At 44.0% G+C, this 285,137-nt stretch overlaps 4 protein-coding genes and 1 pseudogene across 5 annotated transcripts; 1 reads left to right on the forward strand and 4 right to left on the reverse strand.

The window, feature by feature from the left end:
- Window positions 1-109,657: 109,657 nt before the first annotated feature.
- On the reverse strand, window positions 109,658-228,341 carry LOC311246154 (DNA repair protein XRCC1-like). The gene is made up of 17 exons (XM_084336265.1): window positions 227,856-228,341; window positions 227,606-227,698; window positions 225,203-225,310; window positions 223,547-223,705; window positions 205,590-205,667; window positions 203,509-203,620; window positions 198,460-198,572; window positions 190,015-190,177; window positions 187,993-188,236; window positions 187,442-187,558; window positions 164,709-164,784; window positions 164,511-164,610; window positions 145,899-145,953; window positions 139,728-139,864; window positions 139,298-139,388; window positions 125,622-125,697; window positions 109,658-110,699 (listed from the first exon to the last, which is right to left on the reverse strand). Exons 1-17 carry the CDS (start codon window positions 227,904-227,906, stop codon window positions 110,592-110,594), a joined length of 1,881 nt encoding a protein of 626 aa, XP_084192391.1. The 5' UTR covers window positions 227,907-228,341; the 3' UTR covers window positions 109,658-110,591.
- Window positions 228,342-232,564: 4,223 nt separating this feature from the next.
- On the reverse strand, window positions 232,565-240,591 carry LOC311246490 (sialic acid-binding Ig-like lectin 5; the record flags this gene model as incomplete). Its single annotated transcript, XM_084336641.1, has 9 exons — window positions 240,527-240,591; window positions 238,827-239,228; window positions 238,391-238,696; window positions 237,731-237,994; window positions 237,152-237,424; window positions 233,737-233,842; window positions 233,460-233,625; window positions 232,935-233,057; window positions 232,565-232,759 (listed from the first exon to the last, which is right to left on the reverse strand). The coding sequence occupies exons 1-9, from the start codon at window positions 240,552-240,554 to the stop codon at window positions 232,565-232,567; spliced, it is 1,863 nt and encodes a 620-aa protein (XP_084192767.1). The 5' UTR covers window positions 240,555-240,591.
- A 28,200-nt stretch (window positions 240,592-268,791) lies between these two features.
- Window positions 268,792-269,707, forward strand: LOC311246491 (free fatty acid receptor 2; the record flags this gene model as incomplete). Its single annotated transcript, XM_084336642.1, is given in 6 exon segments — window positions 268,792-268,879; window positions 268,882-268,923; window positions 268,926-269,110; window positions 269,112-269,255; window positions 269,258-269,374; window positions 269,378-269,707. Coding segments are annotated over 6 exon segments (906 nt in total).
- Window positions 269,708-270,530: 823 nt separating this feature from the next.
- Window positions 270,531-275,584, reverse strand: lim2.5 (lens intrinsic membrane protein 2.5; the record flags this gene model as incomplete). The annotated part of the gene is made up of 4 exons (XM_084336510.1): window positions 270,531-270,592; window positions 273,707-273,841; window positions 274,799-274,948; window positions 275,410-275,584. 4 exons carry the CDS (start codon window positions 275,582-275,584, stop codon window positions 270,531-270,533), a joined length of 522 nt encoding a protein of 173 aa, XP_084192636.1.
- Window positions 275,585-279,146: 3,562 nt separating this feature from the next.
- LOC311246492 (titin-like) lies at window positions 279,147-281,671 on the reverse strand (annotated as a pseudogene). The gene is made up of 5 exons (XR_014621006.1): window positions 281,653-281,671; window positions 281,286-281,553; window positions 280,255-280,525; window positions 279,891-279,906; window positions 279,147-279,296 (listed from the first exon to the last, which is right to left on the reverse strand). The product of XR_014621006.1 is annotated as a titin-like (transcript).
- Window positions 281,672-285,137: the final 3,466 nt, after the last annotated feature.

Here is a 285,137-nt window from a genome sequence, read left to right on the forward strand (position 1 = left end):
ATCCTACTGAAGCACCTCAAGGTGCCCCGAGCGCACAATATAGCGCTGGCCTATGCCACCTCTACTACCCCATACACAGCGGCTCTAGCAGCACTCGACCAAAGATATGGACGCATATGGGACTACGTAATACAAGAGATAAGGCATATTGACCGCCTACCCCCAGCCACAGACAATCGCTCACTAGATGAACTGTCTATCAAGGTACAATCCCTGGTAGGGATGCTGGGGGCGCAAAGAGAAAAGGGTATGCACGAACTGTACGCGAACTCTAATGTCGAGAGGATTTTAGAGAAGCTTCCGCCCGCCCGACAAGAGCGCTTCAGGCGGCAAAGAGACCACCGTGATCCTAACGGTCCCGAGCCATCCCTCCTAGACCTAGCCGACTTCCTGGCGAGAGAAGTCAACAGCCTACGGTTGGATACGTTCATGCGGAGCACCCCAAGCTCCAGAGAGGGACCTAGGAGAGCAAACGATGGCCGAAGATTGGTGACCGTCATGCACCAATCAGAATCAGTACCGAGCAGCAAGAACCACAGTACCCCCTCGATGAAAGAGAAGTGGAAGATGGTGTGCCCGTACTGCGAAAAGGAACACTGGTTGTCACAATGTGACACGTTCAAGAAGATGACCGCCGACGAGGTGAGTCAATGGATAAAGTCCAACCGACGCTGTTACCGATGTGCGCGCAGTCACATGGCAGCCGATTGCCGCTTAAAGAAGAGGTGTAGTCGGTGTGATGGAGCCCACCTAGATGTCCTACACGACAGTAACAGAAGAAAGCCTGCACCCTCAAGCAGCACAAAGGCAAGTGTTATGTACATTGACCCCGCCAGCAGCGGGGGCGCCCGGGTGCTCTTAAAGGTGGTCCGCGTAACACTGAGTTACCAAGATAAGGTCATGGACACTTACGCCGTCCTTGACGACGGGTCAGAGAAGACCCTTCTCCTCGCGTCCGCTGCGGCCCAGCTGGGGCTGCGGGGGAGCGAAAACCAGATGACGATTCGGACAATAAGAAGAGATCTAAAGACGATAAAGGGCGAGAATGTCTCCTTCACTATCGCAGCAAGCGGGCAGCCAGAGAGACGGTATAGGATTACTAATGCTTTCACCAGCCAAGAAATAGGCCTGTCGCAGTACACCTACCCCATCGCCTAGCTGATGGATAAATATGTGCACCTGCGTCAACTACCTATACCGCTCATAGACGGTGCCACCCCGACCCTGCTGATAGGCTCCGACCATGCAGACCTCATCGTCCCGATTGACCGGGTCCACACAGGGCCCAGAGGCTGTCCTGCAGCAGTCGAGACCCGCCTAGGATGGACATTACAAGGCCCCCTCGCTAAGTCTCTTAACCGAACAGCAGCCACTAACTGCCTCCACTCCAGAGTGACAGAAGAAGACACCACCCTCCTACAGCATGTCGAGAGGCTATGGACACTAGAGACAATGCCCTTTAAGAACGAAAAGAAAGACATTGTTCCAAGGAAGACATTTACGCTATAGCCCTCCTCGAGCAGGGGACAAAGAGAGTCAAAGTCAACGGAGTGATGAGATACGCAACTCCACTCCTGAGGCGAGAGGGTATGCCTACCTTCCACGCCCCAAAAGAAGCGACGGAGCGGTATCTATTGAACACAGAGCGGCGCCTAGCCAGAGACCCCGCTCAAGAGACGGTGTACCGCGCTGAGATTAACAAGCTAATCACAGCGGGACACATAAAGAAAATTGACATTAAAGAGGCCGATCAGACGACCGAATCATGGTACGTGCCGCACCACAAAGTCCACCACAACGGCAAGGATCGTATTGTGTTCAACTGCAGCTACCAGATCGGATCACAAAATCTGAATAAAGAGCTCTTGCCCGGCCCAACACTCGGCCCCTCTCTACTAGGCGTGTTACTACGTTTCCGCCAAGACAAGGTGGCCATCAGCGGCGACATCAAAGGGATGTTCCTGCAGGTGAGACTAGTGGAGGAGGACAAGCCCCTGCTGCGGTTCCTATGGAGAGAGAGGATCGGGGATGAGCAACCAGCCATCTATCAATGGGAAGTCCTCCCTTTCGGAACCACATGCAGCCCATGCTGTGCTACGTTTGCACTGCAAAAACACGTCGCAGAGGACCCAGCAGCTGATGAAGAGGTCCGACAAAGTGTAGGAAATAGTTTCTACGTGGACAACTGTCTGCAAAGCGTCTCGACGCCAGAAGAAGCCGAGGCCCTTCTACTCAAGCTCCGCGCCTCCCTGATCAAAGGCGGCTTTGATCTCAGGCAGTGGGCCAGCAGCGACCCGCAAGTATTGCGCAGCCTCTCCCCCGAGGACAAGGCAGCAAGCAGCGAGACCTGGATGGCGACCATCCCAGGAGAAGCCCAAGAAATGACATTAGGACTAGTCTGGCGCTTCAAAACAGACTCGCTCCATTATAAACACACACCCCTGACCAAGGAGCAGGGAAGGTCCACTGCACTACCGACCACCAGACGGAGTGTATACAGAACACTCGCCAGACAATATGACCCGTTGGGATGTATTCTACCTTACACCACCAGGGCAAAGATGATTGTAAGAGCGTTATGGGACAAGGACCAGGGCTGGGACGACCCCATACCCGAACACCTTGCATCCACATGGAGAGAGTGGGAGACGGAACTCAGCTCACTCCCAGGTGTCAACATACGCCGCAGCTACTTCCCACCCACAGTGAGGCCGGAGACGTGCCAGATGGACCTGCACGTCTTCAGCGACGCCTCCGAAGTAGCCTACGGTTCGGTGGCCTACTTGCGTGCCCGAGAGGAGGGAGGAGAAATACATACTGCTTTCATCCTGGCTCGCTCAAGAATAGCCCCACGAAAGCAACAATCTATCCCGCGTCTAGAGCTCTGCGCAGCCCTAGCAGGAGCGCAACTCGCCACGTTAATCCAACGTGAACTCACCATTCCGGTGCAAAGAACAATCTTGTGGTCAGACTCCACGACAGTACTCACATGGATCCGGTCTGATTCGTGCAGATACAAGGTCTTCGTGGGAGTCAGAGTCACAGAGATTCAAGATTTAACAGAAGTAGCAAGCTGGAGGTATGTGGACACAAAACACAACCCAGCTGATGTCATCACCCGGGGAATGTCCCTGGATGACCTCACCCGTCACAACCTATACAGTGACGGGCCAGAGTTCCTCAAGCTCCCGGAAGAAGAGTGGCCTACACCCACCCCACGGGAAGCGAGTAAAGAGGAGGCCGAAAACAAGAAATCTATGTTCTGTGGATTGAACACACTCGTCTCCACAGACCCCGACATAGACGATTGCCTCACCCTAGAGAGTGCGCAGCTAAAGACATTCCTGTGGCACCACCCAGAGGTTCAGCTCACTACTGACATTACAGCAGCTGACTACGAAGAAGCAGAACTTCTTCTACTACAACGAGCCCAGAGAGACTCGTTCCCCGATGAGCTAGACTGTCTACAGGGAGCAAAGCCCGTCCCATCAGACAGCAGACTGCTCCACCTAGCCCCCGAGAGCGACGCCCATGGTCTCGTCAGAGTGGGTGGTCGTCTGCGGAGAGCTCCAGACTTACCGGATGACGTCAAGTACCCGATAGTCTTAAACAGCCGACACAAGGTCACAGAGCTGATCATAAAGAAATACGACGAGGATGTGCATCACGCCGGGGCAGAGAGAGTCTTCGCGGAGATCAGACGTCGTTATTGGATACTGCAAGGGAGAGAAGCAGTGCGGCGCTTCCAGCGAACCTGTCTAGACTGTCGTAAGTGGCGAGCGCAGCCCAGTATACCCCGGATGGCTGACCTACCTCCCTGTCGCCTCCGACTCGGCGACAAGCCTTTTCACTCCACCGGTATGGACTGTTTCGGCCCGCTGTATATAAAGAAAGGAAAAGGAACCGAGAAGCGGTGGGGTATTGTATTCAAATGCATGACCACCCGAGCGATGCATATAGAACTCCTTCCAACCATGAGCACAGACTCATTCCTTATGGCCTTCCGAAGATTCACATCGCGGAAAGGCAAACCGTCTATATTATTGTCTGATCACGGGACAAACTTCAAAGGCGGAGAAAGAGAGCTGAGAGAGAGCTTCCAAGCTATGGGCCCAGAACTTAAGACCCACCTCGCTCCATCCCAGATTGACTTCCAGTTTAATCCCCCGAACGCACCTCACTTCGGTGGAACTTGGGAACGAGAAGTACGTTCAATAAAGACAGCCCTGTACGCCGTGCTTGGGGCCCAGACCGTGGCGGAAGAAGTCCTAATGACAGTCCTCACGGAGATCGAGGGAGTATTGAACTCAAAGCCCCTCGGTTACGTCTCAAGTGATGTAGCAGATGTCGACCCAGTCACCCCCAACACACTCTTGATGGGGTGGCTGGACCCCGTGCTACCACAGACAATGTACAGGCCTGAAGAAGCGAACGGCCGAAGAATGTGGAGGTACAGTCAAGTATTGGCTGACAAGTTTTGGAACAGCTTCCTACTCCACTATCTACCGTCTCTACAGACCCGCCAGAAATGGGTGAAAGAGAGAGACAATTTGACAGAAGGAACAGTCGTCATGATTATCGACCAGTCACTACCCCGAGCTATGTGGCCGGCTGGCCGCGTAAGCAAAGTGATCACCGGTGCCGACGGAAAGGTCCGAGCAGCCGAAGTGCTCGTCCAAGGATGGATCTACACCCGACCCGTGGCGAGGCTAATAGAACTGCCAAGGCTCCCCGATACTATCGATGACGACCATGACCCCATGACTTTGTGAACTGCCCGACCCCTCACAACAGACATTGAGTAGTGGACAGTGCGGTTAATCTGTCTCTGCTTAGCTAATTAGGTGGGACTAATTAGGAGGCGGTTGTTACAAAGGATCAGATTAAACCGAATATATATATTTATTGATTGATATATATTGCATAGTATTTGTATATCGTTTGATATCCCTTGTATATTCCTTGTACATGTACACGGAATATCCCTTTAGCCTATTACAGACCATAATATTTCATTCTCCTATTGGACAGCGGTCCACAGGCGCCGGGGCCGTGCCTCCAGAGTCAGGTTCAAAGCCACCGTCAGGACATGTCTGTACATGCCCGGCCTTGCCCAGGGATACGAGACAGAAATGAAGTTGGCACTAGATTGTTCGCCGTGCATATAAATATGGCGCAGGTGAATACAGAAGTAGAGTTACCCAATAAGTTGAAGCCTCACCCACGATACTCCGTGCGGTGAAGTATGGCCTGTTTGGCCCCAAAATAGAGCATTGAGACCGCGTGCGAATTAATAACTGAATTGTCAGAGTTTGGCGCTATACCGTCGAGTGCGACATATTTCTATTAAGTCAGTAATAGTCTATTTGTGTATAGTGTATCGTGCGGCTAAAGTTCTACAGTGACCAGCATCACCAACACTTCCTCGTATCAGCTAGAGTGCTTATCCAGGCTGGGCTGCTTTCATGGCGCTTTCACCCGAGGAGACCTAGACGAGAACCATGTGGACATGTACACTGGATTAATCTACCCGACGACTACATAGCCCTTTGCGGCTGGATTATATTTGTTTTGGTCCTGTGATTTATGGAGCGGAGAATCGCCGACGCCTACACGTGTTGGATTTACCCTGTGAGGAGACCAGTCGAGTCTGCGCCTCAGAGAGCCTGAGGCCGGCTAGCTTTCTTCACTGTGGAGCTACAGTCTACGGAGAACAGCTGTATTCGTCTGTGGATCAAGAGACTATTGCACCGTCTCCTGTACTTGGAGTCTCCTTAGTCATCGTTGACCAGACTCTCTACTACCGACAGATCCTCTACCCCTGCTGGCTTACAACCGGGGGGACCCTTCCAGTATCTCCCGCTATATATTACTAGTGTACCATAGATATAATTCCCTAAGATTCAGGTTGTATAATTACCTCCTGCGTAACCAGAGAATGGACATTCATTATTGATTTGCCTATGCACATTCCTTTGCCTTATAAGCGCATCCAAAGTAAAATACAGAGAAGTATATTATGTACCTTTTGCTGCAATAAATACTTGATTACACCTTTGTGTGGAACCGATTCATTGTGGGAAGTGTTCATCATATTTATATATCATGTACTGTATGGCCAGTAATTAAAGTACATAAAGCGGTAGTGGTTTAATGATACCATACTTATCAATACAGTCAGGGAATTGTACCCCTCAGTTACACATATGGTTGAGCCTGTTAGGAATTGCACCCCCAACCCAAGCAGATTGCAGATCACTCTCTCTATATGGAGGTAAAAAAGAAAATATGGTAAAAATAATTGGCATAAAAAGGGCACTTTTTACGAGGGACAAAAGGGCAGGTGCCTGTGCACCCGTTGGGCTCTATGTGTGCACGTGCCTGCTAGCTGTGCCCTTGAGCAAGGCACCTCAGCTTTAACCGCTCCAGTGTTAGCTGCTCAGGGGCCAGTAGTAGAGTGCCTGACCATAGTGTCTTTATACCTGTATCACTGGACATATAAATGCATATTAAATCAAATCAAATTGATTTGTAAAGCCCAAAATCACAAGTTAATGTCCCCATGGGCCGGACAAGTCTTCTTCAAACTATTCAAGAAGAAACTTCCCAATAAATCAAGAACAAAAAACCCACCATGAAATCCAAAATAAATGTAAAATAAATAAATAAATGCAACACTCCCAGACATACCCCAGCGAAGGTAAGGAAAAACCTATAGCAATAGGAAAAAAGCACCACAGGCGATGTGGAGGAGAGAAACCTTAGAAGGGCCGTTCAAGGGGGGATCCCCCTTCTTAGATGTCGGTGATAATAGTGTTGCTATGGATGGGTGGACAATAAAACAGGCGAATAGTTGGTATGTATGTACATATACGTGTATTAAAACACAAATATGTGCATGCAATAGCAACTGGGGTACATAAGAACATTTTTGAAATATTTAAATATATTACAACTCTGTACATACATGTGATTAGGATTATACTCAGTAGAACAAATGTATATATCTTATACCCAGCTTTATCACTATATTAATATTACTATTGCACTTTACTGTTACATTTGCACTGGGGTTGGATGCCACCCTTATTTTCATTGTAATGTACTTATGCTGTATGATGACAATACATTTCAATGTAATCTAATCTAACTGGTACTATGACCTGAATGATGGTCCTAGAGGTCAGTGATTTGATGCTCTTTTGGTGTTTTGGCGATGGTGGCGTAAGAGAGTGCTGTCTTAACGTAAGAGAGTGCCGTCTTAATAGGTTGTGGGAAATCTCCCATATAGGCATTGGATTGGGTGGAGAGCTGGTGACTGCATGCAAATGCCCTCGTATGCCCTGTGTATGCATGGGACATGTCACCCATATAGAAACACACCTCTTCAATCAATATCTGAGATGCAAATAAATAAATAACCTTCTTTTTTTTTCATTTTTTTTTTTTTCCTCCATTTTCCTCCGATTTTCTCCCATCCCAATGTTAGTCGTTATGCCAATTCCCTATCCCCTTCCTGGTCGCTGCGCACTTACCCCCCACAGTCGGTCTGGGAGAGTGGAGGCTATCACGTGCTTCCTCCGACACACGTCCAGCCAATCAACCGCTTCTTTTCACCTGGCAGCGCGGATTCTCATTGAGAGGGCGTAGCGTGTGGAAGGATCACACTATCCCACTCAAGTCCTATACGCGCTTAGCAGGCGCCCCGACCGAACTGTAGGAGTCGCTGTTTACAACGACCCGGACCCACCCCGCCAGCTTCTCCCACCCTCTAATACTGCCAATTGTATTAGTGTGAACGGCCAGCCAAGCTAGTGACAACCCCGGAGCTGTGAGCTGGATTCGAACAGGCGAATCTAGCCGCTCCGGGGTTTGGTGATGAACGCAATCTCCGTTACGCCACCTGACCGCCCTAATAAATAACCTTCTTAATAAATATAATATTTATATTGTAGTGGGTTCTATAGAGACATAATTCCCCATGGTATTGTTTTGATGTGTTGATGGGGCACTGTCACTTTAAGGAGGTTGGTTTTGGGTTGGGCTGAGAGGAGACGCCCTGTGTGGGGTTTCATTGATAAATGTTTGATTACTACGAGCTGTCAGAAGCTAGCCCGGCATAGTTCTGACAGCTGTCACTTGTGCTACTGCGAAATAAATGACACACGGCTTTGTGTTGTCAACTGATAGAAATTGTGCGTTTCTCTATTCCGATGATTTCTACAATATAATATATATATAAATAACTGTCTTTTACTAGTACCTTACTACTATGTACTATGTTACCAGGCCCGGACTGGCCATCGGGAGCAGAGGGAGTTGTCCCGGTGGCCTGGCCTGCACAGATAAAAAAAATTTATATATTTTTTTTATTATAATTTTATTTTTTATTTTTTTGCCAGGCCATTGTTTCTAGTTGTGGCGGCGGCGCGGCGCGATAGTTTTTAGATAACCAGGTGGGTGGGGAACAACCAGGATTTCACTGTCTGCTACAGAGTTGGAGAACTATCTGACTCTCTCTCCCTCACGCGGACACACACACACACAATGGAGCCGTGCTGCCGCTTGTGATTGGTGGAGGCGGGACCAGGCAATACAACTGATTGACCGTGGAGGCGGCGAATGGAATGGCAGATGGCACACTCCCAAAAGGAGTTGTTAAATCTGACATTACAAAAAACAATATGTGGTGGTTATGATTGGGGCTGAAGTTGAATAAACAATTTATGAAAGAGAGAGTCAAAATAATAAGATAATTCAAAGATTACACACCTTTGCCACATTGGCTACAAACATAATTGTGCGGGAGCTTAGAGGACTGTATATAATTATCACCTTAGGGGGTGTGGTAGGATGCCTTAACTCTTAAACTAATTGTACCAAATACACAACTGAGTGAATAACTTAAAATGGAGTCACCTAAACTAGAAAGAGCGAGGAAACTGTTTGAAACATAATGCTTTTATATAAGCAAAAAAGGGGAAAAAGATACATACAAAATATTGTTATCACATTACACAAAGCCTGATTAAATACTATTACTAAATTTAGATGGGCGCCCAAATAGTTATAATAAAGTGTTCTGGCCAAACGTTGCCGCGGTTACCACTGTGACAGAGGAACAATTCCCTCTGCAGGATGAGAGAGATGGAGGTGATGAGGAGTAGTAGACCGCTGCGTGTTGATGTGGGCGGGAAGACGCTGCCCGGTCCAATAGGCGCCACTAGTCTGCTCCTGCAGACCAGATGCTCCGCTGTGGTGGTCCGAGTGTCTCGCTCCGCTCCGTGGTGCTGCACGGCGCACGCCGACACTGCTGCAGACACGCTGGTCCCCTCTGTACCACAGGTTACTGCTATGGCTACTTCGTAGGACTAGTTGTGTCCCTTTACAGCGACACAGACCTTATCTAAATGTTCTCTGGTCTGTGTTATATATCGACTGATATGTCCAGTACAGAGCAGCTATCGAAGCATGAGCCGAAGCTACTTTAGGTATTAGAGCCGAGCTAGCTAGCTTCGGCTAACTGGTAACGATAGATGGGGAATACTATAGTCTGCTGTAATATGCTAATCCCAGACGTTTACTAAACATCAAATTAGCTGGGTACTAAAACTCACTCTCTCTTGGTGGTATAATGTCCGCTTGGTAAGCCACTTTACATACTTGGTCACCGTCAAACTATAACGTTAACGAGAGCAACGCCGTGTGTACGTCCGCTCTCTTCCGTTGGTCCGGTCAAGTTTAACGTCAATAAGCTCATAGAGAGGAAGTGACGCAGATACGAGGGGACACTAAACCACCTCTGGCCCACTAGATGGCAGCACCGTCATATAACCTGAGATGCAATCAATAGGCAGCAGTGTAACATTATGTGGTAAATAATAACTTAACTCCCACATATTAACTTAAAGGGGGATTATTTTAGGTCTAATTTTACCTAATTGCAGACCCTTCAGCACAGCCGCCCCCTGATTTGCGGCGCTAATCAGTACTGAGGTCTGCTGAATGTCTAGTAGTCACTCAGGCTGGTCAGAGTCAGAGTACGGGGGTAGTCGGATCAGTCGAGCCACTGGTCTGTGGTATGTTCTTCCTCCGACCTCCACGATAGCAGAGCGGACTCTTCCGTCTTGCCCTTTTACCACACTCTTCACCCCTCCGGTGAGCCAGCGGGCTCGGGGAAGCGCCTGATCCACGATCATGACTGGGGTTCCTGGTTCTAGGTTGCCTCTTTCAGTGATCCACTTGCGGCGGCCTTGCAGCGATGGGAGATATTCGGTGGTGAACCTCTTCCAGAATTGGTCGGCTAAAGCCTGACTATACCTCCATTGTCTTCTGCCGATGATCTCGGTGGAGGCGTAGACCGCAAAGGGAAGGGCCGCGTCTCGCCGCCCCATCAAAAGGCTGTTGGGTGTTATGGGGTCGAGATCGGCCGCGTCGCTACTGACGTACCCCAGTGGCTTGGAATTCAGAATGGCTTCAATCTCCACCAGCACGGTGTTGAAGACCTCTGCCTTCGGAACCTGTCCTCTGAGCGCGGCTGCTAGAGCAGCCTTTACTGACTTGACCTCTCTCTCCCACGTTCCACCGAAGTGGGGTGCATTTGGAGGGTTGTAGGAGAAGGTGACCTGTTGGGAGGCCAGCTCGTCCCTCAACTCCTCACTCATCTGGTGGTAACTCTTGATGAGTTCAGCTTCTCCTCCCTTGAAATTCGTCCCGTGATCAGACCATAAGGTATGGGGTCGCCCTCTCCTTCCAGTAAATCGACGGAATGACTGGAGGAAGCTGTCTGTTGTCATTTCAGCCAGCACCTCGAGATGGACGGCTCTCGTGGTGAGGCACTTGAAGATGATTCCCCATCTCTTAGCAGTTGCTCTCCCGATCTCCGCCTTGATGGTGAAGGGCCCGAAGCAGTCCATGCCCGTGTTGTGGAAGGGCGCTTCTTGGAGACGGAGGCGGCAGGATGGGAGGTCAGCCATTCGTGGCATGATGGGTTGGGCTCTGAGCTTCTGGCAGTCTGTGCATGACCGTTGGTAACGCCGCACAGCCTCCCGGCCGCGAAGTATCCAGAACCTTCTCCTGAGCTCCGCGAAGAGCCGCTCCGCTCCAGGGTGATACAATTTGGTGTCATAGTGACGAATCACCAAGTTAGTCACCGGATGCTTCGAGGGGAGTAGGATGGGGTGTTTGCTGTCCTCAGTGAGGCCCTGAGCCCGTCGTAGGCGGCCTCCGACACGTATGAGGTCTTTCTCGTCCAGTTCGGGGGCCAGTAGCCTCAGCTTGCTGTCTCTTGGTAGCTCCATCTTCCGTCCCAAGCACGCCATCTCGATCTGGAAGACCTCCCGCTGCACCCTCTGCAGCAACATGATCTCAGCTGCGGCGTAGTCGTCGGCGCTGAGAGGGGTCGGGTCTCCGGGACCGGGGTTCCGGTGGTGGAAGGTACGTACTTGGAGCTCTTCTAGGGTCTGGCAATCCTCAACCTTGGGACCGTCAGTATTTGAAGGGTCTTGGAGTCCAGTGAGGCCGCAGAAGATGGACTTCTTAAGTTCCACCTCCACCTCTGCGTTCTCCAAGTTCGGAGGAGAAGGCCAGTCTTCTTCTGGCTTGCGTAGGTAGTCGGGTCCACGGTGGTAGAGGTTGGGACGTGCCAATTCCTCGAGGGTCGCACCTCTGGTGATCACGTCCGCCGGGTTAACATCTGTCGAAACGTATCGCCAGCAGCTGATCCCCACAAGCTCTTGGATCTCTGTCACCCTTGTTCCTACGAATACTTTATATCTGCACGAAGTCGACTGGATCCACTGGATGACTGTTGTGGAGTCAGACCACATCGACACCGCGTGAAGGGGGAGGTGCAGCTCTTCCTTCAGCATCTTTCCCAACTGGGCTCCACTTAGAGCTGCGCAGAGCTCCAGCCGGGGAATGGATTGCTGCTTCTTGGGTGCAACTCTTGAGCGTGCAAGAATGAAGGAGACGTGGACTGTGTCGTCGGGCTCCACCGCGCGCAGGTACGCTACTGCACCATATGCCTTCTCAGACGCGTCACAGAATACATGAAGGGAGAGCTGGCTGCCGGTCAGACTGACGCTCGAGGGAAAGTAGCTCCTGGGAAACTCGATCTGTTGGAGGGTGGGGAGCTCTTCTTCCCACTTCTTCCACTTCGCCCCGAGTGTCTCTGGTAGGGGGTCATCCCATCCCTTCGCCTCAGTCCACAGCTCGCTGACCAGAGCCTTGGCACGAGTCGTGTAGGGGTTGATGTAACCCAACGGGTCATATTGACTCGCCAGAGTACTGTAGATCGACCTCCTGGTTACGTAATGGCGAGTCTCGATTTTCTTTTGCCGGTAACACAGGGTGTCAGACTTGAAACGCCAGAGGAGACCCAGAGTCATTTCATGGGCGTCCTCACTTGACTGGGAGAGCCAGGTCTCGCTGCTGTCAGCCTTCGCTTCGTCTGGGAGGTCTCGGACGACCTCAGGGTTGTTGGTGGCCCACTGGCGGACCTCAAAGCCAGCGGTGGCCAGGAAGGTGCGTATGTCATGCACCAGCTTGTAGGCCTCTTCCGCGGTCTCCACGCTGTGGAGGCAGTTGTCCACATAGAAACTGTGGTGGACAGCATCGGAGACTCCGGGGGGTGCGGCGCCGTCGTCGACATGAAGCTGCAGGGCGTAGGTGGCGCAACACGGGCTGCAGGTCGTCCCGAAGGGCAGCACCTCCCACTGATAGATGGACGGTTCCGGGTCGTCTGGGTTTTCTCTCCACAAGAACCTCATGAGTGGCTTATCTTCGTCGAGCAAACACACCTGATGGAACATGCGTTTGATGTCGCCACTGATGGCGGTCTTCTGTCGTCGGAAGCGCACCATGACTCCGAGGAGAGGAGGGGTCAGAGTCGGACCGGGCAGGAGATAGCGGTTGAGGTTCTGCTGGCGCACTTGAAAGCTGCAATTAAAGACCACTCTGTTCTTTCCGTTGTGCTTAACGTTATGGTGTGGAAGGTACCATGACTCGGTACTCCTTTCCGCCTCCTCAGGCTTCAGCCTCCTGACTAGTCCAGACTCTATGAGCTTGCTCATTTCTGTGGCGTAGGCGGCAGCCGTCTCGGGGTCTCTGCTGAGTCTTCTTTCAGTGCTAAGCAGACACGGCTTCGCTACTCCTGGGGGAACCTTGAAGGTCGGCATGGGCTCTCTTCTCAAGAGCGGTGTGGCGTATCTGAGGACACCGCGCACGCAGACACGCTTGGTCTTGGCTTGGAGAAGATCCATCGCCGCCTTATCTTCTTTGGAGCGAGTGTGTATCTTCTCGTTTTTGTATGGAGCAATGTCCAGCTGCCATAACCTCTGAACATTCTCCAGCAATGCCTCGTCTTCATGCCCCGCTCCAATGAAGAGGCAGTGGGTCTGACGGGCGTTCAGATTTCTTAGACTGATGGGGCCCTGCAGGGTCCAGCCTAGCGGAGTCTCCAGGGCGACGGGACATCCGGGTGGACCCGGGATGATGTGCTTGGGTAAAGTGAGGTTCACATTATCGGAGCCGAGCAGGAGGGTGGGCTTCACCTCCATTGCAGCGTTGATCCCCAGATTACGGAGATGTGGGTACCTCTTCATGAGGGACTCCATCGGGTAGCCGTAACTGGAGAGGCACAACCCGGCAGCTGTGAATACGCGGCTCACTTTGAAGACTTCCTTCGGCCGTCCGGCCGGTGTGAGGGTGAGGGCCACACTTTCTCCTCGAATAGTGGTGCGCCCTGGTTGGATGGTGAGGAGATCCAGCTCCTCTGCGTCGCCCACGAGTCCAAGGGCGATGGCAGCCTCACGCATCAGCAGCGTGCGCTCCGAGCCATCGTCAATAACCGCGTAGGTCTCCAGAGTCTTGTCGCGGTTCCGCAGGACCACCGGCACAATCTTCAACAGCACGCGGGGAGTGCTGCCTCTCACGGGGCCCACGTAGTAGTTGCGTAGCTCTCTAGAGGGCTCATCACGGACTTCCGCCACATAAGGCTTAGCCTTGTCGTCTCTATTGTTGAGGTCGTGGAGGGCCGTGAGGTGGATCTTCCCGCACCCGCTCTGTCTGCAGGGTCCCTTGAGGGTGCAGTCCTTTGCTCGGTGCTCACGGGCGCACTTCCAGCACCGCTTATTCTCTATTATCCACTGTTTCTTTTCCTCTGTAGTCTTCTCCTTGAACACGGGACAGTTGTCTAGCCAGTGGACCTCTGTGCAGCACTGGCATGGCGGCGGAGTCTTCTTCTCTCCTTTCTTCTGGGAGGAGAAGCCTCGTTGGCCTTTCGGGGGCCCTTGGTGCTCCTTTGATGTGGTTTCATGTACGGTGGTCAGCACCCTAACGGGCCGCCCTGTTCGGTCTGACTTGTCTCGTCCACTGCGTCCATTGCCTCTCGGCTCTTCCCGCTTGGGGAGGCGGATGTGCCTCATCTCCGACTTCAGGAACTCTGAGAGCTCCATCAGGGTAGACAGTGGCTGTTGGGGGTGGAGACGCTCGTGTTCCCGTCGGAACCTCTCTTCCCTTTCCTTTGGAAGCTTCCTGACGAAGCGTTCTACGTTGGAGCCTGCATAGAGCTCAGTGCGGCCGGCGGCTCCTTGGAACGTCAGGAGGCTCACCAGAGCCTGTACCTTCAAGGAGTATGCGTCCAGGGCGTGGTCGTCCTTTATGTCTGCCATTTCTCCCAGCTCGTGGATCTCCTCCACTATGTGGTCCCACGGGCGTCCCCAGCGCTCGTCCAGGGCCTGGAGAGACGAAGTATAGGGGGTGGGGGAGTATGCGTTGGCAGTGCATATGAGCTTGGCCGCAGGCAGCGTACAGTGCATAGACAGCTCGAGGAACTTCTGTTGCTCGCTGTGGTTGGCGGCGCCCAGGAGGAACTCCAGACACATCCTCATGTCATGGTACTGACTTCTAGAATTGTCTTTGAAGAATGGGATGGCGCTCCCTGGTGGGCGCTGTGGGAGCGGGTCGTACCTAGGGGCCGGTGCAGTTACGGGCCAATGTTGATGGGATCTGGAGGTTGCTCTGTGTGTGGCGGGTAGCCGCTCACATTGAGAGCGGGGTGGCACCTCTCCTGGTGCCGTATATTCCTCCTGCAGACGAGCCAGTCGCCTTTCCAGGTCTTCGGAGTCGGCCTTGTCCCTTCTTCGGGGTCGGGGATACGTAGCCGGGTGCTCCTCCCTTTCAGGCTGGCGGCGCTGGGGTGAGTTATTCCTAGTGGATGCTCTTGATGATTGCCTGGAGGCAGAGGCCGATTGCAGTTGGGCGGTAGCGAGCCGGGTGTACTCCAAGGCCTGGGCTGCCGCTCTATCGCGCTCCCGCTCCAGTGCTTCCGCGGCTCTTCTCTCTCTGTCGAGCGCATCTTGGCGTCGTTGAGCCTCTCTTGCGAGCGCATCTTCGCGTTGTTGTTGCATGCATTGGAACATGAATTCTGTTTGGCTTGTAACGCTCCCTCTGCTTTGTGCTCTGCTGGGGGGCCTACTAGTTCTGCGAGTGTCTAGGAAGAACTCTCCCGGTTGGAAGTGATTGAAGTCCTGCCTGCCGCGTAGCTCCACTCTGTCTGGGGGATTGATATCCTCTCCAGGTTGCGAGTCGTTTTCAGCTGAGTCACTCTCCTCTTCTTCTTCAGACTCATCTTGCTCATCATACTCATCTTGGTTGGCGGTATCCAGTGGCGAGAAGGTAGTTATGTCTTTACTACACAAGACTGCCACCTGGTGTCTCTTCTTCTCTTCAGGCCGCTGGGGGGTGTCAGTCGGGTCTGACTCTGTTCTCAGAGTCTGATCTAACTGCGGTGTGGCAGCAGCACCCTCTACTAGCTGGGGTGTGCCTGCCGTCTGATCTAACTGTGGTGTGGCAGCAGCACCCTCTACTAACTGGGGTGTGCCTGCCGTCTGGGTTGTAAAGTCCCCTACTGTCCGGTCAGCTGATGTGTTTAGCATATGCTGATTGCTCTCCGAACTAGGGCTACTGGGTGTACCCAGGACACAGTCATCTAGTCGGGAGGGTAATCTACGCTCCCTAGGAGCACGTGTCTTCCCTTCAGGGAAGGGGGGGGGGGGGCCCTTTGAACCTACCTCGCTCTTTTGTGACATCCTATCTGGTTTAACTCCGGCTCGAAGTGACCAAATTGTGCGGGAGCTTAGAGGACTGTATATAATTATCACCTTAGGGGGTGTGGTAGGATGCCTTAACTCTTAAACTAATTGTACCAAATACACAACTGAGTGAATAACTTAAAATGGAGTCACCTAAACTAGAAAGAGCGAGGAAACTGTTTGAAACATAATGCTTTTATATAAGCAAAAAAGGGGAAAAAGATACATACAAAATATTGTTATCACATTACACAAAGCCTGATTAAATACTATTACTAAATTTAGATGGGCGCCCAAATAGTTATAATAAAGTGTTCTGGCCAAACGTTGCCGCGGTTACCACTGTGACAGAGGAACAATTCCCTCTGCAGGATGAGAGAGATGGAGGTGATGAGGAGTAGTAGACCGCTGCGTGTTGATGAGGGCGGGAAGACGCTGCCCGGTCCAATAGGCGCCACTAGTCTGCTCCTGCAGACCAGATGCTCCGCTGTGGTGGTCCGAGTGTCTCGCTCCGCTCCGTGGTGCTGCACGGCGCACGCCGACAGCTGCTGCAGACACGCTGGTCCCCTCTGTACCACAGGTTACTGCTATGGCTACTTCGTAGGACTAGTTGTGTCCCTTTACAGCGACACAGACCTTATCTAAATGTTCTCTGGTCTGTGTTATATATCGACTGATATGTCCAGTACAGAGCAGCTATCGAAGCATGAGCCGAAGCTACTTTAGGTATTAGAGCCGAGCTAGCTAGCTTCGGCTAACTGGTAACGATAGATGGGGAATACTATAGTCTGCTGTAATATGCTAATCCCAGACGTTTACTAAACATCAAATTAGCTGGGTACTAAACTCACTCTCTCTTGGTGGTATAATGTCCGCTTGGTAAGCCACTTTACATACTTGGTCACCGTCAAACTATAACGTTAACGAGAGCAACGCCTTGTGTACGTCCGCTCTCTTCCGTTGGTCCGGTCAAGTTGAACGTCAATAAGCTCATAGAGAGGAAGTGACGCAGATACGAGGGGACACTAAACCACCTCTGGCCCACTAGATGGCAGCACCGTCATATAACCTGAGATGCAATCAATAGGCAGCAGTGTAACATTATGTGGTAAATAATAACTTAACTCCCACATATTAACTTAAAGGGGGATTATTTTAGGTCTAATTTTACCTAATTGCAGACCCTTCAGCACAGTAACCGTTATTCTCATCACTGCACATAAGTATGCATAAGGTAGTGTTATTGTCCTCCTTGGGTTCCTATTAGTTCTAGTTGGATGTCTGGCAGCAGTCCCTGCCCACTGTTGTGGAGCCTGATGGCCGCTGGTATGAAGGACTGTCTGAGGCGGTTGGTTGAGTGTATGACCTGTGCCAGTGGGTCCTGGACTTCCTGACGGGCAGACCCCAGGTGGTAAGAGCCGGCAACTGCACCTCCTCATCCATCACGCTCAACATAGGGGCCCCCCAGGGCTGTGTTCTGAGCCCCCTCCTCTACTCCCTGTACACACATGACTGCGTAGCACAGCGGAACAACAACACCATCATCAAATTTGCTGATGACACAGTAGTGGTGGGCCTGATCTCTGCCAACGACGAAAGGGCCTACCTGGAAGAGGTAGAGAACCTGTCACAGTGGTGTCAGGAGAACTGCCTCTCCCTGAACGTCAGCAAAACAAAAGAGATGATTGTGGACTTCAGGAGGTCGGGGGTCAAGGACTACAGCCCCCTCAGCATCGACGGGGCACCAGTTGAGAGAGTGAACAGTTTCAAGTACCTCGGAGCCCACATATCCGAGGACTTGTCATGGACCACACACATTGACAGTGTTGTGAAGAAGGCACGACAACGCCTCTACTTCCTCAGGCGCCTAAGGAAGTTCCAAGTCAGCCAGAAGATCCTTAGGAACTTCTACTCATGTACAATAGAGAGCATCCTGACCGGCAACATCACCTCCTGGTTTGGGAATAGCACTGCACAAGACCGTAGCAGACTACAAAGAGTGACACGTTCAGCCGAACGCACAATTAGAGGGGGGCTTCCCACCCTCCAGAACATTTACAACAAGCGGTGCAAGGGGAAGGCTAAGAGAATTATTAAGGACTCGAGCCACCCGAACAACTGCCTCTTTGAACTGCTGCCGTCAGGCAAGCGATACCGGAGTCTTATGGCGAGCACAGAAAGACTCAGAAGGAGCTTCTATCCCCAGGCCATCAGGCTGCTAAACGAACAATAATCGCTAAACGAACAATAATCACTATGCAACAACCATCAAATGCACACAGCACACACACCCACACGCACACACACACTCACTCAAACAAACAACACACTGCAGCACCCACTCTCCACACTTAGATCACACAAACACACTTACACTTTATATTTATTGATAAAGGATTTGCACTACAACTCGTACACCTACTGTGAATTGTACCTAAACTGCACCTCGTCCATTTATGCCTTGCACTATATAGTATTGTATATTAGTACACTGCACAGTATTGTATATTGTATGGTAACTACGTCTACGAACATTGTACATATGTCTAAACTGAACACTGTGACCTCTTTTTTTTTCTTCTAATTTTTACTATGTTTTTATTTCATACTTATCTTGTCATGCACAGTCTCTGGAGCGCAACAGTAAGAAGCATTTTGTACAAAAGTATTCTGTACTTCTGTATGACAACTATTAAAGAAACTTGAAAACTTGAAACTTGAGTGTCAGGGGGGTATGAGTCTGTGGCTGAACGTGCTTCTCATCTTGACTAGCTCATCGTAGAGGGGGTGGGAGGGATTCTCCAGGATAGTGTAGTATAATTTGGCTGTTAAATTATACATATTAACTCCCAATTTTGGAATTCAGGAGGAATGTTTTAGATTAAATCCTCTGGGGATTTTAACTAGGAAATTATTATAGGGACCATTATTTTGTCTGTGGTCATGCAAGCAAGGATGTCTCAACAGAAACCAACTGTGCATACAGACCTGCTGACCCCTTAGAGAACAATAGTGTAAAGATGTAGCCGGGGCTCACAGTTTGCCAAGAGCCTGGTCACCTAGCAACAAAAATCAGAGAACAGTAGGCTATTTGAATTTCTTGATTAAAGTTCACACATACCGGAGCTTCAAAGACTTTGGAACAAAGAGACCAGTTTGGTCATGTCAGTGAGTAGTCTTATGCTAGGATGTGAAATTAAGGTATACTGGGGCTCTGAGACCCAGATGGTCCCAGCTGTGTGAAGACAGACCAAATGATATATAATTTAAGGTTTTGAGTAAAGAAAGTCTTCAAGAAATAACATTAAAACATTACATCTTCAAATTAATGTGTTAAAAGTAAATCTGGTGTAGAAACTGTTTATACAAAGGAAACCAAGTGTTATTACTAGAATGCATATTCTGTGATGGAAAGATGTTCTAAAAAGGTGTTATTACAGATATAAGTTTAGTAGATAATTAGGAAACCACTGTTTGAAAGTAAACCTTATGAGGCTTATGGCAGGGACTGAGGGATATAACTGACTACAAAGTCAGCGCCCCCTCAATGGGGAGCGACGACACCTCCCTTGCGGACCAGCTCAACACCGTCTACGCGCGGTTTGGTGCAAACAGTGGCACTGCTAGCCCAACGGCTAGTGACGTCACTGGTGCGCCGGCTGTTGTGGAGGGGGGGGGGCATCCGCGGGGGGCGGGGACGCTCTCTCCTTGACGGTACACAGTGTGAGAAGAGAATTTATGCAGGTGAACACCAGGAAGGCTGCTGGCCCAGATACAGGACAAACAGGTCCACTGACGACGCGGTCTCCCAGGTACTGCACAGCACCCTCTCCCACCTTGACCGTCAGAAGGGGGGCTATGTGAGACTGTTGTTCATTGACTACAGCTCAGCGTTCAACACCATAGTCCGCACCAGACTGGTGGACAAGCTGATCGAGCTGGGTCTGAGCTCCGCCCTGAGCGCCTGGGTACTGGACTTTCTGAGTGAAAGACCCCAGGCGGTCAGGGTGGGGGGTCAGACCTCCAACACCATCACCCTGAGCATCGGGTCCCCCCAGGGCTGTGTTCTAAGCCCCCTGCTGTACTCACTCTACACACACGACTGTGTGGCCAAGTTCAGCTCCAACTCCATAGTGAAGTTCGCAGACGACACGGTGGTGGTGGGGCTGATCTCGGACAACGACGAGAAGGCCTACCGGGAGGAGGTTGAGGTACTGGAACGCTGGTGCCAGGACAACAGCCTGCTCCTGAACATTGGTAAAACCAAGGAGCTGATCGTGGATTATAGGAGAGGACAGCAGGAGACACACACACCACTGATGATTAACGGGGCTACCGTGGACAGGTTGAGCAGCTTTAAGTACCTGGGGGTCCACATCTCAGAGGATCTGACATGGTCAACACACAGACACAGTAGTAAAGAAGGCGAAACAGCGCCTCTACCACCTGAGACAGTTAAGGAAGTTCAGAGTATCGGGGAAGATACTCCAGTCCTTCTACTCAGGAGCTGTAGAGAGCATCTTGACCGGAAACATCACTGCCTGGTATGGAAACAGCACGGCACAAGACAAGAAGGCCCTACAGAGAGTGGTGCGCTCAGCCGAGCGTACCACGGGTATTGCACTACCTCCCCTGCAGGTTCTATACAACAAGAGGTGCAAATCCAGAGCCTGCAGGATAATGAAAGACCCTCACCACCTCAATAACAGCCTGTTCCAGCTGCTGAGGTCAGGCAGACGCCTGCGAACCCCAGCTACTAGGACAGAGCGGCTTAGGCTCAGCTTCTTCCCCCAGGCCATCAGAGCCCTGAACAATGAACATTGAGTGCCACAGAACACTGAACTATCCACACACAAGCACACATGAACACACACACGACACGCACGCTGTGCACGCTCACACACTAGCAGCCACTTAACACTTTAACATGAGCGGGCACACACTCATGCCGCACACTTATGGCCAAAAGGAAAGGCCACTTTAAATTAGAATAACAGGAACAGTGTATTGCACTACCAAAGCTACCTAGCATGTCCTATATGCTCTGTAAATAACTATGTACAGATACCGAGATGTCACACCATGTTACCTGTTACCTGTTTATTGCACAATGTTGTTTTTTTATTGGATTCTATTATATGTTGTACCACTGTATTGCACATCGTTGCGGGCAAGACCACCCGCATTTCATTGTATACTTGTATGCCGTGACAATTAAAACTCTTGACTTGACTTTACTTGAAACCTGTTTTTGAGAATGACCTAGAGTGAATTGAATAAATCAGAACAAAGGACTTTAACAGACTTGGGTAAAAGGTTTTTAATCACACTGGGATGTTCTGTAGAACTAAACCGAGAATAATATTTGTATATTGTAGTAAACTAAAGATGAATTCAAGTGGATTTGGACCTAAATTACAAAATGTGGTTTACTCTGGCACAAACAAGTACTGTGTTATGTTGAAATGTGTGTCCTTGAGAGAAGTACCTGAATATTCATATATCATGTGTATTAAATGTAATAGTGACAATGATTTAGCCCTAAAATGAGTTGGAAAGAAATACTCTCTTCAGCTGGGCAGTTAGTGGTAAGACACGCCTACACTTTCAAACTGAAAACTAACTGTTTGGGGATTGGAGGAAAACCTGTTATGATGTCACTAGCTGTGAGGTCATCACCTGGACCCAGGCCTGCTATAAATATAGGGCCATCAGACACTAGGAGGAGAGATGAAAGAGAATAGCTGAATAAGACGGAGAAAGGACTGCCTCATTGATTAAGAACAAGTTATATCCATGTTGCCAAGGACGTGATACGATCAGCGGATCATTCACTGATACGACAATAGCAGCCAGCTTCCTTCTCATCCCCCTCTCTGCCATCACCTCTAGTCTGACCAGCTCGACTCCCACCACGGAGCTAGCCTTCCTCACCAGCTTGTTCAGTTTGTTGGTGTCCCTCGAGTTGATGTAGCCCCCCCAGCATGCCACAGCATAGAGGAGGACGCTGGCCACTACATACTGGTAAAATGACTGCAGCAGTCTATTGCACACGTTGAAGGACCTGAGTCTCCTCAGGAAGAAGAGCCTGCTCTGTCCCTTCCTGTAGAGGGCCTCTGTGTTGTCCGACCAGTCCAGTTTATTGTTCAGGTGTACCCCAAGGAACTTATATGACTCCACCACCTCAACCTCCTCCCCTCGGATGGTGATGGGAATCGGGGGGGGCCTCTTTTTGCCCCTCCGGAAGTCCACCACCAGCTCCTTGGTCTTACTGGTGTTGAGTTGGAGGTGGTTGCTGTCGCTACACCCCACAAAGCTCTCCACCAGGGCTCTATACTCCTCCTCATCATCGTCGGTGATGTAGCTTACGATGGAGGAGTCGTCAGAGAACTTCTGCAGGTGGCACCTGCTTGAGTTGCGGCAGAAGTCTGAGGTATAGAGGGTGAAGAGGAAGGGTGACAGCACAGTTCCTTGGGGGGCACCGGTGTTGCTCACCAGTACGTCAGACTGACTGTCCTTTAGTCTGACGTACTGCAGTCTCTCAGTGAGGTAGTACTTGATCCAGGCCACCAAGCCGTGCTCCAGCTGCATCACAGAGAGCTTCTCCACTAGCAGTAATGGCTGGATGGTGTTGAAGGCACTGGAGAAATCAAAGAATATAATCCTCACTGAGCTGCACGGCTTCTCCAGGTGCGTGCTCTGTGGAGCATATAGATGATGGCGTCCTCCACCCCGATGTTTGCCTGGTATGCAAACTGCAGGGGGTCGAGGGAGTCTTGCACCAGGGGCTTGAGGTGTTGCAGGACCAGTCTATCAAGCGTCTTCATGACGTGTGACATCAGAGCGACTGGCCTGTAGTCGTTGAGGGTGCTGGGTCGTCCCTTCTTGGGCACCGGGACAATGCAGGAGGTCTTCCAGAGCTGGGGCACCCTCTCCAGCCTCAGGGAGAGGTTGAAGAGATGTTGGAGCGGTGCTGCCAGCTGCTCCGCACATGCTTTGAGCACCCTGGGATTGGTGTTGTCTGGTCCTCTGGCCTTATTCACACTAATCTTGGAGAGCTGCCTCCTGACCTGGCTGTTAGTGATGGTCAGGGTTGGGGCTGATGTCTCCGTAGGTAGTGTGCTGCAGTGGCGAATCCTACTGGAAGCCAAGGGAAGCCAGGCTTCCCCATTAAAATATGAACAGTAAGGCGTGGCTAGGCAAGCAATGGAGTAGTACGCTTTTTTGTTCTCGCTCCCGTCGAGTCTCTACTTTTAGTTGTTTTATCTTAATTTAATAAGCTTATGGATTTACATAACTTAGTGAATCTTACTCAGGGTACATTTGTTCAAACCGTTGGTCATCTTTTACACGGACAGATGGCATCAAACCTTCGCAAATACGGATACGTCCCGACTACAAGTAGGCCTGAGAAAGCCTCGGGTTCCGCCTCTGGGCCACCACCGACCACACCGTCAAAGATGGCCGGCGTGGATACCACAGCCTTAAAGACGGAGATTCTCCTTGCGCTGAAATCCGAAATCGCAGAGATAATACAATCGGAATTGAAAGGTGCACTTTCCAAAAAGTTCGACCTTATCAGAAATGATTTAAAAGCGATAAAGGAGGACATGCAAAGCTGTGTAGCGACTAGGGCTGACCTTCGAATTTTTTTTTGGCAATCGAAGCTTCGGGGCCGAGCTTCGATTTTAATTCGAAGCTTCGAATTAAAATTTTTTTTATTAATTAATAAATTTTTATTATTTTATATATCATTTTTATATAATTTTTTTTCTTTTTTTTATCTTATGTTGTGGGACTTGTACAGCACTTTGGTAAACTTTGTTGTTTTTAAATGTGCTCTATAAATAAAGTGGATTGGATTAATGAATTAAGTAGCCCCTTTCGTGACTGTGACACAGCCAACACGGCTGTGTGATTTAATTCAAGGTGGATCGCTGTTGTCGTTTGAACAACTTCAGATTTCATGGGAACTACCAATCCCCCAAATCAAGAATGTTTAAGATGAATGAAGTAAGATTTTGATTATTTGAAATATGGCCTGTGTAGACTAAACTATGCACAGAATTATGTCAGTCTACAAGGTCCGGCAATGTAGACCTTGTAGACTCCACTACAGACCAATTATCAGTGAATGTTCATGCATTTTTAAGAAGGGCTACTTCCACAAAAAAAACAAAGAACTCACCAAAACATCTCAGTAGCACCTTATCTAAATGTTCTATTTTTAGCTGACGCTTTTATCCAAAGCGACTTACAAGTTCTGTACCACAGGTCATCAGGAAGGATACAACTCTATCAGCTGAGTAACAATATTCATCAAAGTGTTGCGTGTTACAGTGTAGGTTAGTTTATTAGGACAAGTGCATGACAGTAAGGTTAGTTAGGGTTAGATTTTTTTTATTTTATTTTTTTAATTTTATTTCAGATAATGGTTGAAGAAGTGCGTCTTTAGTCGACGGCGAAAGATTGGACAGGATTTGGCTGTCCTAACTGGGGTGGGTAGTTCATTCCACCATTGTGGGGCAAGGACTGAGAATAGGCGTGTAGGTGGTGTATATGTGTTTGAGGATGATATCCTTCAAACAGGCAATAGTGATGATATAATTTGGGCAGTGCTGAGCTGGGTTACGTTCCTTCAGTGTATTTGTCCCCCGGCCCCACCCAATGGCCCCATGCGCGCACACACACACACACACACACACACACACACACACACACACACACACACACACACACACACACACACACACACACACACACACACACACACACACACACACACACACACACACACACACACACACACACACACACACACACACACACACACACACACACACACACACACACACACACACACACACACACACACACCGAAGTAAAAATTAAAATAAAAATAAAATCTGAAATTCTTTTTTTGAAATTTTTTATATATATATATATTTTTTTTTAACTTCGATTTTTTTTTTTATGTTCGAAGCTTGTGCTCATTCTGTAACTAAGAAATTCAAGTAATCAGAAAATGCTGTGAGTAACTGGAAAGGGAGACCAAAGCATTTGCATACAAGCAGGCCCACAGCTGTTTCTCTCAGAGGTGTGAAAAGCTCAAACTTCTGCTGGGGTACAAAGATAGACAGGAGGAGGAAGGAGACAATGTTTAGTAATCAGGACATTAGAATTTTTTTTCTATATTCAATTTAAATCTGATTAAACTACAATTATCACTGAAATGATGTGTTCAACCAGGGAAACATTTTGATAGTAAACTTGGAGTGGTTTATAGCCAAATGTACAGGATTACAAACTATTGTGTAAAATAATTAAGTTTGAGTATCAATTGCAACTGGTTGAATTAGTATAATTTAAGATAATTATTTAGAAAAGATCTGTTTTAAAGAAATCTAGGTAAATAAGTTTAATGAATAAATCAAATGAGGTAATATAAATCTTGATACACTGAACTGGAAATAACTCATGTGAATGTCAGCTTTGTGGTTTACTCTGGGACAAACAAGTAATGTGTTATGTTGAAATATGTGTCCTTGAGAGAAGTACCTTAATATTCATATATCATGTGTAGTAAATGTAATAGTAACAAGGATTTAGCCTTAAAATGAGTTGGAAAGAAATACTGTCTTCAGCAGGGCAGTTAGCAATAAGCCACGCCTACATTTTCAAACTGAAAACGAACTTTGAGGATTGGAGGAAAACCTGTTATGATGTCACTAGCTGTGAGGTCATCAAACTGGACCCAGGCCTGCTATAAATACAGGGCCATCAGACACTAGGAGGAGGGATGAAAGAGAAGATGATGAAGACGAAGAAGATGTAGAACAGGACTGCCTCGTCGATGAAGAACAAGTTATATTCATGTTGCCAAAGACGTGGACACAGAAGACTCTTGTTGATAAGACCAGCGGACATTTTGTTAGACTAGTTTGAATGCAGATTCAGACCTTGAACTATTGTAAACAACCAGTGTTTTTTAAGATACAACAAGTGTTTTTAAGAAGCAGCCATTGTTTGCTTCTGGTAATAAAACTTGCAAGTAACATCGGAAGAGCCTGTCTGGACATCACATTCTTAACAAAAGAATACTACATTTGGTTTGACAACAACGAGAGTACATAGTATCTTTATCCGATACTACACACGCCGTTAGTGTTCTTGCTGCCTATGTATCAGTAAGTATTCTCAGAATGTGTGAATATGACCCCCAGATGCATTGTGCTAAAATGAAGAGTATGGAGAGAGTATACTGTAGAGGAGATGGCGTTCTGTTACCGGTGTTATTGAGTCCAAACAACAGAGGGCAGGAGATAGCGAAGGAGAGGAACCACACCACAGCAATCATCACCACCACTCTCCTCCGGGAGCTGTATCTGGTGTTATACAGCATGGGCATGGCTACTGCTGTGTATCTGTGAATAAATGCACACAGAATTTACCATACAATTATATAATCTTGAACCATATTTGATTATGGGTAAGATATTCTAGAGGGGAAGGCAATAAAGGGTTGTATTTCTGAGATAACAGCTGTGGTCAGAGACTTGAGACCAGAGACGAGCTCGTTCTTTACACTATGAGAAAGGAATTTCAATCAATGACATCTTGGTACCTGGACCATCGCTATGAGGGCAATGAATAGGGCATAGATTAATTCAGTCTCTCCCATACAATAATGATCTTGTCATCATTTACAACTACTTGTCAATAATCATTGATTTGCATAGCATTATTATTGTAAAATAGTAAAATATGAAATTATTCAAATGGAATGTGATCATTGAAATATGATGTGTGTAATCTATTTTATATGCAACACAAACACACAGAAAGACAGACAGACAGACAGAGACACTATCATCTGCAATCACTTGGGGTCTTGCTATGGCTGAAGAGGCAGTGTGGGTTTGGGTGCATGGGGTCCTTCGCTGCAGCTTGTCTTTTGCAGCCAGTCTCTTCTCTTCTTCATGGAATGTGGCTCCTTCATGAACTCTGTTCCTCCATGTGGTTCTGACCTGAGCAAGGTCCTCCCTCCCACTTTTTAAGCTTTTGACCTCCAGGTGGCCGTTGGAGTATAGGATCTGCTTTGAAAGAGGTGAGTCAGACGTTCTAACTACATGGCAAGTCCGTCTGAGCTGGCGTTTAATGATGGTGGCGGAAACAGTCAATGTTCCTCTCACACACTGACATGCGACTTTCGGGGGACATCTCTGGTGATATGATTCCAGGGGTTCGTTTATAAACCTTGCTTAGGATTTGCGGGTTATGGAAAATGTTAAAGGACAAAAGATGAGCCGTTTTGTAATCATTCTGAGTCGTTATTAAAAAATAGAAATAAAATGTATTTCACTGTGGCCACAATAAAAGGACAGTTTACAGACAGATACATCATGTTCACACACTAGCGTCTGGCCATAAAGTGACCAAGAGGTCTGGGCAGAACGTATATTATACACAGAAATAGACGTAACATTATACATCAGATATGATGATGAAAGTATAAACAAACTGGATTCTCAGTAGGGGAAATAATAACACCAGCTTACTTTGGCTGGCTGGGAAGATAACCTTGCTAGGAGAGGAAAAGATTAGGGCAAAAGTCATCCTCTCCCCACATTAAAGGGACAGTAGTGTCTGCCAGTGTCTGAGTATACTAGCTGGCCATATTGAACGAGTCAAGCTGTACAAAGATAAAATGATATCTCCACACAGATCTATAATGACATGATAATATTTCCCACGACACGTGCCAGTGGTTGCAGACGTCCACAAGTTCTAAAAAGGTACACACAGCGATATTCCGATTTATAGTGACGTGTCCCACACCAGTTCCCCATTATAAATCACGATCAACTGGACATTTTGCGTGTCTTGTACTGTAAATGCCTATAAATGTCCACATGTACACGGATATTGGACCCAATAGAGATAGAGTTCCCTGTAGTCTCCCATCCAGGTAATTTCATGTGAGCGTTTTTTGCATTATTGTGAGGGCTGGGAGGTTTTCTAAAACACTGTTGGTGTGGACGGGATTCTTTTTTTTAAACAAAGGAGGAAAAACCCTGGTTTAAATGAAATCCAGTAGTGGACTATTACCATAACCTGTTCACATTAATTACCTCAATGTAGAACAGTTGTGCCAGTCACACCTGCTCCCAGGTCTAATTAGCTTGACCCAGGACAGCTGTGGCTGCTTAAACCAGCCATCCCTGCATCATATACAGTACACACACACACACACACACACACACACACACACACACACGCATGCACAAACACACACACATGCACTTGTTTTGCTGAAGGCAGGTGTGAACGGCATACTGTGGTGAGCAGCTGTAATCCCAAAAGTGGGCTGCAGGTCAGGGTCATAGTCAGAGAGCTGGAGGGACCCAAGGCTCCATGCTTATGCAACCTGGTTTTCAATACAGGAATTTCACCACAACTAATGTGCTGAATCACTGAGCCAGCCTTTTTGATGATTTTATTTATACGGTTTTTGTCCGAAACAGTGATACTGCCCCCCCAGCAGAGAACAGCATTGAACAGGACACTAGGCAGGATACCTTGGTAAAATACATAGAGAAGTGACCTGCTGATGTCAAAAGAACGAAGTTTTCTCAGATGAAAGAGCAGAGACTGGGCTTTTTTAAACACAGCATCTGTGTTCTGCTTCCAGTCCAGCTTACCGTCCAGGTGAACGCCAAGGTATCTATAGTACTGGACTATTTCAACCTCCTGCCCCTTAATGATGACAGGAGAGACATTCACCTTCTTCCTACTGAAGTTGATGACCAACTCCTTGGTTTTTTCGATGTTTAATTCCAAGAAGTTGGTATCGCACCAGTGGACAAATGAGTCAATCTCCTTTTTATAGGCTTGGTCATCGCCTTTGTTGATTAGACCGATCAGCGCTGTGTCGTCAGACAATTTTTGCATATGGCACATGGCCTCGCTATGTCTGCAGTCCGCAGTATAAAGAACAAAGAGGAAGGGCGCCATGACATCCGATACTATGTCATCCAGCCTGACAAACTGAGGTCGAGGAACAAGATATTTCGTGCACCAAGAGATAGTGAGTTGTGCAGTTTAAGCTGAATCATTTTGTTTGCTAGGATATGTGGCTGGATTGTATTGAAGGCACTAGAAAAATCAAAGAACATTACCCTAACAGAGCTGGCAGGCGATTCAAGGTGGCTATACATTTGCAACATAAAAATCAGTGCATCGTCGACTCCTACACTCTTCCTATATGCAAATAAGGTGCCACCTGCTCCCTGAGGTGGCCCAGCACAACCCTTTCAAAACATTTCATGATGTGACATGTCAGAGCAATAGGTCTCAGATTAGTGAGGCTATTACGCACATTGTTCTTTTTAGGAATAGACAAGATGTTAACCACATTACAGGAAGAGCAGATAAAGACAAAGATAGAGAAAAAAGAGAATGAAAAACATGGCACAACTGGTCAGCACAGACCTTGAGGGTGCATGGATAAACACCATCAGGCCCGGGGCCCTTGTTTACCTTTATGCGCTTAAACTCCTGACGAACCTCTTCAATAAAGATGACAATAGGGGGACAACTGTCCACAGGACTAGCCTGAGCCAGAGAGGAGAGGATACTCTCCTGCTCAGCAGAGAAATCAAATTTATCAAACCTAGCAAAGAACTGGTTTGCATGATTAACATCAATCTCAGGGCCCAGACAACTGGAATTGTTGGTCCAATCAGTGATTGATTTAATGCCTTTCCAAAGGCCCCTGGTATTGGTATTGGACATTTGTCTTTCTACCCTATCTTTATATTTAAGTTTTGCTTGTTTTATTTGAGCTTTCGGCTCCTTTTGAGCATGTTTAATCATATCTCTATCACCCTTGAAGAATGCCCTCTTCTTTTGGTTAATTGCAGCTTTCACCTCCCTGGACATCCAAGGTTTATCATTGGAGAAAGTTTTAATTGTTTTACAGGGGATGGCGCCATCAACACAGAAATGTATGTAGGCGGTGACTCTGTCAGCTTTACTGTCCAGGTCGAGATCATCGTCGTCTAAAAATATAGACCAGTCAGTACATTCAAAGCTCCCTTGTGGTCCCGGTTGGGACGACGAATCCGGACCCAGTCTCCTTCTGTGAAGGAAGGCGCTTTCACCCTCCGCCTCCTGTCGAACCGCTGCTAGATCCGACGCTGAGCATCTGCGACCCTGGTGCCCTGGCAGGGTACCACTGCCGGCGTGATGCTTGCCGGGACCCTCAGCCGATCAAGGGGAAGCTGCAACTCACGTCCTATCATCAGGAGGGCTGGGGAACTGCCCGTAGTTGTGTGTGGCGTCGCCCTGTAATGAAGCAGAGTGCGGAGTAATTTTAATGTCTGATTAAATCTCTCCACCCCCCCGTTTGCCTCTGGGTGGTAGAAAGCCGTACGAACCTGGTTAATTCCCCTGGCCTCCATGAAGGTGGCGAAGTAAGCAGAGACAAACTGCGGCCCATTGTCCGTAGTGAGGGTGTCTGGAATGGCCCACCGGGCGAACAGGGCAGAGAGAAAATCCGTGACCACACGGGTAGTCACAGACCCCGAGGCGGCCACCTCTGGCCACTTGGAATGGAGGTCATAGGCAACCAGGAGGAAACCCTGGTGGTGTGGGACACCATGGAGCTCCCCACAGATGTCCAGCTGGATGTGCTTCCAAGGTGCGGGTGGCCATGGCAAAGGCTGCAGAGGTGCTGGGGTCGGCGGCCCCATCTTACCGCTGAGAAGGCAGGCTGAGCAGTCCCTCACCATTGTCAATGCCCGGCCACCACACCAGATCCCTGCAGCGCTGCTTCACCCTCACGATGCCCAGGTGCCCCTCGTGCGCCATGGTCAGTATGCACGCTCTGAGGTCACTAAGGATGATTGTACGAAGCCCCCGAGCCACACAGACACTGCTCCAGCAGGACAGCTCATCCTTGACCCGATGAAAAGGCGCCAGCACTTCCGGGACCTTCACGGGCCACCCCCCCCTGATGTAGGTGCAGAGCTGGGCGAGTGTGGAGTCCTCCTCCGATGCAAGCTGGAGGTCCTCCAGGGAGACTGTGGCCTGGAGCGGGCCATGAAGCATAAGGACAAGCTCCGGTTCCATTGGCCAGCGGTGAATCATCAGCGGCTTGTGGCCTGACCCCAATGTAGCGAGCAGGGCGGTGAGAGCCTGGTAGTCCGTCCGCAGCGTAAAATGTCGTCCGTACACGTACATGTGCCACCGTTCACATGACGAGACACAGGCCAGAGCCTCTCGCTCCCCCACCGAGTACTTCTGTTCAGCTGGGGAGAGAGACCGGGAGGCAAACGCCACTGGGCGCTCCGTGCCCCGCTGGACCTGAGACAGCGCAGCCCCGATCGCCGTATTGGACGCATCACAGGTGACAAACGTCGGGCTCGCCAGATCAAAGAACACAAGGTGGTGAGGTGAGCTGCGTTTTAAGTTGGCGAACGGCGATAGAGCAGGCTGAGGTCCACTCCCAGACCGCATCCTGTTTCAGGAGCCTCCGAAGCGGGGTGGTGCTTGCAGAGTATTGGGGAAGGAAGCGCAGGTAGTAGGCTGTCATCCCTAGAAACGACGAGAGTTGCGCTGGGCCGGACGGCTCAGGCAGGCGCAGCACGGCCTCCACGTTAGAATGGAGCGGGCTGAGACCATCAGCAGACTCAGGGTGCGATCCACGGGGGGAGCTCGGTCCGCTATAGCTCCCCTAGATCAGACATCAGCTCCCCTGGGGGTCTCTAAAGCTCCCCTGGGTGTCTCTAAATTACTGAAAATAAATGCTACTTTTGCCATGCATTTCTAATTTTTCTGTAATTTTCCGTATCATCACCGTGTATAATAATAAACGGATGCTATTTTGGATGTATGATTAATGATTTGCGCACTAATTCACACGTAATATGGCAACATGCATGCTATTCTTGCAATTACCATTCGGAGCGCGGCGGCGCTGCAGCCTGCACGCACGCACGGTACAAATCAAACTTGACCCACTTTGTAACCTGTGCTGTGACTTGTTGACACAGTGATCGTTTTGACAGCCAGTAAATAAGGTCACTCAGGAATGCATAATGTCTAAACGAAAACAAGTAAGCCTAACCAATTTTGGTTTCACGAAGACAGTGAAGCTGACAGAGCAGCAGGAGGCGGGCCGCGGGATCATACAGGCGACGCTGTTACAATTACACCTGCTTGGTGCTGCTCCGGTGGGGACTATTATATTAGTATTACAACGCCCGGTGACCGTGCCGTGGAAGCCCAGACCGTCCAGACGGCCGGACCTCAACAAGTGAGTTGTCTAGTATTATGTGTTCTGTAGTTACTGAAACTGATTGAATATATGACAGGATTCAATTATCTGGCTCACCCAAAGACCATGCTATGGTTCGCACACTGGGCGGAACCCCACAAACTCGATGACTGGGACAGCGAAGGTGCACATGTCCCCATTCAGCGTGAGGTTGCGACTGTCAGGATGCAGTGGAACCTGCAGGTAGCCCTGGCGAAGGTCTAGTTTGGTGAAGACTGAGGAGCCGTAAAATTGTGCCGCAGGCTCCTCCACTGTGGGCAGCGGGTACTTATCCGGAATCACCGCTTTGTTCGCCTGCCTGAGGTTGATGCACGGACGCAGTCGCCCTGATTTCTTTTTTACCACCACCAGGTTGGAAATCCATGGCGAAGCGTTGACGTGTTCGATGATGCCCGCATCCAAAAGCTTGTGCAGCTCGGCGGCGACGTCGTCGCGTAGGACGAGGGGCAGGCGGCGCAGCGGCTGGTTCACCGAACGCACCTCCGGGGTGAGGAGAGGCTGGTGGTGAAACGCAGTGAGGCAGCCCAACCCACTAAACAGAGCAGGCCAGCGCTGGTGCCAGGGTGAACCCACAGACAGAATGTCAGCCCCTGTATTGTCCACAAGGGAGAACCCGAGCCCACAAAACAAATCGTAGCCCATGAGGTTGGCTCCCTGACGAGACACTTGGAAAGTGAATGAGGGAAGGGCCTTGGTCCCGTAGCACACAGTGAAGGTGATTGTGCCTGCCATTCCTATCTTAGAGTGTCCATACCCATATATATATATATATATATCCTCTGCGTTGGCGTGGACGTGGCGGCGTGCTATCAGCGCCGGGAGCAGAGCGGCAGACCCGGGCAAAATGGTTCTGCCTGCCACAGCGTTGACACCTCTGTCCCCTTGCATGGCAAACTGGAGCTCGGCTGGGGTGTGATGAGGAGCCACAATTTCCACACACGGCCCGGCGTGCTGTTGTCGCGGTCGTACCCCGGCGTGCAGCGAAATTTACCTCCAGGCTGTCCTCCGGCAAAACCGGTTCGGGAAACTCCCCGGACGGCGCCACTGTTTGAGTCAACATCAGAGGTTTGGGGAAAACATTACTGGAGGGTGCTAGCTGTGATGCCAAGCCTGCTGCTGATGTAGCACTTGTGTCACTAACAGTAACAGCTGTTCGCCACGGACCAGTTCTAGGTTCGAATGAGGAGAGGAGTAATATACACAGTTAAAGGAGTAGTAAACCAAAGACAAGGTTGAATGAATGAATGAAAACTTTATTTAACAGATTGCAGAATGGGTACAATACAGTACGGCTCAATACATACAATTGTTAAGGGGATGCAGACCTGAGAAAGACGTTTGTCTTGTTTCCATCAGGGTCCCCCATTTTCAATTCATATAGACATTTATGACATACACAACATACATGACATTTATGGCATAGGGACATATAGGTATTTAGTACTGATACATTTGTGACATAAACGGTATTCAAATATACAGTACTGTTACCCCTAGATCCTGACAGAGTATATACATATGATGGGGAGGGGACTGTACATTAGGAGGGGGTGGGTGGGTTATAACAGTGACCGGTAGTTTATTCACAACAGCACTAGCTAGACAATTACAATACATACAAACGTAAAGTGAAGTATCCCTTTTTGGTTATTTTCTTAACCACTCCCTCTTTCAGGAAGGTTAATTCGATATCAAGTCCTAGGTTGATTGGATCAACACATTAGGTTAGGTTTGGTTCAGACGTCTCTGAGGTTGTCACTAGCTAAAAGCTATAGGTTTAAAGTTGGACATTAGATGTATCCCTTTTTCGTGAGTAACTCATTATCTTTCTTCTGCAATTGCAGATCAGTAAACTCTATATCAGTTTATCATTTCAATAGGTAAGTGTTTAAACATATTCATTTAAACCTTTAAGTGTGCAGGGAATGCAAGTACCTTATTAAGTGAAATGACCCTTTAAACTCTTCCTCTGCAGGTGTAATACGAACAAATTACCAATAGAAATATTCAAGGTTATAGGAATGCAAATACCTTATCAGGTGAAATGACCCTTTAAACCATCTTTCTGTCATGAGGCCAGCCGCCTGTAGCTGTTCCGCAACCGTTCCTACTTCCGGGGTAGGCCTGATTGGCCCCGACAGGCACGTGACCCGCCGCGGCCACGCCCCGCGGCAGCCCCAGGAGCAAGCGCGCTACTGCTGGAGTTCGCTTCGCCTTTCACATTGCTGCCGTTGGCGAAAGCAGACAAATGAATGACTAATTCGGTCAGAAATAATGTAACTAATAACGTTAGTAAGCACTGCTTATATGCTTATTATGTCTGCGGGGTACAGTAAACGTTTCTCCCGGTACATTCTGAAGAGCACACCGCTGTATGTTGGAGAAGGAGTTCGCGGCGCCTTTCACTGTCATCAGTCATAATAATATCATCAGTCATCTCTAATAATATTAATCACTGTTCAATGTACTAATATACAATACGGCTCACTTTTCTCACTTCAATGACAGAGCCGCTGTTTAATAATATTGTCGCGGCGGAGCTACGTCGCGGCAGCATTATGTAGCAGTAATCCCCCCTTCTTTACCATCGACAAACTAGCTCAATTGGTAACTCTGCTTGGCTGTGGATCCTATGGTCCTAAGTTCGATTCCCTTATGTTTTTTTTTTTTCTTTTTACGTGCATATCGTATTGTATATTGTATATTGTATGGTACAATTTACAGTAAGGTGTATGCGTTGCAGTGCAAATGCTTCTTACTGTTGCGCTCCAGAGACCGTTACTGTACCATACACGCTATGCAATGCACGTTAAAAAAATAATAAAAATAAACTTAAGGGAATAAAACTTAGGACCATAGGATCCACAGCTAAGCAGAGTTACCAATTGAGCTAGTTTGTTGATGGTAAAGAAGGGGGGATTACTGCTACATAATGCTGCCGCGACGGAGCTCCGCCGGGACAATATTATTAAACAGCGGCTCTGTCATTGAAGTGGGAAAAGTGAGCCGTATTGTATATTAGTACATTGAACAGTGATTAATATTATTAGAGATGACTGATGATATTATTATGACTGATGACAGTGAAAGGCGCCGCGAACTCCTTCTCCAACATACAGCGGTGTGCTCTTCAGAATGTACCGGGAGAAACGTTTACTGTACCCCGCAGACATAATAAGCATATAAGCAGTGCTTACTAACGTTATTAGTTACGTTATTTCTGACCGAATTAGTCATTCATTTGTCTGCTTTCGCCAACGGCAGCGATGTGAAAGGCGAAGCGAACTCCAGCAGTAGCGCGCTTGCTCCTGGGGCTGCCGCGGGGCGTGGCCGCGGCGGGTCACGTGCCTGTCGGGGCCAATCAGGCCTACCCCGGAAGTAGGAACGGTTGCGGAACAGCTACAGGCGTCCCAGCCAGGGATCATGCCAGAAAAATATGAACAGTGGTTTTCTGCCGCCCTCTGGTGGCCGAACGCAGCAACTCCAGATACTGGACTCTATGGCATGTTAGTCTAGGTTTGCTGAATCACTTTAATGCTGTGTTTTCTCTGTTTATGTTGTGTGGTGCGTTTTAGCTTGTGTTTTAAAAGGTTTATCTTTACATATGTTCCTGAAAGGTTTAACCTTTTCATATGTTTCCTTTAAGGTATCCTTTTCATGTTCCTTCATCTCTTTTACATATGTATTCTCTAAGTGTTAATACTTTACTTGGTGTCCCTTTAAGGCTTGTTTCAGTGTATTGTTTCTCATAGTTGGTTTCGGTCACGTACTCACCTTTTGTCACTAGTATTCCCCGTGAGTCCGTTCCTATTTAGTCCTTATTCTTCCAGCATTGCTGTGTATTGTTTTCGGGTTTTGCAGTTCGCTTTTGTTTGTAACAGTTTCAACTTGTATCCTTGTTTGCAACTGCTCAGTAAAAGCCTGTTCACTTCATTCCGTCGCCTCAGCCTCTTCTCTCTCTGCTTGTGTTACCTGCATTTGGGGTCTACTCTTCTATACCACACCGAAACCCTCACACTTTCTTTACAGGAGAACCAGCAGTGATTCAACTATAATCAATATGTTATCAGTGAGATTCAAGTATCTTACTGGGTACATTGACCCTTTAACTCATCCTCTTTACAGGAGAACATCAGTAGTTCAGGTATCTTATTCTGTGCATTTACCCTTTAACTCTCCCTTCTTATAGGAGAAATATCAGTGGTTCAAGTATCCTACTGGGTGCATTTACCCTTTAACTCTCCCTTCTTATAGGAGAAATATCAGTGGTTCAAGTATCCTACTGGGTGCATTTACCCTTTAACTCTCCCTTCTTATAGGAGAAATATCAGTAGTTCAAGTATCTTACTGGGTGCATTTACCCTTTAACTCTCCCTTCTTATAGGAGAAATATCAGTGGCTATATATACAATGTGCATCAATCAAATACAAAATACAATATCAAAATACAAAAGGTGAAACGGGGTCAAAGCCCTTGGAAGTCCTTGTGTTCTCGTTCAATCAGTTCGTGTCATAGAAAAGGATATGATGGTCCTTGGAAGTTCTTGTGACTCAAGTTCAATTAGTTCATTAATTCCTGATCCACCTCCTCACTGGGAATGAGGAAGGCAATTTCACAATCCTACCAGGCTGTTGAGGCAACAGTTGTTGAGGCAACAGGGGTAATCAGTCCAGGCCGGCATAGCCTTGATCTAGAAATGAGGTTCAGTGGGTTGGCTCGCCATCTTGTGTCAGTCCGGCACACTGCCTCGTCCCGCGTGGGCACACGTGGTGAATGGTGGTCGGCCGGGACTCCTGGGAACCTCTTCCCGGGGGTGGAACGGGGTGCTAGAAAAACCTGGCCTGCGTTATACAGGCATTCAGAAAATAAAAGCTATTTACCATCTTTTATCGCTTCATCATCTTTTCATTGCTTTTAGAATGAATAATCAATCAGGCTACTTTTAGCTATGCTAATCTAAAGTAGGTTACCTTATCACAGCACGTGGGAATATCCATCTGTCTTATGCTAAATTAGGCTAAAGTGCGCTACCATATGGGAACATTCCTCACATTCCATATTAAATTCTCAAAAGCAGTCAAAATGTATATAGACCATGTTCTTATCATACAGCATATCAATACAATTATAAGTACTTCTGAAATGGTTCCTTTCTAGTTTTTATTTAACCAAATTGAGCTTGGAGCTTCGCTAGCGTGACTCAGGATGAAGCTACATTATTAGCTGATTAGCCTTGAGCTACTGTAGCTATTTTGTACATTCGACAATGAACAGCACAATATTGATTAAACTCACCAAAACTGCTTCCGGAAATGGTATGCTCTTTAACTGCAACAACTTCTTCGGTTTTGTAACTGGGGGAATCTTTTATGGCTGTTTGATAACTATTTCGTGGTGCTAGTTCATTTCAGTATCCAGCAGCATTCAGCTGTGTCAGTCTCGTTTCAATCTGTAATGTCATCTGCTGTATGGCAAGGCTCACCTGCCGTAAGGCAAGGCGTGGCTGTCGTGACACCTATCTCGCGTCATGAGGTAATTTAAAGGGCAGTTAGGCAATTCAAGGATTTGGTCAAACGTTGCTAATCTCATATGAATATACATATGAGCCAATAACATTAACTATTTATGTTCTTACACAATAGCATTAACTATTTATGTTCTTATTCAATGACATTAACTATTTATGTTCCTATAACTAAATAGTTATGAATCTGAAACCTGGGTTACACTGACTCGAGATGGAAAGCAATATTAACAGCCTTTGTCAATGTCAATTCATCTGGCATCATTAACACTTTAATCGCCGGAAACGCCGAAACTCGCCATTCCCCGCCATGCTCATTCTGCCGAAGACGCCGTAACACGTCTTTGATATCAATATTTAAAAAATCTGTGATCGAAATCATATTTCTCCCCCGGGGACCTGAGATATACTGCTGAGCTCCACTCAACTCTCTAACGGTTCAAGAGCGCCATCTGGTGGCCGATCGGCAGATCGCCCAACAGGAAGTCATGTGGATGAAGTGGTGCTCACCCATATTTCGTCCGGGCACTCGCTATCATTAGCAGGACTCCATCTTGACACAGTGAACACCGATCGGTGCAAATAACTCGACAAACAACATGATTTGGACGTATATACTATTATACAACCTGGAAATGGATCGGGTATTTATACATCCCATAATAGGAATATCTCTGCTCCACGCTCATCGCCCAACGGCGCGAGGAAGATACGGTAAGATCCAGCGTTATTTTCCAACGTGTTCTTTACTAACTGCTCTGATGATCCCACACTAGATGAATGATATAGCGTTGCCCACGGAATTATAAACGACCCCCCGCCCATCCGGTCAACATCAGATCATACGTAGTAACTCCTAGAACCACGTCCAGTTGAAATTTTTTATCTCGCACAGATTCCTACCAAACTGTATTTGATCATCAATATAATGCATTTGGGGCTATAAATCAAGTTCTGGAGAAAGCTGCAGAAAACGATAAAAACATACTTATACTTTAGACCGTATTTTAGTATGAATATGTGAATGAAAAAGTATAACGTTGCTACACCCTGAACAATAGATATAGGACATTGAATGGGCCATAATAATGTCAATTTAGCAATACAATTAAAAAAGTTATAGCCCTGCAAAGAAGGAGAACTTCTCCATAGACAAATAGAGATGGCGAGGGATGGTAAATTATGAATTTAACCATGGCGATCAAAGTGTTAATAGCTTATCTCTGAGCTTTGGGTTATTAGTATGTTCAGCTAGCTGATCCTGTATCAGTTCATCTTCCAGCACTCCAAACTTACAGAGGCTAGCCAGCTCCCGTAGGTCAGCTACATAGTGGTGGACCGACTCACCCGCCTGCTGACGTCGCTGACGGAAGACGATTAGCCGGAGCATGACGTTTTGTGGAGCAGCGAAATGTCCCGACAGCAGCCTGACACAGTCCGCATAATTCAGTGCAGCTCCGAGAGTCCTAAAGATCTGTTGTCCCTCGGTTCCCAGGTTGTGGATGAGCAGGGCTCTCTTCCTAGCAGCATTAGAGTCGGCGAGCCCGACGGCTATTATACGTATTAAACGCTTCCAGCCAGTGAATCCACGGAACCGGTGGATTCACTCGCCAGGCAGGGCAAGGAACGGAGAGAGAGGTGAAAGTAGGGAATCCATGATCCCATCCTCGTCGCCAATATTATGTATCCAAAAACGTACTGGACTGCGACGTAACGTTTAGACGTTTTATTACATGCTCCACCAGTGCACAACAACACACCATACCAACTCATGTTACCACAACACTTTACGGTATTTCACAGCACTGTCGTAACATTACCGTGCCATCTTAAAGGCCCAGTGAACACCGTTGTGATACACATACACAACAGGGGGGAGCCGCTTCGTAATGTAGCTCTTCTCAACGTTTGTGTAAAACAAATCGAGTGTTCAGTCACCCCGCGTAGGGCACTTAATAAACTGCTTGAAGGACGGCAGAGTGGAGGACAATGTACAGTTATTAAAATCTCCATTTATTATCACGAGCGCATCAGGCGAGGCGCGCTGCAGGTCATGTGTGACTCGGGACTCGGTAGCAAGCTTCGCATTGGCAGTTGGAGGGATGTAAACCACCAGTACAATAACATGACTGATCTCTCTCGGGTTCCAAGCCACAAGGAAAATCGGGGATGCAGCCTTTGCAAACTATGCACCAAAGTTATGGAACACACTACCTATGGACATTAGGGAAGCTCTTAATATTTTCACCATAGCCTTCTAATACACTCCGCTGTTGATTGTACTGTAGCACTATTTTACTCTGTCCATTCTATTGTATTGCACTGTTGCATAATTTTACTATCTATTCTATTCTACTATTTTATTGCACTGTATTATTTTACTCTGTCTATTACTTTTTATTACAGGTTCAAAACTGTCAGGTATTAAACTGTGTGGGTATCAAACAAGAAAGACTGTCAGGCTTTAAAACTGACCCAGGCCTAGAACTGCACCCTGAGAGAGTAGGCGAGTCAATATATGGTTTAACCCCAAAAAAATTGATACAAAAGGTTTTTCAATGGATTCTGGTAGTATTGGGCGTGCTAAATAACATACTAAAAGTCGACCAAAATCGACCCCTCCGAAAGCCGTCATTTCCAAGATGGCGTCCCAGATGGCGCCGGGGCGATTAAAATGGCTATATCTCAAATTAAGAAAATGGTGCAAAGGATTTCTCAACTGATTCTGGTACCTCTGGGCATGCTCACTAACATACTAAAAATCTAGGAAAATACACCTTCCAGAAAGGCTTCATTTTCAAGATGGCGTCCAAAATTGCGGCTGGTCAAGCTTAAAATGGCTATATATATGTCAATATAAAAATTATATAAATGATTTTGTCATTTGATTCTGGTACCCCAAGTACCCCTAGACATACTTAGGAACATACTAAAGTTTTAGGGAAATACACCTTCCGAAGAGGCTTCATTTTCAAAATGGTGTCCAAAATGACGACTGGGAGCTTAGAATGCCTGTATCTCAAATGGGAAAACATTTCTAAAGGATTTATAAACTGATTCTGGCACCTCTATACATTAATAACGAGCAAAATATCTAGCTAAATATATCTGCTAGGAATGCATCATTTGCATCATCAAAATGGCTGCCTGTAGCTTATTTTGGCTAAAATTAAAATTGGTTATTATATTCAACCTAGAAAGCTGGCTTTGGTGTTGAACACAAAATAAATGACCCACTTATTGTGGTCTTTAGGCCTACTCATCATCATCTTCAGGATCCTCTGGGAGAAACTTGTTATGTGGATTGTCACATTCATGAAGTTGACATGGTCCACAGACAGTAGTACAAGGTAGTCCATATTTTCTGCATGAGCAGCGAAGTGTCTTGCAGGCAGTGGTACAGTTACAATGAATGACCTTCAAGAGACTGTCTGGAGCAGCATTCATTGTTGACATGAGTGGGACAAATCTATTGTCCTGCAGGTTCCAGCCCCAGTCTAGAGCATCTATACCATCATCTGTTCCCATCCAGACCATGACCTGGTAGTATGCTCTACGACAGTGGAATTTGGTAGCAGATTCAGTTGGTGGTAGACGTTCAGGCGTTACCGTTGATGAAGCTGAGACAACCTTCTTGCTGAAAATGTTATATCTAATTTTTGCAAGCGAATCTGTGCACTTTCCACCAAAAAAGACAGCCATTGCTTGGCACCCAAGGTCATCGATCACATCTGTTGTCTGGTTTGGTACAGTGAATGCATTGGCACAAGCCTGAAGGACAGGATCCCCTTTTACAAGTTTTTGGAATGCTGTCTTTTTGCCAACTCCGAAGATCCGGGAAGTTGTGTCACAGCCAGTCACAGCATGGATGAACAGTGCAATCCCGTTCTTTCAGTTCATCACTTATCATGTGGATCAGTTTCTGTTTATTCAGATCTCTTGACAGGAACTCCTCCTTCTTACCTGAGAACTCTGTCTCAGCAGTGAAGTTGACAATGGGATGAATATTGTTTCCTCTTCTTTGATGTGTGTTGTCTTTAATGGATGGCCCATCCTCATAGCCATCAAACACAATGGTTGTAGCTGAGCCATAATGTTGGATGGTGAAGTCTGCATATGACTGTGCAATTTTACCATAGCTTTGTCCGTGCTTCCATTGTATTCGGTGAAGGAGTGAACCACCATCAAGAACATAATGCTCCGTTTCTGGTACAGAATCTAGGATTGCATCACTTGCATGATCACAGATCGCGTGCGCTAGTTGTGGTTTATCAGCTTTGCGGAAGACGTTTCCGGCTTCAAAGAGGGCAGGAGGGAAAGGACTGAGTTCGTAACGCATAACCTCCTCCAATGACAGCTCTCCAGTTTTGGAGACAATAAGGAAACGTTGAAAAAGAAGTGCAGAATCAATGATTCGATCAGGAGCAACCTTGATAGACGCTTTTTGTCCAAGGGTTATGGCTTTATCCTTTCTACTAAATGAAAATGTGAATGCCGGCTGTCCGATCATTTTGTGCATGTCCAACAGAGTCATAATCATGCACGTTCACTCCATCCTCAGCGACAACACCTGTAACAACATTCCTTAAAGAAGAGTCTGGAGAGAAAGGTGAACATATAGCAAGTTTTGAAGTGATCTTCTCCAGGTCAGCAGCATCCCTTTTCATCCTTGCCTCTGTTGAATGCTTGTGCTGTTCTGATGTTGTGTATGTCTGGTTTGAGAACTCCTGCATTGCGGTGTTATACTCTGATGTTATGCCCTTTGACATTGTCCAAAGGGATCTCTGATTGTCGGTCATTCCACTTCCATGTGTCATCCCTCCTGTAGTCTTCAATGACCTCATCAATGTTGTTTCGATTACAAGATCTGAGCTGAGGCCTGCCCATGATTGGCTGCAGCGACGGATAACATGAAAACCCTTTTCAAATTGTCTGAAGACATCTGGGTGGTTGATGTGAAGCTGACTCATCTCTTGGACATAAAAGTGTGCCGATTTCAAGTAATTGTAATGCCCAGCCGCAGCGAATATCGGCATGCATTCAGAAACAGTGCATAGGTGCAAAAGCCAGGAACCTGTGCGATCTGCTGTTATCAGTGACCTAGCAACTTCTAACACGTGTTGGTAATTTAGCCACAACTGACTAGTTTTGGATCTAGCACACAGTTCCATCTTCCTTTTTCCCAGCTCTTCATTTATTGTAATGAGGGTCTCTGATGTGAACACTGTTTCCAATGGCATTTCACCCTTAACTATTGAGGTATACATTGCTTCAGACTGTTCAACCATTGCTGCAAATTCATGACTATCATCTACCATTTCTGATATTATCATGCGGTTAAGACATTTGTCAACCAGAAGATGGCCACCGAATGCTCTCTGAACTGATTTGCCTGTCATCATATGGGCTACTGAGTTCTCCCCATAGACTACCCCTAGAATGTCCTTAAGTCCTGTACCGTCCATCAGTGTACCAATTGCTCCTAGAAAATTCATAAATGTGTGAAATCCTCCTAGGAGCAGGACAAAGGACTTGAGGTGACTGCACTGTGGTGAATCTAGGATTATCTCTGCTGCTTTCCAATATAGGGGTTGGTCAAATGTAACTACTGGGGCAAGGTGGTGTTTGGATGCCAGACCACAAATGAACTCCAGTGTTGACAGAATGCATGTTTTGTCTCCGGAGTACATGTCTATCATTGGTAAGTATCTCACTGAAGACTGCCCTGGATGTTCATCTCCCTTATGAATAATGTGCATCATCCCCTGCCAACCAGGTGCAGGCTGTTTGAAATTGAACGATAACTCCCAAAGCAGATCAACCATCTTGTTACATTCTGCGAGTCTTGGAAGTTCTTTAAATGTGGTGTCTCTGCAAAAGTGTTTGGCAAAGTGATAATCTATTATCACAACTTTTGACCTCTGCACAAGATTCAGTTCATTAATTCTGAACCTCGGAATCCTTTGGTCTGTCTTCTGTCCTGGTGTCAAGGCAGCTATCATGCCCATCCCATGAAATGTCCCTTTCCCATCAATTGTTAGAATATTATGATCTACATTGTCTGCAGCAAATAAGACGGTTGTCTATTGAGATATATAGCCATTTTAAGCTTGGTCTGCCGCCATTTTGGACGCCATCTTGAAAATTAAGCCTTTCTGGAAGGTGTATTTCCCTAGATTTTTAGTATGTTAGTGAACATGCCCAGAGGTACCGGAATCAGTTGAGAAATCCTTTGCACCATATTCTCAATTTGAGATATAGCCATTTTAATATCTCCACCGCCATCTGGGACGCCATCTTGGAAATGGCGGCTTTCGGGGGGGGTCGATTTTGGTCGACTTTTAGTATGTTATTTAGCACGCCCAATACTATCGGAATCCATCGAAAAACCTTTTGTATAAATTTTTTTTGGGTTAAGTGCTTTTTTTTCATAGATTGACTCGCCTCCCTGAGAGAGAGGTTTGCCCTGAGTGGGAGGTTCAAAGGGTCAAAGTGGGTATAAAACAGGAGGGAAGACTGTCAAGTTTTAAACTGTGGATACCAAACAGAGAAGGTAAAGAAAACTTTGAACTGTTGAACAGTAATCCAGAACTATTGTATTGCACTGTAAAACCTTTTTCTTAATCTATTCTACTATTTTATTGCACTGCACAATTTTACTCTGTCTATTTTATCTTACTCTTTTTATTGTTGTCTATTTAAAACTGAATCAAACCATAAACAAGGTGGCCTGTTGGGATGTTAGGATCCTAATGTGAAAAACTGTGATTTTATGTCAGCACTTTATGTGCTAATTTTATGCCTGTCTTTTTTCTGTTGTGAAGCAATTTGAGCTGCAGTTTCTGTATGAAAGGTGCTATACAAATAAAGTAAATTATTATTATTATTATTTATAGAGTTAAACTCTGCCAATGTGGTATTTGGGTCACCTCCCCAAACTGATGGACCTGACCTGGCAAAGTGCAAAAGGAGACATCTCAAAGACGTCACACATCTCAGATTGTCATAATCACGGCGAGAGCCTTCCTCACCCCTCCTCCTTCCACACCATCACGGCGGAAGCCTTCCTCACCCTTCCACACCCTTATATGGGCAGCATCCAACCCCAGGATTCCCACGCTGCCAGAGGGACATCAATTAACGCGGCTGTGAGGGATTCCCTCGTCAATGAACTCCTACTTCAGCCCACGGATCCTGCTCTACCCTCGTCGCAGTGTTAACCTAACTACCTAGGTACGACGTCGCACCCTAGCCTTGGTACTCTGTCCTTGTTACATACCATGTCCTAATCTTTGCTCTCCCTGTGCCCAGGACCACCGCTCCCGAGACACCACCCACCTGGATGCCCCTGCACAGCATGAGGAGTGCACCTGCTCGTGTCTACTTGCACATTCCTATACCTGTTGCACATTCCTGTACCTGTATACCTGTCTGCTTGGGGGTGAACAGTAAAACCAACCTAAAACGCTCCATTCTCTCCCTCCTGTGTTCTGCTATTGGGCTCTGCCACTCCTGCCCTAACAGAACACTGCAACCAGATGTCGAGTCCAGCATCACAGGATTCCGGAGAATGGAGAGAGTTCCAGAAGGAGTTCCAGACCATCATCAATGGACATGCTATTCTGGTAAACCAGCTCACTAGAAGAGACCACTGCCAAGTTCCACATCTTCTCCATCAGGTTCCTCGGCTACATAATATAGGGAGCGGCCTAATCCGGGCGGACCCCGAGAAAATCAAGGCAGTGTCAGACTGGCCCAGACCCACCAACGTCAAGCAGCTCCAACGCTTCCTGGGATTTGCTAACTTCTATCGGCGTTTCATCAGGGACTACAGCCGGGTCGCTGCACCCCTTACCCAACTCACTTCGCCCTCCGTGCCCTTCATCTGGTCTGCTAAAGTGGACTCCGCCTTCTCCGATCTGCGTAGTCGCTTCACCTCCGCGCCCATCCTCGTCCAGCCGGACACGTCCCGCCAGTTCGTGGTGGAGGTGGATGCCTCGACTACCGGGGTGGGGGCGGTCCTCTCCCAGCGCTCTGCTCTCGACCAGAGACTACACCCCTGCGCCTTCTTCTCTCACCGCCTGACCCCGGCGGAGGTCAACTATGATATTGGAAACCTGGAGCTCCTGGACCTGGCAGTCAAACTGGCCCTGGAGGAATGGAGGCACTAGCTGGAGGGCTCAGAGATCCCCTTCCTGGTCTGGACGGACCATAAGAACCTCGCCTACGTCCAGACGGCCAAGCGCCTGAACTCCCGCCAGGCCCGCTGGGCGCTGTTCTTCGGCCGGTTCAATTTCACCCTGACCTACAGGCCAGGCTCCAAGAACATTAAGCCGGACGCCCTCTCCCGGCAGTTTGTCCCCGAAGGGGGCCTCTCACACCCTGACACCATCCTCCCTTCCTCCTGCTTGGTGGCTTCCGCCACCTGGGAGATCCAGTCCGTCGTCCAAGAGGCTCAGCGCGTCCAGCCTGATCCAGGTAGCGGCCCACCTAACCGGCTTTTTGTTACCGACCTTGTCCGCTCCCAGGTGCTCCAGTGGATCCACGCCTCCCGGTTCGCCTGTCATCCTGGGATCTACCATACCCTGTCTCTACTGAAGCGGCACTTCTGGTGGGTCTCCATGAGGGAAGACACCCGTGCCTTCGTCCTTGCCTGCACCGTCTGTGCTCGTGGGGAAGGCTTCCCACCAACAACCTGCCGGGCTCCTCCGTCCGCTGCCTGTTCCTGGCCGGCCCTGGTCACACGTCGCCCTGGACTTTGTCACCGGTCTGCCCCCCTCACACGGTAACACAGTCATTCTCACCATTGTCGATCGGTTCTCGAAGGCTGTTCACTTTGTTGCTCTCCCCAAACTTCCCTCTGCTTCAGAGACTGCAGACCTGATGGTGCTCCACGGCTTCCGCCTCCACGGGATCCCGGTGGACATCGTCTCCGACAGAGGGCCTCAATTAATCTCCCAGGTCTGGAAGGCCTTCTGTCGGGCCCTGGGGGCAACGGTCAGCCTCTCCTCCGGATACCACCCGCAAAACAACGGCCAGTCGGAGCGGGCCAACCAGGACCTGGGGTCCGCCCTCCACTGCATCACGACCCGGGACCCCTCTGGCTGGAGCGCCTTCCTGCCATGGATCGAGTATGCCCACAACTCCTTGTCCTCTGCTGCCACAGGTCAGTCCCCCTTCGAGTCTTCTCTGGGCTACCAGCCTCCACTGTTCCCTACCCAGGAGGAGGAGATCTCAGTTCCCTCTGTGCATGTGCACCTTCACCGCTGCAGGAGGATATGGGAGGACACCAGGGCCGCGCTGCTCCGCTGACCAGAATCTACGCTTTGCCGACCACCACCGGCATCCGGCCCCCGACTACATTTACATTTACATTTACATTTAGTCATTTAGCTGACGCTTTTATCCAAAGCGACTATCAACCAGATCAGATGGTTTGGCTCTCGTCTCGGGACCTGCCTCTCAAATCAGTTTCCTGAAAACTCACCCCCCCGTTTTGTTGGCCCTTACAAGATTCTGTCTGTCATTAACCCCTCAGTTGTCAGACTCCAGCTTCCCTCCCATATGCGCATTTACCCCTCATTCCATGTCTCCCAGCTGAAGCCGGTGGTCTCCAGTCCCCTGTCTCCCCCAGCACTGGAACCTCCCCCTCCGCTGATCATCGACGACCATCCAGCCTACACCGCCCGGCAGTTACTGGACGTGCGTCGTCGCGGTCGCAGCTTCCAGTACCTGGTGGACTGGGAGGGCTACGGCCCGGAGGAGCGCAGCTGGGTCTCCCGCCAGATGGTCCTGGATCCTGCCCTCATCCAGGATTTCCATCGGGCCAACCCTGGCAAGCCTGGAGGGTCGCCAGGAGGCGCCTGTAGAGGGGGGGGTCCTGTCATAATCACGGCGAGAGCCTTCCTCACCCCTCCTCCTTCCACACCATCACGGCGGAAGCCTTCCTCACCCCTCATCCTTCCACACCCTTATATGGGCAGCATCCAACCCCAGGATCAACATCAATTAACGCGGCTGTGAGGGATTCCCTCATCAACGAACTCCTACTTCAGCCCACGGATCCTGCTCTACCCTCGTCGCAGTGTTAACCTAACTACCTAGGTACGACGTCGCACCCTAGCCTTGGTACTCTGTCCTTGTTACATACAGTACCTTGTCCTAATCTTTGCTCTCCCTGTGCCCAGGACCACCGCTCCCGAGACACCACCCACCTGGATGCTCCTGTGCAGCACGAGAAGTGCACCTGCTTGTGTCTACTTGCACATTCCTATACCTGTCTGCTTGTGGGTGAACATTAAAACCAACCTAAAACGCTCCATTCTCTCTCTCCTGTGTTCTGCTATTGGGCTCCGCCATTCCTGCCCTAACACAGATGGGCTCTTCGATCCACAAAGGCTGAAAATGAAACACTATTGATTTCACTGGGCATTGAAAGTCATAGTGCAAAACCTCCATTTCCCACTTTGTGTAAACCAAAAGATCTCCTGGGCTTGGGATGCTGGATGCATTGTGTCACCTTGAAAGCACATAGGCCTACAGGAGGAGTGCGTGCGTTTGTGTGTATGCATGCACACGTGCGTGTGTGCAAGCTAGCATGTCGTAGGAATCTAGACCAGTAATTACCTCGGTAAGAGAAGGGTACAACTTCCAGTGGAGCAGAATAAATTAAATAATAAAAAAAGAAATGACATATTGATTAGCCATAATTTCTTATTTTAGTTATTATAAGCTTTGCTCTGGACCAGAAGCCTTCAGGCTGAATCTCAGTGTATTTAGTCAACGGAAATTATGACTATATGGTTGTTAATGAAGCTTTTTCCCCTGACGAAAACTAGACGATACGTCACGTTAATGGAGATCATGTGACACTAACGTGACAAAATTATTCATGCAATGTTGTTGACTAAAAACGACAACACAAAATGTAGTTAGCAAAATAAAATCTTGCTAAACGTTTATTCAACTTCAATTGCTACTTGCTAGCTAACAGGAACTCGTTTGCCGACAGGAAAGTAACAAACATAATTGTCCGTGTGGAACGCAACCTAACACATCGTTCCATGGGTGAATTATTGTAATGTTCTGGGGTTTTGTGTGTCGCTCTAGTTGGGTGTTGTTTCCCCCCGGGAGATAAGAGAGAGAAATTTTGAAATTTGAAATTTATTAGAAGGATAAACCCCTTGAGATATGCTATCTCATTTTCGAGGGGGTCCTTAACATAGGATACAAAACATACAATACAATACAATACATAACAAAACAAAAAACAGGACAACAAATGCACTTATACACTGACAGACGCTCTCCCAAGCTCACCCCCACAATCCACACTGATTCCTCCCAAGAGGATCACCAATATATGTTCCCTTATAAAACACATACAAAATTATAATTTGATCTGAAAACGACATGTAAGCCCTAACACAGTAAATCAATAACAGGTGCAAGTAGTCTGTAGATGATCAATCAGCTGGTGCTTTATATTTAAAGGCAAGTCGACCGATAGCTTTGATGGTTCGAGGTATACTAAAGAAAGGAAGATCCGTGTGTCTTAAATTATAAGTTGAACTATATGGTGTTAAGAACTGCTTTAGATAGGGGGGATAATTAAAGTAAATACATTTGTAAACAAAAAGCAACCAATGAAAATGTCTTCTGAATTGGGGAGAAAGCCAGTTTAACAACTCAAACATAAGACAGTGATGGGTTCTATAAGGACACCTCAATATAAATCTGCAAACACTATTATAAGTAACATTTAAAGGACGGAGATTTGTTAGTGTGGTGTTTTGATAGACTATGTCTGCGTAATCCATTATTGGAAGTACCAGCTGTATAATGATTATTTTCCTAACCTGAAGAGAAAAACAGTTAATAGAACGATACAATATTCTCAGGCTACAATTTGTTTTCTTCATCACAGCATCAATATGTGACTTGAAGGTGAGTTGAGAATCAAGCCAAAGACCCAGATACTTATATTCATCGACATTTTCAAGCGGAGCATCATCTAAAAACTTAATCGACAACTGATTTGATATTTGCACCAGATTTGATCTAGTACCAAACAGCATACTATAGGACTTCTTCTTATTTAATAAAAGTTTGTTAATAGATAACCATTTCTGGACAGCATCAAAATGAGTCTGTAAAGAGTACTGAATTTGTTGAATATCAGACTTAGAGGAATAAATCACTGTATCATCAGCATACAATTGAGTAAGACAGTCAGATGGTATCAGGGTGAGATCATTAACAAATATAGAAAATAATAATGGTCCTAAAGATGAACCTTGAGGAACACCTTTATCCATAATCAAAAAAATCAGACTGTTTACCCTGATATGATACACACTGACGTCTCTGATGGAGATATGAATTGAACCAAAGTAAAGAATTATTAGAGACACCAATAGCACACAGTTTGTCAAGAAGAAGATAATGATCAACCAAATCAAAAGCCTTTGTGAGATCTATAAATATTGCACCAGTAACCATGTTATTGTTCATTGCTGAGTGAACATCATTGGTCAACTTCAGAAGGGCTGTAGTTGTGGAGTAGTTTGGCCTGAAACCAGATTGGCATGGTGATAAAATATGAGATTCATTAACATAATGGGATAATTGATTAAACATTTGTTTTTCAAATATTTTTGCTATACTATTAATAATTGAAATTGGCCTATAATTATTGAGATCAGAAGGATCACCACCTTTATGCAATGGAATGACTTTTGCACATTTCCAGCTTAATGAAGTTTCATTAGTTGTCAAAGATAAATGAAATAAATCAGACAAAGGATATGATAATACATGAGATGCAAGTTTGATGAATTTGATCTCCATACCATCTGAACCACAGCTAGTACCCAATCTTAATTCATCAATGACCTTCTGAACATCAAGCGGACGGATACTTCTAAAGGAAAAAGAGCTGTTGCATCTGGTGTTATTAAGAGGCACATCGGAATATGAGGGGTCATTAAATTTGAGTCTGCAGACAGAATTAAAGTGCTGATTAAAGGCAAATGCAATTGAGGAGGGATCATTGACAACTTCATTATTAATTCTAATATGAGTGGGATTTATAGATGACTTCTTAGTAATACTGTTGATTCTCTTCCAAAACTGTTTTGGATTGCTAAATTCATTGCTTAAACAATCTTTGAAATAGTTGGATTTAGCATTTCTTGTTTTAGTTGTACATAAGTTCCGTATTTGTTTATATGCAATGAAGTCGGCAGAATCCTTTGTCAGACGATGCTTTTCCCAAGCCTTATCTCTTTGTTTATACAGATTTATAAGTTCACTATTAATCCAGGGCAAGTGTCTACCCTTTACTTTGAGCGTCTTCCAGGGAGCATGATGGTCAATAACATTAGTAAGCTCAGTGTAGAAGAAATTACATGCATCTTCAACAAATGGAATCAATTTAAACCTGTCCCAATTTATAGATGTTATATCTTGAATAAAGTGCTCAATATTCAAATTCCTACATTGTCTTATCCTGATAAATTTTGGTGGTAGACGTGGTAACTTTATCTTCCAAATGCAGAAGATGGTCGCTGAAACTATCAGGTAACACACCAGAGTTTGAAATTCTGTCCGGGTGTGAGACGAGAATCCAATCTAGCAGGGACTTGGATCTAGTATCAACTCTAGTAGGCTCACTTATGAGTTGAGTTAAATTAACACTGCCAAATAGGTTTCGAGCATTACTAGATGATCGATCTAGCCAGTTGATGTTAAAGTCACCCAAGATAATAATTTCATTTGGACGATCTAAAGAGTTAATGGTGGATAATATATCATTTGTAGATTCAGAGGGAGAATCAGGAGGTCTATAAATATTTCCTATGGTCAACTGTTTATTTTCATGAAAAGAAATTTTAATAAAAAGACACTCCTCCACCTCTAGTACCCCTATCAGCTCTGTACAGAACATAGTTGTCAAGTTCAACTTCATTGTCAGAGATTGCACTATGCAACCATGTCTCAGACACAGTAATTACACTGGGATTATTGTAGACAAGCCAAGCTCGAAGTAGATTGATTTTGGGGTACAGACTCCTTATATTCAGGTGAATAACATTTAAACCTTTAAAGGTATTCATCATACCAGAGTTGTATTAAAAGAAAACAACGGGATATATAGTCTTGTGCAAGGAGGAACAATGGATAATGAGCAGGGAGCAGGAGAGCGACATACATTCAAGTACACACACACAACATAACATAAATACATGACAACACAAAACTAAATCCCAGCATGTCCCAGCAGTACCTGGCATGTCTATGGGAATTCACTATAAACTCGAAGCTCTGTCTGTATTCTTAGAGAAAGAAAAAGAAAAAGAAAAGAAAGTTTGTAGCCTGAAATTTACAGGCGGCATCAAAGACTTAAAATCTTTAATTCTGATAAATCTCTACTATGAATTAGTCACGGTATTAACGTGACGTACGCACGTAGGCGCTACCGGAAGTGACACATTTCCGCTACGACATTCAGAATGTAAACACAACAGCATGTAACATTAATGAAGCCATGTAGTAGGCTCACGCTAACATTGAGCACATATTTCCAAATCATAAACATGGCACAAATAGAACAAAACTCATAATGCAGAGGCATCACTTCATATGAAGGAACAAAGGAGAATTAAGAAGAAGAGAGGGCACGGCCAATTAATTAATACGCCGGCTCGGACCATAAGAAGAGTTACCGAGCACTATCTCAGTCATAAACATCATAATTCGTACCGCATATCTTCTGGAGAGTTCGGTAAAGATATCAAGGCATTTTCAGCAAGCTTGGGACAGTTAAATCTTTCTTCTTTGCCATCAATGGTGACACATAATGTACATGGATAGCGAACAAAGTACTTGATCTTACGTTCGCGGAGTTTGCGTTTGATGGTGGCGAAGCTCTTGTGACGCCTCGCCAAGTCTGCGCTGAGGTCTGGGTTGAAGTAGACACGAGACCCGTTGAATTCCACTCTCTTACTCTCTCTGGCAAGTCGAAGGATTTTCACCTTGTCCTGGAAGTAGAGCAACTTTATGATGATGGCCTAGGAGTGCGACGCTCGTTCTGACAATTTGTCGGTGAGCGATGGGCTCTTTTTATTTATTTTTTTTTTTGTCTTTTTCCCCCTCCATTTTCCTCCGATTTTCTCCCATCCCAATGTTAGTCGTATGCCAATTCCCAGTCCCTTCCTGGTCGCTGCGCACTGACCCCCCACAGTCAGATCATCTGGGAGAGTGGAGGCTACCACGTGCTTCCTCCGACACACGTCCAGCCAATCACCGCTTCTTTTCACCTGGCAGCGCGGATTCTCATCGAGAGGGCGTAGCGTGTGGGAGGACCACACTATCCCCCTCGAGTCCTATCCGCGCTTAGCAGGCGCCCCGACCGAACTGTAGGAGTCGCTGTTTACAACGACCCGGACCCACCCCGCCAGCTTCTCCCACCCTCTAATACAGCCAATTGTATTAGTGCAGACGGCCAGCCAAGCTGGTGACAACCCCGGAGCTGTGAGCTGGATTCGAACAGGCGAATCCAGCTCACAGCTCCGGGGCTGGTGACGAACGCAATCTCCGCTCGGCCACCTAACCGCCTGCGATGGGCTCTTTCGATGATTGGAGCGGTGGGGAAGGTATCCGGACCCAGGAGCAATGGAATTATTTTGGACATGAACCCAATCACATCGGTGCCTTCAGCAGACTCAGGGATTCCGACGACACGAAGATTCAGTTGACGACTCCGATTCTCCAGGTCATCAGTCTTCTCACGTAGGTAAGCATTGTGTTCCTCTAGAACTTTCACCCGAGCAAGAAGATTATCGACATTACTCTCGTTTTTGCCGACTCTCTCCTCAATTAACTCGACTTGACCTCCCAACATCTCCAGGGAGTTCTGAATACTAGTCAAGCCAGCCTGAACTGTATCCACTTTTGTATCAATGTGTCTCAGCATTTGAAGCGTTTCAGTCTTGCTCTTCTCGATGGCGTCCATCAAACTTTGCAGTGTAATAGTTGACATTTTCACAAACAAACAAGGCAAAAAACCACCGCAATGAAACTGAAATGGTTAAACTGCTCAAACTAATTAAAGTGGATCAAAATAGTAGTATTATCGGCTACAAACTGCGACAAACAGACGAGCAATTGAGACACAACCTCTCACACTGCGGCGATCTTGTGATGAGAGAGAGAAAGAAAGAAAGAAAGAAAGAAAGAAAGAGAAAGAAAGAAAGAAAGAAAGAAAGAAAGAAAGAAAGAAAGAAAGAAAGAAAGAAAGAAAGAAAGAAAGAAAGAAAGAAAGAAAGAAAGAAAGAAAGAAAAAAAAAAGAAATAATAATAATAATCCAACCAACTAAACGGAAACAGCAAAAGGCCCATACATACCTGTCGATGCTGATGGCACAGAGGTTGAGGATGCTAGCGGTGCACATCATGACATCCAGTGTGAGCAGGATGTCACAGTGGATGAGACTGAAGTGCCACTCTCCCACCACCTTCAACAGGAGGAAATGCACACTTCACGTTCAATCCATTCAAAAGCAACATTTTACTTCAAGTGCTAACAGTATGTATTCATTCTAAATAATTTATTTATATTTATGGAGGTCGGGGGTCAGGGACTACAGCCCCCTCAGTATCAACGGGGCACCGGTTGAGAGAGTGAACAGTTTTAAGTACCTCGGAGTCCACATATCCGAGGACTTGACATGGACCTCACACATTGACAGTGTTGTGAAGAAGGCACGGCAACGCCTCTACTTCCTCAGACGCCTACGGAAGTTCCAAGTCAGTCAGAAGATCCTTAAGAACTTCTACTCATGCACAATAGAGAGCATACTGACTGGCAATATCACCTCCTGGTTTGGGAATAGCACCGCACAAGACCGTAGCAGACTACAGAGAGTGGCCCGCTCAGCCGAACGCACAATTGGAGGGGGGCTTCCCACTCTCCAGGGCATTTACAACAAGCGGTGCATGGGCAAGGCTAAGAGAATGATCAAAGACTCGAGCCACCCAAACAACTGCCTCTTTGAACTGCTGCGGTCAGGCAAGCGATACAGGAGTCTCATGGCAAGCACAGAAAGACTCAGAAGACACTATGTAACAACCATCAAATGCACTCACAGCACACACATCCACACGCACACACTCACTTTAAACATACAACTCACTGCAGCACCCACTTTAACCACTTTAGTACACCTAAGCACACTTTATATTTATCGGTAAAGAATTTGCACTACAACCCATACCTCATTACACCTTACTGTAAATTATATTGTACCTAAATTGTACCTCATCCCACTTCTGCTTTGCACTGTATAGTATATTGTATGGTAACTCAGTTACTTCTACTCTACATAGAGCATTGTATATATGTATATACTGAACATAGACTTGACTTCTATTTTATACTTGCTATACTTATTTTATTATCTATTTTTGCCTAGCACAGTCTCTGGAGCGAAACAGAAAGAAGCATTTTGTATAAAAGTATTCTGTACTTCTGTATGACAACTAATAAAGAAACTTGAACTTGAACTTGATATGCTGTACTGGATATACGATTAAAGAAAATTATAATTCAATTGTCAGATTTTTAAGACAATCCACTTCTTGTGCAATTTATAGTGACTTTAATCCATCCCTGAAAAACACACAGAGTGAATGAGGTGTACAATATTATGCAGCTATGGTGGAAATGCCCATAATCTGAGCTGAGGCAGATGTGAAAAGACATGTAAATCGAATTGACATTTCACTTGACCCCGGTGAGAGCGAAGCCAGTAAGCCCAGTAAAGGGCTCAATGCCCACAGGCATTCATCAATGCCTCTCTGGCACAATGTGGCCATTGTGCCATTGAGAAATAAATTCTATAATACGGTACTTACTCACTGGGATTCTGTTGCTAGGGAACAGTTACTTTGGACCCAAGTGTATTTTCTCTCAGTTATTGCATTAGTTCAAGTTCAATTTCTTCATTTGTCATATGCATGTTAAGATACGATAAGATATTCCTTTATTGATCCCCTTGGGGAAATTAACGCACACACACACACACACACACACACACACACACACACACACACACACACACACACACACACACACACACACACACACACACACACACACACACACACACACACACACACACACACACACACACACACACACACACACACACACACACACACACAGGCAACCCCAAGCCACCCCTGGGCTTGGTGATTGATGGGCGCTATGTGGCGACCCAATGGCTGGGCGCTGCCCATGTTTGGGCGTCCGCTTCCGGACGCACCTGTCACTAAAGACCCATCAGAGTGATTACGTGATTAGCGAATCACGGCGCGGTGCGCCTGTTGGGGAGGGGGGACTTAATGGAGCCGAGGAGCCTCCTCTCAGTCCCCCCGTAGCAGCGCAAGGCAAAAGGCCACAGAGCGGAGACGCCGCCCGGCCGACAGATTACCGCCAGCAAACCGTTATTATTTGACTAGAAAATAAAGAGCATGATTTTGGGAACTGCAACCTGTCTGTGTGTTGTTTATTCTGCCACCCCTACACCTGGAATTGCCACAGTGGTGGAGAATGCGGGCATAGTCTACTGGCAATCAGGGGTGCGGAATAAACAACAATAGACTTTATCAAAGTAGAATAAAAGAAATTAAAAAAAAATATATATATTTAATATCGGAAAAAGCATGGACGCGCTGGTGCAGCAGCTCGTACAGGCGAGCATGGAACAACAGACCCGGCACGAAGAGGCCCTGCAAGAACAGAGGAAACAGACGGGGATGATCCACGCGGAGCTCCAGCGGATGGCCTCTCACCGGCGGGAGGAAGGGGCCGCCGGGACGCGGCCTAACCCCGGGCGCTTCATCCCCAAGCTGACGGAGCAGGAGGATATAGAAGCCTATCTCCTAGCGTTTGAGCGCACCGCCGGCCGGGAGGGCTGGCCAGAAGACGACTGGGGGGGACTGCTGGCCCCCTTCCTGTCGGGTAATGCGCAAAAGGCCTACCAGGACCTGCCACCGGAGCAAGCCGAGAACTACACTCGGCTAAAGCAGGAAATGTTGTCCCGTTACGGCCATAGTCTGCAGTCCCGTGCGCAGCGGTTCCATGACTGGGTGTATGACGCACAGGCCTCCCCGCGCTCCCAGATGCACGACCTGGTCCGCATAAGCCGAGCCTGGCTAATGACTGACCCCGGAGGGCCCACGGTCTTGGAACGGATTGTTATGGACCGCTTTGTCAGAGCCCTCCCCTATGACACGAAGAAGCAGGCGAGTCAAGCGGACCCCCGCTCCGTGGAGCAGCTGGTGAATATTGTGGAGGCCCACCAGGTAACGCGGGAGTTACTCAAAGGGGGGCGAGGGGAAAAGCCAGAGCGGCCGAGAACAAGGAGGGGTCCCGACGAGCCCAGCCCAAGGGGCCGGGTAGGGAACGCAGGTGATCCCGAACTACCCCGAAGAAGACCGCTGTTCGACCAGGACCAAAGACGCTGCTATGACTGCGGCGAGCCGGGGCATCTCTCGTGGAACTGCCCAGGCCGGGATGTGTCCATGCCGTCGGCGGCAGCTTCAGACCCCCGCGGAAAGACGTGCAATTATGGCGCAGCCTGTTGGGCCCATAAGGAAACATCGGCGACACTTTTACCCGTGCGCGTCAACGACAAAGATGCCGTAGCGCTCCTGGACTCGGGTAGTGTCATAACGCTGGTTCAGCCCCATTTGGCACACTGCGACGCAGAGGCTCCGCAAGTGTCAGTGTCCTGTGTGCACGGGGACACAAAGTTGTATCCTACAGCGCAGATCACCTTGACAACCACCAAGGGGGTCTGCTCGATGACAGCCGGCGTCATACCTAACCTGCCGGTAGCGCTGCTGATTGGTCGAGACTGCCCCCTGTATCGCCAGCTGTGCTCAGCCGTCATCTCCCCGCGCACCCCACCCTCTGCGGGTAAACCGAGGAAGAAGAAAGGGTTACGTCAGCCGAAGGTGTGTGCTCTGAACGTAACGGGGAGTGAGACTGAGACGGCATCAGATGTAGGTGACGACGCGCCGGAACCCCTGAATATACCGGGGAGTGAGACTGAGACGGCATCAGGTGTGGGTGACGACGCGCCGGCGCCCCAAGCGGGCCCCGAGACGGATAGCAGTGACGAGGACCCATTTGCGGAGTTCCCCCAGGCGGACGAGGTGGGGAGGGACCTGGCGGGTCAGTTCGGAACGGCCCAGCTGGAAGACCCAAACCTAACGCAGGCCCGGGCGAATATCAAAACCATAGATGGAAATCCGGTGGAGGGGGTGAGTAACCTGTCATATCCTCACTTTGCAATAAAAAGACAATTGCTGTACCAAGTCATAAAAAAGAATGATGAGGTTAGAGATCTATTGCTGGTGCCGAAATTCTTTATTCCCACTGTACTCCAGCTAGCGCATTCACATATCCTCGGAGCGCACCTGGGCGTGGACAAAACCATGGAGCGCATAAGGGCGCGTTTCCATTGGCCGGGCATGAAGAGAGCGGTAGAGGACTACTGCAGGAGCTGCCCAGAGTGTCAACGCGCAGCACCAAAGGTACAATATAAAAATCCTCTGATCCCGCTGCCCATCATTGAGACCCCATTCTCAAGAATTGCCCTCGACGTGGTGGGCCCTCTAGTTAAATCGTCCCGAGGCCACCAGTATATACTGGTAATCATAGATTATGCTACCCGTTACCCCAAAGCCATCCCGTTACGCACGGTGACGGCCAAAATTGTGGCACGGGAGCTCTTTCATTTGTTTAGTCGGGTGGGAATTGCCGACTCTATTCTCACTGATCAGGGCTCGTGCTTTATGTCGCGGGTCATGAAAGAAATGTGCAAACTGATGAAAGTGGAACAGCTGCGAACCTCCATATACCATCCCCAGACGGATGGGCTGTGCGAGCGCTTCAACAAGACCCTAAAAAGCATGCTAAGGAAGGTGATGGAGAAGGATGGGAAGAATTGGGATCAGTTGTTGCCCTTTCTGATGTTCTCTGTGCGTGAGGTCCCACAGGCTTCCACTGGCTTCTCGCCATTTGAGCTGCTCTACGCCCGCAAGCCGCGGGGTCTCCTGGACATCGCAAAGGAGATTTGGGAGGAACAGCCGTCGCCCCACCGGTCTCTCATAGAGCATGTGCAGGTAATGAGAGACAGGATGAAGGCGCTCTGGCCAGTGGTGAGAGAGCATATGCAACAGGCCCAAGATGCACAGAAGCGCATTTATGACCGGGGCGCACAGCCACGGGAGTTTAATGTGGGGGACCGGGTCCTAGTGCTGGTACCGACAGCAGAGTGCAAATTCCTAGCCAAATGGCAGGGACCCTACGACATAATCGAGAAAGTGGGTCCCGTCAACTACAAGGTCCACCAGCCCGACCGTAGGAAGCATCGACAGTTATACCATGTTAACCTGTTGAAGAAATGGCATGCCCGGGATGTGTTGCTCTTGCCCCTCCCTCTTCCCCCTTTTGCGCAGCAGGTGGCAGAGGCGGCCGATGTTCCCATCGGGGAACAGTTGTCCCCGACCCAACGGCAGGAGCTTCGGGAGCTGGTCCAACAGAACCGGGACGTGTTTTCGGCCACGCCGGGCCGCACCACATTGGCCCAGCACCACATCATTACCAGCCCGGGAGACAAGGTAAAGCTGAAGCCCTATCGTATCCCAGAGGCAAAAAGAGAGGCAGTCAGAAGAGAAGTGCGGGTCATGCTGGAGATGGGAGTGATTGAGGAGTCTCATAGCGGGTGGTCCAGTCCTATTGTTTTAGTGCCGAAACCCGACTCAACAACCAGGTTCTGCAATGATTTCAGGAAGCTTAATGACATTTCAAAGTTTGACGCCTATCCCACGCCTAGAGTGGATGAGCTCATTGACAGACTGGGCCTGGCCAGGTTTATCACGACACTAGACCTAACGAAGGGTTATTGGCAAGTCCCTCTGGCCCCCGCCTCGAGGGAGAAGACGGCTTTCTCCACCCCAGATGGGCTGTTTCATTATAAAGTTCTCCCGTTTGGCCTGCATGGGGCGCCATCTACCTTTCAGAGGCTGATGGACAGAGTACTACGGCCCCATCGGGAGTATGCAGCCGCATATCTCGATGACATTATCATCCACTCGTCAGATTGGGACACCCACCTCCAAAAGGTGAGAGCGGTGTTGGGTGCCCTCCGGGAGGCGGGTCTCACCGCCAACCCAAAGAAATGCAGGCTGGGACTAGAAGAGGCAGAGTACCTGGGGTTCACAATAGGCCGGGGCAATGTAAAACCGCAGAAGAGGAAAATTGATGCGATAAGGGAGTGGCCTCGCCCTTTAACCAAGAAGCAGGTCAGGACATTTAATGGGCTAGCTAGCTATTATAGGAGGTTTATCCCTAACTTTGCTGCTCGCGCTGCTCCCCTCACAGATCTGACCCAGGCGCGGCGGCCGTTCACGGTGAAGTGGACACCGGAGGCGGAGGCGGCGTTCGAGGACCTCAAGACTGCCCTCTGTTCGGGACCGGTGCTGATCTCCCCGAACTTCGACAAGGAGATGACGGTACAGACAGATGCATCAGAGGTGGGACTGGGAGCGGTCCTCTCCCAGCAACTGGAGGGTGAGGAACATCCAATTTTATATGTGAGCAGGAAGCTGCTGCCACACGAGCGCAACTATTCTGCGGTGGAGCGCGAAGGTCTGGCAATTAAGTGGGCACTGGAGACGCTCCGTTATTATCTGCTGGGGAGGCGTTTCACGCTGGTGACGGATCACGCCCCCCTCGTCTGGATGGCCAAGACAAAGGGGACCAATGCCAGGGTGACTCGATGGTTTCTGGAGTTGCAATCATTTAACTTTTCTGTCATTCACAGGTCAGGGGTGGCGCATGGCAACGCAGACGCCCTCTCCAGGAAGGATGCCTGTTGGGCGTCGGACGCTCTTCCCCGACGGTCGGAGCTGGAGGGGGGGTACTGTGGCAACCCCAAGCCACCCCTGGGCTTGGTGATTGATGGGCGCTATGTGGCGACCCAATGGCTGGGCGCTGCCCATGTTTGGGCGTCCGCTTCCGGACGCACCTGTCACTAAAGACCCATCAGAGTGATTACGTGATTAGCGAATCACGGCGCGGTGCGCCTGTTGGGGAGGGGGGACTTAATGGAGCCGAGGAGCCTCCTCTCAGTCCCCCCGTAGCAGCGCAAGGCAAAAGGCCACAGAGCGGAGACGCCGCCCGGCCGACAGATTACCGCCAGCAAACCGTTATTATTTGACTAGAAAATAAAGAGCATGATTTTGGGAACTGCAACCTGTCTGTGTGTTGTTTATTCTGCCACCCCTACACCTGGAATTGCCACAACACACACACACACACACACACACACACACACACACACACACACACACACACACACACACACACACACACACACACACACACACACACACACACACACACACACACACACACACACACACACACACACACACACACACACACACACACACACACACACACACACACACACACACACACACACACACCTCCAGGTAAACACCCCAGGGCATGACCAGCGTGGCCAACAGCAGGTCGGCGACGGCCAGCGAGACGATCAGATAGTTGGTGGTGGTCTGCAGGGCACGCTCCCGCGACACCGCCACGCACACCAGCACGTTGCCGAACACCACACAGAAGATCAACAGCACCAGCAGCATCGCATAGAAGTTGTAGGGAGGGGAGGAGGGAGACGGAGAGCTGGAGCAGTTGGAGGAGAGGGAGGAGGAGGTGGAGAAGGAGAGGGTTGAGGATGAGGAGAGGGAGGATGAGGAGGTGGAGAGGGGTGAGGACGAGGAGAGGGAAGGGACATGGGCGAGGGAAACAGAGAGATTGGGGTGGTAGGAGAAGGGGAGGGAGGAGGGGAAGCGCTCATCCGTCTTGTTGAGGAAAGGCATCGTCTCACTCCTGTGGACTGCAACAGTCTGCAAGTGGATAAAGGAGACAGCAGACCTGGGTGAAATATTATTTGCAAATACGTATTGGGTGTTTGTTTTAGCCTGCTTGGAAAATAAGTAAGGCTGTCGATCTATTAAAATATTTAATCGTGATTAATCACAAATTAATCGCATATTTTGTATCTGTTCTAAATCTACCATAACTGGATCTTTTTCAAGTTTTAATACCCTTATCAATATGAGAGTAGACAAATGCTTGCTTTATGCAAGAAAAATTGATCTTTATTTATGAGAAATGAGAAATACTGTCCAGAATCTTCAAGTAACTAAGAGGTGCAAACTGCATTGTAAAACAAAATGCTGAAATCATGAACATTTTTTATAAAAGCCCAACAAAAAAAGAACAGATGGGCATACCAATTTACTAACTGTAACATTACATAGTAATGATTACTAACACAGTAGTGTGTTGAACTTCTTTCTGTTTATAGAGTAACATAATGTACAATGGGACAATTATATATAAGACATCAAATTATACATTTTTTGTTGCTATATTTCTCATATGATATACCACATGGCAACCGTTGCTTTGCACATATCATGTTTTCTTCCAACATGGGCAATCTAAACATTCCATGAAAGGCCTCTATTGTCTGAGATTTCAAGCCTTATATATTAAAGAATGGTAGAATGAATTGTGCAATGAATTGACAAGATACTAGAACATTAGGTGAGTGTAGACGTAGACATGATATTTTTTGCCCCATTTTACAGGCAAAGCCTATCGACCCCGACAGAGTCAATCAAGTAATAAAGCAGGGGGAAGGTACTGGCTAAGGACATACATCATGTTTCAGGGTGGCCTTGGGGCTGGATCAATGGAGACAAACCAACTGTAAACCATTGCTTAATTAGTCCTCCTGTAAATCAATAGTGTTTACCTAATCTCAGTGAGGGCCGCCAATCCGCCATGCAAGACTGTTACGTGGAGCTAATACCAAATTTCTGCATGTCTTCCGATAGTTAATCAACAAACTGTATTGATTGACTTGTGATGACGTACTTCACAGTAGCATTATGCATGCAATATACATTTCCACTGTGGATAATATTGCTTTTGAGTCCATTAAAAAAATGTATGGGGTAATGATGTTAGAGACGTCATTCCATTCCTTTATTTCACTACATAATAGCATGATGTTACAGGGAGTATAGTAGGTAAAAGTGTCAAGGGTGGGCAGGGGTACAAACTATTAATTTATTTTTGTCAATACAAGTCGCATAGGTGAACTCAATGATTCTTTCTCTATTTACACTGTTCATTGATACTTCATCATGTAAGATGGCTCATGTAACTGAGGGGTACAATTCCCTGACTGTATTACTAGATATGATACTTACTACCACTACCTTTGTACTTAATATTCGGCCACCCAGTACACGGCATAAATATATTATGATGAACACTGTCACGTAGATGAAACGGATCCAACACAAATGTACGAATTAGAAATAGGTCTTTATTTCTACACAGCGATGGTGTGTAGAGCAAGCACTTAATCAAATCAATCACATTTATGAATGGAAATTAGTATGCACTTTTATGGCAAGAGTATTCGTCGGTATATCAATAGAGAATGTCCAATCTCTGAAGGCGCAGGTGGTACATATACGACCTGGAATAGTTTAAGGAATAACAGCAATGATACTTTAATGATTATATACTGGATACGCTAGGGGGGGGGTAATCCGGTCGCTTGTAAGCCGACAGGAGTAGGAAGGGGGGGGGGTAGAATCCGGCTGCCTCATCCGGCCAAGGGTATCCCAGGTGAACCCACTGTAGTGCCGTTCAATGCGCCGGCGATCCTTGGACCACAGATGAAAGCAGGTGGACTCTTTGTGGGCCGGCGTCATCCGGTCCACGGAGGAGAGACGTGAAGCGGCCTCGTCTTGCAGAGCGTCTCCTCACCTTGCGTCCTCTCCAGGGGGGGGGGGGGTTCCAACACACGGCAGTGTCGGGGGTCTTTATCCATGGAATAATCAAAGTATACAAAGCATAATCCGTGCCTGGGAAGGCGGGCTGTCGTCGGTAGAATAATCCGGTATACAGGTCCACTCGCTCGTCGGCTCTGGGGCTCCTCGGGTGCAGCTTCACGTGGGGTCAACCACCCTGGATAAGCAGCCAGTTCTCTGCCCGAAACGATGGGGTACTGACTACGGTAGTATTCTCACCGCACGAAGCACTATATATTAACAGACTATTATTAGCTTAATAGACTACGTCCAACTCGACGATATAGTGCCAAATATGACTATTCAAATATTAATATACACGATGTCTCAATACCGATGGTAGGCGAACTTGGCCTTACTCCCACACGTGGCGTCGCGGGGAGGCTTTACGTCTGTGACTCTATTGGAGGGTAAGAAACTGGACTGAAAAGAAAGTCCTACTTTAGTAGCGCAGTATATATACGCACTATGAACAAATAGTCCCATCAGTGGTGCGGTAGTCAGATTCCTACGCGGAACTAGGACTTGTTCGTACATGTGGAGCGGTACGTTTGAACTGGGTCTGAGGGGTATGGCAGCCTGGCACCAAGGTCTCGACCAATAGTAGAATGGAGACTATTATGGGATGTTCAGTAGGCTAGAATGGATATTCAATGCATATTGTACAAGGAATATACAAGGGATATCAGGGAATATTAGAGAATATACAAATACAATTAAATATATATATATAAATAAATATATATATTCGGTTTAATCTGGCCCTTCACAACAGCCACCCCCTGATTGGTCCCAGACCTAATCAGTTAAACAGAGACAGATTAATCGCGTTGTCTATTTACACATAAGGGTTTGCTGTAGGGGTCAGTCAACTTCACAAAGTCATAGGGTTATAGGGTCATGGTCATCATCGATTGTGTCTACGAGTCGGGGCAGTTCTATGAGCCTCGCCACGGGACGGGTGTAAGTGCGACCCTGGACGAGCACTTCAGCTGCTCGGACCTTGCCGTCGGCACCGGTGATCACTTTGCTTACGCGGCCGGCCGGCCACATAGCTCTGGGCAGTGATTGATCAATAATCATGACGACTGTTCCTTCTGTCAAATTGTCTCTCTCCTTTACCCACTTCTGGCGGGTCTGTAGAGACGGTAGGTAGTGCAGTAGGAAACTGCTCCAAAACTAATACTTGGCTGTACCTCCACATTCGTCGGCCGTTCGCTTCTTCAGGCCGGTACATTGTCTGGGGTAATGCAGGATCTAGCCGCCCCATCGGGAGTGTGTTGGGGGTAACTGGGTCGATATCCGCCACATCACTGGAGACATATCCGAGGGGCTTGCACTCCGGGTGGTACCGCAGGAATGTTCTTTGTTGTGCACTCTCTATGGACGTGCAATCGTCTATGTTAGGGTCGGTGGAGGCTACGGTGCTCAATCCACAGAACACAGACTTCTTATTTTCCACCTCCTCTGGACTTGCTTCCCTCGGGATAGGCATGGGCCACTGTCCTTCCGGGAGTCTTAGGAATGCGGGGCCGTCACTGTAAGCATTGTGACGGGTGAGGTCATCTAGGGGCATTCCCCGGGTGATGACGTCAGCTGGGTTCTGTTTTGTATCAACGTAGCGCCACTCTGTTTCTCCGGTTAACTCTTCGGTTAAGTCTTGAATCTCGGTGACTCTGACTCCCACGAAGACTTTGTACTTGCATGAGTCCGATTTGATCCAGGCGAGTACCGTCGTGGAATCTGACCACAGGATTGTTCTAGACACCGGTATGGTGAGCTCACGTTGGATGAGCGTGGCTAGGTGCGCTCCGGCTAGGGCTGCGCAGAGCTCTAGACGTGGGATAGATTGTTGCTTGCGTGGGGCTATTCTCGAGCGGGCGAGGACAAATGCTGTGTAGATCTCTCCCCCCTTCTCTTGGGCCCGCAAGTAGGCTACTGATCCGTATGCGACCTCTGAGGCGTCACTGAAGACGTGTAAGTCCATTTTACATGTCTCTGGCCTCACCGTGGGTGGGAAGTAGCTTCGGCGCATATTAACGCCTGGGAGTGAGTGGAGCTCCATCTCCCACTCTCTCCAGGTGGATGCAAGTTGTGCGGGAATGGGGTCGTCCCAGCCCTGGTCCTTGTCCCACAATGCTCGTACAATCATTTTTGCCCTGGTGGTGTACGGTAGAATACATCCTAGCGGGTCATATTGTCGGGCGAGTGTGTACACACTCCGTCTGGTGGTCGGCGCCGCCGCCGGCCTTCCCTGCTCCGTAGTCAGGGGCTTGTGTCTGTAGTGAAGCGAATCTGTTTTGAATCGCCACACCAATCCCAGGGTCATCTCCTGGGCTTCTCCCGGGATTGTAGCCATCCAGGTCTCGCTGCTGGCTGCCTTGTCCTCGGAGGAGAGGCTGCGCAGTACTTGCGGATCGCTGCTGGCCCACTGCCTGAGATCAAAGCCGCCTTTGATCAATGAGGCGCGGAGTTTAATCAGGAGAGCCTCGGCTTCTTCCTGGGTTGAAAGGCTTTGTAGACAGTTGTCTACGTAGAAGCTGTTCTTTACGCTGTGTCGGACCTCTTCGTCCGCTGCTGGGTCCTCTGCTACATGTTTCTGTAGTGCAAATGTAGCACAGCAGGGGCTGCACGTCGTTCCGAAGGGGAGGACTTCCCATTGGTAGATGGCTGGGTGCTCATCTCCTGGCTTCTCTCTCCATAGGAACCGTAACAGGGGCTTGTCCGCCTCTACTAATCTCACCTGCAGGAACATTCCTTTAATGTCCCCGCTGATGGCCACCTTTTCCTGGCGGAAGCGGAGTAGAACGCCGAGTAGGGAGGGGCCGAGTGTGGGACCGGGCAGTAACTCTTTATTCAGATTTTGGGATCCGATCTGGTAGCTGCAGTTAAATACTATGCGGTCTTTACCGTTGTGATGGACCTTATGGTGAGGCACGTACCACGATTCAGTGGTCTGGTCAGCCTCTTTAATGTCCATCTTTGTGACGTGTCCCGCTGTGATGAGCTTCTCAATCTCAGCGCGGTATACACTCTCTTGGGCGGGGTTCTTGGCTAAGCGCCGCTCCGTGTTCAGCAGGTACCGTTCTGTGGCGTCTGTCTTGGCGTGGAAAGTAGGCATTCCTTCTCGCCGCAGGAGTGGCGTGGCGTATCTCAACACGCCGTTGACCGGGACTCTCTTGGTCCCTGTCTCGAGGAGGTGAATGGCGTAAATGTCATCTTTAGAGCGAATGTCTTTCTTTCCGTTCTTAAAGGGCATTTGTTCCAAGGTCCATAGCCGCTCTACGTGTTGCAGGAGTGCGGTTTCTCCCTCTGTGACTCGGGAGTGGAGACATCTAGTGGCTGTACTTCGGTTGAGAGATTTGGCGAGCGGGCCTTGGAGAGTCCATCCCAAACGGGTCTCGACTGCTGCAGGACAGCCTCGGGGTCCGGTATGAACCCGGTCTATCGGGACAATGAGGTCTGCATGGTCGGAGCCTATCAACAGGGTCGGCATAGCATTGTCTATGAGCGGGATCGGTAACTTGCGCAGATGTACATATTTCTCCATCAGCTTGGCGACGGGGTATGTGTACCGCGACAGTCCTATTTCTTGGCTGGTGAAAGCGTCTGTAATCTGGTACCGTCGCTCAGGCTGGCCGCTTGCTGCAATAGAGAATGAGACATTCTCGCCCTTTATCGTCTTCAAATCTCGTCTTATTGTCCGAATTGTCATTTGGGTTTCGCTTCCCCGCAGCCCTAGCTGGGCCGCAGCGGAGGCGAGCAGAAGGGTCTTCTCGGACCCGTCATCGAGGACGGCGTAAGTGTCCAGGACTTTATTCTGGTAGCTTAGTGTCACACGCACTACTTTTAGGAGTACTCGGGCTCCACTGCTGCTGGCGGGATCGATGTACATGACGCTCGCTTTGCTGCTGGATGGTGCGGGTGAAGGGCGCCGTCTGTTACTGTCGTGAAGTATGTCCAGATGGGCTCCATCGCACTTGGTGCACCTTTTCTTTAAGCGGCATTCGGCTGCCATGTGTGAGCGCGCACAGCGAAAACAGCGCTTGTTGGACTTTATCCATTGACTTGCTTCCTCCGCGTTCAGCTTGGGGAAGGAGTCACATTGCGCTAGCCAGTGTTCTTTCTCACAGTAGGGGCACACTATCTTCCTCTTCTCCGTTCTGGAGGGGGTACTGTGGCTCCTGCTGCTCGGTACGGACTCCGATTGGTGCATCACAGTCACCGATCTTCTTCCATCATTTAATCGTCTGGTTCCTTCTCTGGAGCCAGGGGTGCTCCGTCCGAATGTATCTAGCCGTAGGCTGCTGACTTCTCTCGCCAGGAAGTCTGCTAGATCGAGGAGGTTCGGTTCGGGGCCATTCGGGTCTCGGTGGTCCCTCTGTCGCCTAAAACGCTCCTGTCGAGCGGGCGGCAGCTTCTCCAAGATCCTTTCCACATTTGAGTTGGCGTAAAGTTCATGCCTCCCCTTCTCTCTCTGCGCTCCCAACATCCCTACCAGGGACTGCACTCTGATGGACAGGTCGTCCAGTGCTCGATTGTCTATTGCTGGGGGTAAGCGGTCGATGTGTCGGATCTCCTGGATCACGTAATCCCATATGCGCCCATACCTCTGGTCCAATGCTACCAGCGCTGCTGTGTATGGGGTGGTGGAAGTCGCGTAGGCGAGCGCTATATTATGTGCGCGGGGCACCTTTAAGTGCTTCAGTAGGATGGCGTATTTGTGGCGTTCATCCAATACATCCACCAACATGGTCTCCAGACACATGCGGAGTTCTGTATACTGGGCCCGGTTCTCTTGGGTGAAGTCGGGTACCATAGGCGTGCCAATGTATGACGCTGACTGTGGATACATCGGCGAGCGTTGGGGGAGAGGCCTCCTAGGCGAGTCTCCTCCCGCTCCTTGGTATGGGCTGGTACCGGCAGTGTACCATGGCCCGCTTGTCCAGGTGCTGTTCCTCGGTGCGGGTCGTGCGTCGTGCTCACCCGTGTATAGAGTCGGGGGTCTGTAGCGCAGCTCCGCGGGAGTATAGCCTGGGCTGTACCGGACCTCCTGGTCCGGTAGAGTACTGTGCTGTCGTCGGGCGTGGTTCTCCTCCTCTTCCTCTTCGTCTTCAGTTAGGTCATCCAGTGCTTGTAGTCTCTGGTTTAGCCTCTCCACAGGATATGCTGCTCCTTCCCGGTTGCTAGGTCTCGCTTGGACCGGTGGGGGGAGGTGGTCTGTGGGGGGTATAGACCTCGTCTGTTGGTCAAGTTCAGGGTTGTTTACTCGGCTAGGGGATGCCGCCCTGGAGGTGTGTCTAGACGAGTTCCTGGAGCCTCTGGCGGAGGGAGAGGGTGTTGTCCGTCTGATCAGCTGTTCTATTAGTTGCGCTTGCTGTCTGTCGCGCTCTGCGTCCCGTAGAGCACCAGCAGCTGCTCGCTGGCTGTCTGCTCGGTCTCGGGCCACATTCTCTTCTCTCTGAATGCGTCTTAGTTCTAGACGTATATGCTCTTCTTCGCTCCGCTGCTGGATCTGCAGTCGGTCGCGTTCAGCAGCGGCGTTCAGGCTGATGAGGAAGGCCTGCTGTAGGGTCCTCTCTGCCTCGCTGGGAGAAGGCGGTTGTATAGGGGAGCCTTCCCTCGGGGTACTCCTTGCGGAGCCTTGGAGCTCTATCTCCACGGTGCTCTCCCCGTCTTCTTCCGTGCCGAGTTCTCTCTCGGTAGCGTTGTATTCCTCCCGGGACTCATCGGGGACTACTTCTTCAGTACTGGCGGGGTGTGAAGTCATGTCTGGTTCCCACTGGTCCCCACCGTGAACTTGGTCAGTTACATTAGAGCCCGTAGGGGCCTCTATGGTCGGGGTAGTCTGGGCGTTGGGGTTAGACATACTTTTACTTTCTAGTTTTACCGCGTTTACTGTTAGTAGAAGACTAGGTTGTTGACTGACAGCGTAAGCCTCTAAGTACTGAGGGAGCCGTCGTTCGCGCTGCGGGCGTTGGTTAGGAGGATCGTTTCGTGGAGTGTTCATCATAGGCCATTTCAATATTAATAACACTATATTAATATTACACTAATTACCCTCCGGCTCGAAGGACCAATTGTAACTGAGGGGTACAATTCCCTGACTGTATTACTAGATATGATACTTACTACCACTACCTTTGTACTTAATATTCGGCCACCCAGTACACGGCATAAATATATTATGATGAACACTGTCACGTAGATGAAACGGATCCAACACAAATGTACGAATTAGAAATAGGTCTTTATTTCTACACAGCGATGGTGTGTAGAGCAAGCACTTAATCAAATCAATCACATTTATGAATGGAAATTAGTATGCACTTTTATGGCAAGAGTATTCGTCGGTATATCAATAGAGAATGTCCAATCTCTGAAGGCGCAGGTGGTACATATACGACCTGGAATAGTTTAAGGAATAACAGCAATGATACTTTAATGATTATATACTGGATACGCTAGGGGGGGGTTAATCCGGTCGCTTGTAAGCCGACAGGAGTAGGAAGGGGGGGGGGTAGAATCCGGCTGCCTCATCCGGCCAAGGGTATCCCAGGTGAACCCACTGTAGTGCCGTTCAATGCGCCGGCGATCCTTGGACCACAGATGAAAGCAGGTGGACTCTTTGTGGGCCGGCGTCATCCGGTCCACGGAGGAGAGACGTGAAGCGACCTCGTCTTGCAGAGCGTCTCCTCACCTTGCGTCGTCTCCAGGGGGGGGGGGGTTCCAACACACGGCAGTGTCGGGGGTCTTTATCCATGGAATAATCAAAGTATACAAAGCATAATCCGTGCCTGGGAAGGCGGGCTGTCGTCGGTAGAATAATCCGGTATACAGGTCCACTCGCTCGTCGGCTCTGGGGCTTCTCAGGTGCAGCTTCACGTGGGGTCAACCACCCTGGATAAGCAGCCAGTTCTCTGCCCGAAACGATGGGGTACTGACTACGGTAGTATTCTCACCGCACGAAGCACTATATATTAACAGACTATTATTAGCTTAATAGACTACGTCCAACTCGACGATATAGTGCCAAATATGACTATTCAAATATTAATATACACGATGTCTCAATACCGATGGTAGGCGAACTTGGCCTTACTCCCACACGTGGCGTCGCGGGGAGGCTTTACGTCTGTGACTCTATTGGAGGGTAAGAAACTGGACTGAAAAGAAAGTCCTACTTTAGTAGCGCAGTATATATACGCACTATGAACAAATAGTCCCATCAGTGGTGCGGTAGTCAGATTCCTACGCGGAACTAGGACTTGTTCGTACATGTGGAGCGGTACGTTTGAACTGGGTCTGAGGGGTATGGCAGCCTGGCACCAAGGTCTCGACCAATAGTAGAATGGAGACTATTATGGGATGTTCAGTAGGCTAGAATGGATATTCAATGCATATTGTACAAGGAATATACAAGGGATATCAGGGAATATTAGAGAATATACAAATACAATTAAATATATATATATAAATAAATATATATATTCGGTTTAATCTGGCCCTTCACAACAGCTCATATATTCTCTATAGCTAACTGCATTGGACACTCCAGTGTATGACCAGTGTTGCTGGATTGTGGAAGGTGATAAACTCAAGAGTCTTGCATAGACAATATTCTGTAACAACGCCTCAAGTATTGATAACCTTGTCTTAGAATTTAGGTTTTTAACATTCTGATAGAATGCCTGCCCCCCTCCCCATGGAACAAAGCATGCGTTTGAATATTCCCACCAGTCTCACCAGAGAAGGACAATAATCCTAAAAGGAAATGCATAATTCTTGCTCCGGTGCAATAACTTCAAAAATGGTCAAAATGGTTCTTGCCCTGGTCAGCCCAACATCTTCCAACAACAAACAGTGTTCAATTCAGTTCAACACCACTTCAAACCACAGACAACCTTCCAATCAGGCATACACCCTCCATAATTAAAAGACTAATGGAAACTGCAAGGTGAATTGGAAAACACCATGGGTCCAGGGACTGAAAGCAACATCAGTGTCTTTCACATGCTCTAGTTAGCTCATTTTGTTTTGATATTAAATTATATTTAAAACTACTCACAAGTCATCATCATCTTGGCCACTGTAAGCAGATCAGATAACTAGGGGCAAACCAATACTTTTATTGCTGTAGGTTTACTTAAATGCGATGGAAAATCCTTGAAAATCCTTTCACAAAGACTAAATGTTCTTGAAGCAAAAAATGCTATAATCTCCCATGTTAGCAGTGGCGGCTGGTCCATAGAGGGTGCTAGGGCGCTGTGCCTACCTGGTGGAGAGAAGAAGAAAGAAGAAATAAGAAAGAAGTGGCTTCGGATTTGAGATTTCGACCGCAAAAAATATAATAAATATTTAAAAAGAATATTATAATAATTACTGATTTTAAGTATGTTTGTGTTTAAAATGCACAATAACGTGTAATATATCAAATATAAATTGTTTTTTGTGTGTCATGTTCATCCCCCCTGGCCCCCTCTCTCTTCTCTGGCACTAGAAATGTGCGCCTGAGAAGAGTGCGCAACGCAGCCAATTGAAAAATTCACAGGGCAACATAAATTAACCTAGCAACTCAATTTAATCCAATCAGCGTCTTCAAATATGATGCATGAGGGCGCTTTTCTCTAGCGCCCAAACTAAGTAGAGTCATGGTCAAATTGTCTATTCACTCTATTGGCTGGCATTTGTGTGACGTCGATCACATCCACCAGGAAATCCCATACGCTCGGCTAACAGTTGTTGTCAAAGTCGTCGTTGGAAATTGATAATAATCACAAGATACTGTACATTCAGAAATTTGATTAAAAATACAAGATACTGTACATTCAGACAGTGTTGGATCTAACTAAATGGATTTATATGGACACGTTTATGGAAAGTTCAAGCCCGGACCACAAAGCTTCTCGAAGGGTTAAGCGTGACAGGCGATGGCTCGACAGCAATTCGTACATAGCGTGACGTTCTACTGGCAGCAAAACAAGTGAGTCTATAACAATACTGTTCTGTAGTTACTGAAACTGATTGAATATGGCACCGCCCCACCTAGAATAATTTTCACCAGCCGCCACTGCATGTTAGCTCATCTGAAGAAAAATGTATTACAGTAAGATATTTCTGTTGTAATTTGTGGTAATTACTAAGTAATTATTATTTGTATTAACACTTGTTAGCATGTATTATTGTATTGTAATGTATAATAATTAATAGGTAATGTACAGTAAAAGTTAAAGCAGTTTGTCAGTAATTGTATTGTAAGGAATAAGTTATATCTAATTTCTTTATCCAGAAACTACTCAGCTATTCCATGGAGACAGTGGCCACTACATTTTACAGGCCATAGTAGAGTAATTACAAGATCATTTCTAAGGTGGTATCACATGTCTTCCTACTAACCAAAGTTGGCCTATTAATTACCACAGCTAATGCAAATCCAGGGCTGGTAACATTATAGAAATTACCCTTCTTATTTTCATAAATTGTGTTTGTTATTTCTTCTTTTATTTATAAATTTTTTTAAAGCAAAAGTTTTTATTGGTGAAGCAAGTTTGTACAATTACAAAGTCAGAATTATTCATTCACCCTTTTTTCCTTTTTTTTTGTATAATCTACCCCACCCATCCCACCCCCAAACCCACCCCACGGATCAACAGGTAGGGTTACATACATAACATAGCACTGCACAAGACCGTAGCAGACTACAAAGAGTGACACGTTCAGCCGAATTTGCACTACAACTCGTACACCTACTGTAAATTGTACCTAAATTGCACCTCATCCTATTTCTGCCTTGCACTATATAGTATTGTATATTAGTACACTACACAGTATTGTATATTATATGGTAACTCAGTTACGTCTACTCTGCATCGAACATTGTACATATGTCTATACTGAACACTGTGACCTAATTTTTTTACTTCTAATTTACATGCTATACTATGTTATTTTATTTCATACTTATCTTGTCTTGCACAGTCTCTGGAGCGTAACAGTAAGAAGCATTTTGTATAAAAGTATTCTGTACTTCTGTATGACAACTATTAAAGAAACTTGAACTTGAAACTTGAAACATGCAACAAGGGAAAAGGTTAAATTACAGACAATAATAACAATTGCTACTTAAAATGATACAATTAAATTAAATTAAATTAAATAATACAAAAATAACAAAGACAAATTAAATAATATAATAATAAAAAAAAAAAAAAAAAAAAAAAAAAAAATAATAGTAATAATAATAATAATAATAATAATAATAATAATAATAATAATAATAATAATAATAATAATAATAATAATAATAATAATAATAATAATAATAATAATAATAATAAACAAAAGGAAAATAGTCTGAGTCAGATATGGTACATTAGTCAATTATAGAGTATCTACATAGTTATCTGGTGGTATTACATAGTACTATTGGGCCTGGTTAGATGGGAGGATCACTCAAAGAAGGAAGACACTCAGTCAGGAGGGAGAACAGATAGGCTGTTAAGAAATGAAGGGCTGCCACTTCTTAAAGAATTTTTCATTAACTCCTCTAAGTGCATACTTAATCTTCTCTAGTTTTAGAAACGAGACCATATCTTTTAGCCAGGCGGAGAAGGGGGGAGGTGTAGACAGTTTCCAGGCTAGGAGTATTCTCCGTCTGGCCAAGAGCGTGGCAAAGGCCAACATGTCAGTATCGTTTGGCTTAATAGGGAGAGGCTCAGCCGGTACGCCGAAAATGGCCAACAGTGGACAGGGCTGTATTGTGGTATCTAGTACTATCGAGAGCACATTGAATATCGAGGACCATAATGGTCTAAGCCCCGGGCAGGACCAAAACATGTGAGAGAGATCAGCTTGTGGGCTATTACAGCGGTCACAATTGGGATTGGAGTCTGGGTAGATTTCAGCTAGTCTTGCTTTGCTGTAGTGTACTCTGTGTACCACCTTTAGTTGTATTAGGCTGAGTCTGGCACAAGTGGAGGAGGAATTCACCCTATCCAGTGCTCCCCCCACCACCCCTCTGTCAGTTCCACCCCCAGCTCCTCCTCCCACCTGGATCTCGTCTTAGCGCTTTTGTCTTTGGTCAAGCACATAGTATTTTGATACATTTCAGATATAAGCCCTTTTTGGTTTGGTGATAGACCCAAGAGTCTCTCCCAATTTGATCGTTGAGGGGGGCTAGGAAATGAGTCAAATTGTGAACGTACAAAATGACATATCTGAAGATAACGAAATAAATCGGAGCGTGGAAGACCAAATTGGAGACACAAGGAGCTAAAACTGGAGAAAGTGTCACCGTCATATAGATCCTTGAAACTATTTATTCTGAGTCTGTTCCAGCGTGTAAAAGACGAGTCCAGAGTGGAGGGAACAAACAGGTGGTTATTACTGATAGGCCCCAAGACTGATGCTGAACAGAGTTTAAAGTGGCGACGAAACTGTATCCAAATCTTTAAAGTGGACAGAACAACAGGGTTTGAAGAGTGCCGGGAAGGAGAGAGAGGGAAAGAAGAGTAGACCAGAGCTGTCAGGGAGGATGAACGGCACGATTGCGCTTCTAAGCTACACCAGTCAGTTTCTGGGGCTTTCAACCAAAGAATAATTTTATGGATGTTGACAGACCAGTAATAGTGCATGAAATTAGGGAGCGCAAGTCCACCTGACGTTGAAAGTCAGCTTTCATGTTAGTGATTAATGGGGGGAAGTTAGCTTCAAAAATAGAGTTTAAGGTGTGGGTGATCTTTATGCCCAGATATTTAAAGCCTGATTGTGACAGCCGAAAGGGAATTGAAGATTGTGTAATTTGTAAGGCTGAGTTGTTAATGGGGAAACATTCACTTTTATGAAAATTTTGCTTATAGCCTGAGAAAGAGCCAAACTGTCTTAACATAGATTTTATGTGAGGGATGGAGGTAATAGGATGCGTCAAATAGAGCAGAAGGTCGTCAGCGTAAAGGGAGACCCTGTGTTCGACTCCGTGACGGGTGATACCACGGAAGTGGGGCGAGGACTTGAGTGCAATGGATAGAGGTTCAGCGGCGACGGCAAACAATAACGGAGACAAAGGACAACCCTGGCGTGTCCGTCTGGAAAGTGGGAAATAAGGGGAATTTATAGAGTTGGTAGTGACACAGGCCAAGGGGGTGGAGTAGAGTAGCCGGACCCATGAAATAAATGTGTCCCCGAACCCAAATGTCTGCAGAGTCGTGAACAAGTATTCCCACTCCACGCGGTCAAAGGCCTTCTCCGCGTCCAGAGATATAATTACCTCAGGAGGGAGAGAAGGACCTGAAGTGTGTATAATATTCAAGAGTCTGCGAATGTTAGAAAAGGAGTGGCGACCCTTAATGAAGCCAGTCTGGTCCTCAGAAATAATCAGAGGTAAGATGTTCTCCAGACGCCTAGCCATCACCTTGGCAATGACCTTTCCATCGTTGTTAATCAGCGAAATTGGGCGATACGATCCACAATCTGTGGGGTCTTTGTCCTTTTTAAGTAGAAGGGAGATGGTTGCTTGGGTGAGTGTATGTGGCAGTGTCCCATTTTTCAGGGACTCGTTAAACATTTCCATCAGAAGCGGGGCAAGTTTGTCACAAAACTTTTTATAAAAACCTGCCTCATAGCCATCTGGACCCAGTGCCTTGCCACTCTGCATAGCATTGATAGCCTCCTTGATCTCCTCAATGTTCAATGGTCTGTCTAAATCCTTAGCCAGCTCTATAGACGGGAATTCTAGGTAATTTAAAAAAGTATCCATTGATATTCTGTCAGGAGGGGGTTCGGATGTGTAGAGAGTGGAGTAAAACACTTCAAAGGCCTTGTTAATGTCTTGGGGTTTCGAGACCATGTTATTAGAGCGATCCCTTATCTGTGAGATCAGCCTGAAGGCTGCTCTGCGCTTGAGCTGATGTGCAAGCAGCCGACTGTTCTTGTCTCCATATTCATACGACAGGCCGCGGGAGTGGAGCAGCAGACCTTCAGCTTTCTTTGTGGATAATAGATCGAATTCACACATGAGTGCATGCTTACCAACTGTCCGTCTGCAACACTACTATCACCGACATCTAAGAAGGGAGATCCCCCCTTGAACGGCCCTTCTAAGGTTTCTCTCCTCCACATTGCCTGTGGAGCTTTTTTCCCTATTGTTAGGTTTTAGTGAGTTTTTCCTTACCTTCGCGTGGGGTATGTCTGGGAGTGCTTGCATTCTTTCATTTATTTGCATTCATCTAAAAAATGTTTGGACCCTATGGTGTTCTTGTTCTGTTCTTGACTTATTGTTATGTTGTCTTCTTGACTTGTTTAAAGAAGACCTGTACGGCCCATGGGGACATTAACGTGTGTTGTCGGGCCCTATAAATAAATTTGATTTGATTTGATTTGATTTGATTCAGACTGCAAATCCAGCTTCTTTTTATACAATTCAGGTGAAGGGTCTGCGGCGTACTCACCATCAAGCTGGAGAATAGAATCTGTAAGGTCCTGCAGCCACTTTCTCTGGGTTTTGTTCGCATGGGCTACATGGGAAATAATTTCACCACGCAGAACCACTTTTAAAGTCTCCCACAACAGTGAGTGAGATATTGAATCCGATCTATTGGTGAGTAAGAAGTCATCAATTGACTTTGAAATTTTGTCGCAAAACCCCTTGTCGGAAAGTAGCAAGGTATCGAATCTCCAGGGAGGGTGATCTTTTCTATTCAGAGTAAGGGAGATGTCCATTTGTATAGGCGCATGGTCTGAAATTACAATGGCTAAATAGTCAACTGAGCGGACAGAGTCTAACAGGGTTTTATCAATAAAAAAATAATCTATCCTGGTATAAGAGTGGTGTACATGTGAAAAAAAAGAGAATGCCTTTAATAGTGGGTTAGCAGATCTCCATGGGTCCACACATCCATTTTCCCTCATAAAGGCTGATAAGGACCTGGACATTTTAGAGAGTGTTGAGGGTCTTAGAGAAGAGCGATCCAAAACCAGGTCCACAACACAGTTCAAATCGCCCCCCAAAATAAGTTGGTGTGTGTTTAAGTTTGGGAGGGAGGAGAGGATCTTGTTCATAAAACCAACATCATCCCAGTTGGGAGCGTAAATATTGACTAAGAGCACTGGGGTTTGGAATAGAGTGCCCGTTACTATTATATATCTGCCATCCGGGTCAGAGATAATGTTAGAGGATGTGAATTGAACTTTTTTGTTTACCAGTATCGCAACACCTCTTGCCCGAATATTAAAATTGGAGTGAAATACCTGGCTGATCCAAGGCTTGTGTAGTCTAATTTGATCTGCTTTCAATAAGTGAGTTTCTTGCAAAAACATGATATCTGCCTTCAAGTTTCTTAGGTGAGCAAAAACCCTTGAACGTTTGACTGGCCCGTTCATAGATTTGACATTCCACGTGATCAGTCTAACAGAGTTGTCCCTCCCATTATTAGATGAAGCCATGATTCAGTTCAAGATTTGAGTGGTCTGATTGTCCCATATACAGGCCCCCTGTACAGGGGTATTGTAGACTCCACAAAGTGATAAAGTGATAAAGAAAAAAACAAATAACAAATAAGTAACTATAAACATATGTATGTGTAACCACACCATCTGCAAAAACAACAATAACAACAGAAAATACAGACCTTTCCCGGACCGCATCCGGTGTAAGTAACCCCCAAAATAATCCCCTCCCCATTCCCATCCTAGGTTCCCTTCTCTTCTTCCCACATCTAGAGAACCGCAGGTAATCGCTACTAAGCTTCCAGTGCATCCACAGACCTTAACCTAACCTAGAATCTAACCTAACCTAGAAGCTAGAACCTAGCCTAGCAGCTAGAACCTAACCTAGAAGCTAGAACCTAACCTAACCTAGAAGCTAAAACCTAACCTAGAAGCTAAAACCTAACCTAGAAGCTAAAACCTAACCTAACCTAGAACCTAACCTAGAAGCTAGAACCTAGCCTAGAAGCTAGAACCTAACCTAGAGCGTGAGCTCCCAATTTACTAAGAGTGTAGAGAAAAAAAAAAGTATATATCAAAGAGCATTTAGCTGTGACAAGCGACACATTATAGAAATAGAGATAACTGAAAGATACTGAACTTGAATAACAACTCAAGATTTGTCGAGCAAAGAAAAGAGTGGGGGGAACACCAACCAGTAGGCTGGTGTGTTAACGTCATACAGTCCAAGCCAGCTGCTAGCCAGCCTACGTTAAAGCTGGTGTGTAAACAAACCCCGACCGTTGTGTAATTACCTCAGTCATGCCAATGAGCGTTGTAGAATTACATTATAGAAATAGAAATAACTGAAAGATACTGAACTTGAATAACAACTCGAGATTTGTCGAGCAAAGAAAAGAGTAGGGTGAACACCAACCAGTAGGGTGGTGTGTTAACGTCATTCAGTTAAATCTGGTGTGTAAACAAACCCTGACCGTTGTGTAATTACCTCAGTCATGCCAATGAGCGTTGTAGAATGTCTGAGCAGCTGCGGGAGAGTCAAAGTACAACGTTTGGTCTTCGAAGTCCACGCGGAGGCGAGCTGGGTACAGAATTCCAAAACGAATGTCTTTCTTGTACAGTCGGGCTTTCACGTCGTTGTAAGCCGCGCGCTTGCGGGACAGTTCGACGCTGAAGTCAGGGTAGAGTGAGATCTTGTGGCCATGGTACCGCAGATCCTCCCTTCTCTTCCCAAAAACACGCTCCTTGTCCTGGTAGTTGTGGAAAAGTACGATGACCGCTCTGAGTCTGGGGTTGTTTCCTCCAGCTTTATTTTCTTTCCCCAGCCTGTGGGCGCGAGACAGTATGAGCGGCATGGGGAAAAAATTAGCACCACAAATCTCCGAAAACAATTCGGTCATGAATTGGATTGGATCCGAGCCTTCAATTTTTTCAGGGATGCCGATCACTCTCAAGTTGGTGAAAGGGATAACCAGTCCCTCGTGAATTCTTAATTGATATGGTAGTGGACCAGTCGACCAAAAGATTTGCGGAACACCGAGTATTTCAAACGGAGCTTTTATTTCATCACACAGAGAAGAAGAACAGTCACCCCGCACGGGCTCAGCTCCTCGCACCACCAGTAGAAAAAGGGCAGAATATCCACATTACATGACATATATACCCTCTTGGACGGAGGGAGAAGGGGAGGGGTGTGTGTGTGTATGTATTCGTGTGTGTATGTATGGGTGTGTGGTGTGTGTGTGCTAGTCTGTGTTGTGTGTGTGTCTGTTAATGGATGTTGTCTAAGGGGGCCATCTGGTTAACATCCATCTAATGGTTCGTGATATTCCTGACAGTTCTCATAAGAGTTGGTGTGTAACTGTGTGTATGTGTTTGTAAGTGTGGGTGAGCGATGTGTGTGTGTGTGTACGTGAGTGTGTGTGCGTGGGGGCGTCGGAAGAGGAGTGTGCGTGAGGCGAGTGATCAAGATGTACAGGGAGCCCTGTGTGTGTGGGTGTGTGTGGAAGGAGCCTACAGCCAGAGGTCAGCAGGTCAGACTGAGAGACGCCCAGGCTACAGCTTGCATCATGGGGGAGACAATAGGTGCACAGATACATAGGATATTGACATCGAATATTACTAGATCAATGAACTAAAACTATCATTGGCCAGCCGAGCGTTCTCCGTTTTGAGTTGAGCATATGCGCCCTCCATCTCGACGACTCTGTCGCTGTAGTCAGATAAGCCCGATTCGACGGAGGTGATCCGTTGTCCGTGTATATCCAGCGTGGATTTTATTGCCTCCAGGGTCCTATTCACCGGTGTGAGAGCTGAGTTTAGCAGCAAGGTGACCACTGCCGTCGTGTCGGCGAGTCTGGCAGTACGGAGGTTCTCCAAGTCGCTGGGCAAGGCTGGCGTCGCTTTGGCTGGGGAAACAGGCATGTCTTTAGCCCCACTAGCAAGTTCAATAGCCCCACTAGCAAGTTCAATAGCTTCGAGGCTAGCAGCAGTTTCCTTCGACATTTCTCTTTTATCAATTCTCTTTGCTCTTCCCGTCATGTTGTGAAACGTAGTGCAGTATTCTTTTAGTCTTTTAATCTTAAAGTTTAGATGGTGCATTGTAGCATGTCGCTTGTCAAATAAATAAATAGTTTGCAAGTTGCGCGGGAGCCACTCTAAACACGCCTATCCCGTCGCCATGCTAAACCGGAAGTCCTCTTCTTTTATTTTTTGTCTCTTTTCTGTTTTATGAGTGTTGGTTCTGTTCATCTGTTTTGTATTGAAAAAAATTAAATAAAAAATGTAATTACAAAACCAAAAAGTAATTACCCATTTGGCCTGTAAAATGTATAGTGACTACTGTTTCTATGGAAGAGCGGAGTAATTTCTGGGTAAAGACATATTTCTGGGTAAAGACATAGTAACATATTTTATGTTATTTATGGAATTATATATGGATACATATTCTGTGTATATAGCTCTTATTCATAGAAGTCTTCGTTAGGCCTTTTGGCAGCAAGGTGTCCATCGTATTGATCCCAAAAGCTTCCCATATGAAAGAGAGTTAATGTCACCAGGGCTAGGACATTTGACTTGTTTAATGTTTGTAAAAATAAGTGCTCTACATGTTCAAATAATAGCTCTACACTCTGATATAGAGTGTGTGGTCAGTAACATGAGTCTCCCAGTCCCTCCGCTCTGCAGTAAACAGAAAATGAATGTTCTGGTCTCCAGTCCCCACTTTATCCAATCAGGAGATTGCAAAAATAAGAAATAGTTTTGGCAAATGTGTCCTTGAAACAAGTAAAATAATTGACTAGTGCAGTAAGCTAATTTGGCTTCTTTCTTTATTCTTGAAATAAGTCAAACATATAGGGTTCTCCCTCCTGATTGGATAAAGTGGGAAGGGATATCAGAAAATGTATGCTTTTTTTTTTTTTTTTATAACTTTCTTTATTGCAGGTGAAAATGTATGCTATTTAACAAAAGAATACCTTTAAGTTTTGGATATATCTGCCGTAGATATCTGCCGTGACACTATATTTAGAACAGAACATTTGTTAAATAATTGGCGGCTGGGTGGCGTAGCGGAGATTGCGCTCGTCACCAATGCAAGAGACTCCGGTCTCGACTCCCCGAGTCAGCATTGCCTGCGGCTTGGGCCACTCGTCATACTATCTCAATTGGCAGAGGTAGCGGGTGGAAAGTCGATGGGTGGGGATTGGACGTTGTGGACAGCGACTACAGGTCAGTTGGGTGACGCCTGTACAGCAGAAACAGGAAGTATCGGGGGCAGCGTGAGCCTCCCACGCGTTACTCCTCGCCACTGAGAGTCCGCGCTGTCTGGTGAAAAGATGCGACAGGCTGCCTCCTCGTGTACCGGAGGGGACACGTGATGCAAGGCTTCTATCCTCACTACAGCCGACCAGTGGGAGGCATAGTCTAGCAACGTTCAAGACAGGGGAGGGGAGAATTGAAAGGGAGAATTGGCAATACGAAATTGGGATGGGAGAAAAATTGAAAATAAGGAGAAAAAGTGGATAAAAAATAAATAAAAAATTAAATAATTGAAATTCACAGCGTCTGTGTAGCCTTGTTTATTCACTGTGTCTATATGAGGGGGGAAATGGAACGCAGCCATAAAGGTATGGTTTCCTTATGAAAAAATTTATTTTTTACTTTTATTTTTATCACTGCATAACTCTGTATACACCCAATTCAATGTTATATTCACATTTTATTTCAAACTAATTTGTTCATGGATGTTCGGATTTGGTACAGATTTTGGCCCTCTTGGTCAGAGCTGGTGACATAGAGACAGCTTTGTGTGGTACCAGTGTTTCTTGACAATGGAATAATACAGTTAACCATGGGTATTTTATCTTTGGTCAGACATTCTGCCAGAGAGAGGTATTTGACTTGATTGAATGCATAATGAAGTCCTCATCAGAGCTGCGGATTTGCAGCAATCAATATATGCGATTGAATTGGACGATTGAGAGACTGTGGGATGGAAAAGAGAGTTCCTGCCTGCACTCTGATAAAGACTGGTACCCAATCCATGTACAAAAAAAAAAATTAAAAATTAAAACAAATAAGTGTATTAGTGTTGATAAAAACGTGAAAATCCAGCAGCTCTTTCTCAGAAGAAGTTCATATATAAAACATTAAAATAATAACCAACCGGGTGGCCTAACACTTGTATTAAAATTGTGAGGGTTCGCCTGTCCCTGGGACCTTCTCCTCTCAACAGCCCCACCCTTGCACAGACTTACCACTACTCCTCAACAGCCCCCACCCTTGCACAGACGTTCCTCTCCTCCTCAACAGCCCCCACCTTTGTACAGACTTTTATTCCTGGCCTTTGTGTTGTCTCCCATGTGTTTTAACCTTGTGTTAGCTTTAGTCTTGTTCCCTTGCTAATTGTTTAATTTGTCCCTTGTATGGTGGTTGTTTACTCTGTCTAGTGTTCAGTCTTTTCTTGTGTGGTTAGTTTTGTTTGTTTCCCTGTTTATTTCCCCAGAGTGTTTGGTCTTGTGTTTCTCCCCATGTGTGCCTTGTTGGTAATTAGCCCTCCTGTGTCCCATGTCTTAATTAGTCTGTCTATATATGCTGTGTGTTTCCTGTCCTCCATTGTCGGTTCATTGTTGGAGATCCCTGTCTTGATGTTTCCTGAGTATCCTGTCCTTGCTGTTACCCTCGTCCTTGCGCTGTCATTCGTTCCTTGTCTCCCTTTTTCAGTAAGTCTAGTTTTTCAGTTTGTATTATCATCTTTGTTTTCGTTTTTACAGCCTCGTTTTATTAGTGTTTGTTAACAGAAATGGCTATGGGGCGACAATAATCTGTACATGAGGCATGGTTTCCGTATGTGGCCTTGCTCTGCTGGCAGCGTTTTATTCACATTGACTCATACCACAACAGCTCATGTGTGCTCCTCTCCGGGAGAGGCATTTGTGGGAAGAAGAAAAAGTAGGAGGGAGCCGAGTCTTATATACTCCCAACCTGGCGTAGACTGTAGAAGCTCCGCCTATAGTGCCCTCCAGTGGACACAGATATATATGCAGTCATGGGAGCAGTAGAGGACAGTTAGTTAGTTACAACCATACATACACCCTCTAGATTCAACAGTGTTTATTTTGTAGATTAGTTGTGCCTTCCCCTACCAGCTCTGCTGTGGTTTGTTTTTGTACCTGCTCTCGTTTATGAGATTCTTTGTTTTGGTTGCTACCCTTTTTGAAGTAAAGACAATTTTTACACTTCACCCCTGGCTTCACGTCTCGTTTCCACTCGTCTGCCTGTTCTCTCCTCGTTCTGTTCCGCGATTGGGTCCTCAGACAACACTAATCCTTAACAAAAATGTTCTTTGTCAATGCCTGAAGAAGGGCTACACAACTCAAAACACCACACAACATGATAAAGTTTCTCAATATAAGGACTTTACTAGGGCTGTTCCCGACTAAGGATTTGGATAATCGACTTTGATTGGCCGAAATAAGCCGATAGTCGACTATTAGAAAATGTTTTTTTTTTATCATTCCATTTGGGCTGTGGGGGTGCTTAATGTCTGAATGAGTCGACGGAAGGCTTCTTGTCCTCTGCAAAAGCATGCAATTGGTCCACTGATGGATACATCTTGATATTTGTCTAGTCTATTGTGTTCATTAGATGGGTGAAATCCTCTTTCAGTGCCTCTGTGCCTGTTTTCTTAGGCAGTTAGCCTCTGGTATGCATGCCATTAGCGTTAGCCATGCTTCTTTTCTTTTGGAAAGAATGATTAAAATAAATAAATAAAATTTGTTTATAATATATATATATATTTTTGCATTCGACTAAGAGGTTGGCAGTCGACTACGGCTCCTTTCGATCGATTAGTCGACTATTCGACTAATAGGGGTCAGCCCTAGACTTGATCTGTGTTTGAAGTTACAACTATTTAGGTTACAGTTTTGGTAGCAAGTATATCCAAAAAGTAACAAGACAGATGTAAGATGTAAATGTGAACTGAAGGCCAAAACCTGAAGAGGATTCAATAGACTAAAACAGACTCAGGTTATCCCCAATACTGAATGTTTCCATTCAGGTTATTTTTTTATACATTTTCATTTAATTTCAAGTTCCTGGCCAAGAAGTCGTTGCAGTTAAAATCAGAAATAAATAAAATAGAAAATTAAGAGGATCAATAGAAATAGACAAGGCCAGTCTGGAATAATCCATAGTAGGGGAATGATCCATAGTGCAGTCTGGAAGGATCCATAGTGCAGAAGGGTATTGAGCCGACGCCTCATTTAATTAAAACGTATGACCACCAGCTGGAGTGTCCTGAATGGCCAACGGCACCAGCCTCTCTGTCTTCCTTTATCCCCACTTCTAATCTCCCTCTCTCCCTCCATGTGTAACCCCCCACTCCCAAGACGCCTCTCTGGGGGGTTTTGACAGGTCCATTACATCTTTGGCCTTGACTGCTCCTTAAACACCCCCAGAAACATTTATTTAAAAAAGTTGGGGCCAGCTTTGCTCAAGGCATGTTCTTGCTTGCAATAAATATTTTATTCCTTTCATTGAGAAGCATGAATAAATCCCTGGCTACTGGGAGTGTTGTGGATGCACTGTAACACCACAGCAGTTTCTGACAACATGGAGCAAATAGGTGCAGCTGAGGTTGGCAACTAAGGGAATTGTCTCGGTCCTGTTTGTTCATATTGTTTGTTTTTTTGTGTTTTTATTAGCTTTTAAGATATTTTGCACTCTTTTTAGAACAAGTATTTTATCATTCACCCTGCCATTCTTTCAACCCAGAGTAAGGATTTTTCATTGTGGATTGGTGGACCAACAGCCCTGCAACAGCTAGCTAGCAGCAGTTAGCCACCAGCCCTGCAGCAGCTAGCTACCCGAAGCTACCCATCAGCCCTGCAGCAGCTATCCACCAGCCCTGCAGCAGCTAGCTACCAGCAGCTACCCACCAGCCCTGCAGCAGCTAGCTACCAGCAGCTACCCACCAGCCCTGCAACAGCTACCCACCAGCCCTGCTGCAGCTAGCTACCAGCAGCTACCCACCAGCCATCCACCAGCCGTGCAGCGGCTATCCCCAGCCCTGCAGCAGCTACCCACCAGCCCTGCAGCAGCTAGCTACCAGCCCTGCAGCAGCTAGGTACCAGCAGCTAGCTACCAGCAGCTTCCCACCAGCCATGCAGCAGCTAGCTACCAGCAGCTCCCACCAGCCCTGCAGCAGCTACCCACCAGCCCTGCAGCAGCTAGCTACCAGCAGCTACCCACCAGCCCTGCAGCAGGGGAGCATGTCTATGTTCCCTGGATCCTATGTTCCCTGGTAGCGATAGATAGTCGGTTATGCTTAGTTTATCTTTAGAGCAGGGCGATAGACCACCAGCCCTAATTCCAAACTCTAACCAATTTCAATCAATCAATCAATCGGGGAACATAGAACCCGGGGAACATAGAGCCCGGGGAACATAGGGATGACCCCTGCAGCAGCTAGCTACCAGCAGCTACCCACCAGCCCTGCAGTGGCTAGCTGCCAGCAGCTAACCCCAGCCCTGCAGCAGCTAGCTACCAGCAGCTAGCCCCAGCCCTGCAGCAGCTACCCACCAGCCCTGCAGCAGCTAGCTACCAGCAGCTAGCCCCAGCCCTGCAGCAGCTAGCCCCAGCCCTGCAGCATATGACAGTCATGGCACGAGGTAGTTCTGGATTGCAAGCAGTGCTCCTAACATTTGTCATGTTTGTAAACTTAGGAATTAGATCAAACATCCAACCACAAATCAAACTGTTTGACAATTCAGTTGCAATTTGAGGAGTCAGTGATAAAACCCTTGGGTGGGGTAAATATATGATCCTCAGTACGTTCATCTATTCCAGTTTGCTAAGGAACAGAAGAAACCACAAATCAAGCTATAAAAGGCAAATAGATGCATGCAGTCTTATTATTACACTATGCCTGCTGCTATCGGGAGATATCCATCAATGCCCCGGCCCCATCTCGGCCCAGGCAGGAGTCACCGATGGTGTACACTCAGGGGTCCCCAAACTTTTTCCTGTGAGGGCCACATAACTTTTCCCTTCTCTGGTGGGGGCCGGGGTCAGTTTGTAACAGAAAAAGTGTGACGATCACAGGGGTGCCTAAACGTAAACATGTATTGTTTTCCAGAAAGCCACACATAACGAAATATTAATAACCCTTTCTGGGAACTTCACAGAAAAAAAAGTCAGGAAATAAATAACAATATTTATGAAATAAATATACAGTACCTACAGACCACCTAGCTCTGTACTATTTAAAAGCACAGTGCAGGACACACTCAAAGGTTATCGCACCTCAGAGATGGCAGTGGACATGTATGACAGGACAAAGGCCATATGTAATGGCCTTGGGATTGAGGAACATACTACCAGCCAAAGGAGGAAGCAGAAAAGGATGGACGAGTATGTAGTTGAGTCATCTTGTGGCACAAGCTCAGACCTCAGATCAGGAGATCAGCTGAGACAGAGACTGTTCTATCCAGTCCTCGACAGAATGCTGCAAGAGCTTGAGAGCAGGTTCTCATGAGTTGGAGAACAATTTATGAGAGGCATACAGGCATGTTATCCAGCCTCAGACCAGTTTCTCTCATAGCCCTTTTACACCGGCCAGGATCCGTGCTGGAGCCGGTTCCCGAACGTAATCTCACACCGGCTGGCGCGTTCAGACCGGGATTAATTGGTTCAGAACGTGACAAATCGGTGCTCAGCTGGCACCGGAAAATAGTTGTTTTTTCCTCGCGAACCGTGACGTCAACAGTGGCCGTGTCATATTCTAGGCTGTGAAGACGGGGAAAGTAGAGAGTCGGCATTGCACTCAACCGATTCATTCAACAGGAAGTGATTTGCGAGTACAATACACCATGTGGATAAAGTGGATAATAAGTGGATAAAGAAATGCTCCAGAAATGAATATGTGTAGGGAAAGGCTTAGCGAGTCAGCGCGAGAGCGCACACACAAAAGCACACACGCTGTATACGTTTGAAATGAATCGTTCCAGCAAAGTATGCTTCTATTATTCGAATTACTTGTTTTAATGGGTATCATATAGTAGTAAGTCCTACTGTAGAACATGACATAATAGCATGATATCTGATTTATTAATGCCAATACTGGACGACGACCGCAATTGGCACTTGAAAAGTGTAAATGATGGATTAGTCTGTAGCAATTCATGGTGGCTTGTTTAGCTCAACTGGTTAGTGCCCTGCCTGTGGATCATATTTTTCTTGCAATGTAAGTGCTTGCATTTTGTTCCTTAGACCTCCCTAACAGATTATCTGTATTTATTTTTTAATTTTATGATGGTTAAGTTGGTGAACATTTGTTTTATGCTTGGTCACAATAGTGACCATTGGGATCTAACATAGTCAAAATTTTAATAAATAAACTAAATAATGGCAGTAAAGTAAAGTGGCAGTGCGTGTGTCAGGGGGGGTTAGTCCAGAGTCTGTGGGGGGGGGCAGAGTAAGAGAGGAGTCCAGATTTCTGTGGAGGCAGGTAAAAGAGGGGGGGGAGCTGGGTGTGTGTGTGGGGGGGTTTAGTCCAGGTTCTGTGGTGGCAGGTAAGAGAGGGGGGGGGGGGGAGCTGGGTGTGTGTGTTAGTGGGGGGGGGGGGGGGGGGGTGGGTTTAGTCCAGATTCTGTGGAGGCAGGTAAGAGAGGGGGGGGGCTGGGTGTGTGTGTGGGGGGGGGGGGGGTTAGTCCAGGTTATGTGGAGGCAGGTATGAGAGGGGGGGAGAGAGAGAGAGAGGTCATCAATCGGCACACATGCGATGCATGCATGCAATTCGTATCTGCGATTAACCCATCCCGTCGTCCTTCCCCCCCAAGGGCAGCCGGGAGCAGACAGGCGTCAACATGAGCCGCGCCAGGGGACCAATCCAAGTGCTCCTGTCCGTCTTCGTCAAGGACGCCACAGCTTTAGCGATCTATTGTTGCGAGCTGTGTGTGTGTGCGGGGGGGGGGTTAATCCAGGTTCTGTGGAGGCAGGTAAGAGGGGGGGGGGGGCTGGGTGTGTGTGTGTGGGGGGGGGGTTAGTCCAGGTTATGTGGAGGCAGGTAAGAGAGGGGGGGGAGCTGGGTGTGTGTGTGTGTGTGGGGGGGGGGGTTAGTCCAGGTTCTGTGGAGGCAGGTAAGAGAGAGGGGGGGGGGGGGGGAGCTGGGTGTGTGTGTGTGTGGGGGGGGGGGCTGGGGGCTGGGAGAGAGTTCAGCTTCCTGACAGCCTGGTGTATGAAGCTGTCTCTTAGGCTACGTTTAGACGAGCGTTTTGTGAACAGAAACCGCAAAAGTCGTCTTGCGGTTTCACTTTTAATTTTGCGTTTAGACGAGCGTTTTGGGGTGGAATTCTCTGTGCAGACGAGGCTGTAACGACGGAGCACCGCTGTCACACGATTGGCGCATATGTCACATGACGTGCTGTGAAGACCCGCCCTACTCTGCCTCTGATTCGCAGACTGTGGATGGGGAATGTGATTGGACCAAAGCAGAGTCACTCACAGACAGTGGGTCCACTCACGCCGCGGGACAGATTCTTGTGTATTTAACCCTTTCACTGCCACACGACAGCCGGTTGTGTGATAGTAAAGGGTTAACCTTCTGTCGTGTGACAGTGAAAGGGTTAAAAGTACTGCTATAACGCTACGTTCAGAACACAGAACGGCGCGGGCCAGTCGAGGCACCTGCTGGCCCTGTAATTGGAATGAGTACACTTTAAATTCTTTAACGAGGATCCATTGGAGGGCAAGTCTGGTGCCAGCAGCCGCGGTAATTCCAGCTCCAATAGCGTATCTTAAAACTGGACTGATTCTTGTGTCTTTAAAAGTACTGCCAATGTAGCCTTCAAGTGATCTCCGTTGATATTGTCAGACATACTTGCTTTGTTTACGTCTCGGCTACTGGCGCTTACCTGCTACCTGTGACGTAAGCAGTACGCGCGACCAGAGCCGTGACAACCCTTTCGTCATCGTTTTAACAGATTTATACGGTTTGATAGTTTAGACGAGAGCGCAAAGGTTTTGCGTTTCTAGGAATTCCACCCTGGAAGGTAGTCACTTTTTTGCGGTTTCACCCCGTAAAAACGCCGTTTCCGTATAAACGAAAGGCACATCCGTAAAAATATTTTTGCGGATTCACCTGCTAGCGTTTCCGTCTAAACGGGGCCTTAGTCTGCTGGTCCTGCAGCTCGGAGGCTCCTCATTCTCCTCCCGGAGGGCAGCAGAGTGAAGAAGCGTTGTGACAGGTAGGGATGGGAATCGAAAACCGGTTGGGAACCGGTTCCTAATTGGCCGATGCCTGGAACTGTGTGGCTCCCGTGACTTTCGATTCCATTATCGCTGCCAGGTTTTTCCTACAGTTGCGCAATGACGTTAGCATGTAGCCATGGCAGACTATTTGATTCATTAAGGGCTCGAAATTGCCTGGGTTTTGGTAATATGCTCCCGAAATGCTCCCGCTGTTTGGCTACTTCTATGTGTAGTGAAAACTACTTGAATGCTTTAGAACCTAGTCATTGATTTAGTTGAGGGTGAGCTAAAATTAGCCGCGGAGCTAACGGTAGCTAACGTGAGCTAACGCTATTTAATCAAGCTCTCATAGAGAGATAAACAGCTGACAGCGGATAGTACAGGTACAAATACAATAAAACAGCGGGTGGGGGCTGTTGTGTAAACCTTGTACTCTTTAGTTCACATATAATAAGAGACAGGAGTGTTTGTTTACAAGTCTGTAATCTGTAAGACAGGAACAGGAAGTTACGTGGTGCAACATACAAATGTGTCCGTGTAGCAACACAAGCCAATACCTTACAGGACAGGGGCCCGGGGAGGGAGCTCTGTGTGTGTGTGTGTGTGTGAGACAGAAGTCAGAGGAATAACGACCTGTTATTCAATAGATTAAATTAGTTTAAGAATCTCAAATACATTATTTTATTTAAGTGTAGGCTATAGTTAATGTTTTATTTTTTACAGTTTTTGTATTTTTCTGACATGGTAAATGGCTGCTTTTTTATATAGCGCTTTTATCCAAAGCGCTTTACAATTTGTTCCTTACATTTTACCCAATCACTCACACATTCACACAACGACGGCGGAGGCAACCATGCAATGTGCCAACCTGCTCATCGGGAGCAGTTAGGGGTTAAGTGTCTTGCTCAAGGACACATCGACACGCTGCCCGGGAGGAGTGGGAATCGAACCGGGAACCTCCGGATTGCCAGACGACTGCTCTACCTCCCGAGCCACTGTCGCCCCTGACATGGGGGCTCAACAATAAATGACAATCAGAAATGTCAAGTTGCATGTTGTTATTCTAACCAGCTTAGTTCTGTCTATCTATTTAAATTATAAATTGATCAGGTATCGATAAGGGAATTGATAAAGAATCGAATCGATAAGCAGAATCGATAATGGAATCGTATCGATAAAATCCTATCAATTCCCATCCCTATTGTGAGGGTGGTCATTATGTAGTCTGGGTGGTCATCATGTAGTCTGGGTGGTCATCATGTAGTCTGGGTGGTCATTATGTAGTCTGGGTGGTCATTATGTAGTCTGGGTGGTCATCATGTAGTCTGGGTGGTCATCATGTAGTCTGGGTGGTCATTATGTAGTCTGGGTGGTCATTATGTGTAGTCTGGGTGGTCATTATGTAGTCTGGGTGTTCATCGTGTAGTCTGGGTGGTCATCATGTAGTCTGGGTGGTCATTATGTAGTCTGGGTGGTCATTATGTGTAGTCTGGGTGGTCATTATGTAGTTTGGGTGGTCATTATGTGTAGTCTGGGTGGTCATTGTGTAGTCTGGGTGGTCATTGTGTAGTCTGGGTGGTCATTATGTAGTCTGGGTGGTCATTATGTGTAGTCTGGGTGGTCATTATGTGTAGTGTGGGTGGTCATTATGTAGTCTGGGTGGTCATTATGTGTAGTCTGGGTGGTCATTATGTAGTCTGGGTGGTCATTATGTGTAGTCTGGGTGGTCATTATGTGTAGTCTGGGTGGTCATCATGTGTAGTCTGGGTGGTCATCAAAAAACATGGATGAATAAGAGAAATCGTCAAAATCGCCCATTTCTGACTATGTTTTATCCCAATGGTCACTTTTGTGACCATGGTTACATTTCCACCTCTTGAGGTTAAAATATGCATGCAAGCATATCATTGTCATTACATATCAGTAGAAGACAATTTAATTAGTATATACAACATACTATAGTTTAATCTGTAAAGTAAGATGTTGTACTTCTTTTTGTGGGGTGTTCTGGCAGCCATTTTGTGCTGCATGGACAAACAATAAGTAGACTGGCCTGGTCATGTGATGATTCAAGCTAGTCACATGACCTTTATACAATTTGAAACAACATGTTTTTTTTTTTTTTTTTTACTTTATTTTTTAGCGTTTATCGCTTTTCTGGTCAAGCATGACCGACAGATACAGGATGAAACGGGATGTAGAGCAGGGGAAGACATTCTGGCAAATTGACGGCGGGTCCGGGAATCGAACTCGGAGTCCACCAGATCCGTGACGCAGCACGGTTTTCCCCGACGCAGAAATAGCGCCGAGATATGCGGTGAGCTACTGGAGCTCCCAACATGTTGTTTCTTGTGAACGTTTATTTTTGTATCCAGAGCAAACTACCATGCTTCTAGAGCTTCTAGAAGTAAAAAAAAGAAAAGTATCACAAATGTGACCATTAGGATTAAGCAAAAGCCACTGGCTTGGACACGTTTTTAAGAGATGGGGCACAGGAAATAGCTCCTTGTGTTTCACATATTATTAACCTCTACCTGGAGCAAGGCAAAATCTTCTATATGAATTCCAATCAGGGGTTAGGAAGTCATATTCTACACACTAATGCCTCCTTTATCTAACTGATTTTATTAGAAAGGAGATGGATGAAGGGAAACTGTGTGGAATGGTCTTACATGATCTTCAAAAAGCCTTTGACACAGTAAATCATGGTCTACTGCAGGGGTGGGCAACTTTGTATATGGTGAGGGCCACAAAATGTCCACAATCAATCTGGGGGGCCGCATTGTTTATCGGCAGTCCCGCCAGTAGTACCCCATCACTCAAATAGCCCATAATAGTCACAGATGTGATAAATAAGGTATATAAACAATTATAATTTGTTGTAACTTTGTTTTTATTCCATTTCAAATGCATTTAGTAATGCAATTTCAACTTTATGAATTTATAAACAGCTGAATTTAAAAGTATTGCTGTGACCCCAAATATATACAAAAATGATCAATTATAATTAAGGCTTCTAATAAAATAAATGTATGAACTTAAAGCCCACTGCTCAACAAACACAAAGCAGCATTCCTGCTGCATTTCACTACAACAGTAAATCAAAAGTGCAATAATAAATGATTTTGTTAAATGTATAAACTTTTATCCTGCTACTAAACAAAACATTATAACACTGAAATGCATGTTATGGATAGGAAGCACTCAGGAATGTTTTGTTTAGTAGCAGGATACGAGTTTAAACATTTAACAAAATCATTTATTATTGCACTTTTGATTTACTGTTGTAGTGAAATGCAGCAGGAATGCTGCTTTGTAAGTAAGTAAGTAATTTGTGTTTGTGTTATTAGTGTTATCTGAACACTACAAAAGTAAACAAGTAAAGTGCAAGTAAAGTAAAGTGCAATACTACATGCCTCCCATTGACCCTTTATCAAACTGGCATGACATTCACCCTCGCCCCACAGTGGGTCAATAATGGTTATAATAATAATAATAATAATGGTCCCCTCTCTACACCTCTCCATCATCTCCCCCCCCCCCTCTCTACACTACTTCATCATCTCTCCCCCCCTCTCTACACCTCTTCATCATCTCCTTCCCCCCCTCTACACCTCTTCATCATCTCCTCCCCCCCCTGTCTTTAATGAGACACTTGTGGTCTCTCCATTTGGCGCACAATAGCAGGAATGTCAACTTCAATGTTTGTGCATGCAATCTGTATCAGATGAAATAATGTTTCATCCGACAGCCTGTTTCTCTCCTTTGACTTCATGTTTGAGAAATTGCTCTCACGTATGTATGTGCTCCCAAACATACTGGCCATAAAGAGGGCAAAGTCCCTGAGGAGTGGGAAGCGGGGCTCAGGTAGCAGTTTCCAAAACGAAATTCCCCTCTAATTTCTCTTTGCTTGAAAAAAAGGATCTGACTGTAGCTCGCACAGTTCAAGCTGCAACGGTGGGGGCTGCTCTGACACCGTAGCGGTGAGGGGGCCGGCAAACAGCGCTATCCGTGACTGCATGCCGTTGAAATCTTCAAACCGATCATTGAATTGCATTTGCAGTGTTTCAATGTCGCTCCTGTACTTTCCGACGGCTCAGCCATCGGATTTCTGTGTGTAGCTGCAAGTCGCCATAATCAGTGTCCATCTCTTCCAAAAAGGAGACAAACTTTCTATGGTTTAGTGACCTGTTGCCTCCACGAATTAGATTGGTAACCTTGGTAACCAAATCCATAACATGGCTGTATTCAAGCTTCTTGGCACAGAGAGCCTCCTATATCAGATAAAAAAAAAGAAAAACGATTTAACAACTCTCGCATATAATTTGACTACACTCGACTCAATTGGTCAATATTATTATTATTATTTTTTTTTTTTTTTTTTTTTTTTTAATATTGGCCTGGGGCCGCATGGAACGTCGGTGAGGGCCGCATGCGGCCCGCGGGCCGCCAGTTGCCCCTCCCTGGTCTACTGCTTAATAAGCTGAAAGCTGTTGGACTGAATGATACAGCTGTAAAGTGGATTGCCTCATATCTGACAGACAGGGACCAGAGGGTAGAGGTCAATGGATTTATGTCGAATGCCAAACCAATAGTTTGTGGGGTGTCGCAAGGAAGTGTTTTAGGACCATTGCTATTTTTATTGTACATAAATTATATGAGAGATGCATGTTCTTGTAATTTATTCTTATTTGCAGATGATTCAGCTTTGCTCATCTCCCATAAGGATATGAGTACACCCCAAAGAATGCTAGAGGAACTCTCTAAAGTCTAAGGTTAGCAATTGGCTGTCTGACAATAGGCTCTCACTTCACTTAGGTAAAACAGAGTCTATTTTGTTCGGATCTAAGCCCAGATTAAAAAAGGTTCCTGAACTCAAGGTAGAATTAGGGTCAGAGGTTATAGGAGCACGAACAGCAGTGAAGTATCTGGGCTGTATGCTGGATGACAGTCTGGGGGGGGGGGGGGGTCCTTACAGCCAGGTGCTGGGTAAAGTAAATGCCCTTTTTGGCTAGAAAGGCCAATCTGCTTGACAGGGAAAGCCTTAGACTACTAGCCAACAGCCTAGTGCAGTGTCATTTTGATTATGCTAGTGTAGCCTGGTTTGGGGGACTGTCAGTTTCATTACAGGTGTCACAGAATAAGCTGATCAGGGTTGTGATTGGCCTAGGCCCTCGTGATCATGTTGGGAGGAGTCATTTTCAGGACTGGCTACCAGTTGAGGCCAGAGTAGACCAGCTTAGGGTCAACATGGTACACAAAATAATCAATAACAGGGCCCCCAAATATTTTAGCAACTATTTCCCAAGTGTTAGGGAATCACACAGCCACATAACGAGATCTAGCTTAGCAAACCTGCATCCTCCAAGGTGTAAAACAAAGATGGGACAGTGCTCATTTGCTCACAAAGGAGTGGAATGAGTTGCCTTTGACCACCAAACAGGGCTTGAACCTGTATATTTTCAAGGTGAACGTTAGGAAATGGCTCCTAGAAAATGTAACTCAGGAAGCTTCCTGTTTTGGTGTGTCTCTACATTTTGTACATATTTTTATTAATAATGTTGTATTTTACTTTATCTTATTTTTAGCAATATACTGTAGGCTGATGATAATATGTGTAATACATGTTTAAGTAATTACTATGTGCTGCTGAGACCAAGGACCACAATGGAAATACGTCTGTGACTTTTTTGTGCTATCCTTGATCATTTTAGGATGCATGACTTGTTGGAACATGTAATGTATTTTAATAATTGTAATAATTGTCAAATAAACTAAACGGCATAATCAGCTGACTGCTGAGATCTGGAGAGATAACATTCACTGTCTCTCTCTTGTCTCACACTCCTCACATCTCCACGGTTTCTCCCATAACCCATCGTGCTCTAGCAGCCTGGTTTGTAACAAGTAGCCTCTCACCTTTTTAAGGAAATAAATGTCACTGTTTAGGCTGGCTTTATACAGTGAAAGCTTGGCAACTTTTGTTTCTTGAAACTTAGCTGAAACTTAGTTCAGTTCTGATAGTGGGAACACGCCCCCCGCTGCATGTATTTTAGCAGGTGTGGTTGCTGGCAATCTCTCTTTCATAGCTTCTTTCACAAAAAAGGAAAACATGGGACAAGGAGAAAAAGCAAGATGCTATGCCATTATTAATATAACTATGGTTATGATTAATTGCCGCACAAATCCGCTTCAAGATCCTTGACCTGTCATAACATGCAGCGAAGCGAACGGCTCCCATCTACCTCTCTAACTACACACCCTCAAGACCCCTCCACTCTCATCTTCTGGCCGGCTCAAACCCACTCCTATCCGAGCTCCGAGGCGGGTCATCAAAGAGAAGCCGGCTATTCTCGGTCCTTGCTCCATAATGGTGGAATGAACTTCCCACAGTGTTAATTTCGTCAGCTATTTTTTATTTTTGTTTTAGTCTTAGTCATGTCTCAAATGCTCTTTTTCGTTTATCATATTTAGTCACCTTTATCTATTTTTCGTTTAGTCAAGTTTTAGTCAACTACAGGTCTGAGCATTTTCATTTGTCTTTTTTGTCTCGCCACTCAGTTACAGCCTCATAAGTTGGCATGAGCTTTTTCTAAACAAAAAAAGCTAACGTTAGTGCTAGCTGGTTAGACTTATGTAAGCTATTTAATGTGTTCTATTGTGGATCAACATAATGTAGCGATCAGTCATGCAGTAATGTAGGGAAGAAAGAGGAGAGTTTCCTTTTCTGTATGGTGCTTTATTTCGAGCTCTATGGGGTTTTACATGTTGATACTTCCCTTCCCATACGCGTGATTTTTTTTCGTAGCCGCAGTTTGCAAAGACACTCTGATTGGCTAGCCCGCGTACAGCGAAGACCCTCTCTGATTGGTTTAGCTCCGAAGGGATCTTCCGCCTTGTACATATATATTCTCTGCTTCGAACTGGTTATGCTTTGGCCCTCTTTCGAAGTGGGTTATGCTTAGAGTTTATCTTTAGAGCAGGGCGATAGACCACCAGTCCTGACTCCAAACTCTAAGTTGGTTGAAGAAACATGGCTTGGTTTCAAAACCAAATTTTCAACGATACTAAACAACATGGCCCCTCTAAGAACCACCAGGGTAAAAAAATCGCGCTGAGCCGTGGATGCACACTGAAATACTGACCGCTATGAAAACCAGAGACAAAAAATGCTCCGAGTTTCGTAAAAGTCAGTCAAAGCTTACCATAAGCACGAGCAGTTAACTCCAAGCCCACGTGACGGAACTCAAACTGGAAAGAAACAGACTAAGAAATGACGTAAACTCCATGATCAAAACAGCAAAAAAAATATTCATCAACGACAAAACAGAGGAAAACAAAAACAAACCACGTGAACTTTGGAAATGACTCAATAACCAACTAGGCTGCAGTAAAAAACTTAAAGCCAGATTCTCAAACATAAACATAAAGACGGACAACACGCTCATCACAGACAAGCTGCTGTAGCCAATTACTTAAACAGTTTCTTCACAAACATAGCCACAACACTGGTAAACAAACTACCCTCCCACTCAGGGCATTATGGGGTAGAACACATAGTAGCATACTACAAGAACCTAGGGGTCCACAAAGATGACTTCAAACTGGAAATGGTAACAACAGATGAGGTACTCAAAAAACTGAGCGCCCTCCAACCTAACAAGGCCACTGGCCATGACAACATCCCCTCCAAATTCCTCAGAGACTCAGCAGCCGCAATCACCCCAGTCATCACACACATAATAAACCTCTCCATAAAACAGGGACACGTCCCCAAGGACTTCAAAATTGCGAGAGTAACACCCCTGCACAAAAAAGGCAGTAAATTAGACCCAGGCAACTACCGCCCTGTTTCTATCTTTACCTCCATCTCGAAAGTCATGGAAAAAATTGTCTACGAACAGGTCGAAAAGTACCTTGCGGAAAAAAATCGAATCTACGAATTCCAATCTGGCTTCAGAACATCCCACTCCACTGACACATGCCTTCTCTATTTGAACGACCACATCAAACAAGAGGTGGACACGGGCAAATACTGCGGCATGGTCATGCTGGACCTCCAAAAGGCTTTCAACACGGTCAATCACTGCATTCTGATTGACAAGCTAAAAGCAATTGGTTTTGATAGTTTATCAGTGAGCTGGATGCAATCCTACCTGGAGGGGAGAGAACAGATGGTAGAGGTAAATGGTACCCTATCCCCCCCCCTCCCAGTGAACTGAGGAAGCATAATAGGACCGTTACTGTTCCTAATTTATGCAAATGACATGTCATCAGCTTGTGACTGCAACTTGTTCCTGTTCGGACGACTTAGCCCTGCTGGTCTCTGACAAGAACAAGTTACAGGTTGAACAAACCCTCATCTCAGAACTCGGCAGAATCTGCACCTGGCTCGCTGATAACAAACTATCATTACACCTGGGTAAAACAGAGTCCATTCTCTTCGGATCAAATAACAAACTCAGCAAGACCAACGGCTTCTCTGTTACAGTGGGTGACAATATTGTCACAAGGAAAGATGAAATTACATACCTGATTTCCATCCTAGAGGCAAATCTTTCCTGTGACAAGATGGCATCCAATGTAATCAAAAAAGTCAACCAACAAACAAGATTCTTGTACCGGATCTCCTCTCTGGTAAACAAAAATACCCTGAAGACTAACAGGAGCACTCATTCAAGGGTACTACGACTATGCTTGCACCTCATGGTACCAAAGCACCTCAAAGGCACTAAAAACAAGATTACAAACATCAGAAAACAAAGGTCAGATTACTGCTTGACCTTACTCCTAGAACCCACCTCACCCCTGCCCATTTTGACAACCTAGGATGGCTTAGAGTAGACGACAGAGTACAGCAACTTGCAATGGGCCTGGTCTACAAGATACACTACACCACTAAGGTACCCATGTACATGTCAAAATACTTCCCAAAGGTCAGTGAATACCATGACCACACCACCCGAGGGAGTTCCACAAATCATGTCCAACCCAGATTCGGCTCAAACAAGGGACTAAACACGTTCCGCAATTATGCCACATCAATGTGGAATGCCCTACCCACAGCTGTAAAAAATGTGAATCACTACCCACCTTCAAAACCGCTCTCAAAGAGCACCTACGGGAGGCTGCAATTAGAAACTGGCCCCCGAAATAAGACAGCCTAGTCAGATTTTGCACACGGCACGTATTCATAAACAAACCATTTGGACTTCAGTGTTTATGTGGTGTCACACCAAAAAACTAATTTCCATGCGTGGTCCTGCATGTGAGAAATGTGTACAAAATGACAGCTTGCTCGTAAACTCTCTTTTCTACTTAAAGTTTTACTTAAATATGTTTGACATTTTAAGCAGGAAGTAGGATATGAAATAGCTGGATCTTGAGTCATATTTGATCTGCAGAAAACTGTCAACATAGTTTGACAGTTTGATCTGAATTTAGTTTGATCATTCATGCACATTTCCGGTGTGCGGAGTTGGGAAGTGGGAGCAGCTCATTTGCATTTAAAGCTACTGACACAGAAACAGCCTGTCGAAAACAGGACTGAAACAGCAGGGCATATTAGAGACATGCAAGAATGCATAATCTGAGTGCTATTTTCAGCAAAAAGCAACCGTTTTTTGGGACCTCCTATATTAACTTGTTGAAAAGGAGTCTAATATGGGACCATATTAGAATATTAGGAATGCAATTATTATCAGAAGGTAACAAAATCGGTATCTGAGACAACAATATATCAATCTAGCCCTAGTGTGTGACAAATTAAAGGAAAAACCTAAATAAAGTATCTTAGTAAGGTGTTGGACTACCACAGGCCACCAGAACAGCTTCAATGCGCCTTGGCATAGATTCTGCAAGTAGTGGAACTCTACTGAAGGGATGGAACACCATTCTTCCATTGACATTCTCAGCCACCTGAGATGGGTCAATAACACTTAAAATCATTGGTAAACAAACGTAGTGCTGAAAATATACACTTTGACTGCTGTTTTGATAGGGTCATTACACTTGGCTACATTTGAAAAAAGAAACGCAACATTAATTGATCTATTTACATTTAGTCATTTAGCTGACGCTTTTATCCAAAGCGACTTACAAGTTCTGTACGACAAGTTTTGAAATTTATTAGAAGGATAAGCCCCTTGAGATATGCCATCTCGTTTTCGAGGGGGTCCTTCAGGAAGTCATCAGGAAGGGTACAACTCTATCAGCTGAGGAACAATGTTCATCAAAGTGTTGAGTGTTACAGTGTAGGTTAGTTTATTAGGACAAGTGCATGACAGTAAGGTTAGTTAGGGTTAGAGTTTTTATTTTTTATATTATTATTTCAGATAATGGTTGAAGAAGTGCGTCTTAAGTCGACGGCGGAAGATTGGACGGGTTTCGGCTGTCCTAACTGGGGTGGGTAGTTCATTCCACCATTGTGGGGCAAGGGCTGAGAATAGGCGGCATCTCTTTGATGACCCACCCGGGGCTTGGATAGGAGTAGGTCTGAGGCGGCCAGAAGATGCAGAGCGTAGGGGTCTTGAGGGTGTGTAGTTAGAGACCATTGACCGGAGGTAGGCGGGATCGGTTCCCTTTGCCGCACGGTATGCTAGGTCGAGGGCCTTGAAGCGGATACGTGCAGCAATGGGGAGCCAGTGCAGGTCCCTAAGAAGTGGGGTGACATGGGCCGACTTCGGTAGGTTTGAGATCAGGCGGGCCGCTGCGTTCTGAATGAGTTGAAGAGGCTTGGTGGCAGTGGCCGGGAGGCCAGCGAGCAGTGCGTTGCAGTAGTCGAGGCGGGAGATGACCGTTGATTGGACGAGGAGTTGGGTGGCTTATTTTGTCAGGAAGGGGCGGTTCCTTCTAACATTGCTCAGGAGGAATCTGCAGGTTCTGGTTGTCGCTGCAATGTGAGCAGAGAAGTTCAACTGGTCGTCGAGGACAACACCAAGGTTCTTGGCGGTCGGGGACGTGGTCACAGCTGCATTCTCGACTGTGATGGAAAGGTCGGTCAGGGGGGATGATTAGGCCGGCAGGTGGAGCAATTCTGTTTTAGTTTGAGGTGGTTGGTCGTCATCCAGGCAGAGATGTCGGACAGATAGGCCGAGATCCGCTCAGAGACGTGGATATCTGAGGGAGGGAAGGAGAGGAAGAGTTGAGTATCATCGGCATAACAATGATACGAGAAGCTATGAGACGTGATAATGTGTAGAGGGAGAAGAGAAGGGGTCCTAGGACCGAGCCCTGGGGGACACCCGTCCGCAGGGGGCGGGTGGCCGACAGGGTCCCTCTCCATGACACTTGGTAGGAGCGGTCATTGAGGTATGATGTTAGCCATGTCAGCGCAGAGCCAGCCACTCTCATTCCTGCGAGGAGGATCTGGTGGTTGACTGTGTCGAAGGCTGCAGATAGATCTAGGAGAATCAGGACAGAGGAGAGGCCTTTCGCTTTTGCTAAGTGAAGTGCCTCTGTGACCGCAATGAGGGCCGTTTCTGTGGAGTGGCCAGTCCGGAAGCCAGACTGATTAGGGTCTAGGAGGTCATTCTGTAAGAGATAAGCAGTAAGTTGGTTGGATACAGCACATTCAAGTGTTTTAGAAAGGAAGGAGAAGAGAGACAGGACGAGGGACGATGCCTATGACGGTGTGGTTCAGGGTTGGTTTTTTATGAGGGGCGTGACTCTGGCTTGTTTTAGGGAGGTGGGGACCACCCCCGAGTTGAGTGAGGAGTTGATGGTTGCAGATAGGAATGGAAGGATGTCCGGTGCTATCGTCTGGAGGAGTGGGGAGGGTAGCTGGTCCAGCTGGCATGTAGTCGGACGGTTCGACGTTACCAGTGTCAGGGTCTCTGCTTCTGTAATGGGAGAGAAAGATGACAGAGTGAAGGATGAGGTTCTCGATTCAGTATTTGGAATGGGTGGGGGTTGGGAGAAGGCGCTGCGGATGTTCTCCACTTTTTCCTCAAAGAAGATTGCGAAGTCTTCGGCAGAGAAAGATGAGGGAGGAGGGGGTGGGGAGTGAGGAGGGAGGACATGGTAGCATGCAGTTTGCGAAGATTCTTTGCAGAGGCCTCGATCCTATGGTGAAAGAAAGAAGCTTTGGCATTAGTAATGGTTTTGGAGAATGTTAACAAGAGGTTGTGATATGTGTCGATGTCAGCAGTGAGGCTTGACTTTCTATACTTCCTCTCAGCCGCTCTCAGGACCTGTCTTTGTTCTCTCACTGCATCCGTCAGCCATGGACTGGGTGAGGAACGGCGGGCAGGTTTGTCAACGAGGAGACAGAGCTTGTCGAAGGAGGTTGCAAGGACTGAGAGGAGGGTGGAGGTTGCTATATCTGTGGGGAGAGCAGAGAAGGTGTCACTCCGAGGTAGAGCGGATAGTATGTCAGAGGAGAGGGTGGAGGGGGATAGGGAGGGCAGGTTGCGTCTGAGTGAGACGGTTTGAGTTGGGGTGAAGACCTTTCGGTTAAGCATGAGTTAGTGAGAAGGATATGAAGGAATGGTCAGATACATGTAGGGGAGTTACCGTGGTGTTAATGATGCTGGAGTTACGGGAAAATATGAGATCCAAGGAGTTGCCTGCTTTGTGGGTGGGAGGCATAGCAGTGGGAGTCAGGTCAAACGATTGTAGGAGGGAGACCACTGGGACCGACTGAGATGAGCCAGGCAGGTTGAAGTCGCCCAATAGAAGGAGAGGGGTACCATCTTCCGGTAAGGAGCTTAGAAGCATGTCCAGCTCAACTGTGAAGTGATCGAGGGGACCTGGAGGGCGATAGTGTGTAACAATGGTGAGATTGAAAGGATTAGAGACAGATACTGCATGATATTCGAGAGAGGAGAGTGACAGTTCTGGGAGTGGTGTTAAGTTTGTAGCCCATGAAGGAGACGTCATGAGGCAAGTGCCTCCATCCCGTCTGGAAGGTCGAGGTGTGTGAGTGAAGTTATAGTTTGTAGATAATGCTGCAGGTGTTGATGAGTTATTGGGAGTTATCCAGGTCTCAGTTAGAGCCAGGAGCTGCAGATTTTGACTATGGGCGTAGGCAGTAATGAAGTCAGCTTTCTTGACTGCTGATTGACAATTCCATAAGCCTCCCTGTACTGTGACAGGTGTATTAGTGGCTGTAGGAGGGTAAGAGAGATTAGCCGGGTTGCTAGCAAACTGGCGTGGATCATGCGATATTAAATCTGGCCCGTACCGGGCCTGTCGGGCTTAAGATTCTACCTCTCGCGTGTGTGAGGTAGAGAGGGAGCGTGAGACTGTTCGGAGTGAGTGTTGTTCCTCATTTGTCTTTTTGACACTTTCAATTTAATTCAGTCTATATTATCTATATCTATCTAACTAAACTAAAAGTTAGAACTCTCTCACTGCAATATTCATTCTCCCATACAGTAGCCTTTCATCAATCATGGTCTAGCTGTCAATCATGATCTATCCATCTATCAAACCCCCCACAAAGAAACATTTACTTAAGCATTACATCACGCGCAGGAGTGTGTTATACTCATTAGATCACGCCTAGGGGCGTTAGACCCCCCTAGGCGTGATCTAATGAGTATAACACACAACTTCAAGTGATTTAATGCTTTTATACAATGGCCTAATTCACCCAACCTTATTGCTATACAATAAACACACAGTAATTGAAGCATAATGGAGATTTATTCAAAAACAGAAAAAGTAGATCCAAAAACAGAAAAAGTTGATCCAATGGGCCGTGCCCACAAAATGCAACTGAACAAGTCATGCAGGACAAGTCATGCAGGATGATTATGGTTATTTACATTTTTTTTACATTGATGGTAACATTCCCGGTTATAGTGCAGTTTGAGAAAAATGTGTCGTTACTTTGCCTCTTGGCTGGAACAGAATTCTCAGAACCGTCTGCAATGCGCTTTTGCGCAGATGAGCCTGCAAGAACATGGCTATAATTTTGTCTGTCTTCAAAATTTGGGGTCCAATGGGGCGGCTAAGTGGCGCAGTGGGCAAGGCGCTCGCCACTAACGCAGGAGATGCTGGGTTCGAGACCAGCTCTCGGCGTTGCTTCCGGCTTGGCTGGTCGTTCATACTAATACAATTGGCAGTATTAGGGGGTGGGAAAGCCGGTGGGTGGGGATCGGACGTTGTGGACAGCGACTCCTACAGGTCGGTTGGTGCGCCTGTACAGCAGAATCAGGAAGTATCGGGGGCAGCGTGAGCCTCCCACGCGTTACTCCTCTGTGCAGGTGAAAAGATGCAACGGCTGCCTCCTCATGTACCGGAGGGGACACGTGATGCAAGGCTTCGTCCACATTGCAGCCGACCAGTGGGAGGCATGGTCTAACAACGTTCGAGACAGGGGAGGGTAGAATTGGATCATACAAAATTGGGATGGGAGAAAAATAGAAAATGGGGAGAAAAAGTAGATAAAAAAAATATATATGGGGTCCAATATGATTGAAGGGAAGACTCACTTCAATTTTTTTTTATTTTTTTTTTACGTTTAATTAATTTATCATCTCTCTATATAAACGTAACTAGTGTCTGTCTTTCTTTCGCCGGTTAAGTTTAGGCATTCTTTCGGAGTTGGTTAAGGTTTGTTTTAGAGCATGGCAATAGAATGCCTGTCTTTCTTTCGCCGGTTAAGTTCTTTCGGAGTTGGTTAAGGTTAGTTTGTCTTAGCTTAGAGCATGACAATAGAATGCCTGTCTTTCTTTCGCCGGTTAAGTTTAGGCATTCTTTCGGAGTTGGTTAAGGCTAGAGTTTGTCGCAGAGCATGGCAATAGTTTAGTCTTTCTTTCGTCGGAGCAGCAGCCTATTTCCGCTCTGCCGCGGTCACATGGGCGTCGTGGCCAATCAGAGAAACGCGAAGCACTCTTGGGCTGGCATTAATATAGACGCATGCGGGACATCGAGTGAAATCGCTTCGTGTGCCAGTGTCCTTTTGAAGCAGAGGGAAGTACTACAAAGAATGCCATCCAACAACACACTTCATATAAATCCCACGATTTATTATTGTTTTGACAATGGGTCATGACAAACCAATTACATAATCCAACATGTGTAAAAAACGAACATATTCCAGTTGACTATCTTTTTTGAATGAGTCGTTATGAAGAAATCAATACATCCATTCATAAAGATTATTGTCCATCTTGGTTTCATTCAGAAAAAGGAATGAACGGCGGAGTCATATATATAAAAAAATATATATATATTCGGTTGTGGGGTCACGTGGAGTGTGTTATACGATATCACAACGTTTAACTTGACTGTTTCAGCCAATCAGAATCAAGATATTTGCATGCCATTGTATAATAGTTAGTAGTTACTTGTCTAAAGCATGTGGTTCTCATCCTTTTCAGGTTTGCGACCACTAGAAACAGAGGGATGCCCAAGATTTTGCGTTTTGTTTTAAGGGCAGAGTACTTTAACCACACTACCACAGCAGTACTTTAACCATACTACCACAGCAGTACTTTAACCATACAACCACAGCAGTACTTTAACCATACTACCACAGCAGTACTTTAACCACACTACCACAGCAGTACTTTAACCACACTACCACAGCAGTACTTTAACCATACTACCACAGCAGTACTTTAACCATACTACCACAGCAGTACTTTAACCATACAGCCACAGCAGTACTTTAACCATACTACCACAGCAGTACTTTAACCATACAGCCACAGCAGTACTTTAACCATACTACCACAGCAGTACTTTAACCATACAACCACAGCAGTACTTTAACCATACTACCACAGCAGTACTTTAAACACACAACCACAGCAGTACTTTAACCATACTACCACAGCAGTACTTTAACCATACTACCACAGCAGTACTTTAACCATACTACCACAGCAGCCTGATGGTAGTATTTTATTCCTTTCAACCTCAAAAAGGGAAACTAAAATCGATCTGGACTTCTATGCCAGGGACGTTTATGGGGATTTAGTGGCCCATTAAAGACTTTATTAGACCGCCGTGTAGTCCACACTATTCCATGGTACTTACAGAACCTACCATTAGTCAAAGCCTAAGGGCCTACACAGAGATAATCCAATAGAAGAGGCAGCAGTAAAAACAGAGTATTCTCAGGGGACCATCTAGGAGGCTCATGGAATCTTTAAATTAAATAGACAAACATATTTAGGTGGGCTGTAATATATTTTGGCAGACAAAATTGTTACACTATTTATTATGATAAAAATGACCACATGTTGGAAATAAACACCAATACCCTCTAAAATAATAATAAATAAATAACACAAGATGGGTCATTACCTGCACTTATATATTTTTTCCTAATAACCCTTTTGGTTACCGGTAATCTCTGTGAAGAGAGCCAATAATTCTGGAAGTCCCTTTCTGCATCTATAACCTGCTATTAGGGATGGCCCAATCAGATAGGATAGATTGGAGCCGACCACAAGCATATTAATTTATCAGTATTGGGTATATTAAGCCCAATCAAATTCAGATCCTTTTTTGTAAAAAGCATATTTTACCTACATTGAAATGGTTTAATATACTTGAAGTGTGCACTGTGCTGCTATTATCTAGGAAAATACAAATATCGGATCGGGACTCGATATCGGCAGATACTCAATATTAGTTCACTCTTGGGGGCAGAAAAACTTTTCACCTACAGTACTTCCAATTTTACCGTACAAACCATTTTACTATAGCTATATACAGTAACACACAAAAACATAAAACCATTTACTTAGCAGTACAAATCAGAAGTCAAAACGGACGACGGCAAAGTAGGAGTGAATTCCACTTACCCTCAGTCAGCAGTGATCGTATTTGTTCCCATCCCCTGGTGAGAAGAACACCATTGAAAACACACAGCAGCTGTAAATCTATGAGCAGCACTCACACCTTCACCTCAGTGTTGGGGCTGTACAACCTCACTGCCTCTACCTCAGTGTTGGGGCTGTACAACCTCACTGCCTCTACCTCAGTGTTGGGGCTGTACAACCTCACTGCCTCTACCTCAGTGTTGGGGCTGTACAACCTCACTGCCTCTACCTCAGTGTTGGGGCTGTACAACCTCACTGCCTCTACCTCAGTGTTGGGGCTGTACAACCTCACTGCCTCTACCTCAGTGTTGGGGCTGTATAACCTCACTGCCTCCACTCCTCAATGTCTTTTCCCTCTCAGTCTGTGTTCCCTCTCTCCTTCTACACTCTCTCAAGATAAACTGAGCAGCAGGCAGCAGCAGTTAAGACGAACGGTGGAGAAGCCACTGTAGCATGAGGAGAGAGGAGGAGAGGGGAAGAGAGATGAGGAGAGGGGTGGGTGGGGGCTATCACAGCAACAACACACTTGTCCTGATAAAAACCCATTAAGACAGACGGTGAGTGAATGAATGAGACAAAGAGAGCGAGACAGTAGGGGCTGCATGATTAAAAGCCACATAATTGTCCAAATTTAAGTCTATCTGTATGCATTTGTAGCGACCAAAATTACTGGGGCCAATATGGAGGCAAATTACTGTGCAAGAGAGAAATTACCTTACAAACTTGAAATTGGTGGAAAAATAATGACTGCTGTAAATGTTCATGATTTCAATATTAGTGTGGATAACAAAGCACAGAGTTAAAGGATGGGACATTCAAATCCACTCAGACATATTAATAATTTAATAATGCACTAAGAAGAGTTGCGTTCAGCAGACAATTCTATCAAATACGCTCATGACCATTTTAGAAAGGGCCATTTTCATTTTCAATAATACGTTGTTTCATAATAGGAGAGTCTGACAAAAAATATCTTGTATCTCAGACTGCTGCTGGCCAAGTGACCTATTGAAAAATGATCTTTATTGAACCCCGACCTAAAATGACCTGTTCTTGGGCTAACCATAAAGGGCCATAAACTATATAGAAATGTTCTAACCTGACAACATACACATTCTAAATAAGCCCCTTTGTATTTTCTGTTGCAGTGTTTGTTAATACGATTGCTGACCGCAAATAAACAGGAGCCAAAGCTGTTCCCCTAGCAACAGAATATTTCTGAAAAGGTCTATAGCGGTCAAATCAATGTGCATTCATTAACTTTAAAAGGTTTTATAAACCCAGGTCCACTGCTTTTGAAGAGGTACTGTACTGTAGGCTATAGCACTATGAAATACAAAATGTGATTCCGAGGGTTGAAAAACTGAAGCCTAAGCTATCTTAAGATGGAGTTACTGCTAGCATATTAACATATTATGGAAAATGGGTTTTGTTTAGTCTTTGTATGGATTTGACATTGTGAAATGTTAATTTTGGTGCTGGGGACATATGACAAATTACATCGTCATTTTTATCATAGGTACACTTCAGTGTGGAGGCGGAATCTAAAACAAAAATCCAGAAAATCACATTGTATGATTTTTTTAAGTACTTCATTTGCATTTTATTGCATGAAATAAGTATTTGATCACCTACCAACCAGTAAGAATTCTGGCTCTCACAGACCCGTTAGTTTTTCTTTAAGAAGCCCTCCTATTCTCCACTCATTACCTGTATTAACTACACCTGTTTGAACTTGTTACCTGTATAAAAGACACCTCTCCACACACTCAATCAATCAATCAGACTCCAACCTCTCCACAATGGGCAAGACCAAAGAGCTGTCTAAGGACATCAGGGACAAACAAATCTCACATCGTGGGGCATCGATGATCATGAGAAAGGTGAGGGATCAGCCCAGAACTACACGGCAGGACCTGGTCAATGACCTGAAGAGAGCTGGGACCAGTCTCAAAGAAAACCATTAGTAACGCAATACGCCGTCATGGATTAAAATCCTGCAGCGCACGCAAGGTCCCCCTGCTCAAGCCACCACATGTCCAGGCCCGTCTGAGGTTTGCCAATGACCATCTGGATGATCCAGAGGAGGAATGGGAGAAGGTCATGTGGTCTGATGAGACCAACATAGAGCTTTTTGGTATAAACTCTACTTGCCGTGTTTGGAGGAAGAACGATGAGTACAACCCCAAGAACACCATCCCAACCGTGAAGCATGGAGGTGGAAACATAATTCTTTGGGGATGCTTTTCTGCAAAGGGGACAGGACGAATGCACCGTATTGAGGGGATGATGGATGGGGCCATGTATCGCAAGATCTTGGCTAACAACCTCCTTCCCTCAATAAGACTTTTGGAAGAAAAATAGTAAAACAAATATTACTCTGGTAGGAAGACATCAACATTGACAGGAATGCAAAGAGAGACTGCAGACTCCAGGGACTAGGAGTGATGACCGACATCATCGGTCAAACGGTCATCAATCAAAACCTGCTTTTTTTTTGCTGAGATCTCAGTTAACCTGGTGCTCCTCCCCTGCATGAAATGAGTTCTCAGTTAATCAATGCCTAATACACATAAGGGGGGGGGGGGGGGGGTGGAGACATATTAAGGATATGCGGGAATGGAGACATATGAAGGATGAGAGCAGTTAAGTGAAACGATGCCCCCGGCTGAGAAAGGAGACTGGGGGGAAAAGGGAATAACAAAATAAAAGGAATAAGCGCAATACAATTAATAAAAAATCCAAGACTTTTATTTAGACAACATATTCAAATACTATCTGCCTGGACAACAAAGTGTCTAGAAGCCATGGTTGGGCCCAAAACTGCCTGATGTCCCCAAGCCTTTCTTACACATTTTGAACAGAGAGTGATGTGATCGGTCTGACACCCTCACAGCTGTTGAGGAATTATGCTGTTGTAAAAACTCAGCCCACAAACATGAATAAAACAAAAGTACAAACATTACTCTACCAAACTCTATCAACACACAAAATCCTTAATAAACATTGCATCATATTATTTATCAAAATTCAAAATAAAAATACACCCAAGACTAGGAGTATTTCATTTATTTGATTATTTTTTGTATTTCTTTATTTTCTAGATTTCCTGCCAATAGTAGCCTGGAGCCTTAAACAAAAATACACGTTTTCACTTGACACGTCTCATAACAGTCTGGCCACTACCACACACACACACACGAGTCTTATCAACATTGGTGGCCATCAGGACAGGGCTGATATCTCCAGTCTTCAGACAGACCCTGAGGTAGCAGAGAAGAGCGGCAACAGAGTGCAGCGCAGAAACCAAACCGTGTTAAAAAATTATGAAAGAGTGTGTTTGTGTGTGAGATTGTGCGTGTTGCTCTCTTTATGAAGCCTGTGCAGAAGACTGCAGCTCTTTGACGGTGTGAGGGTATCGTCCATTTTATGTTTTCTTTTCAAACGCAGAATGAAGACTCGGGACTAAATAGTGGGCTGTCTCTTGAGTTAGCAGAAGGCATTCACCAAGCACAGCTGGTTATTGTTTAATTTCTGAGGAGTGAATGAATTAAAAATCCAGGAAAATGTGGGAAAAAATGAAAATGTCTATGGCTTTCCTCTCAGCTTCCCCTCACCTTCTCTACACATATGCAATATAGTGTACATGTCTGTCTACTTGTGTTCTTCAAGGGACAACCGAGTAGGGCTGATAAGGCAGCATCTTCTGTCGTTCATTCATTGCGTAAATCCATGTGGGTTTGACAAAGCTAATATTGCCATTCTCCATCAGTGCCTGTGGAAGAGATACAAATGGATAGGGGAAAGAAAGAGATGGAGGAGAGAGAGATAGAGAGATTAAGGAGTGGGCAACAATAATGCATTTAGTAAAGGACATACTTAAAAGGCCTTAAAAGTCTGAAATTGAAAGTTTCCCACTGGTTTCAGCACACATCTGACTAGATGTCACGTACAGGGGAGCGCAAATAGCCAGGGTTTTTAGGGATTTGTCACAGAGAGCAGCGCTGCACTGTACTGTACGCTTGCGCTTTACTCGGTGCAGCGAAAAGACGTCGAGCCATTGGGAATAATGAATGAAAAGGGGGTTCTCTGCCCATCTTCCAGCAAACTGCAGCTGAATCAGGTCCTTCTCAGCTCAGGGACAGAAAACTTCAAAAGGACAAAGGGGGCTGGAGCACACCGATTAATTCCCAGCATTTAATCGTGCAAAGAGACTTAACATTTTGACACTACTGTGTCTTCATCTTCGGCTCTGATGGAGACACAGTGGTGTTGAAATGTTTGTCTCTTTGCACAACTAAAATCAGTGTGGTCCAGCCCCCTTTGTCCTTTGGAATTAATGAATTTCAGAGCTCAGAGCGGTGCCTTTGTCACATCCTATCTGAAAGGGCCATAAGAGAGAATGATCAAACTCAAAATAGAACAGTACTAGGGCAGTGCCCATTCAAAAGGTGGGCACTTGGGAGCACGTTCCCGTTGGGAACTCGTGATCACTTGGGATCCGGAAGTGCCGTTTGCAGCATTGCGGTCCAAAACGTGCCCTATTGTAACACGTGTCCGTTTGGAACGGGCTGATTGCTTGGGCTTCTCAAGAACCGCATTACCGCTGCTTGCAGTGTTCGGGAAACGCACATCCCATCAACTTCGATTAGACACTGAGCTTACTTGGGTCCTCAGCAATACACCCGCAGAGTGTGAAGTTGATCGGATGAGCGCTTCTCGAGATACGCAAAGGACAGACAGGAGCATTATGGCTATTTAAACTTATGATGTATGCTACTACTAGGGGTGGAACGGTACGCATTCGAACCGTACACAGTTCGGTACGACCTCCACGGTAATAGGGGTATGTGTGTATTGTTCGGTAGCCTCGAGCTAGGCTAGCTAGGCCACAAGAAGAAGCTTCTATCCCCAGGCCATCAGGCTGCTAAACGAACAATAAACACTATGCAACAACCATCAAATGCACACAGCACACACACCCACACTCACTTAAACAAACAACACACTGCAGCACCCACTCTCCACACTTTAGATCACACAAACACACTTTATATTTATTGATAAAGGATTTGCACTACAACTCGTACACCTACTGTACTGTAAATTGTACCTAAATTGCACCTCATCCTAGGGCTGGGCGATATAACGATAAATATCACGATATATTTTAATAATCGATATCGAATATCGAAATAAATAAAAAAATCGAAAAATCGTTTTTTTTTTTTTTTTTTTTTATTATTACATGCAACAGGGCAGTTTTAAAACAGAGACAGTGGACAGACTTGTCTTTCTTGCCTGCAACTTAAAGTAATGGCTTTGCTTGTCCAAATGACAATACTGACCAAATTCAGATTTCTTTTTCTCTTGTCCATTTATTTTGTTTGCTTTCTAATTTAAAATACATTTTGAAACCGTCTGTACACAGTAGGCTATGTGTGCTAGCAGAACTAGACTCCAGTCATGAGTCACGGTGCACATGTGCGGTGGTTTGTCCACCAAAAAAGCGCCAAAAGATCGAAAATAAACGAGCAGAGCCAGAACTGTTCAACTCCTCTGGAGCCACAGCCAGCAGAGAAGCCGGTTTACTTTAGCTTTTAAACCAGCTGCAGCCTGAGAACTGGAGTGTGAGGGGATGTAACACTAAAGATGGCGGCAATGACAAAGAATTGCTGCAAAATAAACATACATCTGTTGTTAAAAAAAAATTAAAAAAAAAAAAAAAAAAATGTTTTTTTTTCTTTTTTAATTTTTTTTATACTTATAACAATTCGATAATTATCGATATCGAGAAATAAAATAAAATTATCATATCGTTATCGCGATATGATTTTTTTCCATATCGCCCAGCCCTACCTCATCCTATTTCTGCCTTGCACTATATAGTATTGTATATTAGTACACTACACAGTATTGTATATTATATGGTAACTCAGTTACGTCTACTCTGCATCGAACATTGTACATATGTCTATACTGAACACTGTGACCTCATTTTTTTTACTTCTAATTTACATGCTATACTATGTTATTTTATTTCATACTTATCTTGTCTTGCACAGTCTCTGGAGCGTAACAGTAAGAAGCATTTTGTATAAAAGTATTCTGTACTTCTGTATGACAACTATTAAAGAAACTTGAAACTTGAACTTGAACTAACTTTAGCCGCGAGCTAACCGTGGAAACGCTCACAGCGAAGTGACTCCACGACACCAGAGTGGGGAAGGGGGGTATCAAAGATAACCGTTTGTGTTCAATAACGAGCCAGGAGACTACGGCACAGTTGACACACACACTCTAGTCTCCTGGCACGTCTGTATTGCCAACCCATAACGACATTTACATCCTGGTCCCTGCTGGGACGTACCAACTCCACACACCACTGTGGTGGGGTTATATAACATTCCCCATTCCCTTGTAACATCTCCTTTTTTTTTCTTTCTTTTTTGATAACAGTTCCTTAGTGCAAATCATTATTAACACATTAACTGCCACGCTTATATCCCATCAATGTATGATCACTGCCACCAGTCTAAGTGTAACTGAGGGGTTACAAAACCCTGACTGTATTAAAGATTGTGATAGATTAAACCACTACTACATATTATTATTACTTGCCATACAGTACAGTTATTATGGCAGACACTCAAATAGACGGCACGGTGACAGAGATATCATTTACAGTATTTTATTATTAAGCAGAGATACAACTGATAATTACTGGGTCGCTCTTTTATGGCGAATGATATTAGAATGTCAGAGTATCAAAGTCAGTGGGAATGAATAATTCCTAGGCTAAGGATACTAGACCGGGACGCTGCATGGCGTGAGATGGCGATATAGGGGGGCAAACGAGGGTATAGCTGGAGACTGGTGATTTCCTCCCACAGAGTAGTAAGCTCCAGAGGAATGAAGAATAGACGGATACTCCGGCTGGTCACTTGAAGAAAGGGGTTCTCATACGGATCCGGTCCTTGTAATCCAAGTGCTCGGTAGCAAGGTAATAGCTGTAATCCAATGCCCGATAGCAATGATGATAGCCAGCCAGCTTCGTCCTCGAAGCTAGCCCGATGCAGATCTTCAGGGTAGTTAAATCCAAACGACAATGGTATTAACGATGCTCTTCTCCACGGTACTACGTTTCCACAAGTCACTATAATCCACCAACAATGGTTCTACAATATCAAAGTAGTATCTAAGGAGCTACTAGTTATCCGTAACGATACGCCGCGGTAGGTTCCAATGCTCACATGTCCAATAGTTCTGCTGCTAGGTTCACCTCGTGTTCTGATACTAATTACGTTAAGTCCACACACACTTGCTAAGGTTCACACTAGTTACTAAACGAACAAACTGCTTGTTAATGCTGCACACCGAACGAACTGCTGTAATGACGAACTCTTTACTTCACGTTAGGTTAGGTCGAACTGCTGCTACTTTACTTCGGACGAACTCTAAGGACGAACTGCTGCTGTTTGCGCCTTCCACAATATATACTTCGAGTGCTTTCTAGGGCGCATCTGAATCTCTTGTCCGGAATCAATGCGCTGGCCAAGGGCATGTCTCAACTTGTCCAGACTAGTCTTTGAACTTGTCTGAGGGGCGCGATTCTTGGCGCCGCCAGAGTCAAGGGCGTTATCCAATGAGGAAAGCGAATAATGCTATGATTCAAACGGAGGCTTAAAGGGATATAGCTTATATATATAAATAATATACAAGTTATATAAAACAATAAAACGTAGATTCTCAGTGTTAATCTGGCCCTTCACAACACTAAGCCTATGGAGATGTTCACCTTCTTTGCAGGGCTATAACTTTTTAAATTGTATTGCTAAATTGACATTACTATGGCCCATTCAACATCGATTATCTATCGTTCAGGATGTAGGAACGTTATACTTTTTCATTCATATATTCATACGAAAATACCGTCTAGAATATAAGTATGTTTTTATCGTTTTCTGCAGTAATTCCTAGAACGCTAGTTATAGGCCTAAACGCATAATATAGATTATCGATTGCAGTTTATTCGCGATACACGCTATATAAAAAAATTCAACTGAATACGATCCTAAACGTTATGACTCATCATGCGCGGATGAAAGGGGGGGGGGGGGGGTCGTTTATAATTCCGTGATCGTCAGTAAATGCTTTATGTAGTATGGGTGTTCTGAAGGTCCAGATTAACACTGAAAGTCTGCGTTTATTATTTTGTATAACTTATATATTGTTTATATATATAAGATATATATCTTTACGTCATCTGTTTGCCTAACAGTATTCATCATTCGCTTATTGTATATGTCCCATTCTTAACGCCGTAGGCGCCAGTGCGCGCGCCCCTCTAGACATGTTTCAGAACATGTTCAGGCATGCCCGGACAAGGGAGCTAGCGCATTGATCTGTACAGGTGAACAGGCGGAGTCCACAGGGAACTAAGATAGAGTGTGTTGTGGAGAAGACGTTCAGCAGCAGCATTAACAGGAAAACTAGCAGAGTGAGAGAGAAGACGTCTGGTGCAGTTGTACACAGACCGAGAGCAGCGTATCGTTATAGAGAGCCGTACGGCTAATTAGATACAACTATAATATTGTCGAGCCATTATTGGCACAGTATAGTGACTTGTGTAAGCAAAGTAACGTGGAGAGACTTATAGTTGAACCCAGCGACGTTCTGGATATAACTACTCATTGGAGACCGCCTGCGGGTTAGCTTTAAGTACAAACGGAGCTAACTACCGGTAGCTATCATCCATGCCAACAGGCTTTTGGACTACTAGCTATTAATCCTGCCATCGGGCGCTAGGAATACAAGGACCGGTCCGTACGAGACCCCTTCTCCCAGCGACGACAGGATTATCCCACCAGTCTACAGTTTCTCTGGAGCTCTAGAGAGAACCACCGTCTCCAGCCACCATCTTGCTTTTCGCTGTGCCGCTTCGCTCCGTCTCACTCCATTCAGAGCTCCTCCGGTCGGGTATCCGTAGTATAGGAACTATAGTTACCTCTGACTTTGTTGCACTGACATTCTATTATTAAAAGAGAACCGTGATATATAATATGTATGTTGCTATGACTATTAAAATGCTTGTTCAACTTGTATCACTGTCCCCGCGCCGTTAATAGAGTGTCCGCCATTTTGTGTACTTATACTGTCTGGCCATTAACATATTCTTTAGCAGTGGTTTAATCTAACATATCTCAATACAGTCAGGGTTGTGTAGCCCCTTAGCTACAATGGGTGATATATTGATCAGAGCGGTTTGCATTGAAAAGAATAAACCATCAAGCTGAAAGTAACGTTACTGTCCTCTTACCGTTCGCCGATGAGACTGGAGGAAAAAGATCCCACTTATTTGATGTCGATCGACTAGATCCATTTCCGGTTTGTATGGCGCAATAAACGCCCAAATCATATCAATTATTGAGTTATGGCAGCGATCCATATACACGGATGTGTGTCTAGAGTCCCGCAACAATATGTGACTGCCGGACAGAATTCCCAGATGCACCGAGATCACCAGAGATCCATTTCCGGTAGTAACTCGCCCGATCATCCACCAGGTGGCGGTATTGAAGCATTGCACGGTTGTGCCGAGTCCCACTGTCTCAGCCGAGGCTGGGTGAGGGAATTATGAATACCATGGCGAAAAAATTAAATATGATCTCAATAACGTCGTACGCCGTGGATTGGCGGAATTCGCATGACCTTGAAACACGTCGTACAACGTGATTGGCGGTGAATGTGTTAATACAAGAAACCCCATAAACGTCCTTATTTAAAACCCTAATCATATTTTCTGTGACTTTTCCTTTTTGATAAGAAAGTCTAGTGCTGGTTGAGCATATGCATACTTTATGTTGATGGCCTTTGTCTATAATGTGGCCACAAAAATGGAAAGGTTTAACACTTTGACAAATGTTGCATATATTTTTCAGTCCGTTCGGTCTTTGTGTGCCAAACATTATTTAAGGCAAACCGCTGTAAACTATAATTTTTTTTCAAATAAATGAGAAGCATGTTTACATTTTTGGAGTGTTCAATATTATTTTTATAAAAAACAACGTATCGAATCGAACCGAAAACCGTGACCACAAAACCGTGATACGAACCGAACCGTGGATTTTGTGAACCGTTCCACCCCTAGCTACTTACTACATTTGGTCTACTGGAACTGCAGGGCTGCCCTGAATGCAAATTGTATGAAAATACTCCAGATTATTCCTCATTCTTTTTTTTTTGATCAAATTTTTTATTATTATTCACATGAAACAAGACAACACATTAACCACAATCACAGTACATAGAACTTCACAAGAAAATAACAAAAACAATAATAATAGACTAACAATTATACAGACAAGAGAAAAGAAAACAGAGTTCAACCTTCTAAATTTAATTCCAAGGGGTACTATCTAATAAATGGTCTTTCCCAGTGTTCAGCCCCGATTCCCGGCCGTGTGACCCTATATTAATAAAACGTACATCTCCAATCCACCACAAGGACCATTTTTTGAGAACACGACCCGAAAACAGAGCAATGAATCTTCATGAAAAAACAAAAACCTGTAGAGGTGTTCCATGGACTCACAGAGACCGTGTAAAAGTGGCCAAACAGTGAAGAAATAGTTAAATAGCTGCCCCCCCATAATATCCCAGCTAAACTCAAGATGACAAGACAAAAAACAAGACAGACAAAACATTTCCTCCTCCCCCTCCCAAGAGACCGCCGGACTCACCCGAACACGCACCTCAACCCCGCTCAGCCGCACACTGCGGTCTTTACCTTCTCAGCTGCTGCGAACCATAGGTCAATTCCAGCCTGCCCCACCCCAATCACCCGGGCTGTGGATATCTCAAGATAAATCACATCCAATAGAGTTAGGGACCAGTTAATCATTGTAAGCTTCTCAGGCTCCTTCCATCTCATTGCTATTAGCTTCTTCGCTGCTGTGACGCCCGCTAGGACAACCCTTTTCAGTTGTACGGACGCGGGTAGTGTCGTTATATCGTTCAGGAGTAGCGTAACAGCTGTGAATGGGATAGTTAGGCCACACAGATCTGAAAGTTTGTCCGTTATTGACCTCCAGAAGCGGGCCACTGGTGGGCAATCCCAATACATATGCATATAAGTGCCAGTGGCCTTTTGAGAGCACAAAGTGCACCGAGAGTCGGTTATCAGTCCCATAGCATATAGCTTCCTAGGTGTAAGATAGGTCCTATGAATATAATTAAAATTAATTTGCTGGTGATTGGGGTTGCGGGAAGATAATGCCACATTTGCCCAAACATCATCCCAGTCAAACTCGGGGTCCAACTCCGGGATATCCACACGCCAGATTGTATCCAATGATAAATTTTTATACGTGGATTGAATTAAGAGCGTATAAAAGTCGGAGACAAACCCTCTGGATGTCGTCCTGTCCACTATGAGCCTGAGGAAGGGGTGTGGGTGCAAGGCCTGAGCCCACGGTACGCCATGCGCCCTCAGTGCTGACCTTAGTTGAAGGTAAAGAAAGGACTCGCCGGGAAGATCATAAAATTCTCTTAAGTCCTGAAACGCACGGAGGCCGTTCTTATCATAAATATCCTCCAGAGTATGCACTCCCCTCCTTTGCCATTGAGGAATATTAACCGGCTTGTGTCCTACAAGTAATTGCTGGTTATTAAAAATTGGAGAGTCCAGGTGCCATGGGCATTTAACCCCACACGACCTCTGTACATTACGCCACGTTTGGATCACGTGAGTTATGATCGGTCCATACCTCAGCCGGCATTTCGAAATAGAGACAGTGGAGTACACTACATCCTGCAATCTTAGCGGAGATACCGCCACCGCTTCTAAGGAGCGCCACGATACAGCCTCTACAGGGTCTAGCCAGCACATCAGAGGTCTCAGTGAAAGGGACCAGAAATAAAGTTTAAAATCAGGGATTGCGAGGCCCCCCATCTTGTTTTCTACGTTGAGTAGTAGCCCTTTTGATTCTCGGGCGTTTGTTATTCCAGATAAACTTAGATACCATCGATTGTACCTTGCGCCAGTGGTCTATTGGAGGGGGCAGGGGGAGCATTGAGCTAATAAAATTTATCCTAGGCAGGATGTTCATTTTGATTATGGAAGCCCGGGCTTGTAAGGAGTTAGGAAGGGACGACCACCTGTCTAGATCCTGGCGTATTTTATCATAAGTACCCGTGAAGTTGTACTTAGTAGTTTGGTTCAGCGTGGGGAATATCTCTATGCCCAAGTATTTAAAATGTTCTACTATGGGGATATCAGCTGGTAGTCGTACCGCCTTGGCCAGATCATTAAGAGGTAGGCAGGCTGATTTGTTCCAGTTAATCTTAAAACCTGACAATTTACCAAAGTCGTCGATTATCCTCAATAATTTTGTGGCCGACCGGGAGGGGTCGTCCATGAAAATCAGCAGGTCATCCGCATAGAGAGCAATTTTGTGTGGAGTATTGTTGACCATTATGGGGACGATGTCCTCCGATTGCCTAATAAATTGGGCCAAAGGTTCGAGGGAAAGCGCGAACAGTCCCGGGCTCAGAGGGCAACCCTGTCTAGAAGATCTGGAGACTGGAAAGAGTGTGGAACAGTTTTTGCCTGTCAGTATCATCGCAGACGGCGAGGCATACAGGACTTTAATCATATGAATAAAACTCTTTCCAAGACCCATGACCTCAAGTACCTTCCACAGGTATGACCACTCAAGTCTGTCAAACGCCTTCATGGCATCCAAAGACAGAACTGTGGATGGAGTTGTATTGTCTTTACTGTTATCGATTACATGCAACAGCCTCCTAAGATTATCTGCAGCCAGACGCCCCGGGATAAAACCAGTTTGATCGCAGTGTACCAATACAGACATAAATCTCTGCAGGCGACGGGCCTGCACCTTGGCAAACACCTTTAAATCGGCCCCGAGAAGACTCAAGGGTCTATAGCTACCACAATCATTGGGATCTTTGTCCTTCTTGAGAAGTAAAGAAATCAACGCCATATTGACATCTCTTGAGAACTCCCCTTGTTCGATAGCGTAATTGATCATATCGAGCATCAATGGACCCAGTTGGTCCCAGAAAGCTAAATACACTTCGGGTGGAATACCATCCCAGCCTGGTGCCTTACCCCTCTGCATTTCAACAATCGTCTCCCTCAATTCTACGAGAGTAATCGGTCTCCCCAGTTCCTTGGCCTCTTCCTCAGAAATGTGGGGTATCTCAAGCCCGCCAATGAACGATTCAAATTTAGAGTCATCAAGATTACCCTCTGAGCTATATAACTGTGAGTAAAACTCTTTAAAAGTGTCATTGATCTTTTTCGAATCAGTAGTGACTGCACCCTGGCTCGTCCTAATCGAGGGGATATCCGAGAAATGATCATTTGAGCGTATTTTCATTGCCAATAGATGGCTAGGTCTGGAACCGTGAAAATAGTAATTTTGTCTTGTCCTATGTATCAAGAACTCAGACTGTTGTTTAAGTATGGAGTTTATTTCTTTTTTGACTATCTTACGTTGTGTGTTTAGTCGTTCATTATAGTTAGTTTGCAAGGATGCGTATAGGTCCGCATATAATGATTCCAGTCCTTCTAGCTTTTTTGACCGGGATTTTCGCAAATTGGAGGCAAATAGTGTGACATGACCCCTGATAAATCCTTTCAATGCGTTCCACAGGACCCTAGGGTCTTCTACTGTGCCAACGTTGATCTGCAAAAATCCAGCTAGTTTACTCCTGAACTCAGAACAGAAGTCATCGCTCTTTAGCAAGGTCGAATTAAAACGCCATCTGGGAGCTCTTGCGGAGAGCCTGCCAAAGGTTGCCGTAAGGAAAATCCCCTTGTGGTCTGAGAGAGCCAAGGGAACCAATGAGACATCGAAACTATCAAACATATTAGGGGACGCGAATGCATAGTCAATTCGAGAGAAGCTTTTGTGTCTGGCTGACAGGTGAGAGTAATCTTTGAGGGTGGGGTTGGATAAGCGCCAAAGGTCTGTGAGCCCTGTGTCCTTGGCCCACATCCTAAGGGCCTTAGAGGCCCGTTTTTGGTCGCTCGTTTCAGAGGGCCCGGACCTATCCATCTCCGCATCCCAGCACGCATTAAAATCGCCACCCACAATGAGAGCGTATCCATTAAGTTCCAACATATTCTTCGTGATTGTATTATAGAACGCTGAATCAAATGTGTTAGGAGCATACAATGCTATTATAGCCATCTTCCTATGCAAGAATTCAACTTTTGCTATAGTAATCCTTCCCTCCGTGTCCGACCATACATCCAAGATTTTGATATCAAGGTTACGTCTTGTAACTATGACTACTCCTTTCGTCTTATCATCGGCTGAGGATGAGGAGATAACGTGATATTGCCGATTTGCCAGTCTTGACACGTCACCTACCAATAAATGCGTCTCACTAAGGAGAGCAAGGTCAATATTTCTCCTCTTCAATAGCCAAAGGACACTGGCACGCTTGTGTGGGGCGTTAAGCCCTCCTGCGTTCCAAATTAAAATATTCAATTTAGCCATGGTCGAGCTTGTATAAATGCGTAGAGAACATACCAGTGCAGCCAGGCTGAGTACAGAGGTGCTGATCCCGGCGGGCCCGGACGGTCAATCCCAGGAGTTCAGAGGAGGAACAATTACACACATATAAGACAACAGTACATAAAACACATAAAAATACCACCCCAGCTACAACCCCCCCTCCTTCTACTCTAAACCCTAACCCCCCCGTCCTATTATAAGGCCCCCTATACCCACTCTCCAATCCCCACCCTATGCCCCATCCCCTGAGGATGGTCATCTTCCTATCACTTCCCACTAGAGACATGGATCAATAAGACGCTCCCCACTCCAACCCCCCTCTAGATAAACCCCTGAGTAAACCCCCACTAGTCCAATAAACACAAATAATAATAAAAATAAAATTCAATAAAGATATCGGTCGAAACCCACCTGAGCCCTGGCCCCAACATGAGACAACCATAATGGTAAAAATAGCCATTATTAAATAATAACTCCACATCAACCTGTAGCCAACTATTTCCGACTCTGCGCTTCAACGTCGCATTGTTATAGCCTAAAAGGGTATAGGAAAATTCAAAACAAAATTAAATTAAAGCATCCCAGCCGATAGTCTAAGGCAGGATCGGGTCACAGGTTAATTGTGCAAAATTGTGTGAACAATGTCAATTAAACAATGACAAAAAAAGGAAGGGAAAAAAAAAGGGTTATGGTCAAAGTGCACCCCTTTAGCTGTCCCTCTGATCAGGCACAACGGCTGAAATGACATAACCTATGTAAGAATAGAATTAAACACATTCATTAATTAATCCGGGGATGGTAATAAGCAACACCTGACACCACCTGTTATCATACATTGTTTCAATAAAGATATCGGTCGGAGCAGTTAGTCCAAGGTAGGATCGAATAACAGTTAAATTGCTCATTCAAATGACATTAAAACAGCGACAATAATTATTATATAATTACTCAGCATCAACCCTGTAACCATCTACCTTGGAGTCTGCATATTAATGTCGCAACGTTATAGCATAAGTGGATCACGGAAAATTCAAAACAAAATTGAGGCAAATCAGCAGTTAGTCCAAGGTAGAATCGGATCACATTTAAATCGCGCATACAGATGACATAAAAACAGCGAGAATAAGAAAGAAAAAAGAAAGGAAACAAGGGTAATGGCTAAAGTGCAGGCCATATAACCATATAGCCATGAAGTGCAAGCCATACCCGACCCAACCTGTTATCATATATTGTATATGCATATTCAACCGACCTTGGCTTCTACTATGGATCCCAAAGCCCAAAACAACCTGGATATAAAAATAAAAGCATACCAGAAGTTAGTTAGGGATTCGATCGCTCTTGAATTGTGCAAACCAATGTCCTTTTGAACAGCAACAGCAACCAAAATACGTAACCATTAACGGGTCTTGAATGTCTCAGCGCAGACTATAGACGAAGCCCGCTGGCTAGCCCGAGGCTAGCGCGTAAGCTAGTGATGAATCCGGATAGCACGTTAGCCTATTATGTACATTGTTCAGCTAGCTCGTTAGCTTCCAAAGAGGCGATACACAAGTATGACCATGAGGTCAGCTTTAGCAAGTAACAGAAGTCATTGGGAAGCCCCGCTAGTTGGATGGGCATTGGGCAGTTAGCATGTCTGGGCATGACAGCAAGTATTTGTGAATAGTCGGCCTAATCAATGTATATAGGCCCACACCGCCAAGTCACTCACCCGCCATAGATATCAAGCAACAGACTCGGGTATCTCCGCGAGATATTCCTTCGCTTTAGCCAACGACCAAAACAAACGCTGACCACCGACCTTCTCCAACACAGATAATTTCGCGGGAGCGAATAACGTGGGCCTCAGGCCTAGTTTCCATAGCTTAGTCAGGACCACCTTGTATTCGCCTCTGTGCTTGAACCTCCGGTGTAAAGTCTTCGAAAATGGCCACTTTGTGATCGCCAAGCCTCAGATTACCCCTTCTGGTACGAGCCGACCGCATGATGAGTTCTCTCTGCTGGAGTCTGTTCAGCTTGACTATGATGGGCCTCGGCTCTTTGTTCACGCCGGGAGAAAACCTGCCCGCTCTGTAGGCCGACTCACAGATAGGAGGCGAAGGGAGGACGTCCGTACCTAGTATTTTCTGCAGCAGTTCGGGCACGGTCTCAGAGAGACGGCCTTCACCGCTGGTCTCCGGTACTCCAACAATCCTGACGTTGTGGCGTCTATCCCGGGACTGCATCTCCTCCATTGCCGACTGTAGTTTGTTGACTTCAGCCTGCCTAGCCAGCAGGGCGGATTCGAGACCCGCCATCTTCTCGCACTGTAATGATACCTCCGTCGTTAGCGTGGCTAGTTCGTTAGCATTAGCCGAGGAGACAGCGTGCATCGTCTCCATCTTGTCTGTCAGCGGTACTACCGCCAGCCGTATTTCTTCTGATATCTCACGACGGAGGCTGACACAAAAATCCGCCAACACTTTCTTCTGTGCTTCAGCGATGCGTGTCTCAGAGTCTGCGTGTAGCTTGGTCATGACCAAGAGCACAGCTTCGCTTAACTCCCCGACAACGGGCGACGGTGCGGCCAGGCCCGGCGGTGATGGCTTGCTGGTTGTGGCGCATGGTTTCATGGCTCTGGTTTCCACCCCTGTCATCGTAGAAAGTCGAAAAAAGTCGATGAATGTATACTAAACACGACGACCTAGCAAACAGATAAAAAACAAATAAAAATAAAATAAAGACTAATGGGGAGAAACGTATATTCAGCACGGTAGAAGGGAGCTCATGTGAAACACGTCTACTCCATGATCGCTCAGCTCCGCCCCCCAGATTATTCCTCATTCTTTTTACAGCTTTTCACACCACCATACCTTCCCAGATCCAATTTGCCATGTACTACTCTGAAGAAAATAATTAGGAAGCCAGGCTAGCGATAGTGTTCATTCTGAGGAAATAATGATTTTTCTCTGTGGCGCTTTGTGAGAAGATTGTAGGGTAAGCACTTTGTATAATGTAACACTTAGCCTTGCCTCCTGAAGCCATTACCTTCACAAAATAATCCATGCCGTGCCTACTGTATGTGTGTGTGTGTGTGTGTGTGTGTGTGCGTGTGTGTACACAGTGGATTTTAGAGATGTAACGGTATGAAAATTTAATATATAATCACGATTATAGTGAAAATTATCACGGTATTCTTAAAATGTGCAGAATATTTTCAAATACTGATACAAACCAACACCAATTCACCAAGTTTTATATTGAAACCACCACAAATCAAATTAGCAGCACTATGCACTTTGTTTGCATCAATGAATATTATAATTATAATTTCCACACCCACACCCAAAAACACAGCTCTGTCTGTGTTCTGCCATGTTTTCATTGCAAAGCAAACCCACATTGCTGCGTCTGAATCTGGGAGTCTTATTAACATCTTTGGTCGCTGCTGAACAGTCGAGACAGTATTTACAGTGAGCTTTTCAAAGCGTGGTAATCAAAGGCGGCTTTAATGAACATTTAAATTTGAACAGTATTACTAACAGTCAGGGAATTTTATCATGGTAAAAAAAAAGAAAAAGAAAGTTTCATCCCTAGTAAGTTTACACACGTTTAGGGCTGTGTTTCCCGTAGGATTTTTTTCGGGGGGGGTGGTAGGCCCCCCGAAACTACTAGTGTTGTTCGCGGGGCGCGCGTGTCACAGATACGTGGTGTCAACAGTATAGACGCCATATAAGGTGGTTGTTAGTATCGGTGCATTTCTCTACACTGAGCTGAAATGAAACAATTGCACATAAATTTGGTAAATAAATATTAACAAGATTTATTTACAACACATACATTTACTTATTTACAATTATACATACAGTAGTGACAAACACACATATGAACTATTTACAATACAGGGAGGCACATACAACACTCATAACTATTTACAACCAGACATCCTGAGGCTAAAGAAACATGTGATTCTAAAGAGATACAGTATGTAGTGTATGGAGACATGTATATCCTGTCTACAGTAATGCTTGTCATTTTCAATAAAACAGATTCTAAAGAGATACAGTATGTAGTGTATGGAGACATGTATATCCTTGTCTACCGTAATGCTTGTCATTTTCAATAAAACAGATTCTAAAGAGATAAGTTAGGTGCCAACTCACGTCTTCAAAGGAGTCATGCCATCCCTCACTGGTCACAACAAACTGGACCTTGTCACTCATGTAGTCCTCTAGCATCCTGGACGAGAAGCGAGGAGAGAGCAATACTACAGCGTTAGAGACAGAATCATAGGGGTCCTTCTTGGCTTGATAGAGGGGGAGACAAATGCCCATATTTTTTATTTGGATGTACATGTTTATAATTTATAATGAATGACTAACGATTAACTAATGAATAACTTTGTATTTTTTCAATTTAAGACTTCAAGTGGCCATTTTGGAAAAACGCATAGACATACCATTAAAAAAAAGTGTAAAACACTCATTTTCTGTGGTATTGTTATCAACTTTGGACCTGTACTAGATAAGGCTTTAGGCTATGGACCCATTATGTTTTCCAGGCCATACCTATCAGCTGTAACCTGTAAGAGGCCTCTGTTTGCAAGATAATAAAAAAAATAAAAAAATAAGGTGACTTAAAAATTAAGAAAGCACTCAGTGATTCTTCCTGTTGTGGATGAAAATTCAGAATGTTTCCTTTCAAAAGAGACCAGACTCATGCATGTGCTATAAGTATAAAGTGTAATAAATTGCAGATTACTTTGGGCATGCAATTTTCAGGCGTTTTAAGTTACAACAAGATTCTGTTAGCTAGGGAAGACAATGTTGTGTTTAAAGGTGAAGTATGTAGAATGTTCACTATTTAGCCAAACAAGATGCTGAAGTAGACAGAATGGACATTAGGGGCAAAAGGTACAGTCTCCGGAGGAGAGAATCGAAACCAGATATTTTTTCTTTTACAAATGAAATGCATAATACTTGTGCTGATTTACGAGACCATTCACGACTGTAGAGATAGAATTGGATGTGGTGCATTATTGAGTGCAACATTGTGGTTCATAAACAGAGATGTTTCAGCGGTTAGTGAACAGCTGTCCACAGTTGACCTCCATGGCAGGAATGAAATATAGCCCTATCCTAATGACACATTTTCAAAGCTGATGTTAACCAGATGGTTAAGGCTTTGTGTTACAAAGGATCAGATTAAACCGAATATATATATTTATTACTTGAGATATATTGTATAGTATTTGTATATCGTCTGATATCCCTTGTATATTCTTTGTACATATACACGGAATATCCCTTTACCTAGTACAGACCATAATATTTCGTTCTCCTATTGGACAGCGATCCCCTAGGCGCCACGGCCATACCCCCAATGTCTAGTTCAAAGTCACCGCAAAGACATGCCTGGACATGACCGGCTCTGCGCAAGAATACGAGACAGAAATAAGGCTGGTACTAGATTATTCACCGTACGTATAAATACGTCGCAGGTGGATACAGCAGCACTTAGCCTAAAGTCAAGTTAACCTAGAAACGTGTTACCCTCAAACGTTAAAGCCTTCATCACGAGTCAATGACCAAGTGAAGTGAGCAACCGTGCATCTAAATAGAGCACTTATAACCGCGTGCGAATAGGACAGTAAAAGTGTCAGAGCTTAGTGGAATAACGTCAAGTTCGACCTAGTTAATGTGAAGTACCGCGCACCGGAGAATCTACACCGGTGAATGCAGAGCCCTTTCCGGCTGGATTATTGCTTTGGTCCTGTGGCTGTTGGAGCGGAGGAGAATCGTCTACACCCACTACTGTGTGGGATTTACCCGTGAGGAACATCACTGGAGCCCGTCTCTAGGAGAGGCTGGCTGGCTTTCACCTATGCTGCACGGATAGCTGCTGCTTTCGTCTGCCGATCAAGGGAGTAATGTACCGCCTCCCGTAGCTGGAGCTTATTGATTCCCCGTTGATCCAGAGTTTGCATTCGAACATTCCTGCCCCCTGCTGGCCTACAACCGGAGGGACCCCACTAGTATCTCCCGCTGCCCTACTAGTGTACCATAGATATAATTCCTATGATACAGGTGGTATTCATTATCTCCTGCGTAATATTCTAATGGACTTACGCTCTTGACCTATTCATGCACATTCTTCGCCTTACAAGCGCGACTCTAATTCTCAAGTAATGTAAGATAATCTTCGTGCTGCTAATAAATATTATTCTAACCCATATTTGTTGTGGAACCGTGTCATTGTGGAGGTGTTCATCTCATATACCTGTGTACTGTATGGCCAGTAGTAATGTACATAAGACAGTAGTGGTTTAATGATACCATACTTATTAATACAGTCAGGGAATTGTACCCCTCAGTTACACTTTGCCCTCTTACACAGGTGTAGCCAGGCTTACACACATTATGACCTTAGTTTGAGTGAGATAATCATCACTAAGGAGTTAACATTAGGGATGTCCCGATCACATTTTTTTGCTCCCGATCCGATCCAGATCATGTGATTTGAGTATCTACCGATACCGATCTTTCCCGATCCGATCAAAAAAAAATGTTAGTTAAAAAAAACATCCCAATTTCTCACATTACATTCACCCTGAATGTTGACGTTATCCAGGTGAAAAGTTAACTTCATTCAAGCGAGGCATTGCAACCGGAGTAATCTAAAAACTCCGCCTCCAACCTACTGCTTCATGAGAGCAATGGCGCCATCGTCTGTAAAAATCAGGTGACTGCTAGTTCTGCAACTAGTGGATGTCCCTCATCCTTGACATACATCATTTGATGTATAATTAAATCAAAGGAAATGTGTTTGTTTTGGCAAAATTCTTCTGCTCTGTGTGACAATAAATAAATGAATGATGATATGCAATTTAAAACCAAAACTAAGGCCTCAGTATGAGTTTAAAACGTGAACATGGTCATGTTTGTTGAATTAAAAATAAAGGTAAACCCCCCCCCCCCCAAGCAAGAAAGACAGACAAGGCCACTGTCTCTGGTTTTAAAACTGCCCTGTTGCAGGTCAAAACAAATTAAAATAAAACATTTTAATAAAAAAAATTGTATCAATAGATATCGATTATTAAAATATATCGCGATAATTATCGTTATCGTTTTATCGCCTAGCCCTAGCTCAAATTCCATCAAACCATTTTGATAGATGTTAAGCTATGGATTTTCCTCTTTGAACTAAAACATTCAACTGAATGGAGCCTTTACATCGTATCATAACTTGATGTCTAAAATATTTGAAACTGAATAAATGAAAATTATGAATTTTGATGTGTGTATATATTATGTTGACCGCACATATCAAGTGTGGTATGACACAAAAATAAATATCCATTAATATTTGGACAACACAGGGCAGTGTTTCCCCTAGGGTTTTTTTCAGGGGGGGTGGTAGGCCCCCAAAACTACTAGTGTTTTCGCGGGGCGCGCGTGTCACGGATACGTGGTGTCAACAGTGTCGTCATAGACGCGCGCAGTAAGGCGGTTGTTAGCATCGGTGCATTTCTTCTCTACACTGAGTTGAAATGAAACGATTGCACATAAATTAGATACATAAATATTAACAAGGTGAGGGCGGCTACGTGGCGTAGTGGGCAAGGCGCTCGCCACGGAATCTGGAGACGCCTGTTCGAGCCCAGCGCTCCACATTTGCTTTCAGTTTAGCTGGTCGTCCGTACTAATACACATTGGCCGTATTAGGGGGTGGGAAACTGATGGGTGGGGATCGGGCGTTGTGGACAGCGTCTCCTACAGGTCGGTTGGTGCGCCTGCGCAGTAGAATCAGGAAGTGTCGGGGGCAGCGTGAGCCTCCCACGCGTTACTCCTCGCCACTGAGAGATCGAGCTGCGCAGGTGAAAAGATGCGACTGCTGTTACCTCAAGTACCGGAGGGGACTTGTGCTATGTATGACTTAGTCCACATTGCAGCCGGTTTGTGGGAGGCATGAAACAGCGTTCGTGACAGGGGAGGGGTGAATTGGACGATACGAAATTGGGATGGGAGAAAAATTTTGAAAATGGGAGAAAAAGTGGATAAAAAAATAAAAACAATATTAATATTAACAATGAAAATTGTATTAACAGATTTCAGAATGGGTACAATACAGTACGGCTCAATACACACAATTGTTAACCCATTCATTGCCGGAGCTTATATCCATCCTTGTAGCCGCTCTGCCAGCTCTATTTGTCTATGGAGATGTTCACCTTCTTTGCAGGGCTATAACTTTTTAAATTGTATTGCTAAATTGAAATTACTATGGCCATTCAACATCAATTATCTATCGTTCAGGATGTAGGAACGTTTTACTTTTTCATTCACACATTCATACAATAATACGGTCTAGAGTATAAATATGTTTTTATCGTTTTCTGCAGTATTTCATAGAACGTGAGATATAGCCATAAATGCATATTAGATCATCAAATGCAGTTTGATACCGATCTACGCCAGATAAAACATTTCAACTGTACACGGTCCTAGACGTGTTGACTAGGGATGGGTACCTTTCACATTTGAACCGATACCGGTACCTGTGAATCGATACCGGTACCCAACGGTACCTTTTTTCGGTACTTTAGTCTCAAGAAATTTAATTTACCTACCTCAGTCGTAAAAAAAAAAATCCAACCTTCAAATAACTACAATTTCGACAGTTTTCGGCTTGTCATTGCTCCGACTGCTTTGTTGTTGAATCAAGTCAAATCCTAGGTAAGCATATATTGTGCGTGTGAACGTTGACATGAAAAAAAAAAGGTAAAAAAAAAAAATTAATAAAAACGTTATTTTTTTCAGTTTCTCGCTTGATTCGATACTCGGTAGTACCGACGTGTTTCGGTTCGGTACCTCAAAAGTACCGAATTCGGTACCCATCCCTAGTGTTGACTGATCATCTGCGGTTGACCGGATGGGGGGGGGGGGGGGGGGGGGGTCGTTTATAATTCAATGACCGACGTTAAATGATTTATGTAGTATGGGTGATGTATAGATCAGAGCAGTTTGTATCAAAAATGGTAAAGAAAAACGCTGAAACTCACCCCAGTCTCCTCTTACCGTTGGGTGATGAGCGTGGAGCAAAAAGATCGCTATTATGGGATGTTGATCTAGGTGATCCAGTTCCGGTTTGTATAATACTAATACACGTCCAATCATGTTGTTTATTGAGTTATGGCAATGGATCGATATGCACAGTGTCTGGATAGAGTCCCGCGAGCGATAGCGAGTGGCCGGACAGAATAGGGGACGGACTAAGCACTTCCGGTTTTGGCAACTCGCCGATCGGCCACCAGGTGGCGGTATTGAAGCGTTGGAGAGTTGAGCGGAGTGCTACAACACCAGCAAAGACTCCGTGGGTGAAATGTGAATACCATGACGAAAATATTAAATATTGATCTCAAAGACGCCGTAACCCGTCATTGGCAGATTACGCATGGCGAGGAAAGACGTGTAAACACGTCATCGGCGGAGAAAGGGTTAAGGGGATGCAGACCAGAGAAATACTTTCGTCTTGTTTACATCAGGGTCCCACATTTTCAATTCATAATGAATTGTAAGTAAGGGTGCAATTAGCACCGTGCAATCCATTCTTTGTGGATCTAGCCCTGAGACTTGTTACGCGCGATGCTAGTCAGTCTCTCGGAGTTGTCTCGGAATGGATTTGGTAGCTTTTTTCTGCGTCGCCGTAGACCGTGCCCCACCACCGTTTTAATGTCTTAGTGAAGATTGATTTATACGAAAACCGATTTATGTATAATTTAGCTAGCTCGCCAACGTTAGTGATTTAAAAAAACGTTCATAAACTTTAATAAAAAAAAAATATAATAATAAAAAATATATATGTAATTTTTTCTGGAGGGGCGGGGCATCCCGTCAAGGCAATGGTAGGGGAAACACTGCAGGGTATATATAATTGTCCCATAATGTAGTTATGGGCGATGCAGTTTGTCCTTGGTTGAAGTTCTTCGGATAGAGCCCCAGGGTGGACTTTTAGGAGGTAGAGCGGTCGTCTGGTAATCGAAAGGTTCCCGGTTCGATTCTCGCTCCTCCCGGGCGGCATGTCGAAGTGTGTGAATGTGTGAGTGAATGCGAAAGACAAAATTGTATCTGCTTTGGATAAAAGCACTATATAAATGCACCATTTACCATTAACTGTGTGTTCTCTGTATTTGGTTAATAAAGGTTTTATTATTATTCTATTCTGCGACCAATGAGAAGAGGAACAAGAGAAAGTGTAAAGTATGTCCACTAGGGATGAGCACAAACGTTGGAACGTTTGGACATTCGTTTGTTACATTGGCATTCGAATCTTAATTAACTCATTGACTGCCACGCTGTTTACCCATCTTTAGTCAATGGCACCAGCGTTATTGACCATTTTTGCAATGTTTGCGGACCCATCGTGTGTTCTGTATTATAGCTATGGAGACAATAGTATGGCTCATTTGACAGGCATTGTTTATAGTCCAACATTCATTTCTACATACTTTAGTTTATGCGCTATTACACGCTAAACATCAGCCGAACGCACAATTGGAGGGGGGCTCCCCACTCTCCAGGACATTTAGAACAAGCGGTGCAGGGGCAAGGCTAAGCGAATTATCAAAGACGCCAGCCACCCAAACAACTGCCTCTTTGAACTGCTGCGGTCAGGCAAGCAATACCGGAGTCTCATGGCAAGCACAGAGAGACTCAGGCTGCGGTTACACTAATGGCCAGTTTTCGTTTCGTTGCCAGGGTCAGTTTCGCTTTTCAGAACGCAACGTAATGGCAGGCAAGTTAGACATTGTTTTTGCCTCCTGAGCACAGTGATGTATATACATGTAGTACAATGCCAAAGCAGTAGGTGGCAGTAGGTGGCGATGTAGTTCAAACATGAAGGCAATTTTCAACCAATCAGAAAAGTTGAATGTGCCAATACACTTCCTGCTCAAAATCAACAATCTGCCATTTAGCCAACGTAGCATTTATTTTTCAGCAAAGAAAGTGCAATAAACAAAACGGAGTTTAGTCTCACAAAAAGATTGTCGCCGATTTTGTTAGCTTACGTGCTAATGTGATTGGAATATGCCAGTATAACAGTATAGCATTGTGGCTAGCAGCGAAGTTTGTTAGCTTACGTGCTAATGTGATTGGGATATGCCAGTATAACAGTATAGCATTGTGGCTAGCAGCTTGGTAACGTTAATGCTAGCAGAATGAATGGATGTAAACTTTATTTAACAGATTGCAGAATGGGTACAATACAATACGGCTCAATACAAACAATTGTTAAGGGAATGCAGACTGTTGTAGCTTGGACTGGGCTCCTTATAACAATAACTTGACAACACATGGTAGCCGCAGCACCTTGGGACAGCTCTGCTGTAAACACTGGAAATAACGGTGCGGGTCTCTACTGCGCATGGGCGTTGAGCAACAACGGCTCCTTATCCGGCTCGCGCAGATTACATGGCACCATTGTCTGCTTGTTTTGGCGAGTATCCAAAACGGAAACACAATTTCAGTGTTGCCAGTAGGACACCGCGTTATCCTGCCAAAACGGCGTTTCTTTTTAACCTGGACAGCAAACGTAATCATTCAGCAACAAAAACGTTGCTGTATTCAACATGGCCTCAGAAGAAGCTTCTATCCCCAGGCCATCAGGATGCTCAACGAACAATAACACTATGTAACAACCATCAAATGCACTCACAGCACACACATCCACACACTCACTTTAAACAAACAACTCACTGCAGCACCCACTTTAGAACACCTAAACACACTTTATATATGGTAAAGAATTTGCACTACAACCCATACCTCATTACACCTTACTGTAAATTGTACCTAAATTGTACCTCATCCCATTTCTGCTTTGTCTACGTACTCGACTTCTATTTTATACTTGCTGTTCTGAAGGGCCAGATTAACATTGAGAATCTACGTTTTATTGTTTTATATAACTTGTATATTATTTATATATATAAGCTATATCCCTTTAAGCCTCCGTTTGAATCATAGCATTATTCACTTTCCTCATTGGATAATGCCCTTGACGTCGGCGGCGCCTAGAATCGTGCCCCTGAGACAAGTTCAAAGACGAGTCTGGACAAGTTGAGACATGCCTGGGGCCAGCGCATTGATTCCAGACAAGAGCTTCGGCTGCGCACTAGAAAGCCCTCTAAGTATATATATGGTGGAGGGCGCAAACAGTAGCAGTTCGTCAGTACAACGGTGAAGTTCAACCTAATGCAGTAACGCGAAGTTCGTCCGGAGTAATGCAACAGCAGTAGTTGAACCTAGCGTGTAGCAGAGTCAAGTTCGACCTAACTTAACGTGAAGTAAAGAGTCGTCATTTAGTGTGAATCGTATTACAGCAGTTCGTTCGGTGTGCAGCATTAACAAGCAGTTCGTTCGTTTAGTAACTAGCGTGAACCTTAGCAAGTGTGTGTGGACTTAAAGTAATTAGTATCCGAACACGAGGTGGGCCTAGTAGCAGAACTATTGGACATGTGCGCATTGGAACCTACCGCGGCGATATTGTAGAACCATTATTGGTTGGATTATAGTGATTGTGGAAACGTAGTACCGTGGAGAAGAGCATCGTTAATACCCTCGTCGTTTGGATTTAACTACCCTGAAGATTCAACATCGGGCTAGCTTCGTGGACGAAGCTGGCTGGCTATCATCATTGCTATCGGGCATTGGATTACAGCTATTACCTTGCTACTGAGCACTTGGATTATAAAGACCGGATCCGTATGAGAACCCCTTTTCTTCAAGTGACCAGCCTGAGTATCCGTACATTCTTCATTCCTTTGGAGCTTACAACTCTGTGGGATGATATCACCAGTCTCCAGCTGTACCCTCGTTTTGCCCCCCTATATTGCCATCCCACGCCAGGCGGCGTCTGGTCTAGTATACCTAGCCTAGGAATTATTCATTCCCACTGACTTTGCTAATCTCTGACTTTCTAATATCATTCGCCATAAAAGAGCGACCCAGTAATTATCAGTTGTATCTTCTGCATAATAATAAATACTGTAAATGATATCTCCTTGTCACCGGGCCGTCTATTTGAGTGTCTACCATAATTAACTGTACTGTTTGGCAAGTAATAATAATAATAATATGTAGTAGTGGTTTAATCTATCACAATCTTGAATACAGTCAGGGTTTTGTAACCCCTCAGTTACACTTGCTATACTTATTTTATACTTATCTATTTTTGTCTAGCACAGTCTCTGGAGCGTAACAGAAAGAAGCATTTTGTATAAAAGTATTCTGTACTTCTGTATGACAACCAGTGATGCCAGTAACGCGTTACTAAGTAACGCGTTATTGTAATCTGATTACTTTTCCCCGAAAATAGTAATCTAACGCGTTAATCTTTAAAAGCCAGTAATCTGATTGCAGTTACTTGTCCAAGTGGCTGTGCGTTACTATTTCGTTACTATCTCATCATAAATTCATAATGCAGGCGGAATGCAGTATTTTATTTTGTTTTCGACAGTCAAAAATACATTTTGAGCTGTTTTTCTTATTTGGGAGTGACGTCGTGTGGCAGTGAAAGGGTTACACAAGAATGTGTCCCGCGGCGTGACTGGACCCTCTGTCTGTGAGTGACTCTGCTTTGGTCCAATCACATTCCCCATCCACAGTCTGCGAATCAGAGGCAGAGTAGGGCGGGTCTTCACAGCACGTCATGTGACATATGCGCCAATCGTGTGACAGCAGGGCTCCGTCATTAGAATTCCACCCCAAAACGCTTGTCTAAACGCAAAATTAAAAGTGATTGCGGTTTCTGTTCAGACTTCCATCCCAAAACGCTCGTCTAAACGTAGCCTCAATCACTACTTCACGTTTGTGTCAGTTAAGCCGGGTGAAAAAAACATTCATATGCGGAGGAAACAAAATACTGTCTACCGCTAAAAACAGCACATCCAATTGCATTGAAATCATCTGGAATCACAACACTAGCCGACGCTTCGACTAGGTACAGGAGGACTCGGATGTCCAACAGCAAAAGAGAGAGATTGTTTCTTTCCCTTTTGATTAATGTATATTTGATGGTGGCAGAGCAAAAGCTCTTATTTGCCAGATTTACAGTTAATTTACATGTTAAAGAGAGACTGATTGTATGTTTATAGAGAGACATTTATAAAAACAATTTAATAGTTACAGTTGATATAATTGAATAGTTCAGCCTGCATTTGTTAGATGTGATTAGGGCTGCACGATTAATCGTTTTTTAATCGAAATCGCGATTTGGAATGATGCAATTATCAAATCGCCAAGCCTGCAATTTTTTATTTTTTTATTATTTTCTTTTTTAACCAGGAAGTCCCATTGAGATACAAGATCTCCTTTGCAAGGTAGACCTGGCCAAGATGACAGCAATAACATTTGCAATACATCACACAGCAATAAAATGTGCGATACATCACACAAGAACATAATAAATGTGCATGTATACAATACATCTAGGGATGGGAATTGATAGGATTTTATCGATACGATTCCATTATCGATTCTGCTTATCGATTCGATTCTTTATCGATTCTCTTATCGATACCTGATCAATTTATAATTTAAATAAATAAATTGGAAATGCAACAGAACTAAGCTGGTTAGAATAACAACATGCAACTTGACATTTCTGATTGTCATTTATTGTTGAGCCCCCATGTCAGGGGCGACAGTGGCTCGGGAGGTAGAGCAGTCGTCTGGCAATCCGGAGGTTCCCGGTTCGATTCCCGGGCAGCGTGTCGATGTGTCCTTGAGCAAGACACTTAACCCCTAACTGCTCCCGATGAGCAGGTTGGCACCTTGCATGGTTGCCGTCGTTGTGTGAATGTGTGAGTGATTGGGTAAAATGTAAGGAACAAATTGTAAAGCGCTTTGGATAAAAGCGCTATATAAAAAAGCAGCCATTTACCATGTCAGAAAAATACAAAAACTGTAAAAAATAAAATATTAACTATAGCCTACACTTAAATAAAATAATGTATTTGAGATTCTCTTAAAATGTATTTATTTTTTTATTCTTAAACTAATTTAATCTATTGAATAACAGTCGTTATTCCTCTGACTTCTGTCTCTCACACACACACACACACACACACACACAGACACACAGAGCTCCCTCCCCGGGCCCCTGTCCTGTAGGTATTGGCTTGTGTTGCTACACGGACACATTTGTATGTTGCACCATGGTACTTCCTGTCTGACGGACTCAGAGTAGAGACTTAGTAAATAAACAATCCGGCTCTTATTATATGTGAACTAAAGAGTACAATGTTTACACAACAGTCCCCACCCGCTGTTTTATTGTATTTGTACCTGTACTATCCGCTGTCAGCTGTTTATCTCTCTTTGTGAGCTTGATTAAATAGCGTTAGCTCACGTTAGCTAGCGATAGCTCCGCGGCTAATTTTAGCACACCCTAAACTAAATCAATGACTATGTTCTAAAGCATTCAAGTAGTTTTCACTGCACATAGAAGTAGCCAAACAGCGGGAGCATTTCGGGAGCATATGACCAAAAGCCAGGCAATTTCAAGCCCTTAAGGAATCAAATAGAGTCTGCCATGGCTACATGCTAACGCGCGCAACTGTAGGAAAAACCTGGCAGCGTTAAGGGAATCGAAAGTCACAGGAGCCACACGGTTCCAGGCATCGGCCAATTAGGAACCGGTTCCCAACGGGAACCGGTTTTCGATTCCCATCCCTAAATACATCACATGTAAACACAAAGCAGAATAGTCTACATGATAGTAAAAGTGTATAATACAGGGTAATACAGTAATTTTGCAGTTGGGACCCGACTACAGAAAGCAGCAACATTCTTCTTGTAATTTTAGTTTAAATACGTTATAATCGCATCGCAAATCGCAATCGCAATATCTGTCAGAATAATCGCAATTCGATTATTTCCCAAAATCGTGCAGCCCTAGATGTGATACACTGGTTTTGTAAAACCACTGGCTGGCTGCTCTAATGCTGTGAGCATCATAGACTGTTGCTTTACCATACTTGATGGTACAGAAGCTGAAGCACTAGTTTAACAATTTACGTTATGTGCAGAGAAACAAGTTAAAAACTATTTATGCACTTTCAATAAAGCGTTTAAAAAAAAACTGTTGGGGGAACGACGACGACTTCGTAACCTAGTTACTTTCAAAGTAACTAAGTTACTCTGATAATCAAGTAATCAGTAAAGTAACTTAGATTACTTTTTAAAGGAGTAATCAGTAATCAGTAATCAGATTACTTTTACAAGTAATCTGTGGCATCACTGATGACAACTAATAAAGAAACTTGAACTTGAAACTTGACCCTTTCCAAAATAATCCAGTCTTTTTTTCTGGATCGCGAGATATGACGTCTTATATGCATATGCCCAAATCGTTCGGGTTGCTCGCCTGAAACTCCAAATATTTCCAAATGTTTCTTCACAAAATCATCAAGGGGGAGGGGGGGTCGTTTTACCTCGAAACTGCGATCGTTACCAAAAGCATGTTTTAGGTTCGGTAAAAGACGACGCTGTGATCGGTACAAAAGCATGTTTTAGGTTCGGTAAAATAGACATAGAATAGACCTTACCTTAGCAGAAGGTACTCTAGCAACTTTGGGTTATTGAGAAGCGCTATATAAATTAAATTAATTATTATTATTATTAGAAAGAATAATCCCAGTGATCCCATCGCGATCGCAATTACTCGATAAAATTGGGCGATAAAATCTCAGAGTGATTGCTCTATCCTGATTCCCTCTGAGGGGGAGAAGTTCCTGCAGACACTCCCCACACTAAAGTGGTCCCACACCAAACTATCCCAGTTCAAAAGGTAAGTGATACTGCCACCTGGCGGGATTCGATCGTCATTGCAATTTTAACGTAGGCAGCGGTGCAAGGGAGATACAGGGAGGTCCGTGTGAGTGTTTAGAATGGGGATCAAAGGAAAAAGATCAAAGGGTCTAAACCCGAAAAATCTCGGGTATGGCAATCAACCGTTGGCGGCGAAACCCGAGAAATGTCGGGTATGGCGCAGAAAGAGTTAATGGGTTCGAACCGCCGCTTTTTAAAATGTATTTATATTTTTTCATTTGTTTTTAATTTATTTTACACTAAAAATATATATCAGAATGGGATATATATCAGAATATCACAGTACTAAGTTGTGTTGACAATAATTCGAAAGTCACGCGTGAACACAGACACAACAACACAAGTCTAGTCGGGATGAGGAGGGGTCACCATCATACATTATCAGGAAATTAATCAAGCATGCAAAAAAGAGAGTCGAGTGACTCACACTCACCCTTCTTATTTCATAATACAACATTTCCGAATGGACGTTTGGATTAAACCAAGTGTATGCAGTGATGCTGAACTTTTCCAGGGGAACACAAGTTACTTAACGTTACACAGGTATGTTATGCACGTTAATTAAGCTATGCACGTTTAGCTGGCTAACGTTAAGATAGCAGGAGCCGTCGGCCAACAAAGATGTTTCAACAAATAGATTCACAAAATGGATTATCATCCAAACATTATTGAAGCCTCCCGTGACCAGTAAGTAGTTACTACTACTCTTAATAACCGCAGCAATATGCACATTTTGCCTACGTTATATGCGTAAATGTGCACTATGTGCCTAAAGTCAAGACTATACAGTACTGAACCAGAAAAATGATTTAGGAGCAAATATTTTGCATGATTAAAAATTAAGGTTCGAATGTCCGATCTAAAAACCCTGGCGAAGTTCAAATCCCAAAAACAGGCTTTGGGGACAGGTCTAATGTCCACAGACACGCAGCAGCAGCGCTCCCTACCCGTTGAACGCCACAATGTACCGCAGCAGGAGGCGTCTGTCGTTGTTGGCGAACTTGCCGTAGAGAAAGAAGCGCTTTCCAGTCAGGAAGTCTAGAGGTGACAAGAACATGGGATGAAAAAGAGAGCGAGAGAGAGAGAGAGAGAATGAGATTAAATGCATTGTACAACAGCAACCATTACTGCTTCCTGAGAAAAGGGATGAGAGGGAGAGAGCAGTGGGTAAAATTTAATAAATTTAGAAAATTGCACACAATTTAACAATCTTGATGTTTGTGCGTAGCAATGGCTGAAAGAGGCGATATTCATATTCTGAAAACAATACATTTGAATGTGAATGAGACGAGGAGGGCAGAGGGATGAAATGAAAGACAAACTGACAAGATACAACAGACAGACGGACACACAGGGGAAGAGATGGGACAGACGGACCTGGCAGGTCCGGGATGGGGTGGTCTTCCTCTGCCTCCACGTCTGTGTTCTCGTCCGTCGACCCTCCGTACGGGTCCTCTTCTTTCACTCTTTTTCTTTCACTCTCTACTTTTTTGTGTCTGCTCTCGCTGGCCACCCTATTAGTGAGAGAATGAAAGATCAAATAAAAAGGCAGGCAACTTTGAAATCAGGGAAATCAGACACACATCGTTAGGCCTGCCACGATAACACATTTTGCTGGGCGATTAATTGCCCCCGAAAATATCGCGATAAGCGATATTATTGCGACCGGTTAGAGAATTTTTTTGGAGAAATGTATTTCCCAAAACTTTTATTTTGAAGCCCACCGACCGGACCGGAAGTATTGTTGTGATTATCCTAAGCAGAACCTATGAGCCGACAACTTGTCTCGTCCGGTTCTGTTTTTGAGCTAATGATAAAACAAATTGTTGGTGAACAACTAACTTTAGGTTAGTTTTAACGTTAGCTACTAACGTTAGATGCAGCTACTACAGGCAATCAACGATGAGGAGGAAGCGTCAAAGCAGTATAGAATAGCTGTGGTGCGTAAGCACTGCAGCACGACTCGAAACTACCGGAGTGTTATAATAAATTAATTCATGTTTAACTTGTCCCCGTGTCCAGTCCTTTGACTAGCCCCACCCGTTCATTGTAAACAATGATGCATGTAATTGTATTAACGTTATTCTGTGTTGTACTTGTAGCTATGCTATACGTTGTATTTCGTTTATTAGCTATTTAGCTAATGTTGTTAGCATGGAATGAGAATCAAAGCTCTATCTTTCATCTTTATTTAGCAGTCCAGTTTCTCCGGGCAGTAGCGAGTAACTACTTGGGTCTAAAAATAGCTAACGTTACACTACAAATAATGCTACTTGGTTAAAAGGAGCAACACTATTGAGAAATGTAGTTAAGCTATGTGGCGTTGCCCCACGGAGCTCCCGTGCTGTACTCTAGTAACGTCAGCGGCCCGCCTCCCAACACGGACAGTGACTGACAAGGGGCACTGGTTCCGCCTCATTAAAACAAACGCGCAAATAGCAATTAATCGCGCCCGTCAAAATCATTGCATTCATTTTAATTATCGCAGCAATTAATCGATTTATTGCTTATCGAGGCAGGCCTACACATCGTGGTAGATAGCAGATGGGAGAATGGGGAGAGTGGATGAATATGAGAAAATGTGGGAAGTTTTGAGCGATCGAGAAACTTGGAGCAGGTGATGGAGATTTCTCGCTCTCTCCTGGCTTGAATACCTGAGAAATGTGTGCATGTGTGTGGGCAGGGGGGGGTCAAATTTGTAATTGCTTATCAACATTTGCGGTGATCAAAATTAGGGATGGCACCGATCCGATACTCAGTATCGGTCCGATACTGGTCAAATTCACAGGATCGGATATCGGAAAAACAGGAAGTATTTTCCAATCCGATACATGCCGTAAAACGTGCCATCACATGAACAGTAGTAGTCCGACAACAACGTTAGCGTTAGCTAAACCTGAGTGCCACGGTCATGTCAGCTGTGTGGAGTTATTTTAAGCTCAAAGAAGAAAAAGGTGACAGAGTACAGGCCACCGTACTGGGGTCACGGACAGGTACGCAGGGCAGGCAGAGCAGACTACGTAGGAGCGGATAATGGTGGAGCTACGGAGCTAACAATACAGACACTCACAAATACAGAGGACTCGCATGTATACTTGTGGAATAACACGACACAGCCGAGTGTAATATCTGCACTTTAATTTCAAGCGGAGAACTAATCTTTCCATTAACACAATCTACGCCAAAAACGAGTTAAAAAAATATACCGTTAACTGGAATATGTTGTGCCTTTACACATATGTTGGATTATGTAATTGGTTTGTCATGACAAACCAATAAAAAATCGTCCACCGTTCATTGTAAACAATGATGCATGTAGTTACTGTGTGTTGTTGTAGCCACCGGTTAATTCGCGATTTTTTATTGGTTTGTCATGACAAACCAATTACATAATCCAACATATGTGTAAAGGCACAACATATTCCAGTCAACGGTATATATTTTTAATGATTCGTTACGACGAAATCAATACTTCCATTTGTATAAATTGCGTTAAGATTCCTGCCTGGCAGAGGAGTGTGTTGCGGCTCATGCGCATGCGCGCGGCCAATCAGAGCAACGCGGAAGGGCATGTTGGCTGCCGAAAGTATTCACGCGTACAGGCGCAGCAACCGACCTGTAGTAGTCGCTGTCCACAACGTCCAATCCCCACCCACCAGCTTTCCCACCCCTAACACTGCCAATTGTGTTAGTATGAACGACCAGCCAAGCTGGTAGCAACGCCGAGAGCTGGGCTCGAACCCAGCATCTCCTGCGTTAGTGGTGAGCGCCTTGCCCACTGCGCCACTTAGCCGCCCCATTGACATTGTTTTTTTGTGTTTATTTTAAAGAAAGGAAAGTCTAGTGCTGGTTGAGCATATGAATACTTTATGTTGATGGCCTTTGTCTATAATGTGGCCACAAAAATAGAAAGGTTTAATTATTTTGTTTGTTTGCACTAAGTTAATACTTAGACAAATGTAACCTATATATTTTCAGTCAGTTCGGTCTTTGTGTGCCAAACATTTGCCACATTTAAGGCAAACCGCTGTAAACCTTTTATTTTTTTTGTAAATGAGAAGCATGTTTAAATTTTTGGAGTGTTACATTTTTTTTTTTATATATATATATATGTATATCAAACTGAACCGAAAACCGTGACCACATAACCGTGATATTATCCTGTTAATATTACTGGCACCGATGTTAAGATGAATATTACTGACACTGGCACCATTATTCAGGTTAATAATACTGGCTGGCACCGATGTTAACACATTCTGTGCCACGCAGTTTGCCCATCTTATACCACTCTCTGCCAGTGCTGTAAGCCTATGGAGTCGCTCACCTTCTTTGCAGGGCTATAACTTTTTAAATATTATAGCTATATCGACATTACTATGGCCCATTCAACATTGGGTATCTATCGTTCCGGATGTGGAAACGTTTTCCATTCATACATTGTCGTGTTAGTACCGTCGTGAATATAAGTATGTTTTTGGAGTGTATAGCAGTAATTCCTAGAACGCGAGTTATAGGCCCCGACGCATATTACACATAATCGATTGGTGTTTCATTCCTATACACGCTATATTAAAAAATTCAAATGCATATGCTCGGTATACATTATGCTCCATCATGCGTGAAGGAAAGGGGGGGGGGGGGGGGTCGTTTACGATTCCTTGATTGTCAGTAACGGCTTTCCTTAGTACGACATCATACATTGAGCAGATGGATTGCAATGAAATAAATGGACAATCGAGGTGGAATTAACGTTAGATTCTTCTTACCTGTGGCCGATGCGTCTGGAGAAAAAAAATTCCAATTATTTGATGTCGATCCGCTAGATCCATTTTCCGTTTGTATGATGCAATAAACGCCGAAAGCATATTGATTCTTGCGTCTCGAAAGCGATCAAATGCACTCGAGTGTTTGTCTTGATCAACATAACAAGATAGCTCTGCCAGAGGATTTTCCTCGATGCACAGAGCGCCACATCCGGTTTAGAGTGGAGTGCAACTCGCCCGAAATCCACCAGGCGGCGGTATTGAGGCGTTGAAATATCAGACAGGGTCCAACTGACTCCCGGAGCCTTCCTGGATGAATTATGAATGCCAATAGCAAATAAAGGAAATAACAAATCATAAAAACTAGTAAAGTCGTTGTTGGCGTTATTAGATTGGCGGGCAATAACGAGTATACTCGTTTTTGGCGCAGAACCAGTTAAAGGGGCCATGCATTATAAATGGCTTTTTTCTGTGTTTAGCATGGTTTTATAGTAATACGGGTTAGTATCAATGGGTCTGTGTCTCTAATTACCATATTGACTCATCAGTAGGGGTGCACCGATGTATCGGTCGGGTATCGGTATCGGCCGATAAGTGCCTTGTTGACTGCAATCGGCCTATCGGCCGATAAGCTCGAATGTGCCGATGGCAGTAGCCGATAAGCGCGTCCTGCACAACGGCGCCGCCCCCAGTCCCCCACACACACACACACACAAGCTACTGCATCAAAGTTACTATTCAATATTCTCTTTTGAGACTCCACTTCAGACTCTTATCATTTGGCACTAAAAGCTAAACATTGTCACCGATATGGCTGTCCGCAACATGTCATTAATTGTGTACACGAGGTGGTCGCTCAGTGACTACGCTAACATTAGCTAGGTTAGCTAGCATGAGCTACCGGCAGATGGAAGACTAACGTTTACTGGTGAAAATGTGATTTACGTTGGAATACTCCTTTGCCAACTTGCTGTACTTTGCTTGCAGGTCTGCAGCCATTATTGCTGGATTATGAATAGCCCCAACTTTAGCCAAGGTAACGTTATGGCTAAACCTTTAACGTTAGTTAACGCTAGCTTTCGGTTAGCTGTTCAATGCTATTAATAACACAACCAAGCGAACGCATCACAGCTCCCCGTCAACACCCCTCTCTCTGGAAGATGGCATTTAAGAAAGTATCTGCTGTTAAAATGACACAAACATTCGTTTTGTGGCATTAACGTTATATATATTAGTTAGTGTTACACGTTCAATAACATCAGCATATTATTTACCCGGAGATAGCAAGTAAGCAAGGCATTACTCCGTTCATAGCTCAGTTCCATTCCGTTGCTCATTCCGTACCCAACTACCCATTCTGCAATCTGTTAATAAAGTTTTCAATCAGACAAATGTATAGAAAGGCTTTGTTTTATTATAACATTTGTTGCAGTAAAATCATTGTGTGTCGTTTGGTCATCTTGTGGAGCGCTGGTCGGCGGGCAGCTAACGTATTAGCTTGTTGTGGTTCTCGCAAGCAGATCAATGGCGGCATGCCCGGAAGTAGAAAATGAATAAACGCTTGCAGATTGGTGGTAAGAACAGCAGGAGGTGGGTGCTAGCGGTGTGACGTAATTGACCGAATCGACTGTCAATCAAAATGGTTCTATTGCATTGGTTGAGAGCGCTGGTTGAGAGAATAGTATCCATCTGCAGGCCGCCAGACGATACTGGGAGAGGGATAGTGCTACATCGCATGGTGGAATTAATAATTAATACCATAAACATATTTCTTGATGTTTCCTTTTTTTAAGTAAGTAAAGAGGCCTACAAATACAAACATACACATACAAATATACAGTAGTTTCATTAAAAAAAAAGATTACAAAAAAAAACATTTAAAAAAATATATATTAAAAAAAATTACAAATACTTATTTTTTGCCACAAATATCGGTATCGGCCGATTGTGTTAGTTGAACAATCGGTATCGGTATCGGTGGCCAATTTTCATATCGGTGCATCCCTACTCATCAGTCTAGTCTCGAGTTCACGAGATCCTCCCTCACTCAACTAAGCTGTTCTGATTTGACGGTTTTGCTGACGTTAATATAGCACTGATTTGCATAACTAACGCCCCCTCTATGGTTGACAGCGACAGCAAACAGAGCGAGGCAGATAGTATAACCCGACACTTCCTCAAACAGAGCGAGGCAGACAACGAGCGAGTGAGAGAGATAGAGAGAGAGAGAGGAGCTTCTGTCGGGGAAACAGCAGTAGCACATAGTAATTTACACAGTGCTTATGGGCGGAGCCAGGCCAACACAGCCTGAAATCCAAAGTGAGAAAAATTTGGCTTTTGAGTACTTGATTAGAAATATAAAACAATGACTTTTTTTGAATAAAAGCTTACAGATGTGTTCAATAGACTCACAGGAATTGTGTAAAGTTGCCCAAATAGTGCTAGGAATAGCAATGCATGTCCCCTTTAAGATGAATATTACTGGCACCGTTATTCAGGTTAATATTACTGGCACCGATGTTGAGATGAATATTACTGACACTGGCACCGTTGTTCAGGTTAATATTACTGGCACCGATGTTCAGATGAATATTACTGACACTGGAAACGTTGTTCAGGTTAATATTACAGGCACCGATGTTCAGATGAAAATTACTGACACTGGCACTGATGTTCAGGTTAATATTATTGACACTGGCATCGATGTTCAGGTTAATATAATGGACACTGGCAGTGGCACCGATGTTCAGATGAATATTACTGACACTGGCACCGATGTTACCTCTCCAGCTCGTCCTCAGTGTCCATGGCAGACCCGTCATCGTCTTTCTCATCACCTGTGAGAAAAATGGGAAACTTTGTGTAACTTATTTGTACTAGTTATGTACCGATACCACTGTTTCACTGCTGATAAAGAGTACTGATCAAATACAGAGTACTGATCCAATACAGAGTACTGATCCGATACAGAGTACTGATCCGATACAGAGTACTGATCCGATAAAGAGTACTGATCCAATACAGAGTACGATCAAATACAGAGTACTGATCCAATACAGAGTACTGATCCAATACAGAGTACTGATCCAATAGAGTACCAATCTGATACGGAGTATGATCCCATTCATTCAATACAGAGTACTGATCCGATACAGAGTACTGATCCGATAAAGAGTACTGATCCAATACAGAGTACTGATCAAATACAGAGTACTGATCCGATAAAGAGTACTGATCAAATACAGAGTACTGATCCAATACAGAGTACCGGGCTAATACAGAGTACCAATCTGATACAGAGTATGATCCCATTCATTCAATACAAAGTACCGATCCAATACAGAGTATTGATCCAATACTGAGTACCAATCCAATACAGAGTATTGATCCAATACAGAGTATTGATCGAATACAGAGTACCAAATCCCATCCATTGCTTTTACAGAACGGAATACACTTAGACCACCAGTTACTTTAGAGGCATCAGAGTCAATAGATAAAAAGCAGTAATGGCATGTAGGTTACTCACCCTACATGTACAGTAAGCATCCACACTATACAGCATTTACAGACATGGCTCAACTCCTACTCTGGGTATTCAGTAGGTGGTGTCAGAGAGGCAACTACCCATGTGACCTACTGTAAGGGTAGTAGTACCACACATTGAATCAATTGTTGTTTTTCTGGTAAATTAATCGTTTAGATACATTGACTAATCAATAAAATAAAGAACAGATTAATCGATAACAAAATAATCGTTAGTTGCAGCCCGAATCTGGACCGATACTGGTATCAGCAGATCCCTAGTGAGTAGTGATGATCAATCATACTATGAATCCTGGGGGTGATACCAGGCCATCGACAATTGTCATTTTTAGGGCTGGGACTTTATCGCATTAATTTCTATTAATTAACTACAGAAAGAATTAAAAGTAGTGCTGTCAGGCGATTAAAAAAATTTATCTAATTAATTACAGGATTTGTAATTAATTAATGGGACGGAAATCAGCCTGGAATATATATTTACAGCAGCCAATAATCAATCAATAAGCGTGATCAATATTTGGAATGGCGATGAGGAATTGGATTAATCTTTTTGGAGAACATCTGATCTCAGGTAAGGAATCTATTTTACCAGTCTTAGGATAATCAGACCCGTTTTCACGGAGATTTCAGCTTTTGCCTTATGTGTGATGTGGCTGTTTGGCTGTGATCGCTGATGAGGAAATAAGAGAATAGATTTTTCAGCTCGTGTCTATAGCGTGCAATCGTACACATATACTATCGATAATCTAGCGTTTATTTGAAAACGATTCATAAATAGTTTTTGTTTAGGTTTTTGTGTATTCTAGAATATTCCAGTAAATGTCTTTTATCATGGAATCTTTATATTTTCCTTGAAAACGAGGGCTTTTCAAAATGCTATAAAACGAAAATGAACAGATAAAAAAACAATCCGTTTCGACAATGTTGACTGCAAACGAGTCATTGATAAGCGACGGGCAGATTAGACACAGCCATAATTTAAAACATAGATTAGGCGTTTTTAACGCTAACATTGAAGTGGATGGTGGCATTCAACGGGGTAAATCAACGTTAATCAAAGACACTGAAAGTGTTAATATAGCACTGATTTGCATAACTAACGCCCCCTCTATGGTTGACAGTGACAGCAGAAACAGAGTGAGGCAGATAGTGTAACCCGACACTTCCTCAAACAGAGCGAGGCACGCCCCCCACTTTGAGAAACACTGCTATAGGTGATGGCAACGACGGCTCAATACCACCGCCTGGTGGATGGTCGGGCGAGTTACACTCGCGTACAGGATATGGATTAGGGCTGGGCGATAAAACGATAACGATAACTATCGCGATAAATTATTTCCTCGAAATAAACATGAAACGTGGTCGCAAAGTTTCGATATATCGATTTCCAAGCTTGGCTCCGTTCAGCCTCGGCTCACCACACTCACTAACAACAACCAACGTTACGTGATGACGTGACGTGCATACGCACAACAGCTAACAACCAATCAGTGAAGGAGATGGCCGAGAGCGAACGAGATCCGGAAGGAGACGTACTAGGACTCACTCAACAACAAGGCTTGCTAGGCTAATTAGCTTGCACGCCGTTGTTTTATATATTTACGTGCCGAGTATGTGTGTGTTTTGAATTCTGAGGCCACGTTTAAGTAGTGTGGGGTATACAGTGGACGTCGTTTCAATATATTGTGGCGGAAGAGAGTATTTTAGTGTCATATTTAGCACATTGTCGTGGAATACATCGCTTAGAAGCAACAGGCTGGCTAGGATACCTAGCTTGCACGGCACTGTTTTATATATTTACGTGCCGAGTATGTGTGTGTTTTGAATTCTGAGGCCACGTTTATAGTAGTGTGGGAGTGGACGTCGTTTCAATATATTGTGGCGGAAGAGAGTATTTTAGTGTCATATTTATTGTCATGAGATACTCCGCTTGTCGGCTAACTGTTAACGTGCGCGGACTGATGACGACATCAACTCGACTTGAGACATTCGCAGCAGCATATTAGAAGTTAATTAAACTTGACAGACATTATATCGACGATAATTATCGATATCGAATTATATGAAAATAATTTAATAATTTTATCGCGATAACGTTTTTGGTCATATCGCCCAGCCCTAATATGGATGATGTGTCGATTAAACTCATCCGGCCGTCAGATATCGTTGCACGACTCCCGACAGACACAATGTACATAATGGATCGCTTTCTAAACTTAATAATAGATATGATTTCGGCGTTTATTGCGACATACAAACCGGAAATGGACCTAGGCGATCGGCGTCGTATACCTGGGATCTTTCACCGCCAGTCTCTTTGACCCACGGTAAGAGGAATATAACGTTATTTTCAACCCGATTGTGCATTTCCTTGTTTGCAAACCATCTGATCAATATATCCACCCATACTACATAAAGCATTTACTGATGATCAGGGAATTATAAACGACCCCCCCCCCCCCCCTTTCCTCCACGCATGATGAAGCATAACGTATACCGATCATATACAGTTGCATTTTTTAATATAGCGTGTATGGGGGGCAATCGATAATCTATATATGCGTTTAGGCCTATAACTCACGTTCTAGGAATTACTGCAGAAAACAATAAAAACATACTTCTATTCTAGAAGGTATTTTTGTATGAATGAAAAAGTATAACGTTCCCACATCCTGAACGATAGATAATCGATGTTGAATGGGCCATAGTAATGTCAATATAGCAATTATAGCCCTGCAAAGAAGGTAAACATCTCCATAGGCTTACAGTGGTGTAGGGCTGCAACTAACAATTATTTTGGTAATCGACTAATCTAACGATTATTTTTGTCAATCTCTGCTTCCTGTGGGCATGGCTCCTTCTCCAATGCATGTTTTACCTCACATGCTCAAGTCTGCACACCTGTGAATGTCACCCTGTTGTCCAGTCCCTCTGCCTTAACAGTTAACTTAACATAACATGATGATCCTAGGGCTGGGCGATATAACGATAACGATAAATATCACGATATATTTTAATAATCGATATCGAATATTGAAAAGAAAAAAAATATATATCGATTTTTTTTTACTTTACTTTTTTTTTTTTTTTTTTGTGACCTGCAACAGGGCAGTTTTAAAACCAGAGACAGTGGACTGACTTGTCTTTCTTGCCTGCAACTTAAAGTAATGGCTTTGCTTGTCCAAATGACAATACTGACCAAATTGAGATTTATTTTTCTCTTGTCCATTTATTTTGTTTGCTTTCTAATTTAAAATACAGTTTGAAACCGTCTGTACACAGTAGGCTATGTGTGCTAGCAGAGCTAGACTCCAGTCATGAGTCACGGTGGTTTGTCCACCAAAAAAGAGCCAAAAGATCGAAAATAAACTAGCAGAGCCAGAACTGTTCAACTCCCCTGGAGCCACAGCCAGCAGAGAAGCCGGTTTACTTTAGCTTTTAAACCAGCTGCAGCCTGAGAACTGGAGTGTGAGGGGATGTAACACTAAAGATGGCAGCAACGACAAAGAATTGCTGCAAAATAAACATACATCTGTTGTTTAAAAAAAATATATACATTTTTTATTTTTATTTTTTACTTATAACAATTTCGATAATTATCGATATCGAGAAATATGATAACATTATCATATCGTTATCGCGATATGATTTTTTGCCATATCGCCCAGCCCTAGATGATCCATAGCAAATTAAAATAATGACTCATGAAACATTTGAATTTGGATCTTAAGCAACTTTAAATCAAAATGTATTTGAATAATACAACAATCACTCATAACAAGATAAATAAATTAAATAATACAAATTAGAGTGAAAGTGTTTAAATAACTAAAGAAAATATATAGCAGACTTCTTAGCTTAACATCCCAGGGAACTAATGGGATAACTGGGGATGTTGTTTGCTCCTGACAAGAGTCTCAAAGTCTGGGGTGATGGTAGACAAAGCAACTCTGAGGTCATGCTCAATGTCCAATCTGTTCCTCTGCTTTGTCTTCAGCTGGACCAGAGCTGAGAAGCCACTTTCACAAAGATAGGTAGTGCAAAAATTTGTTTTTAATGACTAATCGACGCAAAAATTCTGCGTCTACGAGTTTTTATGATCGCCGTCGTCAATTATGTCGACTAATCGTTGCAGCCCTACAGTGGTGGCAGACTGGGTATATTGATGGGTATAACCAATGGCAGGGAATGTGTTAATGGAACATAAGCTTTTGGTATTTGAGCGTTAATCATGTTTGCTCACCAATACGCCTTTACTCTTGCATTAACATAGAAATGAGAATCATGCACAAGTCCCTTCACAGCGATTGCGTCTTGCTTCTGTTCTTACGCTGTATCTTAAACCAATGCCAAAGCCTTGCTGTTCTTTTCATGGCGGTGTTCTCAATCCATCCAACTCCCAAGTGCTTAACCTCTCCTCTTTTCTCTCCCTCACTCATACGCGGTTGTCCTTTTGCCCCTTTCAAATTAAATTAATCCTCTCCAGCTTTAGTGGTGCTCTCTGTTCCTGTTAATGGGGAACAAAATGCACTGAAGCACCTCCCAAGGCTCACAGATATGTACCAAGTAACTCCTGGGTGTTTAAATTATGGATAAGATACATGACAAATACTCAAACTACCAGGACAAAATAATTTTGTATTGTATATCATTATGTACTGTATGACGCCATCTGCTCAAGAATGCAAAATTGCTTGTTAAACCATCTCCCGCCAATGACGTGTTACCACGTCATTCCTCGCCATGCGTAATCTGCCAATGACGTTTTACAGCGTCTTTGAGATCAATATTTAAAATTTCTGTCACGGTATTCACATTTCACCCACGGAGTCTTGGCTGGTACTGTAGATCTCCGCTCAACTCTCCAATACCGCCACCTGGTGGCCGATCGGCGAGTTGCAAAACCGGAAGTGGCCGGAAATGCTTGGTCCGCACCCTATTCCGTCCGGCCACTCGCTATCGCTCGCGGGACTCTATCCAGACACCGTGCATATCGATCCGTTGCCATAACTCAATAAACAACATGATTGGACGTATATTAGTATTATACAAACCGGAACTGGATCACCTAGATCAACATTCCATAATAGCGATCTTTTTGCTCCAGTATCATTCCCCATCGCTACGAGGAAGCTGCCGTGAGTTTCAGCGTTTTTGATTATTATTATCCATACAAACTGCTCTGATCTATATATCACCCATACTACATGAATCATTTAACGTCGGCCATTGCATTATAAACGACCCCCCCCCCCCTCCAGCAGATGGCCAGTCATGACGGTTAGGATCATGTACATGTGAAATTTTTAATATAACGTTGATCGGTATCAAACTGCATTTGATCATCTAATATATGCATTTATGGCTATATCTCACGTTCTATGAAATACAGCAGAAAACGATAAAAACATATTTATACTCTGGACGGTATTTTAGTATGAATGTGTGAATGAAAAAGTTAAACGTTCCTACATCCTGAACGATAGATAATTGATGTTGAATGGGCCATAGTAATGTCAATTTAGCAATACAATTTAAAAAGTTATAGCCCTGCAAAGAAGGTGAACATCTCCATAGACAAATAGTGCTGGCAGAGAGGCTACAAGGATGGATATAAGCTCTGGCAGATAAAGGGTTAATTAATCTGTAAAATGTTGATTGCATTGAACTGATTCAAGTGTTACATCATACCAAACCTCATTTTCAAATGATATTCCCACAAGAGTTCATTTTGAGTTTAAAAGTGCTCGACAGTTCACATAAATTTAGACCACAAAATTGTCTACCACAATATGGCAACACCATAATGTCATCACAAATTATTCAATCCCAGTGAAAGATGATAAAACAACGATATTGAATTACTGCCCGGCCTGCGCCACCTTAGGGAAGCATTTTGATAACACCATAATCTTTTATATTCCATCCACTTTGTATCTCTCTACTCTCCAATCCTCTTTTCTCTTAACTGTCATCCTATGTCTCTCTGTCAAGGGGACATCTACCCACTTCACTTCATCCTTTATCTTTTCATCCCTTCTCTTGTCTGCCTGCCTGACATGGACTCTGGCTACCCTTACATTAAAGGTATTGTAAAAATGACCCTTTATTGTGTTTTGCATAGTTTTTACACAATTAGGGGTTGTCTGAACACTGAGAAAATGTGAAATGTGTACGTAGTGCAGTGTCTGCAGTTAAGCTGTGACAAGAAGCCTCCCTATTGAAACAAGCCATTCAGAATGGCAGCCAACATCAACGTAGATATAACGACTGACCAATCACAGGCTGGGGGTAACGTTAGCTTTAACTTAGCTTAGCCTGGGCGCCAGGGTGGCGCACCACGTAACGCACTGTAGTGCAACGCGGCCGTCCCGGGTTCGACTCCCGAACCCGGCGACTTTTGCTGAATGTCTTCCCCCATATCTCTCTCCCATCTTTCCTCTATGCCGGACTTGTATCCGAAATAAAGCAATAAAATACAGAAAACAAATAATAAAAAAAAAAAAGAAAACGTAGCCTAGACTCATTCTGCTGTTCCACAGATTCAAGGACGTCATATAACATTTTTGAAAATATACTAAATATGGGACCTTTAACTCTTTGGTGGCCACACCCGAGTATAGTCGGGTTATCTCGCCAACCGTTGAGCGCCAAAACCAGTATACTCAGGTTTTGATCCTTTGATATTTTCCTTTGATCCCCGTTCTATACACAGTCAGCCAGAGCCCTCTAGGTGTCCCTGGCTCATCTGCCTACGTTGGAATAGACCTATCTCAAACCCTGCCCCTTTTCTTGATCCTCCAATCACAGCTGTCGCTTACCTCGGACTTCCTCGTACAAACTTTGTAAGCGACAGCTGTGATTGGAGGATCAAGAAAAGAGGGCAGGGTTTTGAGACAGGTCCATTGCAATGAGGATCGAATCTCACCAGGTGGCAGTATCGCCTACCTTTTGAACTCTGATAGTCTAGTTCAGACAGTGTCTGTCCTGATCCCTTTCTGTCCTGACTCGCTCTGAGGGGGAGGAGCTCTTGCAGAGCAATCGCTAGGAGATCCTCAAAACCTATAGTTTCCCGTATACACGAGTAATTATTACATATAAACGAGTAATCGCGATCGCCGATGGGATCATTGGAATTATTCTTTTTGGAGTTTCTGTAACGATCACAGTGTCGTATTTTACCGGACCTAAACCAAGCTTTTGTAACGATCGCATTTTCGGGGTAAGACTACAAACATCGGTAAAATGGTCAATAACGCTGGCTCCATTGAATAAAGATGGGAAAAGGGCGTGGCGCTCAATGAGTTAAGCACCCCCCACAGCCCAAATGGAATGATAAAAAAAAAGAAAAGTTAAGAGATGCTATTTGAAATTCTCTGAAGCCATTGTGTTATAGCTGCTTTCAGACTGCTACTGTTGCTCTGGTAAGTACTTTATCTCCCGCATTATCTCTAGAAGTGTGGCTTCTAATGCAAGGACATGTGAGGATGCAGACAGTTAAAGGGGAACTATTTTACTATTTCTTTCACTATTTGGGCACTTTTACACAATTCCTGTGAGTCTATGGAACACCTCTGTAATTTTTTTAATTTTTTTTATTCATTGTTTTGTATTTCTAATCAAGTCCTCAAAAACAGCATTTTTCTACCTCAAGATCTCGAGCCGTTTTGAGCCTGGGCTCCAACCACTGTGTGCAGCTCATCATGTACCCGATGCCACACAGCCACATTATCATGCAGCGGTGTCTCTCTGACATCACAAATCATCACATTTTCAAATGACTCAGTTCAGTGAAGGTGAATATTGTGAGAGGAGAATTGGAAGAATGCGCCAATATGAGAATTAGAGACATAGATCATATTAATATAAGTTCACATAGCTAGGAAACAATGCTAAACACTCAAAAAGGCCATTTATAAGATAGTTCCCCTTTAAGATTTACCAAGGTTACCAAGTAAACATCCACTAAAAGAAACAGAAATATTGCTCTGAAATCCCACAAGGTGTAAGTTGCAGGAAGACAACAGTGGAAGTCTGAGAGAGTTGGAGAGGAACGTTTGTTGTGTTGGAATGCAGCTAGCTAAAACAGATAAAAACAGTAGTTTGTGTTTGTGCATTTCCAAATTGACAACATGTCACCCACTTTGCGTAGCGCTCATGGACTATTGATATGGACACGCTGATGTTGTAGATAGCTAACAATTAACGTTAGTTGTGCTACATGAACCCAAACACTACTGCTATCCAAAGAGAACACATCCTGTACCAGAAATCTGCGTTTCCATGAGTGGAGAGACCTGCTGCAGACAGAGTCGAGGTAATGTAATGTGCAAATGGTGACTGACTGTTTTGACTGACAATAAGCATTAAGCATTGTGTGCATTGTTATTGCTGCCATGCTCTTTATGCATTCTAAAAATAAATGTGCATAAACGAGTACTCGATCACTACTCGAGTTCTGGGAAAACAATACAACAAACAATACAACAACAATACAATAAATCATTATCTGGACAAGGCCGGTTTTGGTTCGCTACAGTGTTTCAACAGGTGGCCCCCACCACAGTATAATTATAGACTGGGCCTGTAACCTCTTAACCCTTTCAGTGCCACGGATGACACATCTCGTTTTATTAGCCCCCCACTGAGTGCCCACGACGACAAATATCGTTTTATTGTTTTATTAGCGATCTGAAATCATATTTCATCAACCGAGTCTCCCGTTGGTACAGCAGCCCCTACAGGAGCTCAGAATGGAAAAAAGCGCCCCTATGGTCTATCCCTGTGTAACTGAAGGTCAGTCACTTAGACTGACCTGGGATCTGTAGATATGTAGAGGCGGAGCCAGCTGGCTCCTTGTGCTGGCAAGAAGTCTGATCAACATGGAAGTCATCGCGGGACGGGGATCAGCCTGGAATATATATTCACAGCAGCCAATAATCAATCAATAAGCGTGATAGATATTTGGAATGGCGATCAGGAATTGGAATAATCTTTTTGGAGAACATCTCTGATCTGAGGTAAGGAATCTATTTTACCAGTCTTGGGATAATCAGAGTTGTATTCGCTGAGATGTCAGCGTTTGCCCTATGTGTGATGTGTCTGTGTGCGCGATCGCTGATGAGGAAATAAGAGAATCGATTTTTCAGCTCGCGTCTAGCGTGCATACGTACACATACTATCGATAATCTAGCGTTTATTTGAAAACGATTCATAAATAGGCCGAAAAATTACAACGTTTTTGTGTATTCTAGAATATTCCAGTAAATGTCTTTTATCACGGAATCTTTATATTTTCCTTGAAAACGAGGGCTTTTCAAAATGCTATAAAACGAAAATGAACAGATAAAAAAACAATCCGCTTCGACAATGTTGACTGCAAACGAGTCATTGATAAAAGCGAGGGGCAGATTAGACACATAATTTAAAACATAGATTAGGCGTTTTTAACGCTAACATTGAAGTGGATGGTGGCATTCAACGGGTAAACCAAGGTTAAGCAAGGGCTCTGAAAGTGTTAACAGTCGTGCACATTTTGCATAAAACGCCTGTCGATTGCATACTGAAAGTAAATTGGACACTATTCTGGAACCATTTGTAGCAGATGCACAAGTCTGGCCTCTTTTGAAAGGAAACACAGAGTACTATTGTCATAGAGTTACAGAGATTTGAACACACTGAAATAAAGTTTTCAGTTCTCGTCTGAATTATTTAGCTATTTTGCAATTATTTTGCCTGCAGTGCAGATCCATCTACTCTATAGGTATTAGCTGAAAACACTACTGGGGCCTTAGCCTGAAGTCTTACCTAGTACATGTCCAAAGACGATAACAATATCACACAAAAATTGTGTTTTACACATCTTTATGTAATGGTATGTTTTAGGCGTTTTTCCCAAAATTTGTGAGAGGAGTCAACACTACAAGGAGTCCCCTCTCCCCCTCCCCCACTAATCTCTTGTCACATACACCAACCCCACCCCTTCTCACACAACAGATATTTTTAGTCTTAGTCATGTGTCAAGTGCTCCTTTTTCGTTTATCATATTTAGTCATCTTCATTTATTTTTCGTTTAGTCAGTTTTAGTCAACTAAATGTCTGAGCATTTTAGTCTTAGTCAGTTTGTCAAAATTTTGTCTTTTTTGTTTTAGTTTTTTTTTTTTGTATTTTTTTTTTATTATTTTTTAAACAAACACATAAACAAACATGACAACACACGATAAGATATACAAGCATTAATTGTCAGAGCACATCCAATGAGATCACATTTTAGTTAATTGTCTTATATAAGATATACCCCTAATATCTGTTATCTAAAAAACCTACACACATATGCTCCAGCTCGAACCCCCCCCTCCCGGACCCCACCTTGAGAAGTACCTCCACTATCCCTCGCACCTAACCAGACACTACCATTATAAGCTAGCTTTTATTCTCTCCACCACTTCTAACCACATTGACATTTTGGATTCATTGAGACCCAGAATTCTTGCTGTAGATATTTCTTGATAAATCACATCGAGATATGTAAGAAACCAAACTTTACGGCAAATTTTTTCCGGTTGATACCAGCGTGATGCGATCAGCTTTTTAGCTACTGTGATACCCGATAAAACCAATCTCTTTAGCTGTGGATTCACTGCAAACTCAAAAACATCATTCAATAGTAATACCGAGGGGTGTACAGGTATATTCCAAGATACGAGTTTTGATAATTGTTGGGTCACATCTTTCCAGAATGCCTCAACTGGTGGGCAGTCCCAATACATGTGCATAAATGTCCCTTCGTCCCCATTTGTACATTGGGAGCATTTGGAGTCTTGTTTAAGCCCCATTCGGCACAGTCTTATAGGAGTCAAGTATGTCCTGTGAATATAGTTAAGATTGATTTGTTGATGATCCGGGTTCCTTGATGTAAGTCGGACATTTGCCCAGGCTCCTTGCCAATCAAAGTCATTTTCCAGGTCTGGTATATCCCTCCTCCAGACAGAGTCTAGTTGGAGGGTTTCATACGAGGACGTTAGTAATTGATGATAAAATTCTGAAACAAAACCTCTCGATGTCTCTCTTTCGTAGAAGAATTTGTGGTATCTGTGGTGTTCAATTGGTCTGTCTAATGGAACACCGTGAGACTTCAAACATAGCTGTAACTGTTTGTAAAAAAGCCATGTGGACTTGGTGAGATAAAAAAAATTGCGTATTTCTTTATCACTACAAAAACCCTGTTTGTTAAAAACATCCCCTAATGAGTGTATGCCTTGCTCTTCCCATAATAGGGAATCTTATAGGTCGTTTTTCAATTAAGAGTGCATTGTTATTGAATAAGGGAGTATGATTGTGCCATTTATGTGGGTTAGGATTTTTTTTTTGTGATTCACGCCATATCCGGATCGCATGAGTAATTATGGGGCCAAATTTTCGTTCACAGTGCTTGATTGGTAGTTTAGTGTATGCTATGTCCTTCAGTCTATGTGGGGCTACTATGTTTTCTTCTAATTTTCTCCAGGATACTAATGCTTGGGGGTCAAACCATGTTGTCAATGGTCTTAATGTGTACGCCTTAAAATATTGGAAAAAATCTGGACATGCCATGCCACCATCTGCTTTATTTCTCTGTGCGGTGGATCTTTTTATACGTGGTGGTTTGTTATTCCAAATAAATTTGTATGTGGAGGAGTGTAATCTTTTCCAGTAACCCTCTGGAGGGGGTAACGGTAGCATTGAACTGAAGAAGTTGATTCTAGGTAGTACATCCATCTTAACTATTGATATCCGTGCTTGTACTGTGTTTTTAAGTTTTGCCCATCTATCAAGGTCGTCTTTGATTTTGTTTTGGATTTTTGTGTAATTGTGCTTCACCGTTTGTCTTATGGTTTTAGTCTAGATTTTGTCGACGAAAACGGATGACATTTTTGTCTATTTTTAGTTAATGTACTAAAAGAATTATATAAATTATAAAACCTTTTTTCTTTTCTTTTTTACAGCTACTGTTTTATATACTGTTTTTTAGTAATAACGCGAAAATAATGGTATTTATTCAACAACAGGTGATTGTATAGATTAGTATTAGTATCATTAAATGACAACTATGCTCAACTATGCTTCACCCACGGAAAGGTTGTTGGCACATTGGTTCCACATGGACATTATACGTTGTTGCACTTGCTTCCAGAAGGCTCCGTTTAGGTTAGAGGCTCTGTTGTGATTTTTAATGCACAATAAATATTCAACATTCTCTTTTGAGACTCCGCCTCAGACTCTTATCATTTGGCACTAAAAGCTAAACAAATTTGTCACCGGTATGGCTGTCCGCAACATGTCATTAATTCTGTGCGAGAGGTCGATCAGCTAGGTTAGCCACTAGTTAACGCGAGCTAGATGGAAATACAAACAATGTAACATTACTGGTGAAAAAGCGATTTACCTTGGAATACTCCTTTGCCCACTTGCTGTACTTTGCTTGCAGGTCTGCAGCTGGATTATGAATAGTCCCAATTTAGGCCAAGGTAACGTTAAGCTAAAACTAGCTTTTCAAATAGCTCTTCAACTAATGCTAATAACAGAGCTCCCCGTCACACTGCTCTGACTCGGGACGATGGCATTAAGAAAAGTTATTATTTTGTCTAGTCTTGTTTTAGTCAACAATATCAACATACATGAAGAGAAATTTCATCCTGGTTTTTGTAAATAAATTTTTTGTGTCCTCAGTTGTGGTCAACGATATTTAATAACCTATTTAGTCTCGTTAGCGTCACACGGTCTTCAATAACGTGACGTCACGTCTCGTTGTCGTCATGAAAAAAAAAACTTCGTTGACGAACATTTTTCGTCATCATTTTAGTTGACAATTAACACTGGTACATACAATACAATACATATACAAATACACTTTTACCGCTTCTGGGTCTCAGAAAACCAACTCAAGATGTAAGATGTCATTCTTTTCAGAATTTTATTGGCTACACAAACGGTCAATAATTTTCAGCGTCAGTGGTGATTTGTCCGGTCATTGAGAGGCGAAACCGGAGGTTGTCACTTTTTCGAAACTGACGCTCGTTGGCTGTTTGGTTTTATAATCTGAGATTGAAGCACATAATAGTCTGAAGTGGTAGTCTGAGGCTGCTTCATATACAAGGAATTGGTTAACATGGTAAAGGTGACACAGAGCACCCAGGGGATTGTTCTGCTACACGTTTTCTGTTCTTCAGAAGTAAGAACACTACTATAGAATAAAGCTCATTTGGGTATAAAATAAGGATGCATGATAATTATCGGGCCGATATCAGCAATTATGACGTCATCCCGATAACATTATTGATAGCTCCGATAATATATTATAATTTTTTTTGTTAAAAGAAATCCGGTGTGGGTGGATTGGGATGAAGGGCGTTTGTTTTTACTGTAGGCTCCTCCCGTTTTGCCAGTACTGTGGTATGACTGATAGCGTGTGGTTTAGGAAGAGGGAGTTTTTCACAAATCCAGCGCTCCCTTTCTCATGCCTGGCTGTGACGTAGCCACTGTAACTTTCAGAAGCAGCACAGATAGTAAACAAACATGGCGTTGTCGGTAGTGTGGGACTTTTTCAAAGTTTCAGAGGAAAACAGTTCGCTTGCTATTTGTAACAAATGCAGACGTTCCACAAGGAGGGAAAGGGGCAACAAGCTATAACACATAACCTAATAAGTCACCTGAAACATCACCACCGCTACGATGGTGTATTAAAATCCGACGACGGCGAGCGAGCAGCTAAAGGCTAAGCTGCTGCGAATCCAAAGCCAGCTGCAAAGGAACCGGCGTGGCTTGTACCTATTGACGAGGCGTTTGCAAAATTAAAGACGTTTGACAGAGATGATTTGTTTGGTTTATTTAATTCTTTTTGAGGCGTGCTGTCCTATACATGCCAAGTAATAGTTGTTTCATGGACCAAGACCACAACAGTCCTCTCCTATAGCGTCAAATGTTTTATCTGCTGACAAAGCACAATACCTGTTGGTTTTTAGTTCACTCATTGTTCAGGGAAACACATTGTTAATGACATTGACAGATTGTGAATTTTGTGATTGACTCAAATAATATTTATTTGGAAAAATAAATAGTCACTTTATTTGAAGAGAAAACTGTTCTCTTGGCTTTGTTTTGTTCATAGTAGTAACGCTCATGTCATGATAAATCTGGTTAGGTCAAAACTACAGGAATATACATAAAAAAAAAATATTATAATACAATATATTAGGGGTGTAACGGTACGCGGATACGTACTGTACCGCGTCAATGTGGTCCTCCGGTACAGTACGGGCTGTGCACCGTACGATTGCAACGGTGCGGAACCTTTTTTTGCAGAACTTAAATCCCCCCGGCCCCACGTAATTTATCAACAACACTGCGGTCTGCTGTGAGCATTATAAAACAAACGTGTGTTTAACCGACCGTGAATTAAAGTGTCAATGCTGTTTGTCATTTTAACAGCAGATACTTTCTTAAATGCCATCCTCCCGACAGAGCGGTGTTGACGGGGAGCTCTGATGGGTTCGCTTGGTGGTGGTATTAGCATTGACCAGCTAACCGAAAGCTAGCATTAACTAACGTTAAAGGTAGGGCTGGGCGATATGGAAAAAAATCATATCGCGATAACTATATGATAATTTTATTTTATTTCTCGATATCGATAATTATCGAATTGTTATAAGTATAAAGAAATTTTTTTTTTTTTTTTTTTTTTTTTTAACAACAGATGTATGTTTATTTTGCAGCAATTCTTTGTCATTGCTGCCATCTTTAGTGTTACATCCCCTCACACTCCAGTTCTCAGGCTGCAGCTGGTTTAAAAGCTAAAGTAAACCGGCTTCTCTGCTGGCTGTGGCTCCAGGGGAGTTGAACAGTTCTGGCTCTGCTAGTTTATTTTCGATCTTTTGGCGCTTTTTTGGTGGACAAACCACCGCACATGTGCACTGTGACTCGTGACTGGAGTCTAGTTCTGCTAGCACACATAGCCTACTGTGTACAGACGGTTTCAAAATGTATTTTAAATTAGAAAGCAAACAAAATAAATGGACAAGAGAAAAAGAAATCTGAATTTGGTCAGTATTGTCATTTGGACAAGCAAAGCCATTACTTTAAGTTGCAGGCAAGAAAGACAAGTCTGTCCACTGTCTCTGGTTTTAAAACTGCCCTGTTGCAGGTAAAAATTAAAAAAAAAAAAAAAAAAAAAAAAAAAAAAAAAAAACGATTTTTTTTAATTTCGATATTCGATATCGATTATTAAAATATATCGCGATATTTATCGTTATCGTTATATCGCCCAGCCCTAGTTAAAGGTTTAGCCATAACGTTACCTTGGCTAAAGTTGGGGCTATTCATAATCCAGCAATAATGGCTGCAGACCTGCAAGCAAAGTACAGCAAGTTGGCAAAGGAGTATTCCAACGTAAATCACATTTTCACCAGTAAAGTTACAGTCTTTCCATCTCTCGGTAGCTCATGCTAGCTAACCTAGCTCACGTTAGAGTCGTCACTGAACCACCTCGCGTACACAATTAATGACATGTTGCGGACAGCCATATCGGTGACAATGTTTAGCTTTTAGTGCCAAATGATAAGAGTCTGAGGCGGAGTCTCAAAAGAGAATGTTGAATATTTATTGTGCAAAAATCACAACAGATCCTCTGTGCTACTTCAACGGAGCCTTGTAGACTGAGTAGGGTATATCTGCAGAGCCACTGGGTAGTGAGTGCAACACCGTGTAATGTCCGTGTGTGGATCATTGGAGTAGGGTATATCTGCAGTGCTGCAGCCCCATACTCATTGTATAGATTTGTATTAGTAGCATTAATCAATCACCTGTTGAAAAAATACCTTTACTTTCTAGTTATTACTAAAAAAACAGTATATAAAACAGTAGCTGTATATAAAAAAAAATTAAAAATAAAGTATAATTTATATATTTTTTAAATTAATTTTTTTTTTAATGTACAGTTAATGTAATGTTAATATATATATTAGGGCTGTCCCTGACTAAGGATTTGGATAGTCTACTTTGATTAGCCGAAATTGGCAGATGACTACCCCCCCCTGAATGCAAAAAAAGAAGAAAAAAGGTATAATTTTTGTTTGTTTTATCATTCCATTTGGGCTGTGGGGGGTGCTTAACTCATTGAGCGCCACAACCTTTTCCCATCTTTACTCAATGGCACCAGTGTTATTGACCATTTTAGCAATGTTTGCAGACCCATCGTGTGTTATGTATTATAGCTATTGAGACAATAGTATGGCTCATTTGACAGGCATTGTTCATAGTCCATCACTGACTAACAAGTTAATTTCTACATACTGTAGTTTGTGCACTATTACACGCTAAACATCGCCCCTTTCCCAAATAATCCAGTCTTTTTTCATAGATTGCGAGATATGGCACGTTATATGCAATATGCCCAAATCGTTCTGGTTGCTCGCCTGAAACCCCAAATACTTCCAAATCAAAAGGTATATACCATGTATATACGAGTCTTCACAAAATCATCAAGGGGGGGGGGGGTGTCGTTTTATATGTATATGTCTATACTCGTGTATACGGGAAATAGATTTCAGGTGATAAAAATCTCAGAGCGATGGGCGGCCGGGTAGTACAGCGGACTAAGCGTCTGTCTACCACCGCATAGACACTGGTATCGAATCCGGCTGTCAGCGGTGCCTCCGGCTTGGCCGGCCGTCATACTGACACAATTGGCGGTGTCAGCGGGAGGGAAGCCGGTGGGTGGTAATCTGGTTGTTGTAAACAGCGACTCCTACAGGTCGGCCAGGGCGCCTGCACAGCGAGGGAGGGAAATGGTGAAGGTTACACTTCACCAATGAGAGTCCTCGCTGTCAGGTGAAGAGGCTGCTGGCTGTCTCCTATATATCGGAGGAAGCATGTGATAGACTTCAGGGCTCCCTATACCGACCAGTGGGGGGCACATGAGCACAACAACCAGGAAGGGGAGGGGGGAATTGGCATAATGACTAAATTGGGATGGGAGGAAAATACAGAAAATTGGAGAAAAAGTGGATAAAAAAAAAAGCTCCAAGCGATCGCTCTGTCCCTGAGGGGGAGGAGACCTTGCAAAAAAAATTAAGAAAGTGTCTCCACACCAAACTATTCCAGTTCAAAAGGTAGGCGATACTGCCACCTGGCAGGATTCGATCATCATTGCGATTGTAACATAGGCAGATGAGCCAGGGAGGCCCAGGGAGCTCCGGCCGAGTGTATAGATTGGGGATCAAAAGAAAAAGATCAAAGGATCAAAACCCGAGAATTCTCAGTTATGGCGCCCAACGCGTGGCGGCGAAACCTGACTTATCTCGGGTTTGGCGCAGAAAGTGTTAATGTCTTAAGAAGTCGACTGAAGGCTCCTTGTCCTCTGCAAAAGCATGCAATTGGTCCACTGATGGATACGTCTTGATATTTGTCTAGTCTAGTGTGTTCATTACTATGGGTGAAATCCTCTTTCAGTGCCTTCAGTGTTTTCTTAGGCAGTTAGCCTCGCTGGTATGCACACCATTAGCGTTAGCCACGCTTCTAGGCTGCTTTGCTTTTGGAAAGAATGATAATTCTTCTAAGAAAGAATTGTAATTATAAATCTTTTTTTTTTGTTTGTTTCTTTTTTACTAAGGTTGGCAGTCGACTACGGCTCCTTTCGATCGATTAGTCGACTAATCTACTAATCGGGGTCAGCCCTAATATATATATACTGTACGACTTTGGAAGAGAGTAGCTTATGTTCACAAATATTAATTGAACTTTCCAAGGCCATGGAAATATCATATCGGATTTCATGATTTGAGTGTTTTCAACAGTGCACAGTGCTGCTCCGAACCTGGTTCATCTACGTCTGTGGAGGCTCCATAATCATCATCTTCCTCTGTCTTTATGGGGGTCTTTTTGGGAGTCGGTTGTTTCTGCTGCTTCTGTGGTGTCTGTAATGGGATTGGACAGAGCATTCAAAATTACTTCAACCTTTCAAACGTAACCTTTTTATTTATTTATTATTTCAGGCTCGCTAAATCAAATGTACCCTCGTCTCCTCCTCGCTCTCTTCATCCACCTCCATCTCACTCTCCGAGCTGGAGTCCCCTCCGTCCATCAAATACCTGGTGGCAGGTGAGAGAGAGAAAAAATAAGAGGAAATGTATTCCTGAAAGTTGGGCAAGCCAAGGGTGTATTGTTAGAGAACACATGATGACACCGTCTGCAATGTTCTCTATGAAGGTCTGTCATGTTCTCTATGAAGGTCTGTCATGTTCTCTATGAAGGTCCGTCATGTTCTCTATGAAGGTCCGTCATGTTCTCTATGAAGGTCCGTCATGTTCTCTATGAAGGTCTGTCATGTTCTCTATGAAGGTCTGTCATGTTCTGTATGAAGGTCTGTCATGTTCTCTATGAAGGTCTGTCATGTTATTTATGAAGGTCTGTCATGTTCTCTATGAAGGTCTGTCATGTTCTGTCATGTTCTCTATGAAGGTCTGTCATGTTCTCTATGAAGGTCTGTCATGTCCCGTGTGAAGGTCTGTCATGTTCTCTATGAAGGTCTGTCATGTTATTTATGAAGGTCTGCATTTCTGTTGCATTACCAAACTAGCAAACAATGTAAAATGTTAAAAAAGGTTAACACTCTGAGGTCTGGGCTATTTTGTGATTGTGACCCCCCCCCCCCACTGATTCTGGGATTTACATTATTTTATATTTTTTTAACATAATATGAAAGTACAGGGTCATACCTTCAAAATAAGCCATCACTTGTACAAATCAAGCAGATACTTTTCAATCGATGTCTTATGAATCATGCTGATAACACATTATTTATTCCTGAGATACAAGCCCACAAAGAAACCGGAACAATTTATCTTGCTATGCATAATGACTACTTTAGCCAGAAAGCAATGTAACCCCCTCCCCCCCCTGACATGACACCTTCTAGGCTGAGAGCAGCCCTGCCTTTGTTAGGCCCCGTCCACACAACCGGGGTCCAGGGTGAAGTTTTGCGCACATCCCGGTTGAAGTGGGTGCGTGTGGGCATAGCAACCGAGGTTATTCCCAGTGTTTACAGCAGAGCTGTCGCAATTATTTCCCATGTTCACGGCAGACTGTCGCAAACAATAGCAAGTTAGCAACCGAGCACTGGGTTAGAGTGATTAGAGCAGAGCTGTCCCAAGTAGCGTTATATTAAAATTATTGTATTGTACCCATTCTGCAATGTGTTAAATAACGTTTGCATCCATTCATTACTAGCGTTAACGTTACCACATTATTACGTTAGCATGTAAGCTATATACTATACATAGAGAATGCCATTCACATTAGCATGTAGCTAACAACACCGGAGATATTTTTGTGAGACTAAACTATCCGCTCTTGGTGGTAAATTGTGTTGCTGTTGGTTTTGTTTCATCAACAAATGAGGCAGAACACAGTGAATGTATCCGTTTGTTTATTGCACTCTTTCTTTCTTTGCTGAAAAATATATGCTCCGTTGGCTAAATGGCTAACGCAAGGTATTTAAAGATGGCAGCTTTGTTTTGTTTTTAAGCAGGAAGTGTTGTGAGCGTTCAACCTTTTCTGATTGGTTGAAATGGCCTTCATGTCTGAACAACATCGCCGCCTACTGCTTTGGCATTGTACTACATGTATCGGTTGCTGGTTTACCAGCCGCCGTGAGTACGCGGTTATTCACCTGTGTGGACAGAGGTTTATTTTTTTCAAAACTTCGGTTTTTTAATACCCGTGATCGTGTGGACATAGCCTTAGTCTAATGCAGCGGTTCTCAAACTACGGGTCGTGACCCAAAGTGGGGTCGCGGGTAGGTGACAGTGGGGTAAGGCTGAGCCCGAACCCTGTTTTTAGGGTTCGAACGTTCGCCAGGGTTTATCGAACGAACGTTCGTTTTTTGTAAATTTTTTTATACATTTTTTTTTTATATATATATATATATATATATATATTTTTTTTTATATAATATTTTTTTTTTTTTTATTATAGATCCTACGGAGAGCGGCATTGCATAATCTATTGGTGAAAAAACATGTTGTTTACAGTGGTGGCTGTTCATGTAAACATGTAATTAAACAAAGCACTCAGAAGAAAATAAACAAGCTACTGAGTACTGCATCAAACAATAGCCCTTGCACACCGCAGTCACGTAAGGGGCTAGATAAACAAAGGCATTCGTTTTGTGGCATTAACGTTATATAGTTAGTGTTACACGTTCAATAACAGGTATTCACTCTTGGTCGACGGGAAGGAGAGAGGCGCGCGCCTCGGCTCCTTCCACCGTCTACCTCGGAACGGGGGACGGCAGAGAGACAGAGACACCGGCGCGGGGGTCCCGCCGGGCTCCCAACACGCCTGCCGCCTCGGCCAGAGTTGTTTCCAACGCAACCACCTCCCGCCATGAAGCTCGCGCTCCGTGGCCGAAAAAGGCTGGTATTCATTAATGATCCTTCCGCAGGTTCACCTATGGAAACCTTGTTACGACTTTTACTTCCTCGGCGGGGAGCTAACGCTACGTTAATGCTTCTCGCAAGCAGATCAATGGCGGCATTGCCGGAAGTAAAAAAAATAAACGCTTGCCGATTGGTGGTAACAGCAGAGGCGGGTGCAAGCGGTGTGACGTAATTGACCGAATCGCCTGTCATTCAATCAAAATTGTTCTATTGCATTGGTTGAGACTAGAGCTCTGGTTGAGTATCCAGCAACAGCCCGGCAGAGACCATACTGGTTGAGCCGAGCGACTCGGGGGACGCGCCGCTTCACATCGCCTCACCGTCGTTGCGCCTGCTTTATTTTTTTTCACCGAACGTTCAAACCCATTAATTAAAGTCTGAATGTCAGCTTAACGAACGAACGTTCGGGCTCAGCCTTACAGTGGGGTTGCGCAACTCAGATAGAGTTTTCCACCTGGCAGCTGTGTGTATTTGCCATGTCTCGCACTTCAGGCCGACACACAGTATTCCAATACACATCTCAGTACATCCTGCACATTTATAATCGCGGAGAGGGGTCTGGTCTTTTGTGTGTAACCTGGACTCGCAATGGATAGGTTTGAAGCGGTGCTGGTTGGCCATGATGAAATGGGCTCTGTGCATAACCAGCTGCTATACCACACTGAAGGCAGAGTATTAAATCGCCCCCTTTTTTTTTTTTACTCAGAAGAAGCGCAGATTTTCCTTGCAGACATAAATAACCCATTGGCAGAGAAATGTGCTGATAATGAACTGGATTAAGACTCTGCTAGTGGCAATCCAGGATAATCAGCTGAGATTTTGGGGTATTTCCTGCTTGATGGCTTTTTGTAGGAACAGAATGTTGCAAAAAATTATTTGAAGCCCATCATCTGTAGCCACTAGAAGGGATAATTGAACAATTTTGGAGAGAGAGCACAGACAATTTGGACAACTGGATCAAAAATCAGTTCATTACGCATGACGCAGCAGGCCACTGTCTGAGCAGGAAGCGCTCAATGATCTTTCGTGTGACGACTGACAAGTCACTGGACAGGCCCTCGCAAAGTTCTGGATATCAGTCCGGAACGAGTACCCAGTGTTGTGTAATGCTGCGCTGAGAATATACCTCTGTGAGGGCGGATTTTCAGAGTAGAAGCGGATCTCCGCCAAAAACGCACATGAACGCATTTTCTTTTCATGTTCTGGCAACATATTTTGGCTAAATATGCCTTGTTTTATAAATGTGTATACAGAAACAATTCCGTTGTTTTGTTGATAATATTCATTAATTGCATTGATAACAACAAGTTCAACAACGAGTGCTTTTATTTTGAATGATACATTAATTCGTTGACTGCCACGCTGTTTTTCCACACACACACACACACACACACACACACACACACACACAGTCAATTTACAAGGCTTTGGTCCCCTTTGCGTAATTCACATGCACATGAGTCTCCCGAACAATTTAAAACCAAGCCTGAGTCGATCAGAGCTTCCGACGCAGAGGTATGGTAACTTTTCCGTCTGATGCGCAATGTCTTTATGCTTTATGAGATATACCGGTACACGTTTCTAAACATATTAAGCTTTCTCTGCATATTTTCACACCGCCAACAAAGTCGCCTACTGGATCCATTGTCTCGAAATGGATTTGGTAGCCGTTATGTCGCCACTTCTGACACCTGAGACTGAAAGTACTCAGCCCCTCCCCTACGATTCAACTGAAAGTACTCAGCCCCTCCCCTACGATTCAACTGTAGTTCTTTAGACAGCAAGGGAAATTATACAGCCGGACAAGTTAACTAACAATAATTAACACATTTACAAGTCGTATTACATTTAGCAAATAATGAAACCGATAAAGAACATTTCAAAGGACTAGAAATTGCGAATATAATAATTTTTTACCCAATTCTGAATCTCGCAACATTTTCGGCATTCCTGAAAAATCCTCTGCGCCGAGATGAGGCCGTTTTGACACCTTTTCGTCAAAGGTGTCCTCCAGCTCTCGGGAGCTCCGACCTCATAAAGGTTGCCGTCATAAACTAATTTGAAATGCGGTTGTGTCCAAACTTTCAAAACAAATATAAATTTCAACAACGTCATAGACCTGTTCGCTGTTCACTTCAGACGCAGTGTCCATGCGCATCAAGGGGGCAAAAGGAACGTAATCCTGGTCAGAACAACGGGGCACACACAGCACACTTGGACAAAATGCAGGGGAACTACCGGTATGCGAGAATGCTCTTTATCGACTACAGCTCAGCATTCAATACCATAGTCCCCTCCAAACTCGTAGCAAAGCTCAGGGCTGTGTTCTGAGCCACCTCCTCTACTCGCTGTACACACATGACTGTGTGGCACAGCGGAACCGCAACACAATTATCAAGTTTGCTGACGACACAGTCGTGGTGGGCCTGATCTCGGCAAACGATGAGAGGGCCTACCTGGGAGAGGTAGAGGACCTGGCGCTGTGGTGTCGGGAGAACAGCCTCTCCCTGAATGTCAGCAAAACGAAAGAGATGATTGTGGACTTTAGGAGGTTGGGGGCCAGGGACTACAGCCCCCTCAGCATCGACGGGGCACCGGTCGAGAGAGTGAACAGTTTTAAGTACCTCGGAGTCCACATATCCGAGGACTTGACATGGACCACACACATCGACAGTGTAGTGAAGGCCATCAGGATGCTCAATGACAATGACACTATGTAACAACCCATCATCTACACTCACGGCACACACATCCACATGTACACACTCATTTTAAACAAACACTCACCTTAACACCCACTTTACTCACTTTAGACACTAAATTATATTCATCTATTACTAAAGACATTTGCACTACATTCATACCTCATTTGCCCCTTACCCTAAGTTTTGTACCTCACTTCTGCATTGTACCTCACCGTTACCCATTTTACTCTGTATTATATGTATATTGAACATTCCTTTACTTACCTTTTACCTACTTCTTAATTAAATTGTTTCTGTATGAAGCACACTCTCAGGGGCTCATACAGAAACAAGCATTTCATGATAAAGTATTCTGTATTTTATTGTGACAAATAATAAACAAACTTGAAACAGACTACAATATATTTGCATTTGTTAGCCATACTAGCGATCTAGAAAATCAATCCATGCCAAAGCTAGATTAAAGACTCACACTCACAGCATGATTTGGCAAAATGACATCCAGCCATTTTAGTTTGAAACAACTTTTAGTCAGGGGAGTGTCATGGTTTCTCCATAGAGCCCTGTCATACTTTTTTAGTTTAGCTCGTGCCGGTAGGGGGCAACTTAGTCACGTGAGTCAGTTGGTATTGCTGATTGGCTCAAACACGGTATGTTTGTATACAGCGAACAGGTCTATATGATTGTCAAAGGCTCCGTCTTTGACTTTGGCTCTGTGAAAATAATTCCCTCTTATTTTTGGTAGTAAGGCATGTCCACTAAAAGTGCTTGTTTTTGCCACTAAAAGAGAATTCTAGGGGAGCTCCAGTAGCTCACCACGTACCGCGAGCGCTATTTCAGCGCCGGGGACAACCGTGCTCGTCACGGATCTGGGGTTTAGCGAGTTCGAATCCCGGACTGCAGCCGTGCCTTTCCCAGAGTGTCTTCCCCCCCATCTGAACCCTTTCAGCCTGTTTCTGTCGGTCATCCTTGACCAGAATAAATGCGATAAACGTATAAAAGAGCCAGGGGAATGGCCAAAGTTTAAAAAAAAAAGAGAGAATTCTAGCTCAAACTGAAGTCTCCCTCTGGAATCCTGGGAGGCATGAGTGTATGTGTGAGCAGGAAAACAACTGTGGAAGCTGGAAGAGCGAGATGAAGTTGGAGAGAGGAGTTACAATGAAAAGTTTGTTGCGTTGGAATACAGCTACCATAGCATTATCTAAAAGATAAAAACAATGGTCCTCATTCTGGATGTACCTTTGTAAATATCTTGGTAAAACATTCATACCAACACATTTACAAAAATCCTCCTCCGGATTCCTGAACACGTGAAACAGTCTCCGACTCCGTAAGTGGACAAAATCTTATGAAAAACGTCAACTCATTCTTAAAAGGTGGTGTAGTGGTTAACAGTCGCCTCACAGCAAGACGGTCCAGGGTTCTAGGGCTGACCTTGAATATTTTTTTTGGAATTCGAAGCTTCAGGGCCGAGATTCGATTTTAATTTGAAGCTTCGAAAAAATACATTTCTTTTAACACTTTGGCTGCCATGGGTTAAATTCATTATCAACCGTAGGTTGCCGGCTCTATTTGTCTATAGAGAAAGTCCCCTTCTTTGCAGGGCTATAACTTTTTAAATTCTATTGCTACATTGCCATTATTAGGGCCCATTCAAAGTCCTATATGTATTGTTCATTGGGTAGCAACATTAAACTTTTTCATTCACATATTCATAGTAAAGTATGGTCTAATGTATAAGTATGTTTTCATCTCTTTCTGCAGCTTTCTCCAGAACGTGATCTATAGCCCCAAATACATTATATTGATGATGCAATACAGTTTTATGGCAATCAGCGCGATATAAAAAATTCCAACTAGACGTACTTCTAGAAGTTACTACACGTCATCTGATGTTGACCGGATGGGCTAGGGGGCGTTTATAATTCCGTGGGCAGCGTTATACCAATCATCTAATGTGGGTCAAATGTTGATAATAGCAGTTAGTATCGAAGACGGTAACTTTACACGCTAAAACTCACCCCAGTCTCCGCGCGCCGTTGGGCGATCATCGTAGAGTAGAAATTGTATCATTATGGGATGTAGATTTACCCGGTCCATCTCCAGCTTGTATAATGGTATATACGTCCAAATCATGTTGTTTATCGAGTTATTGGCAATCGATCGCTGTGTATTGTGACGAGCTAGAATGCCGGGACCTATAGCGAGTGCCCGGAAGTAATACGGCCGTCCAGCACAACCTCTATGGCACTTCCTGTTAAGCGATTGCGCCGATCGGCCACCAGATGGCGCTCCTGAACCGCCAGAGAGCTCAGTGGGTCCTCCTGGTGGATCTCAGGCCAGCGGAGGGGACATATGAATCCGATCCCAGATTTTTTAAATATTGATATCAAAGACGCTGTAAAGCGTCTTCGGCAACTTGAGCATGGCCGGGAATGACGTGTTTAAGCGTTTCCCGGCACCCAAAGTGTTAAAAAAGATTTTAAATGTTTTTATTTTATTTTTATTTTTTAAATGTTTATGTTGTGGGACTTGTACAGCACTTTGTTCAACTTTGTCAGTGCTGTAAAGTTTCAACCTTTTTAAATCTTAGACAAACTAAACACTTCCATGAAATATTGTAAGCCGTCATTTGAGGCTTTATAAAAGCAGCACAATGAACACAAATCTGTCAGTGCCGAGTCCGACCTCATCTTAAATAACAAACAGCATTGCTTATTTTCATATTCAAAGCCCATGCCCATCGAACAAAGCTTCGAAGCTTCGAAGTATTTAAGACAGCCCTACAGGGTTCGATTCCCGCTTGGGGACCAGGTTTCCATGATGCCAGGTACCCAGGTGGGGTATCTCCCAGGCCTTTCTGTGTGGAGTTTTCATGTTCTCCCCGTGATCGTAGGGCTGGGCGATATAAGGATAACGATAAATATCGCGATATATTTTAATAATAAATATCGAATATCGAAATAAAAAAAAAATCGAAAAATCGTGGGCAGTGGACAGACTTGTCTTTCTTGCCTGCAACTTAAAGTACCGTACTTTTCGGACTATAAGCCGCGGCTTTTTCCCCAATTTTTCGACCCTGCGGCTTATATAACGGTGCGGCTTATATGTGACTCGACGTGACCAAACCCAAAAATGTAAAAATCTAAATATTGCTTTTTTGACTGCATTGAAATGTTATTTATCTGTTCCCTTATTTGCTAAACTTAATACAACTTGTAAATGAGTTAATTCTTGTTATTTGTCCGACAGTATTGTGTCCCAATGGTATAGTAATTAAACATTAAAACACCTGCGGCTTATAGTCCAGTGCGGCTTATATATGTACACATCATTCAATTTAGCTGCTGCGGCTTATAGTCGGGTGCGGCTTATAGTGCGAAAAGTACGGTAATGGCTTTGCTTGTCCAAATGACAATACTGACCAAATTGAGATTTATTTTTCTCTTGTCCATTTATTTTGTTTGCTTTCTAATTTAAAATACATTTTGAAACCGGCTGTACACAGTAGGCTATGTGTGCTAGCAGAACTAGACTCCAGTCACGAGTCACAGTGCACATGTGCAGTGTTTTGTCCACCAAAAAAGCGCCAAAAGATCGAAAATAAACTAACAGAGCCAGAACTGTTCAACTCCTCTGGAGCCACAGCCAGCAGAGAAGCCGGTTTACTTTAGCTTTTAAACCAGCTGCAGCCTGAGAACTGGAGTGTGAGGGGATGGAACACTAAAGATGGCGGCAATGACAAAGAATTGCTGCAAAATAAACATACATCGGTTGTTAAAAAAAAAAAAAAAAAAAATGTTTTTTTTAATACTTATAACAATTCGATAATTATCGATATCGAGAAATAAAATAAAATTATCATATCGTTATCGCGATATGATTTTTTTCCATATCGCCCAGCCCTACGTGATCGCAAGGGTTTCCCCCCCGATAAGATAAACCCAATGGAAAAACATGCACAACAACAGATCGCTAACGCTGTGGCGTCCTTGACGAAGACGGGCAGGAGCACTTGGATTTGTCCCCTGGCGCGGCCCTCGCCGACGCCTGTCTGCTCCCGGCTGCCCTTGGGGGGAAGGACGCCGGGATGGGTTAAGCGCAGATGCGTGTGTGTGTGTGTGCTAACCGTGTGTGCTAACCGCTAACATTGAGGATAATTGCGTGCCAATTAACACTTTAATCGCCGGAAACGCCGAAACTCGTCATTGCCCGCCATGCTCATTCTGCCGAAGATGCCGTAACACGTCTTTGATATCAATATTTCAAAAATCTGTGATCGAAATCATATTTCTCCTCCGGGGACCTGAGATATACTGCTGAGCTCCACTCAACTCTAACGGTTCAAGAGCGCCATCTGGTGGCCGATCGGCAGATCGCCCAACAGGAAGTGACGCGCCAAACAGGAAGTGCTCACCCATATTTCGTCCGGGCACTCGCGATCGTTAGCAGGACTCCATCTCGACACACTGGATAATCAATCGCTCGCCCTAACTCAATAAACAACGTTATTTGGACGTATATAGTATTAAACCACCTGGAAATGGTTCATCTAGATCAGGGGTCTCAAACTCGCGGCCCGCAAGATGATATTTTGCGGCCCCCTACTTGACGTCAAAGTGTAGTGTTAATGCGGCCCGCACGCAACTGTTTGCTGAGTCGTTGCGCGAGAGTTGGACGTTTTATGGGGCTGCGGCACTGCAGATATACCCTACTCCAATGATCCGCACGGACATTAGACGGTGTTGCACTCGCTACCCAGTCTGTAGCAGTCGCAGAGACTCTGGCTAGTAGTGACGTTCGAATGTTGTGATTTTCGATGCAAAATAAATATTCAACATTCTCTTTTGAGACTCCGCCTCAGAGACTCTTATCCTTTGGCACTTGGAACTTGCTGTACTTTGCTTGCAGGTCTGCAGCCATTATTGCTGGGTTATGAATAGCACCAACTTTAGCCACGGGACCGTTGTCAAGCTAAGCTAGCTGACCTAGCTCGTCTTCCCTGCAAGGTTTTCACATTGACATTTGATAACGTTAGTCAGCTAACGCTAGTCAGTAGCTACTTGACTTAAATACGATTCACCGTGGGTGCATTATTGTTGATAGACGGACAGAGTGTCAGGTCCTGGAGAAAGGACAGGCCATCATCTGATTTGATGTAACGTAGCTAACGCTAGCTTTTCAGCTAATGCTATAATAACACCAAGCAAAACACATCCCGTCCGAGCTCCCCGTCACACGCTCTGTCGGGGACAATGGAATTTAAGAAAGTGTATCTGCTGTTAAAATGACAAACAGCATCACACTTTAAAACACGTTCATTTTATAATCCTCACTCCGCAGGAGATAAATTACGTCATGGGATCGGAGGCTAGAATTGATGTGTATTGATTGATTGATTGATTGATTGATTGAAAACTGTATTAACAGATTGCAGAATGGGTACAATACAGTACAGCTCAATACACACAATTGTTAAGGGGATGCAGACCAGAGAAAGACTTTCGTCTTGTTTACATCAGGGTCCCCCATTTTCAATTCATCAGGACATATATGACATACAGATACCAAGTCCTCACTCAGTGGCAAGAAGCCATTCTCTCTCTCTGATGCATACATAATAAAATAATGTATGACTGAAGTGATGGAGGCCATGTTTGAAGGCAAACAAAAGCAAATCCCCCTCAGATCGCACAGCAACCAGAATAAACAGCTTTGTGATAGAATAAAAAAAATGCACAGTGCATTTCCATAGCTGTGGATGAGTCCACTGACACCACTGAGAAGCCTATGTTCTGAAGAACCGTTCATGTTCTGAAGAACTGTTCATGTTCTGAATTGTTATTGCTAAAGATTGAGACGATTGGATCAGTTGTACTTTTTTTTTGGAATAGTTCAGAGTATATTTGCTTATAAAACGTAATTGTCTAATTCAATTATTACACTGTAGGGAACGTCAGGCTAAACTTTACTTTCAACATTGTTATCACACAACACAAACTAAAACCCCTCCCTACCTCCCTCTCCCAAACTGTTCCTACAATGTTCCTATATGTTGCATGATGTATACATTTATTATGCATTATTATTTTTTAAGTTTAAATATCAACATTATCTGGCCATCCTCAGTAAATACTATCAAACTCCTCTGACCTCATCTGGTCTTTCCAAAGACCAGAGATGGGACGTGCGCGCACACACACACACACACACACACAGGAATAATGGCTTATAGCAGACTTAATGATTTTAGAATATTTCAGATAATGAAATTAAATGTTTATATCATCAACTATCCAGTTAGTATTTATAGTGTAACGTTTTGGCTACTTTAAAATCAGCGAGAGAGAGGGAGAGAGGCTCAGCTACACCACCCCCTGATGCATTAGGTTCAAGCTTGAGCCTCTTGGTTGCCGTAGTTGAATGATGTCACAATAGAAAGTCAACACAGAGTTGTAACCTGGAGGAGCCCGATGCATGAAGCAATAATATATATAAACGAACAGCCAATAAATGTGATGTTATCTTTGAACCTCGGTTGTCAAGCCTCAATATACCCCCCCCCTTCCTCACTAATGGAACTGGTGTCGTGGAGCGTTTCCAGGGTTAGCGGCTAACGTTAGTTAGCGACTAACGGCGATATGTACATAGCGAGGATGCCAAGCATGTTAGACACATTGGACCTGTTGCTCGCGATGGTCTGCGTCTTATGAAATGACAATTGCATGTCATTGAAGGTCCGTGCTGGTCTGTGTCTTATGGAATGACAATTGCATGTCATTGAAGGTCTGCACTGGTCTGCGTCTATAATGAAATGACAATTGCGCGTCATTGGAATTCGGATATTTTCTAACTGGGCAGGTCTTAGGTACTGAAATGTGGCACCGATTGATCTAATGTGAATCGATACTCTGTAGTATCGACGTAATTCCGTCTGTACCCTTAAAAGTACCGGTAACGAACCCTACTCCTCTCCCCACAGCTTTTTAAAGTACACCTCCACATGCCATATGTTTTTATTCAAAATCTCCATGTTGATGAACACCGCCATGCTTAGTGGGCAATCATGTCTACTAGCTAATGAGATTGCTAAAAACAGCCATCTGAGATGTTTCCTTAAGAGTACTCAGGATGAGCAGACCCTCACGTTTTAATGAGAAGTTTGTTGTCTTTGTGCTGAGATACCATAGCAGCACTAGAGTGGAAGATGCCAGCCTGCTCCACTTTCCCCCTCCCCTCTTCTGTCCCTGGGTCTCCTCTGATTGGATAAAGACTGTTGAGAGAGCATTACCAAGGTGCTTAGCCAACGACAATATGCCATAATTACATCTGGGAAAAGGGAGGTAGTTCTACCTCTGGACACATGGCAGCCAGCGCAGAACTAAATGACGTTGATCATTTGCATATGAATGCTTAATGATATCATAACTGTGTGTGTGTGTGCATGAAGGAGCGACAGAGCAAGTGTGTGTAAGTGTGCGTCGCAGGCTCGTTTGTTTGGCTACTTTTCATCATCAAAGGAAGTGGCCCTTTTTAATTACCCATAGCAGATGCAGCTTTTAAATAAGGAATACATAATCAAAGCTGCACAATAGAGGGGCTGAGCAAGGGGGGCATGGAGGACTAGTCAGGTGGGGGACCGAGAGTGGTGGTGTGGGGGGCAGGGATTCTCTGTACAATCAGATAATGTTCGACATGGAGGAGGCTCAATATGAATGACGACAGGGATGCGACAGGACAGACTGTGACAAGTGACAATAGACAAGAGGATGTTCAATTGACAGGAACATCAGCTACAGCTTTGTGGGCAGCCCTGAGCAGAATTACTGTATGATACAATAGAGGCCTTTCACGGAATGTTTAGAATGCCCATTGGTCCTTCATGTTGGTAGTTAAAAAGCTCTTAAGCCCTAGCCATATTTCCAGAAAATTCACCTAAAAATACATACCCAAGTAAATGGAAGATTGCTCTACTTCTACAAGGTACATTTGCATGTCACTGGTATCTAGGGACATCTATGGACCTCAGGGAATGTATTCCCAGTGTCAGAAATATGCAAAGAAAAATCATAATTTATATTCTCATTTGTTTAATCACAATTTAAGCAAGCCTAGTAATACACAATATTTCTGAAACTGGGAATATTCACTGAGGTCCATAGATGTCCCTAGGCCTAACAAAATAAATTGTTTGGTTCCTGTTGGTTGTCAGTTAAGGCCATGGGTAGGTAGGGAATTTATTAAATTTTTTATTAGATTTTTTCCCACGACGACTATGGATAGGGAATTTCTTTATTTAATTCAAATGTTCACGACAATATGGATGCATGTACTCTCTGCCAGCATGTTTAATATCCATAATACTAAAGGTTTGACTACGATTTTTATGAAACTTTATTGTAAAAAAAAAAAAAAAAAAAAAAAAAAATTTTAACTCATAAAATAAATTGGGTCGCACCTAAATCAGCAGGGTCGGTCGGCAACTGGAACCAAACCATTTATTTTGATAAGCCCTAGACACCAAGAACATGCAAATGGACCTTGTAGAAGTGGAACAATATTCCATTTACTTACCGTAGGTGTGTATTTTAGGCGGATTTTCAGAAAATAGGGCTCCGGGCTTAACAGTTGCTATATGCAAAACAACGGTTGTTATGTGTTGATATGAGATCAACTAAAATGTAATTACAGGATTACTTATTACAGGATCTTGTATGTTTTCCAGTGTTTTACCTGCTCTACCACTGCACAGAAATTTGACATTTTCTTTTGAAAGTGGTTATCGATGATTTCAAATGATACCATCATTACCGCTCTAGCATTAAAATACATCAAATATAAAATATTTTACATATAAAAAATAAGATCAGCAACCACTATATGCAATAGTGCAGAGGGAAACCTCTTTAAATGGAGTGCTTTCCAGGAAATTACTAAACTGCCATGTAAGTGGAGCATAAAAATTACACCCCTAGCTACCATCTAGCCACCTATGCTGTATAGTTACTGTATCTGGTCCTGATACAGTAACTGCACCGCTAATAGAGTGCGATACCTAGCAATATGTAGGCCAGAAGAGGTTCGATAGATTTAATACTGTGAAAGAAACTAGTATAAAGGTATTCATTAAAAGAAAATGAAGAGCTCAATAAAACCACAAATACTTCGTCCAATTGTGTTGGACCTTGCCGAGTATACTCTCCTTCATTATTTAGGAAACAGAATCATGGAGTTGAGAAGGGGCCCGTAATGTAGCAGTCACTGGAAGCTGGCCTGTAACGAGCCACATCATCCGACTGCTGCTGGAGTTGGCTGGTACTGAATGTGATCACAGCCGGCATCCACTGCTCAAGGTTACAGTCTTCTCTGTACAGGGCCGCTTGGCGTTGCTCTGGCGAGACGTGGTATTTAGAAGCTTCAGTCAGTGTCACGATCAACATTACAACACAGAGGAGTGCAGCTTCACTTTAACTCATTGACTACCACGCTGTTTTTCCATCTTTACTCCCTAGTGCCAGCGTTATTGACCATTTTCACGAAGTTTGCGGACCCATCATATTCTATATTTTATAGCTATGGAGACAATAGTATGGCTCATTTGACAGGCATTATTTATAGTCCAACAGGGACAAACCAGTTAATGTGCCAAAATGTTAATGGGCCAATCACATGTTAATATGTTTCTGGGCCCCAACCGTTGAGTGCCAAACGCATGTTAATAAGCTTTTGGATAGTTTTTCCTTTTTCCCCCGATATTTGTATTCATTATCCATCCAGGGAGCCTAGTGTTACCATAGGGAATGAGTCTGAGGTCGCCAAAGTGCAATACCGGCCGCATGCAGCTAGACGGCGGTATTACCTAGTCAAGGTAAGGGCTATATGATATCAATCTTGCGTTGATTCAAGCATGTCTTCACCTCGATCAGAACGTGTGTGTAATGTTAGTCCACAATAAGGCTGTATGTCCCGAACCCTGTTTTTGGGATTCGAACTTCGTCATGGTTTTTCGAACGTACGTTCGAACCTTCGTTATCTTTTTTGAAATTTTATATAAAAAAAAAAATTTAACACATTGAGTGCCACGCCCCTTCCTTGCTCTCCATTAACCCCATGTAAACGTAGTTGTAGCTTGTAGAGCTAAACCTATATTTTATAGTATAGCTATGGGTCTAATAACGCTGTCGAGTTTCAGTGAGTTGCTTCTGGTCAACGTGCAAAAAACAATAATTTTTTCATCCGTACATTTGCGTTTTGAATATGAATATAGTTTGGTTGCGTCTGAGTAATTCCAGGGAAAAGACGCTAAAACAGCGTTTTTGTGTAATTCAATAAACACGAAAATCTTCGTCTGATTATCGGATCTTCCTGAAATCAACGCTAGACCATCATTATTATCCTTCCTCGTGCACGCATGCAATGTGGTGTAGACCAGCGCGCCCCCTACCCCCCCTCCTGCAACCCAACGGCAAACAGCCATACACATAAAACACAGATAGCGTCAATCGCGGTAGAAATAAATATCAGATCAACGCAAGCTTTCATATATAATGTCCTTACCTGGTCTCTGATGTAATGCAAAAAAAGGAATCCAATTATCTCATCGGAGTCATCGCCATTCCAGTTATCCACAGCGATCCTGTCTCAGACATTGTTGGGCATTGCACTTCAACGGGCGGGCGGGGTCAGTAGTCCAAACCATCCCTACAAGCGTGTGTTTTGCCGGAGTGTTTAGGACCCGCCCCCACTCGGTAGAGAAAATAAACTAACCCGTTTCTAACGGGGTGCAATAATGGCCGAAGGTGTTAGAGGGCGGTATAAGACCGTCTGCCAGCTCAGACACACTCAGAACAGTATGCACAAGGTGCCCCGCTGAATTATGAATGACAATAGCGAATAAAAGAAATACCGTGAGAAAAACGTAGATCTACGTTTCCGGCACTCAACAGCACTGGTGGTCTCTGACAAGAACAAGTTACAGGTTGAAAAAACCCTCAGCTCGGAACTAGGCAAAATCTGCATATGGCTCGCTGATAACAAACTATCATTACACATGGGAAAAACAGAGTCCATTCTCTTCGGTTCAAATAACAAACTCAGCAAGACCGACAGCTTCTCAGTTACAGTGGGTGACAATATTGTCACAAGGAAAGATGAAATTACCTACCTGGGCTCCATCCTAGAGGCTAATCTTTCCCGTGACAAAATGGCATCCAATGTAATAAAAAAAGTCAACCAACAAACTCGATTCTTGTACCGGATCTCCTCTCTGATAAACACGAATACCCTGAAGACTCTGGCAGGAGCACTCATTCAAGGGTACTATGACTATGCTTGCACCTCATGGTACCAAAGCACCTCAAAGGCGCTAAAAACAAAATTACAAACATCTCAAAATAAACTGGTCAGACTACTGCTTGACCTTACTCCTAGAACCCACCTCACCCCTGTCCTAGGATGGCTTAGAGTAGACGACAGAGTACAGCAACTTGCAATGGGCCTGGTCTACAAGATACACTACACGGCCAAGGTACCCATATACATGTCAAAATACTTCCCAAAGGTCAGTGAATACCACGATCACAACACCAGAGGGAGCTCCACAAATCATGTTAAACCCAGATTCGGCTCAAACAAGGGACTAAACACGTTTCGCAATTATGCCACATCAATGTGGAACGCCCTACCCAAAACTGTAAAGGAATGTGAATCACTACCCACTTTCAAAACCACTCTCAAAGAACACCTACGTCAAATGTATATACTCTCTTTTCTGGACTCTTTTTGTATCACAAACAGTACTGTATTTGCAAATCTGGTATGTCATAAATGTATAGATGTAGCAGTACTGTCTATCTGTATGTCATGTATGTCCTGATGAATTGAAAATGGGGGACCCTGATGTAAATAAGACGAAAGTCTTTCTCTGGTCTGCATCCCCTTAACAATTGTGTGTATTGAGCTGTACTGTATTGTACCCGTTCTGCAATCTGTTAATAAAGTTTTCAATCAATCAAAACGATCGGGCGACAGAAACGTAGTTCTACGTTTTCGGCAACCAAATGGTTAATATATTTTTATATATAAATATCCTCAAACTAAATCCTCAGTGATTAATCTGATTAAATTAGTCGATTTTCTTTTTATTATATCAACTTTCCAGCCCCAGACCCAGGCCAGGGAGAAGCCCCAGCCCAACTAAATCAACTTTCTTTAATGAATATAACTCATCAGTTTCTTTTAATACTATACTATTAGTGTAGCCTAATCTTTATCTGCAACTGTGAAGAAAAACCCCATTGGTTTAAACAGAATGAATAGGAAAAAAAAAGAAAAAAAAGATTTGAATGTTGATTTAGAATTCGAATGCCAACATAACGAACGAAGGTTCGAACGTTTGGGCTCAGCCCTAGTCCACAACGTACAGTATGCCGTTGGTGACGATCAAAGCATCAAAAAACGACCCCCCCCCCCCTTTCATGCATTAATCATGAAACATAATACCTGTTGTGAAGGGCCAGATTAAACCGAATATATATATTTATTTATATATATATATTTAATTGTATTTGTATATTCTCTAATATTCCATGATATCCCTTGTAGATTCCTTGTACAATATGCATTGAATATCCATTCTAGCCTACTGAACATCCCATAATAGTCTCCATTCTACTATTGGTCGAGACCTTGGTGCCAGGCTGCCATACCCCTTAGACCCAGTTCAAACGTACCGCTCGACATGTACGAACAAGTCCTAGTTCCGCGTAGGAATTTGGCTACCGCACCACTAATGGGACTATTTGTTCATAGTGCGTATATATACTGCGCTACTAAAGTAGGACTTTCTTTTCAGTCCAGTTTCTTACCCTCCAATAGAGTCACAGACGTAAAGCCTCCCCGCGATGCCACGTGTGGGAGTAAGGCCAAGTTCGGCCTACCATCGGTATTGAGACATCGTGTATATTAATATTTGAATAGTCATATTTGGCACTATATCGTCGAGTTGGACGTAGTCTATTAAGCTAATAATAGTCTGTTAATATATAGTGCTTCGTGCGGTGAGAATACTACCGTAGTCAGTACCCCATCGTTTCGGGCAGAGAACTGGCTGCTTACCCAGGGTGGTTGACCCTATGTGAAGCTGCACCCGAGGAGCCCCAGAGCCGACGAGCGAGTGGACCTGTATACCGGATTATTCTACCGACGACAGCCCGCCTTCCCAGGCACGGATTATGCTTTGGATACTTTGATTATTCTATGGATAAAGACCCCCGACACTACCGTGTGTTGGAACCCCCCCCCCCCTGGAGAGGACGCAAGGTGAGGAGACGCTCTGCAAGACGAGGTCTCTCCACATCTCTCCCCCGTGGACCGGAGAGAGCCGGCCCACAAAGAGTCCACCTGCTTTCATCCGTGGTCCAAGGATCGCCGGCGCATTGAACGGCACTACAGTGGGTTCACCTGGGATACCCTTGGCCGGACGAGGCAGCCGGATTCTACCCCCCCCCCCTCCTACTCCTGTCGGCTTACAAGCGACCGGATTAACCCCCTCTAGTGTATCCAGCCTATAATCATTAAAGTATCATTGCTGTTATTCCTTAACTATTCCAGGTCGTATATTTACCACCTGCGCCTTCAGAGATTGGACATTATCTATTGATATACCGACGAATACTCCTTGCCATAAAAGTGCATACTATTTCAATTCATAAATGTAATTAAGTGATTAAGTGCTTATTCTACACACCATCGCTGTGTAGGAAATAAAGACCTGTTTCTAATTCGTACATTTGTGTTGGATCCGTTTCATCTACGTGAGAGTGTTCATGATAATATATTTATGCCGTGTACTGGGTGGCCGAATATTAAGTACAAAGGTAGTGGTAGTAAGTATCATATCTAGTAATACAGTCAGGGAATTGTACCCCTCAGTTACAATACCTATGATATAGATTTGATTTGAGGGGCAGCTAGCCATCAACACTGAAGAAGGAACACATTGGTTCTGAAACATGTATGTATCCGGCTGCAATTAAAATTTGAAACCTGAGAGTGCTGGTCCGGCTTCCTGCTTTATTCTATAAATATAAAGTTTGCCAATAAGGATGTATCAGTACTAGTAGTATTTAGGGATGGGAATCGAAAACCGGTTCCCGTTGGGCGATGCCTGGAACCGTGTGGCTCCCGTGACTTTCGATTCCCTTATCGCTGCCAGGTTTTTCCTACAGTTGCGCAATAAAGTTAGCGTTAGCATGTAGCCATGGCAGACTCTATTTGGTTCCTTAAGGGCTCGAAATTGCCTGGGTTTTGGTAATATGCTCCCGAAATGCTCCTGCTGTTTGGCTACTTCTATGTGCAGTGAAAACTACTTAAATGCTTTAGAACCTAGTCATTGATTTAGTTCAGGGTGAGCTAAAATTAGCCGCGGAGCTAACGCTAGCTAACGTGAGCTAACGCTATTTAATCAAGCTCACAAAGAGAGATAAACAGCTGACAGCGGATAGTACAGGTACAAATACAATAAAACAGCAGGTGGGGGCTGTTGTGTAAACCTTGTACTCTTTAGTTCACATATAATAAGAGACGGAGTGTTTGTAAGCCAGGAAGTACCGGTGGTGCAACATACAAATGTGTCAACACCCAGCAACACAAGCCAATACCTTATAGGACAGGGGCCCAGGGAGGGAGGGAGGCTGTCTGTCTGTCTGTCTGTCTGTCTGTCTGTCTGTCTGTCTGTCTGTCTGTCTGTCTGTCTGTGAGAGACAGAAGTCAGAGGAATAACGACCCGTTATTCAATAGATTAAATTAGTTTAAGAATAAAAAAATAAATACATTTTAAGAGAATCTCAAATACATTATTGTATTTAAGTGTAGGCTATAGTTAATGTTTTATTTTTTACAGTTTTTGTATTTTTCTGACATGGGGGCTCAACAATAAATGACAATCAGAAATGTCAAGTTGCATGTTGTTATTCTAACCAGCTTAGACCCCTACGCTCTGCATCTTCTGGCCGCCTCAGACCTACTCCTATCCAAGCTCCGGGAGGGTCATCAAAGAGAAGTCGCCGATTCTCAGTCCTTGCCCCACAATGGTGAAATGAACTACCCACCCCAGTTAGGACAGCCGAATCACGTCCAATCTTTCGCCGTCGACTAAAGACGCACTTCTTCAACCATTATCTGAAGAAAAAAAAAATATCTAACCCTAACTAACCGTACTGTCATGTACTTGTCCTAATAAACTAACCTACACTGTAGCACTCAACACTTTGATGAACATAGTTGCTCAGCTGATAGAGTTGTGCCCTTGCTGATGGCTTGTCGTACAGAACTTGTAAGTCGCTTTGGATAAAAGAGTCAGCTAAATGACTAAATGTAAATGTAAATGTAGTTCTGTTGCATTTCCAATTTATTTATTTAAATTATAAATTGATCAGGTATCGATAAGCAGGATCGATAATGGAATCGTATCGATAAAATCCTATCAATTCCCATCCCTAGTAGTATTGGCAGTGGTAGTATTCGTAATAGTAATAGAGTATATTTTTTTATGTTCTAAAAAATAAACCAGTTCAACACCGGTAACCACTTTTGCTTAATTTCTTTGATGGCTCAAATGTATGCTCTAGTCCAGTGGTTCCCAATCCTCTCCTCGAAGCACCCCAGCCGTTCCATGTATTTGTTCAATTCCACCACCAGCACACCTGATTCAACTAAAGGGCTAGTTAAGTTGAATCAGGTGTACTGATGGTGGAATTTAACAAATACATTGAACGGCTGGGGTGCTTCGAGGAGAGGATTGGGAAGCACTGGTCTAGTTGATTTTGTGCTTTTAGCACAAAGTTCATCATAGATCTGGCCTCTTTATTTTGCTCTCAAAGTGCACCAGATTGATGCATTTAACTTTAAAATGTACAACAAAAAAAAGGCATGCCCCCTGAAGGAAACGGGTGTTTTTGGGTGTTTTTCAATGTATGTGATGTATAGATTGGGGGGAGATGAGAGCATCTAAAGGGGGTCGGGGCAGAGGTCGAAATGTGCAGGCTGACGGTGGTGGTGAGCAGGAGACAGTGGTTCAGAGCGAGCAGGGTGTTAGTGAGCACTACACTGAGCAGAGCAGAATGTTTTGAATTCCCCAGTACATCAACAAGCTGATAGCAGCACAGAGCGAGGGAGAGGGGTGACATCCTTAATGAAACAGTGGAAACTGCGTTTTTAATGGTGTGAAAGGTTATTAGCAGTTGTCATGACAGCGCGTCGCATGACAACCAGAAGGGGGGCGGGACGTCGTTGCTATGACGAAGATCTATAAATCGAACAGTGGTTCCGGATAGGGGCAGACTAAAATCTGACTGAGACTAAGAGGGAAGAAACCAGAAGAGACTCTCTCCTCTCATCACGGAGAGGGGGGGGGGGGGGGGGGGGGGAATGACACATCATCATTAGCTTCGGCTAACACGAGGATGGTTCAGGCTAACGACCAGGCCTGACCACCATTGGACTGAATAACAGCAGAGACGATAGCAATGAAAATACAATCTGATAACATCTGGGCTGAGGCTTCTGTTTATATCAATAAACAACGCTCTTTCAAGAAAGGTATGCTGTCAAGATGTCGAATTCTTACGAAGGTGGAAAATTATTATGGTTTGCGGATCGCACTAACGGGGAGAGAAGGATTGTATCAGCCAGTGTATGAGACGTCGGAGAGATAAAACACAACGCAGATGGGGAGATGATTACACAAGCCAAACAGATGAAGACGTGATACTGGCCGATTGATCAGAATCTAACACCCCGGACCCCCCTAGAGGGGCCAAGGTTCACCCACCACAGTCTCACAAAATCCTGTGGGAAACACTGATAGCTATTATGATCTGTAATGTCAACTGGATAACGTTAGCTTTGTTTTGCAAACTTTGGAGAAGGGATGTGTGACTGACTATTCGCTGCTTGCGTGGACCATTATATCCCACAACGCATCACAAGGCAACACCCTAATCTACTTTTATCACATTTCAGAATGTTGAGGGACAAATGGATAGATTATTAAAAAAAAAAAAAATTGAACGTTTCGGGACTCCTACGACCTTAAAATTATTTTCTTATCACAATCACGAGTAAACTTGCATGTCTTAATAAAAAGTGTATATGTATATAAAAAAATTTATTAATATTTTTTACAAGTGCGGTACCACCGCATCCCGCGGTGATGAGCCACACGCACAACCGCGGTGAGAAAATGTCATACCGTGACAGCCCTAGATGGGGCCCGAAAAAGGCGTGGCACCCAATGTGTTAAAGACGAGAACAATCGCCAGGCAATGGCGAGAAGTCAAATTGACATTGGTATGGTCTTTTTACCTTGCTGTGTACCTCTTCTTCTAGCCAAACCACTCAAGCCTTGTAGAATTGTCTTGCACAGTCGATGGATGTGCTGCCACTTCTGCAAACTAGATGCCCATAACACCACCCACAGTCTGTATGACTGAGAGGAATAGGTGATGCCGATTCAGTAGTACACTGATCTGATTCAGTAGTACACTGATCTATGGTTGTCTCCTTTTCTTTGATTGCTTTTACCACCCTTCTCTTCTAATTACCGTTTGTAGGAGATCTTCTGCTTCCTCTTGTGACAGTCCAACACCCATTCCTTCCGTACGATGATGCCCCCTGCTGACTTCACTTGGCTATACTTGGGGGTGTTGGCAAAGGCACAGCTGAAGTCAAATAGAGCAAAAGACACAGACAAACACGTGTGCATGGTTACATTACTAAACAGATGCTGGCGGCAATACACTGCTCTTGCAATGAAGAATATACGTTGAGATACAATCGTAAGACTGAATTTCTTGCAGTAGTGGTCTTTTTTTTATAATAGAATATACAACTTATCAGTTCACAAATGCGGGATCACATAAGATTATGATATGATGTAACATATTATGATTGAGTGTAGAGCATGTGAAGACTTATTAATGAACTATTTCAGCATCTTCGCTCACAAATTAGAACTATTTAAGAGAATGCAATTGCTTGCATTTTAAACATTGAGCACTAAACTTAACGCTTTTCCCCCAAATGGAGATATGTTTTGAAATGAAACCTCATACATATGCAGTTCTCACAGAGTTCCTCCCAGCATGTGACTTACATAAGGTGTGTAGCATCTGGAGTCCAGTCGGGCCGGTACTTGGCTCCCAGGGCCAGGGCCTGGTCCCTCAGATCCCCCCTGACGGGGTTCTGGAAGCCGCTGAGGACAAACACCACCCCCTCCAGGATCCGGTTAAATGGGACCTGCTCAGCACTCGAGGGCTTGTCTTTGTGGGGTTTGGCCTTAGGCTGGTGTTTGGACTGGCTCTCCTTCCTCTGCTCAGAGGTCCTCTGGGCTGGTGGGGCTGGGGTGATTATGACGACAGTTAGAACAATATCTGAGAGGCTCTGACTGAGGAGAGGATTTGTATACAAGTAAAATCATATAGAATAGAAATACCGGTACTTTTATTATCCCGAGGGAAATTTGACATTGCAAATCGCTCAACATTTAGACAGAACAGGTCACGAATAAGAATAACAAAACAAATCAAATTGCCTAAGATAAGAGTAGAATAAAATAGAATAAAAATAGAATAAAATATACAGTAAATAAATACAGTAAAAATATACTGAGGTCTACAGTAGGTGTAGTATTGCACAGTGCTGTTTCAAAAGTAAGGGTCCAGGAAGATGGTAACTGTCACTCTGTGCTCAGTGATGCATTGTATAGTCTGATGGCTGTTGGAATGAAGGACTTCCTGTGCCGTTCAGTGATGCATTTAGGTAGTGTGAGCCTAGCACTGAACATGCTCCTCCTGTCAGCCAAGTCTGTATATAGTGGGTGGGAGGGGTTTTCCCTGATGGCCTGGAGCTTAGCAAGGCTCCTCCTCTCCGCCACCCTCGCTAGGGAGTCCAGCTCCACCCCAACCGCGCTACTGGCCTTCCTGACCAGCCTGTTTGTGTCCCCTGCTCTCAGTCCCCAGCAGGTCACAGCGTACAAGAAGGCGCCCGCCACCACCGACTCATAGAACATCCTCAACATCCTTGTACAGACATTGAATGATCTCAGCCTTCTGAGGAAGTAGAGTCGGCTCTGGCCCTTCTTGTACAGTACCCCTGCATGTTTTGACCCGTTCAGTTCGATGTGAACACTGAGGTATTTGTACTCCTCAACCATGTCCACATCGACTCCCCTGATGGAAACAGGGGTCACAGGTGCACTCCTCCACCACCAGTTCCCTGGTCTTCGCCACATTTAGCTGCAGGTGGTTTTTATCGCACCATGTCACGAAGTCCACTACCAGTTCCCGGTATTCCCTCTTGTCACCGTCCTTTATACATCCCACTATCGCAGAGTCATCAGAAAACTTCTGAATCTATCTACCTATCATACCGTGAGATCAGCATATTGTCTCATAGTACAACAAATTGCAAGTTGACTGATCTGAATTTCTGCAGACTAGTCAAATATTTTATTTATTTGTATTTATATTTAATCGACAAAGCTTTAAAATTGCATATTTAATTGTCCTTCCACAAATGAATGCGACCTCTAGACTTTATCTAGTACTAAAGTATATCGTGAATACGTTTGTGATGTGATGCCAGAGATGAGCTTATTATATGCCAGTAAAGACTATGGACTTTTTCAGCATAAAACACAAATTGTTTCCGAACATCTTCAAAGACCTCTAAAAACTATAAGCCAACTATCCAAACTAGGAGACAGTAGCCCTAAATATAACATTCTTCAGTGTGATATAACAACTAATATATAACTTAAAGGGATAGTTCAGCTTTTTGGAACCCAAGCCCCATTTCCTACTTACCAATGATTATGTTGATTGGTAGTATTCTTTCTCAGCACAATCCATTCGGTTCCTCATTCTAGCTCAAAATAGATTTCAGTGAGCTTTAGTCAGCTTGTACAGACAGGAGCATGACCCCATTGACATTGCATTCGTTTGTGGCTAACTAGCCAAAGCTAGTACAAGGAACAGAATGGATTGTGCTGAGAAGGGACTCTACTGATCAACATCATCATTGGTAAGTAATAAATAGGGGTAGGGTTTGAAAATTCTGAACTATCCCTTTAATATAGACAGAGGTGAGGCGGTAAAGGTTGTGTGTACATGATCACCTTTGGCAGCACTGGGACTGGGGGTGCTAGCTGGGCTGGGTTTGGGTTTGGGGGTGGCAACTTTTCCCTCAGGCGAGGCCATGGGGCTGGTTTTCTTCGACGGAGCAGGAGTGGGGGCAGATTGGCGCTCCTTACTGAATTCAAACTTTCTTTTTGCTGGAGGCTATGAAGAAATAGAGGAAGAACAAAAGAAAATCATCAACGTTGTTTCTTCTATAAAGAGGGACATTTTCAGATTGCTAGGTTCTCAGGGAAGGAGGCACAGAGCATATGGGGAAGATGGAACCACTGCAAGCAGAACCAACTCCTTATTAGACTTCCTTACGATTAATACAACAAGGTTCTCCATCTTCCAGCCTGTGAGACATGGCTACAGTCTGGGGAAGATGACATTTTGTTGTTGTTGTTGTTCATTGTCCTTGGGAGTTATTTAGCACATTTACTTACTGCTAACAAATTATTGGCAAGTCAGACAAAGTCAAAGTCAGCTTCAAAGTGGAGAACTATCAGTGCAGGTACCGGGGGAACTTGGAGGAGCTCTAGGGAATCCCCAGCAAAATAACAAATACTATATGTACCATTATTTAATTTATTAGTTAGCATAATGAGATTCAGCATTGGGAGAACAGGTGTTCAGCACTTACAACTGTTGTCAGCCCACATCTAGATGGCATTATATCACTCAAAATCAAATTTCAAATGTAGAATTTTCAAAAGACAATATATATATATATTAGAGGTTAGATTAATCTAGATTAAAATGGCTCAAAAAAATTAAAAAGTCTGCCGAAGGCATTCAAAATATGTGTGTTCTACCCAAATAATGACCAGAAGTAAGTCCTTACTTTTTCTTTCCTCCTTACGTTTCTCAGGCCAGGTGGCCCATTACACCATGAGCCCATCTCCCGTTTCAAAAATGCATTACAGACTGTTTGAAAAAGCTGTTTTGATTTGATAATTGGTAATGAAATATCAAAATAATGTTCAATAAGATGTACTTGTGTTTAATAAGTTGTTTTATTCAGAAGTTAACACAAATAAATAATATTACCAGTACAGAACAGTACAGTATCTAGCACACTCTCAGGAGCAAAACAGAAAGAAGCATTTCAAACTTGAACTATGTGAGATGGCTTGACTCAATCAGTCCAATCTCTATTTCTCCTTCTTCCACCAGTCACTCAGGCAGACCAGCTTGTTTTATGTAGCGGTGTCTACTTATAGTGCCTATAATATTTTTCCCGTTGGGTGCCAGACAGGGCCAAACCCTGCCAATGCAAATCAAATTACCTTTTTAATTGGTTAATTAGGCCTATAGCTCCGGCATAAGACTGTACCACATAAAGGTAGACAAATAATTTAATTAATAGTAGGCCTAGACTACTGAGCAAGCTAAATCATAGGTTAGTTTGCTAAAATGTAACAATCAATTACCTTTTCATAAATTCAAAAACCACTCAAGAGTCATGCTCAATTCAAAATCAAAATGTCCATGTATTGGATTCAATTCAAATCATAAGCAAACATTTCATAAAACAAACAATTCATTTTCAGTCCAGCATGTGTGTTAAACTCCCATAAACCAGTCAGGTCACTCAATTCAGTTCAGCCCGTGGGGCAGCGGTGGCCTAAAGGTTAGAGAAGCAGGTTTGTGACCGGAAGGTTGCCGGTTCGATCCCCGGGACCGGCAGGAACACCAACCGCTGAAGTGCCCTTGAGTGGCCAATGGTGTCAACTGTGGTTGTACTGGGCAGCTCCCAGGCAGGCACGTGCACACATAGAGCCCAAGGGGTGCTTGAGCACCTGCCTTTTTGAGCCTCATAAAAAAAGTGCCCTTTCTGAAAAAAAAGCATATAGACTGCCCTTCCAACTGAAAAATGTCAGGATAGAATCAAAATATTAGGTAAAGAGAGAGAGATGCCCCATATTCCATTGCAGTTTGCACGGCCTCCTCAGCGTGCCTCTCCGCGGACCTATATATTTTATAGCGTGGGTGGTGATGATGATGATGATAGAAACCGCTGTGGCGCATACAGTTGAATGCTGGTATTATACTCACTGAGGGACACGAAGAAGTCAAGTCCGATGGGATTTGGGAATCTCAAATACAAATCGGGATTGGAATAAAAAATGCATTTATATTAAACAATACAGAATATACAGCACTTCTTGGGGTCTGCAGGGTAAGCACTTATTCCCTCCCCCCTGAACATTTATGGAGATGTATGGGCCTTTTAAGTCAGTGATAAAAGTGTCTTTCAAGGATAAGTGAGCCCCCGCCCGAAAAGGGTCCTTAAAAATCGGGCTTGTGCGCTATGCGCGCTCGGTTAAGACACACACAGGTATAGTGCCCTTTTCAGCCTTTGAGCACCTGCCCCTCTAAAGTCCTGTGCACGTCCCTGCTCCCAGGTGTGAATGGAACTGTGTGAATGTGAAGCAGGGCGTTCCTGAAAAAGAGCATCTGTGCTCAGCGAACCTACCCTGGGTAAATAAAGGTTAAAAAAAAAAGTAAAAAAAAAATAATAATAATATATATATATATCTTTTATAGATTAACGGCGTCAATTATATTATCGCGCGATACTAGTCTCGCGTTAACGCCGTTAACGGCCCAGCTCTAATATATATATATATATATATATATACACTCAGATAGAAGTGATTGGCCAAATGTGTTCTTTAACACTTTGAGCGCCAGCCGTATTTTCCTTTTTACCGGCTGGAATGCCACCATCCACTCCCAATGTTAACGTTAATATCGCCTAATCTATGTTTTAAATGTGTCTAATCTGCCCGTCGCTTATCAAAGAATCATTTTCCAGTCAACATTGTCAAGGCAGATTGTTTTTTTATCGCTTCATTTCCGTTTGATAGCATTTTGAAAATCACCCGTTTTCGCGGAAAAAACAACCCATGTCTATGATAATCGCCTTTTACTGGAATATTCCAGAACGTTGTCATTTGTCGGCCTATTTATGAATCGTTTTCAAATAAACGCTAGATGATCGATAGTATATGTGTGCGCACGCACGCTCGTGCCGCGCGCTGATAATCGCTGCTCTTATTTCCTCATGGCTTTTACAGTCAAAACAGCCATATCACATATCACATAAACGCTTATATATCCGTGAAAACGAGTCTGATTATCCTAACACTGATAACATAGATTCCTTACCTGAGGTCAGATGGTATCCAAATGGTTTATTCCAATTTCCGATCGCCATTCGAAAAAATCGATAATTGTATTGATCCATCGTGTGTACAGTATAACCCATATTCGCCGTGGCTCAGAGGCTCCAGAATGAACTCTGGTAGACCCCGGCTGCATCAGTGAAAAGTAAAATGTGGAGTCAGAAATCCGTTCTCCCATTCACTTTCATTGAGTCCATTCCAAAAGGGTGATTTACCATCTGGGAGACCATAGGGGGCGCTTTTTTCACATCTGAGCGCCGGCGGTCCCTGGATCTCCCAACGGTAGGCTCGCGTGATGCAATATGATTACAGATCGCTAAAAAAATATATAATAAATTAAAAAAAACGAGAATACTCGTGACGTGGCATTCAACGGTCGGGGGGGTAAACCCGAGAAAAGTCGTGAGTGGCATACAAAGTGTTAACACTTTGAGTGCCAACGACAAGAATTCTCGTTATTTCATGCCATCCGTTCAGTGCCAACGATGAGAAATCTCGTTATTAATAGTTTTTTTTTTTATTAGCGATTACCATTCATTTTTCATCAATCTAGCCTCACGTTACCACTGGGACTCTCTCTGAGCTCGAACAGGGAAAATACCGCCCCCTATTGTCTCCCGGATGGTAATGCACCCTTTGGATTGGACTGAAGGAAAACGCATGGGGAAAAGAAAATCCACATTTTACTTGTCAGGCATGTAATCCGAGCCGATTGCAGTATTTGTGGTCCCTCAGAACAGCGTGGAATATGTTTCAAGCACCCAGCGTTGGATCAATAAACACAATCGATATTTGGAATGGCGATCAGGAATTGGAATAATCTTTTTGGAGAACATCTGATCTGAGGTAAGGAATCTATTTTACCAGTCTTGGGATAATCAGAGCTTTTTTCACAGATATATCAACGTGTGTGTGTGCTGATCAGGAAATAAGATAATCGATTTTTCAGCCCGCTTCTCTAGCGTGCATAAGTACACATATACTATCGATAATTTAGCGTTTATTTGAAAACTATTCATAAAGGCAGAAAAATGACAAAGTTATTTGCGATTCCTGCTCTTTTCCTGCACTTTTCTTTTCTGGACATTTCGAAGAACGAGCGTTTTTGAAAATGGTATAAAACGGAAATGTACCGATAAAAAAACAATCCGTTTCGACAATGTTGACTGCAAGCAAGTCATTGATAAGCGACGGGCGTATTAGACACATAGCCATAATTTAAGATATAGTTTATGCGTTCGCAAATGTGCTCGCACTCTCATTGAATAGAGCGCTGGCACTCAAGCGCTAAATCCTGCGACCCCTGCTGGCACTCAAGCTGTTAACCCTTTAATCGCCAATGACGTGTTAAGACGTCATTCCTCGCCATGCGTAATCTGCCAATGACGTTTTACAGCGTCTTTGAGATCAATATTTCAAAAATCTGTCATGGTAATCATATTTCACCGACGGATCCTTGACGGGTGCTGGGGATCTCCACTCAACTCTCCAACGGTTCAATATCGCCACCTGGTGGCCGATCGACAAACCGAAAGTGGGTAAGTGGGGCCGGAAGTGCTTGGTGTCCCTCCTATTCCGTCCGCCACTCGCGATCGCTCCCGGGACTCCATCTTGACACACTGGATAATCGATCGGTTGCCATAACTCAATAAACAACGTTATTTGGACGTATATATTTATTATACAACCCGGAAATGGTTCATCTAGATCTACATCCCATAATAGCGAACTTTTTGCTCCAGTATCATCCCCCATCGCTACGAGGAAGCTGCAGTGAGTTTCAGCGTTTTTGATTATTATTATCCATACAAACTGCCATGATCAATATATCACCCATACTACATGATTCATTTAACGTCGGTCATTGCATTATAAACGACCCCCCCCCCCCCGGTCAACATCAGATGATGAGTCATGACGTTTAGGACCTTGTACAATTTAAATTTTTAATCTGACGTCAATCGCTAGCAAACTGCATTTGATGATGTAATATATGCATAAATGGCTATATCTCACATTCTAGGAATTACTGCAGAAAACGGTAAAAACATATTTATACTCTAGACAGTATTTTTATATGAATGTGTGAATGAAAAAGTAAAACGTTCCTACACCCTGAACAATAGCTAATCGATGTTGAATGGGCCATAGTAATGTCAATTTAGCAATACAATTTAAAAAGTTATAGCCCTGCAAAGTAGGTGAACATCTCCATAGACAAATAGAGCTGGCAGTGATCAAACATTGATGGATATAAGCGTGGCAGAGAAAGGGTTAAGAGTAAGGGGGAAAAAAGAGAACCTCTACGGTAGGGATGGGTACCTTTCACATTTGAACCGATACGGTACCGGTACCTGTGAATCGAAACCGGTACTTTTTTTTCCTCTGTACTTTAGTCTCAAGAAATTTAATTTACCTACCTCAGTCATAAAAAAAAATCCAAAGACAGTTTTCGGCTTGTCATTGCTCCGACTGCTTTGTTGTTGAATCAAGTCAAATCCTAGGTAAGCATATATTGTGCGTGTGAACGTTGACAAAAAAAAATAAAAAATTATAAATAAAAATAAAATAAAGATTTAAAAAAAAAAAAAAAAAAAAATCTCGGTTTCTCACTTGATTCGATACTCGGTAGTACCGACGTGTTTCGGTTCGGTGCCTCAAAAGTACCGAATTCGGTACCCATCCCTACTCTACGGTAGATAGTGGTGGAAAGATTTTTCTAAATATAATCTATTACAGATGACCTGATACACATTTTAACCAGCAATATATTCTGCTGGATTACTCCGTAATATAATCAGAATAATCCAGCTTTTTTTTTTATTGGTCTTTTTCCCCCTCCTTTTTCCTCCAATTTTCTCCCATCCCAATGTTAGTCGTTATGCCAATTCCCAATCCCCTTCCTGGTCGCTGCGCACTTACCCCCCACAGTCGGTCTGGGAGAGTGGAGGCTATCACATGCTTTCTCCGACACACGTCCAGCCAATCAACCGCTTCTTTTCACCTGGCAGCGCGGACTCTCACTGAGAGGGTGTAACGTGTGGAAGGATCACACTACCCCCCTTAGATCCTATCCGTGCTGAGCAGGTGCCCCGACCGAACTGTAGGAGTCGCTGTTTACAACCGACGACCCGGACCCACCCCGCCAGCTTTCCCACCCTCTAATACAGCCAATTGTATTAGTGTGAACGGCCAGCCAAGCTGGTGACAACACCGGAGCTGTGAGCTGGATTCAAACAGGCGAATCCAGCGTCTCCGGTGTTGGTGACGAACGCAATCTCCGCTACGCCACCTGACCGCCTAGAATAATCCAGCTTTAATCTAAATTAAAAAGTGTGGCAGAGCATAAGACTAATGCCATGTACACAGATGTTTCTAAAAATGCATTTTTCACCCGCCCTGCTTTCAAAATAATTCCTGTCCACACCAACAGTGTTTTAGAAGATCTCTCTCATATGAACTGACGGCAGGCTGCAGGGATCTCTCCGTGGTCCTGATTGCAGAGAAAATATCCATATATTATGTGGACAGGGCCATTAGTCATGATGTTAACATTTTCCAAAAGCTCATTTTCAGTGAACTCAAACTCAGTTTTCCATTGTTTTCATGTGGACGGGAGGCCGAAACAGAGAAAATACATGTATGTGTTTTTTTTATATATATATATGTTTTCAAAAATATCCGTATACGTGTGGACAAGGCATAAGTCATGGAGCAGTTGTAGCAGCTAAGAATGGATATTATGGATGTTAGGCCATGCAAAATAAATTGTTTGGTTCCGGTTGCCGACCGACCCTGCCGATTTATGTGCGACCCAAATTTATTTGAGGAGTTTGTAAAAAAATATATATATATTTTTTTACAATACAATTTTATTAAATCTTAGTAAAGAAAAGTGCAGTCCATGTCAATAATGAGAATATATAAAAAGCAAGTATTTCACAATATTTGCACAGCTCTCTGACGTCGGGATATTTAGTGAGTAGTATTTAGGGGTGGCATTTTTAATACTACTACCTTTGTACATTGTACTTTTGTAGTACAGTGTCTTTGTATTTTAACCTTTAGTATATGGATATTAAACATGCTGGCAGAGTACATACATCCATGTTGTCGAGAAAAAATTAAATAAAAGAATTCCCTATCCAGAGTCGCGTGGGAATTTTTTTTATAAAATAAATTCCCTACCTACCCATGGCCTTAACTGACAACCAACAGGAACCAAACTATTTATTTTGTTAGGCCTTATGAGAAAAAAATGCAGTGTTTAGGAAGGAGGAGCTCAGGCCCTCCCAGGCTGCAGGGAGGAGATATGCCTAAGAGATTTGAGGGGATGGTACAGGGTGAGGGGTTATGTAGTTTGTGTTAGGGCTGCAACGATTAGTCGACATAATCGACGACGTTGATCATAAAAACTCGTTGACGCAGAATTTTTGCGTCGATTAGTCATAAAAAAATGACATGCTTTGTCTACCATCACCCCAGACTTTGAGACTCTTGTCAGGAGCAAACAACATCCCCAGTTATCCCATTAGTTCCCTGGGATGTTAAGCTAAGAAGTCTGCTATATATATTTTTTGGTTATTTAAACACTTCCACTTTAATTTGTATTATTTAATTTATTTATCTTGTTATGAGTGATTGTTGTATTGTTCAAATACATTTTGATTTAAAGTTGCTTAAGATCCAAATTCAAATGTTTCATGAGTCATTCTTTTAATTTGCTATGGGATCATCATGTTATGTTAAGGCAGAGGGACTGGACAACAGGGTGACATTCACAGGTGTGCAGACTTGAGCATGTGAGGTAAAACATGCATTGGAGAAGGAGCCATGCCCACAGGAAACAGAGATTGAGGGTGTGACAAAAATAATCGTTAGATTAGTCGACTAATCGAAAAAATAAGACAGATTAGTCGATTACCAAAATAATCGTTAGTTGCAGCCCTAGTTTGTGTAGTATAGTAGTGTAGAGTAGTATGGTTCATATTCTCCAAAGAAGTGGATACATTTCAGTACATTTGGCAAACCAGACAATGTAGAAGTTAACTAACTCCAGAATATGGCAGTAAGGATGCAAGCTAAGAAGAAATGGCATAATGAAACATTTATCTAGATGTTAGTGTCTAAATGCCCTCCGATATGTCTTTGATTAAAACAAGCAATCCTCCATTTTATTTTAGAAAGGCATCTGTAATCTGATTACTTTGTGTTGTACAGAAACTAATGTATTACAATTCTCTTTTTGTTAACCTGTTGCGAGGCAGCGGTGGAGACAGAGGTTGTGGTAGAGGTTGTGGTTGAGGAGCCACCGCCAGACTGCAGGGCTGCAGCTGCATAGCTCAGCTTCTCATTCTGAGGAGACACTATAAGAGAGACAAAGAGATGGTAGGTTGATGTTAAAGGGGAATGCCACCCATTTTCAAGAATTCACATGTTATTCCTCCTGTGTCCCAGGATAGTTCAAGCTCATACTTGTGATGAACCTCACCACCTGCACCTAAGGTTGGACATCAGAGGGAGAACCTCCAAAGTTGTGATGTCACCAGGATGTAAAATCTGGCACTGTACCATAGACCAGTGGTTCCCAAAGTCGGGGTCGCGACCCAAAGGTGGGCCGCGAGCAGCCACGGATGGGCCGCGAGATGATTTAAAAAAAATTAAAAAAAAATTAAAAAAAAACATTTTTTTTATTTTTTTATTTTTTAATTTGAATTTTTTTTGTCAGGCCACTGAACTTAGAAGCAGGCCAGGACAGTGTTTCTAGTTGTATTCTAAAATTCTATTCTATTGTATTCTAAAATGTGACTATATGGTTTTATATTAACTTAATAAATAAACAAAAACGAAAAATCTACTTATTTCAACGAACATTTCAAACTAAATAACAGATTATGCACATAAAACGCTGAAAACAACCGAAGCAACAATAGTATTTTAATGAGGCTATTATTATTATCATTATTATTTTGCAACAAGTTAGCCCTCTCATAAATAGCACATATAAATGAATAACTAACTTGAACTAACTTAATAGGATTGAAGTGATATTTGGCTTAAAAAATCGGTCGCCTGGCAAAAAAAAAAAAAAAAAAAAAAGCCAGACGATGTGCATTGGGCCGCGGCTCTCTGACGCCTTATTTTCTGGGCCCCGGCCTGAAAAGTTTGGGAACCCCTGCCATAGACAATATGGTGACGATGACTTTGTGGAGCCGTCATGCCAAAATTGTAGCAGCTGTTCAGCATTCCGACAGTGCATTGCTGCAACCTGTAATCTAGCAGCATACTGAGATGGTACACCCATGGTCAAACTCTGAACTCTATACTCAAGTCCACTGCCTATACTGCCTACATCCGTCTTACACTGTACTCATACCTACCTTCATTATACTACCTATATCCATCTATATCTGTATATATAGCTATACCTACTCATATTATTAAACCACTGGCTGAGTGGTTATTATGATAGTGTATGTATTCATACTTGTACCACTGTATATATAATACTGTACATACTTTAGCTCAACATATTTACTCCATAGCTTTGTCACATATTCACATGTTATACGCAGGGACCGAAACTAGAGAGCGCCGCCCGCCATTTGCGGGCAGTTTTTACGTTTGGCGCCTCCCACTTAGAGGACTGACCGCCGTGTGGCGGCCAATCAAATGGTCATGTGAAAACCGAAAATCATGATCCAATTCTGAGCGGAGTTCTCACTCGCTGTCTGAGCGCATTGCTGCTCCTAAACCTCCCCTACCTGTTTCTGTATGCTGCATGTAAACACACAGTCACCGTGACTGATGTTAGTCTACTCTAGTCAGAGAGACCTCTGTGAGCTGATGTTAGCTACTGTTACAAAATGACCCAGTCAACTATTCACTTTTAGTTTAATACATGAGGCATTGTGTAACGTTATCCAGCTGGCTAGCTTCTGATAGCTCCCGACATAAACAACTGCAAGTGTCCAGTTACATCGCATGAGGGCTGCAGCGCTGCTGACTAGGGTCCAGGTGCAGGGTAGGAGAATCCTTTCATGCTGAATGTAAGAGTTTAGGGTCCAGCTGTAGCGCCGGAGAATCCTTGCTGGAGCTGGAGGCCACTAGAGTATACACACAGACAGTGGAGCTGTTTGCAGACAGCGAGGTGGCGATGTCTCGCAGATAATACAACTACAAGTATGATTATATAATATATATATTTTATTAAAAAAATATATATATAAAACAATAATAATTTTTTTTTTTTATCAAAAAAAAGTTGGCAGGTAAGAAATCTGCTTGGCGGGTAGATTCTTCCCATCTACCCGCCACTGGCCGGTGAGTCAAAAAGTTAATTTCGCTCCCTGGTTATACGGTTTACTACAATGCACGTTGAGAGTGCTATAGATTGGTTAGCAAGATACAAATGTTGTGAACATTTTGATTCGGTTTGTTATCAATAAATATTTAACAATAAACGAACATTATGAGAAAAGCGGTTACCATCTTTTCCACTTTCCAGAGTCACAAAGTTCACATTTTAAAGCAATATTTGTTATCATTGTAATGCATGTCTTATTCAGCTCAACAATAGGGCGGTGTAGTGGTTACGTCATTTTCCTGTTCCACCCTCTGTTCCACTTAATGTATTTCCCCATTGACCATTTCTAAATCGGCTCGTTTTAGATAAATAAAGCATTAACGTTGGCATGGCGTACCTTTCTGTGCGTATTCATCCACAATCTATAGCTCAACATGAAAATATTCGCAATTAATCGTAAAGGTAGCAAAATATCTATTCTATGAATCATTTTCGGCCTTTCGGCTTTCGGTTTTCGGCCAACTGTTTTCTATTTTCGGTATCGGTTTCGGCCAAGAATTTCCCATTCGGTGCATCCTTAGTTAGCTATCGTGGTATCAGCCGGCCGTGACGTGTAGCTAGCTAGCTTGCTATCTAGCTTGCTAGCCGGCATGATGCATGCAGTGCCCAGGTCTCAGAAGAGGACCTGCACATTTTACTCTGTCCCGAAATGCCTCTACATGCCCAGATTTAAAATGGTTAACGACAGTAGACATTGCTAACGTCTAGTACGTTTAGCGAGGTAACGTTAACGTTAGCTAGCTAGCTAGCAGCTAGCTTGGTATCAGCTGGCCATGACGTGGATCAGGCGACAGCACTGAACAGGCTGCCTAGTGAACAACAGGCTGCCTACTGGTAAATGTAGTTCTTTTTTAACGACAAATTAAAAACCTTATAACTACCTTTATTTCAACCAAAAATGCTTAACACATTGTCTGCCACGCAGTTTGCCCATCTTATACCACTCTCTGCCAGTGCTGTAACCCTATGGAGTCGCTCACCTTCTTTGCAGGGCTATAACTTTTTAAATATTATAGCTATATCGACATTACTATGGCCCATTCAACATCGGGTATCTATCGTTCCGGATGTGGGAACGTTATATTTTTCCATTCATACATTGTCGTGTTAGTACCGTCGTGAATATAAGTATGTTTTTAGAGCGTAGAGCAGTAATTCCTAGAACGCGAGTTATAGGCCCTGCATATTATATATAATCAATGGCGTTTTGTTCCTATACACGCTATATTAAAAAAGTTCAAATGCATATGATCGTTTTTTTTTTTTTTTATTTAACCTTTATTTAACCAGGAAGTCCCATTGAGATACAAGATCTCTTTTGCAAGGGAGACCTGGCCAAGATGACAGCAATAACACCCGCAAACATCAGACAGCAATAAAATGTGCGGTACATCACACAAGAACATAATAAAAGTGCATGTACACAATACACAATACATCACACGTAAACATAAAAACACAAAACAGAACAGTCTACATAACAGTAAAAGTGCACGACAGTAAAATACAGGGCAATACAGTAACTCTGCTATACATTATCCTCCATCATGCGTGAAGGAAAGGGGGGGGGGGTCGTTTATGATTAGGGTTGGGCACCGAAAACCGGTTCTAATAGGAACCGGTTCCTAACTTCCGGTTCTGGAACCGGAAGTAACATATTTGAATTTCGATTCTAAATTTCGATTTTTTTTTTTTTTTTTTACTTTTTTTTTTACTTTAATACCCTAGTTACAGTACAGCAACCAAATTAAACTGTATCAAGTCAACTGAAAATGTGAATAGTATGATTTTCTTTTTGAAATAAAAAAAAATAAAAAATCTCCTTCGAAATAAGCTGTGACCTGTTTTGACCTGCACCTCAAAGAATCGGAATCGAGAATCGTTTAGAACAGGAATCGATATGGAGAATCGGAATCGGAACCGGAATCGTTCAAATCCAAACGATGCCCAACCCTATTTATGATTCCTTGATTGTCAGTAACGGTTTTCTTTAGTACGATATCATATGTTGATCAGATGGATTGCAATGAAATAAATGCACAATCGAGCTGGAATTAACGTTAGAATCCTCTTACCTGTGGCCGATGAGTCTTGAGAAAAAATATTCCAATTATTTGATTTCGATCTGCTAGATCCATTTTCCGTTTGTACGACGCAATAAACGCCGAAAGCATATTGATTCTTGCGTTTCGAAAGCGATCCAATGCACTCGAGGTGTTTGTCTGGATCCACGTAACAAGATAGCTCTGCCGGAAGTTTTTCCCTGATGCACAGAGAGCCACATCCGGTTTAGAGTAGAGTGCAACTCGCCCGAAATTTACCAGGCGGCGGTATTGAGGCGTTGCAATATCAGACATAGTCCAGCTGGCTCCCGGAGCCTTCCTGGATGAATTATGAATGCCAATAGCGAATAAAGGAAATAACGATCATAAAAACGAGTAAACTCGTTGTTGGCGTTATTAGATTGGCGGGCAATAATGAGTAAACTAGTTTTTGGCGCAGGATGTGTTAAACAATAATGTTAGTGGTAGAAGGGAACTCATTTTGTGCAAAAATGGAAAGTTTGCCAATGTTCATGCGGCAGAATTGTTACAATAGCCGATAATCCATTTTCCCAATGATGAATCCCTATACGGGTGGAACAACCAGTGACGTCAGACTACACCTCCCTATACAGTGCCAGTTAGCATTCAACAATACCTCCATCCTATAATCGTCTGCCGGAATAACAAGAGGCCTTTCAAAGAATGTTTAGAATGCAACAAAAACGTAATATAGGGTCTTATTATTGGATCTTATAAACAAGTCACGGTAGAACAGTAATAAGATGTTTTACCAACTGTACCACTGCACAGAAATGAGGCATTTTCTCAAAGCCGTTCGATGTAAGGCCTCTGCATTGACATGAGCACCTGTTACACATGAAGTGGACGTACCCTTGGGTGCAGGGCTGGGCTTGGCTGGGGCCTCGCGATTGAAGAAGAGAGCGCCAGGCTGTAGTGCCGGCGACTCCTCCTTCACCCTGAACTGACCCAGCTTGGTCAGCCTCTGTCAGGAGTGGGCGAGAGAGAAGAAGAAGATTAGTTCTGAGGAGGAAGATGAGTCAGAGATCTTTGGGAGACCGACAGAATTTGTAGATGATTTCAGAAACCAACCACTGAAAGTGTTTAAATCTCAAGCTTGGTTCAGAGACCCGGCTTGTATTTGAGACCCGGTTACTATTAGAGGAATTACGGTAACAAAGAAGTTAAGTAACACACACACGCTATCAGCTTGGCTGGCCTCTCAGCTATCAGCTTGGCTGGCCTCTCACACTGATACAATTGGCTGTATCAGGGGGTGGGAAATAGTGCACTGCAACCTTGCCCAGGCCCGACGGGGCCCGGCCCGGCGGGTTCGGGCTGGGTAGGGCTTTTTTTTAAATAAATAATTCGGGCTCGGCCGGGCACCGCCGTTTTTTTTTTTTTTTTATTTCGTTTTTTTTTATTTTTTTTATATAACTAGGGTTATATGATAACCTTCGTTTTAAGATTCGCTTTCTCTTTTGCGCCAGAGAAACATTTGGATGTAATTACTGCAGCGCGCAGAGAGAACTCAGGGGACAAGTTCAACTCGATTGGTTGTGTTGGAATATAGCCAGTTGGCGAACGTTTTAATTTGTTCTTGGGATGTATGTAGCCGGTTTTGTTAACGGTGTTCAACGCGTTGCTGACGTCTGGTGAGTGATGTTTACTATTTGCTGGGTCGCGACTGCTACTTGTTTTGTTGTGATTTTCATTACGTTGCTCTGCTCGAAATCTGATTTCTGTTTTCTGTTTGTTTGTTTGACTGAGTAGGCTATTGTGTGTCGTGTGTGTGTGTGTGCGTGTGTCAAAGAATATTCTATAGCCTTCAATACGTTTTACGAGGCTGATGTGTGACAGTGTGAGTCAGTCTATATAAGCGAGCACTGGGAGAGACGGCATTGCGAAACAGGCTATGTAAATGCTTCTTAGTTTTGTTTATTTATTACGTTCATATAAAACCGTGTTTCGAATATTTAAAACAAATACAAATTTTTTTATATTTTAATAATAATAATAATAATAATAATAATAATAATAATAATAATAATAATAATAATTTTCTGGTTTTCACGCGGGCTAGGGCTTAAAATATTATTTACAGTCGGGCTTATTTTCGGGCAGGGCCTGAAGTTCAACGGCTCGGGCAGGGCTCAGGCTTTATTTCAAGGCCCTTGCAGACCACTAGTGGGAAAGCTGAAGGGTGGGTCCTGGGCGTTGTGGACAGCGACCCCTACAGTTCGGTCGGGGCGCCTGCTCAGAGAGAGTTGGAACTGAGGAGAGATAGTGTGGCCTCCCACACGCTACACTCTCCCCGGTGAGAACCTGCGCGGCCAGGTTGGCCTGCCCCAGGCTGCACATGCGTCGGAGGAAAGCATGCGACAGTCTCCGGTCTCCCGGACCAACAGTAGGGGAAAGTACGCAACAACCAGGAAGGGTGGGATGGGAGAAAAAAAAAATCTGGAAAAAGGAGGGGAAGAAAGATATATATATTAAAAAAAAAAAAAAAAAAAAAAAAAAAAAGTAACACACACACACACACCACCAGTCACCGGAAGTCCTTTAATTTTCAATAGAGCCAAGCAACCTGGGAAACTTGTCAATACTATGACGATTCTGCACTTCCTCGTCTCCCTACCGTGACAACAGTTCTGTAAGTAAATGTTTTGCCTACCGTAACTAAAATCGATATAATGCTATGTCTTATTGAGGTTGATAACTTTGAATGTTCAAAGCATTCAGGTGCTCTACTGCTGTCGTGGGCTTATATGAGGCAAATTGTGGTCAGGGAAATTTTTTGGGACGTTTTGTAGGACACATGCGCAGGTCATGTACTCAATGTGACTGTAAATGAGGGAAACCTCAGTTGCCTTTCGAGTTTAAATAAAGGTTAGAAATTAAATGAATAGACTTTGTGCAGAAGAGGTCAAAGGACAAGACTGAGCTCTTCTTACCGGCGGTGATGTTGCTGGTGGATCATTTTTGTCTGGTGGTGAGTGGAACTTCACAAAGGCAATTCCATATGCTATATTCTAAGGAGTAAAGAAACACAATTGACCCATTTAATTTCATCTGCAGTAACAATTATAAAACAAACAAAAAACATTCAGGAAAAATAATTACATTGTCGTAATCTTTGGCATTAGTACAGGCTACTTATTGCATGCAACTATTTATTTATTCTGTAGGTTATGAATATGGTAATAAAAATACTTTTTAGCCTGACAAGTTTATAACCTAATTACAGATATCCCGCTGTTTGATCAGCCGTCTTTTTATATAGAAACCCATTTAGTTCATTTTTGCATATCAGTGCCCACGTTAATCACTCATAAAAGTTTTAAAAGTATACCAAAATTTCACTAAAAAAATACCTAGATCAGGCGGTCAGGTGGCGTAGCGGAGATTGCGCTCGTCACCAACGCAGGAGATGCTGAGTTCGAGCCCAGCTCTCGGCGTTTCTAGCAGCTTGGCTGGCCGTTCATACTAATACAATTGGCAGTATTAGGGGGTGGGGAAGCTGGCGGGTGGGAATCTGGCGTTGTGGACAGAGGTCAGGTCAGGTCTCTGCACTTGCTAAGCGGGGCAGGACTTGGTGGAGATAGCATGCCCTCCCACGCGTTACACTTCACCAATGAGAGTCCTCGCTGCCAAGTGAAAAAAGCGTCACTGGCTTGACGGCGCACGTCTCGGAGGAAGCGTGCGTTCGACATCAGGACACCCTTGTACCGACTCGTGGGAGAACATGCGTACAACAACCAGGTAGGGGAGGGGGGGAATTGGCACAACGATTAATTGGGACGGGGAGAAAACAGAGAAAAATAGGAGAAAAAGGTAAAAAATAAAAATAAAAAAAGATGCCTACATCTCCTCTATTGAATACCAGTGTTAAATATGGATGTAGTACCACCAAGCGCCCAGTAGAGGGTAGCAAAGACCGCAAATGAAATCTACTGTAAATACGTTACTTTCGGAAAATGGTTGGGTAAGAATTACCAGATTGAGTCGCGCTTTTTTCTCAGACGTTCACAGAAAGGTAAAGAAACAATATGCGTTGTATTTTATGGCAATCACTTGATGTTTGTTCAACCCGTGAGATATAAACATGATATTCCAGTCAACAGGGCTCTAGGCTAACCTTTTTCCCAAGGAGCACATGTGCTCCTAAATGAAGAAATGTAGGAGCACACAAAGACATTTAGGAGCACAGTGAAAATATTTCAAGTAACAGAGTTTATTTTTTATTTTTATTTTTTTATAAATGTATATTTGTACTGTGCGTGCATGTGCAAACGGGAACGGGACACACATCTGTGCAATAGCACATACCACCAAAGTCACTGGCCCACTGTGTGCGTGTGTGTGTATCTGCGCGTGCAAACGGGAATGGGACAGACATTTGAACTATTAAGTGATTAATGCCTACTGTGGCAAAGTTGTAGCCAACAACTAGGCCTAATAAAAAAGGCAGTGACATTGAACAAAAAGGAGACACTGGCATTACCACCAGGGCCATCAGTAGAGGGGACTGTAAGGTGCCTTTTCGGTATACTACCTTTGCTAAAACTGTGTTCTCTGTTAAAGGTGGCAACTACTACTGGAATAGCCTACCAGTTGTGATTAGAGATAGAGAGTGCCCCACATACTCCATGTTCAAGACCAATCTTAAACTGCATCTTAAGGCAAACCAGAACTGTGATAATTTTTTATCCGATTTAGTTTATGCAACTTGTTTCTTGTTTTTATTGTTGTTTTTTTATCATTGATTGTCACAATGCTTTTACCCTAAGCAGGCTATTTATTTATTGAAAGAGTTTTGCGGTCTCCTGGTGTAAATTAGCTCTTGCTACAACCCTGCATGTTTACATTTTGTATTTTGTACTTGATGTTCATTAACATGTGCTGTCCCTATCAAATAAACTATCAAATCAAACTACTGCTACAAAAGTAACAGTCACTTAACTTTAGCCCCTTTTATGCATACAATGCCTATGTTTTGGCTAGTGTTGCTCTTCTAGAAAAAGAATCCTTTCAGGGTTGCCTATTGAAATACTGTACACCTCCAGTACAGAAACATTGTTTATGAGTTTGCGTGTCAGGTAGACCATTGATTGACAGTAGATTCTAGGGCTGGGCGATATGGAAAATATATACGAATTGTTATAAGTATATAAAAAAAATAAAAATAAAAAAAAAATCGTTTTTTTTTGTTTTTTTTTAACAACAGATGTATGTTTATTTTGCAGCAATTCTTTGTCATTGCCGCCATCTTTAGTGTTACATCCCCTCACACTCCAGTTCTCAGGCTGCAGCTGGTTTAAAAGCTAAAGTAAACCAGCTTCTCTGCTGGCTGTGGCTCCAGAGGAGTTGAACAGTTCTGGCTCTGCTCGTTTATTTTCGATCTTTTGGCGCTTTTTTGGTGGACAAACCACCGCACATGTGCACTGTGACTCGTGACTGGAGTCTAGTTCTGCTAGCACACATAGCCTACTGTGTACAGACGGTTTCAAAATGTATTTTAAATTAGAAAGCAAACAAAATAAATGGACAAGAGAAAAAGAAATCTGAATTAGGTCAGTATTGTCATTTGGACAAGCAAAGCCATTACTTTAAGTTGCAGGCAAGAAAGACAAGTCTGTCCACTGTCTCTGGTTTTAAAACTGCCCTGTTGCAGGTATAAAAAAAAAAAAAAAAAAAACGATTTTTCGATTTTTTTTTTAATTTCGATATTCGATATCGATTATTAAAATATATCGCGATATTTATCGTTATCGTTATATCGCCCAGCCCTAGTAGATTCTGTCAATTACATCACACCGCTTGCACTCCGGCGCTGCAGCTGGACCCTATTGCCCACCTCTGCTGTTTATAATGCTAGCCAAGTTAGCACACACACAGATACACACACGTACAGTGGGCCAGTGACTTTGGTGTAGGGGTGTAACAATGCATCGCAATGCATCGATCCCAAGGGGGAAATTCAACTGCATCGATTTGAAAATGTTAGAATCGATTATCGTAATTTTAATGTGTACACAGTGTTATGTTATTCTCGTGTCCGTTACAGCCAACACAACGACATACGCTACTGCATCAACGTTATGATTAACAAAGTAAGGCATTCGTTTTGTTGCATTAACGTTATATTACTATTGCTATCGATAAATCTAGGTGTTCTAAAATCTATTGCTATTGGTAAGACTAGAATAAGTTACTGTCTCGGAAAACCCTCGCATATCGCAATGGCGGACTTTCAGGAAGTAAAAAGGCAAATGAGCTTCCGATTGGTCATTTCCTTTTTCCTCCTTGAAACCAGTCACGTCACTCTACTGTGATTGGACCGTTGGCTTGAGTGCAATGTGGGACTTGTAGTTTTTGAACGATTATCAGCGGAGAGAAAAAAAGCACGACTGAGGGCTTGTGTCCATAGCGGACATTTTTTTCAAGGCGGACCGCTTTGAAAAGCTAAAAAAATAAAATCAGAGCGTTTTCCTGAGTCTCGCGACTGTCGCGGCTTAGCCACTTGCTCGATGTTGATTGATCGGTCGAAAAGAGTTACCTTGATGAGCGGCGCTCCTCTCCAAAAGTTGAACTAGTTTCAACTTTATGCGCTGGGAGCTCTCCGCCCAAAAACGCTGCCGCCGAGAGCGCTAAAACGCGAGGCGCTGCGCTGGGAAAAGGAACGTGCCTGTCGCGTCTGTAGCATATAAATGAATGACAGAAAGGAGCTGACAACTCATAAAACGTCCCCGGTCGACACGGGCCCTGAGGCTGTAATCTGCACACCGTGCGAGTAATTGATTTTTCCAGTTCGCACACACATATTTCTAGGGGCATATGCGAGCAATATGGTCACACTGTAGAGCCCTGGTCACTAAAAAATTGTTTTCCTTCCTTTGTCGGCGGCTGGTGTAAAGTGGGTAGTGTAGTTTTATGAGATTTAGCCATCCATGGAAAGCCGTGGGTCTCCTCGTTCTCTGGACTACAATGGTTTCATGAGTGCTTCTTGTTCTTGCGTCTAAATCATCCGTTTTGCAGTGCAATGCACAGAGATTTTCTATAAGCTCATATTTAGCTAATAACACTTAAAATTATTGCAAAACAAACGTAGTGCTGAAAATATACACTTTGACTGCTGTTTTGATTAGGGTTGGGTTAGGGTCTTTACTCTTGGCTACATTTGAAAAAGAAACACATCATCACTTAATATAGACTATTGAGTCTTTGATGTTTAAAAAAAATTGCAAAAAAAATTAAGTTTAAAAAAAAAATATGGACTATTGATCTATTTGTGCAACATTAAATAAATCTCGGCCCAGTACCACCGATTCAGTATGCTGTATGTGGCAATGTGGCATGGTCACTGAGAACACTTTTAGGACCTCTTAAAACCTTCTCCGAGTTGTTCAAAAGTAATCCGATCGGATTTCAGATAACAGATTTGATCAAATCTTGAAAATGGGTTGTTCAAAAGAAAAAAAGGATTCTGAAATCGGATTGGATTACGTAATAAAATCTTGGTTTTGATCCGGATCAAACCTTCAGTATGCGTTGTTCAAAAACCTTTAGTAGGATTGGGATCACTTTGATCCAAAAAATCTGGATTAAACTGATCCCAGTAGAATGGTGGATTCAGGGTGGATTTCAATCACAAAATGTAATGAAACTTTAAAATGTGTATCCAATATTTGGATTATACAGTATATACATTTATTCATAAGATTTTCACTTAATTTGTTCATCCGCTAATGATCAAATATATAAAGTAGACATACTACGTATTCAGCCTCAGTACAGCAAATTCAAAAAATGTTGGCCTCATAAAATAATCCCCCAAACAGCTGTCAGTATTGAACACAAATATATAAATTATAAACTGTCACTTATCACTGTATATTAATCACACTGACATGGTCATCAGTCATTTGACTTTGACTTGTGTTCAATTAAGGCAATCATAACCAAGGCCTATAAATTAACTATGTTCACTACACCAAAGCGATGGGACCATGGACTCAAAAGGCCCTAATTTCACTGTTGCCGAAACCTGCGCTACTAGAGGGTGTTAGGTGCCATTTTGACTCAATAGTAGGGAGCTTTAGTTCTGCTAAGGGTGGAGAACTTACCAACAAAAAGAAAAAATATATTTGGGTAGAAATCACCCAGAATGTGAATGCCATGGGGTCTGGCCAGAAGAGGACCACAGAGCAAGTGAAAGCTAGATGGAAGAATCTTAGGGCCAGGGCAACAAAGGACCATGCTGAAGCCAAAAACACCCAAACAGGTGATTACACCTGTGTGGTACTTGACATTATTGGAGGTGAGAAGTCAAACTCTGCATGGGATTCAAGGTGTTGTAGGGGATGGTGAGCCTGTGATTGGAGAGGAAAGTGAGTCAGTTCCTCCTGATCCAGAGGACACATTTATTTTGGATCTCAGCCCCATCATTGAGGAAGAAGGTGGATCCTCATTCACTGGTGGAGCCAGTAGTTGCCACAGGAGCTCAGAAAAGAGGCTTGAAGTGTCCTTTGGCAAACGGAGATGGTGATTATAAGGCACTTCTGCAAAGAGAGACTGAAAGGGCGGAAGTACAGACTCGTCTGGCAGAGGAACAACCGACTCTTACCTGACTACAGCAAAGCAAGGCTAGACTTGAGATCCGCCTGCTAAAAGCTGTACAAGCTGGGCTCTCCACAGCAGATGATGAAGAACTCTGAAGTTATTTATTTTTGGTAAGTATTGGACATTTAGCCTTTTTATTCAATTCAATACATCTTTATTTGAAACTTGTTCTAAATATCCACAATGTACAGTATTTGTGAGTAATGTATATTTTTATTTATTTGTTGTAGGTCTCAGATGAGCGGACTGCCGGTTTCCAAAAATAGAAAAAAATATTGTTTTATTGTGTTGTTTTCTGTTAAAATAAAAAAAATAAAACACTTGAAGTGACCCCACGCTGGCTATTCTACCTGTCTACATAGCTAGTAGCCTACATTGTGATAGCCTATCCCATTTCAAGCACTAGTTATCCGGATTTGGTAATGCTGAAAAGTTTGTATCCGGATCAGAGTAATCCAATCCGATGTTGCTTTGAAAAAACGGCACAAAAATAAACTGGATTACGTGATCCTGGATAGCAAAACATAGGATTTCCAAATCCGGATGAGTTTTATCCAGATTAAACCTTTTCAACAACTGGGCCCTGGGGTCGGACTCGGAGCTCCTGTCTGCTCCCGCGTGCGGGAGAACAAAGGTGTGAAAATCGCCTTGTCTCAGCCGAGAGGATTCCTCAGAAATGCCCAAAGTGTCGCGCATTTCAGAAATAGGTCAAAATAGAGAAATTGCATTTTTTAGTGCTTTGAAATGTTCTATATATTAGGGCTGGACGGTATGGTCTAAAATGTATATCACGGTATAATTTGAAGCATAGACGATAACGGTATAAATCACGGTATATCTTAAAATGGGTTAAACACTGGTATGGCAGCTATTGCTGTACTCTTGTATTACTAGGACATATTTCACATAGTACAGAGGTATTTTAAGAACATTTATTGTGCAAAACTGCAATAGAAAAATGCAAAACCTTTTCTCAAGTTACTTCCATCTCTGAAAAACACTTTTTTTCATGAAATACAATCAAATCAAGCGGCACAAAGTGAAAATAAAAACTACAAGCAGGACAGGAGGTTTCTTTCCCTCAAACAACTCAAACACAATACAACTCCAACATAAATTTAGTGTACATGTTTGACAATGTAGAGAGAGAGAGAGAGAGAGAGAGAGAGAGAGAGAGAGAGAGAGAGAGAGAGGTAATAGGTTTGAGGTTTGAGCTTCCTAAGATGCCGTAGGTGATGATGTCACAAGTCAGGATGTCATTGTCAACACAGAGCTGGAAATGGTAGCAGCCCGATGGATAAAGCGATATAAAGAAATTAATAGCCAAATAAATGTGAAGTTATCTTTGAACCTCTGTTTTCAAGCCTCGTCAATATACCCCCCCCCCTTTCCTCACTAATGGACCTGGTGCCGCCCGCAGAGTCACGTTAGAAGTTAACGTTAGCTTAGTGGCTAACGTGAGTTAGCTTAGCAGCTAACGTTAGCCCGTTGCTGTGCTAAAGCAAGTCTCTCAGCCTCCTTAGCCAAATTGAAATGGCAAAACTATTATGGCAAGGTCCGTGAACAAGTGGAGAAAAACTGTACAATTAAACACTATGCAACGACCACTGCAAACGCAGAGTGAATCGTCAAGTAACTGCTCTAGTAGTCTAGTGAGTCTACCGGTCACAAGGTATAGTCAAAATTCATACCGTTTATACCGTCCACCCCTACATATGTTTCCTTATTTGCAAAACTTAATACGACTTGTAAATAGGTTTCATTCTTGCTAGATTGTATGGCTGTAATTATCCCGTTCTCTCAGAGAACTACACTCGCTGCAGCTTACGTCACGTAAATGCACATACATGCACACACACACTCAGAGACAGAGTGGGTGCTTTGAATAGGGTTTAGACTAGGGCTGCACGATTTTGGGAAATAATCTAATTGTGATTTTTCTGACAGATATTGCAATTGCGATAAAACTTGCAATTATAATTTTTTTTTAACACTTTGGCTGCCATGGGTTAAATTCATTATCAACCGTAGGTTGCCGGCTCTATTTGTCTATAGAGAAAGTCCCCTTCTTTGCAGGGCTATAACTTTTTAAATTCTATTGCTACATTGCCATTATTAGGGCCCATTCAAAGTCCTATATGTATTGTTCATTGGGTAGCAACGTTAAACTTTTTCATTCACATATTCATAGTAAAGTATGGTCTAATGTATAAGTATGTTTTCATCTCTTTCTGCAGCTTTCTCCAGAACGTGATCTATAGCCCCAAATACATTATATTGATGATGCAATACAGTTTTATGGCAATCAGCGCGATATAAAAAATTCCAACTAGACGTACTTCTAGAAGTTACTACACGTCATCTGATGTTGACCGGATGGGCTAGGGGGCGTTTATAATTCCGTGGGCAGCGTTATACCAATCATCTAATGTGGGTCAAATGTTGATAATAGCAGTTAGTATCGAAGACGGTAACTTTACACGCTAAAAATCACCCCAGTCTCCGCGCGCCGTTGGGCGATCATCGTAGAGTAGAAATGTATCATTATGGGATGTAGATTTACCCGGTCCATCTCCAGCTTGTATAATGGTATATACGTCCAAATCATGTTGTTTATCGAGTTATTGGCAATCGATCGCTATGTAGTGTGTCGAGATCGAGTCCCGGGACCTATTAGCGAGTGCCCGGAAGTAATACGGCCGTCCAGCACAACCTCTACGGCACTTCCTGTTAAGCGATTGCGCCGATCGGCCACCAGATGGCGCTCCTGAACCGCCAGAGAGCTCAGTGGGTCCTCCTGGTGGATCTCAGGCCAGCGGAGGGGACATATGAATCCGATCCCAGATTTTTGAAATATTGATATTAAAGACGCTGTAAGGCGTCTTCGGCAACTTGAGCATGGCCGGGAATGACGTGTTTAGGCGTTTCCCGGCACCCAAAGTGTTAAGCAGCCCCACAGAGGTTTATTGTAAAATGCAGCTTGCATCTGGCCTACGCGTTGGGTCTTTTCGAGACACCCGAGCCTGAAAATGTTTCTTTTTACCTGGGAATTGATACCGGTACCCAACGGTACCTTTTTTTCTGTACTTTACTCTCCCTCTCCTTTTTTTTTTTTTTTTTATCTTTCTTCCCCTCCTTTTTCCCGATTTTTCTCCCATCCCACGCTTCCTGGTTGTTGCGTACTTTCCCCTACTGTTGGTCCGGGAGACCGGAGACTGTCACATGCTTTCCTCCGACGCATGTGCAGCCTGGGGCAGGCCAACCTGGCCTTGCAGGTTCTCACCGGGGAGAGTGTAGCGTGTGGGAGGCCACACTATCTCTCCTTAGTTCCAACCCTTGCTGAGCAGGCGCCCCGACCGAACTGTAGGGGTCGCTGTCCACAACGCCCAGGACCCACCCTTCAGCTTTCCCACCCCCTGATACAGCCAATTGTATCAGTGTGAGAGACCAGCCAAGCTGATAGCAACGCCGGGAGCTGGATTCGAACAGGCGAATCCAGTGCCTCCCGGTGTTGGTGACGAACGTAGTCTCCGTGCGCCACCTGCCCCCCCCCCCTTACTCTCCCTCTCTGAAGTCTAAACTTCACAACACACAATCTAAAACCCCTTACCTCCCTCTCCGATCTTGTATCTCAATGGGACTTCCTGGTTTAAAAAAATTTAAATTAAAAAATTTTAAATTAAAAGATTTGCGATATTTTCTTTTTTTTGCGATTTTGATTTTATTTATTTTATCACTGTAGGCTCATGACAGCAACGTTAGTGACTTGGTTGAAACGTGATTCCGGAGTGATACCTAAATGCATCCAGTTTCATTCAGAGATTGAGAGAGAGAGGGGGGAGGGAGAGTGTGTCTGTGCGAGCAGCTCATGTGAGCCGCGGTGTTTCTCGCCTCTCCTTTGGAAACTAGTGATAACAACAATAACACTTCCGGTCGGGGGGTTTCAAAATAAAAGAGCAAAGTCTAAAAACAGGAAGGACGTTTATTTTGTACATTTGTGTTGTTCATGTAGAAAGTGAACTTTCCCAGCTATCGGTCGTATTGGAGAATTCTGTGTTAACACATTGACCGCCAGCAGCAGGGGGCGCTGATCCCCCTTCAGCGCCAGGTCTTTATTCAATGGATATAGTTTTAGACTGCGACATTTGCGAGTGCTTAAAATATATATATTTTGTATCCACTTTTTCTGCTTTTTCTGTGTTTTTCTCCCATCCCAATTTAGTCGTTATGCCAATTCCCCCCTCCCCTTCCTGGTCGTTGCTCGCATGTTCCCCCCACTGGTCGGTCTAGGGAGCCCTGAAATCTATCAGATGCTTCCTCCGAGACATAGGAGACAGCCAGCAGTAGGGCTGCAACGATTAGTCGACATAATCGACGATGTCGATCATAAAAAATCGTTGACGGGGAATTTTAGCGTCAATGCGTCGTATAAAAACAATCAGAGACGCAAATGTTCATTTGTAACTGCAATGCACTACAGGAAGTGCTGGGGGCAGTATCGTTTCCATTGTCTGACTGCATTCTGTAGTAACAGCCCGACCTCGATCTCGACACAATACATAGCGATCCGTTGCCAATAACTCGATAAACAACATGATTTGGACGTATATACTATTATACAACCTGGAAATAGATCCGGTATTTCGACATCCCATAATTGAAAACTGTCTTCTCCACGCTGATCGCCCAACGGCCCGCGGAGACTGGGGTGAGTTTTAGCGTTTATTATTACCGTGTTCGGTACTAACTGCTATGATGAACATTTGACCCACATTAGATGAATGGTACAAATGGGGACGAGGGGACATTTATGCACATGTACTGGGACTGCCCACCAGTTAAGATATTCTGGAAAGAGGTGACCCAGCAACTATCAAATCTCTTAACTTGGAATATACCTGTACACCCCTCTGTACTACTGCTGAATGATGTTTTTGAGTGTGCAGTACATCCACAGCTAAAGAGATTGGTTTTATCGGGTATCACAGTGGCTAAAAAGCTGATAGCATCACGATGGTTCCAACCGGAAAAAATGTGCCGAAAGGTCTGGATTATTACATATCTCGATGTGATCTATCAAGAAATATCTACAGCAAGAATTTTGGGTCTCAATGAATCCAAAATGACATTGTGGTTAGAAGTGGTGGAGAAAATAAAAGCTAGCATATAATGGTAATGTCTGGTTAGGAGCGAGGGAAAATGGATGGATTATCCAATGGGGGGTCCGGAAGGGGGGGGTACGAGCTGGAGCATATGTGTGTAGGTTTTTAGATAACAGGTATTAAGGGTATATCCTATATAAGACAATTAACTAAAATGTGATCTCATTGGATGTGCACTGACAACTAATGCTTGTATATCTTATCGTGTGTTGTCATGTTTGTTTATGTGTTTGTTTAAAAAAAATAATAAAAAAATAAAATACAAAAAAAGATGAATGGTATAACGTTGCCCACGGAATTATAAACGATCCCCCGCCCATCCGGTCATCATCAGATGATACGTAGAAATTCCTAGAAGCACGTCCATTTGAAATGTTTCATCTGGCACCGATCGCTATCAAACTGTATTTCATCATCAATATAATGCATTTGGGGCTATAAATCACGTTGTGGAGAAAGCTGCAGAAAGAGATGAAAACATACTTATACTTTAGACCATATTTTACTATGAATATGTGAATGAAAAAGTTTAACGTTGCTACACAATGAACAATACATATAGGACCTTGAATGGGCCCTAATAATGGCAATCTAGCAATAGAATTTAAAAAGTTATAGCCCTGCAAAGAAGGGGAACTTCTCCATGTTAAATAGAGCTGGCAACGGATGGTATATCATGAATTTAGCCTTAGGCAATCAAAGTGTTAATGCACATGTGTGTGTGTGTGTGTGGACTACTGTACTATTACAGGTATTGAAATGAACAATGCAACTTCCTTATACCAAAAAAAAAAAAAAAAAAATTATGAATAATTAAATATTGATACTTGGCATCCCTGTATCGATACAGTATCGCCACGCAAAGTATCGTGATACTACTACGCATCGATTTTTTTCTCCCACCCCATATCTATTTGCATATCATTACTATAGTAAGAGACACTAGGCCTCTATATTTTCATATCATTACTATAGTGTTATGGAAATGTTATCTATGTCTATACATCTGTGTTAAAATACATATTCTATGTCTTACAGCTTGACTAGTTAATATAGTAAACTGAGCTCAGACACTGGGTGAGAGTTTTTCAGTGTCTCTTAAACTCAGCCAAAGGGCCAGGAGATAGGAAAGGTCCAAGGCTATTTCTCTCCCCAGTTAAGACATAACAAAGGCTATTGTCGAGCCAATCTTGTTATTTATTCCCTAACTGCGGCACATTTTGTTTACCCTTCATATCTGGATGTATAATGTACGTCATTTCAATTGCGTATTAATGTACATTCTGACCAGAGCTCTTTGTCACTTTCTGGTCAGACGCTTGTGTGTAAACATGCGTGTCTTTCTATAAACTGATCATTTTCACTGTGGCCACAGATTAACAAATCTATGTTAATTTTTATATTAACTCGACTCAATGATTTCACTCGGCTCATCCTTTGTTCTTAGTAATTTCCACGACAATAGTAAGAGACACTAGGCCTCTATATTTTCATATCATTACTATAGTAAGACACTAGGCCTCTATATTGTCATCATTACTATAGTACCGGTAATTAGTGCTGTCAGGCGATTAAAAAAAATTAATCTAATTAATTACAGGATTTGTAATTAATTAATCTAATTAATCACATTTTAATCGCATAACCATTTTATGCCTGATATTCTATATTCTATAATCATATTTGTATTTGTATTTATTGGTTTAAAATACAGAGACAGTGCATATTAAGGAACATTTGACTGTAAATATGCCAGTTTAGCCAAGTTGGCTAATTTTCAACTGTAGTCTCTGGGGCAGGTGACATGAGCACAACAATAATTAAAACATAGTACAATAATTAAAACACAGTAGGAATCAGTATAGGTTACAATACACTAAAATACATACAAATAAATACATTAAAATACAACCCCTCAGTTAAAAAACATAGTACAATAATTAAAACACAGTAGGAATCAGTATAGGTTACAATACACTAAAATACATACAAATAAATACATTAAAATACAACCCCTCAGTTAAAATGGTCGCACACTTGACCATCTCTCAACCATGATTTTAAGTTAGTTTTAAATGAGATGTAACTTTGATACTCCCTGAGCCGTGTTGGCAGACTGTTCCAGGTGTGGGCTGCTCTCACGGAAAAGGCTGTCTGACTAAAAGCAGACCTCCTGTTTGGGACTACACAGTCCCCTCTGACTACAGACCTGGTATATCTATCAGTAGATGCTTTCTGTTTTATGAAAGTACAGAGGGGGGGAGGAGCCAAGCCATGTAGGATTTTATAGGTAAGGCAGGCATCTTTGAATTTGACAAGATTGTCCCAGCTCAGTAGGTTCTGGTTTGCTATGCTATAACAATGGTGGTGGCTGTTTGTTTTCCTGTCCAGAACTTTCACAGCCTGATGGTAAACTACCTGTACAGATCGTAATGTTGTAGAGGAGGCTTGTGTCCAGCTAGTCAGACAGTATGTTAAGTGTGACATAATAATGGCATTAAAATACAGTGCTGCTGCTTTTGTTGACAGAGAGTTTCTGATGTGACGGAAGTTTGATAAGTGAAACTTTGCATTGTTTACTACCGATTTAATTTGTTTTTTAAATGTAAGATTGGAGTCCATTTTTATCCCAAGGTATCTATATTCGGATACAACCGTCAACCTTTCTCCTCTGACATAGACATCAGGTGAGACAGTATTCATCAGCCTCTTTGTAAAAAACATGCAAACAGTCTTTTTGGTGTTTAAATGCAGACATGAGTTAGTCAACCATTCAGTGACCGATGTCAACACCGCTGTTAACTTGTTTGCAGCTTGCTGCTTGGTTTCTGCATGGACATAAATGACCGTATCATCTGCATACATCTGGATGTCAGACTTATTGCATACAGCTGGAAGATCATTAATGTATAAACTAAACAACAGCGGTCCCAATATAGATCCTTGGGGGACACCAAAACCACAGCTAAGGGCAGATGATAGCTCACCATTTGCCCTTACTCTCTGAGTTCTACCTTCAAGATAAGACTTCATGTATGTGATGGTATTAGGGGAGAAGTTGTACCGAGAAAGCTTGGTGAGCAGGACACCATGATCCACAGTGTCGAAGGCTTTCTTTAGATCTAAAAATGCGGCTACAACAACTCCCCCCTTATCAAGCTTAGATTTAATACTCTCCAGGAGGAAGCAGATTGCAGTCTGTTGAGTGTTTTGCCCTAAAACCAAACTGCATGGGGTGCAGTCCAACAGAGCTGGTGCTAAGGTGACTTGTTAGTTGTTCTGCTGTGTGTTTCTCTGCTATTTTGGAAATAACAGGTAAAATGCTAATTGGCCTATAGTTAGCTACCTCAGAGGATTGACCTGCTTTGTAGATGGGGGTTATTATAGCTTCCTTCCATGCTCCTGGGAAAACGCCTTCACTATAGGATCTATTTATGATTGTTGATATTGGTCCAGATAAGCATTCATTCAAAGTTTTTAGTAGCATAGTGTTTAGACCATATTTAGACCATAGTGTTTAGACCATATTTCAAATTGCATGTGTCCGGATGGCAGAATTCAGCACTGTATCTACAAAACCTTCTGTTTAATCATCTTCCATCTATTAATTTGCTTAGATTTTTCAGGTCTGGTCAATTTGAGCATGGTGTTATTCACAGTCAAAGATAAAAAAAGATTGATATTCTCATTTGGTTCATTACAATTTACTCAAAATAAAAATGTCATTCAATCAATCACTACGCAGATTGATTGATTGAAAATTGTATTAACAGATTGCAGAATGGGTACAATACAGTAAGGCTCAATACATACAATTGTTAAGGGGATGCAGACCAGAGAAAGACATTCGTCTTGTTTACATCAGGGTCCCCCATTTTCAATTCATAATGAATTGTAAGTAAGGGTGCAACTTGCACCGTGCAATCCATTCTTTGTGGATCTAGCCGACAGTATTTCTGACACTGGGAATACATTCCCTGAGATCCATAGATGTCCCTAGAATCAGATACCAAGAACATGCAAATTGCCCATATTAAAAAAAAGTCTGTAAATGTGTATTCTACGTTCTTATGGAATGAATGAGATAAAAAAAATAAAATAAAAAATTAAATATATATTTTTTTACCTTAATTTTGAGTTAATTTTCATAATGCGATAATTTGCTGTGTAATTAATTAATCTAATTAACGCGATAAATTGACAGCCCTAATAGTAATACATAGGGGTGGGAATCACCAGAGGCCTCACGATACGATCACGATTAGGGCTGGGCAATATGGCAAAAAATCATATCGCGATAACGATATGATAATGTTATCATATTTCTCGATATCGATAATTATCGAAATTGTTATAAGTAAAAAATTAAATTAAAAAAAATTAAAAAGAAATTATATATATTTTTTAAACAACAGATGTATGTTTATTTTGCAGCAATTCTTTGTCGTTGCCGCCATCTTTAGTGTTACATCCCCTCACACTCCAGTTCTCAGGCTGCAGCTGGTTTAAAAGCTAAAGTAAACCGGCTTCTCTGCTGGCTGTGGCTCCAGGGGAGTTGAACAGTTCTGGCTCTGCTAGTTTATTTTCGATCTTTTGGCGCTTTTTTGGTGGACAAACCACCGCACATGTGCACCGTGACTCGTGACTGGAGTCTAGCTCTGCTAGCACACATAGCCTACTGTGTACAGATGGTTTCAAACTGTATTTTAAATTAGAAAGCAAACAAAATAAATGGACAAGAGAAAAATAAATCTCAATTTGGTCAGTATTGTCATTTGGACAAGCAAAGCCATTACTTTAAGTTGCAGGCAAGAAAGACACGTCTGTCCACTGTCTCTTTAAAACTGCCCTGTTGCAGGTCACAAAAAATAAAAAAAATAAAAATAAAAATTTCGATATATATATTTTTTTCGATATTCGATATCGATTATTAAAATATATCGCGATATTTATAGTTATTTTTTTTATTGCAGAACATGGTATTTTCTCAAGCAGACAGATGTAAACACTGTAATCTGTGTTGCATGTACCTGACAAACTGAACTGTTTGTATTACAGTCATATTCCAACTTAACTGAATGCACATGTGTGCGGACTACTGTACTATTATAGGTATTGAAATGAACAATGCAACTTCCTTATACAGAAAAAAGGTAGCAATACTAGTAATACACTGGGCATCTATCTTTTCATATCATTACTATAGTAAGACACTAGGCCTCCATCTTTTCATAGCATTATAATAGTTAGACACTAGGCCTCTATATTTTCATATCATTACTATAATAAGAGACACTAGTCCTCTATCTTTTCATATCATTACTATAGTAAGACACTAGGCCTCTATCTTTTCATACCATTACTATAGTAAGACATGTATTCAAGCTGTGCTGAAGACTAAGGCTGCGGTTACATTATAGCCAAAATTATTCGTTTCAGTTCGCTTTTCAGAACGCTGCGTATTGGCAGGCAAGTTAGACGTCGTTTTGTCTCGTGAGCACCGAGTGATGTATATACATGTAGTACAATGCCAAAGCAGTAGGTGGCGATGTAATTCAAACATGAAGGCCATTTTCAACCAATCAGAAAGGTTGAACGCGTCACTACACTTCCTGCTCAAAAACAACAAAGCCACCATCTTTAAATACCTCACGTGAGCCATTTAGCAACATAGCATTTATTTTTCAGCAAGAAACAAAGTGCAATAAACAAAAACAGATACATTCACTGTGTGTTCTGCCTCATTTGTTGATGAAACAAAACCAACATCAACACAATTTACCACCAAGAGCGGAGAGTTTAGTCTCACAAAAAGATATCTGATGTTGTTAGCTACATGCTAATGTGATTGGCGTTTTCCATGTATATAGTTAGCATCGACGCTATCGTACATTAACGTAGTAACGTTATCGTTAGTAGAATAAATGGATGAAAACATTATTTAACAGATTGCAGAATGGGTACAATACAATACGGCTCAATACAAACAATTGTTAAGGGGATGCAGACTGTTGTAGTTTGGACTGGGCTCCTTATAACAATAACTTAACACATGAAATAACCGTGTGTGTGGACAGCATCACACCCTTACATTAGAGTTAGCCCTACTACCACTGTGGATATAATTCACCTCTTGGTTTTGGGTTTAAACGGGGAAGATCAATGGAAAACAGTTGTAATGATCTAATTAATTATGGCGAAATTAAAAGCAAGTAGAAAATCAATCTCTGACGGTGTCTGGGAGAATGGAGTCAAATGGTTATCCATCTGCTCCGTTATAAAGCACATGAATAAGCAATCTGAGGAGGACGCAGCTGATATCCTGTATAGCCTCCCCATATGACCGGTTGGTGTCGGGAGACAGCTAATTATAGCACGATATTGCAAGTGACTCCCAGAAATTGTTCTGATGTTTGGACTAATGGACGGAGTCGAGGTCCAGCCAGGGGAGAATTTGGCGTCGGTGTCTACTACTGCGCATGAGCGTTGGGCAAGAACGGCTCCGTATCTGGCTTGCGCAAATTACATGGCACTGTTGTCGGGGAGTTTTCAAAACGAAAACACCCTTTGAGCGTTGGCGCTAGGAAAACGCATTTTCCTGCCAAAACGGCGTTGCCCTTTAACTTGGACATGCAAACGAAATAATTCCAAAATGAAACGTTGTAAGTGTAACCATGGCCTAAGAGGGGGGAGGGAGAGGAGAGTGGCTGTACTTGGCTTTGACTTGAAAATGTACTAACAAAGGGAACAACAATAATGGTGAATGTCGCCTTCTGGGAGTGTAGTCTTTCATCAAATGGCTGAGAATCGTCTTTCATTCTTTCAAAGCCCTGATCTAAGATTTGGTTAGATTGTTACCATAATGTTTCATAGGACATCGATTGAAAAGTATCGTCTCGAATTTTACAAGTGGTGGCTTATTTTGAACCTGTAGTTTCATATTATGTTAAAAAAAAAAAAAAAAAATGAAAATCCCCAGAAAGTCCCCAGAAAGGGGGGGGGGTGAAAATCGCCCAGACTCCGGAACAATGGTGCACATTTTAGTTTCCACAATGGGGGAAGTTGGTTCTGTATGAGACGGTGACATTGGGTTCCATTTGACCCCAGGTGTTCTGGTTGGCACTCACCTTGCTGTACGGCTGGCTGCAAACAATCTTCACCCGGTCCCACTTCTCCTGGGCTGGAGTCTTCTGCAGCTGGCTGGGACCAAAGAAGCGCACCCGGTTGGTGTTGGTGCCATTACGGCTCTCCGTAGGGGACATGAAGGAGGATGTAACCAAGAGAACCTGGAAGAAAATGAATGACATCCAGGAATGAGCAAGGAAGGTGCATAACATCTGATGAAATGTACCAGCTGCTGGAGACAGCCGCCATATACTGTATATATATAATATCACAATGCACAATATCTGCGATAATCGATATATTCCAAGAAATGTAATCTAAGATACATCACAAAATCTGTGTACGGTAACTGAAGAAAAAATACCCATAAGGCAAAAAGCAGGAATTATGTAGGGATGTCCGATAATATCGGCCTACCGATACTATCGGCATTAAAATGTAATATCGGAAATTATCTGTATCGGTTTTCAAAAAGAAAAATGTATTTAAATGTTTTACATTTATTTAACCTTTATTTACCCAGGCAAGCAAGTACGAACAAATTCGTATTTTATTTATTGTGAAAAGTATGCATAATGTTGGGTTTTTGGGGGGGGAAACCCGCATATATCGGTATCGGTTGATATCGGTATAGGAAATTAAGAGTTGGACTATATCGGATATCGGTAAAAAAGCCAACATCGAACATCCCTACATGAAAGCTTAATCAGATTCTTTAGTGTGCATTACAAACTGGCCAATTGTACATGAAACAATGTACAACAAATTGCATAGTGCCTCTTTTATTTTGTATCCTCTCTTTCTTAGATTTCTCTGTTTTCTCCCCGTCCCAATTTTTTTAGTCGTTGTGCCAATTCCCCCCCTCCCCTACCTGGTTGTTGTGCGCATGTTCTCCTACTGGTCGGTACAGGGGAACCCTGAAGTCATCTGCAAGCTTCCTCCGACACGCGCGGTGACAGCCAGTGACTATTTTTTTCACCTGGCAGTGGGGACTCTCATTGGTGAAGTGTAACGCGTGGGAGGTCACGCTGCCTTCATCAAGTCCTGCCTCCGCTGAGCAAGCGCCCAGACCTGACCTGCTGTCCACAATGCCAGATTCCCACCCATGATCAGCCCAAGCCTCAAGCAATGCTGACTCCGGGAGTCGAGACCGCAGCCTCTTGCATTGGTGACGAGCGCAATCTCCGCTACGCCACCTGACCGCCCGCATAGTGCCTCTTTAACGCACACTGGCCACAACTAGATTATTATTACCTATTAATTATGTCCCCACTGGAAAACGCTGTTACCATCTGCGATAAAAAATATATACATGTGTTTTACCTAATAAGATTGTCCTGTGTTTTGTCCACAGTGCAACTATCAAACCAACAGACGCAATTGTAGCAATACCCCCCCCCCCCCCCCCCGACTCACGAGCACAGACGATATGGGCTAATGTTATTATGTATCAGCACTAAAAACGGAATGTTGAAAGACGCACACCTTTATTGCAAAGCAATACAATGGATGTCTCCATTGATGAGTCTCTAAAAGTAGTTACATTTAATCCAATATTAAATGTATGCACTTCTGCTGCGTACCAGTACCAGAATTGTTGAGGCATTCAGTATTAAAGTGTGAAATTATCAGGTTCATGGGGTTGTGTCCTGCAGTACCTCGTAGTCCTGGTCTCTGACAGCTGATGAGTTCCCCACCAGCACCTCGATAAAAGCAGAGCCTTCATTTCCAATATCGATGCTGTGCACCTGGTCCTCCTTCTCAAACTGAAAGAGTAGGAAAACAGAAATGATCAGAAGCTCTAATAGAGCTGTGTATATTATTGTAAAGTATTTCACCCCATTTTCATTAAGGAATGAATATGACTGGGTGATATGGAAGAAAAACCATATAACATAAATCATAAGGACTTTTTCCTCAATATTGATATATATTAACACTTTGAGTGCCACGGACGTGTTTTGTCGTTAGTTCATGCCGACCTTTGAGTGCCCCGACGCTATATAGCGTTGTTTGTCGTTTTTATTTTTATTTATTGGCGATTTGAATTCATATTTCATCAATCGAGCCTCGGGTTAGTGCTGCAGAGTCTCTCTGAGCTCAATTGGGAAGATACCGCTCTCTCCCTATGTAACTGCACCCCATTACTTTACACTGACGAAGGGGGGGTGGCCAGTTTCCTCATTTTACTTTTCCGTCGAGCCAACTGAAGAATCCATTGTGCTCGCCGGCCCGGAAAACGTGTGGATTATGTATTTACAGTACCCAACACTGTAATCAATAAGCATGATCGATATTTGGAATGGCGATCAGGAATTGGAATAATCTTTTTGGATAACATCTGATCTAAGGTAAGGAATCTATTTTACCAGTCTTAGGATAATCAGAGCTATTTTCACAGAGATATAAGCGTTTGCCCTATGTGTGTGTGTGGCTGTGTGGCTGTGCGAGCGATCAGGAAATGAGATAATAGATATTTCAGCCGGCTTCTATAGCGTGCATAAGTACACATATACTATCGATAATCTAGCGTTTATTTGAAAACGATTCATAAATAGGCCGAAAAATGACAACGTTTTTGTGTATTCCAGAATATTCCAGTAAATGCCTTTTATCACGGAATCTTTATATTTTCCTTGAAAACGAGGGCTTTTCAAAATGCTATAAAACGGAAATGGAGCGATTAAAAAACAATCAGTTTCGACAATGTTGACTGCAAACAAGTCATTGATAAACGACGGGCAGATTAGACACATAGCCATAATTTAAGACAGAGATTATGCGTTCACAACGCTATCATTGAAGTGGGTGCTGGCATTCAACCATGTTTTACCATGTTAATGGCCGGTAATCAAAGTGTTAAGAGCTGCTACTGACCATTATTTAAGTAACAATTATTCCAACAGGAAATTGAACATTTACATTTGTTTACTTTTCCCCATGAATGCAGTTACACTGTAATGGTGCTAAAGCTGCACTTTAACAGGGTCTTTTTAGCACATTTTAGAATCATAGGGCGGGATCCACAAAGAATGGATTGCACCCTTACTTACAATTCATTATGAATTGAAAACAAAAGTATTTCTCTGGTCTGCATCCCCTTAACAATTGTGTGTATTGAGCCGTACTGTATTGTACCATTCTGCAATCTGTTAATACAATTTTCAATCAATCAATCACCTTTACATCAGGGTCCCCCATTTTCAATTCATAATGAATTGTAAGTAAGGGTGCAATTAGCACCGTGCAATCCATTCTTTGTGGATCCCGCCCTTAGTGTTTCTGAATAAAATTCTTCTTATTTTGTATTTCCATTAGACAAGACACTTTGGAACATTGAACTGCCACCAATTAAATGTTTTGAAGCATTGATGCAGTATTTTTTGTCGATTCTCTTTTGTAATCGATTTACTAAATTCAATGACAGCCCTAATATATATATATATATAAATCATAATATATCTTGGGTTATGTATTCCAGTTTATGTTTATCTCATTGAACTATGTGGTAAAGTGCGACATAAAACCAAAGAAATGTAATTTTCTAATTACATTTCCTCAAATATTTCAAATTTTGAGACGATATCAATTCAGACAACAAAATTGTGCATCACGATTCACGATATTGTGACTTCATCAAGACATGATCCCATTGATTGATTGATTGAAAATTGTATTAACAGATTGCAGAATGGGTACAATACAGTACAGCTCAATACACACAATTGTTAAGGGGATGCAGACCAGAGAAAGACTTTCGTCTTGTTTACATCAGGGTCCCCCATTTTCAATTCATCATAACATAATACATGACATACAGATACAGTACTGCTACATCTATACATTTATGACATACCAGATTTACAAATACAGTAGTTTGATACAAGAAGAGACTATATACATTTGACGAAGAAACTGTACATTGGAGGCTGGTATTGAAAGATAAATTGTCCTAGTATTGAATTATCACCCAGCCCTAAGGAATATTATACACACTACCTATCTGAGGAATGACAAAACAACAGTTCTGCCATCTGCGGTGGGAGTGAGGTGAGAGATACCTGTAGAATTACTGATGTTTGCTTCTCTCCTGGCCGTGCTGCCTTCCATTTCCTGTAGGTATCAGAGCTGAGCAGGTTGTCAGCCTTGTGGGTCTGTAACGAGGTAAAATTATATGACAGGCGGACTGCTGACATGTGGCTCGTGAGAGTTAACATAGCTCATAAGCATATGTGCTACTTTCTTTAACAATACGGGCGGCAATTGTTTAAATTGAAGATTGCAATGCTAGTAAATAGCACGGCGACTTACATTATCCTCGCTGCTGCAAGACACGACGTGTTTTAGTTTGATTTCTGGCATGTTGCAGAGTTTGACAAGAGACTAACGTTAGCTCTTGCCTAGTTCCTGCGGACCCTAAATGGCTAACGTAACGTTAACGTTGGTGAACAGAATAGAGACTGTTTGTTTTACGTTCAACGACTGTGACTGTATGCCGTGAAAACGGAAAGCAAACGTGTAACGTTGGCTGGCTAACGTCAGCTATTACGTTAGCTATGTCAGCTAACTAGCTAGCTTCCTAGCAAACAATAGGCAAAAACACTACTAGCTTCATGCACCCCAAAATGCTGTTAAACATAGACTTTTAGAATTACTATGTATTTGATACATAGCTGCCTGTTTTCTTGGTGAGTCAGTACTCGCGAGATTAAATATTGGGATAAATAATATTGTACTTTGAATTTAGTACGAACTAATTTTCGCAGTAAAATCCAGTGTGTTAAAAATATGACGCAATTCCGACGATGGTGTTTCTAGCCAATAAGATTTAGGACTTTTTTCTTCTGTGGTAGCGGAATTGTAGCAGGAGTGCAGTTAGTCTCCCCCTGGGGGTAGTGCATGTGGTCAATTCTAGCGTCAAGGTAGCTCAGAATAAGATATAAGATAAGATATTCCTTTATTGATCCCCTTGGGGAAATTCAGGCATCATAGCAGTATGGGGGGAGGGGGGGGGGTACAGGTAGTAAAACAACACAGTATACAGGTAGTAAAAAAACAACACAGGCAGTGTAAACAATTTGATCAATATGGTCAATATAATTTACTATCCGACTAGCTGAGGAATATTCACATTATTCACAGTGTCACATGATCTCTCTCTCTCTATTATATGTATATATATATATATATATATATATATATATATATATATATATATATATATATATATTCAGTATCATAATTAATGAATGGCGGAGAGCGAGAGGGAGGGAATACTTGGTGGTAACAGGGGTAGGGCAACATGTCCCCTCCTTTATTACCCCACTGTCCCCATTCTCCAGTGGCCACTGGGGGCGTTCGGGCGCCGACCCCCCTGTTAATAGAGAGAGAAGGAAACATTTAGTTTTTTGTTTTATAGCCCTATAAATAATATAAACATGTTTAAAATGAATAATATTTACTCATTTTAAGTATGTTTGTGTTTCCAATGCACAATATAACGTTAATATATCAAATAAAAAATAATCGTTTTCCTGAACAGGAAGTGACTCACTGCGCATAGCCGCATTTCTCCCTAGCCGTATTTCCCAATAGGGGGTATCTGCAGAGCCGCAGAGCCAGGCTGGACCGGTTGGAGGCGGGGCTTCGTGGTCTGGACAAGTATTAGTGGTCTGGACAAGTATTTGCACTACTGCGCACCATTTTCAACTTCACTTTCGTCTCGTTTACATAGATCCCCCATTTTCAACTTACCTTCCCCCATTTTCAACTTAACTTTCGTCTCGTTTACATAGGTACATAGACAGTAATGTTACATCTAGACATTTATGACATACCAGATCTAGTAATAATAGAGTAAACTTGTACATAGACAGTACATCTAGACATTTATGACATACCAGATCTAGTAATAATAGAGTAAACTTAACTTTCGTCTCAGTAACAATGTTCATAAAGTGTTGAGTGCTACAGTGTAGGTTAGTTTATTAGGACAAGTGCATGACAGTAAGGTTAGTTAGGGTTAGATTTTTTTTTTTTTTTCAGATAATGGTTGAAGAAGTGAGTCTTTAAGTGCATGACAATAAGGTTAGTTAGGGTTAGATTTTTTTTATTCAGATAATGGTTGAAGAAGTGAGTCTTTAGTCGACGGCGAAATAATAGATTAAACTTAACTTTCGTCTCGTTTACATAGGTACATAGACAGTAATGTTACATCTAGACATTTATGATTAGCCGACGCTTTTATCCAAAGCGACTTACAAGTTCTGTACGACAAGCCATCAGGAAGGGCACAACTCTATCAGCTGAGTAACAATGTTCATAAAGTGTTGAGTGCTACAGTGTAGGTTAGTTTATTAGGACAAGTGCATGACAGTAAGGTTAGTTAAGGTTAGATTTTTTTTATTTCGATAATGGTTGAAGTAGTGAGTCTTTAGTCGACGGCGAAAGATTGGACGGGTTTCGGCTGTCCTAACTGGGGTGGGTAGTTCATTCCACCATTGTGGGGCAAGGACTAAGAATAGGCGACTTCTCTTTGATGACCCGACTTCTCTTTGATGACCCTCCCGGAGCTTGGATAGGAGTAGGAATAAACTGTACATATACAGCACTGTTTGAACCTGGCACACAACATACTTCACATGTCATTTTTCTTTTTGTGGAGACGAAGATGATTAGTACCGGTCTTCTCCTCAGACATATAAAATCAGTTTTTCAATACAAGTACGACTCAAGACACAGAACATTAGTATGCAAAATAAAAAATTAACACAGATTTTGAGTGTGAATGAAAACTTTATTTCAACAAGATTGCAGAATGGGTACAATACAGTACGGCTCAATACACACAATTGTTAAGGGGATGCAGACCAGAGAAAGAAGTTTTGTCTTGTCTTCTCGTACTGAAAACGTGACTGTTAGCACAGAGACGGCTGCAGTTACACACAGGGCCATACACATTGCGCACTCCAACACATAGCGAGAGAGAGCCCCCCCCCCCCCCCCCGCCCCCCCCTCATCCGCAATACTTGTCCAGACCACTAATACTTGTCCAGACCACGAAGCCCCGCCTCCAACCCGTCCAGCCTGGCTCTGCGGCTTTGCAGATATCGCCCGGGCTAGACGCAATAGCGCTCTGAGTGCGTCATCACTGTATCCGTCGCAGCCAATCAGTGCGTAACGCGCTGTGCGTTGAAATATGATGTATTATGTTGGAAGCCGGGCGCGATTTGAAGCGGTCTAGGCAAGCAGCCTTAGCAGCGTCTAGAGCCTTAGCAGCGTCTAGTTTTTTCCGTAGCCACATTTCGCGAAGACGCTCTCTGATTGGCCGACACAGTTTTTTTCCGTAGCCGCATTTCGCGGAGACGCTCTTTGATTGGCCGACGCGATGCCAGTACTTTTTCCGTAGCCGCATTTCTCGGGTTGGCTTAGAGAGCAGGGTGATAGAATGCGCCAGGTAGTTCTTGGTCGGATGCACAGGCGAACTTAGGTAACGTTAGAGTTTGTCTTAGAGCGTGACGGCAAGTTCTTTCGACGGTTAAGCTTAGGCACTCTTTCAAAGTTGGTTAGTTTGTCTTAGAGCATGGTGATAGAACGCCAGGTAGTTTGCAGGCTGTTCGACGCGGAAATGGGCAAAGACACTCATTCATTCAATTCATCACAGTACTGTTGTGTTGTGCTAACAAGCTAATCTGGATGCAGTCTGGACAGAGTGGATAACTGGATATACATCAACAGTCTGGGGACAACAGTGGACCACGTAAACAGTGAGTTAATTCGGTCTCTCTCTCTCTCTCTCTCTCTCTCTTGCTCTCTCTCTCTCGCTCTCTCTCTCTCTCTCTCTCTCTCTCTCTCTCGCTGATGGCAATGGTGATAGTTGTACTGTAACTGTACCTACTTAAATATCTGTATGTTTTTGGTTTCACCGACGCTCTCTGACGCACACAGTAGTGTGTGGTTTCGCGATGTGTGCGCACGCGCGTGTTTGTGTGCAGTGTGGCATTGTGCCTTGCCCTTGGTACATGTACATTTTTGGTATGATCGACCCCCCAAGAGAAAAATCCACGAGCCGCCACTGCCATCCTCTATCCCACCCACCTACCCCCTCCTAATGTACAGTTTCCTCCCCCTCGTATATATTTTCTGTTAGGATAACAGTACTGTATATTTGCATATCTTGTATGTCACAAAGGTAACAGTACTGTATGTCAGAAATATCAAGATATATATCTATGTTGCATATGTCATAAATGTCATTATGAATTGAAAATGGGGGGCCCTGATGTAAACAAGATGAAAGTATTTCTCTGGTCTGCACCCCCTTAACAATTGTGTGTATTGAGCCGTACTGTATTGTACCCATTCTGCAATCTGTTAATAAAGTTTTCAATCAATCAATCAAAACTCCTCCAATTCTCTCTCTCTCTCTCTCTCTCTCTCTCTCTCTCTCTCTCTCTCTCTCTCTCTCTCTCTCTCTCTCTCTCTCTCTCTCTCTCTCTCTCTTCTCTCTCTCTCTCTCTCTCTCTCTCTCTCTCTCTCTCAGAATATAGCCTGTATAAGAAGTAAAAGATGAAGCCTTTATGAAATATTTTATGAAAACTTTCATTAGGGCAAGTAGATTACAATTGAACAGTTACAAAATATGGAATTGGTTCATACAACACATAATGGAGGAGCTTGAACACAGGGTGGGAAAACAATTTCTTAGATGATGCCAACTTAATAGGTGACAAAAAAAATCAACTGTTACCACTTTGCGCAGCAAAAACAGTTAATTTAGCTACTTGAAAATAAGGATTTGTGTATTTTTATAGAGATTTATATAGCAAATTATTAGTAAAAAAAATATTAGGGGATTCATGGGTAAGCTAATACATTTGAATGATAGGCTATTCTTCTAATTAATATAGTTTGTTTTGCAATGAATGAAGGTGTCAAATTTGACCCATGGGGTAAGATGCCAGACCAGACCTAGAGCCCTGACTACTGTCATATCAATCTGCTGTGTGTCATCATGGAGCTCAGATGATCTCTAGGTAGATGGCCGTCTCCGCCTCGGCCTCGGCAGGACTGCGTATCTCTCTCGTAGCTCTGGCCCCTACGTGCCCTTGCCTCTCTCCTCCTCCTCCTCTTCTCTCTCCTCCTCCTCCTCTTCTCTCTCCCCTTCTTCTCTCGCCCATTCGCCTCTCCCCACCTCTTCTAGCCATTGGGCGGGTCTGGAAAAAGGGACAGGTGTGATTAATCATCAAAGTTAGGGAGAGACCTCACTCTTTTGCAGAGGCTTGAAAAGGGTTTACATTGTCTTCAAACTTGAAGTTGAAGGGGGAAGCAACAGTTGTGATTGGAGGATCAAGAAAAGAGGGCAGGGTTTGAGATAGGTGAATAGCCTACCTGTTTAGTGTGGACAAAGAGCGGTGTGCAATTCTGGTACACAAGCTGGTAGCTGCCATTGGTGTAGATGTGTGTAACCTCTGTGCAGTTAATGTAGAGGGGCGTGCGGTCCTGGTAAATGCCCTGGTCTCCAGGGTACCCTGCCGGAGGTCTATTCAGCACACGTCTGGGAGGTACGATACAGATATGTGTCGTTCAGCGTGTGTTTTGTGACAGAATTTTTAAAGACAAGGTGTATTGTATCCCCAGGCCATCAGGCTGCTAAACGAACAATAATCGCTAAACGAACAATAATCACTATGCAACAACCATCAAATGCACACAGCACACACACCCACACGCACACACACACTCACTCAAACAAACAACACACTGCAGCACCCACTCTCCACACTTAGATCACACAAACACACTTACACTTTATATTTATTGATAAAGGATTTGCACTACAACTCGTACACCTCAACAGTTGTGATTGGAGGATCAAGAAAAGAGGGCAGGGTTTGAGATAGGTGAATAGCCTACCTGTTTAGTGTGGACAAAGAGCGGTGTGCAATTCTGGTACACAAGCTGGTAGCTGCCATTGGTGTAGATGTGTGTAACCTCTGTGCAGTTAATGTAGAGGGGCGTGCGGTCCTGGTAAATGCCCTGGTCTCCAGGGTACCCTGCCGGAGGTCTATTCAGCACACGTCTGGGAGGTACGATACAGATATGTGTCGTTCAGCGTGTGTTTTGTGACAGAATTTTTAAAGACAAGGTGTATTATCACAACTACTAATACTACTACACCACTCCTCCTTACTTTCCAGTCTTCTTCTGACAGCAGTGCAGGAGAAAGAGAGAGAGGAGGAACACGGCCAGGCAGACGGCCACCGCAGGTATGACCAGCCATAACAGAGAAACCGTTACTGTAAGACGGGACAAAAAAGAGCAGAGCTGAATCAACACATGTTCTCCTAACACTGGGGTTCCCAACTCTGGTGTTTTACCTCACTCTTAACTCTTAACCCTTAACTCGCTTAACGTGGATGAAAGTCCACCAAGAACATGATGTTATGTAGGTTATGTACCGTATATGTATGCAGTATGTGTTTCAGAGGCACACTGCTTATCATTCAGACAAAACGGTGGAAAGTAGGTTTGATTGCATTTTAGATGTTAAATGGCAATATTTAAAAACAGTTGGACTGTAAGTCAATATGATTGTAATTGTGTACTCATTTGGTCTTAGCTTTTTCTATTGACCATATTTACACGGCGTCCATTTTTCTCTTATGTCATGCTCAGGATGGGATTCCTTTCCACCCTGTTTCCAGAGCAAGGGAACAGGGTGGAAAGGAAATCCCATCTTGAGCATGACATAACCATGTGAATAATATTGGTCAATTATCATTCGTTTGCCACACAACCACAGGCTTAGAGAGGCACTTCGCAGAGAAACAATGCTGATTTATTTTACACATAATCTTATGCCTATCCCAAAACTCTAAACAGCTTTGCACACATTCATATAGTTTGACATTTATTGAGAGTTAATTAATGAGTTTGAATATGTCCCCCTCACCGGAGGACACTATATCCCTGTGTTGTGTTAATAACAGCTCAATGGAGTGTGTTGTCACTCTGGCACAGATGACGAGTGGAACTGGCCCAGTCATTCCCCCATTGATGACCTAAGACGAAGAGCTCACCAGTCCTCTTCCCACCCTCATGGTGTTTAGTGAGGGGTGTCAAGGCCTGAGATAAGTCACTGTGGGGCCTCCACTAAAAACACTACCAACCCAAAAAAAAGAGCGAGTACATGTTTGAAATTTGGTGCGATACACAAGCCAGTACTGGGGTCCCTCCTGCACATTCCTACCACTCAGAGAGGTTGAACTCCTAATTCTGTGGAGGGATTCCAAGAGAAGTCCTCCTCTGTATCTCTGGTGGCAGTATAATTAACTGACTTATCTCAAGCCCACCCTCTTTTCTTGATCCACCAATCACTGTTGCTTCCCTTAACACATTGACGACCAGCGTCCCGCGCCGATTTGTAGGCCAGAGGACCGAGCGTTGTCAACAAACCGATGTACTTTCTAACAGCTATATATATACTTTATAGTATTGCTATCTGTCCATTCTCATTGTCACTTGAGTGCATAAACCGTGCCTTCATAATGGCTTAAAGAAAATAAAAATCCATCGGTTGGTTGTCATTTTATAGCGCCGTGAATATAAGGTTTGTCGCAGTTTTCGCCTAGTCTTTTTTCTGGGGAGCTAGATAATAGGCTAAAGGCTAGTCACGTTATATCAAACACCATTTCTGCTGTATATATACGAATGAAATAAAACAAACTGCGTAGCATCCGGACTATTACAGAGCATCTATGGATGAAATGGGGGCGGCGGGCGACGCCGATTACTATTATTGATTAGCAATACAGTGTGCGTTCAATTAGCCATTTTCACTGATCGATCACGTTGCGTTTTAAAACAATGTCCAATCCAGCTGTAATTTGGGGGAATAGTATCCTACCGTCAGCCCATGTGATCGCCGGCAGCATTTCGTCATTAGTCATCGGAATCTGGTAGATCGATATGTCCATTGGTTGATCATAAATCCCATTATTCCAGGCTGAAATCTGCGTTCGGTAACGGGATCAAAGATGGAGGGTGTTCGTTTGGGATCGAGGCTCATATGAAACGCCCACAGACAGTAAAAAAAAAAATCTTTTTAAATCGCCCTCAATGATACTGCAGTGGAGCGATGGCGCCCCTAAGCGGATCTGGCCGGTATTGCATGTTTCGAAAATCAAATATGCGGGTAGGTCGTGCAAGTCGATCGCGGACGTTAATAGCGTTATTAATATGGAATAAAACAATAACAACTTGCCACGAGTTAACTCGTGGCTCTGGTCCACAACGCATGGCACCGAAACACGAGTTACCTCGTGGCTGGTCCCTATAGTGTTAACACATTCCCTGCCATTGGTTATACCCATCAATATACCTAGTCTGCCACCACTGTAAGCCTATGGAGATGTTTACCTTCTTTGCCGGGCTATAACTTTTTAAATTTTATTGCTATATCGACATTACTATGGCCCATTCAACATCGATTATCTATCGTTCAGGATATGGGAACGTTATACTTTTTAATTCATACATTCATACAAAAATACCGTCTAGAATATAAGTATGTTTTTATCGTTTTCTGCAGTAATTCCTAGAACGTGAGTTATAGGCCTAAACACATATATAGATTATCGATTGCCGTTTCTTCCCTAGACATAGACACGCTATATTAAAAAATTCAAATGTACATGATCGGTATAGTTATGATTCATCATGCGTGGAGGAAGGGGGGGGGGGGGGTAGTTTATAATTCCGTGATCGTCAGTAAATGCTTTATGTAGTATGGGTTGATTTATTGATCAGATGGTTTGTAAATAAAGAAATTTACAATTGGGCTGAAAATAACGTTAGTGTCCTCTTACCGTGCGTCAAAGAGACTGGCGGTGAAAGATCCCAAGCATACGGCGTCGATCGCCTAGGTCCATTTCCGGTTTGTATGTCGCAATAAACGCCGAAATCATTTATTAAGTTTATAAAGCGATCCATTATGTACATTGTCTCTCTCGGGAGTCATGCAACAATATCTGACAGCCAGATGAATTTAATCGACGCACAGCAGCCATATCCTGTTTACCAGTGTAACTCGCCCGACCATCCACCAGGCGGCGGTATTAAGCCGTCGTTGCCTTCACCTATAGGGTCGAGCTGGAGCGTCGTGGGTGTATATATGAATTATGAATGCCATGGCAAAAAAATTAAATATTGATCTCAATAACGCTGTACAGCGAGGTCTGGCGCTCAAAGCATGGCGGGCAATAACGCTTTAAAGCGTGGATGGCGGTGGATGTGTTAATGGGGGAATTGCTATTTTTCCCACCTACATTATTTCACTGAGCTTTAACTTTCATTCACATCATTTCAATGAGCTGTAAGTAACACTACATGGATTCAATGTCTCCAATGACATCACTGGAGGACAGATTAAAACGCATTAACTGTAAAACTAAACTGATGTGTGAAAAACTGCTATTTTGGGATAGTGTAAGATTATGTGCAAAATAAACTACCATTGTTTTTGTTTTTTGGTGAAGCGCCCCTTTGAGCATTCAGATACTGTTGCTATATCACATGTATGTGTGGATGAAGTGTTCTGAACACACCTTCCCCTCCCTGCAGCAGAGTATGGGAGTCATTGCCCAGTGCGTTGACAGCGAAGCACACCACCCTCAGGGGTTTGTCCATGTGCCCGCTCAGCACAGCGATGATTGTCCCGCGGTCATACGTCACTGACATGTTGTAACCACTAGGTGGAACACTGCCGTTGACGCTCCAGGTAACAGTCGGCCTCGGATTGGAGTCTACAGGACACCGACACAGCACCTCCGACCCCTCGACAGCACAGCTGGAGGAGAGATGGAGGATGACTGGCTTGTCTGGAGAAGAAAAGAAAGCGAAAGATGTAAAGAGCTTCAGGAGAGGGGATTCACTAAAAACCGAGTATCTCACGTGCCGCGACATGCATCGCGTCCAATGGGCGGTTATTGTGGGGCGTGAGGACCAATGACATTAGGGTGGGTTTGTACAGGAGATACCTAGATTTTAGGAGGTCCCTTTAGGAGAGAGTGGTTCAAGTCCACAATTGTTGGCTGAGCTGTCCTAGGGCACAGGAATAACATTATGTGAATTCTTCAAATGGGTGGCATTCCTATTTAACATGTGTAACCTATATATGGGTTTACATTGTACGTGCAAATCTGTGAGATGGGACTCTCCGCGACCAATCAGATTCTGAGCTGAGCAGCGGACCCTCATGTCTCGGGTCACGTTGTACACACGGACCGTGTGCACCCGAGTGTGGAGGTTCACAGTGCGGCCGCGTTGGGTGTAGGACCAGCGATACTCCGACACCGGTGGGTCAGCTTTACATGAGCAGGCCAACAGCGCATTCCCCCCCTCCAGCACGGTCAAGGTCTGGACCCGAACCTTCACATCTTTGGGAGAAACTGCAAAGAAATGAGTTGTTAATGCTGCGTTTGTTTATGGTTGGACGTGGGAAACACGTCATCTCCAACCTACGTGTGTTGAAGCTACACCAAGCTGAGAAAAAATGGATGCTCACGCTAAACTTTTTTGGCAATTCTTTCTTACAATTTGTCTTGCATGAACGACAACTCACAAAGACTGTTTACAATGACGCATAGTTAAACTTACAAAACATATCGTTAGCAACAACATTAATTTCCGACCTCCGATTCATAATCGAATGCCGCATACGTTTAGACTTAAAAGAAGAATACAACTTTGGTTTGATGAGCTCAGTGAATATATTAGATTATTATGTTGTCCAAGTGATTTTACCCTCTGCATTTTCAGACTTTCTTTTGCACAAATATGCTTACATGTCACATGTAGATCCTTCAGAGCTGATACTGTTTTGTCACCGGGGTAGCTGGCCTCACACCTGAGCCTTGGTTTCACTAGGTACGACGTGGTGAAAGAGACAGAGGCCAGTAGCACAGGCATGTGGGCACGGGGATATAACACCTCCTCATGCTCAGTGCAGTTCCCCTGGGCTCCCCTCTCCCAGTACCACTGCAGCGTTGGAGGTCTGGAGGGGCAGCAGTAGCTGACGGTACAATTCAGGGTCACCACCTGTCCCTCTGTAGCCGACCCCATGCCGCTGATGACGGGAGACTCTGGCATTTCTACCATAGAGGAGAATGGCATGCTTTGATCCGTTGATTTGATTGAGGTTGGAATTAATTGCACAGTAACAAAAAGACAAATGTTTGGAAGAGAGGATGAAGCTAGCAGTGCAATAAATCTCCCACTCACCTGAAACATTCAGATTTAAGGTCCTTGGCTTCCCCCAAAGTAAGTCATCGCCTGCCTTCAGCATTATCTCAAAGGCTTGGGAGTCATGCAGGCTGACCTTCTGAATCTTCACAGAACAGTCTCCGTCTGCAGTTCGCCCGTACAGGGCCGTACGACCCAGGTAATCCCTGCTCACCTGGTCTCTGTCTTCACTGTTGAATGCCGTACCGCGGAGAGGGAAGAAGCGCCCGCCGCCTCTGAATGTCACCCGGACGTCCACCCTCCCCTGCCTCCCATTGTTGGGGCGAGGAGCTAGAGGAGTGAAGGAGCAGGGAATGACCACACAGGCGCCCACCAGGGCGTCAACGCGGTCGGGGACAGATGGTACAGGAGAGAACGCCTTGACACCCCTCAACAAGGCTGCTGCAGTGAAGTGACAAAGATAATCATACATTTGTCTTAAAGCTGCACCAGGTTGTGACCTCTACAATAACTAGTTACAAATGCTTGAATATTGTTTCTAATCTCGACACAAACCCCCCAAATCACCCGTTGAAATAAAGTGAACCAACACCAATGCTTAAAGGATGCTTCTTTGTATGGTAAAGGTGGTGGCTGGTGGGATGGTAGGTGCATCATAGCCAAACAGATCATATAGTTTCAGTGCTCAAGGGATCCAGTTTTCTCTTGACTTTTCAGTGGTTATCACCCCGATTTATTTTGTATTCGTTTTATCAGCTTTAAACTATGCGAAATACACTTTCCAGTACAAGGGGGGAGGCATGTACTTTTTTGGGAGCCAGTAATTGTGCATTATATTTTTTAAGATCTATAATCTTAAGGCCATTTCTCCTTTATTGTATAGGACAGTGAGTGATAGCAAATCAGAGAGAGAAGGGGGGTATGACATGTAATAAATATCTCAGGCTGGACTCGAATCCATGGCAATTACATGGTGTGAGCCTTAGAATTAGGATTAGAATAGATTTATAATTTATTTATTGTCATTGTATTACATACAACAGCGCCACTTGAACAGAGATTTCAAATATACAAAATATATAAAATACACATCTATAGTCAAATACAAGCATGGTGAGGATGCCTTAATCATAGTGGATTTATGCTAAACTATGAGGAATACACTTTTCAGTACAGGGTGAACAATAAACCAACTTAGAAGTAGGGTATCATATCGAACTGTAATTGTCTACAAACGGTGACACAATTATATATTTCGCAATAGATGTATTTTTAGAAAAGGGAAGGGTCCTGTTGTACTTAATTCTAGCGCTGTCTCTGCCACAATCATACTATGCTTATATTGCTTGTTTTCACAGTGTCAATAGAATTGTGTGCTATAAATGAAAAGAAAGCCATGGCTTTGAATAAATTGCCTTCCTCTTATCTCGCTCACAGCATCTTTATGTCATCCTTTTGAAGAAATGAGTAGGAGTCAATATGGGTTTACTTAATCAAAGTACTCTATCTATGGATACACTGTAAACATACACACCACTGCCTATTCCTTGTTAAAAAAAAATTCTTTTACAATGAACTTCATTGTAACAATGATGGCATCAGTCTTACAGTTTACGGTTTTCAGTTAGACAATCCCTCAAATGTGTCCCCTCTAAAAACATGATACTTTATACAGCGTATATCTGTACTTTATGCAGATTTCTAAAGTCCAAAAGTAACTAATAGATTTGATTACTCACCAAAAATCACAGGACACACAAGAAACATTGTGTCCACATATGACTGCAGCCCTGCTCAGCCGACAGCACAGAGGGAAGGACGGGGAGACACGGTGGAAGAAGAGGAAGCTGGACTGGTTTTATTCTGCCTTTGTGTATTTCTCCCTCATGTCATCCCCTTTAACTTGCAATATATTACACTGGCATGTTTATTATGATTCCATAATTGTAGCGTATTGTCCTAGTGTCCCTCTCCCTCAATGGAGTGAGTATAACAATTTATGATGGCATGCCCACTCAATAAAGACCAAATTCATTGACCAATTTATAAAGAGACTAATAATCATATCGTCACTATCGATTCTGGTCTTTTGGGGGGGGGGGGGGGTGAATGGTTCTCTATCATGTCCATGACCCTAAGACATATGAAACACATTGAAAACCCAATGTATGACTGAAAATACATGGATGTTTTGGAGATAAGTGGTTTTCATCCGACAGCAACGATATGGTGGTTAGTGTCACTGTCTAAATTGCCAGTGAAGGGAAAACAAGGTGGGGGCAGATGAATGTGTGAGTAGACACATGACGCTGAATGACTCACTCTCATGCTCCCTGCTATTTCCTCTGAGGATCTAAGCACAACATCTGTTCTAATTGACTCCCTCTCGGTGTAACCCAACTACGACCTGTATCATCTTGATGAAAAAGTTTAAACGTTAAATATAACTGAATTATATTTGACCTCTTGTCTGTAAAAGCCTATGAATACTGAATGTCATATTTTATCTTGATTACAAATAACCCTCTACACCAGTGTTTCTCAACTGGTGGGTCGCGACCCAAAAGTGGGTCGCGGGGCCAACATTTTTTTTTTTTTTTTTTTTTTACATAATTCTTTTTTGCACTTCCTATCTTTGTGAAAGTGGCTTCTCAGCTCTGGTCCAGCTGAAGACAAAGCAGAGGAAAAGATTGGACCTCAGAGTTGCTTTGTCTACCATCACCCCAGACTTTGAGACTCTTGTCAGGAGCAAACAACGTTATCCCATTAGTTCCCTGGGATGTTAAGCTAAGAAGTCTGCTAAGAAGCATAATCATTTTGATTAATAATTAATAATTAATCATTATAATTATTATTATAATCATTTTAAGTAGCCTTTTGCACTTGGTTGTCTGTTTTTACTTTTACTTTGCTGGATTGTGTATCTTTTTATTTTTTTTATTTTTTACCGTGCTGTCGTTGAGAGGTTTTGTTTTGTTGTTTGTTTGTCTTTGTTGCTTGTTACGTATGAAGCTGCAAATATGAATTGCCCCACGCGGGATCAATAAAGTTGTCTGAATCTGAATCTGAATCTGAATAATTATTTATTATTATTTTATTTCATTGGGTTTTTAGCCCTAGTTGCACTTTTGTTGCAACCCCAGTTATCCCATTAGTTCCCCCAAACTTACTGTAGGTCTGTTATGTTAAGCTAAGAAGTCTGCTAAGAAGCATAATTATTTATTATTATTATTGTAAGGGCAACCTAACAAGAAATGTTGCCAGTGAGGGAATACTGGGTGAAGCTCTTTCCTACGCGTGATGCTTGTTGATAATAAAATGATGTCTTCTCCTTGGTTACTGTTGAGAGTTTTTATTACTACTTGCGGTGTGGACAAATATAAGCATACAAAATAAACTCAAAAAGTGACTCAATGTAACTGAAAACAAACAAACGAGCACGGTAAAAAGATAGTGTGGCTTCCCTGTGATAATTACCCAAATTCCCTGCCGCTGCACACCTGTGAACCCATACATATAGACTGCACCTAAGCGCACATGAGCCCCGCCTCCTGAGCCCACTGCCTGCTAATTGGTCAACACTTTCATGATGACACGGTGCCTTCATACAGTAACATAATAAAGGAATATCTTATCTTATCTTATCTTATCTTATAAAGGCAGAAAATCATTAAATTGGCTACAACAATTATTATTTTATTTCATTGGGTTTTTAGCCCTAGTTGCACTTTTGTTGCAACCCCAGTTATCCCATTAGTTCCCCCAAACTTAGGTATGTTATGTTAAGCTAAGAAATCTGCTAAGAAGCATATATTATTTATTATTATTTTATTTCATTGGGTTTTTAGCCCTACAGTAGTTGCACTTTTGTTTGCACATTTTTGTGTTTATTTCATGTTTTTAACAATGCATGAAAGATTGTGTATTACTGCAAAAAAAAAAAAAAAAAAAAAAAATCATAGTGGTTCTGTTGACAGAGTGACTTATGGGGCGACAATAAGTTGGTCATGACGACAAGGTCTTCTCACTTAGCCATTGAACGGCGTGGTTTATTTTCACATTGCACCCAACAGTACATGAGAGTCCTTCTCTTGTGAGAGCGACGGAGGAAGAGACAGAGGGGGAGTCAACATCTCCTTTTATACCTCTTACCTGGCGGCAGCATTAGCAGCTCCGCCTATAGCGCCCTCTTGTGGAAACAGTTAGACAGTTACATGCAATTGTACACATCACATGACTTTAACACTTTGGTTGCCTAAGGTTAAATTCATGATATACCATAGATTGCCAGCGCTATTTGTCTATGGAGAAAGTCCCCTTCTTTGCAGGGCTATAACTTTTTAAATTTTATTGCTACATTGCCATTATTAGGGCCCATTCAAAGTCCTATATGTATTGTTCATTGTGTAGCAACGTTAAACTTTTTCATTCACATATTCATAGTAAAGTATGGTCTAATGTATAAGTATGTTTTCATCTCTTTCTGCAGCTTTCTCCAGAACGTGATCTATAGCCCCAAATACATTATATTGATGATGCAATACAGTTTTATGGCAATCAGCGCAATATAAAAAATTACAACTAGACGTACTTCTAGAAGTTACTACACGTCATCTGATGTTGACCGGATGGGCTAGGGGCCGTTTATAATTCCGTGGGCAGCGTTATACCATTCATCTAATGTGGGTCAAATGTTGATAATAGCAGTTAGTATCGAAGACGGTAACGTTACACGCTGAAACTCACCCCAGTCTCCGCGCGCCGTTGGGCGATCATCGTAGAGTTGAAATCTTATCATTATGGGATGTAAATTTACCCGGTCCATCTCCAGCTTGTATAATGGTATATACGTCCAAATCATGTTGTTTATCGAGTTATTGGCAATCGATCACTGTGTAGCGTGACGAGCCAGAGTCGCGGGACCTATAGCGAGCACCCGGAAGTACTACGGACGTAGCACAACCTCTATGCCACTTCCTGTTAAAGCGATTGCGCCGATCGGCCACCAGATGGCGCTCCTGAACCGCCAGAGAGCTCAGTGGGTCCTGCTGGTGGATCTCAGGCCAGCGGAGGGGACATATGAATCCGATCGCAGATTTTTGAAATATTGATATAAGGACGCTGTACAGCGTCCCCCGGCAACTTGAGCATGGCCAGCAATGACGTCAAAACAAGTTTGATGGCAGTCAAAGTGTTAACACTCCCACTTACGGTTGTCTTATATACTGTACAACTTTTCCAAAAACATCTTTCAAAGAAAATAATACAGTTCAGAGCATTAAAAAGGATATGGCAATCAATACTACATAACAGTCAATATTTACACACCAAACATGACCTCTGCAAATCTTCTCAATTTCAGTTTGGAAACAGGCTTCGTCATAGCGTCTGCTACCATGTCGTCTGTTGGACAATAAATCAGTGTCATCCTTTCTTCCCTGATGACAGATCTGATGAAATGATATTTTATATCCACATGTTTACACCTCTGTCGGCACACAGGGTTTCTAGCAATCGCAATGGTTCCCTGGTTGTCTTCATAAACAACAGTTTTCTTATATACATAGGTATCCATTCCTTCGAGCAGTTGTTCTAGAAAAATACATTCCTGTATTGTCATAGCTAGAGCCATGTATTCGGCTTCACAAGTTGATAGTGCCACTGTGGGCTGCTTCTTTGTTTTCCACGAAACCAGTGAGCTGTTTGTGTTCAAACTCACACAATACACTGTGGTACTTCTTCTGTCTGTGGTGTCTGCCGCCCAATCTGCATCACTGTACACATCACATAACTTTAACACTCCCACTTACGGTTGTCTTATATACTGTACAACTTTTCCAAAAACATCTTTCAAAGAAAATAATACAGTTCAGAGCATCAAAAAGGATATGGCAGTCAATACTACATAACAGTCAATATTTACACACCAAACATGACCTCTGCAAATCTTCTCAATTTCAGTTTGGAAACAGGCTTCGTCATAGCGTCTGCTACCATGTCGTCTGTTGGACAATAAATCAGTGTCATCCTTTCTTCCCTGATGACAGATCTGATGAAATGATATTTTATATCCACATGTTCACACCTCTGTCGGCACACAGGGTTTCTAGCAATCGCAATGGTTCCCTGGTTGTCTTCATAAACAACAGTTTTCTTATATACATAGGTATCCATTCCTTCGAGCAGTTGTTCTAGATAAATACATTCCTGTATTGTCATAGCTAGAGCCATGTATTCGGCTTCACAAGTTGATAGTGCCACTGTGGGCTGCTTCTTTGTTTTCCACGAAACCAGTGAGCTGTTTGTGTTCAAACTCACACAATACACTGTGGTACTTCTTCTGTCTGTGGTGTCTGCTGCCCAATCTGCATCACTGTAGGCTTTAAGCCCTAAGCCTTCGCTGCTCTTTCTGAAACAAAGCTGTTTATCTGCTGTACCTTTTGAGATAATGAAAAACATGTTTTGCTGTAATCCAGTGCTCCTCTGTGGGGTCAGCAAAATGCTGTGACAATTTACTCACTACAAAACATAGGTCAGGGCGAGTACATGATGTCAAACCAATGAGGCTACCTACAGCTTCTCTGTACATTTTTACATCTGTCAGTTTCTGAGCATCCTCTTGGTAGTCTAGTTTTTGATCACATGGTGTTTCCCTTGTTCTACATTCTTGCATGTCAAAACGTTTCAGGATCTTTTCCACATATCTCTTCTGGGATATTTTTACACAACTGGCTGACTGTTCGAAGTCCATGCCTAGAAAATGTTTTAACCTGCCTAGGTCTTTCATTTTGAATCTGGTGGAGAGCATACTTTTCACCTGCTCTAGGTTTCTTGTGTTGTCCGCTGCGATGATCAAATCATCCACCCAAATGACAATGATCACTTTTCCTGACTCTTTTGACTCCCTTGAGTAAACACAGGGGTCTACTGGGTTCTGTAGGAAGTGATCTTCAATGAGACATGTATGAAGCATCTCGTTCCAATTTCGCCCAGACTGTTTCAGGCCGTAAATGGATTTTTCTAGCTTACACACTAGCTTCTCTCCTTTCTTCTCGTAACCTTCAGGTTGTTCCATGTATATCTCCCTATCTATGGGTGCGTGCAGGTAGGCTGTCTTCACATCCATCTGGTGTAAAATCAAACTGTCCTCAGCCGCTTTCTGCATCACTACCCTTGTATTTGTGATATTCCTTGAAATAGGGGCCTGGGGTCTTTTCGTTCAGGATCGATACTGAGGGGAAAATGCTTTGGGCTGAGAAATGGCAGGTCTTTGAGATGTCAAGGATCTGTGAGGATATTGCTTAAAGTGTGGTGCGGGTGTCCATGAGTTTATGACATGGACAGTTGCGCTGTGCAACGATCAAGGATTTGGTGATCTAAATCACTAAAAAATTATTTTTTCCCTTGATAGCAGTTGGAGGTCAACACCAAGATTTTTGGTGTTGTAGGGGGAACATGTTAATGGATAATGAAAATGATGTTGTATGAAGTATGAGATAAGATGTTAAGATGTAAATGTTAAAAGTAATGTAGGAAGAAGTAAAAATTTGATTTCCATAGTAGGGTTTGAGAAGCAAACAGAGAAAGCAAGAAGGAGAGATTAATATTACATTTACACAGTCATTACGCTGAGTTTGTCATTTAAAGTATATTATGAGATCAAAATGACAAATGCATCAAGGCAAAAGAAATTGGGACAGATGAATGACCATGTTCACCAGAATTGTTAGACAATGATAGGCTGTGTGGAACTGACGTTTGTATTCCCCAGAGAATCATGTGAGAGGAACACACAAGTGATTGGAACCTCCAGTTTTCCGGTTGGACGAACGGACATAAACAAAGCTAAGGCCGTATCGTTATGGTCAAATAAATCACACCAAATCTCTCTAAAGAAATTAGTATAGAGATGCCCGACATTTCCAATGCGTAAATATTGAGGAAATGAAAAGGGAAATGCCACTGATGTTAAGTGTGTGTGATTTTTTCTTTCTTTCTGCACAGGCTCGGCGAGGACAGATGGGGCTCTGACGATTTCAATACCAACAGGGGAATAACGGCTATATAAGCCTTGGTATAAGTATGAATGATAAGCGATTTATCAATCCCTGTCTGCACCGGTAAAATCTGATAGTGTGAGTGATTTTTAACTCAAGTTGATAAAAATAGTTTTAGACACAGAGAAACTTGTTTTTCCAAACGGTAATTGCAGGAGTGTTTGAAAGTGGTGAGAATGTCGAATACACAGCACGTTCACCTTGGTGAAATATTGATAGAAACAACTGAAGGTTTAGATGCAATGACAATAGCAAAAGTAGACAATCTGTCTATTTCAATAACTGGAGATGTCACCATAAAAGTGAAAAAGCGATGGCCAAAGATATTCAGGCCTTTACAAAACCTTGTATTTAAGTATAGAAAAGGAGGTCGTTATAGACTGCATAGCCAAATCAAAAAACAGAAAAAGAAAGCACGAAGGGCGATGAAAAGAAATAATGCTGGTAGTGGCAGCGTGCTGACAACCTTTGCAGACACTCCCTGTAAAAGATTGATACCTGAAGTTAATCTGATTGAGTTGGATGTGATGGAATTCCCTCAGGTGACCAGTATGATAGAGGGACTGGAAATAATGACTTTGATTCCAATACAGGAAGTCGTTCAGGAGAGAGAACCAGAGACAACTGTTTTACTCCAACCAGAGCCGATCCACGCTGGAGTGTCCATTGCAGGTGACTGCAATTTAACCAAGGGACAGAGAAAGCGACGGAGGAGAGCGGCGTGGTTACAGCGGTCCCAGGAAGTCCACTCTGGCCGTACGGCTGGAACAGAGGCTGGACAGGGGTTGGGTACAGCGACGGAGTGGCCAGTAGATGGGACCAACAGCAGGTATGGGAATATACGTGAACAGTATCCACAGCCCACAAGTTCCCCTTGTCCAGACGTCCCCCGACACCAGAGCCAGAATGAGAGGCGTGGGCCGGTGACAAGGAGCCAGCCAGCGAGGGCCAGGGTGGAGGAAGAGAGGATGACGTGCCTCTCTCCAGAAAGACAGAGAGCATTCATGGAAGCGTCCGAAAGACATGAGACAGTCCGTAGAAAACTGGTGGAGAAGCTGCTGGCGGTTGACCAAGTCACGCACGAGAGGGAAATGCTGGAACGAGAACTGGCGGAACAGACTGAGATCATGAGGGATGTAATTTTGGAAGTTATGTTCCGTACTGCAGAACAAGGACTCAGTGAACAGGAGATGTCACTTGCTCCGTTACCTGAACTAGGAGCTGAGCAGCGGGGGCATGGTGATGAAAGCCGCAGGAGGGGTGAGTTTCCAGGCCCCACCCAACAACAACAAGCCCGAAGGGCAGCGACTGAAAAGAACAGGTATGTGCCTCTCTCCTCCATAAAACGGGACCTGCCAGGAGGGGACCGGAGAGGGGTGGACCTGTCGAGGACTGTGGGATACCAGCCGAAAGACTGCTGGAGTTGTGGGGAACTGGGACACCTGGCCCGATCATGTGGTAAAGGGTGGCGGGCTCAGGAAGAGTCCATCAGACAGGAAGAGTCCATCAGAAGACAGACATGCTGGGCATGCGGAATGTTGGGACATTTTCAAAGGGAGTGTGAAAAAAGGTCGTGTCTGCAAAGGCCATAGGCTGAATAGAACGAGGTGGAAATGCAAGGAGACGGTATAACGCTCAGGAAGGAATAAAATAATATATAAAAAAAAATAATAATAATAATAATAGTAATAAATTAAATTAAGAATGCGACTGATTAGAATAAAAAATAGAAAAGACGATATATAGATAGGTTAGATGGTTGGATTATGTGTGCAAGTTACTAAAACGGCTTGGAAGACTAACAAGGGTAAGTTGGGGGTGTAAGGGGATGAAGTAACTGGCTGATGCATGGCTAATCGTACTAACGAAAATGGTGGTTTTAAACGGGAACAATGGAATTTTTTTTAATATTAGACAGAGTAATAACAAAGGACTACTTCTGTAGTGATTATACATACTTGATCCAAGTATCCAAGGAGACTTAAAAAAAAATATTTTATTTCTTTTTAATTTTTTAATTTTTCTTTCTTAGTTTTTACGGGGGTATTTATGCCTCTAGGTGGTAGTTTAATTCTGTTTGATGGGTGTGTTGCATGAAGGCATTCGCATTTTTTTTTTTGCAATTTTCTTGGTTTTTGTTTCTTTTCTCTATTTCTTTGGGAACTGACGGGCTGGGAGGGATCTCTCGCCGGTCAGGGGTAGCAGGTTGGTGGTGGCACAGCGGGACTGGTAGGAATGTCTAGTATGATGGGCTGGGAACATGAAGAGTGGACGAGAGCTGGTTCATGGTTTTGTTTTCCGCTCATTGGGAGTCCAGGTGTAGAATCTGGGAGGTTGTGTCACGAGGGGTGGTAAGAGTTGGGAAAACGTGTTTCTCTGTCCATAGGTAAGCTCTGTAGGTTTTGGTCGCCATTGGCCAAATAGTTCTCGTATAGGGTGCGGACATGTGTAATTGATAATTGGCTTATGGGGGACTCTGCACCAGCTTTGTTAGGGTTTGTAACTGACCTCAAGCGCAACGGCACAGAGAGAGTTGTTTCAGAGTTAGCCAAAGCAAGGGCGTATTTATTCTCAGAGTCACAAGGTTGAATTAAGTTGAGCAACAGAACAAACAGGGAATCTGGCATGTGAAGATTGTTGCGGCTCTGCAGATTCTCCCAGTAGGTGGTGGTGAGGAATTAGCTTGTGACGTCTGAAGCCGCTCTGCAGATCCTCCCAGTTTTCACTCCAGGTGGAAACGGAGAGAGAGAGAAATCTGAGTTAGCCCAGCGCACAACAGAAACAGAGAGGTGACTGATCCAAATAAATATCCAAGTGACTTGATCTTCGGTGTAACACACACAGTTAGCAGAGTCCAGAGAAAAAACAATACGGTAATCCAAAGTGTAAATCCAACACAAAAAATAGGTGAGAACAGTATAAACAAAAACGGGATCTCTTCGGTGTTTCACAAACACACAAAAAACTGGTGATCCAAAAAGAACTGTTTCCAAAAACTCACCAGAGCACAACGCGTAAAGCGGGCAGATAAACGAGGCGCAGCTTCGTACGGGGAATCAGGTTCTCCACAGGGATTACTTCACGAAAGTCCTGGGGAGCAACAGACAGGGAACAGCGACGGGAAAGACAGGCAAATGCAGGAGTATATTCAAAACGATCCAACATCGATATTAGGGAGATCAGGGTATATAAAGCCACAGGGCGCTGATGACAAGCTGTGACAGCTGCGGGATGAAATTGATCATTGCTCCAGAAGCGTGTGGTGGGGAGAGCACCAATCAACACGGCACCTTACAGGAACGGAGCGTGTGGCGGGGAATGCAATGAATCAACAAAATACCTTAAAGGAACGGAGCGTGTGGGTGGGGAGCGGACCAAACCTCACAGTACCCCCCCCTCCACGGGAGCCACCCGGCGACCAGGCCGACCCGGCTCGCCCGGATGGGCACGATGGAAGTCGGTGATCAGGCCGGGATCCACGATGAGCTGGCGGGAGACCCAGCTCCGTTCCTCCGGGCCGTACCCCTCCCAGTCCACCAGGTATTGGAACCCCCGACCCCGCCGTCGAACGCCCATCAACCGGCGGACCTGCCACTGGGGGTGACCGTCCACCATCTCGGGAGGAGGTGGTTCCGGAGCAGGAGGCATCAGGGGACTGAGAGAGACAGGCTTAACCCGGGACACATGGAAAACGGGGTGAATGTGCATGGACGCAGGAAGCTTAAGACGCACCGCCGCCGGACTGAGTACCTCCAGAACCTCGAAAGGTCCGACGAACCGGGGGTTAAGTTTCTTGGCCGAGGACCGAAGTGGGAGGTCCCTCGCGGAAAGCCACACCCTCTGCCCAGGGTGGTACGTCGGCGCAGGAACCCGGCGCCGGTCAGCCCCACGACAGGCGCGCTCTGATGACCGGAGCAGCGCGGTCCTGGCGATCTCCCAGACCCAACGGCACCGGTCGAGGTGGTCCTGTACGGAGGGAACTGCCACCTCCGTCTCCTGTGCAGGGAAAAGAGGGGGTTGGTAGCCCAGGGATACCTCAAAGGGTGAGAGGCCGGTGGCGGAACTGACCATGGAGTTGATGGAGTACTCGACCCAGGGAAGGAAACGGCTCCAAGAAGCTGGTCTCTCGGCAGCCACACACCGAAGAGCAGACTCCACACTCTGGTTCATCCTCTCCGTTTGTCCGTTCCACCACACGGAGGAAAGACTGACCGTTGCCCCCAATCCCTTGCAAAAAGCCCGCCATACCTGGGAAGTGAACTGGGGCCCCCGGTCCGAGACGACGTCCTGGGGAAAACCATGGAGGCGAAACACGTGGCGTGTCAGGAGGTCCGCCGTCTCGGCCGCCGAGGGAAGTTTGGGAAGGGCCACGAGGTGAACCCCCTTGCTGAACCGATCCACCACGGTCAGAAGGCACGTGTTCCCCTGGGAGGAGGGAAGACCCGTGACGAAGTCCAGCGCCACATGTGACCAAGGACGGCTCGGAATGGGAAGCGGCTGTAATAGCCCGGAGGGTGCCTGGTGGGAGGCCTTGCTGCGGGCGCAGACTGCGCAGGCCAGTACGAACTCCTTGACGTCGTTCCTCATGGTGGGCCACCAGAATCGACGAGCCAGGAAGGAGAACATGCGATGAACGCCCGGGTGGCAGGCGAACCGGCTGGTATGGCCCCACTGGAGGACCCGGGACCGGACCGAGTCGGGGACGAAGAGACGATGAACCGGTACATTGCCTGGAGTGCGATGGAAGCGTAGGGCACGCCTTACCACCCCCTCGATGCCCAAGGTGACGACTCCTACCACCCTGGCCTCTGGGAGGATGGGAGTCGGGTCCTCAGTGGTTGGAGCCCCCTTGGAGTGTAACCGGGACAGGGAGTCGGCCTTCGTGTTGCGGGAACCAGGGCGAAACGTCAGCGAGAAGTCGAACCGACTGAGGAAGCTGGCCCATCTTGCCTGCCGGCCATTGAGGCGCTTGGAAGCACGGATGTACGTCAGGTTCTTGTGGTCCGTCCAAATGGTAAACGGCTCCTCGGCCCCCTCTAGCCAATGACGCCACTCCTCCAAGGCAGCCACAACCGCCAGCAGCTCCCGATTGCCGATGTCATAGTTCCTCTCGGCAGGGAGGAACCGACGCGAGTAGAAGGCGCACGGATGTACCTTCTGGTCTGTTGCCAACCGCTGGGATAAGATAGCTCCCAGTCCAGTATCCGAGGCGTCCACCTCAACGATGAACTGTCTCTTGGGGTCTGGATGGAGCAAGATCGGGGCGGAAGTGAACCTCTTCTTGAGGGAGCGGAACGCAGCACACGCCGCTGGGGACCAGTCGAACGGCAGGGCGGGAGAGGTCAGTCTGGTAAGCGGTTCCGCCACTTGACTGTAGTTCCGGATGAACCTTCGGTAGAAGTTGGCGAACCCGAGGAAGCTCTGTAACTCCTTCCGAGAGGTGGGTTCCGGCCATTCCTCCACGGCCTGGATCTTGCGAGGATCAGCTCGGGTCAAGCCTCTCTCCACGATGAAGCCCAGGTAATCGACGGAGTCGGAGTGGAAACGGCACTTCTCCGCCTTGACGAAGAGCCGATTGTGGAGGAGGCGCTCCAGCACACGGCGGACATGCTGGATGTGTTCCTCGAGGGTCTTGGAGAAGATGAGGATGTCGTCTAGGTATACTACCACAAACTCCTCCAGCATGTCACGAAGGACGTCGTTCATGAGCGCCTGGAATACCGCCGGAGCGTTGGTGAGGCCGAACGGCATCACCAGGTACTCGTAGTGGCCCCTGGGAGTCTTGAAGGCGGTCTTCCATTCATCGCCCTCTCGGATACGGACTAGATGGTAGGCACTCTGGAGGTCCAGCTTGGTAAAGACGGTAGCCTGGGTGAGAGGCTCGAAGGTGGAGTTCATGAGAGGTAGAGGATACTTGTTCTTAATGGTGATCTCGTTGAGCTGGCGATAGTCGATGCAGGGTCGAAGGTCTCCGTCCTTCTTCCCAACAAAGAAGAAACCGGCCGCCACAGGAGAGGAGGAAGGCCGAATGAGTCCTGCTTCCAAGGACTCAGAGATGTATTGATCCATCGCTGCCTTCTCCGGGACGGTCAGACTGTAGAGGCGGCTGCCGGGAAGGGGAGCCCCTGAGCGGAGGTCGATGGCACAGTCGTAAGGCCGGTGAGGCGGAAGGGCCTGAGCCCTGGACTTACTGAAAACCTCCATGAGGTCGTGGTACTCGGGGGTATGGTCGAGAGGTCCGGAGGCGGCTCACCAACGGATCTCCGGGGCGAGGGACAGGACGCCGCCTGAAGACACTGGGCATGACAGGAGGAGCTCCAACCCTTGATGGTACCGGAGGACCAGGCGATGTGGGGCTTGTGCAGCGCGAGCCAGGGCCGGCCCAGGACTACTGGGACAAGAGGGGATCTGGTGATAAGGAACTGGAGTCTCTCAACGTGGTTACCAGCAATGGTGAGCAGGACAGGGCAGGTGCGTTGAGTGATGTCAGCCAGGCGGTGTTGGTCCAATGCGAATACCTCCAATGGCCTCACTAGGTCCTCAAGAGGAATGTTGGCCCGGGTAGCAAACTCGAAGTCTAGGAAACTCTCGTCAGCCCCCGAGTCAATGAGTGCCTCCACCGTGGCCCGTTTGTCCGCCCAGGCCAGGGTGACGCTCATCAGATGGCCAGGTAGTGCACGGCTCTGGGAACGAGAAAAACGGCTCACCAGGATCTCCCGGGGTCCCGGCGAGCCTGGTCTTTTGGCCGGGTGGGGCAGTTGGCGATACGGTGTCCCTCCCGACCGCAGTAGAGGCAAAGGCCGGACCTGAACCTCGCCTCCCGTTCAGCTTGGCTAAGACAAGAACGTCCCAGCTGCATGGGTTCCTCCTCTGGCACCGAACGGGAGGGAAAAGAGCCACCAGTCGTGTTGGGAGCAAGGCGACCAGCAGTACCGTCACGAGTACGGGGGGTCCGGAGTGCCTCTGGAGGTCCCTGTCGGGTTCTCTCACGTCTTCTCTCCTGGAGGCGTCCGTCGATGCGAATGGCGAGGCTGAACAGGTCCTCGAGCTGGTCGCGAGCTGGTCCCTGACTGCGTCGTTGAGCCCCCTCATGAAGGTAAGACGAAGTGCTTGATCGTTCCAACCGCTCTCCGTAGCCGCCAGTCTGAACTCCAGCACGTAGTCGGTAACCCCGCCACTGCCCTGCCGGAAGGTACCCAACCAGGCTCCAGGGTCCTGGCCACGGGCTGGGTGGTGGAAAACCCTGCGGAGCTCAGCCACGAAGTCTGGGTAGGAAAAACAGAAATCTGCCCCCATTGCCCAGGAGGCAGTGACCCACTGGGCTGCCCGGCCTGAGAGCAAGTTAGTCATGTAAGCCACTCGGGCTCCCCTTGAAGTGAAACGACTGGGTTGATGACGAAAAACCAACTCACATTGCATGATGAATGTGGCACAATCCTCGAAGTTACCGTCGAACAACCGTGGTTCGGAGAGACGGGGCTCCCGAGGTGCGGGATCGGGAGGCGCGGGGCCTGCCAGGGCTGCGGGTGATGCTCCGGCCAAGGCTCCTGAAGGAAGTGGGGTTAAAAGCAAGGTGTTAACGGTCTCACTCAGCGTTTGTAAGTGGAGGAGAATACCAGACTGCTGGCTAGCCAGAGAGCCCAGGGACCCCTGAATAGGCAGGACCTGCTCTCGGAGTTCCTGTACAGCAGCCGCAGCCGCATCTAGCTGTAGGCTGTGGCCCTTGGTTAACTCTATCTGGACTGCCAATGCTGTTCTGACTCTCTCTGTGTCGGCTGGGGTCGTCATGGTTGGATCGTAATGTTAGGGTTTGTAACCGACCTCAAGCGCAACGGCACAGAGAGAGTTGTTTCAGAGTTAGCCAAAGCAAGGGCGTATTTATTCTCAGAGTCACAAGGTTGAATTAAGTTGAGCAACAGAACAAACAGGGAATCTGGCATGTGAAGATTGTTGCGGCTCTGCAGATTCTCCCAGTAGGTGGTGGTGAGGAATTAGCTTGTGACGTCTGAAGCCGCTCTGCAGATCCTCCCAGCTTTCACTCCAGGTGGAAACGGAGAGAGTTAGCCCAGCGCACAACAGAAACAGAGAGGTGACTGATCCAAATAAATATCCAAGTGACTTGATCTTCGGTGTAACACACACAGTTAGCAGAGTCCAGAGAAAAAACAATACGGTAATCCAAAGTGTAAATCCAACACAAAAAATAGGTGAGAACAGTATAAACAAAAACGGGATCTCTTTGGTGTTTCACAAACACACAAAAAACTGGTGATCCAAAAAGAACTGTTTCCAAAAACTCACCAGAGCGCAACACGTAAAGCGGGCAGATAAACGAGGCGCAGCTTCGTACGGGGAATCAGGTTCTCCACAGGGATTACTTCACGAAAGTCCTGGGGAGCAACAGACAGGGAACAGCGACGGGAAAGACAGGCAAATGCAGGAGTATATTCAAAACGATCCAACATCGATATTAGGGAGATCAGGGTATATAAAGCCACAGGGCGCTGATGACAAGCTGTGACAGCTGCGGGATGAAATTGATCATTGCTCCAGAAGCGTGTGGTGGGGAGAGCACCAATCAACACGGCACCTTACAGGAACGGAGCGTGTGGCGGGGAATGCAATTAATCAACAAAATACCTTAAAGGAACGGAGCGTGTGGGTAGGGAGCGGACCAAACCTCACAGGCTTGTTGAAGGCTGGCGGAGTGTGTGGAGGATGTGTGTTTAAAGGGGACTGTGGTTTGTTACCATGCATATAGGATCTGTTGGTGAATTGGCCTCGTCAAGAGCTGGCTGTCCGGACCGAGGAGACTGTCTGGAAATAAGGTATGATAGTGTAATAAATGGTTATTCCACTCTCAAGTGTGGATGTAGTGTTGTGTTGAACTTGAGATATTTGATCTAGTAAAATAGTACAGCACAAAAATGAATGAGACGAAGGTGATTTAATTGAATGATAACCTAAGAAGCCGTGGAATATATAGATAACTAAATTTGGAAAAAATGTATTGTCAATGCAGAACAGTAGAGATGTATCTGAGCGAAAATGTGATCTTCCAATCAAAATTGTGTGTTTGTAAATAACAAATCCAAAAAGCAAAAAGGACAGAGGGAAAATCGTTTCCTTCTGTGGAAAATCGGAGCAGTACCAAGACTGCCCACAACCAAGAAGAAACTGTGGTTAGCACAAAATACAACGAGGAGGAACGGTCAAAACAATTTAGCAGTAAGGACCTCAGGAGGTTTGAACAGGGATAAATGACAGTGAAAGCTAATGATAATAGACCTCAGATGGTCCTTTCGAGGAGAGAAATTGTATATGGTTTCTGGTTTAAGTCTCCCTCGGTTTTTTAGAGTGTTAGAGTGTTAATCTTTTCAGTGTAATGTATTAATCTTTTCTTGCAGAGTCAATTACACAAAACAGACACATTGAAGCTAATTACATGGATAAAATAGTCTAAACAAAAAAGCTGATAAGTTTGGAAGCCAATTCTTGACTGATTACCTTCCAATAGAAATGGTGTCGTTAAACAATAACTGATAAATGTGGGTGACTGGAGGAGTTTAACGAGGGTGGGAAAGAGTGAATGATGAATTTATAACTGTACAGACGAAAATGGAATTTGTAGTGTGATTTGTGGATTTTTTGAATTTTTAAAAAATATTAGCAAAATTATGGTAAATATACGATTAGAGACATGTTTGATTTAGAAAATATTGGTGCTATATGTGGGTTATAAAACCCCCAAGGGTGGAATGTCGTGAATTATCAAAATAAAACATGTAAAATCTCAAGGAAATGTCATCATGCTGTTGTAAGTGGTAAAGTTGTAAGGAATGTGGATCCAAAATGCTAGCTGTCTCTGGCAGAGGGGGCGACAGTGGCTCAGGGGTAAATAGTGTCAGCTCTGGCACAAGGTCTAAAGCACTGTTGTAAATAACTTCCCCTGCTCAAGCAGCACAGTCTAAAGGGAAACGGTCACCAGTCAGGTATTATCTTTAAATACAGATGGCTGTTGAAACCAAGAACCCTTCCCCTCACTGAATCAGTTAGGGTTTGAAGGCCAGCTAAGTGAAGTATTTCAACTGCTTTATTTACTTAGGTCAGGAACCAAAAGGTCAGGAAGGGAACTCATTGTTAAAATAGGTGATTAGATCACAAACCTAGCTGGAAGGGGCCGAGCAGCTGGGCGCCTGCTAGAGACTGGGAACTCCAGAGGATAGAGAACAGTTAACCAGACTAACTAACAAAATAATCAGAGAACAAGACATAATTAACTATAAGGCTAATCAACTTGGTATAAAACTATAAAAATACAGATTAATTCGTTAAAAGCTTAGTTATACTATAAAGCATTATGAACCAAAGATTAGAAATTAGAACAAGATACTTAGGGTTCAACTAAGCTAAAGATACCACTTTAATTTATTTAGGAACTAAGTTTGAGATCAATAAAACAAGGTTAAAGATTACTTTAGAGAAATACAACCAGTATGAAACCATCAACAATAAGGTTCACTTACATAGTTACATTGGGACAAAACTGAAGGAAAGACTTAGCCACTGTCTAGTCAATAAAGAATAAAATCTCTTAATGAGAAGGATAAGGAAACCACCATAAAGTACTTGTACTGTTAAAACCAAGAAACCACGTATGTTATTTCTGTTGAAGGACAGAGCGCTATTCTCTGTTCAAGGAGAGAGAACTGTAAAAACCTCCATTAAAGGGAACGAAATACTTTTAACAGTCAGTATGTAAATAGTATCATGTTCCTTTAAAGAGTCAAAATGGCCGAGATCACGAAAACGAGCCAATAGAAAACAGTGACGCCCCTAGCTATTGTCACCAGGACGACGCGGGCGAAAGGGGCGGAGAATTGTCTTCATATACAGATGCATGAGAGGAAACAGTATCGCAGCAGGGACCCAGAGAGAGAAGACGAAACGAGCGCTCCCAGCTCTGAGGATCCATGAGACCAGAGTTGCCGTGGCAACCCGCAGCAAACAAAGAGAAGGCCTAGTGTTGCCGAGACAACCAACCCGGAGAAGACGCTCTGAGCTCAGGCACCAGCCGATCGATCAGACATGGACCAACTGCCAAACAGAAGACGATGATTAGATATAGAAAGAAAATCCAGTACTTATTTGATTCATCTAGTTTGTGTTTATTGAAATGGAATAAACACAGCTTTGCTTTATTCAAACCATCTCGTCAGTGCTTCCTTCCTACAAACCGAACCACATTGAAATGCAAACAACGCAGAGTAGAAGGGTAATTTCCACTATACGATCAAGAGATACGATAGACATTTAATGTTTAATACTTCAAAGGTGGTGATGGGGAAGGTGGATGGAAAGAGAGGAAGTGGAAGACCAAGAAGACGACGTCTGTGATTGGAGTGGAGTGAGAGGCGGAGTCACGGAGTTGGAGAGAAGAAGTGGGGACAGAATGGGTTGGAGAGTGATAGGCAACCTTCGGAACGAAGAAGCCACCTAATGATGATGATAGCAAATATCTGTATACATTTTTTTCACTGCTGAACTTTGAGTTCTGTCACTTAATTGAAGGAGTTTGATTGTAATAATTATGGGAAAACCTGTAAAATAACAGTGTTTCACTGCTGAACTTTAAGTTCTGTCACTTAATTGAAGGAGTTTGATTGTAATAATTATGGGAAAACCTGTAAAATAACAGTGTTTCACTGCTGAACTTTAAGTGCTGTCACTTAATTGAAGGAGTTTGATTGTAATAATTTTGGGAAAACCTGTAAAATAACAGTGTTTCACTGCTGAACTTTAAGTTCTGTCACTTAATTGAAGGAGTTTGATTGTAATAAGTATGGGAACACCTGTAAAATAACAGTGTTTCACTGCTGAACTTTAAGTTCTGTCACTTAATTGAAGGAGTTTGATTGTAATAATTATGGGAAAACCTGTAAAATAACAGTGTTTCACTGCTGAACTTTAAGTTCTGTCACTTCCGGTTTAGCTGCAATATGTAGCGCACGCATTTGGATATAGCTCCGCTCCCGTTAACGTTAATTTCGTTTAAAAACCTTATTTGGACAATACCAAAAGAGATTAAACCACATCGTATGTATTGATAAGACCTTCTACTAACTATATCAAAAGACAACATGGATAAGGATAAGAAAAAGATTGGAAAGAAACAAGAAACAGCAATTCCAACGGCGCAGATTGAAACACGTTCAAGAAAAATAATAGGCGACGCTGCGGCAGATCCGTCGGTGACAAGCCCCGACGAGGGGAATATAGAGGAGAATACACCGGGACCAACGACTATTGGCCCCGAGAGGGAGACAATAGATGACAACATAACAGGAACGACAGGAAAAAGTACCGTGAGATAAAGCAGGTGATTTTGAGAAGATAATAGCAAACAAATCCATCGGATCCCTCACTGCACCCATATCATCAACTGACACAAGCAGTGCAATTACACCACCCGACTTCAACTCACTGACTATCCTGATGAAAGAACAGATGGTCGCTTTCAAATTACACATCGATACTAAATTCGAACACATCGATGCTAAATTAGAAGAAGTTAAGAAAGTGGTCGCTGTACAGTCCGAGCGAATCACGACAGTGGAGAATACGGTGACAGATATTACACGGGCAGTCAAAGAGAACGAGAACACCATCAACGTTGGTATGACAGAGGTAACAGGAGATAAAAAGGGTGGAAGAGGCATGCCGGAGGAAAATACAAGAAGTTAAAGATGAAGCGATGGAGAGGCTACTCGAAACCCAACGCTACTACAAGCGAAATAACATCCGCATTGTAGGACTTGATGAAGCAGTCAATTGCGCAGACGACAACTTTCCAACAGTGCTATCAGAGATTTTGGGTAACAACTTTCTAAACACAGTGCCGACAGTGGACCAAGCTTACAGAATCGGTACTCGGGATCAAAGAAGCAACGGGCCAAGAGTCATCATTGTTACTCTGCGGAAGACGGCAATAAGAGATGACATCATCAAAATTGCTCGCAACCAAAGGGGAAAGCTGAAACATGGTGAAAACCCAATATTTATCTACGAGGATCTTTGCAAAGAGGCCATCGCTCGGCGTCTCCCCTACAAGGAGGTGATGCAGAAATTGTTCAAGTCTGGCCTCAGACCAAGGCTAGTATACCCGGCGCTATTATCGATCGTGGGCAGAGACAGCCGTAGGGTAGGATTACACACGCCTAAAGATGCCGAGGAATACTGGAATCTACATGGAGCAGAACCCCCAAGGCAGAGCGAAACACTGTCTGAAAACAGATACGCCTTCTCATCTCTCTCTTTCTCTGTGTATATCAGTATTAGAATGACTTTATCCGGGCTCAACAAAAGTAGCAGATGATATGCATGCCGGCTACACCAAGGCATATTGTGTATAATATGATTCGTAATGCATTATATTTTCAGACCTCTGGTCTCCGTGGAGACAAGAATATATCATTGACAATAAGAACAATCTGGAATATTCTGGGCTTATCGCTCGACTGCTCTGGGTCACTTAGAAAACTCCAGAAAATACTAGTAGTCATGAACCCTGGGTAGGAAGATCATTCTGGAACATAGCAACAGTCTGTTAGTATATACTAGTGTATTCTACAACCTTCTAGAATATAATGCACCATTACAACGAAGGTCTGCAACTCTAACATTAACATCCGGTGTGTATAAGCATAAGCATATGATCAATTGACTGAAGTTTAATCAGGCCTTAATAAGACTTAAAAAAAAAAAAAAATCAACCACACCTAAACATATGAGCACAACAAGGTTATTCTAACAATTTAAATAATCACTCCACTGATGTAGAGATTGGCACATTGTAGCTCTAAAAGGCTCTGTTTTTCTCTTTTATCTAATTACTCAATTCTGTTCTAGTGGCTTCTCCACGTTGAGTTTTATTCTATCTCTCACTCCTTATTTTTATTTTTTTTTCTCTCTCTTTTATCTTACATTGTTCTTTCCCATTGTTCTTCATATTAAGGTGTTAATGTTTCTCTAAAATCTTTTCCTTTTTTCTGATGTTTCCTACATAAGTTAGTAGAGGGTTCAAATGAATATATCGATGAAAGTTTGTTCTTTTTTTTTCATTTTTCATAATATTTCATTACAGTAAGGGAAGGCGCAAGACCAAAAGCGACATTCTATTGTATTAGAATGAAAATGTTAGATCCTATGGCAATTAGCATAGGAAGATTAGGATTACAAAGCTCAGTTTGGGCAATCCGGTGGCCTAAGGGAGGGAGTCATACGCGGAGAATGTGTTTTTGGAACACAGGCCTGTACGACTCTCTGGGTGAGGGGAAAAAAGGGGATTTTTATTTGTATATATATATGTTTTTAAGCTCGGCTCTCAACGGGAACTCAATAATTGGATGTACATCTATTGTAGCTTCGCACTCCAGAAGCATTACCAAAAACTACACAAAAACATGCATAGATTATGGCTAGTTTGAATATACTGATATGGAACACTGGTGGGATAAACAAACAACACAAACGCAAAAGTGTGCTCACACTGATGAAAAAAGAACATGTGGACGTGGCTCTACTAAGCGAAATGCACATTTTAGAGGAAGACATAGATACGTTAGCGGATAACACATACCATAATATTAGTCACTCTTCTTTTGGTACGAGAACTCGAGGTGTAGCCATAGTCGTCAGACGTAAGTTAAATATTGAATTAAAGGGGGTATGGTCGGATGCGGATGGGCGTATAACTATAGCTAGGATTGTACACAATAACAGGAAAATAGCGTTGGCAGCGGTATATGCCCCAAATTTGTACGAAGAGGGTTTCTTCACTACACTAACCGATGAAATGTTAAACCATCCCGACCGATTACTCATTTATAATAGGTGCGGATTTTAATGCCATTTGGAATCCAAGGATGGACAAATCTTACCTCGCCTTTTCCAGCGAACAAAAAAATTCATCTAAAGCATTAAAGGATTGGTCAAAGATTACAGGTGTAAATGATTTATGGCGTTCACTTAATCCCACGACCTGAAAGTACTCTTGTCGATCGGCGAGACATAACACATTATCCAGAATTGATTATGTCTTTGCATCCCCGAGACTGTTTGATAAATATGAAGTGGAAATGATACCCAATGCACTATCAGATCACTGTTATTTACTCCTAAAAGCAACATTTGGTGTACTATCTTCCCGGGCCCCAAGATGGCGTTTTAATTCGATGCTGCTTAATAACAAGGAATTCATTACACAACTCAAAGAAGCTCTCACAGTATTCCTACGGGAGAATGCAAACTCGGTGCAAGACCCCAGAATAATATGGATGTCGGTAAAGGGTATGATCAAGGATTTCACTGATAGATTTTCCTCCATAATGCGCAAGAATCAATGCACAAAACTGTCTGAACTGGAAACGCTTTACTCAACGTTATTTAATTCTTTAAAATACAACAACTCAACTAGACTAGAAAATCAAGTTAACGTACTAAAAACAGAGATCAATGCCATATACAGACAACAATCGGAAATGCAAATACACAGCACAAGACAACAGCAGTACTCCCAAGGTTCTAAACCTAGTCACCTATTAGCCATGCGATTAAGAATTAATGCAAAATTTGCAGATATAACTGCTATTAGAAAACAACAAGTACTTGAAACAGACCCCAAAATAATAAATGATACATTCAAAGAATTCTACTCCGACTTATATAAATCAGAAACGACCTGGACAGGTGGGCAAAACTTAAAAACTCAGTACAGGCAAGGGTATCAATAGTTAAGATGGATGTACTACCTAGAATCAACTTCATCAGTTCAATGCTACCGTTACCCCCTCCAGAGGGTTACTGGAAAAGATTACACTCCTCCACATACAAATTTATTTGGAATAACAAACCACCTCGCATAAAAAGATCCACCGCACAGAGAAATAAAGCAGACGGTGGCATGGCAGTTCCAGATTTTTTCCAATATTTTAAGGCATACACATTAAGACCATTGACAATATGGTTTGATCCACAGGCATTGGTATCCTGGAGAAAATTGGAAGAAAACATAGTAGCCCCACATAGACTGAAGGACATACAGTAGCACACACTAAACTACCAATCAAGCACTGTGAGCGGAAATTTGGCCCCATAATTACCCATGCAATCCGGATATGGCGTGAAACACAAAAAAAATATCCCAACCCACAAAAATGGCATAATCACACTCCCTTATTCAATAACAATGCACTCTTAATTGAAAAACGTCCTATAAGATTCCCTATATGGGAATTAGGGGATATATTAGGGGATATTTTCAACAACCAGGGTTTTTGTAGTTATGGAGAAATATGCACAAAGTTTAACCTCACCGGGTCCACATGGCTTTTTTACATACAGTTACAGCTATGTTTGAAGTCTCATTTTTAATTGTCAAATTAACTATTGACTTTCGAGATGGACGTAAGAATAGAAACAGGGCGGTAGTTGCCTGGGTCTAATTTGCTGCCCTTTTTGTGCAGAGGGGTCCCTGTTTTATAGAGAGGTTTATTATGTGTGTGATGACTGGGGTGATGGCGGCTGCTGCGTCTCTGAGGAATTTGGAGGGGATGTTGTCATGGCCAGTGGCCTTGTTAGGTTGGAGGGCGCTCAATTTTTTGAGTACCTCATCGGTTGTTACCATTTCAAGTTTGAAGTCGTCTTTGTGGACCCCTAGGTTTTTGTAGTATGCTACTATGTGTTCTACCCCATAATGCCCTGAGTGGGAGGGTAGTTTGTTTACCAGTGTTGTGGCTATGTTTGTGAAGAAGATGTTTAAGTAATTGGCTACATCCAGCTTGTCTGTGATGAGCGTGTTGTCCGTCTTTCTGTTTATGTTTGAGAATCTGGTTTTAAGTTTTTTACTGCAGCCTAGTTGATTATTGAGTAATTTCCAAAGTTCGCGGGGTTTGTTTTTGTTTTCCTCAGTTTTGTCGTTGATGAAATTTCTTTTTGCGGTTTTGATCATGATGTTTACGTCATTTCTTAGTCTGTTTCTTTGAATTTTTTGTTCAACCACGTGGGCATGTTGACTGGAAATGGGTCATTGGTAATGCGACGGGCAGATTAGACACATAGCCATAATTTAAAACATAGATTAGGCGATATTAACGTTAACATTGAAGTGGTGCTGGGCATTCACGCACTAAATGTGCGCCCCCTGCTGGGCATTCAAAGTGTTAAGGGGGGACAGCACCCCCTAATAGGGAAAAAAATACTTGAATAGATATCACTATGAAACTTTCCCAGTTTGTTATGTACATATAAACTAAGAAAAAATATATTACAAGTTTTCTGAATTTTATGGTTATATATGCAAATGAGGCACTTCCACCATTAAATATGCACATATTTGCATGTGTCGCCAAGACTTGCATCACCAAAATGGATAATGCCAGATTCAAAAACTTGGTTTCATTTTGTTGATACATTCAAAACGAAACTTTGTATAGAAAGACTTTGTGGCTATGTCCTCTTATCAGCCCATACATCAGGAAATACTGTCTTCATAAAAAAAAGATTTTTCGCCTAGTTTTGGTATAAAATGTACTATAAACCTGGCTATGAATGATATATATCAACAACACTTTCTATAGAAAGAAGCATAATATGGATGGGAAGAAATGTGGAAAGTTTGGTGTGTGTAGGTACTAGGGAAATGGAGTTCCAACTCTGTGTGTAAGTAAAATGCATAAAAACTAGTTTTTCAGAAAACAACCTCAAAGTTATATTATCGTATAGCTTACGCTCTGCTCGTAGTGGAACCTTATCCCTTTCAATCTAATTCTTAATAAAATGTCTCCACATGTACACACCCAGCCGCCTGGCCACACCCAGATCCGCTCCTCTACATAAGCGGGGACGTGGCCATACTAACAGCTCCTTCCCTATTTTCACCACCGACAAGTGTCTGTATACACCACTTGAGTTTAGTGCCGAAATAGTTGTTGGAAAGGAGCTACGTGGACATTGTATCTTATTTTTCTCTCTCTCGCCAATTTACGAGAAAAGCTAAGACATAATGTTTGCACTTTCGGAGGGTTTGGACGCTCACAACGTCAGCTTCACCAACGCTTCTCCATTGCCGCGTCCTCCATGCGTCGTGGGGCGTCTCTGGCTCCACGGTCGTGTCGGTCAGATATGCCCGGGCGGCACCCGGTGGTGAGTTTGCCTCTCCGAGAGGCCGTTGAGCCTCCATCTCCCGTGAGATGGCCTGGTTCCGGCCCTGGTTCCCCCGCCAGTGGACAGTCGGCCGATAGGCCGACAGCTCCTCTGGTGGCTGGGGATTTGCGACGCAGACTCTTCACCTCTGCTCGCTCTCGTCGTAAGGCGGCGAGCTGCAGGGGCGAACGGCCAGGTTTTGATGTTGTGCTGGAGCCGGACCAGAGTTCTCTTGCCTCGTCTCCATTTCCGATGGAGACTGAGGATCATATGGAGGGGGCGAGACCTCTCTTGTTCGATGACCCAGTGGAGACGTATCACTCTCCCCCTCGGGGAGTGGCAGGGAGTGTTGCGTCTCCCCGGGGTCCCTTGTTCTCCGGTGTTGGGTTAGAACCTCCGACCCTGAGACAAGATGCCCAGCTATCTGCCGCGTCGGATGGTGGCGCCCGTGGCAGCCTCCCGTACGTGAGGGACGCGAGTGATGTGGAGGGAGGTACGCAAGGGGAGTTGCTTGCCTTGTTCCCCGAGCTCATGGCGGCTGCCGCAGCCGCTAATGGCGTGGCGTTGCCTCTGCCTGCACCTGTTCCTGATGACATGATAGGTCATCTCTGGCAACGTCGTCCTGTGAGAGAGATGGGCGTTGTCTGCCCATTCTTCCCATCAATGGAGTCCTATGTGAAACAGGGACAGGTAATCTCCCGCATTGTTGGCCTTACCCCCGCCTATGTGCCAGTCACGCGGGTGGCGGGTTTGGTCCAGGGGCTAAAGGACGGGGTGCCTCGGCTTGATAGCCCGATGGCATCCATACTTTGTCCCGAAATGGTGTGGGAGCCGTTGCGAAAGCCGGTTCCCCAAGGGAAATCGGCTAGGATGGCTAATTGGAGTGACCAGGTGTACATCGCCGCGACTCAGAGCCTAGCTGCGACTTCCAACATCGCGCAGCTAGCGCGCTACATGTCGGGATGATGGCGGGCGGGTCGGTATTGGATGACCATCAACAATATCTTCATGCCCAGGCGGCTGGAGCCATCCTGCACCTAACCCAGCTGCAGGCGATAGCCGCGGGGAAGGAGCGCGCCCTGGCCACTCTATCCCAGCGCCACCTTTGGCTGGAGCAGGCGCGGGTGCCGGAGCAGAAGAGGATTCCCCTGCTCACGGCCCCCCTCTCCGATGCTGGGCTATTCGGGTCGGCCATGCAGCAGATGACGGCAGCCTGCAGAGAGATGGAGGAGAAGCGCTCTGTGCTCCAACCCCATTTCCCCCGACCCGATGCCACCGGTGATGTCCGGAAAAAGCAAAGCCGGCAGAGGACCGCGACCGTTGCCTCCGCCACCACCGCCGCCGCTACTGGACCTTCGGCGAAGAAGGCCAGGAGTGGAGGGAGTGCCTCGTCCGCTGCAGCCAGCCGCACCACGCCCGGAGGTAATGGTAGGGATCGACGTGACCAGGCTCCCCAGAACCGTTCCTCCGTGCCGGCTCCCCGTGGGGGCAGGCGCCGCTAGTGACTCCCCTGTTTACCCCTGCCCCCCCCCCCCCCCCCCCCCCCCCCCCATATATGATTTTTGTTATTAAATAAAAGGTCCCTCCTGGTGAGGGACTGTTTTTTTGTTACAAAATGTGTGTTTATTCACTATATATTGGGGATACGATGTATAAACCCTCACCTAGCTGTGGGGTTGTGTGTTTGCTTAGAGAGTATGACAGTTTTCTTGAAAATTGTTTCTGGTCTGTTTGTGTGCTTAGCAAGGCCTGTGGCTAGCACTCTGTCGAAAGACTTGTCTTCCCTCATCATGAAGAAGACTGTGTTCTTCTTGCAGTAGTAAGAGTGAACTTTACCTTTTTTTATCTGAGGGTTGTGTATATTCTGTTACGTTTGGGAAACATGGCATCGAGTCCACAACCAGGTTAGAGTGTTAACCTACAGAAGTAATCATATATGTAGCTTGTACCGAGGTCTTTGACCCTCTCTTTAAACGTCTGTGTTTTCTCTTTACTTGGTGAAGTACATAAACACGGGTGAGTGTTCGCACATGAGCCTAAAGTTCAACGCATGGCGGGCAATAACGCTGTACGACGTTTTTGGCGCACAATGTGTTAAGAATGTGGATCATGTAAATATACTAGTCAGTCATGTAGACTGATCCTGACATGAATGAATGAATGACCTTTATTTATATAGCACCCTTCACAGCATGAATGCACAGGGTGCTTTACACTACAGCATAACATATAATATATATTTTTTTAAATGACAACAATTACAGACAGCAGTTAAAAACAGTGAACCAAATAAAATTTAAATAATTTAAATTAAAATAATCAGTCAATAACTAAGAACTATAGGAACAGTGAGGACAAAGGATGCCTATAAGACCAAAAGCCTGTCTGAACATGTGTGTTTTTAGCTGTTTTTTAAAGGAGTTTTCTGATGGGGCAGTTCGCAGGTCCAGGGGGAGGGCATTCCAGAGCCTGGGTGCCGTCACCTCGAAGGCTCGATCACCCCTTGTTATAAGTCTGTACCTGGGGACCACCAGGAGGTGCTGATCCTGGTGTTGAGTGAAACCTGCCTTAAAGAGTGACAATGACTTGCACATGGCACTAAAGCATTACAACTTGTATAGAGTGGAGAGTCAAACCAAATCAGCTTTATAAGAAAAAGTCTACAAATTCATATTGGCCCATGTTCAAGATTTTATTATTATCAAGTCCATTATCTTCTAATGAATTCCTCATACATAAGAATGATAAATAGCCCAAGTATGACATTTGTGGGCTGTTTTGCATAAATGAGGAAGGAGGAGTGGATACCGCCCGGTTCCAATAATGTAGTTTCCTGGTGTCTGATCATTAAACTGACCATTGGGCTCATCCCTAGTTTGTTTATTCAGAATCTGTTATCACCATCTCACTACTATGGCAGAGCATTTGTGTACAGTATTTACAACAGTAACGTTAACTGGCTAGAGTTGCTAACAAGCTGAAAATAAGTTAGCCTGTTTCCATCAGCAAGAATTTATATTGATTACCAAGCCACTTTCTTAGCAAGGATGGAGGGCTTTAACGTTATGCGTCACAGGCAGCCCCAAGGAAAGGCTACAAGAAGGTTGACATTACCAGAAGACTAAATGTACACCAGAGGTAATCAATTCACACCGACAGTAACGGTTGTGTCCACAGACCCATCTGGCAGGGCTTTGCAGCTGAACTTGCCATTCAAAATACTGTTTTCTTTATTCATTGCTCGTTTATTGCAACTTAACATTACTAGTTGATTCCTAAACAGCGGGTCAGGCAGAGACACATAACAGAACATGCATTATGCATGAAAGAAAAAGTTAAAACGAATTTGCGTTAACTTTTGACAGTTCTAGTTTAAATACCATTATGACAAGATGGTCAGCAAACTGCAACAAAAATGTGCTTCTTTTACTATGTTTAGTAGAATCAGTGTTTACTATCAGTGTTGGATTATAGGCCATGTACACCATTGTATTCTCTATGATAAGGTGGGTTGGTCTTCTCTGGCAAAGAGGAATAGGCCTAATGATCATTGGCATTTGTGTATCTATAAGGCCATTGTCAAAAAGCTACCATTTGTTTTATTGACATAAGTCTTTGTGAATCACAAATTGTGATCATAACCTAAAAAGAATTTTATCCAAAAAATACTCACTGGCCACCTATTTAATAGAACAACGCATATACTATATACTGTACTTTTGCTTCCTTTGGTTTAGACTAGAGCCATGGGTGATATCGTGGTGGGGAGTGAGGTCCTTCTCCCAGTCTACATCCTCACCTTCCGGATAGGCCTGCCTGCCAACGCCATGGCTCTCTAGCCTTCAGTGTCAAGATCCACAAGAAGCCAGGCCCGACAGACGGCTCAACCTGACTGTGTCAGACCTCCTCTTCCTCCCCTTGAAAATGCACGAGGCTGCATCCGACATGATGTGGCTCCTGCCAGACTACTTGTGCTCCATTACCTCATTCACCTTCTTCTCCACCATCTACACCAGCTCCCTGATGCTGATGGCCGTCAGCATGGTGCATTATATCAGGATTGCTTTTTCCCATTACATACTGGCAGCAGCGCAGGCCCCTTTATGTTGCACTGGCTAGTGCCATCATCTGGCTCACCTCAGCGGCACAATGCAGTATTGTCATCACCAAGCACCATCCCGCTCTCTCCAAGTCTAACTCCACCGTGTGCTATACGAGAACTTCACGTCGGAGCAGCTGGCCATCCTCCTTCCTGTGCATCTGGAATTTTTCATAGTTCTCCGTCTCGTACCTCTCCTGGTGTGTGTCTTCTGCTACCTGAGCTGCATCTGAATCCTCTACACCTGCCCAAGGATGGCTCAGAAACAGAAGCAGAAATCCATTGGGATGGCCCTGGGGACTTTGGCTGTGTTCCTGGTTTGCGTGATACCCTACAACTTCTCTCACGTGATGGGCTACTTCCAGCGCTCCAGTCCCACGTGGAGATACTACACCCTCAACACCTGCCTGCGCCCCATCATCTTCTACTTCTCCTCCTCTGCCTTCTGCATAAATGTTAAGAGGTTGTTTTTCAAGATGCTGGGACTGCATCGGACACCATGCAGTCAGAAGCAAGGACGAGTCAGGAGTAGGTCACACTTTGCCACAAATGCTTGCATTTGAAATCATAGGATGAAAGAGTCAATTATATAATTAATTACTGTACTATACAGCGTCACTGTGTTATCACTCCATTATATTCATATTTTGTTTTATTTAAGCACTGGTGGAAGAGGTACACAGTTCCTTTACTTACGGTAAGTAAAAGTAGAGAGGTCTTAGATATTGAAAGGTTATGTTAAAGTGATAAGTGGTCCAGTGATGCTCTGATTACATCCTCTTGAAGTTGTCAGGCTTAGTACATCATCTTCATACATTTCCATCCTTTTCTTCAAAGTAACTAGTAACGTACATTATGGGTTCAGATACATTTAGTGGAGTAAAAAGTACTATATTTCCTTTGAAATTAAGTGGAGTAAAAGTACCTATAGAATTGTACTTAAGTACGGCACTTGAGTGGAAACCACTGTATTTAAGATGTGTAACACTGTATTGACCAGTAATAACCATGGCCATTCATTCTGTAATAGCTTGATTATAAATTACTGGTCAGGTGAGATCTAATTCTGCTCAATATATAGGCTACTCGCTCACCCTTCTGGTACTAAAACTAATTGTGAAGAAATGTCCAGCTATATGCAAGGCTGTTTCACTTACAGTACAAGAGTATTTGGTCACATATTACAAGACAAGCAAGTTGCAGGAGCAAAATTCTAAAATGTTTTATTACTTTGAGGATAGCCATCTTCCATTTCATTCAGTTATTTCATACATTTTTGCATGAGAATTAGTCTCTCGTTGAGAATGGGATTTCACTCATTGCTTTGTACTTGCTGAAGTAAACAAACCCCGGTCAGCAGCCATCAGGTTCTATGTACTCTCTCCTTTAGCGCGGGCCAGCCACTCTTCTGCACTCATGCATTCTGTAGGCACACATGTAGAATATACCTGCAAAACAAGACATTAGTGAAATTGCAAAAAAAAATGGTAATGGAATATTGACTTGTTATTGTCTTAAAGGCATTTTATACATGAATAGATCAAGTACAGTATCTGATAAGGAGCAATGGCACAGTTCTATGCATGGCTAAAAACATAATTTCATTCTGTTTTTCATGAATGAAAGAAAAAAGCATTATTTTTAATACTCGATTGATGTACGTGTAATTTTCAGAGTATACAAATTTGTTTATTAGGAGAACAGGTTATGAAACCTTTCAAACACATAACAGATGATGTTAACCTCTTAAGCCCGGAGCCCTATTTTCTGAAAATCTGCCTAAAATACATACCTAAGTAAATGGAAGATTGCGCCACTTCTACAAGGTCCATTATCATGTTCTTGGTATCTAGGGACATCTATGGACCTCAGTGAATGTATTCCCAGTGTAAGAAATATTGTATCTATTACTAGGCTTGCTTAAATTGTGATGAAACAAAGGAGAATATGAATTATGATTTTTATTTGCATCTTTGACAGTGAATAACACCATGCTAAAAATGACCAGACATAGAAAACTGCCACTGAGCTCGTTCAGTACCTTCTTGAGATAACGTGTACAAAAATCTTAGGAAATTAATAAAGGGAAGATGATTAAACAGAAGGTTTTGTAGATACAGTACTGAATTCTGCCATCCGGACCCATGCAATTTGAAATATTATTATAGAATATAGAATATGAGGTCTATAAATGACCTTATTATAGCGATGTTGCACATCTATGGATCGGGCCAAATCTACTCATTCCAATGACAGTTCAATTTGGATTTAGTATCACCAGGCGTGCATGAATAACAGATAATGAAATCTACTGTATTTACAGTCAGCTTTTTATTTTTGAGACAGCTCTGCCATTTTTTAACCAAATTCAACACTGATGGTTGCTACATGTTCACAGAAGGGAGACAAACTAACTGCGCTCCAAACTATGCCAATAATGTTCAGTTTTGTGGTATATAATCCAGAGAAATTATAGAAATAAAAAATAATAATCAGGATGTAATTTGTTTCCAGAAGGCTGGAGCACCCTAGGTAGGAGATGTAGTTTTTAGAAATCTCAACGCTCATTGAGAGCTCTGGATGCCCTGTGCTCATATGACTACAAATCATCATCATTCAACGATTCAAAATGGCCGACCTCCGAAATAACACTTTAACCTATTGGTAAACAAACGTATTGCTGAAAATACACACTATGACTGCTGTTGTGACATGGTTAGGATGTTTACTCTTGAATACGCTTGGGGGGAAAAAACGATAATTATGTCAGACAGTCTAGACTGAGAGAATGATTTATGACGTGATGTCATTTGCGGACCGCACAGGTGGAAGAGGACCAAAAGATAAAGCCGATTTATTATGGTCATAATCTCACACATATTATGTCAAAGCTATAAACTGTCTTAAATGTATTTAATTTGAAAAGTCAGATTCTTAGAACCCAGCCCTATTTCCTATTTACCAATAATGTTGTTGATTAGTAGAATTATTTCTCAGCACATGTCTGTGCTGTTCCTTATACAAGCTCCAGATAATTGCCACACACCAATGCAAAGTAAATTAGTCACGGTCTTGTTTGTACAACCTGACTTGAGGCTGAGAAAGGACTCTACCAATAAATGATGTTGGAATGTACAGTATGGCGTCACATATTCTAGGAAATATTAAACAGAGCTCAGGGAAATGATGACTATGAAAAGTTAATTGATGATTCTATTGACCTGTATTTAATATTGCCTGAAATAAGTGACATCACACACCCCAACCTCTTAACACTGGGGGGCCCACATGTGGGCCCTCTTGAGGACAATTTGCCCACTGGCACTTTGGCGCCCTCTAGAGGCTTGGGTGTGCATATTTCTAAATACGATATAACGATTTAAAGCCCTATTTGTTGCCTGTCGATAGCGACAAAATCCATTCAGCGGTTCTCGGGTTACATGCCGATATGTGAGGCGTTCGCCGAAGTAGACGGCAGACTTTTTATTTGTTCAAATACCACTCCCGTCAATCATTTGGCGATCTCGAAAATTATTGGACAGTGTTGTAACCAATGTAACCAATGTAACCAATGAGTAGGGCTTTCCAATGGTACCCAGGTGGGAAGGAGCGAATCAGGGATCTACTGTAGGTGAAAAGTCATGAGCCAAAACAGGAAGAGAATTCTCTGTCTAATGCATTGAAATCCATGATAAAATCAATTGAGCTCTCACTTTTTACCAAAACCGCTTCTAATCACTCATTTCTGAACGGATTTTTATGAAATTTGGACATGTACTACACAATCCTTTTTTTTCAGCCATACCATCTTTATATATATATATATATATATATATATATATATATATATATTTTTTTTTTTATACTACTTCTGGACTACTAACTTCTACAGAAAAAGTTCAGACCTATGTTACTCTGTTTCATTAGCACTAAAAGTGAATTTACTTTATTGTATCAGAAACTTCAGAATGTCATCTTTCAAAAGTGACCAGGTTCATGCATGTCCTATAAGTATAAAGTATAGTATTTTGGTTTGCAAAAAAAGTATGCAGTCCTCAAAAACGAAAACTAAAATGGCAACTTTTCTGCCCGCTTGTTAAGAGGTTTTAAATCCCAAACCAAATTAATTTGTAGAAGTTTAGTTTTGTGATATGTATGAGATTATAGACTATTGGGCTTAAAATAAACTAGCCTAATGGACTGATGCAATGGGGACCATGGATGCAGAAGTGTCCGTTCACTGCAGTGTTAAAACCTTGCTATAGAAATGCCACTTCAAGAAGCAAAAATAGACTAAATCTGCTAACTGAAATGCATTCTGAGCGGCAAAGTGAATAATGTGAATGTAAGTGAAAATGGAACAACAAGGTTTTCATGCCACAGCAGCAAACATTCTGCTGCTGAGGATATTCTACCTTCTTCCATGCTCTGGAACGCCTTGCCCTTGGATCTTAGGCTAGCAGAGTCAGTGTCCTCTTTTAAGTCACTTTTAAAAACACATCTGTATATACTATTCTGGGCCCCCATCCCCCAGTAGTAAATTGTCTTGATTTCTGACTCACCTGCAAAGAAGGTCATAAGCAGTGCCACCCAGCCTAGTATGTAGGACCAGGAGAAACGCCAATCACCAAAGCGCTTGCCCAAGAAGTTCACCGTCACCCCAGTGTAAATGGCCATTGCAAGCAGAACGAACAGAGCTAGCAGAGAAGGGACACAAATCACATGTCAAAACTAGAACGGCACTCAAGATAGATGCAACACTATAGCACATGTTGACCTATGAACTGCCAGTCATGAATATTTAGGGAGAATCTCTCGTGAGAAGAGTCTTCATAATATTGCATAGTCAACCCTGCTCGCCTCCGTTCCTTCCGTCACCATCTTTGTCCCTAGCACTACACAATGGCTAAAACATTGACCTGGATCCACGCTGTTGATCTTCGACCAACTTCAAAATAAAAATAAATCTACAGTTCAGGCCATTGGGCCGACTGTTAACCTGTCCACCACATTTGAGTAAAGTCAGATACGAGATGTGCGAGTTATCATGGTTATGGAGACACACACACACACAAGAGTGATTGCAATAGCCCCTTGCACTTTATGTACAGGTACAATTCATTCCTACCAGGTGAGTTCAGTGAGTTACATTTACCCTATGTAAACATTGATATCGAATAGGGATGCTCGATATTGGCTTTTTTACCGATACCGATATTCCGATATTGTCCAACTCTTAATTTCCGATACCGATATCAACCGATATCAACCGATACCGATATATGCAGGGTTTCCCCCCCAAAAAACTGAATAATTTCAGGTAACTAATAATTTCACTGGATATATTATATATAACAAATATTGTTATTGTTTTTTTTTTTTTTTAAACCGATACCGATATTTTCCGATATCACATTTTACTGCCGATATCGGCCGATAATATCGGTCGGCCGATAATATCGGACATCCCTAATATCGAAGCACCGTAATGGATGCCTCGGCTGAATTTTACATAATGTGTGTGTGTGTGTGTGGGGGGGGGGGTACATTAAGGGGGGGGGGGGGGGGGTACATTAAGTTGTGGCTCTGGCAGCTCTATCAGTTTACTGTGTGCAGTCATCTGTGGGCTTCTTGATATCTGGTGCGTGACTCACTTGAGACAAAGAACATTATCCCGGCTGCAAAGGAGCGGTTGAACCTCTCGAAAGCAGAGAAGTGGGCAAAGGAGAGGATCCCAGCGATGATGCCGGCAAAGCATGACATGGCAGAGAGAATCATAAAAGCACGTGTGGCGTTCCAGTAGGCTGAACAGGAGAGAGGCGAAAGAGTGGAAATATCATTACTAGAACGGTCAAAGAAAACATTTGTAAACCGTTTTGATGCATGTTGAATGTTTCAACTCTTCCATCTTCTGAAGTTTGGCTCCAAAAAGGACATCACCGTTATACATAGTATTCCATGCATGTTGGTATAGTGTATTCCATGCATGTTGGTATACTTATTATATCCAGGAGTGCATTTACTCTGTCCCGTTTGAGAATAATAAGAGGATGGGTCACAGCCCCGTTCTCACGGAAGTTGTTCAGGAGATGCCACTCCTGCACAATCTCTCCCCACAGTGGTTAACGGGGAAGCCGTTTCTATGATGACACTGACCCATCCTCTTCTTATGAATCTAGGTCCTCCTATGTAGACCAGAGCATAATAGGTCTACCCTTGGCTCCTGTTGGTTTTCAGAGTTCCAAGCAGCGTGTTGCCCACTCACCGATGCTGTCGGTCTGCATGTAGCACTTGCCGGACATGCAGTACCTCCACAGGCCCTGGTGGGCAAAGCTGCCGGACAGCCGGTACTGCATCCAGTAGTCTGTTGCCGTAGAGACCACCAGCAGGATGTTCCCCACGATGGCACAGAACAGGCCCCCTCCCATGAAGCTGTACATCCTGAGTGCGATGGCGGTAAGGCTCTACGCACTGTGCAGCAAAAGGAGAGGGAGATGCAGTCAGAGGTCAGTGGTTAGCCTCGTGCTAACTCCTAGTGAAGACAATATTAGGGAAATTGCTTTGGACCCCCTGTCAACCCCTCCCTCACGGGTCCCTGGACGCCCACAGTGATTCCCTGGAGAACCACTGATCTAGTGTGTGTGGTGGGGGGGGGGGTGTTGTGGATGGAGTAAATAGCAGTTTGCTACAGCATGGTCAGCCATGGGTTCGGACAATATTTATGCTATTCCATTTCCTTATAGACAGTGACTCCCCCTATTGCCTCCAAAGAGAGGTAGTGTCAATATAGCATATAAGCTTTTGACCAGACAGGAGTTGGTGGTATAAATAACATGAACTTATGACAAAACGGAAAGTCAAAAAGGTTTTTGTGGGACATGCATAGAAATATATCCAGTCTGATCTGCCATATGATTGCTGCGAAGACCTCTTTAAGTAAACATACAATTTCCCCATCTACAGAGGTGTAGCTCAAACAATGCTAGGCGTGAGAGTTGTTGGCGTTTAGCACAGCAGACATATCACACTGACTAAAATGAACCTGGACTGAAACAGTCAATGGTAACAATACCTAGCATGCCTCAGTCAGCTCAAATATGCTGCTTCTTACTCAGCACCACCATGTGATCAGCGTCTCCCAATGTAGCCACATCAGTTATGATAATGATGCACACTAAAAAATTCTGCTAGAAACGTGACACAAATGCATCCTACAACTGCTTTGCAGTGAAAGTCTGAAGTGAATAATAATCGGTGGAAATACCAGCATATGTCCATTTCAAGCAAGTGCTCAAGATTCAGTAAGGGCATTCATTAAGACCGGAACACAAGTTTATTCTATATTAAAAACGGATAACGCTCCATTATTCACTGTGACTAGAAATAATGTATAACCATCAACTCGTCTCTGTGTCCAAACTAACTGTATATACTGCATGAAACAGTCAAACCAAGCATTTCCAAGAGGGGCAGATGATGCAATGCAACTATGGCCATCGCATGCATCAGGTACTGTTCAGCATCACCATTCTTCATCAGAGTACAGAGTTCCATAGGTTTTTATCTGTTAATCTGAAACCGACAATGAAGGGAACCTCGAAGCATCTTAAAAGGTTTAGCATGGATAAAATATTGACCAATAGCCTACAGTGCAAACAATGCATAATTTTAAATACAATGAACTAGCATCGCAAGAAAATCTCTGAGTTTTACAGTCCAAAATATGCATATGGTACTTCCAACTTAAATCCTGAAAACCGTGCAGGTCTCAGAGTGAAGGTTGCTCTCTTGGCCTCTGTGGCCCATAGCCATAAGTTATCATGCAGCAGTGGCCTTTACACTCCTTTCTTTCCTCTCATCAAAACATAAAATAATAGGAACATAAACAGATATAAACTAAAGATCAGGGTACATCTTACCTGGAATCTTCAGGATAAATAACCCCTCTTAAGTATCAACCTTTCCTCAGGGAAAGAGTAAGAGAGAAGAGTGCAAGCCCAGAGTGAGCAAAACGTCAAAGAGGACCCCCTAGGTCGAATTCCAAAAAGTTATCCCCTCTGCTTTTCTGTTGATGGAGGCAAAATCCTTTAAAACAATCGGCACACGGAACAAATGCACTTGAGCTGGTGGGCAAAAAGGCACGTGACCCTTTCACATTGAACTAGTTGGGAGCATTTGGAAGGGAGGGGTGGTAGTGGGGGTGATAGGACAGGGGGACGGGGGTCAGAGATACGAGGCCGGTGGACCACAGTGCCATTTTGTTGTATTAGGCGTTCTGGAACTGTGGATGTGCAAAGGCTTGCAGTACTGCTGCGGTCAATGCAACATGCTGAAGCGCACACTTTCTTTCAGTGACGGCTGGGTGTGGTCATGGGGACATACACGCTTAGAACTGACACATGACCAAGCGGCTACTTAAACAGACTCTCTCTCTAGCGCACATAACATACAGAATATCATCTGCATGTTCACATTCATTTAGTGATGACATTGTGGTATTCCTGCGTTTGACAAGATGATATTGCACAGTAAAATTAAGACTGCAACAATTTATTACAGGATTATCACACATATTGACATCAATATACCCAACCCAATATACCATCTGCACATGAATCAAAGGCACCAACAATAGCTTGCAGAATTCATCAAAACATTTACAGCTGTATAAATGTTTCGCATATTAATGATTAGTTGAAAAGCATGATCAATACATTTTAATGCCTGGCGACTACGTCCTGGTGGTTTACTTGTTTTACAGGCCTTGGGTCTCATATCCAGCGAATTTTGACATCTGGGGTACCTGGGCAAACACAATTATTCCATGTACAGTATATTTCTTTTATTTTTTTATTATCTTTTTCCTCCTTTTTTCTGTTTTTCTCCCCTCCCAATGTTAGTCGTTATGCCAATTCCCAATCCCCTTCCTGGTCATTGCGCACTCTACCCCCTACCGTCGGTCTGGGAGGGTGGAGACTATCACATGCTTCCTCCGACACATGTGTACCCAGCCCACCACTTCTTTTCACCTGGCAGCGCGGACTCTCACTGGGAGAGTGTAACGTGTGGAAGGTCACACTACCTTCGATCCTTCCCTCGCTGTGCAGGCGCCCCGACCGAACTGTAGGAGTCGCTGTTTACAACGACCCGGACCCACCCACCGGCTTCCCTCCCGCTGACTCTGCCAATCGAGCCAGTATGACGGCCGGCCAAGCTGGAGGCAACGCTGACAGCCGGATTCGATACCCATGTACAGTATCTTACATATACTTGCAAAATGTATCTACAGGGGATATGGACACTGCTATTAAGCTGCAAACGTGATCCATCTGAAGATATGTGGTGCTGATATTTTGCATTACAGAGTATAAGACACTGTTAAGCTGCAAATGCCTGGGGAAGCTTATAGTAGACACTTAACATGTTTTACCTGCACGGTTAGTGCTTTTATGAGTCACCTGTAGAGACCCTCTGAGCTCCACTTCATCCACTGAATAATCAACACGTCTTCTGCTTCTGTATCAGCGTTGAATAGAAATCAGCGGTCAGTGAATATTATATCATCACCGTGGGAATAAAATATGCCATTTGGTGGATGCTTTTATCCAAAGCACTTTATAAAACCATGAGTGCATATATTCAGTGTATTAGTGGGTGGCCCCCGGTGCCAATGAGATCTTTAACCTCTGCATTAAGTGCCGTGATCTACACATTGAGCCATATAGGACTGCATCAACACCTCTATATAGTTGTTTATAGGCCACTGTGGTACATTATGCGTCATCTCTCCTCTCACCTTTTGGCAGAGTAGAATCTAAAAAATTATAATAGGCCAAAAACAAATGCCAGCACCAGAACACATCCAACCCCTGCATAGATCGCTGCCCTCCCAGAGGAGTCACCTGCCAGAAGACAACAAAGTCATCATCAGTACAATCAATAAAAAAAACAGCACCAACAACAACAACGACTCATACAAGGTGTGTGAATGAAACATGTGAATCACTTGCCTCTAAGCGGAAGTTTGAGAGAGGCGGTTCCGTGCTCATTGGTCACGTTGCAGAAGACGTCACTTGTGTCATCGCTCTTAAACCCAATGAGGGCTGAGGTGAAGATGTTGGGGTGGAGCAGAGTGGTGGTGACCAGGTGATGCTGCCCACCGGATGGGAGTCCACCACACATTCACACCTGATGACCTCATCTGTCACAAAACATGAAGAGGCTGGGAGGATAACTGGAACATCTGACAGAGAGCGAGAGAGAGAGCTCCGTCAAATCCTAAAGCAATGACAATAAATAGGAGACAGTCTTTAACACTTTGGTGGCGTTAAGGTGATAATCACAGATTTGGGAACATGGTACAGTATTTTTGGGTATAAAAATCTCCATCAACAAATGCAGCCTCTCATAAGACATTGAGCATGTGGAGAAAATGTCACAGAGTGACCTCACATATTACTGTGTAGCCTAGATGTATGGGTTCCAGACTTGAGTTGTTCACTTCACACACATGCTTCATCAGATCTGTCCAAAATGAACTAACATGAGTCAATTATGTTTTAACATGGCTATTCCCTTCTCAGTAGCTCTTACATTCCACATTCACTGCTGTGGTTGGAGAACTGGCCTCTCCCATCTTGTTCCCAGGGCGACAGTAGAATGACCCAAGGTCTCTGGACACCTCTGTGAGAATGAGACTCTGAAGCTCCTCTCAGTGGGACGCCGACCTCCCCGTGCATACGGTACCATGTGTAAGAGCTCACTGGAGGGGAGGCTTCAGCCAGGCAGGTGAGAGTGACGGTCTCTCCCACTACAGGGTGGACTGGTGACTGAATGATGGACACATTGGTTGGAGGAGCTGGGGGGGGGGGGGGGGGGGGGGGGGGAAGAGTACAGATGGAAAAGTGGTCAAGCAAGTGCTCTCCTTTCGTGATAGCGTCCTGGTACTTAGTGCAATCATGGATTCCATAAAAAATGCATTGCACAATTTGAAGCATAAATTATTGAGGTTAATTCATGGTGATAATGGATTATTATTACACATCATGTGAATTGACTTGTGATTCATTGAGGGGAGATGAAAACACAGGACTTTGATATATTTCACTACCTCTCAAAGACTGGCAGGAGTAGTTCCTTCTGACCATGGGGGTTGTTGACCATACAGGTCACAGACATGTTGTCCATGGCAACCACTGTGGACCAGGTCTCCTCCACCATGTGTTGCTGGAGAGAGATGTTTATCGGAGAAGTGGAGACCTGGTGTCGTCCATCAACGCTCCAGTGTACTGCTGCCGGAGGACGAGCCTTAACAGCATACCTGCACTCCATGTGGCCTATATAGTAGAGGCAGCTGGACTCAGCCAAGATGCTTGGTTCATCTGAAGAACAATAACAACATGATGATTAGCCATGTGCAAGTATGATGATTTAGCCCAATGTCTGAGTGGAAATAGGTAGCTATAAGTAATGACTTTCACATAGGATCATTATATAGGATGGTATTGGGTGCCACGACTCGGAACCAACCAGGCTTACAGATGATTTGTGCACACCACCGCTGAAGCAAATGTGAAGAGTGTTTTCTTCTGTTGTGTTGTTTTTTTATGTGTTATGCTACCATTGCTCATATTGCTACTGTAATTGATTTGTTTTGTTATTTATCTGGCAAGAAAATAGTTTCCAAATAGGACCCAGTTGTCCAAAAGCATCTTAGCCCATTAACTCAGAATGCTACTATTGCCTTGTCTCCATTAGCTACAGATGTTCAGCCTGGCTGGAGCTAGCCATGGTATGGTATGGTTGGGTTTGTGTCTCCATTGCATTTCTTGTAAACACTCTGGTTCCTAGGCAACCTTTCAAAATTCACACCACCAACTGTGGTACACAAGCTAAACCATGATGATACAACAGTCCTAGCCAGGTTGTGAAAGGTGGCTGTCTCAGCCAGGGTCCAGCCAGGTTTGGCCAGGTTCTAAAGACAATGGAGATGCTCACTGTGTGCCAGACAGGCCACAGTATGGCTAAACCCTGGCTAGTGGAGACGAGGCATAAGGCAATCTAAGTGCTAAGAGGGTTTGGGGAAACTGGGACGTGATAAATGAAGAAATAATCATCATCATCATCATGAACTCACAATACATTCTGCTATGACCACAAAGGCAGCGGAGGAATTGGCCTGGCCCAGAGTGTTGGCTGCTGTGCAGTGAAACCTGTTCTCATCAGGGTCCAGGTCAGTGAGTGTGATGGTTTCTGTACTCTGGCTCAGAGATGAGAGCAGGCCTTCTTTCAGAGTGTACCACAGAAAGGAACTGGCGGGGGGGTTGGCATCGCTAACGCATGTTAGACACCTCCGTGCCAACTTGAAACACAGTCTTGTCCCCAGAGATGCTCACAGACCTTGGTGAATCTGAAATGCATGGAGAGGGGACAGTTGGGTACAGATGATGCAACTGTAGATCAAACTAGAAGTCTGACCATGATATTACATGCAATATCAGCTTTCCACTTTCCTGGGACTTCTCCATTTTGGTGCTGACCAACCAGCCAATTGCCGTTCATGTGAGTTTCTTAACTGCTGTTATTTGTAGCAGTTCATGAAGTCGTCATGTCTTTGCAAAATAGCACCATACTGCAAATAACTACAGTAACACCTACTTTCAGCATCTAGAGTGAGAAAATTATAGAAACATTGTTTTTTTAATGATGCTGCTCACTCTTAACTAATTTGGTTATTCGATCATTTTAAACTCTGTTCTTTTCTGTTCGAGGTGTAGCCACCCACAGGAGGCTGTAGTGGTTATTGGTCCCCAGAACCGCAGCAGACCTAATAATAATAATAATAATAATAATAATGCAGGACTTAGGAAGTCTTTATTTGGCATGCAAACGACACACACACAGGAACACACGCATGCAATTTTCTTGTGTCGCCTAATGCGATTGAGTCTCTGCACTTGACCATTCCCGTCGTCCTTCCCCCCCAAGGGCAGCCGGGAGCATATAAGAGCGTCGACGCGAGCCGGGGACCAATCCAAGTGCTCCTGCCATAGGCGGCGAGTGAGCTTGACATTAGGGAAGGCAAAATTTTCCTTTTTTTTTTGGTTGCACGCAAATGCTGTCCAAGTTCTGATTTCATATACACACACACACTACTAGGCTACTACAGCGAGCCCCACTCATTTCATATAGTGCAAATTAAGTGTTCAAATGAAGGCATCCAATAATATATTAACCATTGTCTTTAGGGATGCACGATAATTATCGGGCAATTATGACGTCATCCCGATAACGTTATTGATAGCTCCGATAACATATAATACATTTTTTGGTTAAAAGAAATCCGGTGTGGGTGGATTTGGATGAAGGGCGCTTGTTTTTATTATAGCCTCCTCCCGTTTTGCCAGTACTGTGGTAAAACTGATAGCGTGTGGTTTAGGAACAGGGAGTTTTTCACAAATCCAGCGCTCCCCTTCTTGGCTGTGACGTAGTCACGTTACATTCAGAGACAGACAGTCGATCTGCCAATTACGTCCCTCCGCTTGCACCCACTTCTTCTTACCACCATCGTTCGTTTATTTACCTCCGGATTGTCGGCCATTATTCTACTCGGAGCTATAACGTTAGCTGCTCCCCGCCAGCCACATTGACAAGTACCAGCGCTTATACATTACTGGCAAATGTCTTGTTGCAACGAGCGTTGTCAGCATCGACTTTAGTAAAATAGACCCAGACTTTTTTTGAGGAATTTAAACGTCGCAAACTAATCTTGTTGGCCGTTTTCTATCTCTCCTCCCTCGGTCTCTCTCTGCCTGCGCGAGCCGGCTGTGCTCTTACACACACTCACTCACACACACACACGCACACACACGGGTGCTGTCGAGAGCAGAGCTGTGTGTGTGTGAGTGAGTGAGTGAGTGTGTGTGAGTGAGTGTGTGTAAGAGCACAGCCGGCTCGCGCAGGCAGAGAGAGACCGAGGGAGGAGAGATAGAAAACGGCCAACAAGATTAGTTTGCGACGTTTAAATTCCTCAAAAAAAAACTCCATAATTTCTCGAGTACCGATAGCAGTACCGATGACGTCGGAGCTTATAAATACTAAAAAAAATATATATATATTGATTAAAAAATATATATATATATACATTTAAAAAAAAATTATAATACAATAAATATCGGTTATCGATATCGGTTATCGGCTTGAGGAGCATAAAGTTATCGGTATCGGTGTCAAAATCAATATCGTGCATCCCTAATTGTCTTACCTTAATGCAGATAAATGCGACGTTTCGTCTTGGTGAGAAAGACAGTTCACAACTTGAATCACAAGTTGCAATGAAGAGAGTTTTTCGTAATTTAGATCTCATCATGCTTTGAAAACAATGTACATACAGTAGCTCTAAAAAGTTTCCACAATTTGATGAACTCGGACTCTCATCATGTCCTCTTAGAGCAAGCCCTTGTTTGCCAAGATAAAACAACATACAGCCTCAGGTGATCGGTAGTTATGCCCAGGGCCAGCCCGGTGCAGCTTCTAAATTACTTTGTTTATGTCTTGGAAAAATACCGTATATCCATTTAGCTTTTTGAAATTTGACTCAAAATAGTGCGCTGGTGTTCGCTACAAAGCGATCGGCGGGCTGAAATTCGGAACGCACTCGCAGATGTTTGCTTTACTCGGCCTGCGGGATCAGGATGATCATGTGAATGATGTGATTGGCTACATTATTTAACCTGAGCCTATGTGTGATTGGTTACTGCCTGTACCTGGAATGTTAAACGCTGCCACCGATTGACACCTTCGTCGTTGACACCTCGGCCAGCCGGCTGCAATAGGTTTTACATAGGTTTTGTGATCTGCACGGCCTCAGCCAACTAATCACCCAACCCACAAGGATATGTGAATCAACTCAGACTACCATTGACCTCATACTGACCTCTGACAAGTCCAAGATCTCCAATAAAGGGGTTATAGCATGTGGGTTAAGTGATCATTATATGATATTCTGTACCCGCAAAAAGCTAAAACTAAAGGCTGGCTGTCACAAAACAGTCACATCTAGAGACCTCAAAACCTACTCTAGCGAGGCCTTTAACCTTGAACTGGAGAGTCTGGACTGGTCAGATGAACTCAATGGTGTGTTGTTATTATAATACTTAAGATTGGTTCCGCCCTGTTGGGGGAGTACCCGGACCGAGGACCGGGGGTACAGAAAGAGTGCTTGATGTACGGATGCACAACAGAGAGAGTGCCTTGATGTACGGATAGACAACGTAAATAAAAGCCAGTAAAGAAACCCTAGCCTAGCCTGTTTATTCCTAGTTAGGAATACTGGAAACAACAAACATAACATGGTGTCAGATAATGGAACTGGCGACGCGGAGTTGAATCGACGTCAAGAAGGAATGTGCTGGATTCCGAAGGCACAAATGTGCGCACTGCTAGCGAGAGGATCAGCATGCGAGCATGTCTAGTGAAAGTGAAAGTGATCAAGCTAACAACGTGAGTGAAAACGTTTCAACCAATCAAGAAGGAGACCAAGAAAATCCTGCACCCGTAGTGTTTCCCGTCATGGATAAGCTCAGTCCTCCCACACCCATGCAGTTCAGTGGCAATCTTGCTGATAATTGGAAGAGATTTAAGCAGAGATTTAGTATTTACTTGGCTGCAAGTGGGGCGGGGGGAGGAGATGAGAACAGAAAAGCGGCTATATTTTTGCATGTAATAGGAGAAGATGCATTGGATATTTACAACAGCTTTCAGATAGATGAGGGAAATATAACATTGACTGAGCTAGTGACAAAGTTTGAAGAGTACTTTGTGCCCAGTAAAAATGTCACTTTTGAGAGATATAAGTTTTTCTCTGCCAGTCAGAAAACAGGTGACAGTTTTGATCAGTACTTAACTGAACTACTTACGTTGAGCAAGTCATGTGAATTCGAAGATTTAAGAAACTCATTAGTCAGAGATAGAATAATATGTGGAATTCCTGAT

Source organism: Notolepis coatsorum, assembly GCF_963971535.1.
Source record: "Notolepis coatsorum genome assembly, chromosome: 19".
Lineage (NCBI taxonomy): Eukaryota > Metazoa > Chordata > Actinopteri > Aulopiformes > Paralepididae > Notolepis > Notolepis coatsorum.

Excerpts from the sequence above, each read along its gene's own strand:
- LOC311246154 (XM_084336265.1), bottom strand. The coding sequence starts at position 227,906 with ATGCCAGAAATCAAACTAAAACACGTCGTGTCTTGCAGCAGCGAGGAT. Across the intron at positions 203,621-205,589 it reads CACCAGCAACATCACCGCCG|AGGCTGACCAAGCTGGGTCA; the intron begins GTAAGAAGAGCT and ends CACTCCTGACAG. Across the intron at positions 139,865-145,898 it reads ACTGAGGACGAGCTGGAGAG|GGTGGCCAGCGAGAGCAGAC; the intron begins GTAACATCGGTG and ends TCTCACTAATAG.